Genomic DNA, 273,766 nt, shown 5'->3' on the forward strand with positions numbered 1-273,766 from the left:
TAAAAGTACAGTAATGTACGTAACACATTCTACTGCATGTGGACGTGGCGTGGAATGACTGAATAACGGTGTTTTATAGAGAATAAATCCTAATATCATGATAATAGTTGCATTATATGTGTTTAATCTTGTCATATTAGCAGTAGATATTGTTATTTTAAGGTAAGATGCCAGATGTGTGGTGTTTAGTTAAATATTTTGGTGGATTCAGTAAATGACAGCTCGCTGGTGTGCGAGGGTTTGTTTACATGTTGAAGCAGGAGCACGTTGTTTCTGCTGCCCTCTTACTGATTGGCTGGACTGATTCTTAGCTCCTCCTCTTGCCGGTCTTACACTAGGAAGTGTCAGTACACACTAAAAATAGTGTAAATTCAGGTTAAATGTGTTATTTCTGAAGTGGAAATACACGGAACATATGTATCGGGTCTTTGGGCGCCGTTTTGGTTTGACCGGGAAATACAGAAAGCGCTCATTTTTAAATATTTGCGATTAACATTAGCCCAGCGTAGAAAGTAGCGCAACGGTCATGAAGAGACGTTTTAAGAGGAATATATAGGCAGAACGTGTTAGAAATATTTAGTTTTTGGGGTTTGACACAGTATTAATGTGTTCTGATGAGGATTAGGTTAAATACAGCGGGACATAGGGTTAGTATTTGCATTTATTTTGGCTCGAAAGTAAGGGGGCTGGTAAACTGGCGCATGCGCAGTCGGGTGCTTTATAAGGGTTGGCGCCGGCGCCAGCTGATGTCCATTCATTTCTTGTAGCAGCTGGTGAGTAGTCGCTTCTCTTTTGTTGATACTTTTGCTTTTAATGTTTAAATTTAGTAATTGTTGATCTATAACACTTAAACAAAGCTTATAATTGAATGTATAGCTCGTTCGTTGTGTATTATTTGTACTGTGGTACTACTAAGTTGGTCTAGCCGACTTGTTGAACTGCAGCTAGTCTATCTGACCAACTTGTGTACTTCTGTTCCTGCATGCACAATAGTAACTTTTATTATTCTTATAGGCTTGTTATCACGAAACACACGATTTATTCGTGTATATTAGTGATTTGGGGTGTTAAATAGGTTAGTTCGGGACCAGTCCCGCCAGTTTGGTGGCAATAGGGTCGATAGCTAGCTGGTGGCTAAGATAATCCTTTTATGGCAGAATTGGATCAATAATTGTGGCGACAATTCATTTTTTTCATTAGGAATTTTTCTACAGGGTGCGAATATGATTTGTTTACTACTGTTACGTGGTATAAATTTATTTTCAGGTGTTTTGCTATGTTATGTTTATTTGTGTTTAGTGGCGGTTTGCCCTCCCGCTTTCTAAATTGGCGGGGAGTCGACTAACCCCAACCAACCCGCTCAAAAACTATTATTTTTAATGACCTCTTTACCTTTTTGTTTACTGTATATGAGCGATTAGGGACTATATTACTGGATAACATTCCTAATTAAACCATACATCTGAATTCCTTCTATTTTAAAGCTTTTAGTTTAGACTGGGTGGGTTGATAGACTGGCTGTTTTCTCCTAGCTGGTAGCAGTTTAGCCAGTTTTTAAGCCTGTTTTGTATTTTATTGAGGCGTTTTTACCTGATAAAACGGTTTTAAACTAAATAAAAACACCCTGGAAAGTCAAACTGACACATCTTATGTTTTATTTTTTTAGGATGTACAGATTCATTAGTAGAAAAATGTCAAGACGCTGGTAAGCTATTGTGAAACCTAAAAGTTGAATAATTTGAATAAAAGAAATAATATACTCGAGACTTGATGTACTAATATTGCTTTCATACTGTTGTATTTAATCCAGCTCTCGTAACACATTGCAAGAAAGGAATAAAAATGCACCAGATCAGCAAACTACATGTTCAAGGAAAAGAAAAGCAGAGGTAGATTACTTGATCCTTTTTAAATACATACTTTATAGTAATATATAATTTTACTGTAAAAGTTGACACACTGTTCTCTCTTTTTGTCCTTTTTAGCCATGCAAAAGAAAAACACCAGTTGCAGCTAAGAAACAAAGTTATGAAATTCAGGTGAGTGGATTAAATATATCAGGAATATAAACAGATCTAATACTACCTATGGAAAGGATGTTTATACAAAGTGTTACATTGTTGATTTTTAGTTATTTCTACATCTGTAAATATGATTTATTCTGTTATAAATAAGTGATCTGGATAGTTATTGCGTTGTTTATGGGTGAATAATGATGTAGCAGCTGACCCGATTAGGCTCCTCCTCCTATAGCCCGCCTCCTCCCGCCAAATCCAGCTTTGTTCAGCTGCCCCCAGGTCCATCGTCACTGTATCAACGTTTCACATTTGCATGGAGTTCATGTGCAAAATACCTGTTTTGTAACGAGTGATTCAGTCTTGATGAATGAATTACTAAAAGAAACTCGAGCCCTTTTTTTCTGGAAAAATATGCTAAAAAATAAACTTTGAATTGGGCATAAATGTTTAAAATGCATACCTATAACACATTGTTTTTAGTGTATTATAAGTTATAGTGTATTATATAAGTTAGGACGACTGGTTTATAGAAAAAAAAAAAACCTAGCTGACTTATTTATATGTTGCAAAAAGGTCCTACTGAGCTATTATGCAGGGATTTTAGTCTGCTCATGTGTAATTTGATGATTGTGACACTTGGAGGTGTTTACCCTATTAGTGCTTTAGATTGTAGTATCTCCTAAGATATATGTATTGTATAATTCAAATCTAAAAGTAAAACTGTTACACTTAGGCTAAGACCGTGTGTCTGGCAGTCTTCTTTATGCTTACAGGTTAGGTAAAAGTGTGCCGAGTTAACATGAAATGCTTTTTTTTGTAGAACCGATGGGTGGAAGGTGAGGTTAGCCCCTGCGTCCTTGTTGAAACCCCTCAAAAAGAGTTGGAGACAAGCAACGTGTCTGGTTTTAAACGCTTCCGATTTCAAAATCTCTTCATCAACCCTTCGCCGCTGCCATGTCTCAGGTAAGCACTGTGAAAAGTTTTCATTTGTTATTGTGGGTGGGTGACACTTGTGAATAACTAAGGCTCAACTGTGACATGCTTTTTTTTCAACAGTTGGGCCAGCTCTGATGATGTATGGATCAAAATGTTGAATAAGGAGCTGAAGTATGTTCATGACAAGACCTTCATGGAGCAGCATCCAAGCCTGCAGCCCAAAATGAGGGCTATTCTCCTCGACTGGCTTCTAGAGGTGTGTAAATTGATTTTGAATGCAGCTCAAAACTGCATGTTGTGCTGCTTGTAGTAAAAAAGAGGTTCACAATCTAACCCAGTTTAAACATTATATGCATCGAGCTTTTAATGAGTCAAATTTTAGATGTACATATTTTTCTGAATCATTATTAAACCCAATTAATTTTGCAATTAAAGTCAAGGTTCACAACACAGGATGGGAGTGTGTAAAATGGGGGCTGACACACTTTTCATGCAGAAAGGGAGACATACCTTTCCAATTTGACTCATTAAAAGCTCGATGCGTATAATGTTTAATGTTTAAACTGGGTACTGAGCATGGGCTCAGGTACCCAAGTATTTGGATAATTCTGCTGATTTTGAAAATGGGTTTTTTTAAACTTTTTTTGATGCAATATTAGATCTTGAATTTGTGATGCACATATTTACATGGCTGTTCAATTTTAATTAGGTAAGTGAGGTGTATACACTTCACCGTGAGACGTTTTACCTGGCTCAGGACTTATCTGATCGCTTCATGATGACTCAAGTGGGGATCGGCAAGAACCAGTTGCAACTCATCGGCATTACCTCATTGTTTATAGCAGCTAAAATGGAGGTAAGAAAGTAACTGGCTACGTGTGTAATTGACTAAATAATTGTGGGGACAAAAAATAATCTGTCTCTTTTTTACATTTTAGGAAATTTACCCACCAAAGCTTCACGAATTTGCCTACGTCACAGATGGTGCCTGTGACGAAGATGAAATACTTGAAATGGAACTTATTATGCTAAAGGCATTAAACTGGGAGCTCTGTCCGGAGACTGTTGTCTCTTGGTTAAAACTTTATTCGCAAGTGGATTCTCTGAAGGATGGCTCAAATTTTCTTGTGCCTCAGTTTGCTCAGGAAACGTATATAAAAATCATCCAGGTAAGAGTGGTTAACATGACACATCTTCTGATTTTTACATGTAGTGATTGCAGTATCCTGATTTGAATCTTTCTGGAATTGTCTGTTTACAGCTGCTGGATCTTTGTATTCTGGATATAAACTCATTAGATTACCAGTATGGTGTGTTGGCTGCTGCTGCATTTTGTCACTTTACTTCATTTGAAACTGTCCAAAGAGTATCTGGTAAGTTTTCTAATTCGCATATATTACATTTTACTATGGTCAGAAATGTACCACATGACTTAATGTGATAAGACTCGACATTATGGAGATGGGACGATCGATCGGCTACGAATCGGTATCGGTCGATTTGTAATCAAAATATGCTATCGGCGATCGGACGATATTTCCTAAAAGTAGCCGATCCGATCGTGTGATATATAAAGACCATGTTAAGTTAACAGCTCAGTGGATTGATCCAGACTTTGAGCTACAAAGCATCAACCATCGTACAGAAACCATCGTGAAAGCTCTTCATGACCTAAAATAACATCATTAACGTTGTGCATCATACATACGATGTAATTTTGCTGATTGTAATATTAACTTTAAAAAGATAATTCAACCCAGTCACATCAGTCGATTCTATCAGCACGTTATATAAACTCCTGGTTCACTTTGGTAAATCGTAAGCGGTTCTTACTTGTGATGTAGATGAGAACAGAAGACGTTACAGAGCCAATCAGAGGCAAAAGTTTATTCATTAGCAAATTCGTTAGTTCAGGATCATCTGCTGAACTTTTAGCTCCTTAGATGGAACGAGTCTGACGGTCGGTTACAGATCTGTGGTAACAGCAGTTTAATTAAGCTTTTTAATGTAAGAGAGTCACACAGAATGTTCTGTAGTAGCTGGTGTTTATTTAAAACCACGACATTTAATTAATAACAGTAAACACGGAGAGATAACTGAGAAGAGAAACTTACGCTTCACATAAAGCGAATCGACTCATGAATCAATTAATCACTTATAGCGATACTGTGAACAAAGCGTCTCTTCTAAAGGCACAAACACACACACACACACGTGCACCGCTCCGGTTTATCTTCACCGATCGGAATCGGCTATCGGCCGATGTCCCTGAAAGGAGATCGGAATCGATGCCAAAAACCCCGATCGGTACATCTCTATTATGCACATTCAGATGAATTATTATTATTTTTTTATTATTATTTTTTTTAACAATAGGAACATGCCATTGACTGAGGCCTTCACCAATATGTAATATAAAATTTGAATATTTGCTACATTAAAAAGTCTATCCTGCATTTTGGGGTGGTATGTTAAAATGTGCTCAATTTTAAACAAACATAAGTAACATCATTAGTACATGGTTCAATACTGGACTTGGGAGTTGATATAATTTGCTAATGTCTGTTAGGGTTTTTCATTACACTTTCAAAATGTGCAAAAGGTAGATTGGCTGATCCGTGTGTCCTCTTGCTTCAAGCATGAATGAGTGTGTAATTGTCTGCAACAGATTGTTGCTCTATTGTGTGTGTTATCCCACCCTGCCTAGTTTTACTTAATTTAAAATTCAAAGGCTAGAAATTAGTCAGTGCTTCCTCTACACGTGTTTTTTTCTGTGTCTCTGACGTGCAATTGAGCAAACCCACCACTAAGTAATGTAGGGTCATTGTGGCTTTATACACACAGCATAGTTTCCTTGAGTTGGTTATTGTGCTACACTGTTTTGGATCACTGTTTGCTCACCCATAGCAAATCACTCATAGTGCTGTATTCGTGTCTGTACACATTATAATGCAAATATGACATTTGCTGCCCTGTTGGTATACCTGGTGCTTTCAATTGAGCTTTATGTTTGATTTGGCAGACTGACTGCTGCTCAAAGAATGTCCACATTTGAATCCAAGAGCATGCAAATTTCTTTCACCACAACAGCTCTGAAATATGTAAATAGATTTTGCATTTAAGAAATAAAATCACAAAGACATGGTTGCAATCAGCCAAGATTGGAAGTTTTTATATGCAGCTATCACTTGTTGTAGTTGCATATGGTTGTCTACAGTGTAGCTTAAATGACAGTATTTGACAGAGGCATAACCTGGGAGTATGGTTGGTCACAAGATGGCAAGCATTTGGGTTTACCTTCTTATCAATTGATTATACTAGTACTCCTCGTGTCCATTCCCAGCCTGACGATAGGTAGTAAGCCTCACACTCAAATGCAAGTGTGACAATTCCTAAATAGGATAATGTACGATCATTTTGTCTAGGCTCTAAAATGCTAAACCTGTTTGGAAACTAGAATTATCAGTGTTGAGGAACAGTTGTTTATGTGTGTCTGGTTTTCCTGTCAGGTCTGACCTGGGACAGTATCTCAAGCTGTGTGCAATGGATGGCTCCATTTGTAAGGACTGTAAATGAATATGACCAACCAAAGCTAAAGGAATTCAAAAAGGTTGCAGCTGATGACTGGCACAACATCCAGACTCATGTAGACTACCTGGCCATGTTGGTAAGTAGCTTGTTTATTATTTTATTTCTTGTTTGATCTATTGCCTTGTGGTTTAAAAATACTAAGCAGTGTTTGTATTTTTTTTTTCTCCTTAGAATGCCGCTCAGCAGCGACAACAGGAGAACTTGGACTTAAATTTGGGGTCTCCGATGGCTGTCAGCGGTTTGCTGACTCCACCCAAAAGCACAGAAAAACCCACTCACTCTTAGCGATGAGTTTGCTGTCGTCATTTCTTTATTTTTTTAATTGAAATGCAAGCGTTACTGTGTGAAGAGTTCTGGATGTATTAGTGTTGAGCGACTACACGCCCTTCAACTTAGGCACGTTGCCATGGTTTTGGAAATGGTGCAAGTGTTTAAAGCAGCGAGCCTTTCAAAGACCAAAAGACTGTTTACAAGCCCTACACGAAGATTGTAAGGTCCCATTTCTTAAGAGCAATCGACAGTGTTGTGTTTATGATTGCTCATTGTGTGATTTGTTTATTTTTTAAGGTATGAATGGTAAGCAAACTATTACATTGCCATAGGATGTCTAGTATGTGCTGCTTTTATTTCTGGTCATTGTGAAGCTGAACTGCTGCGTGGACTGAAACTGGTGTAGACATAGTACTGTATTTCCACATATGCTGCAGTGTTTCAGTTTCTAGGAACACATTCCTTAAAGACTGGTTATTTTTTCCACTCTGAGATGAGTGTAATGAAATGTACAATTGCTGAAGTATTTCATATTTATGTTACTACGTTTCTATTTTAAATGTATTGAATTAGCATTGCTGGTAGAAATCAGCCTATTGCCAAAGGCAACTATTTAATTCATTTGGTGCTTCTTATTTATGAATTACTGTAAGCTACAGTATTGTACTGGACCTTACTTTTGTAGCAAGACTTGACAACTTTACTCCCGTGGATAGTTTTGGGAGCCAAATACAGTGCCTGTAAAGTAGATTTTGAAAAGATGAGAAAATGAACCTTGTATAACTGTATATAAGAGGCTATGTGTACATATTGTGATTTCCTGCATCAATGTGAAATATTAAAGGTGTGGCAGAAGTCTGTGCAGTTGTATTGTTTCCTAATTTTACTTCTGACACCTTCTATCTGTGGTTAGATAAACCAGTTTAGTGGTCTTGCTGGCCATAAAATGTTATTCTCATGCGTAACTCATTAGCCAATCTACTTTATTAAACTGGGGGAAAATATGTCCAGTGTAAGTAAGTAAACCTTTATTTATATAGCACTTTTTTAAGGCAATGCTACAAAGTGCTTCACAATCAATAAGATCAATGAGATATGATTTGAATAAAATACATATAAAACCAGTAGAGCAACCCAGATACCTCTATGGGTGAAATAAAAACACATAAATTATCCAAACAGTGCAGCTTCATCTAATAAACCATAAAACAGGAAACGTCATCTAGAGTCCATTCTCAAAGTATAAAAATATGTCTTAAGCCTTTTTTTTTTTAAATCTCCTTTGACCCAGTAAGTCTAATATCCAAGGGCAGGGTGTTCCACAACTTAGGAGCATACGCAGAAAACGCACAGTCTCCCTTCCGTTTCCGCTTTGTCCTAGGGACAACTAAAAGCCCCTGACTGGAGGACCTCAGAGCCCTGGCACCGGAATATGGAATTAAGAGGTCAGAAATATAATCAGGTCCATCACCAGTGTCTAGTTACCTGAATGATTGTATTTTCAGTGCTTTACAGTACCATTTAAGCAAACCCAATTAAAAGGAATAGTGTAATGCTAACAATTTACTTTGTTTCTTAAAGCATCATTAATATGCATAACTAGTTACATAATGTTTACATTTGCAGTATTATGCAGATGCAACTTACAATTAAGGCTAATACAATTAAGTGTTAGGGGCCTTTCTCAGGGGCCCAAAAGTGGCAGTAGTGGGGCTTAAACCAGCAGCCTTCTTTTTACTGGTCCAGTACATTAACCTTGGTTTTATAGTGATTGTAATAGACCGTTACCTGCTTCTGTAGTTTTAGTATCAACTATAGCCAAGACACTTATAAATTTTAGTGTATTACCCACAAAACATTGGAGGTTACACATGGGAGGTTATATAAGTGCAATTATTTAAACTTGCACTACACACGCTCAGAGGGACAGTGGTAGCCTAGTAGTTAGAGCATTGGGATTTCAACTGAAATGAGAAGGGCCTTTAACCCTCTCTGCTCCAGGGGCACCGTACAATGGCTGACCCCAGCTTCAAAACAAGCTGGGATATGCAAAGAAATAATTTCATTGTACTGTACACCTGTATATATATATATACAGTATATATATAGCAAATAAAGGCATTCTATTAGCAAACAAGCATTGCTTTTAAGTAGTTACACAAGAAGGTTTCTTACAAATTAAATCTTTTTAACCAGGTGCAACATGCCTTAGAGTTTTTGAGCATTATAATCTAAAAATGTATTTATTTCTAACTGACCTTTACATGAGTATTAATAGAGTGAATACTTTTTAAACAGTTGTTTACGCTTATTAATTTATGCAGTTTGTTCATGTTCCCAAGTCAATGTATGTACTGGACATAAATGAAAAACAAATATGTTTGAATACATTGATTCTTAATAAAAAATTAATAAGGACATTTGTCAACGACGAATCTTTGGTTTGATTGATCACACAACACAAAAGTTTAGTTTAGTCATTTACTGAATTTTTTCAAACAGAAACGGCAATCCCAGTCTCTGTTTGACCGTGACACTTGACACGTGGCCACGGGTAGTTTTCCCTGTCTCAGCGAGTGAAAAAGGAGAACTGACCACGAGGAGAATGCATGTGTGTCTTTCATCAGTTAGCCCTTCTTTGGTTCAGGGGAGAGCGGAATTTATTATGATATACGGAGATGTTTTTCACAATCTGCAATTGCCTCTAGTGGCCTTGATAGTTAAGCAATCACCACATACCAAAAACAATGGTTGTGGAACATTGTGTACGTTCAGCACGTACAGCTACTATCTTTTGTCACTCTCTGTCACGGTCAATTAGAGCCTAAAAGTAGAGGGTATTATTTTAATTTCCCAACAACTATAATTTTAATTTCTTAACAATTCACTATTATTTTAATTTCCTAACACATTCTAATTAAAAAAAAGAAAAAGGTGTAAAATAGTGACTATAAAGTGACATTATTTAAAAAAAGACCAAGGGAGTTTATTTTGTTTCAGTTTGTGTGGTTTCTTTTAAACAAAGTTTCTTTCACAGTTATTGACTCTCATGTGTCTGCATAACACTAAAGCTGTGAAAAAGACGAGGGATAACGAGCTGCTTTTCTAATGCAGTGTTACTGCTGCTTCTGTCAGGAAACAGTTAAATAGTCCAGTAGTACTAACAATAGATTACAATTCTAACCAGTATAGAAGGACCAGACATCCAGACATACTGTTGATCCAGTCATTAACCGCTCAGTGTTGTGCTTGTATGAAATTGTTTATGAGGCCTTACACTGTAGGTGTTTCGGTAGACAGCTGAGGCCACAGGACTATTTTCTCACAAAGACACTGTTGTGTGAAACATTGTGGTGCCCTGGGAATGGAGACGCCACCAGACTTCAGCTCCCCCATGCCATATTCAGCTCTCCTAATATCCCCTTCCCCCAAACACACATCAGCAATCAGTCAAGCAATGTGCTAACGTCTATTCTCAAGAATGCCACATGCAAATGCTGAGACTTTCAGACTTGATTTTGAGACGGCTAAAGAAAAGGCATTTAAAAGCAGCATGGGTATTTTTTTTTATGTACTTCCCCTCTTCTGTCCTTCTGCTTGCCTTTATCATTGCATAATGGTTACATTAAATTATTTAAAATAATTTTAAAATATTATATTGCACAGAAACCTTTAGTGCAAAAAGTTCATTCATTTATTCATTAATTCATCATTTTATTTAAATATTTTATCACCCTGTATCAGGTAAAGCACTGTAAAGTGCTACTGTATGATGCTATTTAAATATAATAATAATAATAATAATTACTTGCACAAATTCAATCCTATACAATCAAAAAATAATATGCTTTCATCTTTGTTTTCAAATAATTGTGCCCTTTTGCACATTAGCCAGATAGATGGTTTATTCATCCTATAGGAAATTATTTAAATGTGCGGTATAAAGACATGGTTTGATCATGATCGTGGTGTCCACATTTTTTTTTGGTCAGGTTAAAGCAACAGGCTGTTCAGAGTTTTTTCAAGACAGAAAGTGTTAAAGTATTGCTAGTGGTTGTTATGTATATGTGAACAGTATCAAGGATAAATAAACATGCAGGACGCATTAAAGACATTTGAATGGTTTAAAGAAAACAGTTTATTTATTAAAATTACTGTACAAAAAGCATTACTTCACACTAGATTATAAAAAACATGAATCTGTACATTATATACATGGCAAGGTTAAAGAGCCTATACATTAACACCCAGTACCGACGGCTGACAGAGTACTGTTGGTTTAAGAACCACACAGGGGGTCTTGTTAGTATTTGTGCACTAATGTTGTTGGCCTGTGGCTGCCAGTCAAAAGTTTAAACACACCCGATTGTAAATAATCAAATAATCTGATTAAGTGAAGGAAAAAAAGCCAACTAACAACACTATCTGAACATTTAAATACATGGGACTATTGAGGGAAATTGAGACACTGTAACAGAGAATTTGTGTAAGAAAAAGTGCAGTCCAGTATGATTGGTAGTGAACTGGATGTCCTCTGGGAGGCTGCTTTATCAGTAGGCACACTAATAAAATAAACCAATTATTCAAACATACACTGATTAGCCATAACACTAAAACCACCACCTTGTTTCTACACTCACTGTCCATTTTATCAGCTCCACTTACCATATAGAAGCACTTTGTAGTTCTACAATTACTGACTGACTACAATTACTGAATAAGACACAGCAGCGCTGATGGAGTTTTTAAACACTGTCACTCACTGCTGGACTGAGAATAGTCCACCAACCAAATATATCCAGCCAACAGCGCCCCGTGGGCAGTGTCCTGTGACCACTGATGAAGGTCTAGAAGATGACCAACTCAAACAGCAGCAATAGATGAGCGATCGTCTCTGACTTTACATCTACAAGGTGGACCAACTGGTTAGGAGTGTCTAATAGAGTGGACAGTGAGTGGACACGGTATTTAAAAACTCCAGCAGCGCTGCTGTGTCTGATCCACTCATATCAGCACAACACACACTAACACACCACCACCATGTCATTGTCACTGCAGTGCTGAGAATGATTCCCCACCTAAATAATACCTGCTCTGTGGTGGTCCTGTGGGGGTCCTGACCATTGAAGAACAGCATGAAAGGGGGCTAACAAAGCATGCAGAGAAACAGATGGACTACAGTCAGTAATTGTAGATCTACAAAGTGCTTCTATATGGTAGAAGTCAAATTTCATTTGGAAACATGTTGTAAATGCTGGTTCTGTCTATGTGAATTTGGAAATAGAATACACTTAGTTAAACCATTGCAATGATCCATGAATACATAATGTACATAAAGAGTATAATATTATTTTAATGGTACCACTGTTTTTAGGACATACACATCATAGAAAATATAAAGTTAAGGTATTTAAGAGATAATTGCTTTTAGCAGAAAAATAGAACTATACTGATTTCAAAACTTTTAAGCTATTAGATATTCTGATTGTATTTTTCGCGTTCTATCCTAAAAAATGTTTTGGCTGATTTACAGCACAATTAATCGTGCAAATTGATGCAGAGTGTTATGTTGCTAAAGTGTCTGAAATTAGACAATTCACCCCCATCAAAAAAAACCAAGCTAAAACAAAATCAACATTTTAAAAAGATTCTCACAATGAAGACTGCACTTATACCAGATGCTTATTGGCGTTCTGTTTGTTGATTTGTTCAATTTTTTTTTTCTTAATGCATTTTCTCCCCATTTTCCTCCCGATTTAGTGCACTCAATTTGTCTTCCACTGCTGAGAGAAACCAGATTGCATCCAAGGAGAGCATGTCGCTGTACACGCCTCTTCCGACAAGTGCACAGCCCTCCTCTTTTCGCCCCTGCTTTCTGCACAGGCGTGTCTTCTGCCAATCAGGGTCCTCACACAGCGTATGAAGACCCACCCACCCACACATAGTCTGGCCCACACCCTGCAGTTACGGTGGCCAATTAGTATCTGCTGCAGGCACTGCCAATTATGCCCGCCAGATGGTGCACAGCCGACCGGTGGCAACACCGAGTTTCGAACCGTGGATTTGAGAAACTCTGTGCTGGTGTGCTAGCGGAACATCCCGATGCGCCATGTTCAATTATCTTCAATAACTCTCTCACATACATACATACACACACACACACCTTGGGATATTCTGAAGTAGCCAATTCATGTCCATTGGAAATGTCACTGTCATTATCTGCCTCCCAGATGATGCACACCATATGGTTAATGGAGCAGGGGGCAGGGAAAAGTGGTGCTGGGGTTTTGGTTGTGGGTGTGTAGCCCTGGCCTATTTCGTAAGGTTATAGGGGGCAAAAGTAGCTGTAGGAAACCCTCCATGTCACAAGAAGAGCAACTCCAAATTGGGTCCTTGCTGCTTTGCAGTAGATAAATACGTCTTTAAGTGCCACTCTGTCACAAAAATGTGAAAATAGTTACTTTCTGACTCCATTGGTGTAAAACTAAAATAAATACAGCTATTCTATGAGTTCAAATTGTGAAAAATAAATACATACATCTTATTGCTAATTCAGTCCATTGGCACCCCTTTTCAAAAGCATTTATGGCAGTAGAAAAACCCTCTAAAATATACAAGCAGATAACAAAATAAAGGAAAAACATGAATAAAAAACAGTAAGTGTGTAACATAAGTGCAGATGTTTTTAAAGACAGGCCTACTGCATGGTTTTGGTTATTTGTCTACTCTGGAAAGTCTTCACTGACCATCAATACAACGTTACTCTGACTGATCAACTGGTTAATAAGATAAAATATTTCAATCCTGATGCACGCTGTATCTTTCAGGATGACAATGCCCACATCCACAGGCAGCGATGAGTCACTGAATGGCTTGATGAGTATAAAAATGATGATATGGTATCCTTCACAGCCACCACATCTCAACCCAGCTGAAGAGAATTTGGACTGATGTGTTAGACAGCACTCCTTACAGCAAGCTTCACTACCATCATAAAAACACCAGTTAGGGGAATATCGTTTCAAAAAATATTTCATTCTTCTGCGATAGTTCCAGAAATGTGAAGAATGTATACTGAAGCGTATTAAAGCTGTTTTGGCAGCTTAAGGTGGCCCATAACCTTACTAAGACACTTAATGTTGATTTTTCATTTTATTTAGTTTTTCCATTTAAATTGTCACCTGTCTGTAAATGCTGTAACTTAGTAAACAACTTATACACCAAGCTGGCAGGTTGGCATTTCACTGATGTTCATCTGAAGCTAGCTCTGGCTATTGCTCTGTACAACGTCCGTGTAAGTAAAGCCAAGCTCAGGCCTCCGATACAACTCCCTAAGACCTTTAAATTTAGGTCCCCAATGCTGCAGAGAATCATAGCTGAAGTCCTCTTCTGGGATGGCTGAGCTCAGAGAGCTAAGGCTGCCCACATTCGAACCTGCACCTTCGATGCAGTACACGTGGTATGTGTCCATTGGAAATGCCAGGTTGTCGTTGTCTGCCTCCCAGATGATGCGCGCCACATAGTTCTTGAAGTCCACAGAGCAGGGAGAAGTGGTGCTGGGGCTGTGTTGGTGGGTGTGGGGGACTCCACCGGGGTGCACCTCTTCTTCAGAGCCCTGGGAGGATTTAATGAGGGGCGCTGTGGTACAGGAGGACGACTGTGACAAGCTGGAGCAGAACGGCCTCTTCAGCTCCGTAATGTCATACCCATTCTGTACAGAATTAAAAAGAAAGGATGAGGAACACGAAAATGTGCATTAGCAAAGAACCTAGGCGCATCAAATGCATCTACCTATACACAGACATTTACATAAGTGTCTGAAATTAGTTTTATAAACAATACAAAGAGGATTAACTGGGTCCAGAGGACATGACCTAGTATCCTTGTGTCCATGCAGGTTTCCTTCAGATAATGTGGTTTTCCTCCACCTTCTAAAGTGTGCAGAAATCGGAAACTGGCATCTCCAAATGGTGTCATGGTGTATGCAAAGTAGTAAATGGGTGTGTGGTGCCCTGTGATGGATTGGCATCCTGTCTAAAGTGTGAACCGCTCATAAGCCCAATGTTTCTGGGTGGTACCAGACCCAGTGTAACCATGACCAGAATAAGGCGGCTACAATAGAATACACTTGCATTAAAAACTAAAAACAAAAATCCTTTGGCTATAGTAAGAATTATTATTTCAATGTAAAGATGCAACACTTAAAACCACAATAGCCAATAATTCCTCCAAAAATGTGGAAAAAGTAGTCAGACAGCAGGCAGTTATACACTATATGGCCAAAAGTATTTGGACACATGACTATTAGCTTTTTAAACATCTCATTTCAAAAACAAATAGTATTAAAATAGAGTGACCCATATGTTATCTTTTCAGCTATAATAACACCCACTCTTCTGGGGAGGCTGTGCCCATTCAGTCAATGAATGTTTCAGTTTATTTTAAAGCTGTTTATGCCTAGTTCAAAGTACACGATTCTTGCCCTGATTTTTGCTCGGCGACTGGTCGGCACTAGATTTGCCGGCTCGGGAGCAACTCGGCGTTTGCTCGGCGATCGATCGCTATGTGTGAACTACCCAACAACTCGATCGAGATTTCTAGCATGTCAGATATCTGAATCTGAGTTGCCCGACTGGCAAGGAGTGCTGTGTCGAACAGCCAATGAGAATGCAAGATACAGGGTGAGGAGAAACACAGGGGAGGCGTTGTAAAAAGGTGGGACAGGGGCATAATATAGTTTATATCAGAAAACATCGGCACACACACGTTTTACAAGAGATCCAGTCGTGTAGTGTGAACAGTACAGCAACCTGACGACTTGGAAAGTCGTATAGTGTGAACTTGGCATTAGTAGCAGCTGAGGTCAGGGCTCTGTGAAGGCCACTGGAGATCCTTTAAACCAAGCTTTTCCACATGTCTTAATGGACCTTGCTTTGTGCACAGGGACTCTGGAATAGGAAAGGACCTTCCCTAAACTGTTGCTGCAGATTTGATAACATATAATTTCCTTTATATAATGATTTATTACACCTGTTGGCAATTATTATGAAATCAATATTAAAGGGGTGTTTCATTACTTTCTCCTGCTAGTGAACTAATATTGCCATCTAGTGGAGAGAGTAAACAAGCGTCAGTCAAAAAAGGTCAGTACGATCATGGTCCAAAAACATGCAGGACAAATGCAGTCCACACACAGATTTGACTTATTTATAATCGGTCCACAATAACTACCACTATATTAAGACGTGCTTATTTTATTTACTTTCACAATTCCCATTAATTATTAACTTAAATAAGCGCTGTAGGTTGAGACTAAGTCACTTCTGTACCATTCTACAATCACTTCAACATCTCTCAACACTTTGGGGCATAGTGGTCACTGTAAGAAACCACTTTGTTTTCCTCATTTCTCAATTGCCCTTGGTGTTTTAAAGAGGAAATATATACATTTTTTAAAAAATGTTTAATTTTGTTATGGGGGGTGTTTAAAAAGTAGCACACAGGAGGTGATGTAAGAACTGTAGCTTCTCTTTAAAGCTGGGTCTGCATGGTTGTTGGAGGAGCCTGTCCAAAACTACTTACCTAGTGATCCAGGTTGGTTTTCTATGGATGGCTGCAGGTTTTTTTTTTTAAATTGTAGATATAACATGATAATTTACAATCATAATAATAAAACTAAATAATATATGCTTTTTAAGGCTAAAAATGTGATGGTTTTGCTTGGTTTTGCATTGTGAATATATGTTAAAGTAGGGGGTGCAAAATATGCATTTAGGGCGAACACAGAATTCATTGTTTGTTTTACTACTTCTGTATCCTATTTAAGGTTGTGGTGGGTACAATTCACTAGGTAAAAGGCAGTCCATCACAGGGCAAACGCAAACACACACACACACACACACACACACATCTAGCTAGGGGGACTTTAATATCTCCAATTAACCTGGCCGCATGTCTTTGGACTGTAGAAAGAAACCAGAGCAACTAATGGAAACCCACACAGACACAGGGAGAACATGCAAACTCCACACAGATTGCTCCACCTGGGAATCAAACCTGTCTTGCTACCCACTGAGCCACCGTGCTGTCATGAACACATAATAACATGGTGATAGACATTGTGCCAAAAGGATAACATTGTGTGTGTTTGTTTATGCAAGATTAAAGATATTTCATACAGCTAAGTTAATTCACTGTATTTCGATGTGCTGACAAAGAACTGCTTTTATGATTATCACTAAAAATTAACAATCCAATTAAATAATAGGACAGGCTGAGTATTAATTAAAAAAGTAAATTATATAGTCAGTGGCACCTAATGCACAGTGGTTACTCGGAGAAACCACCTTAGTAATGAACCTTGACTCTAAATCACAAACATTTAACCCCAAATCTGTTTTAGTTTAAATGGTTTAGATTAATTTTGTGCCTTAAATGGTAAACCAGATCGTTTTTACAGATAATTGCAGTGCAGGTATTAGCTTTACTTCTTACATTAGGTTTTTAGTGGCTTCTTGTCTGTTAATTACCTAGTTGACAGTTAACCAAGTTAACTAAAACAAAACAAGCATTAAATTGGTAAGATCGTAAAGACTTTACTCTTAAAGTGGTTAATGTAATACTTCAGACCAGTTTATACCTACCTAAAGTCCCATATTTGTAAGAAAATGCAGTATTTTATTACCAATGGTTGTTTTTACCAGAATTCTGTAAATCCACTATGTTAAATTAAATGATAGCTGATATAATATGAATGACTACAAATATGTTTCTTCACAAATATATTAATAAATAATGTTAAGGTGAACAAAGACCTGACTTATTTAGATACAGTAAAGCCCAGGAATCTTGACACCCCTGATCCAGTCTATCTTCATCAACACAATGCATGGTGCATAGCAGTGTTATGATAGCAGTGTACCTGGTCCTGCTCTCCTCCACCCTCCTCATTGTAGTTAAGGATGTTCTCTCGGATGTCCTCCCAGCTCTCATGCTCAGCTGGGATGTGGTACACTCCACGCTTCTTAAACCTATCACTGCCCTTCTGGTTCCATACAGTCACTGCCACCAGCACAGCTAAAATAACAGAACGGACAAAAAGAGTGTGTAAAAAAATAAAATGTCATGCTGCTGTGATAAGTATAGCTAATGAGCTCAGGAGTATTTTGGAAAACCTTTGTCACTTAACACAGTTCAACACGGCAACAAGTAATGCTACCTGAAACTTCATTATGCAAAGAGAAAGATGTACATCAACTCTGTGCAGAAATGCCATTAGTTCTATGTAGAAATGTTCCTTGTACTTCTGACATTTTAATGAAGGTCCTAAAATCACAGATTCTTCTTTCTATTGCTTTTAGAAGTTTTCTCTGGAATACTGGCTTGTAAGTTATATAATAATTTGGCTACTTATTTCAAACTATTTTTACAAAGCCCATCTGACACAGTTTTGCATTAATTATGTGTTTATAGAAACAGGTAAGTGATGGATATATTACATATTAGCGTGATAGTTACCAAAGAAGACCAGCAGGCACATGCTGATAGCAAGGATGGAGCTTGGGCTCAGGGCAGCAAAACGCTGTGTTTTAACTTGGCTGATCTCACACCACTGGCCTCTGAAACCCTCTGGGCACTGACACTGGTAGCTCTTGGTGGAGTGTGCCAGACACGTGCCACCATTATGACATGTTGAGGTGGCACAAGGAGATATGGCACAGCTCACAAGCCCTGTGACTTCATCCACCACAGCCAACTGACCCGGCGGGCACCTGCATTGAAAATGTCATGTTTAACATGATGTACGTTCTCTTACATTTATTCAGCTTCGTTGTTTAATGAAATATTAACATTTGCTTGTCATCCATTTGTCATCATAGTGCCTTTGCTCACTAATCTTAGTCAATTTGTCTTCCGTTGCTGAGGGACACCCAACTGCATCTGAGGAGAGCATGTCGCTGCACACGCCTCTTCCTCGTCTCGCCTCTGCACAGGTGTCTCTTCCGCCAATCAGGGTCCTTACACAGCATGAGAAGATCCCACCCACACATAGTCTGGTCTTCCCCCCTGCAGATATGGCGGCCAATAAGTTTCTACTGCAGGCACTGCCAATTATGCCCACCAGATGGCGCCCAGACGGCTGGTGGCAACACCAAAGTTTGAAACGAGGAGTTCAGAAACGAGGAGTTCAGAAACGAGGAGTTCAGAATCTTGGCAATGGTGTGCTAGCAGAATATCCCGCTGCGCCACCTGGACGCCTTATTCTGCCATTTTTTTTTTTTTTTTTAGTAGCTTAACTTGTTTCTCATAGTCTCATATTTCCTGTTTATCTAGTTTAAGTTCTGCATCAACTATATGTAACAAAACCCTCTTCTAGGCTCACTAAGATCCCCTAGGGGCCTTGGCCCCCTGGTTGAGAACCACTGCTGTATAGGATGCACTGTGAGTCATTGTCAGAGACATTTTGGCTAGCTGATTTCACACATCAACACTTGTTAAAATCTAGAGTTTGAATTTTAGATCAACCTTCTGTATGAAAGCATGTAGCTATTATTAAATATCTAAGATAACATTAAAGGTTTTTACTGGATATAAACACAGTACATTTCAGACAATTTAACAAAATACAGTAAATTAGCTGTAGTCTCGTATCGAATCCAGGCAAACCTATAGGTATACAATAAAAAGTTCATATGAACTTGTTGGTCAACTGAAAATGCTGAAAAGAACTCTACACATGGAGATCTTAAAAATAAAAAGAATTTTGATGCAGTTCTGCATTCTTTTTGAGAGGTCATAACCACTTCATTTCAATCTTTATTTTAGTCGAAAATTTAAGTTGTAAAAACCCTTAAAAACCCTTAAAACCCCTCTGTGTAGAAGTGGACGTTTTGACAGCAGATATGTGTAGGTGTGACTAAAGGTGTAACCCCTTGGTGGGTGTGGGTCCCGGTTTGAATGGAAGCTACAAATGTTTAAAATGACCTTGGAAGGTGTGAAATTTAAGGTGATTCAGATGTAAAGTTGTTGTTGTTCTTTTGTGTTAAAAACAAAATACTAATTTAAATGAATGGCAGTCTTGTAGTGCTTTTATTCAGGAGACAATAACCTGTAAATCTCTCTGAGTATGCAGCGCTAAGTAGAGAAAAGACAAAAGAGCTGATAAAACTCAAGTGTCTGAAAAGCTTTTGTAAGCGCCAACATCCACGGTCCACGGTTTTACTTATCAGGATGTTTGTAGCCTGAGCAACCTAGGAAACGACTATTTAAAAAAAGGCTTCAACTGTCATAAGCGCATAATCACCTGAACAGTTTCTTATTTATTGTAACTTTTCAGATCAAATTACCCTGAAGCTTCCCTGCAGTGTAAGCACTCAGATGGTGTAGCCAAATCTCAGCTGTGCTATCAACCGTCTACACAGACAAGATTGGATTTGTTTGAGAAAGATGATGGCCATAGCCCTTTAATGGAGTAGCCCCCTGACCAGAGTATTCCTGCCTTGACTTGCCTCCAGGGTTTTCGGGGGAACTGGAACCTGCTCTTATCATTTACATTTTACATTTTCATCATTTATCAGACGCTTTTATCCAAAGCTTGACAGTATACAGTCTAAGCAATTTAGGGTTAAGAGCCTTGCTCAAGGGCCCAACAGTGACAACCTGGCAGTGGTGGGCCTTGAACCAGCGACCTTTCAATTACTAGTCCAGTACTTTAACCCCTAGGCTGCCCTACATGACCAGAATACAGCAACTGATGGAAAAAAGTACATTGTGGTAACCAGACATAACTAACAATTATCATGATTTTGATTAAGCTTGCTTTTATGGTTGCTTTTAACATGTTTATAATAATGAGTGTATAGGTGATACAGGATAGTACACAAAGTAGTGTGGATAGCGCATAGTGTCAGGACCTGGGAATCTGGGTTTGTACCTCACCTTTAATTTTACATTTTTATTTACATTTTCAGCATTTAGCAGACACTCTTATCCAGAGCGACTTACAGAAGTGCTTCCAAAGTGAACATTTCATTTCTCAAGTTTAGGTAGACAACAGTCGAAGAACACAAATCTGCTAAAACCTGTTAGAACCAAAGTGTTTTTTTTTGTTTGAATCCACTCTGGTTTCTTCCCACCTCTTATAAACATACAGGGAGAAAACTGGCTACTTTAACTGAGTAAATTATTGGATGAGTGCCTAGTACCCTGCGATGAACCACAACCCTGATCGGGATGAAGAAGCTGTTGACTTGAATAAATGAATGAATGCATATATTAGCTAGTAAACATAGAAAATCTGGTATTTGATTGATATAGTTAAGATTTTTTACATTTTAGAAGTTTTGTTTAAGTATGATGTTCAGTGAGTATTTAGCAGCTATTACTGCATCTCCATAAATCTCCATTAAAAACTAAACATGCAGATGTGTAGCCATCTGTGTACAATGTGTACAATATTCCCTACCGACCTGAGATAAACAAAATAAATGCATTTGCATCAATGTATTTTCAGTGATTGTTATAAAAAGTAATTAACTTTGTGATTTTCCTTGTTTTGGAAGCTGGCAAAGGTCAACTGGTGGTTAATTACAGTGCAGACTGACCTGCACTCGTGTTTCCTCCACAGGTCCATGCAGTGCAGTGGCTTCTGGCATGGCTTGGCCTGACAGGCATCAGAGTGGCATCCCGCCTGCACCTTATGCCGTTCCAGCACAGTGGCAAACTCACTGCTCTGACCGTCCAGCGGCAGAGAGTGACCATTCAGCCTCACGTCACGCATACAGCCTGTACGAAACGTAAACGTAGGTACATATTAGAAGATATTAAGAATAAACAGGGTGGTAAAACCCCCTAAAACAGTGTTAATGGCCATAAAGAGGAGTCTATAACTCACCTTGAAAGTCTCCCTGTGCAATGTGTGAAGCACCATTTCCCAACAGTATGCTGGAGGAATGGACCACTATCACAAGTTCATTACCCAGCAGCCCGGTGACCTCTCGTGACCCCCCACCCTGCTCCAGCTGCAGGGTGAACATGTTGTCATGCCGCTGGAGGCTTATCAGGACCCACTGGCCGTGGTCCACACGTTGACTTGCCAGTTTAAGTGTGTGAGTACCATCACCCAAGTGGGCACTGACACTCAAATAGCCTTCGATAATCTGAGTGAACACAGATGGGGGCACATTACTGATTGACAGTGTTACTGGCAGTGTGCAAAGCTAACACAAGGCAAAACAGTGGCCGCTGATTGGAAACATTTGGCATGATGCAGTACTTTACCTTGCACAATATACAAACCCCATTTCTGAAAAAGTTGGGACACTGCGTAAACAGCAGTAAAAATAAGAATCTGTGATCGGTTAATTCTCTTTAATATTTATGTAACTGACAAAAGTAGAAAGAAAAGATTTTAAATGAAGACCCCACAACTTAGTCCGTTCATTTCCCCACCCAGCAGTCATGGTGGCCAATTTGTCTCTGCTGCAGGCACTGCCAATTGTGCCCGCTAGATGGCACCCAGCCAACTGGTAGCAGAGCCGAGATTCGAACCGGCGTTTATACTGTATATCTAACCACACATATCTCAGTGACCCTGTATTAAACTAAGGTGTTTTAGCCACACCCATTGCTAAGAGGTGTATAAAATCAATTATATAACACGATGTGGTAAAACCTTCCTTTGTGGCTACAGTTTGGGAAAAGCCATTTCCCTTTTCAGAATAACTGTGCTGCTGTGCACAAAATTAAGTCCATAAAGACATGCTTTATATTTGGTTCTCCTCACCTCCAGTATGATAAACTCATTAGCATCTCGAGAGCTCATGCTGAGCAGACTGCCTGAGGAAGTGCGGGTTCTGATGAGGAGCTGTACGTATGTCTTGCGTGGATTCAATCCTCTTCTCAGCTGGTACCTGAGCATGCTGTCCTTCTGAAATGACCATTCAGAAAGAGCTGCAAACACACAACGGCATGTCAGAAAACAGTTTTGGCTTCCACTGTTATTTAAACTTAGTTGTATTTGATATGTTACAGTTAATTAAATCTGAGTCTCTCACCATCTTCAGAGGATGATTGAAGACCCACTTGTTTATTTTATTTTTTTCATTTTTTCATTTTATTTAATAATTTTTCTCGATGTATTCGAAACCCCAACTCTGGTGTGCTAGCGTACTTTACCGCTGCGCCACCTGAGCGGCCCCACTTGTTTATTAAGCACTTAAGCTGAGAACTAACATGATCTTACTAATCTTCTACAGCATCTTAAAAAAGTGTTCTACCTGCAGGGGTTCAGCAGATTTGTATTCTTGGACTGTTGTTTACTTAAATTAGAGCGTGGAAATGCACTACTAAATGCCAAAAATGTAAATGTACATGTAACTATCAGTCTAATGTTAAATACAGGATTCAGTCATTGGACTATGGTGCATTTGATCACTATCTCAGCACCCTGTGTCTGTATGTATGATTTAATACTTTTAATGTATAAATTATCCTCCAGGTCGCCCAAGGAGGATGGGTCCTTACTAGGTCTTGTTCCTTTTAAGGTTTCTTTCTGTAATTTTAAGGGAGTTTTTTTTGTATGGCCACCCTTGGCTTGCTCAACATAGGTTTTGGTTTGTAAACCAAAAGTTGTAAAGTGGCTTTGAGACAAAAAATACTGTAAAATGCGTTATACAGATACATTTGTCTTTTTTTTATCTATCTCTTCTATCTTCTACTCGCTTCAGACTGGGGATTTTGGTTTTGTTCTCTTTTGTTTTTGGTTATTTTGTCCACTTTTTCTTTTTAGTGATATTTCTTTTTAGTTAAATGGTCATCTGACCTCACTACAAAAAGTGAAACAAAATACTATGTGTTGATTGCATAATGCATTTTAAACTACCACTCAATCAGGCAACATACACTGATCAGCCATAACATTAAAACCACCTCCTTGTTTCTACACTCACTGTCCATTTTATCAGCTCCACTTACCATATAGAAGCACTTTGTAGTTCTACAATTACTGACTGTAGTCCATCTGTTTCTCTGCATGCTTTTCTAGCCTGCTTTCACACTGTTCTTCAATTGTCAGGACCCCCACAGAGCAGGTATTATTTAGGTGGTGGATCATTCTCAGCACTGCAGTGACACTGACATGGTGGTGGTGTGTTAGGGTGTGTCATGCTGGTATGAGTGGATCAGACACAGCAGCGCTGCTGGAGTTTTTAAATACCGTGTCCACTCACTGTCCACTCTATTAGATACTCCTACCTAGTTGGTCCACCTTGTAGATGTAAAGTCAGAGACGATCGATCGCTCATCTGTTGCTACTGTTTAAGTTGGTCATCTTCTAGACCTTCATCGGTGGTCACAGCACGCTGCCCATGGGGCGCTGTTGGCTGAATATTTTTGGTTGGTGGACTATTCTCAGTCCAGCAGGGACAGTGAGGTGTTTAAAAACTCCAAGGGCCCTGCTGTGTCTGATCCACTACTACCAGAACAACACACCCTAACACACCACCACCATGTCAGTGTCACTGCAGTGCTGAGAATGATCCACCACCTAAATAATACCTACTCTGTAGTGGTCCTGTGGGGGTCCTGACCATTGAAGAACAGCATGAAAGGGGGCTAACAAAGCATGCAGAGAAACAGATGGACTACAGTCAGTAATTGTAGAACTACAAAGTGCTTCTACATGGCAAGTGGAGCTGATAAAATGGACAGTGAGTGTAGAAACAAGGAGGTGGTTTTAATGTCATGGCTGATCAGTGTATACTTACAGGAAAATAAAATCTGTGATACTTGACCTGTAAATATAATATTTCTATTCTTAAAGTAACAATACTACTGTCAGATTTATTAAGTAGTGCAGTTTTAAATGCGTTTACATTTAATGCTATAAACGTAGGTGTAATTTAAAAACACATGCAGGCTCACCCTTGTCACACTTGTGTCCGGTGTATCCTGGATGGCAGTCACAGCTGAAGGAACCCCACTCTCCCCTGCATTTCCCATGCACGCCACAAGAGGGCCCTCCTGTCGTTATACACACTCCATCCGTGAGACTGCACCCTGGGGCACTGTTCTCACTCTCAGCTGGACTGGCCAGGTCATACACCTGACCAAGGACACAAACACACACATAAACATAACCACAGTTAATAGAGTCAGCACTTTTAGAAAATGCATTGACATTTCCTAATGCATAAAGACTAAGGTCACATCTAAGCGTACCAGCTTTTAATAATTCACTGCTCTCTCACGTACTCTCAGGTTTAGGACATTAACAAGATTTCTCTCATACGTGACCTTAAAAATTATTTTACTTAAATGCCCTCACAAAATACGAATGTCTGAGCTGGCACAGGAGCTTAAACTACACAATGTGCCTTTTTTGTAGCATAAGAGTTTCAAATTTCTCTTCATGCCAGACAACACTATCATCACAGAATTTGCAGGATATTTTGCAACCTTCTACACACCAGACAGAAATGTCTGGCATGTCAGAAAATAGTCAGTCTGACTTACAGACATCATGAGGTGGGGAATGCACCCACACACTATAACACCAACAGCCCTGGTTCCACTGGAGTTGTACAAAAGTCAGATAAAAAAAATAGATGTAGGCTGATTATAAACTTAGTATAACACTTATTATTCCAATTATACCAGTCAGCATGCCTACAGAATAAAACTCCATGTTGTATTTAGGGAATTGCTGCTTAACAGTTCAAATTTTAAAAATGTATTGTTGTGGAACTAGAGATATTGAGCTAAATAGTGAGTGCAAGTTATTTTTTAATCGCCGACACCCTACAAACACTCTCACTAACTCACTTTCTTAGGGGGGGGGGGGTTGCTGGAGCCTATACCAGCTTTTCAATGGGCGCAAAGCACACAGTAACACCCTGGACAGGGCGCCAGTACATCGCAGGGCAGACACACACACACACACACACACACACACACACACATTCACCTATAGGGCACCTGTTTTTGGACTGTGGGAGGAAACCGGAGCTCCCGGAAAACCCACGCAGACACGGGGAGAACATGCCAAATCCGCATAGAAAGGACCTGGACTGCCCCACCTGGGGATCGAACCCAGGACCAAACAATGTGAACAAATTGTATACAAAATAAAGAAGTAGAATTATCAGGAGTTGATCACCAGGGTACCAAATATACTTAACTGCACCACACTGGTCACACTGAAGTGCAAGTTGTGTAGTGGATCTCACACTACATACTAATTAGTACATTCAAAATACTAACCAGATTACTTACAGTGCACTGATGTTACTTATTAAATACACACACAAAGAAATTATTTTTCTGTATTTTCACACACCGTCTGGTACGAGTCGTGTCAGGAGTCATTAGGGATGAATTGCAAGTCAAGTCTGAAGTTTATTTTTATTTGACCTAACTCGTTGTGCTTGGTAACAGTTACAGTGTAGTCATAACGATGCTATGTGGCTTGAAGAGGTAAATATGTCCACACCTGACTGTCGACCACCAGGTTTCTGATACAGCCCACAAAGCCTTTGTAGTGATAATGCGCGTGCCACGATGTATGTGATCCTTTTACTCCACCTAACTGTAGAGGCTGATCCACATTCAGAAATCTACAGAGAGAAGAAAACAACATGAGTACCAGTCTACAAAAACACACTCTAATAATCACATGTAAACAACCTCCTACTACAACTGAACAAAAATAAAGAGAACTTCTTCTAAAAACACTCACTCACTCACTTTCTTAACCGCTTATCCAATTAGGGTCGTGGGGGGTGGGGGGGGGGGGGGGGGGGATGGGAGCTGCAGCCTATCCCAGCTTTTCAATGGGCGCAAAGCACACAGTAACACCCTGAACGGGGCACCAGTCCATCGCAGGGCAGACACACATACACACACTCATTCACCTATAGGGCAATTCAGCGTCTCCAATTAACCTGACTGCATGTTTTTGGACTGTGGGAGGAAACCGGAGCTCCCGGAGGAAACCTCTTCTAAAAACATTCAACATTAAAAGACTTTAATGACACAATATTGTCAAAGTTATGGTCAAAACAAGACAGCTTATAATTAAATTCAGGTGTTTTAGCCATGAGGTGGCGTGGTGGCACAGCAACCAGCACGGTTTGATTCCCAGGTGGAGTGGTCCATGTCCGTTTTGTGTGGAGTTTGCATGTTCTCCCCTTGTATGTGTGGGTTTCCCCCCGGAGCGCCAGTTTCTTCCCACAGTCCAAAGACATGCAGTCAGGTTAATTGGAGATAGTCCCCTTGGGTATAAGTGTATGTATGTGTGTGTGTTTGCCCTGTGATGGATTGGCAACCTGTCCGGGGTGTTTCCGGGCTTTCACCCAGTGAACTGGACCCAGCGGGACTCTTAATAGGATGAAGCGATGTAAAAACAATGAATGAATAAATGCTCCAAAAAGTTTATCATAAAATTATCATAACATCATCTTGACCGGCCTTAAAATACATATAAAAAACACATCATCATGCTACTATGGTTTTACCTCTCAGAACCCGGAGTGGCTGCAGACACCTTACACACTGACTGGTCTGTTACAGTGGCATCAGCTCCCAAACCCTTCACATCGTTTACTATGGCTCCAGAGCAGTGATCGAGAATTAGCTGGACTTCCTGTAGTCACGCACACACAGCAAAAACAATAAATATATATTACACGTCATAGCACAATTACAGAAGCTTTAGTGGGCAAACGTTTTGGCTCAAGTGCCACACTTGGTTTTAAAAATTCGACAGACAGGCCAGGCCAGTAGCAGGTGGCGGTGACACTTAGGTGGGGGTGACACTTAGGTTATTACCTAAGAAGTAAAGATTACCTACCTACCCTTATTCAATTTCAGTGGGAACTGTGCTATTGAGTACCCTTTTTTGTCAGCGTTTTAGAGTTTGGTGTCAGTTTAGTTGTGGCAATTCTCAGGAGACCTCAGGTGTTGGTGGTATATAGATATTATATTACTGTATTATTGTATTATTTGAAAACCGCAATAAATTCTTGGCAAATAGAACATATGGCCTTTGATTGGACTTTGGTGAAAAAATATTTAGCTGTCCACTCCTAAAAACTAGGCACTGCTGAATTTTCTTTTTTGATCCATTCATTGTTAAAGTAGGGCTCAATGACAACATAAAGAATGAATTTCTGTGTGTAGAGATGACAGACTCGGTTTTAGTAAAGGTCGGTAGTGATTGGAGTGTGCCATTTAGTGGAATCAACTAAACTTTAAGGTATTGCAGGAAGCAAAAAGCGAAATGAATTCGGTCTTTATGACAATTTTGTAAATAATCAATGGGCCGTATTAAACAGCCTAACGGGCCATGGTAGTTTGCCCACCACTGCTTTAGTGACTGTTTTTGGTAACCTCTCAATTTAACTGAATTGGGTCCATTTTCCCCAGCACATTAATGTTTCTCTCTAAACTTTTAGAGGAAATTCTGCCTGCATGATCCTACCTTTCCATCGCTGATAATATCGAGGCGGTGCCAGCGACGATCGGACACTGAGGCTTGTGGTGGAAGCTGCAGTACACAAATGCCTGATCCATGATTAATACTCAGCACCGGAACACCATTCTTCAGCTCTAGAGAGAGAAATGAGATGTAATATCAGTGTAATGCAATAATACGAGGGAGGAGTAGTAATTGGTCGTGTCTGAGAGACTAAGAGAGAGCTTATAGTCTGGATTTAGCGCCATCTGATTTCCACCTTTTTGCACGCTCAAAGAAGCTTTAAAGGGAAGAAGATTTCCATGTGATGCATCAGTGGCAATGCGCTCAACCAAAAACATTTTAGCTGATGGCATTAAAAAGTTGGTACAATGCGGGCGCTTAGGTGGTGCAGCGGTAAAACACTCGTCGGTTCGAATCTCAGCTCTGCCATCCGGCAGGCTGGGTGCCTACATGAAGAATGATTGGCTGTTGTTCAAGGTGCCAGAGGGGACCTTATAATTGATGCAATTACGACCTCTGCTGGCTGATTGATGGCGCCTGCACAGAGACGAGGAATAATGAAGATCAGGGTGTGTCTCGTGCAGGTGAAAAGGTGCAGTCGGCTACTGCACACGTGTCGGAGGGGACATGTGTTAGTCCGGCTCTCCTCAACCATACAGCAATAGAGTAATTGGAAACTACTTTGGGGGAAATGCACAAAAAAAAAAAACGACGTTGGAATCGGAAGGTGGCTATGTTGAAGAGTGATGTAATTTTTTTTTTATTCTTAATAAACAGAGTTTAAAAAAAGTGTGGAAACGTTTTGAAGAACCCTCATATGTTCACCCTATTTGGCCAAATTTACAGTGACACCTGACCATAAACTTGTTGGACATGCCATTCCGAAACCTTTGACACCAATATATAGTTCCCCCTTTACTCTTTACTCCTTCCTGTTCCCAACAATTTATTGTATATGCATTAGTGTTTATTATTCATTCATCCTTCCTTAGATACATTATCTTGTTTAGGTTTTGATTGTTCTGACCCCCAAAGTGTACTTAGAAACAACCAGAGTAAGACAGGAATTTATCTTGCACAAAAGCCAGTACGTTGCATCCCACAATCCTTCATTCCCATACACGCATACACGGACATGCTCAACTGTTGGCGTGCAGCATCCACAATACCTGCTGTGCCAGCATGCCACCCTTGACTTAGTGTTCACCATCTTTAATGTGGTTTCTCATTGTTTTCTTAGACTAATACATCACACACTGACAGAGCATCCAGTTCGATAGCTTTTAAGTTCGTACATGTCCACCGAGCGCTGTGATGCCTGCGGCAAAAAATGCTTCACTACAATTTGTGGTCGAGTTTGATTTTCTGCCTCTAATCTCGGTAACATAGGGCTAGCTTTACTAATTACGTGACTACAGGCAACACACAGCATACTGACAAGCTCAGCATTTTTAAGGCCAGTGCAGATTGTTTTCTGGAAACATCATACGGAAAGGACAAAACAAAATGTTAAAGTGTTAGTACTCATCCTGTTTGCCCCCAGTGCTCAGCATAGACATTTCTATTTACATTCATTTATAGCTGTGTTTATCCTTTACAATCTTCACCCTCATCTATTAAGATGTTCTTGTAGTTAATTAATATGAAATTAATAGAATTTATTTTATAGAATGAGCCATGTGTAAAAAAATGGTTCAAGCCCCACCACCACCAGGTACACTGTAAAAAATTTCAAGTCTGTTCAACTTAAAAATTCTTAGTGACCCGTTGCATCTAATTTTTTTTAGTTGGCCTACTTTAAGTTATCTGAAATGCATAATTTAAGTTCTGCTGACAACCATAGAATTTAGGACCAACTAAAAAAAATAAGTTGTGTCAATGAAATTCATCAAATACATCTTGTTGTTCCAACAATATATTTTAAGTTCTGCTGACAATTCTACAATTTCGGACAAACTAAAAAAATAGGTTGTGTCAATGAAATTCATCAAATACATCTTGTTGGTCCAACAATAAATTTTCAATTCTGTCAGCTACATTTGTTTAGTCCAGTTAATTATTAATTAGTATCAAAGTACATGTAAAATATACTGAATAAGTGAACACTGCATAGCAAATGTAAATTCTTAACAAATACATTTTATTTGCATGTATCATATAAACAATAATTTTTTTTTAAACATTCAGCATTCACAAGCATCATACAAATTACAAGTTATACATGTTATAGTGTGTAATTGAAACAATTTATATTAGAAAATGTAAGTAGAGCCTAAATGTAGTTTTTAAGGTGCAAGGGCAACTACAAATTACAAGTCAACTTAGCACCTAAATGTAATTGCTAATTTTTAAGGTGGAATAAAAACCAGTTTCGATGGTTTGGTGTCTTGAAGGCATTAGTGTAGTCGGGCAGGTTGTCCATTACTACTTCTTCTTCAATTACAACTGCAACATTGACTGCACTGGACAGTGATCTTGATAAAACAGCACTCTCCTTCACCACTTCAAGAATCCAGGTTTTTTTTCATGTTCTTTGTGGTCCTGTAATACTTCTGTATACTCTGGAACACATAATAATATCAGAGCCCCATTTATGTCTAAGAAAATGCATATTAACACAAGCAATGACATGCTAATAAAATGACTGCGGTTAAGCCAGCCTCCACTTCGAAATGCTCAGTCAAATCAGCCCCCCACGTTGTTTCGAAGGATGTGCATATACTAAACATTACGGTAATAGCGTCTGGTAAAACTGATAAAAAAAAAGTCACCTGAACATGACTACATCAGTTATAAATATAGAAATATTTCAGTTAAAATATATATAAATGTATCAGTTAAAATATATAAATATATCAGTTAAAATACAGAAATATATCAGTTAAAAACATGTTAATGTATCAGTTAAAAAAATATATACATATATTAGTTAAAAATGAAAAAAAATCAAAAAACCTATTTCTTCCTGCAAACTGTATTAGGGATACAATTTCAAGCTTTGAAAAAAAGAGTTGGTAATAACCTGAAAGCAAATATGATGTGTCATTTCTAAATAAAAGCCTTTTATATTGTCAAATTTCCATTATTTTAACTCTAGACTGTTATTAAAAAGGAATTTTCTTGTTTCCACACAATAATTCCACTTCATAATGATAGTACACCATCTGTAGATGTCACTCAGTTAATATCAAGCAATTCTGATGTATCATTTTGAAATAAAGACCTTTATATTGTCAAATGTCCATTATTTTAACTCTAGACTGTTATTAAAAAGGAATTTTCTTGTTTCCACACAATAATACCACTTCATAATGATAGTACACCATCTGTAGATGTCACTCAGTTAATATCAAGCAATTCTGATGTATCATTTTGAAATACAGGCCTTTATATTGTCATATGTCCATTATTTTAACTCTAGACTGTTATTAAAAAGGAATTGTCTAGTTTCCACACAATAATTCCACTTCATAATGATAGTTCACCATCTGTAGATGTCACTCAGTTAATATCAAGCAATTCTGATGTATCATTTTGAAATACAGGCCTTTATATTGTCAACTGTCCATTATTTTAACTCTAGACTGTTATTAAAAAGGAATTTTCTTGTTTCCACACAATAATTCCACTTCATAATGATAGTACACCATCTGTAGATGTCACTCAGTTAATATCAAGCAATTCTGATGTATCATTTTGAAATAAAGGCCTTTATATTGTCAAATGTCCATTATTTTAACTCTAGACTGTTATTAAAAAGGAATTGTCTAGTTTCCACACAATAATTCCACTTCATAATGATAGTACACCTTCTGTAGATGTCACTCAGTTAATATCAAGCAATTCTGATGTATCATTTTGAAATAAAGACCTTTATATTGTCAAATGTCCATTATTTTAACTCTAGACTGTAATTAAAAAGGAATTGTCTAGTTTCCACACAATAATACCACTTCATAATGATAGTTCACCATCTGTAGATGTCACTCAGTTAATATCAAGCAAATCTGATGTATCATTTTTAAATAAAGGCCTTTATATTGTCATATGTCCATTATTTTAACTCTAGACTGTTATTAAAAAGGAATTGTCTAGTTTCCACACAATAATTCCACTTCATAATGATAGTACACCACCTGTAGATGTCACTCAGTTAATATCAAGCAATTCTGATGTATCATTTTGAAATAAAGGCCTTTATATTGTCAAATGTCCATTATTTTAAATCTAGACTGTTATTAAAAAGGAATTGTCTAGTTTCCACACAATAATTCCACTTCATAATGATAGTACACCTTCTGTAGATGTCACTCAGTTAATATCAAGCAATTCTGATCTATCATTTTGAAATAAAGGCCTTTATATTGTCAAATGTTCATTATTTTAACTCTAGACTGTTATTAAAAAGGAATTGTCTAGTTTCCACACAATAATTCCACTTCATAATGATAGTACACCATCTGTAGATGTCACTCAGTTAATATCAAGCAATTCTGATCTATCATTTTGAAATAAAGGCCTGTATTTAAAAATGATACATCAGAATTGCTTGATATTAACTGAGTGACATCTACAAATGGTGTACTATCATTAAAAAGTAAAATTGTTGTGTGGAAAGTAGATTTCTTTTAATAACAATAAAAATTAAAGAGCTACGATTAAATTTTAGTTGACTTTAAATTTAAAGTAAAATCATAATGTCAGGTTATTAGCAACTCTTTTTTTTAAAGCTTGAAATTGTATCCCAAATACAATTAACTGATATATTTACATATTTTTTAACTGATACATTTATATATTTTTAACTGATATATTTATATATTTTTAATAGGGCTGTCAAACGATTAAAATTTTTAATCGCGATTAATATCAGAATTTCATATAGTTAATCGCGATTAATCGCATTAAATAAAATCTGTGTAAATGTTATAGAAAACAAGGTTTTTTAAGTGAAATGTGAAAAGTGGACGTTTCTACACGAAGTGAGTGTGTTTTGACCCTTTTGGGGCTTCCATAGTTCATGGACTAGCGTGCTTGACTCCGGTATTCAGTGCCGTAACAGATTAAGTTAATAAAGTGTTTTGCTCCCGACAACTTGTGAATATAGCGTGTATTTATTTCTTTATTATGCAAGTGCATCCCTACGACGCTCAGTTATATTATTTTAACAAACCGCAAATGAACAACGGTGGCAAGTCCGACATTAAAACGTTGGTTCTACCAGTCAAGTCTCAACATGAACTAGAATTTGCGTTAACGGCACTATTTTTTTTAATCGCATTAAATTGAGATTGCGTTAATGCGTTATTATCGCGTTAACTTCGACAGCCCTAATTTTTAACTTATATATTAATATAATTTTAACTAATATATTTATATATATTTTTTAACTGGTATATATGTATTTTCTTAGATGATATATTCATATTTTAACTGATATATAACTGATTATATTTATATATATATATATATATATATATATATATATTAACTATTATTATATGTGATATTTATATGTACAGTATATTTGTAACCGATATATTTTTATATTTTTAACTGATATATTTTTATATTTTTAACTGATATAATTATATATTTTTAACTAATATATTTATATATATTTTTTAACTGGTATATATGTATTTTCTTAGATGATATATTCATATTTTAACTGATATATAACTGATTATATTTATATATATATATATATATATTAACTATTATTATATGTGATATTTATATGTACAGTATATTTGTAACCGATATATTTTTATATTTTTAACTGATATATTTTTATATTTTTAACTGATATATTTATATATTTTTAACTGATATATTTATAACTGATGTAGTCACGTTCAGGTTGTCAGTGACTTTTTTTATCAGTTTTACCAGATGCTATTACCGTAATGTTTAGTATACGCACATCCTTAGAAACAACGTGGGGGCTGATTTGACTGAGCATTTCGAAGTGGAGGCTGGCTTAACTGCAGTATAAAATGGTACTTGTAGTACGTTAGTCAGCACGTAAAAATCTTTGCTTAGATTCCCCAGAGATTAACAACGCTTACTCAACTTAAATGAATTAATTAATGCTTTTTACTTACATAATGTGCTGCGTTTAGAATTTCTCCACTCGTTTTAACAGCTAAAAATATCTATACACCACGGTTTGTTAACAACGTTTATAAAAGCAAAGTCACCGTTTCACACACGTATGTGGATGCAGAAGCATCTGACAGCAGCATCCAGTTGCTTTAACGTTGTTTACAATGCAGTAACTCAACAGGCTTCCAAAATATTTGAGTAAAATGCAAAGTAATTTTAGTCGGTTCGCTAACAGTGTAAGAGTCGGGTTCCTTAATAGACACGGCTCTATCACCAGTTTGATACGGTGTTTTATCACAGCTTAACAGTATACTTATAGTTATTTAATATTCAGACCAAAGTAAAAGAGGTAGTGGTGGCATGTGGAGTTACGTTTAAAAACATTAAAATGATGGAAACGTCCTCCAGCTTTCAGTTCAGTTTCAGTTCGTGTATAAGATGTAATGATGTTAAGATACTTACTGTTTGTTTGAAATCTTCTCGTTAATATAAAACGGTTGTTTGAAAGTCCTCTTCTCTCCATAAAAACTGGCGCGAAGACATCCCTCTGGTGCGCATGCGCATTAGTTTCCTCATTCCCACTGTTGCTCACCCAAATCAGTTTTTTTCATTGGACTTGAAATGTTGAGTGAACACAGTTGTACTCGTTTACTGAACCTAACATTTTAAGTTGAAGAGTAAAACTACTACAGCTGACGGCACAACACATTTTTTTGTTTTTGGACCAACTATTTCAATAATTCATGTTGTGCCAACATTTATTTTTACATTCTCAGAACATAACCAAACACAGATTTTTTACAGTGTAGCTACTGTTGGGAAGAGCTGGGCGGTTCCTGAATCACCCGGGTTAATTATTCGAATCTTTGTAATGAATCAGTAATCAATTAACCCAAATCCTATGAGTCCTCTGACTGTGTGAGGTGACAAGAGAAATGAGATAGAAGGATTTATTTACAGAAGATGAGTGCACGGAAGACAAGTGATATTTGGATGCATTTTCATGCAGTAAATCAATTGCAATCAAGATGTCAGTGCAAGTGACTCAAGTGAACCGGATCACATTACTGAGTGACTCAGATTAACCCGAGTCCATAAAATGAACCGAATGTATCACCACTACTGTTGGGCCCCTGAGCAATGCCCTTAACTCTCAATTGCTTGCAATGTATGAGGTCACAATTGTAAGTCGCTCTGGTCTGCTAAATGCCAAAAAAGTAAATGTAAAATGTAGTAAAACCATGTTGTCTGAGTGACAGTGGTAGCTCAGTGGTTAAGATACTGGACTGGTCAAGCCCCACATCTGCCAGCGTGCCACTGTTAGACCCTTGAGCAACGCCCTAAACCCTCAGTTGCTTGAACTGTGTATGGTCACAATCGTAAGTCACTTTGGATTAAGGCATCTGCTAAATGTTGAAAATCAAGATGCTATCTTATTTAGGCATCATGGCTGGCATTTCGAGAGGAAGACAAGGTTAGAGGATAAGTAAAACTTAACTGGGGGACAGGCCTGAAAGTGGATGGTTATGATTTATAATCCCAAAGATGCCATAGTCATCTACAAACAGAAGAGTACAAGAGAGCAACCCCAGTTAGGCTAATCCAGAGGTGGCAGTAAGACCTGCCACACCAGAAAGGACCTTAGACTTGTTCAGTGGTCCTTAGAATGCCTAAACTTATCCCTCAATTGCTTGCAATGTTTGTGGTCACAACTGTAAGTCGCTTTTGTTAGAAGCATCTGCTACATGCCAAAAATGTAAAATGTAATGAAACCAAGTCCTTTGTTGGTCTTTAGAATGCTTAAACTTGTGTTTCATCTTTCCCCTTTTATGACGCTACCAAGCTGTACTATGACTGCATGATCATCAGCTTAAAAAAGACTACAAGTGGCTTCAAATGTCTTGGAGGAATAATGTGTTAGCCCTCACTTCCACACGAGCGGTTGTTGATTTTAAGTTGGTATCTTATCTGTGACTGGCAAAATGGGAAGAAAATCAGGTAAATCAGGTAAATGCAACTTTTGCCCTCATCCTTTTCCTTAATCCTCAATAATTCATTTACAGTTCCATTACTGGTATAGATAATGTACCTAGTGCTATGAAGTCTTGCTTGTCTCCAGGCTGGGGGGTGCTGAGAGGGCCGTTGTACAGCAGCAGGCCATCACTTGCCTCTGTAATGAACTCCACAGAGATGTGGCTTGTGAAGCAGGGCTTAATGGGTGAAAACCAGGCATAGCCATCTCCCAGAAATGTGTGCTTAGTCTGCTGGCACTCTGGACCATCAAACATGGGTGGACATTTACACCTAGGGAAGGTAAATTTTTTTACATTAAGGGTAAGGTCCACAAGTCATTACCTACATTTAAACATGTACTGGTCCTGTAATTGTAAAACTCATCCAAACACCATAGAGCCAATACACATTGGCATATTTTTATACAGACCTGTAGCCCATGTCTGTATCCAGGCAGGTGCCTCCATTGAAACAGGGGTTGCGGGGGTAGGAGGAGCAGGACAGGTGCTGTTTCTCTCTTACTAAGCAGCCACACTGAGCTGTAACTGTGGCTGAGACAGACACTAGTGAAACATTACCACCGTTCAGAACTGAAGGGGTGTCACCAAACACCACCCTGCTGGAACAGCCACCTGCAGAACTGCAGTCCGTGTAGGCACACTCGTCCACACCCACTTGCAGTATGCTCACACCCAATGTGGACTCCAGCTGCAACAGAGAAATACCTAGAGACTTCAGTCTTCAAAATTTGAAATGTACGTATGCTGAGATAAAGACCCAGCTTCCTAATACTGGGAGAATCTGGGGGAATGTTTCAAGCATGGTGAGTAAAACGTTCATAACTCTTTTACTTAAGAACATTCTTTAATTTAACTTAAAGTCTTTCCCGAAACCATTCATAACTAAAGTAGCACTTTAACTCACTAGTAAATGTAAGAGTATTGAGGCAAATAACGTACAAGGTATTTCTTAAAGTTCAGATGCAGTTCTACCTAAAAACGATAGAGGCTGCTAATTTAAAAAACTTACTGACTTACTGGTTCTGCGCACGGCAACGGCACCGGCACCTTGAGTACGCTACATCCACTGACTACACAAACTCAAATCTATTAGCTAGATTTATGAAGTTGGTATGTTCCTGGTATTAAATTAACTTTGATTGTGTGTCTCATGGTATAGTGGGTAACGTTACAGTCTCCCATTGTAAAGGCCTTTGCTTTTACAGTGTTCAATTTTAATCCAGGGTTTAAATCATTTGATTGATGTAAAACAAATTAAATAACTGGATTACACTACAGGAGATTATTTACTGATGTAAGCATTTAAATAAAACAAAACAAATTAAATTAGTAGTACTAGTGGGAGTAAATTCATACATGTGTTCCAGTTAAAAAAGAAATGGCTACAAATCAAACCAAGTAAGGTTGCTATAACTTAACCAATGACTGTCTCTTTATTTACAGATTTAGTTGACCCTCCCTGAGCTCTGGAAACGAGTAATTTTTTTAATTCTTCTAGCATTTGGCTTAGTTGTGGAAAAATTCTGTTTGTGCTGGGTTGCCATGCTTCTGGACTGACTCATAAAATATATGTATTATTTTACACCCATATTTTAAATACTTATTAGTTATTAGTTTGTATAAAACATATTTGCATAGTGAATTTTTGGTGATATAATAATGAAAATGTTTGTAAACCGGTTTGAGGTTTAGTTTTTGACTGGCGGTGCCTTGCCACCGCAGATGCAGAGGTGGAGTCAACAAAGAACTACTTAATACTTGTTCATAATTTTGGAGGCTAAAAAGGCTTTTGGAAAACACCAAAACAATGAAATTCTTAAAATTGTTGGTAAATTGCTAAGATTAATCATTATTATTACCTGGAAATGCACTCCATGTCATTGGGTCATACTAAACTACCTGTTAGAAAGCCCCAGGATAAAGCATAACCTCTATTTATTTAACAGAGGTGGCTTAGTGGTTCATTATCCATAAGAATTAAAGCACCTGTATTTATTACCTGTATTTAATAATATTAATACATAATACTTTTTCTTTAATACTCATAAAAAATGCAAGAAGGTTTTTGCAGCTCTCTCTATAAAATGTCTATTGATAGTACCACATCACAGGATTATTGCTGGGTTGGTATGAGAAATAAGACCATCATCCGAGTTCACACAGGGTAATCTGTTTGAGTGTGTGTGATTGGCTAAAATCCACGGTCAAGGGCAGTTTGTCACATTCATTACAAGCATTTGTAAAGCTTTCAGATCACCTGCCAGCCCTACGCATAAACAACACGAGGAGACGGTCAGCTTCACACAGCTGTGATGAGCTCCCACTCCCACCTGATTTACTGATTCATTTATCCTCTCCTGCTGTCCCTCCCTTACTCCCCCTTTTCTCAGCTCACTCGTCATGGCCGCAGCCTGCTGTGTCATACCTTACAAGGCTATGAAATATTCATGAAGTCTGGCACAGATTGTCACTCTGTGTATAAGTGTAATGCGTTAGTAGCTGTCGGTACTCACTGAGAGATGTAAATACAAATTGTGTGTGTGCGCTCTCTTACCTTGGACTTGTGCATAGCCACAGCACCATGGAGTTTTTCAGGTTTGTAGTAGGGAGAGCCATGAGCAGCAAACCACAGGTTAAGGTGTTTCTGGGTGGGATGGCTGCTGTTAGCAAGGCTGAAGATGTGTACATTCTCCAGATCTGTCTGCAGGTACATAGAAAGCAGATGCTGCAGACGCTGGTAGAGACTCTCTTCACCATTAGAAGACCGGAATAACTCATCCGCTGTTAGATCTAGACATAAATACACACCAGCAGTTTCAATTACTATAAGGCCACTTTGATTTGAACACCCAATGTAGTCTCACACAGATTTTGATAAGAGTAGTTTGTTGCAAAGCTTTGGGTGGGTGTTTAGCTTGTTGCAGCATTGTGGTTTAATTGTTCACCAATTTCTCTTAACAAACTATCCTCAAGGTTTTCAAGGTTTCCTTAATTTACAAGTGACCCTCTAACCATTTGATGCACAACCTGGGTCAAAAGTGACCCAACTGAGTTTTTATTTTCTATATCTTTGCAATAAATTAATTTTGTCATTCAAGCTTCCATGAATTTTTCAATTAACTTGTTTTCTAATGCACAACATGGGTCAAAAATAGTATTTACTATGGAATTTGACAGAAACTACTGACATTTGTAAGTGTTTGTAGTCAAAAACATATTTACTGATCTTTTGAAAGACAACCAAAGATTAGGCTCTTGAATCTTGAATATGTCCAATACTATTTGCTTGCTAGCTGTTTACATATTCTAGCATAGATCGCTTTTATTAGCTAAGACAGCGTAAGACATGAATAACTGACAAATGTGCATATGAAAATATTCTAGAATGGATGAATATGGGTCATTTTTGACCCATGTTGTGCATTAGAAGGGGTTTTAGCTTGTGCATCAAAGGGCTAATGGACTTGCTTCAATTCAAGACATTGGTTCAGCCATGTCAATCACTTCACTTTATTTTAAACAAAAACATTCAGGTTATTTTGGCTGTATGATTTCTTTTAATTATATTTTATGCATTTTCTTCCATTTTCTCCCAATTTAGTGTAGTCAATTTGTCTTCTGTTGCTGAGGATCCCTGATGTTTTGCAGTTGAGGAGGGTAAATTGCTCCTCACACCTCCTCCGACCCATGCGCAGCCCTTAACAGAACCCTTTTCCATCCATGCACTCTGCACAGGCGCATCTATCCGCCAATCAGGGATAGCATTTGAAGACCCCGCCCAAATAGTCCGGTCATCCCTCCCTGCACACACTGCCAATTATGCCTGCTAGATGACACCCAGCCAACCGGTGGCAATAACTAGTTTCGAACCGAGGAGTTCAGAATATCCCGCTGCGCCACCTGGGTGCCTGGCTGTATGATTAAATCATATTGAAACATTAAAACGTCCATCTATTTTCTTTTTCTTATTTCTTTAACCTACTTTTCCATCATCCAGCAACTGTATTTAAGTAACTGCTGGCTTTTAGCTTATTTTTGTCTAAAAGCATGTAAACTCATATGTGTAATGGAGTTTAATTTGTTAGTGATGGCTTGGTAACTTTACCACGATTGGTATTTTCAACCAATAGCAAAGATAGCAAACAATCTGCAATAGAATAAAACAGCATTATCAAGGAAGCTAGTTATCATCCATCCATAACCAAAAGTATGTGAACAACACTCCTATTTATTGGGTTCAAGTGTTTAAACAACATCCATTGCTAACTGGTGTATAATATTAATTCTACAAATTAAATATGCTTTTAACTTTGTGGTTTGGTGAAAAGACTTTTCTGGTGTAGCATGACTATGCCCCTGTGCACAAAAGTCCACAAAGAATGCAACCCTTAGTGAGAAATGATTTGGGGTTTTCTAGAAAGATTTATAATAAAATAAGTAAGGGTTGCACAAAAGAAATAAAGAAAGACTACACACTGGATATTCGGAGTGAACCAGCATTGAGCAGCGCCTCTTCCTTCAGTTCCCTGACCGTGATCTGCACTGAGGAGGTGACATCAGGCCAAGTCTTATCTGCCACTCGCACCTGCAGCCTGTACACGCCTGCCGGTGTACCGCTCTTTATGCTCAGTTGACCAGAGCTCTGGTTCAGGGTGAAATGCCTTTGAAACAGAGAAAGAGACAATGTGAGTGTTTATATAGGAGTACAGAGATAATAAAAAAGCTACAGCTAATTACATAAAGTAGACATTTTGAATTGCCTTTGGCCAGACATAATAATAACTGAGCAATTCATGAAAAGGCTTCGTGTTTCCATTACACTCGACAAATCTTTAGTCATTATGTAGCCGTTCAGCCTTCTGGCATTATAAAGTGTCGGCTTTTATACTGTAAGTCCATGTCCTCATTTTACTTTCCGTAAGAGACAGAAGACCTTCAAGAACTGGCTGTATTTAGTCTTACTTCTCACTAATTGGAAATTTTTCACATTTTCCACTTTTGATCCAGACACGAGGTTTTTTAATGCAATTATTGCTACTTTAGGGTGAGTCAAAAAGCAGTTTTCTTTCAGGCGAGCTCAGGATTAATGTCGAGCAAAAGTAAAAAAAGTACACATTTAATAAATACTGCTTTATTTACTGCAATATGCAGTATTTTAATGTATGAAAAGAGATGCAGGGTGTTTTTCCATCTAGCCTAGCTGTGCAGTCCAGCCTAAATGAGGGATTCTAGTTCTTTATTTATGTTTGCTAACCACTTACCATGTTCACAGCTGTGGTTGGTCTGGTATCATATAGAAACACTGGTGACATAAATGAAGTAAAGCTTTGGGCTATTAATCGAAAGTAGAGCTTTGGGCTACTAACTGAAAGGTTGAGGGTTCGAATTCCAGCTCTGCCATGCAGCCACTGTTGGGCCTCTGAGCAAGGCCCTTAACCCTCTTGGCTCCAGGGGCACAGTACAATGGCTGGCCCTGCGATCTGACCCCAGCTTCCAGAGAAGCTGGGATATGCGAAAAATAAAAATATCATTGTACTGTATATGTGTATATGTATACACCGATCAGGCATAACATTACGACCACTGACAGGTGAAGTGAATAACACTGATTATCTCTTCATCACGGCACTTGTTAGTGGGTGGGATATATTAGGGAGCAAGTGAACATTTTATCCTCAAAGTGTAAGAAGCAGGAAAAATGGGCAAGCGTAAGGATTTGAGTGAGTTTGACAAGGGTCTAGTCGTGATGGCTAGACGACTGGGTCAGAGCATCTCCAAAACTGCAGCTCTTGTGGGGTGTTACCAGTCTGCTATGGTCAGTATCTATCAAAAGTGGTCCAAGATAGGAACAGTGGTTAACTGGCAACAAAGTCATGGGTGACCAAGGCTCATTGATGCACGTGGGGAACAAAGGCTGGCCTGTGTGGTCTGATCCAACAGACGAGCTACTGTAGCTCAAACTGCTGAAGAAGTTAATGCTGGTTCTGATAGAAAGGTGTCAGAATACACAGTGCATCACATTTTGTTGCGTATAGGGCTGCATAGCCGCAGACCAGTCAGGGTGCCCATGCTGACCCCTGTCCACCGCCAAAAGCAAAAGTGCTTCAGGGATGGTTTGAGGAGCACAACAAGTTTGAGGTGTTGACTTGGCCTCCAAATTCCCCAGATCTCAATCCAATCAAGCATCTGTGGGATGTGCTGGACAAACAAGTCCGATTCATGGTGGCCACACCTCACAACTTACAGGAATTAAAGGAATTGCTGCTGACATCTTGGTGCCAGATACCACAGCACACCTTCAGGGGTCTAGTAGAGTCCATGCCTCAGGTCAGGGCTGTTTTGGCAGCAAAAGGGGGACCAACACAATATTAGGAAGGTGGTCATAATGTTATGCCTAATCGGTGTATATGACAAATAAAGGCATTCTATAATCTTTTCAAAATACTAATTCTGGCTGCATTCCAAACAAACGGAAACAGACCTAATGCATGGTAAATGACTTCACTGGTTAATTAAACAAGCTGTTTCCACAGATTTTTCCTATGGACTTTATGAATAAGGGGGGCCATTCTAGCAAAGATAAAACTACAGTGGGGCCAAATAGTATTTAGTCAGCCACTGATTGTGCTAAAGCCACTGAAAGCATAAGCTTTGTTGGCAATGACAGAGGTCAAACGTTTCCTGTAAGTCTTCACCAGGTTTGCACACACTGTAGCTGGTATTTTGGCCCATTCCTCCATGCAGATCTCCTCTAGAGCAGTGATGTTTTGGGGCGACACGGACTTTCAACTCCCTCCACAAATTTTCTATGGGGTTAAGGTCTGGAGACTGGCTAGGCCACTCCAGGACCTTGAAATGCTTTTTACGGAGCCACTCCTTCGTTGCCCGAGCAGTGTGTTTGGGATCATTGTCATGCTGGAAGACCCAGCCACGTTCCATCTTCAATGCTCTCACTGATGGAAGGAGGTTTTGGCTTAAAATCTCACGATACATGGTCCCGTTCATTCTTCCCTTAACACGGATCAGTCGTTCTGTCCCCTTTGCAGAAAAACAGCCCCAAAGCATGATGTTTCCACCCCCATGCTTCACAGTAGGTATGGTGTTCTTGGGATGCAACTCAGCATTCTTCTTCCTCCAAACACGACGAGTTGAGTTTTTACCAAAAAGTTCCATTTTGGTTTCATCTGACCACATGATATTCTCCCAATCCTCTTCTGGATCATCCATATGCTCTCTGGCAAACTTCAGATGGGCCTGGACATGTACTGGCTTAAGCAGGGGGACACGCCCGGCACTGCAGGATTTGAGTCCCTCTCGACGTAGTGTGTTACTGATGGTAGCCTTTGTTACTTTGGTCCCAGCTCTCTGCAGGTCATTCATCAGGTCCCTCCGTGTAGTTCTGGGATTTTTGCTCACCGTTCTCATGATCATTTTGACCCCACGGGATGAGATCTTGCGTGGGGCCCCAGATCGAGGGAGATTATCAATGGTCTTGTATGTCTTCCATTTTCTTACAATTGCTCCCACAGTTGATTTATTCACACCAACCTGCTTGCCTATTGTAGATTCACTCTTCCCAGCCTGGTGCAGGTCTACAATTTTCTTCCTGGTGTCCTTCGACAGCTCTTTGGTCTTGGCCATGGTTGAGTTTGGAGTCTGACTGTTTGAGGCTGTGGACAGGTGTCTTTTATACAGATAACGAGGTCAAACAGGTGCCATTAATACAGGTAACGAGTGGAGGACAGAAGAGCTTCTTAAAGAAGAAGTTACAGGTCTGTGAGAGCCAGAAATCTTGCTTGTTTGTTATTGACCAAATACTTATTTTCCACCATAATTTACAAATAAATTCTTTAAAAATCCTACAATGTGATCTCCTGGATTTTTTTTTTCTCATTTTGTCTCTCATAGTTGAAGTGTACCTATGATGAAAATTACAGACCTCTCTCATCTTTCTAAGTAGGAGAACTTGCACAATCAGTGGCTGACTAAATACTTTTTGGCCCCACTGTATATTTATTAAGTATAATTATATACAAGGATTTAATTTTGGTGTTAGACCCACATAGAGTAGACCCTTGAGTTACAAACGGTTTACCATACAAACATTTTGGGTTACGAGCGATTTTTTTCAACTTAACGTACAAACAAATTTCGGGTTACAAACCGAAATTCGCGAAACACATGACGTCACGAACAAGTTGACTCTGACCGTCTCTCTCTCTATATATACAGTGAGCAAACATTCGGACAGCGGATGGTGTTTTTCCGGTGTTGTCCTATATATTTTGTAAAATTCAATATTAAAATGTCCCCAGAGAATATGAAGAGAAAGCGTAGTGGTGAGAAAATGAAAAATCTATTACATTTGTTGTTGTTGTATAATTACTCCTGCCAGTAGCTGTAAAGTATTCTTTCTTTCGTGCAATTACACCTACAAAATATAACACTATTGAAATAAAGAAGGAGATAATAGAGAAATATGAGAGTTATTGTTGCTTCTGGTAGATATATTTTATAAAAAAAAGAAGGAAATTTATTATGGTGTATGGTACAGCACACGTACTGTACTGAAAAGTGATGTGTGTGTTTTTATGTAGAGTACTACTGTGTATTGTTGTTTATTATTGTTTACAGGAATGTCTATTCTATCATTTAAGATTTAAGGGAAAATATACTTTACTTGTATTTATAACAAAAAAGACCATTTAAGACATTAGAAAGGTTAGGTATGGGGGTGGTTGGGAGGTCTGGCACGGATTAATTATATTTACATGATTTCTTATGGGAAAAATAGGTTTAACTAACGAACATTTTGACTCAAGAACAGCCCTTTGGAACCAATTAAATTCGTAAGTCAAGGGTCTACTGTATTATGTAAAATGCTGAAATTTTAAGGGGAGTTGTACAAATGATGAGTTAAGATTTAAGTTAAAGATTAACATTAAGCTTACAGAAGAACTACAGTATGTACAATGGCAGTAATTTACGTCTGTACAGAACAAAATGACCTGAAAGTAGAAGCTATTGAAGCAGGAAGTATTGAAGTACTGGAGCTAGAAGTATTGAAACAATATATAACGAGGGCTAATAACTGTAACACAGGGAAAACAGTATCCACTACTGTCACTATCGATGAATCAGCAGCTAATGTGATTTAAATGCAGCACAAACTTTACTCTGGAGATGAATGCAATACGATATGTTTCGTACAGTGCTAAACTGTGTTTCTCAGCCTTGAAATCATGCACCAAGGTCAGCAAACTCACACTGGCTAACATTCAAATTAGATTTAAAAAGCTGCAATCATGTTCACATAACAGCAATTGAGTTCCACATTGTTGGTGACATTGAGCTACTGTGCCAAATGAGGTAATTAACTGTCAAGTAAGCAAATGAAACACGGCCAAGGTTGAAGAGATGCTATGTCTGCCAAAAGTCATTCCACACAGCCCTGTGATAAACTGCTAATGTATGAATGTGGTCATTATTTTAATTACCAAGGGCAAACTTATTTCACAACAGCTCAAGGATGCTTATTTTAAACAAGATAAGCAGAATTTAAAGAGACAGGCTTGAATATAACACAAAATGTTTATTTTTGTATGTGTGTGAATAGCGGTGCACGTTTTTTTTTTTTTACCCCTTTTTCTCCCCTTTTAGCGCATCCAATTGTTCAATTAGCATCGTGCTTCCTCTCTGTCTATGCCGAACCCTGCCCTGACGGAGGTGATTGAAGCTAACCCGTATCCCCTCCGAAACACGAGCAGCAGCCAGATGCATCTTTGCCACCCACACATTGACGAGTTTGGCGCCACCTAGCGTTGCATGCGGAGAGACACACCCTAAGGGCACCCTCTCCCATCTCTGTGTAAGCGCCTCCAATCAGCCGGCAGAGAACGCAATCGCATTCTGACAGAGAGAGACCCACATCCGGTTCTTTGTCCCACCCCCCACATGAGCAACCGGCCAATCGTTGCTCATATAGCCACTCAGCTTCGAACCGGTAAAGCAAGGCTGGATTCGATACCACGCTTCTCAGAATCCAGCCCTGGTTGCAGCGCGTTTCTTTTTACCGCTGCGCCACCTGAGCGGCGCGGTGCACGTTTTATAATATTTTATGCCATGTCTGTCCACCCAGTGTCGGCCCTAAAATGGGTACTCACCCCGACCACACTACTTGTGCTTCCTCTGAGCACCAAGTGGATTTATGGGTGTCTCACCCCAGAAAATGGGGACATCATGGCACAAAACACAGAAACACCAGGGCAAGGTTTCCATGTAAGCTCTCTGTTTATGAAGCCTACATTACATTACACTCCTGTTAATATTTACTGCAATTAACACCTTACAACAGTTTAGTGTATTACATATTTAATCTGTTAATTTTACTGCAATTACACTTTTTAAAGGTAATTATATTACATACTACATTTCTTATTCTATTTACTTAATTACACAGTGTTGTACAATAATACTGGTGTACTTTAATACTTGTGTACTTTAATTCTTGTGTACTTTAATACTTTATGCTTTAATGTATCTTGAGCTGCTATAATAACTGACTTTCCCTATGGGATTAATAAAGGGATCTGTCTGTCTGTCTGTCTGTCTGTCGGTCGGTCGGTCCGTCCGTCCGTCCATCCATCCATCCACTTCATCTATCCATCCGTCCATCCATCCATCCATCCACTTCATCTATCCATCTATCCATCCATCCATCTATCCACTTCATCCATCCATCCATCCATCCACTTCATCTATCCATCCATCCATGTATCCACTTCATCCATCCATCCATCCACTTCATCTATCCATCCATCCATCTATCCATCCACTTCATCCATCCATCCATCCATCCATCCACTTCATCTATCCATCCATCCATCCACCCACTTCATCTATCCATCCATCCATCTAGCCACTTCATCCATCCATCCATCCATCCACTTCATCTATCCATCCATCCATGTATCCACTTCATCCATCCATCCATCCACTTCATCTATCCATTCATCCATCTATCCATCCACTTCATCCATCCACTTCATCTATCTATCTATCCATCCATCCATCCATCCATCCACTTCATCTATCCATCCATCCACTTCATCCATCCATCCATCCATCCATCCATCCATGCATCCATCCCTCTATCCATCCATCCATCCACTTCATCCATCCATCCATCCACTTCATCTATCCATCCATCCATCCACTTCATCCATCCATCCTATCCCTCCATCCATGCATCCATCAATCCACTTCATCCATCCATCCACTTCATCTATTCATCCATCCATTCATCCATCCACTTCATCCATCCACTTCATCCATCCATCCATCCACTTCATCTATCCATCCATTCATCCATCCATCCATTCATCCATCCACTTCATCTATCCATCCATCCATTCATCCATCCACTTCATGCATCCATCCATCCATCCATCCATTCATCCATCCACTTCATCTATCCATCCATTCATCCATCCACTTCATCCATCCATCCACTTCATCTATCCATCCATCCATCCATCCACTTCATGCATCCATCCATACTTCCATCCATTCATCCATCCACTTCATGCATCCATCCATCCATCCATCCACTTCATCTATCCATCCACTTCATCTATCCATCCATCCATTCATCCATCCACATCATCCATCCATCCACTTCATGCATCCATCCATCCATCCACTTCATCCATCCATGCATCCATCAATCCACTTCATTCATCCATCCACTTCATCTATCCATCCATCCATCTATCCATCCATCCATCCATCCATCCATCCACTTCATGCATCCATCCATCCACTTTATCCATCCATCCATCCACTTCATCCATCCATGCATCCATCCATCCATCCACCCTATCCATCCATCCATCCATCCACTTCATCCATCAATCCACTTCATTTATCCATCCACTTCATCTATCCATCCATCCATCCATCAATCCACTTCTTTCATCCATCCATCCACTTCATCCATCCATCCATCCATCCACTTTATTCATCCACTTCATCCATCCATCCATCCACTTCATCCATCCATCCATCCATCCATCCATCCATCCACTTTATTCATCCATCCATCCATTCCATCCATCTAAAACAACAGGGCGCTGACCATTCAAAGTCAGTGGAAAACTGGAGCGGACAAAGCGATTCGGCATCACAGTTTCAAGACACGACAGGTGTCAGCCAGGGCACTGACAAACAGGACAGGAAGAAGCTGCAATATTAATAGAAAACCTGCCATCTGGCACTCATCAGCACTCATGAATTACAGGTGACTGTCAGCATGAGAATGACAAGTCACACTGTGACTCCATGCACCCCCTTTGCTGGTCAAATTAAGCCGCACAGTAGAGCACGACTTTTAACATAAGTAAAACGTTGAATCTCCACTCAGCAGCCATCCTGTTACATTTCCATTCCATCTTTAAAAGGAATTCACAATCTTACTTTTAACCTTTAAAAGCAGTGAGATGACAAGTTGTTGGAGTCCAAGGGAACGCCAGTAATATAAGAAAGCAAATACATTTAAAGATTAAGAAGCAAAGACAAATTCTGAACACCTCACTGTCACAGCTGGACTGAGAATAGTCCACCAACCAAAAGCATCCAGCCAACAGCGCCCCGTGGGCAGCGTCCTATGACCACTGATGAAGGTCTAGAAGATGACCAACTCAAACAGCAGCAATAGATGAGTGATCGTCTCTGACTTTACATCTACAAGGTGGACCAACTAGGTAAGAGTGTCTAATAGAGTGGACAGTGAGTGGACATGGTATTTAAAAACTTAACTTGGTGTATTTAACTTAGCATTTCTCGTACCATTTAATATATAATATAATAAAATATAATACAGGTCTTGAGCTGGTTAATTACTCATAACGTTTAACTCTGGCTCTTTAACTCTGGAGTGCTTTGACGCATAATGCAAGCCAATTGCTAGTTAATACAGTTAGACAAATAAAAATAAAATAAGAGCATAAGATACTCAGCTGTCCTCTGTCAGCACAAGTTAAACTAAAGTTCTATAAGAGTTTAAAATACCTGGGGCTGGTGTCTTCAAATCTGTAAACCTTTTCACTCCAGTCATCAAGGTCAGGGGACTGGACCTGTCCAAGTACAGTGGAAGGGAGTGTACCTGTGGAAAAATACAAATGATAAAGAAATCACCTCTCACAGACTGTATTACCCGAGGCTGTGTGTTGTGTCAGTGTGTGTTATGCATCTGCGTGTTGTAGAAAAAAAGAGTGGGAAGAGGCATTCACATCTCTGTTAAAGATAATAAAAAAATCACCTCATGTGTTGGCACATATGGGCCTGCTTAAGCTGCCTAGTAGGTGGGCCAATACTATTAGCATGCAACATTGGCATTTCACCAGAGGCAAAACACAAATTGTAATCCTTTTAGGCATGAAATCAACAGCTTTTAAAATGGCTTCAGTATATGTGCCTATTAAACATAGAACTTGCATAAATTGTTTGCTTCATGCCATGTTTGAGCTACATGATGGGTGCTAAAAATACTAGACTCAAACACCATTTTCTGCTACATTTACTAGCAGGATGACAGATGGTGTAAAATCCTAAATTAATTTTGTAGGAAATGTTTTTAGCTACTCTCACAGGCTTATGCAAATCCCACAAAGTTACTTAACAATTTTGATTCCATATTTTAAAACTCATGTCTGATCAGATTATGTGCCAATGTGTGTGTTTAACGACGTGGAAAATGCTTGAAGCGTGGATAAATGACAAAACCTATTTAACAGTAACATCAATAAATTATTATTCTTTCTTTTTATTTCATTCTCAGGTTTTACCACCGCACAGTGCTCGTCAGGGTTACGAAGGGTCTGGCTTCCTTGGAATCTCTGGGCACAATGCAGTAACACACAACAGACAGGACTCCAATCCATTGTGGAACCTCAACCATATTCCCTCTCAGACATAATCAACTTTCTGATAGCATCGCTGGGGATTGGAACTCTGGATACCAGCGGTAGTGGGCTAGAGTAATTTAATGCTGCACCACTTTACCTACACTTTTACTTCTGCTACCGGTCAGCTGGGCGCCATCTAGCGGGCACAATTGGCAGTGTCTGTAGCAGACAAAATTGGCCACCGAGTCTGCTGGGTGGGAGAAGGCTGGACTAAGTGGGTGGGATCTTTAAACACTGTGCAATGATCCTGGATAGCAGACTGAGGCACCTGTGCAGAAGTGGATGAGCCTCATGTGCAAATCCACCAAGAAGGGGTTGAGGGACTGTGCACGCATAGGAAGGGGCATGGAGCAAGCAAATATACCCTTCTCAGTTGCAATCGGGATTCACAGCAGCGGAAGACTAATGGGCTACGATACATCAGGAAAAAAGGGAGAAAATGCATTAAAAAATGTAATACTACTACTACTAAAAATAATAATATTGGTAAAGATGAGACCTGTGTAATATATCTGTTTCAAACCACCCAACTATGTTCAGTTGGGTAGAGATCTGGTGGCCATAGCATACGATTTAAATCATTTTCATAATAAGTAAACCATTCAGTGACCAACTGTGCCCTATACTGCAATTTCCTTCGGGATCAATAAAGTGTTATCTTATCTTGTCTTGTCTTGTCTTGTCTTGTCTTATCTTATACATGAAGGCATTGCCATCATAGAGGAGACCACTGCTATCAGGACAAAAACATTCCAAGTCTGTCTATTGATTTGCACTGACCCCTCCTATAAGTGGGCATATGGACCCAAACAATACCAGAAAAATGGGCTCCATGACATAAGTCACCAGACCCCACTGGAGGGGTCAAGCATTTAAGCTTGTAAAGTCTGCTGGGTGTACACCAAGGTGAAGAATTACTGACTTTGCTTCTTCTGTCTGTGCTATCTGAACCCTCTTTTAGTGTGACCTAGATCCATTCTTTTGCCAGCTTGATCCAAATTTAAGTGGTCAGCTGATTTATCAACTGATTTATTCAGTGATTGTTTCCTGTAGTGTATCAAAGGTTAACATATAGAACTATTAATTAGAGGCTAAAAGTTCTAGCTGCTGCCACTGTTGTGCCAGTAAGCAAGGTCCTACTAGAGTTATATACATTTACATTTTCGGCATTTAGCAAACGCCTTTATCCAAAACGACTTACAGTGCAGTACACAATCTGAGCAATTGAGGTTTAAGGGCATTGCTCAAGGGCCCAACAGCAGCAACCTGGCAGTGGTGTGGCTTGAACCAGCAACCTTCTGATTACTAGTCCAGTGCCTTAACCACTAGGCTACAGCTTGCCTAGTGTCTTAATATAGTATTGTATTTAATCAAGCAATGCATAACACAAACACAAACATACATACCTTCATAGCTATAAACTATATACTCTGAGTGTCCAGGTGCATGAGGGTGGTCATTTCTATCCCCAATTATAACTGTCAGTGTATTCGTAGAGCTCATTGGAGGAGAACCGCTGTCAATCATAAGAATCGGCAGGAGGTACTGCTTCTGCTGCTCCCGATCAAAGGACCGTAGGGCTGCTATCATGGCGCTGCCATTTCGCAAGTCAGTCAGGTTGAAGTTTGTGGCATCTGAGGTAAGCATCAGCAGCCGGATGGAAAAAGGCCCTCCATTAGTGGAGGTATCTCTGTCTACAGCATGAAGCAGAATGGAAGTGTCATTCATACGGACAACCTGTGGTGCAGCGGCGTTTTCCCAAACAATCGGTTGATATGGGGCCTCAAACTCAGGTCCATTATCGTTAATATCCTGCACAGACAGGAGGACAATAGCAGAACCGGTGAGAGCAGGGGTACCCATGTCTGTGGCCAGGATAATCAGGCTGTGCTGAGAGACCTTTTCACGATCCAAAGACTCTGCTACTATCACCCAGCCATTTCTATCTACTAAAAACTGATGAAAGGGGTCTGACTCTTGGGAAATACTGTATAAAAACTTTCCATTCTGGCCAGAGTCAAGGTCCATGGCAGTCACCTGGGTCACAATGGTACCTGCTGGCACATCCTCAAACATGGACCCTGCATCATAGAACTGGGGATAGAAGACAGGCGTGTGGTCGTTGGAATCCTCCACCTGGATGACACAGTAAGACAGACTAAAAAATTCTGCATCCTCAACTTTAACAGTCAGATTAAAGGTGCGCTCATGCGGCTTCTCAAAATCAATCTTCTTCTTCAGACGCACTATACCCTGCCTGTTCTTTTTGTCTGTCTCGATAAAGAACTTGCGATCTTCATCTCCACCTACGATGCTGAAGGTCATCACGGAGTTCTCTCCCTCGTCCCCATCTATAGCAGTCACTGCCAGGACTTCACTGTTTATATCCAAGTCTTCTGCCATGGAGGCCAAGTAGAGTTTTTGCGTGAATACTGGCGGGTGATCATTCACATCGGAAACCACAATGGTGGCTGTTCCAGTCCCGGACAGGCCTCCTCCATCCTTTGCCTCTACGACAACCAAGTAACGGTCCTCCACCTCCCTGTCCAGGGAACGCAGCACTGTATAGATGGTGCCCGTTGCAGGATTGATTGAAAAAAGGTCCAGATTGATTTCATTACGGACATTCTGGACAATCCTGTATGTAAGGACAGCGTTCCTGCCAGCTTTAGGATCATCCAGGTCAGTGGCCTGCATCTCCATGATGGAGGTTTCAGCTGGAGAGTTCTCAGGAACATAGCCAACAAAGCATCCCTCGAAGGCGCAAATAAATTGGGGTGCGTTGTCATTTATGTCCCGAACCTCCACCAGTACATCAGCAAAGCCAGTCAGACCATCGCCGTTTTCATCAGTGGCCAACACCAGAAATCTCCAGGCTGAACGTTCTTCACGATTAAGGCACTTTTGAACATATATTCTTCCACTGAGCTCCTCGATGGTAAACTCGCTTCCAGCACCCTGTCCATGCAACGAGTATCTTAATGCACTCTGGTCTGCCTCCTGATCTGGATCCGTGGCTGACACCTAAACAATAAAAACAATAATGTGTGATGTTAGTTGGGGCTTCATTAATTCAGTTTTGGACTAACAAACATATTTACCAACATAAGAGGCTCCTAAATCATGCTTAAAAGGAGGTCTTGGTTCCCAAGTGGCACTAGAGAAAAATCTTTCAATCGTCTAGAGGCTGCAAGTTGCAACCAGACATACTTTGCTGGGATCTGGAAGATAACTAGTACTGATTTCTGGGTAAAATGGATGTCATTTTTGAGTAATCGCTGATTTATATGTATATATGGGGTCAGTTTGTATCCTCCTCCAAGGTGTGTGTTGATCATGACATTGCATGAGCCTCAACTCATAAAGATTCAGTGTTTGATTTAACATGTCTCAGACAAAGCATGTGCCAACCCTAACCCCTCAAACCAATTGCTGTCAGTGGGAGCTCAAGAGACTGTAACTGGTGATGTCTGAAGTATGTAAAAAAATGTGTGTGGACAGGTATCCAAAGTAAATTACCTTCTTGATTAGTTTTTCACTTTTAATGGTATACAATTTTAAAGTGATCTTAACTAGTCACTTCAGTTATGAAATATAATTTCCTCTTTTACATAACCAATATATCGTAATTAACTGGATGGAATGTACGTGGGACTCCAAACAGAACTGACAGCCATTTTTATATGCTATTTTTACTCACCTCTAGCACGAGAACAGGCAGTTCAGTCAGTTCCTCCAAGACACTGGTATGGTACTCCGTCTGGCTAAAGATGGGTGCTTCATCATTTTGGTTGATAATGTTAACGATCACCACTGTCTGGTTCTCCCACTTTCCATCTGATGCCACCAGCCGTAACTCATAGCGCTGCACCTTCTCATAGTCCAACCGCTGGGCAATGAAGATAGTACCAACCTCTGGCTCAACATCAAAGGTGCCCATAGTGTTCCCTGAAGTAATCTGGTAGCGCAGCTTAGCATTGGCACCTGTTAAGAATAAGGGATGTGTAAGCACAACAGCCTTTGACTAAGACGCTGTCCTGGAAGAAATAAGCCCCTGCTTATTTCTAGTCAAAAGTTTTATGGTCAGAAAAAAGCAACGGCTACAAAGCAAAGTTCCAGAAAACATGGGTTGACAACATTTAAGAAGTTTGTTAGTCTAACCGCTGGGCAATGAAGATAGTGCCAACTTCTGGCTCAATATCAAAGGTGCCCATAGTGTTCCCTAAAGTAATCTGGTAACGCAGCTTGGCATTGGCACCTGTTAAGAATTAGGGACGTGTAAGCACTTTGGTTTGGGGGCAGATTAATCTGTGTTTAATTAGATGTTCTTAATGGGATTTGGGTTTCTGTTACATTACGTTAACAAGCAGTTCAATAACCAGTTCAATCATTTACACATAATAGTTTAATTATTTTTAATTGAGAAAGAGCTGATGCTGCTTGGTATAGCCCTACAATTTTATGTACAAGCAATTATCTGTAATAACATGAAACATCTGTAATAACATAATAACACTATCAGCCAGCAGGGCATCTACACAAACATGTTTGGATATATCTGATGAAGGGCGGGCTGAAAGGATTCCCATTATTGCTGCATTTATTGCCTCTGCTGGCTAGTCAAAGACGCCTGCACAGAGATAATGAATAATGGACATCAGTGCGTGACTCTCCGTATGCGAAATTGTGTGTACCATGTAAACCCGCCTCAGGCAGGTGAAAAGAAGCGGTTTGTTACTGCACATGTTTTGGAGAGAACATGTGTTAGGTTTGACCCTCCTTTTCCAGGGCAGGGATCTGCAGAAGTGGAAGAGATATAACTAGGTAACTGAAATTGACTAGATTGATAAAAAGTGGGAAAATGCATAAGTGGAATAACAATTATAACAATTTACACCACCAGTTAAGTGGATTTTGTATATTTTGTTAGATTATAGAAACTTAAAACTGTGAATATATTTTGGACAAAATGTACTGTATGTTCTTATCACTTAATCACAATGCAAAAAGAATTAAAATCACAAAAATATAGAATATCTATTTAGCCAATTAATGTAAAGTTATATATTGTCTTGGATGCCCAGAAGGTGCAGTGAGATATTCCACTAGTTATTTTAGTTGTTCCATTGGGCATAGCTAAGCATTTAAAACTGACAGACATCAGAAATCCACAAGCCTTTCATCCTCCACTTTCTATTTCTTTAACTGATCATTAAATCCCACACGGTTTGTTAGAATCAATCTTGATCATGTTCTGCCATTCTTTAATTGTAAGAGCTGCAGCAGATCTGCTGAGTAATATACTCAGATTAAGTTTAGCTCTAATTTAGAATGAAAGGGTGCGAATGAAAAGAATAATCTATATACAGAAACAAAAGTACAATCCCTCTATTCTTTCATACAGCCCCACCCTGCAAGCCACATCTACCCCAAACACAAAGAAAGAAAAAACTACTTTAATTCTGACTCTGTTTACCAGCCTGGATCAGATTTTATGAGACAAACACCATCTGTGTGTGATGTGTTAGAATTAGAAAAGATGTGCTGAGCTCATCTTTGCACTTTGCAGATCTTGATGCGCTCTGACACTTGCTGAAGGCATCTTCTTTGCTTTGTCCCAAAGCAGGTTCTTTAATGACCTGCTGTCTCATATGGTTCTTTTTCCAAAAGCATTATGAGTTTCTGAAAGCACTAGGAGTTTGGTAAACACAATTTACTTTCTCATTTTATTCTTTGTTATACAAAAACTGCATGACCTGACCACTTCATGAGTGTGCTGGACATCCCATTATAAACCATGGTAATGAATATGGTGCCTCCTCACTTTACAGCTTTAACAGCCTTTGCTTTTCTGATAAAGCTTTTGACAAGATTTCTGAGTGTGTTTATGGGAATGTGTGCCCATTTAGTGTGAACTGACTATTTGTCAAGTCAAGCACTGAATTCGGTAAAAGGCCTGGCTTATAACTGATTGTACCAATTCATTACAATTTATCAGAAATCTGATCAGGTCACTAAATTTCTTCCACATTAAACCATGTCTTCATATATCATGATTTTTACACAGGGGCACATTCATTTTGAAACACAAATTGGCCTCCTAGAAATTGTCGCCAGAAAGAATTGATTTTATATATCTAATCGCAATGGGTGTGGCTAGAACACCTAAATTTGGACAACTGTCAACATGCTATAGTTATATGGCATAATAAACTCTGATGAGCCAGTACAGTGTCAACATATAATTAAAATATATATATATATATATATATATATTTTACAGCTGCAGCATCATGTTGGCACAGCAGGAGGTGTTCGATCTCCACCCCAGTTACTCTCTCAGTGGATTTACTCTCTCTGTGTTCTCCCCATGCAGTACTTCAGTTTCCTTTCATTTCCAATAGCATGCAAATAGATGGGATAGCTTTTCTAAATTACCCTTAAGAGTGATAAATAAATAAATGAATAAATTATTAAGTGATGAAGGTAGTAAGTATAGTATATACAGTGTATCACAAAAGTGAGTACACCACTCACATTTCTGCAGATATTTAAGTATATCTTTTCATGGGACAACACTGACAAAATGACACTTTGACACAATGAAAAGTAGTCTGTGTGCAGCTTATATAACAGTGTAAATTTATTCTTCCCTCAAAATAACTCAATATACAGCCATTAATGTCTAAACCACCGGCAACAAAAGTGAGTACACCCCTAAGAGACTACACCCCTAAATGTCCAAATTGAGCACTGCTTGTCATTTTCCCTCCAAAATGTCATGTGATTTGTTAGTGTTACTAGGTCTCAGGTGTGCATAGGGAGCAGGTGTGTTCAATTTAGTAGTACAGCTCTCACACTCTCTTATACTGGTCACTGAAAGTTCCAACATGGCACCTCATGGCAAAGAACTCTCTGAGGATCTTAAAAGACGAATTGTTGCGCTACATGAAGATGGCCAAGGCTACAAGAAGATTGCCAACACCCTGAAACTGAGCTGCAGCACAGTGGCCAAGATCATCCAGCGTTTTAAAAGAGCAGGGTCCACTCAGAACAGACCTCGCATTGGTCGTCCAAAGAAGCTGAGTGCACGTGCTCAGCGTCACATCCAACTGCTGTCTTTGAAAGATAGGCGCAGGAGTGCTGTCAGCATTGCTGCAGAGATTGAAAAGGTGGGGGGTCAGCCTGTCAGTGCTCAGACCATATGCCGCACACTACATCAAATTGGTCTGCATGGCTGTCACCCCAGAAGGAAGCCTCTTCTGAAGTCTCTACACAAGAAAGCCCGCAAACAGTTTGCTGAAGACATGTCAACAAAGGACATGGATTACTGGAACCATGTCCTATGGTCTGATGAGACCAAGATTAATTTGTTTGGTTCAGATGGTCTCAAGCATGTGTGGCGGCAATCAGGTGAGGAGTACAAAGATAAGTGTGTCATGCCTACAGTCAAGCATGGTGGTGGGAATGCCATGGTCTGGGGCTGCAAGAGTGCAGCAGGTGTTGGGGAGTTACATTTCATTGAGGGACACATGAACTCCAATATGTACTGTGAAATACTGAGCAGAGCATGATCCCCTCCCTCCGGAAACTGGGTCGCAGGGCAGTGTTCCAGCATGATAATGACTCCAAACACACATCTAAGACGACAACTGCTTTATTGAAGAGGCTGAGGGTAAAGGTGATGGACTGGCCAAGCATGTCTCCAGACCTAAACCCAATAGAACATCTTCGCGCTCCTCCACCTTCCGCTTGAGGATGCCCCAAAGTCTCGAATATCCGCCAGCTCCGTGATGTCGTCATGGAGGAGTGGAAAAGCATTCCAGTGGCAACCTGTCAAGCTCTGGTAAACTCCATGCCCAGGAGAGTTAAGGCAGTTCTGGGAAATAATGGTGGCCACACAAAATATTGACACTTCAGGAACTTTCACTAAGGGGTGTACTCACTTTTGTTGCCGGTGGTTTAGACATTAATGGCTGTATATTGAGTTATTTTGAGGGAAGAATAAATTTACACTGTTATATAAGCTGCACACAGACTACTTTTCATTGTGTCAAAGTGTCATTTTGTCAGTGTTGTCCCATGAAAAGATATACTTAAATATCTGCAGAAATGTGAGGGGTGTACTCACTTTTGTGATACACTGTATAAGTATAGAAATGATGCAGCTAGTACATCAGCAGAGTTCGAATCTTAGCTCTGCTACCAGTCGGCTGGGCGCCCCCAGCAGGCACAATTATCAGTGCCTGTACCAGACAAAAATTGGCCACTAGTGTGGTGCATGAAAAAAAGACCAAACAAAACAGGGGGTGGTGTCTTCAACGCCGTGTTAGGACCCTGGTTAGTAGCCCGAGGCGCCAGTACAGAAGTAAAGGAAAGCAGAGATCAGAGTGTGACTCTCCATGTGCAAGACTGGCCTCACGCACAAATCCACAAAATATGGGCGAATAAGAAGAGGTTGATGGACTGCGCACATTTTCAAGAGAGCGTGCCAGGCAAATATACCTTCCTTGGATGCAACTGGGGTCCCCAGTAGCGGAAGACTAATTGGCTACGCTAAACTGGGAGAAAGTGTGAGTGAGTAAGTGAATAAGTGTGTGATCCCCTGCAATAAGCAGGCAGCCTGACCAGTGTGTATTTCTGCATTGCATCTAGTGTTTTTTATGGGTGGTTTTTTAATAGTTAAAAATCCTGCATTACAAGTTGTTGTAATTTTCTGCTTTTACATGCAGTGTTGAATACAATTTTAGTAAAAGTCAACAGCATGACATCAGGCTCTATTTTGCATTCCTGCCCAAGATAGGTTTGACAGATTAGCTGTCTGGTAAAACTGCGCTGTCCATCCAGCCATGGCAGGCTATCTTGACACCTTCACCTTTTTGCCAGTTCTCCTGTCTAATCCATAATGAGCTTTTAGCCACCTGCGCCACTCACTTGTGCTTCCCCTGGGATCCCAGCTTGCTGATGGTGGCTAGACGCCACACCGTATTTGTCAAACACGCGTAGCGTATTTAACAGGTAAAGCTATGTCACCGTGTCGCTGAGCCCTCACAGTCTTGCATGTTTGTTTATGATGACAGATGAGCATGGTGCACCTTCTGTGCAAACCAGGATTGGAAAGAGATCAGGTGCAGTAATCCTGTTGGTGAAACATCCAGGAGTGACAAGCCAGAGGAGTCCAGCCAGGATATAGGGGGGCGGAAAGACAGACAGACTGACATGCTACACTGGACAAAAATGTAAAGTATACAAATCTGTCTTGCTCACAGAGACAAAGAAAACACTGTGTGTGTCAGTGGTACGTCTCAAAGGCTTGATGGTCAGGGTAGACTTATTAAGGTGGACAGATAAAACTCTAAATTACATTATTAAATGCTGATAATTAAACGTAGTTTCTGATTAACTGGTCTGTATAGAGCTAAACAATCTGACTTACTTAAGTCAGATGTAGGTATTTCAAAGACTTAAAGCCTTCATAGAAACCAACAAGTTAGTGAGATGAATCATGACCATGACCTCATGAACTATGAACCATAAACTATTTAAAAGCACAAACTGTTTAAAATGGGAAAAGGCAAGAGAACAAGATAAATCATTGGCAATACTATGTGAACACCTATTCTAATTGTTAGGTTAAGGTGTTTCAGCCACATATATTTCTAATGTGTCAATTATACTGATATTAATTATATTGAATAAATTACATGCTTCAGAGATTTACAGTTTGGAGAAGGTCTGCCCCATTCCAGCATGACTGTGCTCCTGTGCACATAGAACAGACTTCAGAATTCATGTTTACGTTTTCAGCATTTAGCAGACGTCTTTACCCAAAGTGACTTACAGTACTGTGACGGTATACAGTCTGAGCGATTGAGAGTTAAGGGCCTTGCTTAAGGGCCCAACAGGAGAAACCTGGCAGTGGTGGGGCTTGAACCAATGACCTTCTGATTACTAGTCCAGTACCTTAACTACCAGGCTACAACGTCCCTAAAGTCCCTGTTCTGAAGCCACAATCGTAAGTTGCTTTGTATAAAAGTGCTGACTAAATGACATAAACAATGTAATGTAGAAGCTTCTTTGTTTTTGCCTAATGAGAGTGTATGTCTTCATAAAAAAAACATGTTTTGATGTATAACTACACTGATCCATAAACTACATTAATTTTACCATTGACTACCTTCTGCTAGTGTGTATTACCACCAGTGCACATGTACAGTATATGTATATGATAACTGTTATATTCTGAATTTTCCACATGCACACATAAAGTAGTCATTTTTGCAGACCCATTAGACATGTTTAGTTTCAACCCTGCTCTAAATTATCTATACTCTAACAGTAATTAGACTAAACTAAGTTATAGGTCAGAGAAAGATGTTTTACTTCACTATCTATACCTATCAACAGGGTTTCAGGAGGACCAATTACTTTTTGATTCCAAGGCACTGATTATTGGGATGGTAAAATCCAGTACTAAAATGGCAATTTTGGGATTTTTGGGGGACAGACAAAGAAACAAACAAAAAAGATTTTATAAAACACCAATCTGTGTTTTGGTTTACAGGTGAATTAAAAAAAACCCCAGAATATCATTTAAAAATTCCAAACATCCTTCCTACAAAGGCTTTACATGTCACTAAAATGTCACTTATTTATTTATTTAAAAAACAGCTAGAGAAAAAAAACAAAAAAACCCACCAACATCAAATAGTTACCTCGGGGGTCTGAATACGTTACACCCACAACCACCAGAGATTTGCTAACAAGCTCAGTGGGGGAAAAAATTATTTTCAACCTAGATTTACTTCTCACTATGATTATTTTTCCAGCCTCCAGCTGTCAAATATATCATTACAGGTTCGTGCAGTCTGAGAAATCCACATTAAAGATCAGGTGAGACAGGTGACAGTATCTGTAAATAGGATGCTTTCAGTGGGGAAGGCAGGAAGCTGTCTCATATCTGTGTTAGAATATATTGCCTGAGTAAAAGTTATGGAACAGTGATGATTTTAGTGCTATTTTTGTAGCAGAAATCAATGTTCTTACCTTCATCTTCATCATTAGCAGTGACGGTAATGACTACGTAACCCACTTCCTTGTCCTCCTCCACACTGATCTCATATACCGGCTGAGAGAAGGCTGGAGCATTGTCATTTACATCTGTGACAAAAATTCTCACATAGGCGGTGTCTGTGCGGGGAAGAAGAAGAATTCACTGATGTTAATGCATCATTTTAGTAAAAACAATGAATACATTCGAAATTATTAATTCTAAATAACATCCACTCTCATCTGAGTTAAAAATATGTGTAGATGATTTAGATCTTAATAATTCTTATTATGGTGGCATGGTGGCTCAGTGGGTAGCACTGTCATCTCACAGCAAGAAGGTCCTGGGTTCGAATCCCAGGTGGAGCGGTCCAGGTCCTTTCTGTGTGGAGTTTGCATGTTCTCCCCATGTCTGTGTGGGTTTCTTTTGGGAGCTCCAGTTGTTGTCCCACAGTCCAAAGACATGCAAGTGAGGTTAATTGGAGATACAAAATTGTCTGTGACTATGTTTGACATTAAACTTGAACTGCTGAATCTTGTGTAACCAGTAACGACCTGTCCTGTCATGAATGTAACCCAAGTGTAAAACATGAAGTTAAAATCCTAATAAATGAATAATAAATCTTACTGATGTTTCAGTGCGCAGAGTGCATCCTGCAGATCAGCCTTCTGTGTTGTTAATCATAAAGAACAATTTATAGTATCATGTTGGTTTATAGAGAAGGAGTAAAAGAGCTTACCTGTGTTTGGCTGACCCTGCTGCCCAGGCCGAGCTGACTCCGAGCTGTCCTGTGACTGAACCTCAATCAGGTAGGAGCTTTTCTGCTCGCGGTCAAATGTAGCCTGTGTTTGGATAACACCGGTGTATGGGTGTATGCTAAAGAACTGAGAGTCTCCACTCTGGTCCTTAAGAATGATGTAATTAATCTAGATAAAATAAATAAATAAATTTAATTATTTATTACTTATTTAATGTAAAAAAATAACTTGGGCACACAAAGCAGAAGTATTTCAATTACTAAAACCCAATATGGCCTAAAGTATGATCATGATCTTGTTGGACATCCCATTCCATACCATGGGAATAAATATAGAGTAGAAATTTGTGCCTGTTCAGTCAACACGGCACTTGTGAGGATGTTGGATCAGTCTGGCTTGCATCCAACTTTTCAACTTATCACAAAAGTGTTCAGTGGTGTTAAAATTGGTGCTTTGGCAGGACCACTGAAATCTTGTCTTTCACCATTTTTCTAGGTCTCTCACAATCTTCAAAAGACAATTAAAGACCCACTTCTTTATTAAGCACCTAAACTGAATTGAACTAACAAGCACTTACTAATCTTCTTCACTATTTATATATAAAAAACAGCTACCTATACTTTTGTTCTAACACAGTTTCAACAGATTTATATCCTTGGACTGTTGTCTAAGTGAACTACATTAGGGAAATGTTTACTGAGGAAGCACTTCTGTAAGTCGCTCTGAATAAGAGTTACACCCACTCTGAATAAGAGTGTTTGCTAAATGCTGAAAATGTAAAGGTAAAATGTCTTTGTGGACCTTTGTACTAAGATGTTGTAACAGTAAAGATCCTATACCAAACTGCTGCCACAAAGTTGGAAATTTATTTTATGTAATTAATTTTATACAATAAATGTTATATTATAATTACACTTGATTACAGAGGAATAGTATCTTTATTGTCATTATACTCAGGTACAATTAAAGCAGCAACAATAGTATGAGGGATCTTCAAAAGGTTTCTGCACTTTAATATTTTGGTTTGAAACGGTGATGGTGGGAGGAGTAGTAATTGGTCGTGTCTGAGAGACTAAGAGAGCTTATAGTCTGGATTTAGCACCATCTGATTTACACCTTTTTGGATGCTCAAAGAAGCTTTGTAATGTGATGATGTGAAAGCAGCAGTGCATCAGTGGCTACATGCTCAACCAAAAACACATTTTGCTGATGGCATTAAAAAGTTGTTACCATGCTGGGAAAAATGCATTAGAAGGTGACTATCTGCGGAAACTTTTTGAAGAACCCTCGTAATAATAGCAACATACACTTCAGGTCAAACTGTGCAACATTGCAAAATCAAATTTATATAAGAATGTGTAAAACAACATTTATATTCATATTTTTACAGAAGGTTGTATGTTAAAGAATATTAACAAATAAGTACATGCTCTATTTCTGAGTAGCACCTGGTAAATGTCAGTAAAAGGCAGATGGATGAATACATGTACATGTCATATTCCTCTATGATCTGTATCATTGTGTGTGTACTCGATCACAGTATTTGATTAGCAATGCAGGTTTCAGTTTAGGTCAAGGTAATAAAACCCAACATCTTAATCAAAACAAAAACTGCTGCCACTTGCATTCAAACCCAGTCCTCTTTAGATTCTTGATCTCATGGTTTTCATGATCAGACCATGAAATCCAGAGCCCAGTTAGGCTCCAAATCATTAAAGAATTCATCATTAACGGAATGCAAATTGAGCTGAATCTGATTAGTGGGAGCTTACCATGCCATGGAGACCAGAGTCCAGGTCAGAAGCTGCTACCTGGGCCACTGAAGTGCCAATCTCAGCCCCCTCAGGTACTGTGGCTTCATATGTGCTCGACATGAAGAATGGAACATTGTCATTTACATCTAAATAAGAGTAAATGGAGAGAAAAATACATAACATGCTGTTAGAGGTGAACCTCTACATATGTTTGAAATATGGTGAAGCAAGTCTGCTGGGTTCACAGCTGGCAGGATGGTGTGTGGGTGAATGAACTTGGCTCTTCCCTGCAGTGCGCTGATTACAGCGTCTCTCAAACAAGCTTTCCAAGGGCTTTTTTCTTCCTTTCATTCCGTTTCAACACCATTTTCCTCTAATTAATGCTGATGTGGTCTCAAGTGTTGTGTTTCCCTGCTATAGCTGCTTACTGAATCTTAGCCGCCCTGTCCTCAAGCATGCACGCACACTAGTACACACATTTACACTTTTACACACTAATACTACAGTGCTGGCCTTTTCTTTTCCTTTATAAAGCTGGCTCTTTCATTTGTGGATATTTTTGTAACTGAAATGTGGTTTCAGCACTCAATTATGATCATTACTAATGGTTGTAACTAGGGGGCTGCTTCTAGGCTACATTTATACTGAAAATTTAAGTTCATTTACAGAATAAATTTATTTATGTTATTTTGCTTATATTTGTGTATTAAGGTTGTTCACTGTATCTTTTAAAATATAAATATACCCTGTATGTAGTGCCAGTCTAAAAAAGTCATGGTTCAGCACAAAACATTAAAAAGTTATATGGCAAGATTGTATATTAATACATGGTTTATGGGTTTGGTGTGGAGGACATCCCCTTGTCTGAATAGGCATACATGCCTACACTTATACTCCAAAATATGTACAACGCCTTCCAAGAAAAGTGGAAGCTGTTATAGCAACAAATAGGGCAGCAGATACATGCCAGTGGTTTTATAATAGGACAGCAATGAAGTTTATGGTCAGGTACCCACATACTCTTGGCTATATAGTGTATTATGAGTAAAGTTGAAGTAAATTTATGTAAAAGTTGCGTAAATTTATGTCATTTATGTCATTCTAATCTGACTGTTTAGACTCATTGCATTAGATTATACTTAAAATTTCAAAGCCCATGTAATTTTCGCTCCTCACTATGTCATAGGAGAAAAACATGGAATTAAAGCTCTTTTACCTGGAGTGTAAATGTAGGCTAAGTATGTAGAGTCAGTTCTTACCAGTGAGGTTGACGTAGACAGTAGTAAAAGAAGCAAGCGGAACTGCTGCTACATTCTGCACACGGACTCTCAGGGTGAAGAAGCGAGTGGTCTCGTAGTCCAAAGGCTCTGCTACCAGGATGGAGGCTGATCCGTCTCTTCGGTTGGGTTTGATGTAGAAACGCACAGGCATATTCGTCTCAGGAACCTGACCCTCCTCTAGGTTATAGGTCACACGGGGGTCACCGAGAGGGGATGTCGCTTTTATTGTCTGGGAGCAAATAAAAAACAGGCATGTTACACATGTTTATGAGCACAGCATTATACTATGAAACTGGGATGAAATAAAATGGATTAAACCCTATTGGTTTCTTTTGGCACAAACACAAAGATTTGACAAGGCTGCCAGATTTCATTAGAACATGATGGAAGGTGTCTTGGATGCTTACCTATTTATCCTAATTACCTATTCATTCCATCTTTTGCCATAACTTTGCCTGACTTGTTGAGAAACTCTGGTTCTGTAGTGGTGTATCCAGACCGGTACAATACAGCCAAACTGATAACAAAGCTTGTATCCACATTGAGAATAAAATGTCAAAGAATCAAATACAGATTAGCCCTAATGGACAACATGTAAAAGCACTTAAGGAATGACTGAATGAAAATTGGATAATTGGATTTAGATGATAACTATACCATGGTGAATTACGGTTTCTATATTTTTTTCATTTTCATTATTTTTACATGTTTTATTTATTTATTTATCTATCTGAGTATTAACGCTACACAATATTACTTATCTACCTATCTGCAGGTGTGGACGGCTATAAATTACAGAATAAAAGAATGAATAGAGCTGTGAGTTGAGTGAAACCAGTTAAGACATGCTGTAATTATTTACGAGAAGTTTTTCCCACTTTGTAAAAAGGTGTTGAAAATTTAAATGACTAAAAGTCTACACCGCTGACTGAAAGTGCCCTTCTTGCTAAAGCTTATGAAGCATCATTTGCATTATTTGTAAAAGGACATGATAAATCAGCAAAAGTGTCAGTCATGGCACTGCTGACACCAGCACATGAATTCATTATCCACCATTCACCTGTAATCCATCTCATTCCCTATTGAACTCATATTGACATTTATAGAGTAACATTCTGCTGAAATAGTCTCGGGACTCGAGTCCTGATCGAGCTTAGGTTTCAGTTCTTCCAGCCCTACCCAATCTGTCAACCTTCCAATGCTCTAAACACAGAATAACTGGATAATTTCTAAAGATAACGGGACAAATATTAATTTTACACACACAATAACAGCAATTATTTTTAGATAAACTGTTATACATCAAATTACTTTCATCTGGCTTAAGTGTAAGTGAACAGTGCAGAACACATTAGTGAAAGAAAAATCAATGTTAGACTGTTTAAGCAGAACACAGCGATTCATTATTTCTAAAATTCTGACATACATGCAGCAACATATTAATACTTTCTACACTGGCAGAGGGTAGTTGTAGCAGGTCAGGTCAACCCCAATGCTGCCAAGTTGCTACTGTTAGGCACCTGAGCAAAGCCCTTAACCCTCAATTGCTCAAATTGTATTCAGTCATTATTGTAAGTCTGCTAAATGTCATAAATGTAATGTAAAGGTAAAATGTAATTAAAGTGTTCTTAAACTGCTATTAACTGAATCTGCTGGAACATGAATAACACTGTAGGTATTCAGGTGCTGTGCCAACTAGAGGAAAGACAGCAGCTTTTAATCCCTGGGCTATGTCAAGCTTGCTTGCCAGTGGACTCAAAGTCAGTGACAAAATCATATTTTTATACTACAGTAAATTTGTGAATCATTACAGATAATGTTATTATTATTATTATTATTTATTTTCATGTTATACCACTGCCTTATCCTGGTCAGGGTCACAGTGGTTTGGTCAGAATTACTGGGTCCAATGCAGTAACAAACCCCAACACATGGACATACCCAACCTCCACCTTCCCAGACATCCAGCCAATCATGTCTGTATGTAGATGCCCGACCTATTATATAATTATAATAATAATAATCATTACATAATCATAATACAATAATAATTACAATCATAATACAATAATATTAATTACAATAATAATCATCAACCATAATAATCATCACTATTAATGATAATATCATTTTTTAAATATCTTTTTTTATTTAAAAAATATATTATACATAATAATAATAATAATAATAATCACAATAATAGTAATAATAATCATCATTAACCATAATCATCAGTATTATTAATGATAATATAGGTTTTTTTAATTAATAAAAATATATTATATAATAATAATAATAATTACAATCATAATACAATAATAATAATAATAATAATAATTACAATAATAGTAATCCTTATTATTAATTAATAAAAATATTTTATATTTTAATAATAATAATAATAATAATAATAATTACAATAATAGTAATAATAATAATCATTAACCATAATCATCATTATTATTAATGATAATATAGGTTTTTTTAATTAATAAAAATATATTGCATAATAATAATAATTACAATCATAATACAATAATTATAATCATTAACCACAATAATCATTATTATTAATGATAATATAAATTTGTATATATTTTTATTAATAAAAATTATATTAATAATAATAATTATGATTGCAATCATAATACAATAATAATAATTACAATAATAATAATGCAATGGACTATTAAGAAAAAATTGGCAGAGGATAGAGACAGCAAAACAGCTTACTGGTTCATTCCAATAATAAGTAAAGTTAAAGAAACAGTAATACGTTTATAAGAGTTTGCTTTGAGAAAACATTATTAAAAGCTGCAGCTGCAAACTGTCTGTAAGAGAACTCGACATTTAGCGTAGAAATAAAAAAGAAATTCAATCCACACCACTACCAAAGTGACACTTACATATAAACACATTCCAGTATAATACAGAAGCTGAGCCAGCACAGGGTCAAATAAATGGAAATACAACTTCCAATCCATTTATGGTAATCCTGTATAATCATGAATGTGTGACATGAAAAAGACTGTGAGTAGGGAGAGAGACAAAGAAACAGAAGCTAAGCTCATGGGTTCAGTCATGCCACGCTGCCCTCCATGGCTAAGCTTTTGAGAGACTATGGCAAGGACACATCATCCACGGAGACACCAAAAACATCAACCTTAAAAGCACTAAGGCTTGTGTTTTCTGCTTTCATGGGTTTTGCTTTGACATCCAGGATGTTCCCACTCTAAGCTGACCGACTCGCTCACTTTTCCTGTCAGCTTCAGTTTGACAATAGCCTGTTCCTGTGAGACAGAGCTACTGCTGCAGGAGAACGGACAGGGAAAAACTATTGACTCAAAAATTTAAGCTAGGGAAAATTGTCAAAGCAAAACAGCACTTAGTAACATATCTTATTTTATTTGAAAGCTACAGGCAGTATTAGATTTTATTAGTGTTTCACTTGGTAAACCATGAAGTACATAAAAGTATTTGCCAAATGTTAATGGGATATTTGTATTTTATTAGAATAGTCCTTTACTGTAATTTCCATGAAGCAGCATACAAGACATAAAATGTAATATTCACCAAAAAAGGATTCAAACAATGAACCAAATGAACATGATGCTTAACCAGTGTGGCTAAAGAGCCAAAAATCAAAAAGAAAATGACAAATACATGATGGTTAAAATAACAGAAACTAATGAAAGTACCATAATAAAGAGAATGCACAAAAAAAATCAGCAAAAACAGTGAAAAGAAAAGGTTGTCACAATAGGACCAGCTGCTCAATCCACCAGCATGCAACAACCAAGTTTTCAATAAAAAGAATAAAGACAGAAACCCAGTACAAACCAGGAAATGCAAGGAAAATAATTGGGCAGCCACTCCACCTACTGTCATAGCCTGCCTGCTTGCCCATCCAGAGTGGTTTGGTAGTGAGGGCTAAAAAGTGTCACAACAAGAACTGAGTGACAAATTGAGGGGGTCATAATGGCATGGCAGGTGGGTATGATTCTGTAACCTGCACCCCCTGCCGGTCTCTGTGGCTGGTGGGTGCATTACACTAAGAATGTGTTTCATTATATTTTTTTATATATATATTTTTTATGCATTTTCTCCCAATTTAGTGTAGTCCACCTATGCACTCTGCACAGGTGCCTCTATCCGCCAATCAGGGTCCTTACACAGCGTTTGAAGACCCCGCCCACAAATTCTGGACATCCCTCCATGCAGGCACTGCCAATTATGCCTGCTAGATGGCGCCCAGCCGACCGGTGGCAACGGCGAGTTTCGAACCGAGGAGTTTAGAATCTCGGCACTGGTGTGCTAGCGGAATATCCCACTGTGTCACCTGGGCACCCATTTTTTTTCATTGTATTAAAAATTAATTCATATAGTGGCATTGCTTCTTGCACAAACTGTAACATGATGGCATATTTACTGTTGCTTGATAATTGAGATACTAAAGCAGTACTACCAAACTAATAGGTCATGTAAGATTTACACTGTCTTGGCTAAAGTAGGGCTTCTCAACCATTTTTGGGCAGTGTTAGGTACTTAATTTCTCAATTTGAAGGTTTTCAAAATGTTGGTGACATTACCACAACCCCACTGTTCATTACATGGGCTATTTTTCCAATGCAGGGCCATGTAAGTCCATATTCCACTGAATTTTAGTAAAGTGACTATAGAAGAGTTAACTTGGTATTGAAATACTTCTTATTAAAATACTTCTTAAATTAGCCTACTAATAATTTTGTAAAAATTTCATCTGTGTGCTAGATCACCCCCCATGTGGCCCTAAACCAAAGATTGAAACTTCCTTTAGACATGCTGGTAGATTACAAAAAAGGCATAAAAAACTACGGAATAAAAATACAGCACAAGACAGTTTGATGTAGTGTATGCAGTGCATGCAATAAAACAATAACATATCAATAAAATGTCTAAATATACTACAAAATCTGTCTAATTTAAGAAATGTTTTAAATCCAAGTTAACAAGCCATAATTTCACTTTCCCATGGTCACTTCACTAAAATTCTGTGGATTATAAACTTACATCATACTGCACTGGAAAAATAGCCCATGTAATAAGCAGTGGGGTTGTGGTAACATCATTAACATTTGAAAATTAATGACGTTGAAATTTCAAATTAAGAAACTGAGTACCTAACACTGTCCAAAAAGGGTTGAGAAGCCCTGCTTTAGCCAAGACAGTGTAAATCTTACATGACTTACTAGTTTGGTAATACTCTTTTCCAACTCTTTCAAGTCCAGCATTGAAAAAATAGCACATATGATGAGCAGTGGGATTGTGGTAAGTCACCAACATTTGTGGGGTGGATAGTCACCAGAATATTTTACTGCTTTACCGTTCATCTAACTCTGGAGTAATAACACTGGCTATAACTAACAGCTTGACCAGCTTAAGCTTTTTTTAATTTGCATCCCTATAAACAAGCAAACCATAATAAAACATTAATACAAACATACCTTTGCCTAGAATGAATACATTTTAATCATGTGGTTAGGATTTTTTTTAGCAAGTGCCACCTTTGCTTGATGAGATTGATATGCCTCTGTGTTACAGGAACTAGGCCCCTTAATTATTTCCTACAGGTTGCAATTATCGCATTTGGAAATCTGCTAATTGACGTTCCTTTAGTTGATTCCGCAATAAGTTGACTAATATTAAAAATTTTAATTAGGGAAACACAGAGACAGTTTGATAAATGAAGCAAGGAGAAAAAGAAGACAAGGGAGATAAATAAGTGCACTCAGTGCACAACAAGGCAGCTCGGTGTACCTAATGAATGCATTATACTGCTTCACAAGCCTAATTTGTATTTAGAGTTCTGAGAATAAATTACAGTGAAGGCTCCCAATGCACAGAGCAGATCTAAACGGTTAGCTGCTGTAGTTTCTCCACACACACGGTGAAAGAGGCAAAATAAAAAGAGAAGAAAATTTTTATAGCTGTTGTATTTAGCTTTGTTGTTTATGTCATATTATCAATAAAGTTTTCGTAATGTTTTAAATAGATTTTAGAGTAATGGTTTTAGATTTCAAAGCTTTGAAATAAACTTCCTTTTTTTTTAGTAAGAACAGTCTGGAATCTGTCCAAGTGATAGATTTTTTGCAAGGCCTCACCCTCAATGGGATGCTAGTCCGTTAAAAGCCTATCCCATATTGGGATATATTGGAGCCTATCCCAGCTTTTCAATGGGCGCAAGGCACACAGTAACACCCTGGACCGGGCGCCAGGCCATCGCAGGGCAGACACACATACCCATACACACATACAATTTACTATAGGGCAATTCAGTGTCTCCAATTAACCTGAGTGCATGTTTTTGGACTGTGGGAGGAAACAGGAGTTCCCGGAGGAAACCCACGCAGACACGGGGTGAACATGCAAACTCCGCACAGAAATGACCCAGACTTCCCCGCCTGGGGATCAAACCCAGTGCCCGATTTTACTTACTTATTATTCCAATTAAAATAGATTTGACTGTAAATATATTGTCAATTTATGGCCAATTAAAAGGTTTAAAAGATTGACAGACTTCAATTTAATGCTAATTATGTAACAAACCCTATCTCACAGAAGACCTCTCTAAACAGTCTGTAAGGTTAACCTTTGATATATGCATGACTTGTCTGTGTATACACATACACCAGTATTAGCATCAAATCATTATGGACAGAAGTTAATAAGTTAATAAGAACACAGAAGGTTATACTATATAACAAGCCATAGGACTTTGTTTATACAACATTTGTAAGCTCAGTTTTGGTGTGATGCCCTGTGATGGATTAATGCCCTCTTCAAGGTTTCTGGGTAGAATGTAGTTTCAGCCTCAGCAATACTACCACTATAATGTCATTGTCCTTATTGAAAGAACAATTAATTTTATTTTGGATAATGTCTATATAAAATCAGATCAAATCCTGATACCCAAGACGCCTGAATTAAATTATTGTAAAGTAGTTCTTTTTTGAAACAGTGGTGGCACATTAGCTAGGGTCACAGCAATATCAAGCTGTTATTGTTGAGCTCATTTTTAAAATCTATATTTAACCGTACTTTTAAGTCATTCCTTCTTTAGTAAGTGCTCTGTCCTAAACAGGGTTGCACTGGGTTTACATTATTTGCTGTTCCACAGTGCTGTTCCAGTGGTCTTCCAAATAAAAAAAAGTATGTAATGTTAATGTGGGGTGGCATAATATCTCTTTTATTACACAGCAGAGTTGGCACATCTGCTTTGTGGATGAGAGACTAATGAACTGAGCAGAGATGTCACACTTAATCTTACATTGAGTATATATTTGAGTGAAAAGCATTTATTATTGTCTACATGACTTAACATAGCATATACCGTGAAGTTTTTAATAGTGTGATTATTTCCTATAGTGTCTAATCCTGGTCAGAAATGACATCCCAAAATCTGATTGATCATCTACCTGAGTACTGAGTGAGAAGCCAGACACAAACAGAGAAGAACAGTATTAAACTGATAATTCTGAAATGCCTGAATTACACCAAAATTTATTTGGTGATGTGGTGGAAACTTGCTAGAATACCAAAAACTGCCAGGAAATAAATAAAGTAATTAAATAATCTTTTTTGCTGTGTCCCTGAACACAGCAGACCTGTGCACAGCTTAATTTGCTAGTTCTTCTTTTATCAAAGACTTTTAAATACATTTTTCAAGAGAGTTTTAATGTGTCCAACAATTAAATAAAATTCACAGTAGATTAAGCCTGAAGTACGGTTGAGAAGTATTTCGTTTTCAAGGTTTTTAGATCTGGTCTACATGACATTCAATATCTGGTGCATAGTTAAAGCCAACCAAAAAGTCAGGCTTTAGAATGGTGAGATAAATATTTAAGTAGAGCATCAAAGACACCTCATAAATATATATATATACCACAATGGTGAGAAAAAAAATATGCCCCCTGCAACATAGGATAAAAAAGATAAATAATAGCAGTTAAAATATTTTTTGTATAAATATGTAGCTTTTATTGGGAAATTAAGTTAATTTATATGTTTTGAGTTTTATGAAGTCATTTTATTATTTTATATACACTCACTGTCTTAACCACTTATCCAATTAGGGTCCCAGCTTTTCAGTGGGCGCAAGGCACACAGTAACACCCTGGATGGGGCGCCAGTCCATCGCAGGGCAGACACACACACACACACCCATTCCCCTATAGGGCAATTCAGTGTCTCCAATTAACTTGACTGCATGTTTTTCAACTGTGGGAGGAAACTCACGCAGACACATGGAGAACATGCAAACTCCGCAGAGAAAGGACCCGGACCTCCCTGCCTGGGGATCGAACCAGGACCTTCTTGCTGTGAGGCGACAATGCTACCCACTGAGCCACAGTGCCGCTTATTTTATATACAGCAACTTAAATTATTAAATTGGTGCTGTACTGTAAAATGTACTATAATCATATTTAGATTTGTGGAATGGCTTCCTAATACCGCTACAAGTATACATAATTGTTTTACCTTAACTAGTTGTTTCTAAAAGATCCAATCACAGCTGCTTTTATATTTGCACAGCATTATATCTGGCAGTAACTAAGAAAAAGCTGCTGATGCTATAGGAATACAGTTCCTTTCTTGTCCTGTGTACCAATGTGGGAGTCTTCAAACAAACTTTTTCATCCCATTTGAGAACATTTGAGGAGATGTTTTGACGAGCTCTTTGTCTGAGCTGGGTGGACAGATAAGGTCTTCTGAAAAAAGGTTCTCTGACTGTGAAAACTTGCAGACAGTTGTAAAAGCTGACAACAAATAAAACAAGCTGAAATAGCAAACCAAATGCAGGACAAATAATATGTGACAGGGCACGACAACAGAAGACCAGAAATCGTCAGTGAGTCATTTCATTCTACTGAATCAGTCAAATCCTTTCTATGCAACAGTAAGAACAGGACAATGGATTTTTTGTGTGTATATAAACAATACTGTAATAATCTTATACCACCAGTACATAAAAAATTTATACTGATATACGTAGCTTCTGCAGTGGCAATGAGGAACCATGTTAACCTAGTTTATTGTTTAAGCAATTGAGGGTTAAGGACCTTTTTAAGGGCCCAACAGTGGCAACCTAGCAGTGGTGGGGCTTGAACCAGTGACCTTTCAATTACTAGTCCTGTACCTTAACCACTAGGCTAAATAATATAATAAATATAGCTTTTGCATTGTGACTGTAGTTGTGTGGTACTCACTACTATCTTGGTGTCCCGGATGGTGTTTTCAGGAATAGTGACCCAGTACTCAGCCTGTTCCCACTGTGGTGGCTGGTTGTGCATGTTGGTGATGATGACGGTAAGGTCCACTGAGCTGCTATGGTTTCCGCCATCTGAAGCAATGATTTTCTGACTGATCCGTGAGGTCTGAACAAACCAAAACAAATAGAGGTTAAAAACCCAACACGTGATTAGATTTGATCTTAGCCATGATTTAACCTGTTCAACAATGAATACAAAAGCTAGGGAATTGATTTTTCGATATGAAAAACAAAGGTGAGCAGACTAATACTGTAATAATTAATAGAGTAATATTTAAGAGCTTTGTAATCTTTACAAAAAAACTAATCTTACATATTAAAAATTAAAAAATCATCATTATTCAAAGGACAATACAAATTCCAAAGTACTCGGTGTAATGCAGACACAGACCCGTTCCTTAAACTGCTTTACATTTTGCTATACAATTTGACATTCAAGACTAAGGCCTTGCAGAACAGTGAGTGGAGTACACTTGTACTACATATTCCACACCACTTCATTTATTTACTGCTGCTCGTTTAACAATGAAGAAGCAAGCTGAGTCAGCTGTAAGCTTTAGTCAGCAGTAAAACAGTTTAACATGCTCCATAAGCAAGAATAAGGAAAAAACATTGAGAGGGAAATAAAGAGACAATTACTAATAAAAAACAGGTTGTAAAAGATAGAGCAATAGATGTTGTTTAATTAAATACAGGTGAACCGAGTGTAGGTGTCATGTCTTTCTAACATTCTGATCCTTTCAGAGCAGTGAGGTGGTCAACTTGGCTGAACTAGACATACATATCCATAATGACCAGCATTCTAATAGGGCAATGCATGCTTAATGGGGATTTAGGTCTCTCAGCCAGTTACATGCAGGTTTTGGGTAGAACAAAATAGTCTCTGTATTTAATGATTAATAAATATAGTCTGAACATACATTATACTTCACTAAATTCACAGGAAAATTAGATTTTTAAACAAAAATGCCACATTTCACATCACTCATTAAATAACACTTATAAATTGAATTATAAAATCAATGAAAGCTACAATACACAGCACAGCCTACCTTAACAGACACATAAATACTTGTCTGTGTTTTGACACACACCGCTCTGCGTCCACAGAATCGGCTGTGAGTTTTTCCACCTCAGTTTTGTCTACCCGATTGCTAATGTAACCGAGCATCTTTAGAATTTGATGAGTTTATAAAGAAAGAAATAAACTGTACATAGACAAACAATTGGGAGCTTAATACTTTACTGGCTTCTTCTTTTAAGCACAGACTACAGAGAGATGATCACGTGTGTAGAGATGCACACTTTTCCCATTAATTATGGAATCCCCAAAGAGACAAAATGCACTCAATATGTAAACACACACATCAAACATTGTAAGCACACTACACCACAGAAAAGATTTCGTATGATGCTCGGACCGCCTGATATTGGGCCTCATATTTCATATGCTACGCAAATAAAAAATGTTAAATCGCTAAACTCAAACCTTAAATTATAAATTTTACAGCAACTTGCATATTTCACGGGAAACTAGGTAAGGCCTTAATTATACTTAATTATATGAAATAATTATAATAATTTCACTTTAGAAGCTTATGCACTGGGCAGCACGGTGGCTTGGTGGGTAGCACTGTCGCCTTACAGCAAGAAGGTCGGCGGTCCGGGTCCTTTCTGTGCAGAGTTTGCATGTTCTCTCCATGTCTGCATGGGTTTTTTCCGGGAGCTCCGGTTTCCACCCACAATCTAAAACATGCAGTCAGGTTAATTGGAGACACTAAACTGCCATATAGGTGAATGGGTGTGTGTATGTGTGTCTGCCCTGCAATGGACTGGCATCCCGTCCAGGGTGTTACTGTGTGCCTTGTGCCCATTGAAAAGCTGGGATAGACTCCGGCCCACCCCCGCGACCCTAATTGGTTAAGAAAGTGAGTGAGCTTATGCACTGAAAGCTCAACACAGGAAACATCTGGCAATCTGAATGTAAAATGTTAAGGTGATTTTTTTTTATATAAATTCACTTGATCTACAGAATTGTAACTGGCTCTGCTCTTTAAACAAGAACATATGTGTATAATTATAGATTTGACGATTACAATGACTCATGTAGATGTTTTTTGTTGTTGTTGCTAATCCTTGCTAATTATTTAGTGTAATTTTTGAGCCTTGACTAAAGCATGATTTCTATTTTTGTGTCTCACAGTGTTTACTATATTTACTACAGTATGTTACATGTTTGTTTGTGTGTGCCTTGTTGATTTGACTTAAGGTTTTCAACACTGCACTGCAATTTGCCCTCTTTATTTCATCAGATTTTAAATTAAATATTTCAACAGATTATTAATTAATTAATTTATTTAGGTGTTATGCTTAAAAAATTGGTTATATATAGGTTTATTTTTTATATCAGTCTATAGCCCTTGTCAAGTGTTGTGTTAGTATGTTGTTCCAATTAGGGTCGCGGGGGGGGTGGGGGGGCGGATGCGGATTGCTGGAGCCTATCCCAGCTTTTCAATGGGCACAAGGCACACAGTAACACCCTGGATTGGGCGCCAGTCCATCACATACACACATACACACACCTTCACCTACAGGGCAATTCAGTGTCTCCAATTAACCTGACTGAATGTTTTTGGACTGTGGGAGGAACCCGGAGCTCCTGGAGGAAACCCACGCAGACACGGGGAAATCATGCAAACTCCACACAGAAAGGACCCGGACCGCCCCTCCTGGGGATTGAACCCAGGACCTTCTTGCTGTGAGGCGACAGTGCTAACCACTGAGTCACCGTGCCGCCCTTTTTATGCATTCTTTTAGACCAATTTTTTTCAATTAATTGAGGACTGTATGGTATTGTACTACTTTGGATTGGTTAAGAATTTTCTTTGCAACACATTAATGTTTACAACCATTTCTGGATTAGTTATGTTATCAACTCTCGATAATGCAAATAACTGTTGTAAAAAGTGTGAGATCACATAGAAAAAAAGCAAAGCATATACCGTTAACCTTTTGGCGCTCGTCAGGCCTTGTTCACATTCGGACAAGTTAAAAGCAAAAAGGTGTTGGACATAAACTCAGCATTAATAATTTAAAGTGTGTAAAGCTTCACTTAAGCTGTCCCCCTCCCACCCTGCTATTTGTTATCCTCCTGGTAGTGATTAGGGTGCCTAAGGGTGTGTGTGTGAGAGAGAATTTAGGTCTTTCTAATAGCACTGCCAAATAGGGAAAAATCTCTGTTCCTCAAACCAGCTCTGACACTGCACTATGCAACTCATTCATCACGGCTGCTGCTGCAGGTTTGCTGGGCAAATCGTGCTGTCACCATGATCTGAGTACAGCCTGTCCTCCAGTCCAGACACATGTATGTCCACAGATCCTTTTTAATGTCAGACAGCCAGACCTGAGGTTTTATATAACCTGCACAGAAAATGACAGAGCCAGACACTGCAAGCCAGAAAAGGTGAGAGGTGGCTGGATCATAAATGATAGGGCTGAGCTTACAAACCATACCACTGAAAATCTGTTACTGTTGGGCATGGCCCTTGTTTGCTTGGACTGTTTTCTGATTAAAACCATTGCCAAATATGTGAAAATGTAAATGAAAAAATAGCACCACACTGATGGATAGTGTCACCACAACCTTTTCTGACAGGTGGAATTCAATTACTGAAAGCATACGAGGTTGAACTTAGAGCTTTGTAATATTAAACATGGCATGTCAAATGATGCCACTTTTAATACATTACATTTGTAGTCTTGTCACATAAAAATACGTCAAATAGGGGTCTGGGGGAGCGTAGTAAGCTTCCCCATTGTGAAACCTCCAGCTTTTCCAATGACTTGAAATGTTCACAAAGTTGTGTTTTTAAGCAAGATAATCAAAAATAGTTCTAGCTTTTCTTTATTGAGGTCCTTTCTGTGTGGAGTTTGCATGTTCTCCCTGTGTCTGTGTGGGTTTACTCCGGGTGCTCCGGTTTCCTCCCACAGTCCAAAGACATGCAAGTGAGGTGAATTGGAGACACTAAATTGTCCATGACTGAGATATAACCTTGTGAACTGATGAAGCTTGTGTAATGAGTAACTACCGTTCCTGTCATGAATGTAACCAAAGTGTAAAACATGACATTAAAATACTAATAAACAAACAACAAATTCTTTACTGATCCATCACTTCAGAAAAATAAGAAAAAGGAATAGCAGCTGAGAGAAAGGCAAAAAAGAGAGACTTGCAATATTTTACAGGCAAAAAAGAGAACCAGCAGCAGTATACAACAAAGAGGAAAATAAAATCAGAAATAACTGAATAAATGAAGACGAGGACAAACATGCACAAAAATAAATAGCATATTGTAGCATGCAAGGAGGAAATTGGAGAAATGTCAGAAACAGCTCAGCAGAAATGTATTTGTTGATGGGAGAATGCAGTTCCTTCTACTGATGATTCCTGCTCCCATTCAACTTGCAATTTCAGCTTCCCAATCTCTAGTCAAATACTTACTACAGAGTACAATATACTACTTTTATAGTATATTACACCAGTTAGGCATAACATTATGACCACCTTCCTAATATTGTGTTGGTTCCCCTTTTGCTGCCAAAACAGCCCTGACTTGTCGAGGCATGGACTCCACCAGTCCCCTGAAGGTGTGCTGTGGTATCTGGCACCAAGATGTTAGCAGCAGATCCTTTAACTCCTGTAAGTTGTGAGGTGTGGCCTCCATGGATCAGACTTGTTTGTCCAGCACATCCCACAGATGCTCGATTGGTTTGAGATCTGGGGAATTTGGAGGCCAAGTCAACACCTCAAACTCATTGTTGTGCTCCTCAAACCATTCCTGAACCATTTTTGCTTTGTGGCAGGGCGCATTATCCTGCTGAAAGATGCCACAGTCATCAGGGAATACTGTTTCCATTAAGGGTTACATGGTCTGCAACGATGCTTAGGTAGGTGGTACATGTCAAAGTAACATCCTCATGGATGGCAGGACCCAAGGTTTCCCAGCAGAACATTGTATTCTGACATCTTTCTATCAGAACCAGCATTAACTTCCTCAGCAATCTGAGCTACAGTAGCTCGTCTGTTGGATTGGACCACACGGGCCAGTCTTCGCTCTCCACGTGCATCAATGAGCCTTGGCCGCCCATGACCCTGTCCCCGGTTTACCACTGTTGCTTCCTAGGATCACTTTTGATAGATACTGACCACTGCAGACCGGGAACACCCCACAGGAGCTGCAGTTTTGGAGATGCTCTGACCCAGTCGTCTAGCCATCACAATTTGGCCCTAGTCAAACTCGCTCAAATCCTTACGCTTGCCCATTTTTCCTGCTTCTAACATCAACTTTGAGGATAAAATGTTCACTTTCTGCCTAATGTATCCCACCCACTAACAGGTGCCGTGATGAAGAGATAATCAGTGTTATTCACTTCACCTGTCAGTAGTCATAATGTTATGCCTTGTTGGTGTATATACAGTATATATATATACAGTATATATACTGTATATTATATATATAAATGTTTGTTTTAAATAAAGAAATAACTTTTTTGTTAGTGCTCTGTTAAAGTAGATCACACACACACTATTACACACCTCAGTAAAATAAAAAATAAAAAATTTTGTTCAATATCACATCAGTTGGAATTCTGACACACCTGAGATATAGGCTGATTAACGTAGACCCATCCCGTGCTGGGGTTGATGTGAAAGTATGCTGGGTTTTGACTCGACAGAGAGTACATGATGGCAGCATTGGTGCCCTGGTCATCATCGTGTGCTGCTGCTCGTAGAAAGCTGGTGCCCACTGGGGTGTCCTCTCTCAGGAAGTCTGGTACAGAAATGCTTCATGTCAGCATAGGTGTCAGTAAATAACAAAAACATCTGTCTAAACATCCCTGAAATCCTGCTGCTGTCACAACCTCACTGCATTACAAATGAATACATGGCCCAGAAATATTCTAGTCTTCATTTTTAATAATTCATGAGCCAGTCGAGCACTGTTTTAATTTGATGAAGAAGGGATTCTGACTTCAAACTGATGTCAGACATACTGTAGAAGTATGTAGATCCCCCTCCTGATTATTGTTTTAGCCAAACCTTTTACCAAAAGATTTATACAATCAATTTTGTTGGAAAAATGACGTGATTCCAGCTTTGTGGCAGACTCTTTGAGTTCCAACATGACTGTATCCCTTTACAAAAATTGATGAGATCAGTGTTAAAGAAATCCAGGAGCCTGCACACAGCCCAAACCTCAATCCCACTGAACACACAGGGATGATTTGAAATGCTTTCTTCTAACGTCAGTGACTGACCTACAGATGCTGTTTTGAGTAAATGGGCACAAATTCTGACAGACACAGAACATAATCTTGTGGAAAGCATTTCCAGAAGAGTGAAGGCTGTTAAACTGGCTTTAAAGTGTGGTGAAGCAGGGGAGTAGGCATTATATTGCCCATAATTTTTTATTTTTGTTGGATAACCAACAAGCCACTGGTCAGGTGTAAACATACATTTGACCATGCAGCACAGATAAAGTTGCTAAACTATGATTATTAATGCTCACCATTTTCATACCTCATTTTATATTGAATATATTCAGGTCTAATGCACTCTAGTCTAGACTGGAGGGTCATTATGGAAAGAAAAGGTTAGCACCAGAGTGGAAAGTAAGCCGCATATGAGCTGCTGCATGAATAATAAAAGGGAATACAGTGTTAAGGATAAACAAGTATTGCTTATATATAAACAAACTATAAACAAAAAGCTGCACATATCATTCTAGCTTTACTGAAGACTTAAGGGCATTTTTGTCTAAGAAATCAATCTTTACTTACTACACACTACAAAATAAATTGTGTGGACATCTAAACATTAAATCCATTTGGCATTGTTGAGCAACTCATTGCAAAACACTTAAATTAATCTGATCACCCATTTGTATCTAATACAATTCTACTCTTTTAAGAAGATTTGCATACAATTAGAAATATGCAAATTCATCAATTACTTATTTAATTTATACACAGTTGAGTCACATTATTATGACCACTTCCTACTTTTGATGGCGGGAGCACATAGGTCATGAAGGAAGTCATGTTTAGTAAGCTGGCTTGGTGGGTATATAAGGTGTGCGATAGGCTGTCTGCACATATATCCCTCATTGCTGTCATGGGTAAAAGAACCATGGGTAAAATAGCCATGGACAAAATTGCCTTCCCTGGGGCAGAAGAGATCTTCCAGCAAGACAATGCGACATGTCACACAGCTAAAAATGTCATTCTGAATTCCCGGGTTTGAGGCTCGGTGTTGCCACCGGTCGGCTGGGCGCCATCTGGCGGGCATAATTGGCAGTGCCTGCAGCAGATACTAATTGGCCACTGTATCTGCAGGGTGGGGACCAGACTATATGTGGGTGGGTGGGGCTTCATACACTGTGTAAGGACCCTGATTGGCAGAAGAGACGCCCATGCAGAAAGCAGGGACGAGAAGAGGAGGGCTGTACACATGTAAAGAAGGCATGGGCAGCGGCATGCTCTCCTTGTATGCAAAATCTGGTGTCTGTCAGCAGCGGAAGACAAATTGGATGCACTAAATCGGGAGGAAAAATGGGGAGAAAACATTGGTTGGAAGAGCATGACCAAGACTTCCAAGTACTACCATGGCCCCCTAATTACCCAGACATGAACTCTTCAATTGAGCATCTGTGGGACCTCCTAGATTGTCGTGTTTGCTCTATGGATTCTCCCCCACGCAGCCTCCAGCAGCTGTGGGATGCACTGCAGTCAGCATGGCTCCACATACCTGTGAAAACCTACCAGGAGCTTATTGAGTCACTCACACCCTGTTCGTGCTGCACACGGCAGTTACTGTGGATTTTAGCTGGTGGTCATAATAATGTGACTCAGCTGTGTATAATGACACACAACATTACATACACTGGTCTTTCACACTTACTATTCATTTTCTATTTGAATATTTTCTATATTGCACATATGGGTAACTGCACCTTTTAACCCCCAATGTAAATTACACATGGTAATGTTTACATTTCGTGCACTGCAAGCTTCCATGTAACCAAAGTAAAAATGTGTGGTATGATAAATAAAGCCTAATTCCGGTTCTGATATGGGCATTACTCAAACCAGGCATGAATGTTGTGTAAAACAGTCTGGTTTGCAGTTGCAGATCCAAGACATGTACACTGAGGAAAGTACATTCATCATACTCATACTCTTCATACTACATCATACTCACCATCATTGTCTCAAAACTAAAAGCATATACATTTTAAAAATATTATTATATGATGTAGGATTAAGATTTCCATTTATTGGAACTAAGTGGCCAATCCCAAACTATCAGGCAGATCCAGGCCACTAGATCTGGCATTATGCATTTAGGGGAGAAGAGTTGTCTTGGTGTCTGTCAAACTGCCAGATTATGAAGTGTGTGAACGCCCAGAGTATATTCCCAAGTTCCTTTTCACTTTGTATTCAGAGACAGTTTATAACTCAGTAGTTTGTGCTGTAACCAAGAACAGCTGTGTGAGTTTTATGGGTTAACTGTTGTAGACATCACAACTTTACAGTAACAGCATGTACAGTTAACTAGTGCAGCTTTTGCTCATGGCATATATTAAAAAAACCTGTTACCAATGGGTGTGGCCACCAGTGGGTACAAAGTCTTAGAATCTTAGAATGGACCTTAGAATGGCATACAAAGATTAACAGCCCCTGAGGTTTTAGATAATGCAGGCTCCACATTCAAAGCAAATCAACAGGAACCACATCATAGGAATCTTCACATTTATGCACAAACTGTAAAGAGGCAATCCTATTTAGAAAAATGTGACAACAACAAGGTGTTGGTAATTAGGGCATATTGAGGGTAATTGTGCCTCTTACACTGGTAGCGGCTGTTCTCGAACTTGGGGTCATTATCATTTTGGTCTGCGATGAGGATGGTGATCCTACAGATGCCAATGAGAGGCTCAGCAGCCTGGTCTGTGGCGGTGATGGACAATGTGTACTCTCTTTGCTTTTCCCGGTCGAAAGTCACCACTGTGCTAATCACCCCTGTATAACACAACACATGAAAACACAAAACAAAAAATCAATGTTTACCATGGTATTACATCACCTTTCTTATTAATTACACTTATAATTGGGTTGGGTACTAAGGATGTAAATTGTTTCAAGTGGAATTTTTGTCTATTCTTGCTTAATATAAGACTTCGCCCATTGAGAGCTGGGATAGGCTCCGGCACCCCACTGCGATTAGGATAAGTGGCTTAGATAGTGTGCAAGATACATATTGTCCCAACTTTTTTTTCAAATTAAAGTTTGTACTTAATAGATCACAATGTGGGTGTGATAATAAACCTTTACATGTATATCTGGCATTTGGTGGGAAAAGACAAACTATAAAACATTATTTTTAAACATGGCTGTATACCTGTGTCTGGGTTGATGGTGAAGCCTGGTGAGGCTCCGTCTCGCTGCATGATCCCATACTTGACCTCTCCATTGACCCCCGTGTCAGCATCGTGAGCTTGGACGCGCAAAACCTCTGTACCTGGCGGTTGGTTCTCGAACACCAGAGCGTTCAGGCTGTAATCGTGACACTGAAAGGAATCATGGAACCGTTTATGCTAATTAATGAGAACAAACCCCTTCTCAGCGCCTTCTTACATCACACTCTCCTGACCTCTCAGCCAGACAGCACCCACCATGTCAAAGTGAGGTGATTATTTGACTGACTGGATCAATAACATGGCCAAAGGACTAAACTAAACTACTGATTTTCATTATGGGCATATGACTGTTTTTCAGCTCACACATGTAAACAGTTTGGATACAGAACACCAGGCTTAGGGTGGATTTTGTAGTTTACCTAGGGAAACATTTGAACAGTTCATTTCTGTAATCTATCGTGCAATTGGAAGCGGAGACAACTATTGACTGCATAGCAACAGAGGTTCAATATGTACAGACGAGACAGAAGCATTGGGGGCATTTCATCACAAAGTGAGACAATTATCCATGCTGTGGCCTGCTTCGATTTCTCCACCTGAATAGCCAGTAAAGCCTGGTTCGACAGGCAAAGACGTCGTATGCTTATTGTAGCAAGACGTTGCCTCTTGGGCACACTTAGTCTTCCTCTTTCATATGCATCCACACTGCCTGTGGCTAATTCCCTCCCTGAAATATTCATGCAAAGTAGCAACCAGCGGCCTTCTCCTGATCTCAGTCTCTACAGGGACCCTGTCTGCCCAACTGAGAGGGCTTACAACCCTCAGATCTCCTGCTAGCAGCTGTTTCTCTCTCCTCTTTTATACAGTGCCTAAATAAATAAAAAAACATCAGTCTGGCTCTTACTTTTACTTCTGCATCTCTTACTTATGGTTTCACTGGATTTTGGGATTAAATGTATATATTTTTTTCTTAAACATGCCTCTGGTCAAGTGTATGTGGGTCAAAGTAAAATTTGTCTTCTGTGTAAAAAAAACTTCACATAAACTTAATTTAATACCAACAACAATTATAAACCAATTAGCATGTATCCCTTTATATGGTGTTTATATCATAACACCTTATACAAATGTATGGCACTTAATTTTAAAACTAACAGCTTGGTGCTCGGGTGGCACAGTGGTCTTTTACGTGAGCTTACTATCACTAAGAGTCATGTTCCAATCGTAGCAGTGCAATTAGTCAGCCTGGCATCTACACAGACAGGATTGGCTATGTCTGAGAAGGGGATAGCCAAAGCCCTGCTTTGTGCCCAGTGTTTACCAGTGTTAAAGAGTGGCTGTGCAAAATGGATAATATAAAATAAATTTTTCTCAAATTATTATGGAATATTTTTGCATACTTGAACATGATAGGTTCAATTGTTTTATGATTTAATAACACTTATGCTTAACACATTAACACCTTTAACATGGCTAATTAACTAGATTTTAAATTGTTTTTCTTATTAAATGTGCAAACAGGCTGACAATTATACAGTAGCTAGACTATTTAAATAGATAGAGAGAGAGAGAGAGAGAGAGAGATAGATAGCTAGATAGATAGATAGATAGATAGATAGATAGATAGATAGATTCTAGATACATTCTTTTCCATTTCCAAAAAAAAAAAAAAAAAAAAGGCACTTTGGTTCTAACAGGTTTTAGCAGATTTGTGTTATTTTATTGCTGTTTACCTAAACTTGAGAAATGAAATGTTCACTATAGAAGCACTTCTGTAAGTCGCTCTGGATAAGAGCGTCTGCTAAATGCTGAAAATGTCAAATGAAAATGTAAATGTTTGTACATATAATGGCCTGTAACTTTGTCCTTAACCTAACATCATAAGCACTTAGTAAAATTTGTGTGAAAGGTTGAAATGTAAATGAATGTTAGTTCTGTCTCACCTCATCAAATACAGGCTTGTTGTTGTTGATGTCATTGATGCCAACAATAACCTGAGCAGAGCTACTGAGGGGAAGCGGCCCGCCGGCTGCATTGTCATCTGTTGCTGTAATGTTGAGGACATACTGAGGGCCGTGAAGTTTAGGAGGAGGACTGCGACGCAGTTTGATGATGCCTAACATAGAAAGCAAAGAATTTGTTATTACTTGAACATGTGCAGGCAGCAGCAATTTAAAGGCTGCCAACAAATGACTGTAGACAACTATGACAAATTTCACCACCCAAATACACATGAATACTAGTGTTTACCAAGTTTCATGACAGAAAGTCAGCAGGGGTTTTGACTGCAACGGCACTGTGGCACAGTGGGTAGTGCTGTCGCCACACACACCTTATTTTAAGTTCCAGTTGAACTGTTTTCGGTTGTGTGTCTGTGTGTGTGTGTATGTGTGCAGATGAGTGAGTGAAGTTGTTAATTCACTGAAGCTGTTATTCCATTCAAGCTGTTATTTTATTCAAGTAATGGTCTTTTACTGTGGTTCTAAGAAGAAATTATGATAGAATTGTAAAATATGTGCTTGTCTGACTTGTGTGTAATGTGGCTAATCTGTTGAATAATATAGCAATGAGCCATTTTAAGAGTAATCTTTAACCTTCTGGCTGACTGAAGGGCATAGCGGCACTGATGATAAATGTGTCAGATTTTTTTTGATTGACAATTACCTTGTAAGCATTAATTCACTCCAGTTGGAAGTTTTTTTTATATATCACAGTCTTCATCTTTCAGACTTGCCAGCTCCTTTGTTTGTTGCATTTCTCTGAAGCCATGACACTAGGCCAGTTGGTCTGGTCTGGTCATATTATACCACCATATTTTAAGTTTCTGGGAACTCAGGCTGCCCAGGGTTGCAGTGTTTTGGACCTCATGATGAAACCACCCTGAGATGTTCCCTATGTTTTCTTTCTTCTGAGAGCTGGGTTTTCACAGATGGCCAGAGCATATTGTGAAATCTAGGTCTCAAATCTGCGCTGTCCCTGTTCTATTCACTTTCTCCGCTGTAGGCTGCAGATGTTTTTGTGTCTTTCATTTGTTACTTTGAATTTGTCTATTCAATAACTTAATGCCCATATTTCTCTAAAACAAGCTGAATTGAGGACTCATCTGACCACAGCACATTTTCACTAAGTTTCACTAAGTCCATCTGAAATGAGGTTGGGCCCAGAGAAATATAAGGAGATAGAATAGACAGGAGATAATAGAATCGATGTATGTCTTTCTCTTGCATACTGGAGTTTATTTGTTGCATTTCAAGGTTTTCTGAAGTACTTCCTTGCATGTGATGCTATATTTAATACAATAGCCTGAATGTTTCTCATGATGTGTTTTCTAAAGATGAAAAGATCACACACAATCAGCACCTATTCAAAATTTCCCAATTCATTTCTTAGTTGTATGTATAGTAGATAGTGAAAGACTTGAATTATTTGCAATATTGTGATAAAATTGGTTAACAATAATCACACAAAGTGATGAGCCACAAACCATTTTTGCTTACAAAGACTGAGCCTTTACTTGTATCCTTCTTTAATACCCAATTATGATAACCTCATCTGTTACCAATTCATCAGCTTATAGTAAATTGTTTCAAAATGATGTACCATGAATATTCTATACATTCTCAGTTAGTGATACTGTACAGTGTTAAGCAACTGTTCACTGTTCATGGACTACAATGCAAGGAAGAATCACCTGCCTCCAAACCATTGATCATGTAAACCTGACTTAACTGTGGACATTGTTATTCATACTCTAGCAATTAATTTATGGCGAACTAGTTTTTTACTTGTTTTTCTTGAAGACAAGAGCATTAAGGTAAACAGTGACATCTATTAAAGCATCCCATTTTAATAAAATGAAATTAGTGCTTTATAATCCATTTATCATTTATACTGTCTGGATTTCACTTTTGGTAAAGCAGAACAAAAACTGATCTGTTTATGTCCTCTAAATTTGAATCTGAGGTGTCTGCATTGTGTGTGTGGGTGGGTGTGCAGTTGCTGTCAGTAGCGAATGAACTGTGTGGTCTGGTGCTGTATATATCTGCTTAAAATCAATTTTCTGCAGCATCTATATTCTGTATTTTAAATTAATAATCAAAAATAAAAATATCACAATAGATAGATAGATAGATAGATAGATAGATAGATAGATAGATAGATAGATAGATAGATAGATAGATAGATAGACACAGACAGACAGACAGATTCGACTTTATCATTGCTCATTACAGGTACAAGGCAACAAAATGCAGTTAGCATCTACCAGAAGTGCAAATAGTAACATTGTGCAAACAGCAGAGAGTATCAATAAACCTATATATCTATAGTTTATATAATTATTATAACTATTTACATATATGGTATGGTCTATATAAACAGTAATATATACAAAATAATAATATAAGCATATGAATAGGAACAGCTAGGTATGTATAATAATAATAGTAATAATTATTGTTATTATAATAATATGGATATGTAAAATAAACTATACGTACAGTGTATCACAAAAGTGAGTACACCCCTCACATTTCTGCAAATATTTCATTATATCTTTTCATGGGACAACACTATAGACATGAAACTTGGATATAACTTAGAGTAGTCAGTGTACAACTTGTATAGCAGTGTAGATTTACTGTCTTCTGAAAATAACTCAACACACAGCCATTAATGTCTAAATAGCTGGCAACATAAGTGAGTACACCCCACAGTGAACATGTCCAAATTGTGCCCAAATGTGTCATTGTCCCTCCCTGGTGTCATGTGTCAAGGTCCCAGGTGTAAATGGGGAGCAGGGCTGTTAAATCTGGTGTTTTGGGTACAATTCTCTCATACTGGCCACTGGATATTCAACATGGCACCTCATGGCAAAGAACTCTCTGAGGATGTGAGAAATAGAATTGTTGCTCTCCACAAAGATGGCCTGGGCTATAAGAAGATTGCTAACACCCTGAAACTGAGCTACAGCATGGTGGCCAAGGTCATACAGCGGTTTTCCAGGACAGGTTCCACTCGGAACAGGCTTCGCCAGGGTCGACCAAAGAAGTTGAGTCCACGTGTTCGGCGTCATATCCAGAGGTTGGCTTTAAAAAATAGACACATGAGTGCTGCCAGCATTGCTGCAGAGGTTGAAGACGTGGGAGGTCAGCCTGTCAGTGCTCAGACCATACGCCGCACACTGCATCAACTCGGTCTGCATGGTCGTCATCCCAGAAGGAAGCTGACGCACAAGAAAGCCCGCAAACAGTTTGCTGAAGACAAGCAGTCCAAGAACATGGATTACTGGAATGCCCTGTGGTCTGACGAGACCAAGATAAACTTGTTTGGCTCAGATGGTGTACAGCATGTGTGGCGGCGCCCTGGTGAGAAGTACCAAGACAACTGTATCTTGCCTACAGTCAAGCATGGTGGTGGTAGCATCATGGTCTTGGGCTGCATGAGTGTTGCTGGCACTGGGGAGCTGCAGTTCATTGAGGGAAACATGAATTCCAACATGTACTGTGACATTCTGAAACAGAGCATGATCCCCTCCCTTCGAAAACTGGGCCTCATGGCAGTTTTCCAACAGGATAACGACCCCAAACACAACCTCCAAGATGACAACTGCCTTGCTGAGGAAGCTGAAGGTAAAGGTGATGGACTAAACCCAATTGAGCACCTGTGGCGCATCCTCAAGTGGAAGGTGGAGGAGTTCAAGGTGTCTAACATCCACCAGCTCCGTGATGTCATCATGGAGGAGTGGAAGAGGATTCCAGTAGGAACCTGTGCAGCTCTGGTGAATTCCATGCCCAGGAGGGTTAAGGCAGTGCTGGATAATAATGGTGGTCACACAAAATATTGACACTTTGGGCACAATTTGGACATGTTCACTGTGGGGTGTACTCACTTATGTTGCCAGCCATTTAGACATTAATGGCTGTGTGTTGAGTTATTTTCAGAAGACAGTAAATCTACACTGCTATACAAGTTGTACACTGACTACTCTAAGTTATATCCAAGTTTCATGTCTATAGTGTTGTCCCATGAAAAGATATAATGAAATATTTGCAGAAATGTGAGGGGTGTACTCACTTTTGTGATACACTGTATATAGGATACATAGGTCTTAGATCTTGATGTCTATAGAATTGTGCAGATATTGATAAGTGATATTAATAATTATATTATAGTTATACAATATAATTGAGTATATTATCTGTAGCCGTATCCATTTAGCCATTCGCATTACGCTTCCTTTCTACTGATGTTGACTTCCTCTCTGACTGAGGAGAGCCGTGAGTAAAACACGCCCCCTGATCCCCATATGTGGATCAGCTTTGCGCATGGAGAGTCACACGTTGATCCTCATTATCTCCCATCCCTGTGTAGGCACCATCAATCAGCCAGCAGAGGTCGTAATTGCATCAGTTATGAGAAATCCTCTCCGGCACCTTCCCTGAACAATAAGCCAATCATTGTTTGTGTAGGTGCACAACTTTTTATGTTACTTCCAGAAAAAATGGCAGTGATAGAGAGAGAGAGAGAGTGGGTAAGGTTCTGAACTAGTAATCAGAAGGTTGCCGGTTTAAGCCCCACCACTGCCAAGTTGCCACTGTTGGGCCCCTGAGCAAGGTTCTTAACTCTCAATTGCTTAAAAATTGTGTTCAGTCATAAATGTAAGTCACTTTGATTAAAAGCGTCTGCTAAATGCAAAAAATGTAAATCTACAATTGTGCAGTATATTACTTACTAGCATACGTACATTTTGGGAGTATGTGCCACTAAATGCCTCACATAACAAAAATGCTCATTTTTGTTATATATACTGTATATATAAAAAAAACAATTAAAAAAAAAATTAGAATGATAACCTTGCAGGAAGATTGATGTAGTTATTACTGCTTAATTTTAGTACAATGTCATTTTAAGCTATCCCCTGCTTTAATTATACATTGTACAAACGCTATATACTGTATAAGATATACACAACATATATAAATGTTGCATATACAATATTATTTTTCATCAGAACCAAAAAATGCTAATCAAGGTAAATTTAGTCCTCATATTTTACACATTTGTACATATTGATTTAGATATCAGCATGTGCATCAGCAGATATGTAAATGAGAAATATTGGACATTGGTAACTGTCCAGAATTCCCACTGATGCAGCCCTAGTACCAACACACCTCTTCAAATATATGTGTTTTTATCATTTGTTAAATAAAAGCTGTTCTACACCCACCCTTCTGGTTGTCAAGCTCAAAGTTGCTGTTCTCATTTCCCCCAGTGATGGCATAAGTCACACCATCCCCATCTGGGTCCTTGGCATGCACAGTGGCCACCAGAGTCTCAGGGCCAGCATCCTCTGACAGAAAGGTCTTATAACTGCACAAAGAAAAAGACAAACAGATAAATATAAAAAGACATAAAAATAAAGACAGAGAGACAACGAGAGACAAAGAGAGAAAGAGATCATGTCCTGAACTCTACAGAAACTCCATCTGTTTCCTCTCAGGCTTGTGCCAGGGTGAGAAGAAATGAACATGCAATCTCTACCCTCTAAACACTTCATCCTAGTGAGAGTGGCAGTGAGTGTGAGGCATCTGGAAACACTAGGTGCTGCCATTGGCATCAATCCACTGCTGGGCAACACACAATCACACATTTACTCACACACAAATAGGGGTAATTAAGTGAATCTACGTGCAATGTCATGTTCACATAAATTATTCATTAGTTAGGTGGATCAACACAGTTAAATATGGATGTTTATATTCTGGAAATATTCTGGAAATATACAAGATGGCCTCCAAGGTAAGCTGCGGTTATGATTTTATGCTGTTGTGTGGTTGATCTGGGTTGCGATGCTGCTGTTTACCGTGTAATTTTATTTTGCAATGATAGCAAAGCATTATTAAATATTTAACATTTTCGGGATTTTTTGGGATGCTCATTTATTTAAAGCAAAACGGACAGTATAAATGTGATTGTGAGATTCTTTGGGTTTGTTTAATATAAATGTTGTCAATATTAATACAAATACAGCCTGTAATAATACAAAATATAAACACTGTAATTAGTCAGAATTTATCAGAACTACAATGTTTTGTGTTTTTAAGATATTCGGGCAGTGGTCTGCCATTGTACTTTAAGTTTACATTATATCATATCGTATATCGCCACTTCTCAAAAGCATATAGAGATATGAGTGTTTTAGCCATATCGCCCAGCCCTAGGACATACTATGATGTATGTGTAAATAATCATGCAAGTAAACACAGAATAGATTGCATACACAGTCTGGGTGAAGACAGGAACCTCATCGTTGACGTTGGCCATACGGATGCGGATGGAGGCGGTACCTGTTCGGGGTGGTGTGCCCTTGTCCACAGCCACCACCACACACTCGTACATATGATTGGGTCTCTCATAGTCAAGCTGCCTGCTTGGGCTTACCACACCTTGAGATGAGATGGAAAAATCTAGACTCTGGATAAAGTAGGAGATTTCTGAGTTCACACCAGTATCACAGTCCCTCGCCAAGACTATGAGAGAAAAAATAAAGGGAAAAAAAGAAAGGGGTAGATAGGATATTTGTTAATCATCAGATTATGATGAAAAGAAGTACAGCTAGTATGCACAGGTAAATTTAGAAAATGCAGTATTAACCTTGGTATAATATTCTTTAAAATAAGTTAGTGAGAAATTAGCCTGAGTTAGACTTTGTTACACATGAACATTGTCCATCCAGGTTTTTGTGTAACAAAAGCACCTCAACACTAAATACAACCAGCCCAAAAAATAGCTCATTACAAAAATTCACATCTCTTTGTGTCCATATCTACCCCATTCATTTGTGGTAACTATCATAAGACCACCAGTGAACGTATTATTTGGGCAGTCAACCACTCTCATTACACCAGTGGAACAAGCCACTGTTGCTTCTATTCAACAGTTTAAAGCATCCAGAAAATAACCAGTAAGTAATAAAAAGTGTGCCTACTGCATGTAGTTTTGTCTCAGAGAACGCTGAATCGCATTCGGAGAGACACACTAAGCTCTCCAGATTATCCACTGCTGGTGCAATATATTTTTGACCAATCCCCTTCCATGCAGGCACTGCCAATCGTCCCTGTGTGTTGGAGCCCGGCCGGTCAAGAGAATAGCTGAAATTCAAACTCGGATCTCAGCGGTGGCTGGCAGAAGTATTTGTTTTTAATGAAAATTTATATGTTTGACTGTCTATATGTGTGTTTCTTAAACTATGGTACGAGTACCTCCAGGTGCAATGGATAACTTCTTTAAATATGGCTTAATTAAAATACTTATAATTGCAGATGCCTACATTTTATTACAATTATTATTTGTGCTGTTTTCCAAATGTTTTCAAAGACTTAACTATTTAAGATTTAACAATTCAGATAGAAAAATTATACTTAAAAATAAAACTGAGCACTGATGGATCAGACACTTCTCTTCAGAATGGAGATTTCAACATGTGATTTTAATTAGCAAGTATTTAAAAAACATAAATTCATCCATTCATCACCCTATCCCTCCATCCATCCATCCATCCACCCACCCACCAACTCATCCATCCATCCATCCATCCATCCATCTAGCCATCCATCACCCTATCCCTCCATCCATCCATCCACCCACTCATCCATCCATCTATCCATCCATCACCCTATCCCTCCATCCATCCACCCACCCACTCATCCATCCAACCATCCATCCATTCATCACCCTATCCCTCCATCCATCCACCCAACCACTCATCCATCCATCCATCCACCCACCTTATCCCTTCATCCACCCATCCATCCATTCATCCACCCATCCATCCATCCATCCATCCAACCATCCATCTACCCACCCTATCCCTTCATCCACCCATCCACCCACCCATCCATCTACCCACCCTATCCCTTCATCCACACACCCATCCATTCATCCATCTACCCACCCTATCCCTTCATCCACCCTTCCATCCACCCATCCATCCAACCATCCATTCATCCATCTACCCACCCTATGCCTTCATCCATCCATCCATCCACCCTTCCATCCATTCATCCACCCATCCATCCATCCAACCATCCATTCATCCATCTACCCACCCTATCCCTTACATTTACATTTACATTTACATCCATCCACCCTTCCATCCATCCATTCATCCATCTATCTAAGACTGTATACTTAATACTGAAGCAAAACAAAGACCACATTGCTAATCAAGCTTACTGTTGGACATGAAATATCAAGTGCTTACTGCATATGCAGGCCTAGTATGTAAATGTATATAGAAGTGAAGTGTGTTCCTGTAGTATAACCCAGTAGTACTAGGACATTATGACTTGATTGTGGTGGTACATGAGTTTAAAAACCATTTATCTATTTGATCAGAATTACTCACCTAATATTGACCATTCAATAACATGTTTTTGATATTAGTGGCACTTTAAAATTCAGTGGCCTAGGTAGTAAAATTCCACAGGCTGTGATTTCCATTTTTAACCCATGTGTGTAAGTAGCAGTATTTGCAGCTCTGAATTATTTAAAGAAAGCGGTGGCAGTTCAAAGCTTGTTAGAAAAGTTTTCATGTGATAATTGGAGAGTCTTGCACTTCCTTTGCTGCTAGCTGCTACTTAAAAGCATGCACTTAATTTACAGCCTAATCTCAATTTGAGGTAAACAATAATAATCTTCTCTTCCTTCTGTTTAGCTCTTCTGCATGAGCAATAATTGCTCTATGCTTATGTTTTTTTCACACAACAGAACACACTTCCATAAGCGAATACAGCTCCATCTGCTATTTGCGTCAACCTGCTGCTTTCCTCAGTCCTCAGAGTGAGTAAAAAAAAAACCACAGCATATAAAGTTGTTTTCCAAACTGCAACAAAAGCAGAGGATGTCAGACAAATCAAAGGCAGTATGCATATTATTTGTATATGAATAGACAAGAGCAGGAGCAACAGCTAAAAAACCCTGTATGTTTTTTCACTGCTTGTAAGCATGGAGTTACTATTCCAAAAGTGTGCATTGGCTGCTCAAAAACACGTATGCAACATCAAATAATTAACAAGCCAGATATAAGATTCTAGCCAAGACAACATGAACGCTTATAATTATCAGGATTCTTGATTATAAAGCTGCAACACTGTGAAATAGCGAGTCTCCCAATTTTCTTCAAACAGCCTCAAATCAGTTAATCACTCAGATAAATATTACAGCTGCATAGATGAGAGCATGAACACAGTGACTACTGGTGCATTGCAACTATCCTAAACACATGAATACTGTGCATAAATACTTACACAGTGCATTAAATCATACAGATACAGGTTTAAGAGCTAAATGTCATTGTCACTGCAGTGCTGAGAATGATCCACCACCTAAATAATACACGACCATTGAAGAACATGGTGAAAGCAGGCTAAAAAGATATGTAGAGAAACAGATGGACTACAGTCAGTAACTGTAGAACTACAAAGTGCTTCTATATGGTAAGTGGAGCTGATAAAATGGACAGTGAGTATAGAAACAAGGAGGTGGTTTTAGTGTTATGGCTGATCAGTGTATAGTCCAATAATGTAGTATCATTAATACTGACAAATAATATGATCCAGAAAATATAAATATAATTATAACCCATGAACCAAAAGCTAGCTACAAATCTAATAACAAACTACCAGTGAAAATACACATTATGTACCTGACTTGTGAGTAGTTTCTGCAATGGGAATAGTCTTACAGCTAAGAAAAGAGCTGAAACTCTAGTATTACTCTTTAATGACATTAGCCAGTATTCACCCACACATAACCCTCTTTTCATCACTCACCCTGCAGTAAAGAGGTTCCAGGTGGAGTGGTCTCGGGGATATTGTCTCTGCTGTAGATGGAGTGCATGAACTCAGGAGTGCAGTCATTCTCATCTGTAATATGTACTGCTATCTACAGAGAGGAAAACACAGAGATAAAAAACCTAGCTAATCAATGTGAAACATAAAAAGAAAAAAAAGTCAAATGTTATAATTAATTGGACACATAAATGCGCACAATATATCTGTTCATCAGTAATTACAGACGATTTTAGGGGTAAATGACTTTTTATATTAATATTAAATACTAAATATTTAAGTTCTTTCTAGGGATCTTGTCACTGTAGGACTGATCTCACTGTAATATCACCTATCACAAATTAATGAGTGAACACGTTGGGGTGTGTATTTTATTCTGCTTTGCAAACAGACATGGTTCAGGTGTGTGTGTGTATGTGTGTGTATGTAACATTACCTCTACTACACTGCTAAGTCCAGTGTCTGATTCAGAGGCTCTGACTTGCAGATGATGGAGGTGAGGTCCACTCTCGTAGTCCACCGTGTGGGTCAGACTCAGAGCCCCGCTCTCCTGATTTATACTGAACAGGTTACCTGAGTTCACCAACAGAATGTAGGACAGAGTCTTCCTCTGGAATGAGATAGCTTGAACTACAGATACCCTGCACACACACACATATGTACATCCACACAGTTAGTATGTTTACACATAACATTAATATTATCCCCTTATGTACTAACACATACTTGCAGCACATTTTAAAGCACTAATTAGTTCAATATCGTTTCACAAATCAAGATGGCTTACAAACCCAATTTCCAGAAAAGTTGGGACAGTTTGTAAAATACAACACAAACAATAATCTGTGTTTTATTTTTAATCAAATTTGATTCTATTGTCTGAAATCTTTATTTAACTTAAAAGTACAAAGAAAACTATTTTAAGGTTTTTTTTATTTGTCAAATATAAACAATTTTAGGATTTGTTACTTGCAAAACATTCAAAACAAGTTGGGACAGAGGCGCGTTTACTGCTGTGTTACATCACCGTTCCTATTGAGCACACTTTTTAATGGTTGGGAACTGAACACTATAAAAAGTGATTAATTTGAGGTCTGATGACACACAAAGGACTTGTTTCAACACACTGTCATGTGTAATTCAAACTTTAAATATTTAATGAAGAATAAAAAACTTCACAGCAGTGAATTACACTAGTCTGCTGGAATCCAGGGTGGAACTCTGTGATTGGCTATGTCTGAGAGGGAAATGGAAATAAAATTTAAAAAACCTTTTATTAAAGGTACGTTTGTTCCCCAGAAAGTGTTAAACACATGCTACATACAGTATAGTTTACACACCATAATTATTTAACAGTTATAAAGCCCCCGGAAACATTTCAGTTTCCTAAAACAAAGTTTCATTCTTTCCTCATTAGTAGCTGCTTCATTTTCATTTTCATTGTCAGGGCTGCAGTAGGTTTCAAGCATATCTTGAAAAAGCTGGACATAAGACTGGAATACAACCTCAACTTGGCATCTATTCATTGCAGGGCATCACTTATTCATGCATTCACGCAACTTACTCACTTACACATGCAACCAATCCACCTACTGTCAAGGTTTTTAAAAGAAAGTAACTGCAGGGCTTGAAGAAATAAAGATTGAGCTCGGGACCCTGTGCAGCATACACCGCGTGCTACAACACCATGTCCACCAGTTAATATTATATCTGTCCTTAAAAAAATAATAACTGAGGCCGCTCAGGTGGCGCAGCAGTAAAAACACACGCTGAAACCAGAGCTGGGATCTCGAATACATTGTATTGAATCTCAGCTCTGCCTGGGGAGGGGGTTTAGCTTTGTTCTCCTCAATCAGAGCAGGGAGCGGCATTGGTGGAGTGGATGACGCATGACGCAATCAGGCAATTGGACACACTAGAAGGGAGAAAAAGGGGGAAAAAATAATTACTGCAGTTTAATTAGGATCTTGAGAGGTCCAAGAAAAATGACTACCCTAGAGAATCACAGTCAATGCAATGGTGAGGTGTGATAAGGATTAAACCCATGTCTTAAGGACTCTGAAGCTATGTGGCACCCACACTTCTTGCTGTGCCATACTGCACAGCTAACTTAATCAAATCAAAAGTAGAACACTGCTACACACAGGGGGCAGAACAAAACATCAAAGAGCAGTTCAGCATGTGGCACATGCAGTATGTATTAAGCAGAATATAGAAACTGTGCTGAGAGGCTAAAAGCACAAACAAGCACAGAGTGAAAAGAAAAAAAAGTGGCCGCTCGTTATTAGCTGCCATTCCAATTCATCTCATCCACACTGTGTTTCTGATTTTCTGTCCTCTCCTCCTCCTCAAAGATTAATGCGCTCCGCTTTGTGCCAGTGCCCAGAGGGGGCGAACGCACCGCTCTTCATGTTTATCCAAAACTTTCTTTTAATAAATATTTGAATTTGCACATTTTTAAATGCCTGGGGACAAAGTGGTGCATCTGCGTCCCCTGATAACCCTGCATCCACCTCTCTCTCCTTCATCTCGTTATTTTTATTTCCTCTACTGCCTTAATGCCTTTATCCTTTCATTCCGTTATCCTGTCTTACTCTGGCTCTTCCTCTCACCTCAGGCTTCATGGCTCTTCGGGCACAATGACACATAATGCAGCAAAATCAGGCATGTTCACACAATCCTTTATTCCCCCTCTAATGAGCGGCAGACACTGCATAACTTCTACACGCTTTAATAGACACACACACATAAGGACAGAAGCTACTCACACTTGACCCACTCCTGTGCTCTCGGGGACGTAGATGGAGTAGGTGGAGTTGGTGAACTGAGGGGGACGAAAACCAGCCAGTATGGACACCGAGGCAAAGGGACCTTTCCTGCCTTGAGTGTCCACAGCCTGGACAGTCAGTCTGTATTCTTTACCAGGACTCAAAGAACGTCCCGAGGTCCTTATCTCACCTGAGCTTTTGTCCACCTCAAAACGGTCCTCTCCACCTGCAAAAAACACAAATATGTGGTTATTAAAATAATATTGAGTAGCAAATATGATTTATCCTTATGCTGTGTTTTGACTTTGGGATAAGCCCTGAACTCTTCATGTATTCTACATTTCCCTCACCCCCTTTAAAGACCCATGAGTGAATAAACTCTTAAACCATAAGTACAGAAGTTTACATTTTTATCCAAAGCGACTTACAGTACTGAGTACACCGATCAGCCATAACATTAAAACAACCCTCTTGTTTCTACACTCACTGTCCATTTTATCAGCTCCACTTACCATATAGAATCACTTCATAGTTCTACAATTACTGACTGTAGTCCATCTGTTTCTCTACATACATTTTTAGCCTGCCTTCACCCTGTTCTTCAATGGTCAGGACACCCACAGGACCCCACAGAGCAGGTATTATTTAGGTGGGGAATCATTCTCATGACATGGTGGTGGTGTGTTAGTGTGTGTTGTGCTGATATGAGTGGATCAGGCACAGCAGCACTGCTGGTGGTTTTAAATACCATGTCCACTCACTGTTTTATTCCATTAGACACTCCTACCTAGTTGGTCCACCTTGTAGATGTAAAGTCAGAGACGATCGCTCATCTACTGCTGCTGTTTGAGTTGGTCATCTTCTAGACCTTCATCAGTGGTACAGGACGCTGCCTATGGGGCGCTGTTGGCTGGATATTTTTGGTTGGTGGACATTTCTCAGTCCAGCAGTAACAGTGAGGTGTTTAAAAACTCCAGCAGCATTGCTGTGTCTGATCCACTCATACCAGCACAACACACACTAACACACCACCACCATGTCAGTGTCACTGCAGTGCTGAGAATGATCCACCACCCAAATAATACATGCTCTGTAGTGGTCCTGGGAGAGTCCTGACCATTGAAGAACAGCATGAAAGGGGGCTAACAAAGCATGCAGAGAAATAGATGGACTACAGTCAGTAACTGTAGAACTACAAAGTGCTTCTAGTGTGTGTAGAAACAAGGAGGTGGTTTTAATGTTATGGCTGATCTGTGTATATTGTCTAAGCAATTGAGGGTTGAGGGCCTTGCTCAAGGGCCCAACAGTAGCAACCTGGGAGTGGTGGGGCTTGAAGCAGCAACTTTTCAATTACTAGTCCAGTACTTTACCTGTTAGGCTTAGTTTAGTAAGGTAAGTAAAGGCACATGCCCTCACTTACTCATTTTAAAGCTGGCAATCCATCTACGAAGGATCTGCAAAAAGTTTCCACACTTTTATATTTTCATTGGAAACAGTGAGGATGGAAAAGTAGTAATTTGTCGTGTCTGAGATACTAAGAGAATGCTTATAGTCTGGATTTAGCACCATCTGATTTCCACCTTTTTGTACCGCTCAAATAAGCTTTAAGGGGAAGAAGATTTTCATGTGATGATGATGTAAAAAGCAGCGGTGCATCAGTGGCTACACACTCAACCAAAAACATTTTTGCTGATGGCATTAAAACGTTGGTATGACGCTGGGAAAATGCATTGGAAAGCGACTATGTAGAAAAGTGATGTCATTTGTTTTAAAATTCTTAATAAATTAAAGTTTGAAAAAGTGCTGAAACTTTTTGAAGAACCTTCGTATAAGGCATGTTTTTGGGAGGTGGGAGAGGAAACCAACAAGGCACAGGGTATATTTCAAACAGACATTAACCAAGCATAGGATCAAACCTCACACCCTGGAGCTGTGGGGATGAATGCATCCAAGTAAATCAGTAAACCAAAAAGACGCTTGTAATTTTGAAAGACAGTGTCATTCATGGCAGTCATGGGTACAGAGGGTCTGCTAGGGACCCTTGTGTCAGCTGTACATGTGCGGGTGAGTTTGAATCTCCTTTTCAGCAAAACTGAAGGACAAAAGTCTGTTTTAACTGTTATGGCCTGAAGCGTAACAGTAGTGTGAGAGAATGAAGAAAAAATAGGATAAAACACATCAGCTATGGTGGTGTCACAGATGCCACAGCTGCAGTGATGGTACCTAGCTGTTATTTTCTCTCCACCAAAATGCCAGTTTTCATCGGCCAGCTTTGATATGCTTCATATCAGGAAAATAAAACAACATACAACATACAGAATACACCTGGTCAGGGATGTCACCAGCAAGGCTACTGGAATCTTTACTAAAATCTTACCTACAAATCTTACCTCCAAATATTATGTTTAATTTTACTTTGTTTAATTTCTAATATATGTTTGTCCACTAATTCTTAACATGATAAAATGCTTTGCTTGACACCAAGTACATTTTTTAAATTTCCTCATAGTAAGTCTCTTTTACAAAATGCAAATGAGGATAATTCATGCTTTCACTGTAGAGCTGCCAGCACTTAACAAAAAGGATATGAGCTTAAACAGAAGTTGGTGTGTATGTATGTAGTATGAGCTGAATTGGGTATAAATTAGAAGTCTGCTTAGTATGAGTATAGAAGTCAATGAAGTTAAAAAATTTATCTTTGGTCATTTAATGACAAAGGTGAGGAAACTCCAGGAATGTGGTCCTATATTCCGTTGGGATACACCAGGCACTACATCTTTCTGACCTGCAGCTCAGGCAAAAAAAAAAAAGAAGAACTTTTATCTAAATCTGTGAGGGACAAAATTAAGCAGAGGCTGCTCAAATATGGGTGACACTGTCCACAGTCAAGCAAGCTTTGCCAAGAGGCTGCCTTGCAAAACAAAAACTTTGTCCATGTGATCAGCAACAAACTTATATAATTTCATTTTCAGCATTTAGCAGATGCTTTTATCTAAAGCGACTTACAGTACTGTGACAATATGTTGTCTAAGCAATTGAAGGTTAAGGGCCTTGCTTAAGGGCCCAACAGTGGCATCCTGGCAGTGGTGCCCTTTCAATTACTAGTCCAGCACCTGAACCACTAGGTTACACAGACATGCATGGCTATGCCTGGGGGAGAGCGGGGGTCAGAATGGCATCCGACATAAAAACTGTGCCAAGTCAGCTTTGTTGACCAAAATGATCTGTGGTGGAAACCCTTAAACACAGGAGCAGCTTAGTCTAAAAACAGCAGACTGTTTATACTGCTATAGTCAGATATCCAGATCAAATGCAGCTCAACAACAATAAGCAATATTCCACTGCATGAGTGGCCGCTACTTGTTGGTTTCTGCCTGTGTCTGGTTTCTGACCCCTAGGACCAAAACTGCCCAGTTCGACTATAGACAAAGATGCAAAGCTTAGAAGTTCTAGGTCATAGAAACTTGTGGCAGTGGTGGCCTTAAACTGGTGACCTTTCAATTACTAGTCCAGCTCCCTAACTACTAGGCTGCAACTGCCCTGCATGTCAAGCTTAAGCTTTAAATAAATGTAGTCAAATTTACCTTGTTTACCCGCACACAGAAAAGTCACCGTGGTCCATGGTAAGAAGATCCAGACAGAAAAACAATTAAATGAGTAAACCTGAATTGTTACAGTCATTTAAAAATAGATGCTGAATTTGGTATGATTTATTATGAAAATATAACTACTGAGGATTATTAAGTAAATCAAGAACAAAAACAGCTCTCTGTATTGTGTCGGAATACTGGACTGTAGAGTAAGAGCTACATGTGGAAGAGCTCAAAACCATTATGACAGATCTTTATATCTTTTTATTATGCTCCAGTGGGTTAACTTAGTGAAACACAACAAACAAAATCTTTTTGAAACAGCTATAGTCATTAGATTTGTATTTATTTCTTTTTCATTAGCAGTAGATCAGGAAGAAAAAAAATCTTACTGTGTTGCTTAATGACACAGCTAATCTTTGCATCTTCCCACATGTTTAAGGCATGGCGTTTAAATGAATGTAAAGGTGTCTAAACTTTAAAACACATTGCACAAGTGCTAACAAGTTCATCAGGTGATTAAAAAATAACTACATAAATGTGGAAACAGTATTCTCATTTACTTATCTATCAACACTCCATAATGGATTAAGCTATGCTAATGCATTCCCTTGCCTTGGCTGTGATTATACTTTTCCCAATTTTTTATATATACACTGATCAGCCATAACATTAAAACCACCTCTTTGTTTCTACACACATTGTCCATGTTATCAGCTCCACTTATAGAAGCACTTTGTAGTTCTACAATTACTGACTGTAGTCCATCTGTTTCTCTGCATGCTTTGTTAGCCCCCTTTCATGCTGTTCTTCAATGGTCAGGACTCTCCCAGGACCACTACAGAGTAGGTATTATTTGGGTGGGGAATCATTCTCAGCACTGCAGTGACACTGACATGGTGGTGGTGTGTTAGTGTGTGTTGTGCTGATATGAGTGGATCAGACACAGCAGCGCTGCTGGAGTTTTTAAATACTGTGTCCATTCACTGTCCACTCTATTAGACACTCCTACCCAGTTGGTCCACCTTGTAGATGTAAAGTCAGAGACGATCGCTCATCTATTGCTGCTGTTTGAGTTGAGTATGAGGTCCCTATCTGGCTTCACACCCTGTATGAACAACAAGCCAATCATTGTTCATATAGCCGCCCAGCTCAGCCGGATGGCAGAGCTGAGTTTCAAACTGACAAGTTCAAAATGTCAGCTCTGGTGTGCTAGCGTGTCTTACCGCTGTGCCACCTGAGCGCCCCATGTCCTATTTTTTGACTTGACTAAGCTTCTCAATGCTAAAAGATTGTTGTGTAATTGAGAACCTACATACCATCAAGCAAGAGGAACTGTGCCGCTCCAAAAAAGTTATCCCTTCGTCGTGCGACCAGTTTATAAGCCACAGAGCCTGGTGCAGCGTCAGGTGCCACTGTGGCCAGATATGGCTTGGGAAACATTGCCCACTGCAGGTCTGACATGCCAGGAAGAGTGACAGCCAGCTTGCACAGGTACCACTCATTACCTGCAAACAGAAAACAGAGATTAGAGGAATAAATACATGAGTAGTGCAATAATAATACAGTACAAATATCAAATAAATACACCTGTAATTTTAAGTAAACATCCATCACAGCTGGATTATGTACTGTAGGTGATTTAGACAGATTACTCACTCGGCTATAGCAGTCTTGAGTTTTTAAAGGTTTTTTCTATTTATTTTGTCCTTAGATTTTTCTAATGTTTTCTAAATGTTTAAAGCACTTAAGGTATCCAAGTGGCTTGTATAGTAGTTAGCAAATATAGTGTCACAGCTTTTTTTCCCAGAATACATAAAATAAAAAGCAATCGGTCTCATAAGTTCAAATTTCAGCCTATACTAACTTTATTTTCAAGCGACCCACATTTTATCCATAATTTTTAACGTGACCCAGGCAACACAATACATCAAAACTAAACTAAAAAACGAAATATACTTAATTAATAAAAAATGTGGGCAATCTGGTCCCACTGTGGTTTACAAGATGTAATGTAAAGCCTCCACAAGGGGTGTTCATGTACAAGTTCATTTTGTGTTTACGTGCATGTTAAAATTTGTTAATTTAATTATTATTATTTTTCTCTGTGACTCATTTTTTTTGGCTCGTGACCCAAACACCCTGGCATACCCTGACAATAACAGGCTCATCCGGCAGGTTGGATGCCGGACAGGATTCAATTACTGATGCAATTATGACCTCTGCTGTCTGATCGATGGTGCCTGCACAGAGATGAGGGATAATGGATATCAGTGTGTGACTCTCCATGTGCGAGACTGAACCCATATGACGTGCAGGTGAGAAGATGCAGTCGGCTTCTGCATACATGTCAGAGGGAGCGCGTGTTTGTCACGGCTCTCCTCGACCAGGAGTGGAGGTCAGCAGTGGTGCAGTGGGGTAATTGGACATGACTAAATTGGGAGGAAAATTGGATAAATTAGTTAAGATTCAGTTTTATTACCACAGTTATAGCAAGATCTATGATCGTTTGTACTATCCAGTTTGGATCGAAGTTTGATCAAACATGGTGGCAGCAGGGACTTGTAGTGGGCCTGGTTTCTGCAAAAACACTGGACACAATGCAATAACACACCTAGATAGGACACCAACCCATTGTGAAGCCTAGGCCAACCCCATCAGAAATAGCAGTAGAAGGATCATTTAATTTACTGCTGCACGACCTGAGACCCTTATATAGTAAATAATGAAAAATAAAGTGAGTGTGACTTAAGAAAACAGGTTTTGTGCTCCAAAACCCCAAATAACAACAGAACTCCACACATCTCTGCTACTAACTTATTGGTTTTCAGTACAGTCATGCTGACTGCAGTATATTTTCCAGAATCTCCTAAAACTAATCCCTCCAAACGGGGCACTGAGGTGCTACAACAGCAAAGCAGCCATCTCTGAAGACTAATCACAGTCAAAGTCAGACCTGCTTCAGAGATAAAGAGAGAGAAGAAATAGCCATTAGATCTGTACCCCTCCATCCGGCCATTTCTTCCCAGCTGCTGTCATTTAGTCCAAGGACACTCTGCTACTGAGAGAAATGAGATTTTCGCTGAAGCCATCAATACGTTCTTCCCTTCAGGAAGTCAGCTGCTGTCAGAAAGATGCACAGAGTTTGCTCAAACACAATCATCATATCAGTCACCGAGCAGAGAGTGCGAACAGAGAAGACACTCAGCAGGGTTTTTCTGGTTCCTTTTCTATTTTTTGTCTCTTGTTTATCACACTTGTAGGATTTTGTGTTGTTTTTGTGTCTAACGCAACAGCAAGACAGTAGCAAAAATAAAAGAAAACTTCACATCCGAGCACCAAAGCAAGGTATACGAACGCACCGCTTCCTGTACTTCCTGCCTTATGACAGAAAATGCTTTGAAACTTGTCAGCAGAGACTGATCGAGGGAAACAAGATGACTCGGAGAGAAATCAGAGAGGAAATGTGGGAGAGCAGGAGATGATGGGGAAAAGAGGGAAACTCTTGACAACAACTTGTTTATCTGGTTTAATGTCTTTGATTTACACTGCCTTACAGCTGACAGGATTTGAAGTTAGCATAACGGGAACACGTTAGCACACAGAGAAACATATATTTAGCACTACGTCTTCCAAAGTAAAAATTATTTATTTATTTGAATGTCATGTTTTACACTTGGGTTACATTCATAACGGTAGTTACTTGTTACAAGATTAATTAGTTCACAAGTTTAATGTCAAACACAGTCATGGACAATTTTCTATCTCCAATTCACCTCACCTGCACATCTTTGGACTGCGGGAGGAAACCGGAGCTCCCAGATGAAACCCACACAGACACGGGGAGAACATGCAAACTCCACACAGAAGGGACCTGGACCGCTCCACCTGGAAATCGAACCGAGGACCTTCTTGCTGTGAGGCGACAGTGCTACCCACCGAGCCACCATGCCACCCTCCTAAGTAAAACAAGCCATAGAACAGGCAAGTGTCCTTGATTGGGCTGAGAAAGGACTATAGATGGAGACTGTGAATCTACTGTATATGTATGCTAATCTGTCAAATCCCATCCCTGATTAAAAGATTATTTATGGGTTATAAAGCTAACCACAGACACCAGTGTGACATTAAACACCAATAAAATAAAGACAACCTAACTAAACAGATACAAGCTGAAATGTATTTTGGTGTGGTGCTCACTTTTATTCATTTATTCAATTATTAATTCATATTTATAAGATGATAAATAGTGTAGAGTCAGAATGATGACGCCATGCTGAACTGTACTCTAATGTGTTGTATATAGTTCACATGCACATTTCTGTTGCAAAGGTTCATGGGTAGTGTACATTTTGTTAATCCACTGTTTTTGAATGTTTGTTTGCTTGCTTTGCACCAAAGCTAATCTTCCATTTTCTGGAAAAGAGCTGTTCCTGTCGACTCTGACCAGTCTGTCTAACCTCCATGTTATAATACTGATTAAGTTAGAGGTGGGTCTAGAGCCTTTGTGGAAATAAATTGGGTGCAAAGTATTTCCCTTGGGATAAATAAAGTATCTATCTATCTATCTATCTATCTATCTATCTATCTATCTATCTATCTATCTATCTATCTATCTATCTATCTATCTATCTATCTATCTAATACACACTCATACTCTCATTCAAACTGAGACATATAACACAATTCACCTACTTGCAAGTTTTATTTCAGGAGTTAAGAGAAAACCGAAATACCCGAAAGAACCCACAGACTTGGAAACATGCCAAAGTCTTAACAGTCAGTGACCAAAGGTGATGAACAAAATATAGATCCCTACACCACCTTTAGCACCACTGTGCTACACCTTGTTCAAGCAACAATCTGTTTTTGAAATAAACTTCAACATAATCATTGTCACAGTGGCAGCATTTGGACACACTGGGCATATGGCAATAAAACACTCAGAACAAAGAGCTAATATATCACAAAGCATCACATACACCCGTTAATTCACCCCACTTAAACTATTTCAAGTATTTCACATTTTACATGTATAGGAAACCCACACAGAAGTGGGGAATACATACCGAACTCCACACAGACTAACAAAATGGTTTTAACCAAGGTCTTTAGGACTCTGGTACTGTGCAGCCCCAACCCTGGCTGTGGTTTTGCCGGCCACCCCTTATTCAAGAAGGTACTTAATTTGGCAAAATGGGCTAAAGTATTTGTTGGTTTGGAAGCTAGTAAGCACGGTGGTGCAGCTGGTGCTGTTGGTACCCCACAGCAACATGGGCTCTAAAAACATAGGTTCAGTCCTTTCATCAAGTAATTATCTGTAAGGAGTTTTGCTGTTCTCTTTTTGTCTAAGTAGGTATTCTTTAGGTACTTTGGTCTCCTTCCTCTTTCAAAAAATGCAGACATTGGATTGGTTACTCTACACTGGAACTAGGTCTAAGTAAGTAAATAAATGGGAGTGTGTTTCTCAACAATGGATTGCTGCTGTGAGCTAAATAAATTCCTGCCTTCCAACTAGTGTTTCAGGGTGGTGCAAGATCTACCCTGACCAAGATGAAACAGTAAGTAAAAATAGGGAAAAAAAACACAGAATTGGTGCCACTATGTATGTCAAAATGTTTTAATGTAATGTACTCATTTTTTCTAGTATTACTATGCTTAAGTCCCATCACTATCTAATGCAGCTGGTAGGATCAGTACCTCACAGCAACACAGATCATATCCTTGCCTCTGGTCAATTTCTTTAGTTTATTATGTGTCCATATTGGTTTCCTCTAGGTACTCTAGTTTTTCCCCAACCTCCAAAAAATGCAAAACCCATCTTGACCAAGAGGAGATAATAAGTGAAAATAAATTAAAAAATGGTCTGGAAAAAGTTCATCTCTGGCAGCTGTAGCGAGTGGGTGGCAGTGGCCTGTGGAGTGAGTGTGCTAATAGACACCTTGATCCACTTTATTCTGAATGTGTAAGTTTCTCACCGCAAGGGTCCTGGATTTTTTTCCTAATTAGATCGCAGCACAGACACTTGGACCTCACACACTACACCGACCCTGTGGGAGGTGCACACACTTGGACAGCTAATGGGCTACAAGCTCGGTCAACACACCTCTGACTGGAAGGCTCAGTTCAGCATATCTCCACTCTCCCTTAAGCAGCTGTCACCATACCAGAGGATCTTAATGGAACTTAAACAGCCCTCCGAGAGCCAAAGAAGCAAAGAGAGAGCAAAACAGCGTCTTAAAATAGAAGTGCTAAATAAACACACATATACAAACACAGTATGGAGGGGAGAGATGCTGGCCTCTCAGCCGTGATGAAAATAACAAGGTCTATTGGGATATTCTGGGACAGAACTTTTATTTAGATAATCTCAACTGGACTATATTCTAATTAGAAAACAAGACAACAATCACATGATCTTTTTCGCCACTGTTAGTCAAAGTAAAGAAGGTACAAGGACTACATGTATGCCTCAATAATTCATGCTCAAGCCTGTGCAACAGTGAAGCAATGTGCTGGGTATAATATGTTTCATGTATCAATAGTTAATGAACACGGTCCAAAAAGTCCAATGCTTGTCCAAAGTCTGCACTAATTTAAATATCACTACATAAAATGCCATTGAATATCTTTTGCTGGCGTTCTTTCGTTCTGGTTTTTGGGACCCAGACAGTTTGTTTGTTTGTTTATTAGGATTTTAACATCATGTTTTACACTTTGGTTACATTCATGACAGGAACGGTAGTCACTCATTACACAAGATTCATCAATTCACCTCACTTGCATGTCTTTGGACTGTGGGAGGAAACCGGAGCTCCCGGAGGAAACCCACACAGACACAGGGAGAACATGCAAACTCCACACAGAAAGGACCCAGACCGCCCCACCTGGGGATTGAACCCAGGACCTTCTTGCTTTGAGGCAACAGTGCTACCCACTTAGCCACCGTGCCACCCAGGGACTCAGGCAGTAAACAGTATTCCTGTGTTCTAGCGGCTTTGGATGGATTTGTCCATGAATGGCGTGGCACCTTTTTGATGTTTTAGTGCCACTACTGGTTTGCTGGGTTACCTTGTCTAATTCTCTGGTGAGTGTTTGGATTGTAGCTCACTGGTGGATTGAGAAGCTGACCGAGGATGTACCTGATTTTTCCATATTTTCTGATTTTTTTGTGTTGAGGGCAGTGTTTTTGCTTCAGTTATTTCATCCATGACTCCTGCTTCAAGCTGCTGTATATGCTTTGGTTCAGTTATTATTTCTCAAGTTTTATTACTTATTAATTAATTTGATTGTTATTTTCCAGTTTTTTGTTCTTATGACATTTCAGCCACAGTTTTGTTCTGCCTCGGTTGCCTCCTGATATTTGGTTCATCCCTCTAAGGGTGGCACAGTGGCTCAGTGGGTACCACTGTCACCTCACAGCAAGAAGGTCCTGGGTTCGATCCCCAGGTGGGGCGGTCTGGGCCCTTTCTGTGTGGAGTGTGCATGGGTTTCCTCCGGGAGCTCTGGTTTCCTCCCACAGTCCAAAGACATGCAAGTGAGGTAAATTGGAGATACGAAATTGTTCATGACTGTGTTTGACATTAAACTTGTGAACTGATTAATCCTGTGTAATGAGTTACTACCGTTTCTGTCATGAATGTAACCAAAGTGTGTAAAACATGACAGTAAAATCCTAATAAATAAATAAATCACCTTTCTAATACTGCACAACAAATGTTATGATTGGCTCCTCTGTCACACCCTGGCAGTAACCTAACTGCTGTAGTAAATTAGATTTCTATTTAGAAGAAAATATTGTATTTGGGTATCAGCAGCTAGTTTGGGATATTAACATGACTTAAACAAGCTTAAAATAATCATAATCCAAAACCTGACTGACTGATTGGCTCCTAGATAAAGCTGGCTGAGTGACACATACTACAAAACATCAAGACTCACCACGTCTAGTAGCACACCAAAAGATAGCTTAGATTCTACCCATAAATGTGTCTTCAAGGACAAAATCAGGAAGACAACTGTGTACTATGCACTAGATTTAATTAGATATTGCTTCACGCTCTGAATTCTGACCCCATGCTAATGATGTTTTTTCACCTGACCCCCTTTTCTCATTCACATTAAGAAGCAGGATCACAGGTGTCTGTGCGAGTGACAGCATAGGCTAGGTTGTCATGGTGACTGGCATGGAGCAGGCGTCCCCTGTGTTCAGGCAGGTCTTGGCAGCGTTACATCTTTGTGGCATCTGAAGAGCGCTCGGATGAGCTGGCATAATCATCCCACACTTGCTAGCTTTGCATAGGGTGTTTTCGAGTCGCGATCTAAAAAGAGTGCCCTTTTCACACTCAATTAACTACTCAACGATGTACATCGCATTGTTGCTCTGATGACATGCATTACCAAGGGTATAATTAAGTTTTCAAATTAGGGCCTTTGTCTGTTTTCGTCTCCTGCCATGAGCTGCATATTGAAATATCTCTGCAGGGAAGACTTCATGAAGTGACACACATGCACACACACTGTACGGGTAGGCAAAAAAAAGAGTGGAAGTGACTAATATCAGATGCCTGTAATTGGTGACGGATTTTAGTGCACATACTCATACAGGCAATGCAGCCATTAGTGTAAAGTTAGCTGGTATGCATGCTAATTTGTAAGCATGGACAGAGGGCAGTGTGTGACAGACAGAACCTTATTGTTTTAGCAGCCTAAAGCAGGCTCTGTGTGGTTGTGGCCTATGGGGCAAAGAGAGGCTAAATACTTTAGATCCATGAGCCACTGATGCCCATCTGCTTACCCAATTCTAGTGTGAGTCCTAATTAATTCCTGTATACACACAAGTTTTCCTCAGAACCAAACACACATTTGCAGCATTGGTGGGACAGGAGCTCTGTGGGTAGCACTGTCGCCTTACAGAAATAAGGTCCAAGGTTCAATTCCCATGTGGAGCGGTCTGGGTCCTTTCTGTGTGGAGTTTGTTCTCCCTGTGTCTGTGTGTGTGTGGTTGTGGCCTATGGGGCAAAGAGAGGCTAAATACTTTAGATTCATGAAGCAGGAGCCACTGATGCCCATCTGCTCACCCAATGCTAGTGTGAGTCCTAATTCTTTCCTCTATACACACAAAAAGGATTGGTGGGTAGCACTTTCGCCTTACAACAAGAAGAACCTAGGTTCAGTTCCCACGTGGAGCGGTCTGGGTCCTTCCTGTGTGGAGTTTGCATTTTCTTTATTTGTCTGTGTTGGTTTCCTTCAGAAGCTCTGGTGTCCTCCCACAGTCCAAAGACACACAGTCAAGTAAATGAAGATGCTAAATTACCCTACGTGTGTGTCTGCCCTGTGATGGACTGGCGTTTCCTACATTTCGCACAGTGACTTGGACTCGAACGTTTTAGTGTTTATTTTAAGCTCCATTTTCTGTAAAACTGCACTTTGGAAATTGGTTAAATGTCCCTACAAGGTCACAACTGTTATGTATTCCCACCAATCTTGGGGCTTTTGTCCTTTCAAAAGGGTAAAGACACACTAAGGCATTTTTACTGTCCTTTACTGCACTGAATAGCCCATTTTTAATATGACCATACTGCATTAGTGTAATAAAAGTGTGGTGCCCATTTGAGAGAAGAATAAGCTACACAATCACACAGGTACACCGTAAAGGAGCTCTGTGCTCCTAATTAAACCATGTCTCAAAGCACTGATGGAGAGGTGAAGTCAGAAATTGAGAGAGAGAGAGAGAGAAATGTAGTTAAAGTCAGAAGGTTACATATACATGTAAGGTACAGATTTTTCATGGCAGATTTGGGATTTTAAAATCGCGGCACATTTTTCTGTGAATACATAACGGGAACAAAAAAGTATTTTCATGTTTACTGTTTTTTGAAATGATACTGATTCAAGATATCTATACACAACATGTTCAAAAGTATGTGACCTCAACAATAATTGTTTTCTTTGTTCCTAGAATTTACACTAAGCTGATGTGTGATTGTTTGGAAAGAAAAGTATATATCCTGACCTTGTCTCTCATATATATATATCAATTTTTTTATCAACGTTTACACATGATTATTATTTCATTCGCTTATTTTAACTAACCCAGGGATGTACAAACTACGGCCCGCAGGCCATTTGCAGCCCATTGCCATATTTGAAATGGCTCATGAGATATTTTAGAAATTAAATTAAAGTTGGCAGGTTTTTTAAAACTGCTTGAACTTTTTGAACTCTGGGTGTCGCTATCGCATAAAAACAAAATCTAAAATGCTCCCCATCTTCTTTCCCCCAACTCAAAACATTAACGTTACACCTACATCAAGTTTTTGGATAAACATGGTGGCTCCAAAGAAACAAAAACTAGACAGCAAACGCAGAAGATTTTAGGCGTGCTGAAAAAAGGAATGTTTTTAAGTAGAGTGAAGTAAGTATGTTTAATTTGAAGAAGTATAATAACACAACACTGTCAACGAGAATTAGTCACTCAAATAAAAGGGAAATGTAATTGTTAGTAATCAGGTTTGTCTATTATATGTTTATTTATTTTATTACAAATGAGTCTGTGTTTGAATATTTTTACTCAATCTAGTCCCCAACAGGAAAAGTTTGGACACTCCTGTACTAACCCCTTTAACCAGCCCCTGCACAACCCAAAAAAAATGTGGCCATAAGGCAGAAATACACACTAAGCAGGGCTTTTAGCATAAAACACAACTGGGAGTTTTCAGTCAACTTTGCATGTTGACCAGACACTGTAGATCCATGTTAGGTCCCTGTTACAGCATCACATTTCTTTACCAGCTGCACTACTGTGCCACAGTCAAACATAATTTAAATGTTATACTTAACAGTACAGTATATTCTTCTTTAATATGAGGGAGATTCTATGAAAAAATACCATAGAAGATAAAACAATCTAGTGACCTGCACTGCACAGGACTAAAAAATTAAATGAATGCAGCTGCACAGTTGTAGAATAGCTTTTTCATTATGTTTTTTTTTTCTTGCTCTATTTATTTTCATTTCATTTTACTGGCTGGGATTTGATTAAAAGGCCTAAGGTTGTTTGTGGATATATGGCCCAACTTAATAAAGGAACCAGAGCCAACATGGATCTACAACAAAAAATCATTGTACAGTCTATCTCTGAAACACACTTCTCTGTTGTCTGTGCTTTTGAAGCTTTATATTACACTATTACACCCCCCCCCCCCCACGCACACACACACAATTCTTCATTCATTAATTCATTATCTGTTTTACCACCGCTTATCCTACTCTGGATCATAGTGAGTCTGATTCACTAAGTAAAACGCAGGAAATACCCCAGACAGTTTGTCAGTCTATCACAAACACTGGACACTGAACATGGACATAAACCTTTTATGATTTGTTGAAAATAATTATTATAGGAAACACGTTCAGAACATACAGTATATCATAATATACGAGTCATATAGGAATCATATCAGTATGCATAAGTCCTTCAATTCCACCCTGGTGGCAGACAAGAGATGCTGGTTGAGCCAAAGCACTGGCTTACATCTGATTTCTCCTCCACTGAAACTAAATCAGTCACACCAGAGGTGGCAAGAAAGCAAATGGCAGGAAAATCACTGTATCTAGATCCTTTGATGCTAAAGCTGCAACTGTGTTATCTCTGTTTTCCACAAAAACTACATTACAAAGATGGAGTTTGACAGGCTTTATTGGAGAGGGGACTACGGGATACATTTCCAGTGCTCTCAACAGAACAATAATGGTCGCCATGTTGGTCAGTAAATCAGAGTTTGTTTTCTCTCAAACACAAAGTTCTAGATTGAGAATTGCTAATATAAACATATTACAATAACACTACCATTTATATACTAACAGATTTGTATGACTAATGAACAATTGTTTTCTTATGAGAGGATTGTTTTGCAATTAGGTTTTAAGTAGTACAAAGCTGGATGATTATGATGGACAGAATTGCAGCACTGTGGTAATAAAAAAAAGCAACCCGAACAGAATGAGAAAGTACGGCTTGTGGTAAGACCACGTATCGTCCTTAGTTGGCAATGCCACAGATTCCTGCTATTCAGTCTGGTCATACAAACAGTTATACTCTGTGCCCAAACCTGCACTGAATCAGTTCCCAAAAACATTTGGGTTAATTTTACATTTCTGGAATTGATTACTTGACTGTTATTTGATGAACATGCAAAACAAAGCTAGTTCGATTTTTGCGTCATGTTGGTCAGTGATTGGTCAGTGAAACAGATTTCTCTCAAGTTCTAGATGAAAAATTGCTAATATGAACATATTACAGTAATACTACCATATATTTACTCAGTTATATACTCCGTTATTCATAACAGATTTGTATGAGTAATGAACAATTATCAGTACAGTTTTATAGAGGATTTACAAAGGAAAACAGCAATGTTTTAGAAATAAGGTTTTCAGTAGGACAAAGCTGGCTGTTTATGATGGACAGAAGTACTGTGTCATTAATATTTTATACAGTATTGAAACAGGTAATAAAAAAGCAATTATGCCTCTTGGTCCAGACTATTACTTGATAAACACGCAAAAACAAAAGTAGTTTGATGTTTGAGTCATTCACAGCAATGCCTGGCTGAAAAGCTCACTGTAGCAGATCCATTGCTGGTTTTACCAGTGGGTGGAGTCAAAAACATGGCTTTCCATAAGGTAAGGGGTCAGTGCCACTGGTCTGTATCTTTTTAAATCAATAGGGTATTCAGTCTTTGGTACAGGAACTACACACAATGGCTTCCAGAGCACTGGCACTCCAGTTTTTGTCTTTACTTTTTGGGAAGGGGGATCACTGCATTTCGGCTTTCATAAAAACAATGTATAAAGGCCTTCCTTTAACACTGGCTATATTTACATCTTTACTTGATTTTAAAAGTAGACATGTTACCACCTCACTATTGAAAAATGTAATGCTACTAGCTGACATACCCTTTGGCACCTGTAATTGTACCAATGCAATCTGTATTAAATATGAATATATGTGATTTTGTGAAAGACATTCAGAGTACCAGAAGGAAAACTAAGTTGCATCACCATACTATCCTGAAAAACAAACAGCTGTTCTCTTTCCAAGAACTCGGTTTGTCAGTGCCGGCCAGAACAGCCCATCATACCCAGTTCTTAAACTGCACTTCTTTACTGTCCACTCTTCTCCATACTGGGTTGCGGACACAATATTTTGATCCATTACTCCTTTTTTACTTTATATTTAATTATTAGGCGTTTTATTATTTGCAATTCTCCCTATTTAGTTCATGACATTTAGCTACAGTATTGTTTTATCTTGGATTAAATATTTGTGTATAGATTCTATTTTTTCCTCTTTAGGTGTGTGGGGAAGAGCACCCTTGTCTCTGTCTCAGTCATGTCCCTTGTGTATACCTAGATACACCCCATTTAGTTTCTTAAAGAAAAAAAAACAATTCCTGAGAGTTATAAAGGTCACCAGATGAAAAGACTGGCCAGAAAATGTATGTAAGAGTGAGTACAAGTTCATTTAATCATGGCAAGTTTGTCGTAACAATGAAAGTGATCAATGTGAGCAGTAAATAAAAGAGGAGAGCTTGTAGAACAACTTGTCCTTGAGTGTCATTCTGATGTTTTTGGTCTTGGCCAAAACTGAAGGAATAATAAAAGTAACTGGATTCAATTAATTTCACTGAACAACTAGCTTTTCATGTTGGGTACTGGCATCTTTACAAGTCTCAATGCTATTATAATATTATAGCAATGTTACTATTTTAAGTTATAATTAAAAAAGAACTCCTCTGCTCATAAACTAATTAAACTAATTACATATTGTTGCTTGCAATTAGATTTTACGTTGTAAAATGCAAAGATTGACAAAAATTTCTTATTGACTTATTGACTTAATGACTTATGAATTATATAAATTTCTTTCATATAAACTGATTAACTGTATTGGGCCAAACTGCCACATAGACTGGCAGGGGTGCAGATTGCAGTATCATGCCCACCTGCCATGCCAATTATGGCCCAGTAGGGAGCATTAAAGCACAGATGATTAACAATGCCGTTTCCTTTAATAGGCAATCTCTGTGCCTCATTAAGCATTAACATCTTTAAATTTCAGCTTTGTTAGCCAGCTCTCCGCTGGCTCATTGTTTTGCACCTGCACTTATTCACAAGTTCTTCTGCCCAGTTCTTTTTACTTTTGACCTTTGTCCCAAGAACTCAGCCAGTGGCATATTACTTTATAACTCCTGTTATGGGGTTACTATGCAAAGTTCATTCTGGACCCAGATAATGACACATGAGTTTTATTCGTGATTTATTCGTTTTTTGAGAGCTTGGGTTGTCACTTGCTGGTGGAGTAGTAAGCACTGGTGGCAACTCGGTTCTCATTCCGTCTCTTTTATCTGTCCCTTTCAGCTGTTTTGTGTGGTCTTGAGATTTGTTTGGGGCTGTATCGATTGTCGATTATGCCCCTATGGGGTGAACACATGACCACCTACGTTTTTTGATGTTCACTGGGGACAGATAATGCTTATGTCCCCATGGGTCTCTATTTTTCTCTTTCTGGATGTGGGGTGCAGTGTTCTATTCTCAACAAATGCACTCGCCTACCTGTTCTATCTCATCTGCACTTTGAGCTGTGAATTTGTTTTGGTTCTCATTTGTTTTTAGTCATTTTGATTGGACAATTTTTGTTTTAATTATTATTTCTATCTTTTTTTTCTTGTTGTGGCTCTTTATCAACATTGTTTTACCAAAGTTAGGAATCCTGCAACTGGGTTCATTAATATTATATCGTGGGTGCGGGGCTTCATCTGCCACTCTGTGGGAAGGTGCATGCTGCTTCATTACATTAACATTTTTTTAAAGTTTGCTTCAAGAGATTGTTTGGAAGTCTGTGAGGTTCACTGGCAGTCTAAAATTGGTCTGGTGAAAGTACAAGAGGCTCAGAATTCTTCATTGAGGGGTGGTGCTCTCTGTGGGACTCTCTCAGGCACAAAAGCCCTGTCTACCAATGCTATTCAGCTAAAATGAATCTAGCATCCCCAGATTTTCCACTCAAGTAGATGTGTAAAGAAATGGTGCATGGAGCTGTAAGGGACCGGGACTGGCCTGCTGCGCTACCCCACACAAACATACACACTCAGGGCAAGATATAGAGGATGGACATGAAAGCTAAGGTTCTGTTTAAACCAGAGACAAAGAATTGAGCACCTACAGCTCTGGTGCAAATTAGGACCTGTGTTGACCTTACCTTTGTCTAGATGGATACAAGACCTGCACTAATACAAGTACTGTACAATGACATGTAACCTACCTCAAACAAAACACACACACCACTTCTTTTCTCTTTTTTCACACATCAACACATCTAAAAAGTGCCTGACATGCCTAATTATCAAAGGAACTTTTGTACCTTTGTTTGCATGAATAGCCAGTACATTTAAATAAATAATGAGTGTTAAGATGACGATTGGTTGGTGGGGGTGAGAATTTTGTAAAGTCCAAGACATGTCTGTGAACAGCCAATACTCAAGTAAAGACCAACACCTAGACCTAGATCTTAAACATAATTTAACTGGTTTCTGTCCAAATGTTTGATGTTAGTATATATGCATGTATTATTATATTTTTTGTCACTATACTTTCAAGTCAATGAATAAAGAAAGGAACTGTTTAGAGAATGCTAGGCGACCATGCCTACAGTGCATTAGCCACAATGTCCACCAACACAACTCGTGGTCATAGTTCTTATGCTTCTCTCTTGACTCTGCCTAACAAAAGAGAAGAAAAAGGACGAGCAATTTGTTGACGAACCAATTCTTTGACAGAGGCTTTAAATGAAGCAGAAGGCGTATAATCAGTCAAAAAATATGTTAAGTTTCTACACAAGTGTAGCCACTGATGCACTGCTGCTTTCCAGCATCATCACATAAAAATCTTCTTTCCCTTAAAGCTTCTTTGAATGGTCCAAAAAGGTTAAAAAACAGACTGTGATAAATCTGGACTATAAACTCTCTCTCAGACTAGCAATTACTACTCCTTCCATCCTCACTGTTCCCAACCAAAATATAAAAGTGCGGAAACTTTTTGAAGATCCCTCATATTATTGGTAAGTGGCATATGTAACAAAAGGTGCATTGCTTGCAATTTCCAGACTTCCAGATCCTGTTCTAGCTGTCTTCCATCAGTCCTATTTCCTACCTAAGAAACATCTGTTAACTATGAAATGTCTGAGTTTCCATGCAAGGCTTTGTCATTGTGATCCTTCTCTGCAGACAAGAATAAAACTTTTTTCTACTTACAATCCTGTCTTCAAGGTAATCATTTAAGAGTCTTTCCACCACAGACCACAGTGGATTTACAATTTCTGCAGTGAGAGGAAGCAGACTAAGGTAATCAACCTGTTACAGTATGCTTTTGCTCTTGTTGTTGTTAATATTAATCTCACATCTACAAATGGGAACATCAATAATAGTATTCCCACAGCTTTTAGAAGTGCTGGGCTTTAATAAATAGTTAATGTTATGCAAATAACCAGTGTCAGTCTGTTGTTGGATAAAGCAAATAGATACAACTTTTGTTTTCTAGCACAAGTAGTTGATGAGTAGTGTGAAAATTAAAGTAAATTAAATTGCTACTTGTTTTAAATATGAGAAAACAGTGTTTTGGGAGACCGGTGACAGAGACCAAATTAAGTCAAGATATAAATAAATGAGCCCAAAGCAAGTCTAAGCGAACAGAAGTCAAAACAAGAGTCAAGTCACAAAACCCCAAACAAATCCACAAATTATGTTCAATCTTAGCCAGCAGCCACAACTAGAAACATGGGAAAAACTTTATCTCAATTTATACTTAATAAAGTTATTGTCTTTCTGTTTCTCTTTTCTCTTTCTCTCATCTATGAATGAAAGCCCAGTAACTACAAGTCAGAATTCTGTAGAGATTAAAGTGTGTCAGGGGTGCACACTGGGAGTTATGGTGTGATTAAGACAGCAACCACTGATGGTCTGTAATCTTTTGTACTCCCCGCTCTTCTCTCAACTTTACCCTCAGTCGTCTTACTCTATTCTTCATCTTTTCTTTAAAAATCCTTCACCCAGACTCTCACTCAGTGATACTTGAGGAGCACAGGGGAGCCCCATGAGACTGGCACCATAGTGAAGCACTAATCGAAAACCCAAGTTCCTTCGACTTACTTAAGGGATGTCTCAGCACCAGCTGAGAAGTGGTTTTGATGAGAACAAAAGGCTAGTCCCAAATGCTCTGTACTACGATAAGGCTTCTATCTTCCCCTCACACAGCTTATCCTGAAAATCAAATACTAAACCATCTCACTCGTACACACAATGCAGAAGCTAGATTTAAAGAGCGCCAACAAGGTTCTATATAAAAGAATGTCTATGCAGGGTAATTTATGGCCTTATGAAAACCAATTTCATCTCCAAATTCCGTTGCTTTCTCAATCTTAAGATTAGATTTTGTCTCTTTTTGTTGCATTTTACTCTGTAAAAGTGTAAAAGTGTTGCATTGAACTGGGCCTGCACTCCTTTTCACTGTTTTCAATTTATGCCAAAACGTGACCCAGGAAGAAATGCAGATGGCAGGTGTCATCAAATAACTGTAAACGATCCAAAATAAAGACTTTAGAAGTCAGAAGCGTGGTCAAATGAATGGTGTTTAGTTGGCATTGGTTGCTTTGGTGGCAGCCATAATTGGTAAGTATGCAAATCAAACTATCGTCATGTTATGATTATATTTATTCCCATGTAAAGCATAGTAAAAACATGTTAAATACGAGGGGTGTTCAAAAAGTTTCTGCACTTTAAAATTTTTTATGGAAACAGTGAGGGCGGGAGGAGTAGTAATTGGTCGTGACTGAGAGAGAGCTTATAGTCCGGATTTAGCGACTATACTTTATCTAGTTGAAGGATGCGGTGGGGCCGGTTACTATTCCAGATACACTGGGTGCAAAACTCTACGAGGGCACCAGTCATCATGCTTTCTTCATTCACACATACTCACAGTCACACTTTGTCTGTCTGGCCAAATATAGCCACCAAATGAGCCTGGGTCGCTAGATCTGAACAGCAAAAACACCTGCTGTGCCAAAGAGCTGCTATCTTTTTTAAAGCTTCTGTCAAAAAATAAAACTAAAGCTTGGAACACGTAATTTCCAAAAGCTGCCTTCTATGTTGGCACAGTTTCAATCTGTGGAACAAAAGAACAAGCCTGCATGTTCTCCGTCATCAGTGAGATGTGGACAGGTGGAGGACTGTTGGCTATAATATTCAGCATTTGCAATTCAATCAAAGGGAGTAGGGTGAAGGCATTTCGAATTACACTTCTTGAGCTAAACCAAGGTAGAGACAGAGCAATGGGGGAGGTGGTTGATGGGAGTTAGAGATACTGAGCATTATGCAAATTATCCTTCTTCCACAAACCGGGCACTTGCTGGATTAATGACATCTTCACTAACGTGCGGAATTAATAAGCCTCGATTCCCCTATCTCACCGCCTAACACCCGCATTACTTTACTGATGGTCAGAGACAGATAAGAAAAGTCCAATAACGGATGGAACATTTGAACACAGTTTAATGAATAATGCAGAAGCGTATTTTTGTGAGGAGAGCACCGATGTGCATCAACTAAGTCTTCACAATGTAAATGTGTGTTTGTATGTGTGTATTAGACAGAGAGAGAAAGAGAGAGAGATGAGTGCCCACCTGCCAGAGCTGGTGTGTGTGGCGTTGTTTAATCCCTCACTATCTGCTTTCCTCACCCATCAATCAGCATTAAAGCTCTGCTTCCTTTTTCTCACCCGATTCATGCCGTGTGCTGGAGTTTTCCACCAGACTTTACGTGTGATGGGTCATAGAGCCTTTCAAAAGGTCCGTGCTATTGTAGTTCCACAGCATGATAGGCTGTTCTGAACAATCTACACAGTGACACCCGCTGCTGTGAAATACCCACTTCAGTGCTGTACACTTTAATTATTTCAAGAGCTGTTTGTTTGTGAATGAGGGGGCTGTGGTGGTGGTGGTGGTGGGGGTTGAAAAGCTGTATGTGGTATGTGAGCAGATGTGTGATTAGTTATTATAAAAAACAACAAAGGATTAATGAATATTCACTAAACATATTTTAAATTGGACTGAGGATTATACTGGCACTTCTTTTTCCCAACACACAACCACTTAGGTAAATAAACTCACAAGAAGAAGACCGTATAAACAACCTAATTATTTAATGCACACACTGCCTACTTATGTATAAATTCAAATTCAACTATCTGAAATAAATATATTTTACATAGTTGACTGTTGCTCTTTAGTAGATCTCCAGGTCCCTCTTACCATACCATTAAATCCCTTCTAAGTTTCATAATTCACCTCATTAATATTTAACACTCTCATGCTGGTCAGAATTGTCCTATAGCCCTAATGATTAAATGGCGGCCCAATTCCTTCTATACCATCTCCCTTCTATCAATTATACTTCCATCATTCCACCATAAAACAGAAGCTAAAAAAAAGGACCTGATATTAAAAATGCAGGGGAATTTACTATATATGGATGGTGCCACGTACAGCTCCCTTGTACTGGGGATCTACTATAGATGCCACACAGTTCCAGGGTCTTGAGGATCTGAGTTCAAATAATCAGTATCAGAGTTCACTGATTTTGAGGGGCATTACAGACTGTGAGGGGTTTAACATGCATACATTGTGTTTGTGTGATCATTTTGATACTGTTTCTTGTCTTTTGTCATAATTTGTTAAAACTGAGTTTTTACACTGTCCATTCTACAATTCTACAATTACTGACTGCAGTCCATCTGTTTCTCTGCATGCTTTGTTAGCCCCCTTTCATGCTGTACTTCAATGGTCAGGACTCTCCCAGGACCACCTCAGAGCATGTATTATTTAGGTGGTGGATCATTCTCAACACTGCAGTGACACTGACATGGTGGTGGTGTGTTAGTGTGTGTTGTGCTGGTATGAGTGGATAAAACACAGCAGTGCTGCTGGAGTTTTTAAACACCTCACTGTCACTGCTGGACTGAAAATAGTCCACCAACCAAAAATATATATCCAGCCAACAGCGCCCTGTGGGCAGTGTCCTGTGACCACTGATGAAGGTCTAGAAGATGACCAACTCAAACAGCAGCAATAGATGAGCGATCGTCTCTGACTTTACATCTACACGGTGGACCAACTAGGTAGGAGTAAGGAGGAGAGTGGACAGTGAGTAGACACAGTATTTAAAAACTCCAGCAGTGCTGCTGTGTCTGATCCACTCATAACAGCACAACACACACTAACACACCACCACCATGTCAGTGTCACTGCAGTGCTGAGAATCATCCACCACCTAAATAATACTTGCTCTGTGGTGGTCCTCTGGGGGTCCTGACTATTGAAGAACAGGGTGAAAGCAGGCTAAAAAAATATGTAGAGAAATAGATGGACTACAGTCAGTAATTGTAGAACTTCAGTGTGCTTCTATGTGGTAAGTGGAGCTTATAAAATGGTCAGTGAGTGTAGAAACAAGGAGGTGGTTTTAATGTTATGGCTGATCAGTGTATATATCCTTTAGTGGGGTGCATTTCTACATTGAACAGTGTTCTGTGATGGGCTCTGGTCTATCACACTGAACAGCTTTGGAATTAACTGGAACATCAATTGAAGATTTCTTGACCAACATCAGTACCCAGCTATACAAATGTTCTTTTGACCAAATGGGCACAAATGCTTATTACATTTACGGCATCCTTTTTTCCAAAGCAACTTACAGTACTGTGCCTTGCTCAAGGGCCCAACAGTGGCAACCTGGCAGTGGTGAGTCTTGAACCAGCGACCTTTTGGTTACTTGTCCAGTACCTTAACCACTAGACTACAGCTGCCCTATTAGTGAATATTACTTTAAAAATGTAATAGTCCATTTGCTTTTGCAGAAACCTTACAGACACCACACTTCAATTTGCATCTATTAGAGTAAGCAGGGGGGCAAAGTGTGCTATTTATCTTCATTCCACAAAGAGGAGGATTAGTAGTGATTGATGCATGTGTGCCGTCTGAAACACTGGCAGTACAATATGCCTGGAGTAACAGGAGTGGCTGAGTTACCTTTGGAGAGGGACCGGGTGTAGAGAGCAGGGTGAGATCTAGGTGTTTGGGTTAGTGCAGGTCTGGTCAGAGAAAGATTACAGACAGATCCATCAGCCTTGCATCATAAATTTACTTTCTCACCCTCTTCAAACATCTTTTTTTCTAGCACTGGTCTGCCCAGTTTTCTTCCTCCCTCTCTCTTTCTCTGCTTTTAAACACACTGTGTAGTGATTGGCAAGTGTGCCCGGCTCCCTGCACGCCTTTGTTTTCTTTCATTAAACACTCTCGGTCTACTTTTGGAGGAGCTGGAGGGCTCAATAATAAATACAGCTTGTATTTCGTAGGCTTGATTGCTGTGGTGATCAATCGAGCCTTGGCTTGTAAAAGAAGCTGAGATTACAAGCTTCTAAAATACCACACACCCACAGCAACATCTTCAGTTGCAACATCAAGCATCACACAGGAAGAAAGCTTTGCCCCCACAAAACCAAATCTGGGGCAATTCTCCTACATTATATGGGCAAAAATATCAGGACAACCCTTCTCATTTTTACATTTATGTGTTGCAGCCACAACAATTGCTAACAGGCAAAATAAATTAATTATACGCATTGAACTTTGCAGGAACAGTTTATGGAAAGCCTCTTCCTGTTCCAGCATGACTGTACCCCTGTGCACACAGCAAGGTCTATAAAGACATAAAGAAAAGCTTGTTTTATAGAAACTCCAGTGGCCTAAACAGATCATTGACCTCAGTACCACTGAACAGCTTTGGAATGAACTGGAACATCAGTTGAGACCTTCTTGACCAAGCCATACAAATCCTGTTTTGTCTAAATGGGCACAATTTTTTACAGACATACTTCAAAATCCTGTGAGAAGAGAGTGGCTGTTGTTATAACTGAAATGATTACATAGAGGTCACTCTGTCTGCTCCATGCATTGACCAGGTATTGAGTTAAAACAGGGACAGTGGTAGCCTAGTGTGTAAAGCTTTGAGCTATTGATCTCTGCTTTGCAGCCACTGTTGGGCCCTTGAACATGGAACCTAACCCTGTCTGCTCCAAAAGCGCTGTACAACTGCTGACCCTACGCTTCTAAATGAGCTGGGATAAGCAGAAAAGGCATTTTATTGTACTGTTCATGTGTATATGTATATACGACTAATAAAGGCATTCTTCTTTATACCACTAATAAGAGCCAGATGGTCCTTTTTGTCTTTAGAATGGAGAACTTGTTGTTCATTTTTGCCCAAATCAAGCTGAAACATGGACTCATTCAACCATAGCACACATTTCCACTTTCAGTCCATCTGAGATGAGATTGGGCTGAGATAACTTGGTAGCATTTCCACATAGAAATGGACGTATGGCTTTTCCTTAGTTTCAAGTTGCAGTTGTTGATGCAGCAGGGGTCTGTGTTAAGTGACAGTGGTTTTCTGAGGTACTCCTAAGCCCATGAGTCTACATTTATTACAGTGGCATGACGGTTTCTCATGTACTGCTGTCTTAAAGCTTGAAGCTCATGCACATTCAGCAGTGGTTTCTGGATTTGTTGGTGGTTGTGATTTTTCTAATATTGTGTATGGTACAAAGACCTTCATCATTTGAAATCTTGTGTTGAGATTTTTAACTGATTCTACCACAAAGTTTGGCACAAACTGGTGAGCCACAACCCATCTTTGCACGAGAGAGCCTTTGGTGGAACTTCCTTTTACACCTAATTATGATACTCTCAGCTTTTACCAATTTACTTGTATATTGTGGAACATATGAACATGTTAACTTTTTTGAGTGTGTTGCAGGCATCACATTCTAAATGAGTTTCTAATTACTAAATACAAACAAACCTAATATTTCTTTGTTTTGTCAGTTAAATAAAGCCTTATGAGAATTAAAAAAATATATAATTTCAGATTCCTTATTGCATTTTACAAAATGTCCCTTCAGAAATACATGGTTTATTAATAGAAATGAATGAATGCATGACGTTGCCAGACCTTCTGGTTCAGCATCAATGCCCTTCCATATAATGCTATTTTGACTGAATGGGCACAATTTCCAACAGACACACTTCAAAACCTTGTGAAAAGTCTTCCCAAAAGAGTGAAGGCTGCTATACCTGCAAAGGATTGGGCACACCATATTTTGCCCATGGGTTTGGAATGGGATGTATGGCATATAAGCTCTGATCAGTCTTTTTGCCATTTCTAAAAAGACAATTTAACAATTTCTGGCATCTAATTAACTGGGATTTTTCTGGTCCGTGACCCAGATCAGATCAGGATAAAGTGGTAACTGAGGCCAAATGAATAAACGCATGAGACCCATTTTTAACATTTCTGTTTAACATTTTATAGTCATAGCTGTGTTTGTTGCTAATAATGCTGAAATGTGTCCACTAATTACCACCGACGCTTTTTGAACTGGCCATTACTCTGAAACAATTAGTCAGCAGCCAAAAACTATTCAAGTGAGGATTGATCTGCCGGGCACAGCTACAAAGTGGAAACAAGGCTTTTAATTCCTTTAATTAAACTAGGGGCAAAACCCTTTGTGTTCTGGGTAGCGTTATTGCAGAGAGCACTGGGAGCTAAGTGGCGTTGACTCTGAGTGCATCAGCATATTCATTCTCTCAAACACAGACGTTATGCTGAGAAATTACCCTTGAGTAGGTGAATTGGCAAACACACCCAGAATAAAATACAAAATGAGTGGGGGGTTGAAAAGGTAAAAAATAGGTGTTTCATCTGCCCCAGATTCTGCTACAAAGTATGCAGTCTAAGTGTTTTTACTGAGGTGTCAAAACCTTGGTTAGGCTACTAACCACCAGCACCTCCCCAGCAATCATGGCCATTAGGTAAAATAACAAGAATAGCATTGGATCTTTAATTTCAGAGAAGCACAATGGCTAGTTAAACGTGACTTTGTTTTTCAAACATGCTATAAACCATGCTAATATAAATTTTATTTTTTAGGCCTATTTGGGACAGTGGTAGCCACTTTGGACTATCAACTAAAAGGTTAAAAGTTTGATTCCCAACTCTGCCATGCAGCCACTGTTGGGTCCTAGCGTTTTTTACTCCGCACTGATCAATATTGCAAACGTGCAATTTCTTTTTTATTAACTTTCTAAGCAACACAAATTTGCTATTAAACAGCAACAGATTAACAATGCTGACACTAAATGCATATTAACTAATGTATCAAGCATTTTTACTTATAGAAAATAGAAAATGTCTGTTTGCAGCTTATGTGTGGCCCGCTTAAATTTTTGTAGCACTTTCATGTAGCTTAATCATGTAAATTCCATATTGATATGATTGAGTGATAAAGTTAAAGTTTAATGACTTTGACACTGGTGTAAAAGATAATATTTAGATTTATTTCTAGTAACAATCACATCCTTCACTATTCACTGGGGCAATTTAGATTATCTATCTACTGATGAAGGGGTAAGAGGAAACCATAGTAAAAAATTGCATTCATAAACAGGGATGGGAGGTGAGGTTTACAAGGTAAGTGTCCTAAGCAGCCCCTATATTTTACGCTATGCCACTGTCACCCAGACCAAAAAACAGTCAAAACTTTGAGTTTCTGACAAAGCAGCAGTTTTAGTACAATTGGTCAAAATATTGATCCAGATATCCAGATTACATGAACAGTCTGTGGATCCTAATGAACACTGATGCCCACCCTCATGGCTTTGTTTGACCTCTGCATTTGAACTCTTTATGATTTTGTTTGACCTCTGCCCATCCCTTAGCATTAAAAGAGAATGAAGGAGATACGCCTGTCTATCCCACTTGCATCCAACAGTCATGCCTATTAACCTCAGTTTCATGCCTGTCTCTTGCCCCAAAGACTGAGTGACAGCTTGGGGTCATAGGCCACCAACAGCCTAGCTGATCAATTGAGTACTGTATGAGCAAGGCAGGGTGAGGGAGGAAGGTAACAGACTGTTTTAATTGAGCAGTTTGGCAGTTTGACTACAAGTAGACCCACCTACACATAAACGATGTGCTAAAACAGAGAATGAATGAGGCATTTTTGGCATCTCATATTCAGATAAACCCGGATGTTGTTTTTTATTCTTTACAGAAGCAGTATTGATTCCGACTAGCCTGTTCCATCTGCTAGGACCAGAAGCAGGACACAGCACAAATTACAGACTTTATTTTTGGGATTTCCCAGAGGTGATGGCCTTACCCAGGCAAAAAGGATTAAACATATTTGATTGGATTTGTTCTAGTCCAGCTTGTCTTGTTGGAACATTATTAATGCTGCACTTTCAAAAGCCTGGCTTAAATTTCTCTCTTCATAAATTAGAGCGTTCTCGTTGGTGTCTGATTTATTATAACACTGAACCATTTATCTCAGTATATGTTGTTTCTTGTGTTGTCAATTTTTTAATAAATTCATAGGTTTTTCACTTGCTCTGTACTGATCAATAAAGCAAACGTGTAGATCAACTTTTTTGCAATATAAGTCACTTCACAATAACATATCTGAAAGGGCTTTCTTGCAATCTCATGCTTGGTAAAATTGAATTAGTAATAACTGAATGCAATTTGATCCTAAGCAGACTTTTCTTGGACTAAGGATATTAAAAACAAAATAATAATAATAAACAAAAGAAGGAGCTATGAGATAAAAGACCATGTAGGTATTAACACCCAGTATGCCTCTGTTTCTGTGTTTTTATACCACTCAAATATGTATCAACATGTCTACATCTACCCTTACATCCAAGCACAGACTGCAGCTGATAAAATATGTTTATACAGCTGGACTTGGTTTATTTATCTAAAATGATCTAAGTAAAATAAATCCCAGTACACAAAGGTTAATAAAGCTTTACCCAAAAACAAAGAACTTTTTTTTATTCATGTCTTTGGTAAAAATGGGTCATTATTATTTCCAACAATTATTAATATTACATTGGTACTTTGAAACTCGATGTCAATTGGTTCTGGGAGTGGTGTTTAATGCGTTCCATGGTCATGTGAAACTGCATATGTTTTAGGCTAATGTAAAATAATGGGGTTGTTTTTGTCACCTATACACTGAAAATACCACAAATATAATATAAAAACACTGAACTACTATTGAAAAAACTTTACTTCTTTATTGTTTCCTTATGCTTCTTAATCATGGATATGCGTGATCTTGGAATACCATATTCCTTAGCGAGTTCAGTACGGGCGCATTTACATGAGAAGCGTCAAAATCGCTCTTGCGCTGACTGTGCCATTATTTCCTATATAGTGTGATGCTTAACGTGACATTGTACTAAAACAACTAGGAATTTCATTAGTAGAGAGAACTTATGAGCAGTAATTATTAAGAGAGGTTTACCATTCCTATGTCGTTCTTTCAATACATTAAGTCATATTAAGCTTTTTTTAATGATAAGCGTTTTAGACTAGGAAAAGGTGATTCTCACAATTTCTCAGAAGTTTAAAAGTGAAACAGGAGGAAAATACAGCTAAACACAGATACATGTGGACGCTTTTACAGTGAATTTGAGGGTTATTCCACATAAATGCAGATTCATCTCATGTGCACACTTTGATGACATTTTACCACACCGCTCAAGCCGAGAGCTGAACAAATCAACAGTCGCACACATGTTGAGTTTATTGGAAACATTAAGTTTAAGGGTACAAATTTCTCAATGAAGGGCGCTGAGTTTCAAAAATTTCGAGTTTAGGGGACGTAGAGTTACATGGTACTACTGTATTTACTGTATTTAAATTAAGAACTAAATTAAGAACTAAGCTGCAGATACCACTATCAAGATTTTGTCCAAAGTTCAATACCCACAGCACAACAGAGTATGTGTAACACCTTGTGTAACGCCAAATTTTGCATCCCTGCCATCTGATGCATTTGCTCCTAGCAGAGCACACTTAGCAGTAACAGAATGAGTAAGCAGATCAAGAAGAGTATTTTGCATTTAAATCATAAATAAGTTTAGATTTTTACATTTACAAGGGTCTGCAGCAGTAAAAGAGATACAACTGAGTAATTAGATACAACTAGATTGGGAGAAAAAGGGAAAAATGAATAAATAGTATTTTTAAAAATAGTCTGACGCTGCATCCATGAGTGCAGCTTGAAACTCTGTTACGCAAAGAGAAAGCTATACATCAATACTATGCAGAAATGCAGGTGAGTTTTCTGGGCCCAAGCTCATTTCAAGTGGACTGAAAGACAGTGGGGACATGTGGTATTGTTAAATAAGAGTCCACTCTTCTTGTTGTTTTAGTAAAAATTGACAAAATGGATGAAAGGTGCAAAAGCCAACATCAGTCAGGGGTACAGGGGTGCATCAGTGGCCAAATGCATTGGTAAAGACATATAGGCAAAGGTACCACAAATGTTTACATTCACATTTATAGCATTTAGCAGACGCTTTTATCCAAAGCGACTTACAGTACTGTGACAGTATTTTGTCCAAGCAGCTGAAGGTTAAGGGCCTTGCTCAAGAGCCCAACAGTGACAACCTGGCAGTGATGGGGCTTACACCTTTTGATAACTAGTCCAGTACCCTAACCACTAGGTTACAACTGCCCTAGACAGTTGATGGGTATGTTAGGATTTTAGAGAGACATATGCTACCATCAAGGCAACATCTTTTCTCAGCAATTCCATTGTTATGTAAGCAAGACAATACCAGGGCTAAATTCGAAATGTGATGCAAGATATTGTTAAACATTGTAAATACCAATAAAAGGAAGCAATGCTTAAAGAGCTTTACATATTGAAAATCTGGCAACCGCAGAAGTGTGAATTTAACCCTGGTACTTTTCATAATCTGAATGAGCGCTGCAGTAAATCAGTTCTGTGTCTAAATAACTTTCCTAATAAACTTGTTGACCCAAGACACAAACTCAGTGTACTTTAATTGGTACTTTATTACATTGTTAGCATTGAAAAGAATTTTTAGCACCAAAGTATGTGGACACCTGACCAGGAGCTGGCTGGAATCCTACTGCAAATTCTGAAATGTGTCAGTGGGAATTTCTGTCCATTCTGTCAAAGGTGCATTTAACCCTAATGTCTTTAATGGGGCTGAAGTTAAACCATGTCTTTATTAACCTTGCATTGTGTTTAGGGGACAGTCATGCTAAGTTGGAAGCATATGATTTATTTTAGATAACTGATTTTGTAGCACTCAGGTAGCACAGTGGTCTATTACGCTTGCTATTAGTGTAGCTATCACCTGGCCGGGCATCTACACAGACATAATTGTCTATGTCTTGGGGTGGGTGACCGAAGCCCTATGATGGACAGGCACCCTGGAACCAGACCCACTGCAACACTGATAGTGGTTGTATATATTTATTAGTGTTTTAACGTCATGTTTTAAACACTTTGGTTACATTCATGACAGAAATGGTAGTTACTCGTTACACAAGGTTCATTAGTTCACAAGTTTAATTTCAAACTCACTTGCATGTTTTTGGACTGCGGGAAGAAACCGGAGCTCCTGGAGGAAACCCACATAGACACGGGGAGAACATGCAAACTCCACACAGAAAAGACCCGGACCGCCCACCTGGGAATTGAACGCAGGACCTTCTTGCTATGAGGTGACAGTGCTACCCACTGAGCCACTATGCCACCCCTGAAAGCGGTTGATACAAATAAAAAATTTGCACCCACTTAATATTAATCATTCTTTGTTTTTATGGTAAAACTAACATCACTTTTATTATTATTTTAGAGACTAAATAAGTCAAAGTCTTAGGTAATGTGGTGACTATGTGAGAAAGATCTACTTTAAGAGAGTAAAACAAGGACAAATATTTTGGAGAAAGTGAGAGTCTTGTATACCCCATAAGGCGGCACAGCATTTAACCTGATTACTGTTATCAGTAATAGAACTGATTATTTCCTCCACCCCTGAACATGCTGAGTTAATCCTGTTAACATGCCTGGTATTTTGGACCAGAGCTTAATTAGCACAGGAATAACAGGAAGCTAAAAATGGGGAGGGGGTTGTGATGGTGCAAATGAATGCAGCAGCTGTAATTATTTGGGACAGTATTTGATTCCCCCCCAACAAACAGCAGACGTGCATAAGCTGCTTTTCTCTGAAATCTTCAGTATGAAATCAATTAAATGTGCAATAATAAATCCTCATCTTTCAGAGACACATGCTGCAGTGTGCTCAGCCGAACGGCAGCAGATGACTCCACTAGAGCCTGTCTGTTACACAGTACAAGAAATCAGGACAGATTTGTATACAAGTGTATTTAAAATTAATTATTATTATTTACCATTGTAAAAAACACAGCCTGCACAGTGATATAATACAGACACAATGTTAGGGCCCTAAAAATTAGACGGACATTGAGAAATGAGCATCTATTGACCAATAATAACCTTTTATCATCTGACATTTTCTTTTAAAATGTATACACAACATAGATTGTAGCTCATTATAAAAAAACAATGGTTATTAAACAGTGAAATGGTACATTGATGGTAAAGATGTCCAAATGGTGGACTAACTAAGAGACATGACATTTTGTCACTTGCAAAAGGATAAAGGTGCTTGATAACAATGTCAAATGCAAGGATTTGTCCATGCTGTTGCAGCCATCAAATTCAGAATGAACAGAATATACAGTGGTACCTGGAAACTCAACGTCAATTGGTTCTGGGAGTGGAGCTAAGTTGAAAAAAGCATTGAGTTTCAAGGTATTTTTTTTCCCAAAAGGATGTATATGGGAAACCTGTTAATGTGTTCCATGCTCCCGTGGAACTGCATATATTTTAGGCTAATGTCAAGTAATTAAGTTGTTTTTGACACTTATACACAAATATAATATAAAAACACTAAAATACAATTGAAAACAGTTAATAATCAATAAAAATGCAATAATCTTGCACTTTACCCTTACTTCTTTATTGTTTCCTTATGCTTCTTAATCGTGGAAATGACTGATCTTGGTGTACCGTATTCTGTTCAGTAAAGGCACATTCAGATGAGAAGTGGCTGGTGCACAAAGCTTAATATGACTTATTGTACTAAAACAACAAGCGAGGGATTTCATTAGTGAAGAGAACTTATAAGCAGTAATAATTAAGAGAGGTTTAGTTTTTCTATGTCGTTCTTTTAATACATTAAGTCATATTAAGCTTTTTTTTTAACATTAAAAAGAGTTTCAATGATTTTGAGTTTAGCAGACGTCGAGTTACAAGGAGTTACAAGTTTTCTACCATCCCAACATTTTCGTAAATTGGTTTGTCATTTTGGCCATTTAGTGTATACACCGACCAGGCATAACATTATGACCACTGACAAGTGAAGTGAATAACACTGATTATCTCTTCATCACGGCACCTGTTAGTTGGTGGGATATATTAGGCAGCGAGTGAACATTTTGTCCTCAAAGATTTGAGTGAGTTTGACAAGGGCCAAATTGTGATGGCTAGACGACTGGGTCAGAGCATCTCCAAAACTGCAGCTCTTGTGGGGTGTTTCCGGTCTGCAGTGGTCAGTATCTATCAAAAGTGGTCCAAGAAAGGAACAATGGTAAACCGGTGACAGGGTCATGGGCAGCCAAGGCTCATTAATGCACATGGGGAGCAAAGGCTGGTCCGTGTGGTCCGATCCAACAGACGAGCTACTGTAGCTCAAATTACTGAAGTTAATGCTGGTTCTGATAGAAAGGTGTGAGAATACACAGTGCATCACAGTTTGTTGCGTATAGGGCTGCATAGCCGCAGACCAGTCTGTTAGGAAGGTCCAAGTCTCCACTAGCGTGCAATGCCAGCACACTTTAATCTATGTCTGGGAACTCAGTCGGTGTCACAACATTTTACAGGCCTCACTGGGGAACCACTCTGGGAGAGCAAATTCAAGTTAAGTCAAGTCAAAGTTATTTGTATAGCACCTTTTACAGTAGACATTGTCTCAAAGCAACTTTACAGCATTCTAAACCAACAGGACCAAAACAGACCAAAAACCTGAGTGAACTTCACCTGTAAATCAATGGTGCTTGGTTGGGTTGGAGTGTAACTCGTTTATTGCTGCCCCCAGCTTCTGTTTAAGGTTCCTTATCCTTCCTTGTCTGAGAACTGTGTTGTTGCAAATGCCTGGAGCAGCCTGTCATTTTGTGACAGCCAGTTCTTAGTTCTGTGCTATCCCTGTTCCATTCTCTTTTTCTGTTGTAGATTGTGAATTTTATACCTTGGTCAGGCATTTTGCACTTGGGTTCTTTTTTCATCCTTGCAGGTGTGTGGCTTCAGATGCGCTTCAGTAGCGAAGCACAACCCTCTTGTTACACAGGAATATACAGAGCACACTGCGAGGACAGTGGCACAAGAATATTCTCAGGGGGGAAAAAAAGAAAAGTTTTGTATTAATGAAGGTTTTGTGCCAAATTACTTTTTAATGTCAAAGTACTATGGGTATGCAAATTTAGACTATAAAAAGTACAGATAATTGATAAATAACTATAAGGCAGAAATGAACCCTGGACAGTAAGAAAAATTTGTATATATTTATTAGCCGGGCTCAGCTGATAGCAGCAGTAACATTAGAAGTAACAGCAGTTTGCTGTATATAATAAAGCTGCAACAACTTTACAACTTTATACTTTAGCACAACTTTATTTCCACACAATCAAAGTACACACACACACACACACACACACACATCTCTCCAGCCTTAAGCACACACACTAGGGTGCTTACCCCCTACCACTCTTCTCATCTACTCGATCCTTTCTTTATTTTTTCTCACTTTCTCCTCTGATCTGGCACTAATAACAAACATATTAAACCTCATGTTTCAAATCTCATCATCTGTCTTTGACAAATAAACCAGTGCTGCCTTATAAAGTTCACAATGCCGTATAAAGTTTTCCACCTTGCAGGGAGCCGGACAGCAGATGTCCGCCCACAGCGGCGTGGTAAATCAGATCCACACTTCCTTCAATATGAGTGCTCGGTCCAGATTTCAGATCTAAGATCAGAAAGACAGCTGCACAGCAGAAGCACAGAGGCAGAAACAGCGGAGAGGGCCAGCCAGGTCCGGGCTGAGCAGAAAGAATTCGTAAGAAGGAGGTCTGAGTGAATTTATAACAACAGGCTGAGCTCAAAAGCTCCGGTCAGGTTTTAAAGGGGCCTGTCAGTATTGTAAGAAAAAGAACAATAGTGAAGTTCTTTGTTATGGCTTTGATTCATATTGCATCAGAAAATACTGTATATCTGCATATAAGTGTTGATATTTCTATAAATCATCCACAGTTAACATCAAAAGTTTATATAAAGGAATACACATACTGTGGCAGTATTGGCATTGTAATGATTTCTACCATATATAAGTTTATATACACCGATCAGCCATAACATTAAAACCACCTCCTTGTTTTTACACTCACTGTCCATGTTATCAGCTCCACTTACCATATAGAAGCACTTTGTAGTTCTACAATTACTGACTGTAGTCCATCTGTTTCTCTGCATGCTTTGTTAGCCCCCTTTCATGCTGTTCTTCAATGGTCAGGACCCCCACAGGACCACCACAGAACAGGTATTATTTGGGTGGTGGGTCATTCTCAGCACTGCAGTGACACTGACATGGTGGTGGTGTGTTAGTGTGTGTTGTGCTGGTATCAGTGGATAAGACACAGCAATGCCGCTGAAGTTTTTAAACACCTCACTGTCACTGCTGGACTGAGAATAGTCCACCAACCAAAAATATCCAGCCAAACGGCACCCCGTGGGCAGCGTCCTGTGACCACTGATGAAGGTCTAGAAGATGACCAACTCAAACAGCAGCAATAGATAAGCGATCGTCTCTGACTTTACATCTACAAGGTAGACCAACCAGGTAGGAGTGTCTAATAGAGTGGACAGTGAGTGGACACGGTATTTAAAAACTCCAGCAACGCTGCTGTGTCTGATCCACTCATACCAGCACAACACACACTAACACACCACCACCATGTCAGTGTCGCTGCAGTGCTGAGAATGATCCACCACCTAAATAATACCTGCTCTGTGGTGGTCCTGTGGGGGTCCTGACCATTGAAGAACAGGGTGAAAGCAGGTTAAAAAGATATGTAGAGAAATAGATGGACTACAGTCAGTAATTGTAAAACTTCAAAGTGCTTCTAAATGGTAAGTGGAGCTGATAAAATGGACAGTAAGTGTAGAAACAAGGAGGTGGTTTTAATGTTATGGCTGATCGGTGTAAGTTGGCATATAAACTTATTTGTCAAATAATTCATTCACAAGCTTTTATTGGGTTTCCAAAAACATGCTGCGATAAAATATATACAGCAATGTAGATTAATCTGGTGGAGTAAAAAGCTCTGTAGTGTCATTTGAATATGTGGTATAGTCCTGTGTTTCCTTATTAGGGATTACGATTATGACTTCTTTGTACTCCTATAAACAGTGTAGTTTTATTGCACCTAATAAAAAATATGTGATCTCTTGCCAAGGACAGAAAGAAATCAAACTGTCACCTTATGCTGAGAGGAAACTTGTACAGATATATTCCAAGAACCACCAAACACAGGCGTCCTAAATTAGAAGCCTATGGAACATTAATAACATGAACCTAGATGCTTCAGAGCAAGAAAAAGTCACTTTTTATGTGTGTTTGTTTGCTTTATGTGAGCAGCATAATGTGTGATGTGAAGTTTTTTGCCTATTTAAAGCTTGCTTGACAGCAGCTTTCAATTTATTGCAGATATGTTTTATTATTAGTCCTCTGATTCATTTGACCATTAAATGCTTTTAATTTGGTTGGCAGTTTGGGTTTTCTTTTCAAACGTGGCAAGAAACCACTGTTCTATGTACTTTGTAATAGATACAGTAAAACTACAGAGGTACCTTAAAACTCAGTTGGTTCTGAAAGTGGCATTCAGTTTCAAGTTATTTTTTCCATAAGGATATATGGGAAACCTGTTAATGCGTTCCATGCTTTCATGCAAGTGCATATATTTTAGACTAATGTAAAATAATGGGGTTGTTTTTGACACCTATACACTGAAAATTACACAAATATAATATAATAACACTGAAATACAATTGAAAACAGTTAAAATATACAATCAAAACTGCACTTTACTTTTACTTCTTTATTATTTTCTTATGCTTCTTAATCGTGGCGATGCTTGATCTTGGAATACTGTATTTCTTAGTAAGTTCAGTAAGGGCGCATTCACATGAGAAGCGGCAAAACCCCATTTGCGCCAGCTGTGCCATTATTTTCTATAGAGTGTCGCGGTGCACACAGCTTAATGTGACTTATTGTACTAAAACAACAAGCGAGGAATTTTATTAGTGGAGAAAAGTCACATTAAGCTTTTAACGATTAGCATTTTAGAATCTCTCGGAAAAGCCGATTCTTACAATTTCTCAGCACCTCAAGCTGTAACACAAGTTTAAAAGTGAAACAGTGAAAAATCCAGCAGAGCACAGATACAAGTGGATTTGACTGTTATTCCACACAAATGCAGTATCGTCTCATATTCGACCCTTTAATTACATTTTACCGCACCGATCAAGCCAAGTGCTGAACAAAGCAACAGTCGCACACGCGACAAGTTTAAGGCAAACATCAAGTTTAAGGGTACAAATTTCTCCACAAAGGGCATTGAGCTTCAAAGATTTAGAGCTTAGGGGACGTCGAGTTACAAGGTTTGACTGTTTTCCTATTTAAATGGGAACATAAACAACAGTTGATCATAATTACTGTTGCTGTATGTATATTTTGAATCACAGGTTTATATAATATCTGCAATTATAATATATGAAAGAGTGCAAATATGTGTTTTTAACAATACTGGTTCATTATATTAGTGATAACTGGGCACTTGTGAGCATGCTTAGCCAATATAGCACAGAACTGATTGGATCAGACAGGAGCCTCATTATAGATCCCAGGAGAGCTTTAAATGTTTTTCCTGCCCTTGTGCTATAAGCTAAAGTAAACGCCTTATGTCCAACATGCACTATGGGAACTGTCAGAAACAGTATAGCAAAGATAGACATACAGGTTGTAATTGAGTGAGATTGTTTTCTTAAGGGTGTATTTGCATGCACAGCAATTTATATATCCAGCCATACACCGATCAGCCATAACATTAAAACCACCTCCTTGTTTCTACACACACTGTCCATTTTATCAGCTCCACTTCCCATATAAAAGCACTTTATAGTTCTACTATTACTGACTGTAGTCCATCTATTTCTCTACATGCTTTTTTTTTACTCTCTACATACCTCCTTTTACTCTGTTCTTCAATGGTCATGACCCCCACAGGACCACTACAGAACAGGTATTATTTGGGTGGTGGATCATTCTCAGCGCTGCAGTGACACTGACAAGGTGGTGGTGTGTTAGTGTGTGTCGTGCTGGTATAAGTGGATCAGACACAGCAACGCTGATGGGGTTTTAAAAACCTCACTGTCACTGCTGGACTGAGAATAGTCCACCAACCAAAAACATCCAGCCAACAGCGCCCCATGGGCAGCGTCCTGTGACCATTGATGAAGGTCTAGTAGATGACAATAGATAAGCGATCGTCTCTGACTTTACATCTACAAGGTGGACCAACTAGGTAGGAGTGTCTAATAGAGTGGACAGTGAGTGGACACGGTATTTAAAAACTCCAGCAGTGCTGCTCATACCAGCACAACACACACTAACACATCACCACCATGTCATTGTCACTGCAGCGCTGAGAATGATCCAACACCCAAATAATACCTACTCTGTAGTGGTCCTGACCATTAAAGAACAGAGTAAAATGAGGTTTAAAAAGTATGTAAGAAACAGATGGACTACAGTCAGTAACTGTAGAACTACAAAGTGCTTCTATATGGTAAGTGGAGCTGATCAAATGGACAGTGAGTGTAGAAACCAGGAGGTGGTTTTAATGTTATGGCTGATCAGTATAAGGCGTCATGTTAAAGTGGTGTGGAATATCCAGAACATTTCTCACCAGTACCACTAACACCAAGGTTATTCCTTTAGATTATTTTATTTCTAAGTATCGCCAGACTTACCAGAACCTAAAGAAACCCACACAGACAGTAAAAACATAAGAAACTCCTAACAGACAGTGACTGGTGTTGAGGAATAAACCCAGGTCCTACTCACTCTACCAGCCTGCCACCATGCCGCCCACAAGAACTTGATAAGCGCTTAAAACACTCTTACACACACAGAAACTAGCACTTATTGAAAAGTAGGGCAGGAGTTAAAGAAAAGGCAAAGAGACTCCTGCACAAAGGAACCACTGAAGGATGGATGTGATTGAGTTAAAGTCTGTCATTCCACACTAAGTCTTCAGCTTGATCAAAGCCTCTTTCAGCATTTACTGGCAAACGGAAAGCTCTATCAGTTCCCCTGAAGGTATCACACATCCTGAGGAGCTTTCAACAGCTCGGCGAGGCTGCTCGCCCTCCGGCATTCACAGCCAGACCTCCAGCAGCACTTCAGCCAAGTCTGAATGTTGTGATGACAAGTCTGAGGGAAAACAGGGCAGAACTAAACTTGCTGAGAAAAACTCCACCTCAAAACTCCAGTCGTTTTGGACAGGACGAGTATCAAGTGTTAGAATTATGTGCTCTCGGTTAAAAGAAAGGCTGCCTAACCTGATGAACTACTTTGACTTGTCAGCACCCTGTCTTTTACCTGTCGGACACACAATCTTAACTGTCTTCTTATCTCAAAGCCTTTGTTAAATATCCTGCACCTATTTAGCACATTATTACATTTCCCTAAAGTGTCTAGCATGAATATTGACCTGTATTGACCCTGTATATAACTGTATAGTGTATAGGAGTGTGATGGCACCTCAGCATAACATGGTTCAGGTTTTCCCTCTATCCTTTAGTTAACCCTGTTGGTTCAGTACCTCGCTGGACTGAATTCCATTAGCTCCATGTTTCGCTAGCCTGGAGAAGGTGGCTTTGGTTTCCAAGGCTCTGTTCTGATGACAGACCTGCACTGTGCTTGTATATTTCTTTAAACAAAGGCTTTGTGTGCTCCATCATGCATCAACACACCTGCATTTTCTTGACTCTTTCTGTTTGCATACAGACCCCACAGAAGACGTCACATGACTTTATCTGATCCCTGTTTCTCAAGACCTGACTTTTATTTTCAGTGCTATAGGGTAACTCTTCTTATATAGTAACGTACACTGATCAGCCATAACATTAAAACCACCTCTTTGTTTCTACACTCACTGTCCATTTTATCAGCTCCACTTACCATATAGAAGCACTTTGTAGTTCTACAATTACTGACTGTAGTCCATCTGTTTCTCTACATACCTTTTTTAGCCTTCTTTCACCCTGTTCTTCAATGGTCAGGACTCTCCCAGGACCACCACAGAGCAGGTATTATTTAGGTGGTGGATCATTCTCAGCACTGCAGTGACAATGACATGGTGGTGGTGTGTTAGTGTGTGTTGTGCTGGTATGAGTGGATCAGACACAGCAGCGCTGCTGGAGTTTTTAAATACCGTGTCCACTCACTGTCCACTCTGTTAGACACTTCTACCCAGTTGGTTCACCTTGTAGACGCAAAGTCAGAGACAATCGCTCATCTATTGCTGCTGTTTGAGTTGGTCATCTTCTAGATCTTCATCAGTGGTCACAGGACGCTGCCCACGAGGTGCCGTTGGCTGGATGTTTTTGGTTGGTGGACTATTCTCAGTCCAGCAGTGACAGTGAGGTGTTTAAAAACTCCTGCAGCGCTGCTGTGTCTGATCCACTCGTACCAGCACAACACACACTAACACACCACCACCATGTCATTGTCACTGCAGTGTTAAGAATGACCCACCACCCAAATAATACCTGCTCTGTAGTGGTCCTGGGAGAGTCCTGACCATTGAGGAACAGCATGAAAGGGGGCTAACAAAGCATTCAGAGTAAGTGGAGCTGATGGAATGGACAGTGAGTGTAGAAACAAGGAAGTGGTTTTAATGTTATGGCTGATCGGTGTACAAGCTTAACAAATATCTAAACCTTCTCTCTGCACTTTTATACGAATAAGGTACACAATATTGCCAAAGGTATGTGGACACATCTTATGAGTTCATGTGTTTCAGCCACACCCATTGCTAACAAATGATTACTTATTTGAGGGTTCTTCAAACAAGTTTTCACACTTTTTAACTCTATTTATTAAGAATTTCAAAAACAAATTGCATCACTATAGTCACCTTTCAAAGCATTTTTCCCAGCATCATATCAACTTTTTCATCAGAAAAAAGGTAAAAATATAAAAGTGTGGAAATTTTTTGAAGATCCCTCGTACAAAATACATTACAAGCTTTCGACTGCACAATTTTGGGATGTGGCTACAAAGTATGACTGAGCCCCTGTGCACAATAAAGACATGGCTTAATGAATAAATAAAAATGACTCTTTGACAAGGTGCATTGTATTTAACGTTAGATCTCAACTGTCAATGCAAAGCCTATTATAAAACTTGCTAGTGACATGTTTACTTATTTGTTTTATATAAGTTTTGTGGTAATTTTGTCCCTTTTTGCAATGCCCCAATTGAGATGTACTTAAATATCCTGGCTGAGCCTTTTCTGCCATTTGTAAAGCTACCAGCAGCATTTTTACACTGGATTCTTACAGAGAATTTTTACTTTATACAGAGGACCACATTACTCCCTGTATTCCTAAAGCTTGACCACACTACTCTGTGTATTCCTAAAGCTTGACCAGATAGTAGTCCAGTAGACCAGAGTTGTCGTATTGCCTCAGCAAGGGGGTAATTTTTTATCTGGCCTTCCTATAATTGACACAGCCAACTGTGTCTTTTAAATGCCCAAGCCGTGTGTCACATCAAGACTCCAACTCGAGACTTAGTTCTCAAATGGTTTGCAAATGTTGGGGTAGTGTATTAGACTGATGTACCACCCAGGGGCCCAGTGGAGTTTTTTCAGTTGTTTTTGATGCACTGGCATTTCTTAAAGATGGGTACATTAAACATGGGTACAAACAGCTGGAAATGGGTGAAGCTAATAGAAGGTACTAAATTCTTTTTCTTGTTAAAAACATCACACTCAAAGCATCTGAACACAATTTGAGAGAAAAGCTTGAAACACCAGCTACATTATGCTACATTTGAACTTAGAGTAAAATTGTGTACATTTTGAACCATTTCTTTAAGAACAGCAGCTTTTTGGTTACAGACGCATTATGGAATAGAATTAAAATGTTTTATTCATGCACACTAAGCAATCTGAGGAAGAGCAAGAGGGCTAGCAGGACTGAAAATCACAGAAAGTTGAAGAACATGAATCTTTTCCTTTGTTCACTGTCATTCTTCTACTCTTTTGAATAATGCATTTCTGATTTTAATGGTGAAGTGTGCAAGCTTCAATTATTAAGCAATCTGGTGCTTCTGATGCATGTTCACCGTTTCCATGTTCTTGCACCTATCCAACAGTTCCTGTTAAGACTGAGTGGCCTGTTCTTGTGTTCTTCCTCTTTCTAAGTGCTAGTTTAATCTTTGTTACCCTCTGTGATATGCTCATTGATGATATCTAGGGCAGCATGGCTGTCTACACGACTCAGCTGAGTTCAGGCGAAGAAGTTAGTGTTGGTGATAGGTCTGTGGCCCCCTGAGGGCTGCTGGTAGAAGGTAGAAAGAGGGCAAGTAGGAGAACTGTTATGGTCGCCTGACAGCGGGTGCCAGAGTCAGGCTCATGGGGAGCATGACAACACACCTCAGTCTAGCTCACCCTGTTTTTGCCCCGTGGGTCTCCTATGCCTACCTGTCACTAGGGATTTGGGCCAGTCAGCCAATGGCCTGAACCTGGTTTCATATTTGATTACAGATGTACCATGCATAATATAATGGCCTGTCCGTGGTCCAATGAACCTCACATGCAAGACATTCACAGATTTCCTGCTCTGCTCCTGCCTGTTTTCATGGGAACCATTAAGACCCTGGTACTATAAAGCTTGTTCAACTGTGGGCAGGGTATCCCGTCATATGTGTCATTTACTATCTTTTTACAGTGTGTGGTTGCAGGAGGATATACAGGGTCTATACAAAGAATACAGAAAGCAGTGACCTGCCAAGTGCTCTAAATTTACAGGTGTAAGACTTTTGAGGGTGCCCAGGTGGCCCAGAGGGATATTCTAAACTCTTGTTTAGAGTTCGAATTTGAATCTCAGCTCTGCTAACGGTCAGGTGGGCGCCCCCTAGCAGACACAATTGGACAAAATTATTGCCCACTAGTCTGTTGTGTAGGAAAAGACCGGACTAAAAAAGAAGTAGGGGTCTTCAATGCTGTGCAAGAACCCTGGTTAGTAGCCTGAGGCGCCTGTACAGAAGCAGAGGAACGTGGAGATCAGTGTGTGACTCTCCATGTGCTAGACTGGCCTCATGTGCAAATCCACCAAAGTATGTGTGAATAAGAAGGAGTTGGTGGACTACGCAGACATCAGAGTGAGCATGTGTTTGGCAAATACTCCCTTCTTAGGCACGATAGGGGTCCCCAGGAGCAGAAGATTAATTGGCTATGCTAAATTGGGAGAAAAAGGAAGATAAATAAATAAAATGCATAAATAAAATAGTAAACAAGAAGACTGTTGATACTTTAGCATCTGTGTGTCAGCACAGAGTATTTATTATGGCCATTGTAATAGCATGTATAAACAAGCTTGTAGAAAGCAGAATAAAGAAAATGTGCTTCAGACGTGGGTAATAGCTGAGTAAGGAAAACAGCACAATGAGAACTGTAAAAGGCAAAAGAGATGCAACCCTATGTCAGTGTGAAATATGACATGAATTAACATAGTGCAGAGCGTAATGGGACTAAAAATGCCAAGCAGCAAAAACAAGAGTGGGGTGAAAAAAAAACCCTAATTATTGTTAATACTCTGGTGTTGAATCTGCTGAATGTGTGAAAAGGCTAAAGTCAAATCCTTAAAGAATCAGAAGGATGACTCTTGGCATGGTCTGTTACAAGCGGAACTAAAGGATATTTTATTAGGACACTAAAATCCTAATAAACCTGGTTAGATGAGCTTACTACAAACCTGTACCGTCTAATCCTTATGGTATTTTGCAAACCTCAGGCTGGCTGCTCTTTTCTTCTCATAGATAAAGCATGATTTTCTAGCTTTGTATGACTTCAGACCTCTCCAAGGAGCCTGTTTGGACCATCCTTGCTGTGCACTTTACCCCAGCTGCCGTTAGCCACTCTTTTTGTAGGTCACTTATGTCATCCTACAGTTGTTGAGTGACATTTAAATGAGTTGGCGGTCATCCCAGTCAGTGGAGGGTCATTTTTACCCTCTGTTGGTTTGTTTGTTGGGATCTTTGTTGTCCACAGTGTCTATTCTTTCTATCCTTTTAAGGATGAAAGCAACAGAGGGATATTCACTCCATCGCTCTGCCAGTAAAGCTAGAATTGAACCCGTCTTTTCCACTCATTTCATATTGTTAATAGTGATGAGGACAGCAGTGCTTTATACTTTTTTTATTATAAAATAAGGCTTGTTTCAATCAGTACCTTAAATAGGTAGAATTTGGTGTGCCTGTATTGAAATTTTACAGATACTGGAAAGGAGTGGCTGCTACACATGTAAAGAACTTGATTTAAGAAAAAATTGGAGTGGTCTTTAATTTATTTCTTACTATATTTATTGCTACAATAGTTTTCAATTTCTGCAGATAAATTGAATCCTTTTTAACTACTGTAATTGGTTTCTTAGAAAGCATAAAAGAATATCTCACAACCTGTTTTCTGTATTTTTTAATCAAGCTTTCCCAAAGAGAAAAGTAAAAAAGGGTTTGATTCAAACAAAATTAATATTGCAAATGTTAAAAAAAATCCAAATCATAACATGTTATGAGAATGTAGATGCTCGGATGGCGCTGCTGTCAAATACGCTAGCTCACTACTGCTGAGATCTGTAATTTGAATCTCTGTGATGCTATCAGCCAGTTAGACGTCTACACAGATATGATTGTCTATGTCTAAGATGAGAGTTGGGGCCAAGCAGCCTAGCCATTGGGAGGAGAACTTGCAAGTGCGTTCTCAGCGCCAATCCCAAGCCCAGATAAATTAAGAAGGGCCAGTGAGGAAGGGCAGCCGACGTAAAAACTGGGCCAAATCAGGTACACAGACAAGAATGATCCTCAGATGCAGAACCTAAAAAATCAGGATCTGTCGAAAGAAAAAATGTATATATAATATAAAAATATAATTTGACAATTTGACAATTTTCTGATTTACAACATAATTCTAACACAATATTGTACATAGTTTAATTTAAGAATAGGATCAGAAACGGCGCTCAGGTGGCACAGTGGGATACGCCGCTAGCACACCAGGGCTGAGATTCTGAACTCCCTGAGTATGAATCTCAGCTTTTCTACCGGTCGGCTGGGCGCCCCCTAGCGAGCACAATTGGCAGTGCCTGCAGCAGACAAAATTGGCAATTAAATCTGCTGGGTGGGAAATGGCTGGACTGAAAAGGATGCGGGTCTTCGACACTGTGTAAGGACCCTGGTTAGTAGCCTGAGGCACCTGTACACAAGTGGAGAAACACAGAGATCATTGCGTGACTGTGAACAAGACTGGCCCAATCCACTGAAGTATGGGCGAATAAGAAGGGGTGGGTGGACTGCACACACATTGGAGGGAGTGTGTTTCAAGCTAAATATACCCTCCTTGGACACAGTCGGGGTCTCCAGCAGCAGAAGACAAATTGGCTATGCTAAACAGTGAGAAAAAGGGGAGAAAATGCATAAATAAAATGATGAAAAAAGAACAGGATTATAAGACACACATTGGGGGAATGAGGCAATCTTACGAGAGAAGATTACCATTTATGGTCACTAATGCATGCTAAAAGTAAGTGTGGTTATTGTATTTTATTGGCAAAAAAGACATTGATGTCCAACCTTTCACACTTTCCACAGAGCTACGTGTTTCAACACACAGGTCCTGTTCTGAGGTGATGCCTTTTCTAATCTGCATTTGTAAGTGTGTTGAAAACTTTCAAATCATTTATCAGCAGAGAGACAGGAGCTCATTCACATCTTTACAAGGATGCAGGTGACCCTGTCAACTCTGTCAACAACTGCTGGCGTGGAAATGAGCTGCTCTCTGACAAATAAGTGCTCATCCCATCCCACCTCTTTTATTATTCTCATGTTTCAAGCCCAGTCAAGTGTGTCATACAGCACTAAAAACAACAACAGAAAAGAAAAGCCGCAAGAGCGAGCGAGGAGAGCGTAATTTAATGAAGCAGAAAGAAAATGCTTACTCCATTCAGCTGCGGTGTTCTTTCATTGCAGTTTATAATTAAAGATGAAATCTACCAGCTGAAATAAAGAGCTACTTTCACTTAAGGGTTATTTTGCTATTTATTAAAAATGGTTCTGCTTTATAGTATATTAAAACAAACTAATGAAAAAAAGACAGTGAAAGGCATGGAGTGAAAATTAAAACATTTGAAAGAACATTATACCTTTATTATGTACATTAGTATGTAAATTAGTATGTAAATATGTATTATGTATATATAAAAATATTATTTGATGCCTGCAACACAAAAAAAAGTCAACACAAGGGCAAAATAAGAGGGAAACTTAATATTAAATATTATTATTAAACAAAATATTAAGTTACACCATTTAAAAACATACAGTGTATCACAAAAGTGAGTACACCCCTCACATTTCTGCAGATATTGAAGTATATCTTTTCATGGGACAACACTGACAAAATGACACTTTGACACAATGAAAAGTAGTCTGTGTGCAGCTTATATAACAGTGTAAATTTATTCTTCCCTCAAAATAACTCAATATACAGCCATTAATGTCTAAACCACCGGCAACAAAAGTGAGTACACCCCTAAGAGACTACACCCCTAAATGTCCAAATTGAGCACTGCTTGTCATTTTCCCTCCAAAATGTCATGTGATTTGTTAGTGTTACTAGGTCTCAGGTGTGCATAGGGAGCAGGTGTGTTCAATTTAGTAGTACAGCTCTCACACTCTCTCATACTGGTCACTGAAAGTTCCAACATGGCACCTCATGGCAAAGAACTCTCTGAGGATCTTAAAAGACGAATTGTTGCGCTACATGAAGATAACCAAGGCTACAAGAAGATTGCCAACACCCTGAAACTGAGCTGCAGCACAGTGGCCAAGATCATCCAGCGTTTTAAAAGAGCATGGTCCACTCAGAACAGACCTCGCGTTGGTCGTCCAAAGAAGCTGAGTGCACGTGCTCAGCATCACATCCAACTGCTGTCTTTGAAAGATAGGCGCAGGAGTGCTGTCAGCATTGCTGCAGAGATTGAAAAGGTGGGGGGTCAGCCTGTCAGTGCTCAGACCATACGCCGCACACTACATCAAATTGGTCTGCATGGCTGTCACCCCAGAAGGAAGCCTCTTCTGAAGTCTCTACACAAGAAAGCCCGCAAACAGTTTGCTGAAGACATGTCAACAAAGGACATGGATTACTGGAACCATGTCCTATGGTCTGATGAGACCAAGATTAATTTGTTTGGTTCAGATGGTCTCAAGCATGTGTGGCGGCAATCAGGTGAGGAGTACAAAGATAAGTGTGTCATGCCTACAGTCAAGCATGGTGGTGGGAATGCCATGGTCTGGGGCTGCATGAGTGCAGCAGGTGTTGGGGAGTTACATTTCATTGAGGGACACATGAACTCCAATATGTACTGTGAAATACTGAAGCAGAGCATGATCCCCTCCCTCCGGAAACTGGGTCGCAGGGCAGTGTTCCAGCATGATAATGACCCCAAACACACCTCTAAGACGACCACTGCGTTATTGAAGAGGCTGAGGGTAAAGGTGATGGACTGGCCAAGCATGTCTCCAGACCTAAACCCAATAGAACATCTTTGGGGCATCCTCAAGCGGAAGGTGGAGGAGCGCAAAGTCTCGAATATCCGCCAGCTCCGTGATGTCGTCATGGAGGAGTGGAAAAGCATTCCAGTGGCAACCTGTGAAGCTCTGGTAAACTCCATGCCCAGGAGAGTTAAGGCAGTTCTGGGAAATAATGGTGGCCACACAAAATATTGACACTTCAGGAACTTTCACTAAGGGGTGTACTCACTTTTGTTGCTGGTGGTTTAGACATTAATGGCTGTATATTGAGTTATTTTGAGGGAAGAATAAATTTACACTGTTATATAAGCTGCACACAGACTACTTTTCATTGTGTCAAAGTGTCATTTTGTCAGTGTTGTCCCATGAAAAGATATACTTCAATATCTGCAGAAATGTGAGGGGTGTACTCACTTTTGTGATACACTGTATATATAACAAGGTTGTAAATATATGCAGTTGTAGCCTAGCGGTTAAGGTACTGGACTAGTAAGCAGAAGGTCGTTACCACTGTTCGGCCCTTGAGCAAGACCCTTAACCCTCAATTGCTTAGACTGTATACTATAAGTTGCTTTGGATAAAAGCGTCTGCTAATTGCCGAAAAATAAATATATTAGGTATTTTACCACTAACTGTACATAACATTGTGAAAAGATTTAGATAATTTGAAGACATCTCAGTCAATATAATGCAAGACCACTGTTGAATATTTGTAATCTTAGAGCCCTCTGATGGCATTGCATTAGAAATCATCATGCTACTGTGATAAATAGCCACATGGGCTCAGTAATATTTCATAAAACCATTGTCAACACAGTCTGCTGCTGCATTAAGAAATGCAACTTGAAACTGTATGTAAAGAGAAAGCCATACATCAATATCAATTCTATGCAGAAATCCCAGAATTCTCTGGGCCCAAGCACATCTCAGATGGACCAAAAGACAGCGGGAACAAAAAAACAGATGTTGACTTATCCATGCCAAAAACAAAAAGTACCATCCAGACTGTTATCAGCGAAAGTTGCAGAAGCCAACATCTGTCATGATAAGTGGGTGCATCAGTGTCACAAGTATGTGTGTAAGAGTACCATTAACGTATATTGGGATTTTAAAGAGACATATGCTGCCTTTAAATGTGGAGTCCTTTCCTGACAAGACAAGGTCAGGCCTCATTTCGCACATGCTACAACAATGTGGCTTCCTAAACACGGAGTGCATGTGCTTAACTGGCTGGCCTGCAGTTCAGATCTGTATTCTCTTAAAATGTATGGCATATCATGAAGAAGGGAATGAGACAACAGCAACCATAGAATGATGAGCAGCTAAAGTTAGAGAATTAACAAATCACAAATACATTATTTTGCATGGTACCAAATGTCCTATTTTTTCTGAAAATAGATTTTGTTATTTAAAAATAATAATAATATAAATAGATCAGTATTTAATCATTGTTAGGTTATTTTTGCCAGTTTTACTTTATTTCTAATCCCTAGTCTGTTTGACTGTCCACTCTTACCCACAACCTGCTAAATAAGAATTTGCGTTTTGTCTCTAGGGTCCTCTGGTAGTAGAGTGGTAAATAAATTGTCCTGAAAGCCTGTTAGGAAATTGACTTTCATTTTTTTTATCTTCTAAAAAATGCAAAGGACATTTAGGTCAGCCTGACAAAAGCGATATTAGAAATGTAGTCATACTGCTGTGTTGCATCAGTGACACTGTGTGTCTTTTTTTTTTTTGACATGGTCAACTTGTTTGCACACAAAAGCCCTTGAAAATAAATCAGTAAATGATGCAGGGATGAATCGACAACATCACAACGTGGATTGCATTATGAGGGGCTAATCTGATACTGATGACATGAGACAGAGGCCATTGGAGAAAGCTGACCGATCTGTGTAGCCAACCATCACAAAGCGATGACCGCGTAGTGACATGGAATGACATGTGAATGGCAAACCTAAAGGAGACATGAGCGTGTTTAGTCAAAATAAGGTCTGGCAAATGTCCTTGCTGCCCCCGTTATCTCTGGGAGCAGAAAGCATGGCTAAACCCCTCCTGCCTACAAACACACCCACACTAATTCCCCGTAAGCACAGTTTAAGTAAGTACCAACAGTGAACTTACACCGATCAGCCATAACATTAAAACCACCTCCTTGTTTTTACACTCACTGTCCATTTTATCAGCTCCACTTACCATATAGAAGCACTTTGTAATTCTACAATTACTGACTGTAGTCCATCTATTTCTCCACATACTTTTTTAGCCTGCTTTCACACTGTTCTTCAATGGTCAGGACCCCCACATGGCCACCACAGAGTAGGTATTATTTAGGTGGTGGATCATTCTCAGCACTGCAGTGACACTAACATGGTGGTGGTGTGTTAGTGTGTGTTGTGCTGGTATGAGTGGATCAGATGCAGCAGCGCTGCTGAAGTTTTTAAATACCTTGTCCACTCACTGTCCACTCTATTAGACACTCGTATCTAGTTGGTCCACCTTGTAGATGTAAAGTCAGAGACAATCAGTCATCTATTGCTGCTGTTGGAGTTGGTCATCTTCTAGACCTTTATCAGCGGTCACAAGACGCTGCCCATGGGGCGCTGTTGGCTGGATATTTTTGGTCGGTGGACTATTCTCAGTCCAGCGGTGACAGTGAGGTGTTTAAAAACTCCATCAGCATTGCTGTGTCTGATCCACTGATACCAGCACAACACACACTAACACACCACCACCATGTCAGTGTCAATGCAGTGCTGAGAATGATCCACCACCCAAATAATACCTACTCTGTGGTGGTCCTGTGGGGGTCCTGACCATTGAAGAACAGGGTGAAAGCAGACTAAAATGGTATATAGAGAAACAGATGGACTACAGTTAGTAATTGTAGAACTACAAAGTGCTTTTATATGGTAAGTGGAGCTGATGAAATGGACAGTGAGTGTAGAAACCAGGAGGTGGTTTTAATGTTATGGCTGATCGGTGTATATAGCACATCTGACAGCAGAATGGCTTTAGAACTCATAAATCATAAAAAGGATGTTGAGTGGTAGCCTTGTGGGTAGAGCTCTTTGCTGTTGTGCCCTTAAGCAAGCCCCTTAAACTACTTGGCCATACAAAGAGGAATAATTTCATTGTACTTTATGAATGTGAATAAGAATATCATTGTACTGTACACATTTATACGTATGTACTGTATATTTGACCAATAAAGGCACTCTATTCTATGCAAGTCATAGTTTGTTTCAGATCTCCTTTATATTTGCCATGGGCTGGCATTTTTCACACTAACGCTGTCAGTGCAGCACAGGACAGAGTCGCCAGTCTCAGCTGCCATGCTGTTTGTGCACGGTACGTTTGGAAGCAGGTCGCTCCAGGGCTTGTACTCAACCAGCCAGCATTGGAACTGTCAGAGAGTTTCTAGAAATATGAAATGGGCTTTTGATTTGGCAGCTCTTTGGACACTACACAAGTGCAGACTGGCATGAAAGCCTTTGAAATGGAGATGCTTCTACTCATGGCCAGCTCTCCGTTGTTGCTCGGTTATAAAAGTGTATTCTGTCAGAACAAGAAAAGGCTGAGCACAATGCCTGAGAAAACAGGACGGTGGGCAGCGGCATGTGCATATGTTTTAAAATATGAATGATGTACTATACACTATGTAGGCTGAATAATAAGCATCAAAAAGGATTTGAAAAAAGATATTACTTTGAAAAAGTGGTTTTATGATCTGGGTAATAACAGGCTTAAACAATTTATCAAAGCTGGTCTTACTGAACACACAAATCTAATAATGTATAGTAATATTATGCCTAAATTTCTTAAATGTAGCCTTATGGAAAGTTATGAAACACTTGTGGTTATTACAGTGGCCCATGGGTTTTGCAGGTTGTAAATCCCTGCTATAGACAGCACACTTAAAGTTTAACCCTTTGATGCACAACCTGGGTCAAAAGTGACCCAACTGAGTTTTTATTTTCTATATCTTTGCAATAAATTAATTTCGTCATTCAAGCTTCCATGAATTTTTCAATTAACTTGTTTTTGATCATCGCAAATCCTTATTTCAGTTTTATATTTTTTGCTTTTTTAATAAAAATAATTTTTGTATCACTACCCTTCTAATGCACAACATGGGTCAAAAATGACCCTTATGTATTTACTATGGAATTTGACAGAAACTACTGACATTTGTAAGTGTTTGTAGTCAAAAACATATTTACTGATCTTTTGAAAGACAACCAAAGATTAGGCTCTTGAATCTTGAATATGTCCAATACTATTTGCTTGCTAGCTGTTTACATATTCTAGTATAGATAGCTTTTATTAGCTAAGACAGCAAATACATGAATAACTGACAAATGTGCATATGAAAATATTCTTGAATGGATGAATATGGGTCATTTTTGACCCATGTTGTGCATTAGAAGGGGTTTGCTTAGCTTGTAGATCAAAGGGTTAATATGTGACGCTTGTATGCATTTGTGTACTGATGTCTTATATACTCTCACTGAGAACTTTGGATACATCTATCCTGTATGTATGCATATTGATTATTTTGATAGACCAAACATACAAATACATTTTGTGGGTATACAATTACTGACTGATCTGTTACTTTCTACACTTTGTCACCCCAATGTACTTCCTTTTTTTTTTTTTTATAAATTCAGCACCCCCATAGGACCTCCGCTGACCAGTTGTTTGGGTTGTTAACCATTCTCAGCAATGCCATGACACTAACATGGTAGTGTGTGTTGTACTAGTATAAGCATATTAGGTGCAGCAGTGTTGTTGGGATGGTTTCTGAGGCACTCACTGTAGGTGTACAGTTAGAGACTAGAGCATTTTTTAGCACAATCTGAGTTAAGTCTAATCTTCTAATCTGCCTCTTCTTCTAATTGCACATCTGTTAATGCTTACTACACTGTGCAGTAATACAATAATATGTAATAATCTATCTATTACAGTCTAATCTAGTGGACAATTTCTGATCAGAGTACAGTTGAGCTTATAGTATTCGAGCTTTATTCTTCTTGCAGCATTGATACTGAGGTAATTAAAAATCCCAACAATACTGCTGCACCTGCTACATAAATATAGGTACAACACACTGTCATGCTATTGACATGTTAGTGTTATTGTAGTACTAATTATAGTCCATCACCTGTTTAATTAATACATTGGGTATAAAGGGTGACAGAATTTACAAAGCAACAAATAGGCTACAGTCAGTAATTGTATACTCAGTCTATATCTGTATGATAGTTGTAGTGTATAAAATAATAAAAGAACTTGTGTATACCCTCAGATACCTAATAAAATGCGTTTATATCATCAGATACAAATGGAATTGGGTTAGTGTACTGGGGACAGGGCATGAAATGGCCAGGTCACTATGGGATATTTTTTTGAACATTTGGCAGCAAACAGTCAGGCTCTGGTCTCGGACAGCAGGGCTGGCAAGTGTATCTGAAAACCAGACTGGCCTCTAAAGGTCTGGAGCTCAGAGCTCACATTAGCCTTCAAAGCTAGAGAGAACACATGGAGTCCAGAGAGAGAAATCCTCTACTCATCTGTCTTTTACACAATGGAAAAATGTCCCTCATAAACCAGGTCTCAGGAGAAAACCCACAATCCCAAACCCCAGACAGTTTAAATTTCAAAAGGCTACTGAGGACATATCCTGCTTATAGGCTAATACAGTTTGCAGTTTTTACTCATGAAATTAACCATTTAGCGTTCTCATAAAATCTAATCAGAATTCAAAAATAAGACATATGTCAGAAGACCACAAAATCATTTTCAAATTTTTATACGCTGATAAAAAATACAGTTTACAAACATGTGAACTGAAACTATACACCAACGAGTCATAACATTATGACCACTGACAGATGAAGTGAATAACACTGAATATCTCTTCATCACTGCACCTGTTAGTGGGTGGGATATATTAGGCAGCAAGTGAACATTTAATCCTCAAAGTTGATGTTAGAAGCAGGAAAAATGGGCAAGCGTAAGAATTGGAGTGAGTTTAACAAGGGCCAAATTGTAATGGCTAGACGACTGGGTCAGAGCATCTCCAAAACTGGTCTGCAGTGGTCAGTATCTATCAAAAGTGGTCCAAGGAAGGAACAGTGATAAACTGGCGACAGGGTCATGGGCGGCCAAGGCTCATTGATGCACATGGGGAGCAAAGGCTGGCCCATGTTATCCAATCCAACAGATGAGCTACTGTAGCTCAAATTGCTGAAGAAATTAATGCTGGTTCTGATAGAAAGGTGTCAGAATACACAGTGCATCACAGTTTCTTGCGTATGGGGCTGCATAGCCGCAGACCAGTCAGGGTGATGCTTTGGGCAATGTTCTGCTGGGAAACCCTGGGTCCTGCCATCCATGTGGATGTTACTTTGACACGTACCACCTACAGTGTATCACAAAAGTGAGTACACCCCTCACATTTCTGCAAATATTTTATTATATCTTTTCATGGGACAACACTATAGACATGAAACTTGGATATAACTTAGAGTAGTCAGTGTACTACTTGTATAGCAGTGTAGATTTACTGTCTTCTGAAAATAACTCAACATACAGCCATTAATGTCTAAATAGCTGCAACATAAGTGAGTACACCCCACAGTGAACATGTCCAAATTGTGCCCAAAGTGTCAATATTTTGTGTGACCACCATTATTATCCAGCACTGCCTTAACCCTCCTGGGCATGGAATTCACCAGAGCTGCACAGGTTGCTACTGGAATCCTCTTCCACTCCTCCATGATGACATCACGGAGCTGGTGGATGTTAGACACCTTAAACTCCTCCACCTTCCACTTGAGGATGCGCCACAGGTGCTCAATTGGGTTTAGTCCATCACCTTTACCTTCAGCTTCCTCAGCAAGGCAGTTGTCATCTTGGAGGTTGTGTTTGGGGTCGCTATCCTGTTGGAAAACTGCCATGAGGCCCAGTTTTCGAAGGGAGGGGATCATGCTCTGTTTCAGAATGTCACAGTACATGTTGGAATTCATGTTTCCCTCAATGAACTGCAGCTCCCCAGTGCCAGCAACACTCATGCAGCCCAAGACCATGATGCTACCACCACCATGCTTGACTGTAGGCAAGATACAGTTGTCTTGGTACTTCTCACCAGGGCGCCGCCACACATGCTGGACACCATCTGAGCCAAACAAGTTTATCTTGGTCTCGTCAGACCACAGGGCATTCCAGTAATCCATGTTCTTGGACTGCTTGTCTTCAGCAAACTGTTTGCGGGCTTTCTTGTGCGTCAGCTTCCTTCTGGGATGACGACCATGCAGACCGAGTTGATGCAGTGTGCGGCGTATGGTCTGAGCACTGACAGGCTGACCTCCCACGTCTTCAACCTCTGCAGCAATGCTGGCAGCACTCATGTGTCTATTTTTTAAAGCCAACCTCTGGATATGACGCCGAACACGTGGACTCAACTTCTTTGGTCGACTCTGGCGAAGCCTGTTCCGAGTGGAACCTGTCCTGGAAAACCGCTGTATGACCTTGGCCACCATGCTGTAGCTCAGTTTCAGGGTGTTAGCAATCTTCTTATAGCCCAGGCCATCTTTGTGGAGAGCAACAATTCTATTTCTCACATCCTCAGAGAGTTCTTTGCCATGAGGTGCCATGTTGAATATCCAGTGGCCAGTATGAGAGAATTGTACCCAAAACACCAAATTTAACAGCCCTGCTCCCCATTTACACCTGGGACCTTGACACATGACACCAGGGAGGGACAACGACACATTTGGGCACAATTTGGACATGTTCACTGTGGGGTGTACTCACTTATGTTGCCAGCTATTTAGACATTAATGGCTGTGTGTTGAGTTATTTTCAGAAGACAGTAAATCTACACTGCTATACAAGTTGTACACTGACCACTCTAAGTTATATCCAAGTTTCATGTCTATAGTGTTGTCCCATGAAAAGATATAATGAAATATTTGCAGAAATGTGAGGGGTGTACTCACTTTTGTGATACACTGTACCTAAGCATCATTGCAGACCATGTAACCCTTTCACAACAATGAGTTTGAGGTGTTTACTTGGCCTCCAAATTCTCCAGATCTCAAACCAATCGCACATCTGTGGGATGTGCTGGACAAACGAGTCTGATCCATGGAGGCCCCACCTCACAACTTACAGGCGTTAAAGGATCTGCTGCTAACATCTTGGTGCCAGATACCACAGCACACCTTCAGGGGTCCAGTGGAGAGAAACACACACTCACACAATCAATCAATGACTTACAGACTGAGGGGAAATACAGGCCAGCCAAGCCATGTTCTGCATTTACCAGTTATTAAAAGTAGTGGCCAGATGTAAGGATCTTAGTCCTTGAAATTTATGGTGAATACATTTTATTTAATATTTGATTCCTACAAGTTCAATTCACTGAGGTGCTTAAAAGATCATCATTTGTTTATTTCATCGTTGCTGGAAATCTCGAGAAGGATTGACAAATAATTTCTTCATTGATCCATGCGCATAAGTGAGTCAATTCAGAAATCGCATGCAAACTCTAACCCTGGGAGGTTTCATTCCATGCTTGAGTGTCAGAAAGGCCCAAGAAACTCAACCCCAGACTGCTGGGTGAGTGAGGGTGGTGTGTGTTTATATAAATCGAGAGTGGTGATGGCACACCTGAGCAAAAACATGCATTTTCTTCAGTTTCTCAGTACTGGGATGTCCTCCGTATCCCTGTGTGCCTTGTTCTCAGTCAGGCGTGTGTTATTTTGCCACCAGAGCAGCATGTCATTTCTGTAGATTTAAAGTGAATTCAGCAGAAGCGTAGCAGCAGATGACAGAGCAGTCCCACTCTCTTTTATCTGTGTGCTTTTATACCTGAAGGAATCTAATGTTTTCTCTATCCCGCCTTTTCCCTCGCTCTCTCCACATCAGGTCTTTCTTAGTAGAAACAGACTAGGCAGAGAACATCAAAGAGGTCCCTGGTGCTAGGAGCCAAAGTTCAAAAAGCTGGATGTGGATGTTCAAATTTGTGTGTTCAGCTAATGCTCACCAAAGATCCAAATACACCACAGCAATTTCACACTCCAGTTAGATGATACTGCAATGTTAGAATTGACTTGCATGGCATAAATAAAAGTAATAGGTTGGGAAGATCAGACTCCAGTATTAAGGGCTTGGGTAGATAAAAGGCCTTAGTATTAGGAGTTTAGGTACTTACTTGTCAGTGAGCCAAAAATCCTGCTGCCGCCCATGGTCTCATTAATTAAGTGAACTTTTAAATCCCATGGGCAAAAATACACCATGGAGAGGATGCAAATGGAGGCACATGTCCACACACAATGACAAGGAACAAAGCCCAGGGACTTAGACCAAAATTAAATACATAAATGATATCATTGTCATTATACAACCAGTTAAAATGCATATAATGAATGAGGATGAGATTTGATCAGCATGGGCTTATACTTGTTAATTTTTTAAGACAGCTTGTACCTTTTCTATTGATTTATTTTTGTGGATTCAGGAAAAATCTTGTCTATCATTTGAACACGTTTTGCACACACACATACATTTGTACATGTGATTGGAAGGATTTAATAAAAGTATTATGTACTTGAAACTTGACACTTTATTGTCTTGTCAGGGGAAACTTTACTTGGGCTAAAAGAGACATAGGGAAAAAAACATTCATGAATGAGAGCTTTCAATCTACTAATAAGCTTTCAATCTACTCCAAATTCCTAAAGTCTCTGTAAAGATATAGTCTCTGCTGCAGTCTGGCACAAAGATATTCCACATGGGTCGACCATCCCAGTGCACTGTCAATAAACACTGAGATACTTATAAAACGACACCTGAGATATATTGTTGTTTTAAATAACCACCAGACTGTGATCTGTAATTGTTGTGGGGTCAAAACCCCTCTCTTGTGTCTTCTTGATTATTGTCACACCAATCCACAAATCTCTGTATTTCAGCTAAATAATTTGTAAGGTTCTTGCCCATTAGGATCAATATGGCAGTATCTTTTAAAAATTGTAATAAAACATTGTCAGGGTACATAGTCTTACAATCATTAGTGTAAAGTGTAAACAGTAATGAAGAAATAATGCTACTCTGTACCCCAGTGCTTAAAGTATGCATGAAAAAGGCATTCATTGTCTGACCTGTTATGTCTTATTTAATAAAAAAGAATGACACCACTCTACAATTATTGGATTGATTTTGTAAGGCAAACGTTTTCTAACAGCAGATTTTAAAGTAACCAGCCGTACAAGAGAAGGGCAACAACAAAAATGTGCAAACCACAACACAATTTACACATTCCCAACAACACACACAGCAGCTACACTGCTAACCCCAGCATGGTGCACTCCTCAGGGTCTGTACAAGTGCTAACCGCATATGGGTCCACAGATGTGCACCGTGTCACATAAAAATGGCACATTTCACTCCATCATGAGCTGTGTGTTGTGTGTGATGGGGTAAGAGGAGTGCGGTAGAACCTTGTTGGAAGTAGCCACCTTAGTGCTAAAACACAAAACTTTAATAAAGCTAAGTGCATCTGTGTACACAAAGCCCTCTAACCCCAGTGTTTAAAGACTCAATTCTTCTTTGGTACCAGTGACACTTGGGTGTCTTCTCTTTAGGCTGTGTTTGTCTTTTTATTGTCTACTCGCTGTAATGCTACACCTTAGGGGACACAATAGACGAAGTGGTCCTCTTTACACTTAGCTTTAAAATTTGTCTTCAGTGATCCAATCAAAAGCAGTCAGTTCTAATTACACATGAACATGGTTTAAACGTGTCTCAGGGCAGCACGATGGCTCACATTTTAAAAAGTACTGGTCTTACAACTGTATATGGGATAACAGTGTAAGACAAGCATAGTATTTTCAGTATATAAACCCATGCACTGTTATTTGGTTTGTTACAGCTGTGTAAGAGGCTGCATCCATTGTGAAATTTGATCATGAGTGGTCACTGAAAAAAACATTTGATAAACATAAAAATGCCATGTGTAACTTGCTATCAGTCTCTGCTCTCCATTTGTGATCAGACTGGACCACCCAAAATGTGTACAGCCTAAACAGGACCTAGTCACACACACACATGCAAAAGCCCCTTTTGTAATAAGACACCAATTAAAGACTACAACACAGCTCATGTTGGTAAATCACTGGCATTATTGTGGATGTTTTTAATGTGCATATTTTATACCATAGAACCTAGACCAATATAGTTTGTTTTGTTTGTAGGGTAATAAATATGTCGCTTTTACTGTATCTTTTTTCCCCAATTATACCTAGAATTTAGTAGTATAATCCAAACATACCCCAACAAAACCATTTGAGACTTCATTATTCTAACAGCCAGGAGATCACAGCCATGGAAATGAGCCTCCATAGAGATCTGTACAATTGGACGATCATCAAAGCAAACTGGTTAAAAAACTCAGACTTTTATGTGTGGTTGGACTCGGTAGAATTCAGCACACTGTTGTGCTCATTTACTCCACAATTAAAAATACATTAGTGCTAATTTGCATTAAAGATTGGCTTGATCATTTTTCTAAAATAACTGAGTTAATAATTTCAACCAATTAATGCTTGTTGTAGAAAAGGACCTAATTCTAATTGTAAAGTCTCTGTTTCATTTTGTGGCTGTTTTTCCAACACAGGAAGGTGCACAAAGAACTACACTTTTAACCCTTGTGGGTTTGGTATTTTAATAAGGGTGTTTGATTCATATATAGATTTTTATTTATATTTAAAGCTTATGACAAGGACATCTTTTGCATTACTCTTTAACAGGGGTGCCAAATATTCTGAAGTTGGTATATTTTAAATATTCTGGATTATGTATATTTAATCTATCTTTGGTCACATTGTACACGTATAAACCTACACAGGTATAAACTAAAACCAGCCTGACTAGGAGCTAGGTTAGCAGAACCAGCAAGTTCTGGACCTCAAGCTCTTTCATGTTGCTATTAAAAAAGTTAATAAAAGTATAACAACAATAATGATTATTATTATTACAGTATTTCATTGATCCTTACTCTGGCGGGATAGTGGGGTAGCACTGGTGCCTCACAGCAAGAAGGGCATGAGTATGATTCTCAAGCTGGGTGGGCAGATCCTTTTTTTTCAAAACACATGGACCACGAAAGGCAAAAACATTGGGTTCTTTTTGTACTGCAGCCCCCGTCCAGGGGCGATTTAATGCACGGGCTTACCTGGGCTTCAGCCCAGGGGCCCCGAATAATTGAGGGCCCCGGATTGGCTGTTTTATTTTTTATTTATTTTGTTAGTTATTTTGGTTAATAAGAATGGGGAAGCTTACAAACCCGTTTGTTATTCATATTTCTGACTGTTGATTGGCCAGATAAACTCTAACGAGCTGCTGTAATTCTGATTGGTGGTTTCAGTTAAGCAACGTGAACGTTAGAGTTAGTATGTGAGTGACATTCAGCTCAGCCAATCAGAATGCAGCACCAGGTTTATACATGTGCGTTCGGACGTTCTGCAGTTAGTTTTGTATATGAGACTCGCCTTATGGCCCCAGCATTGTAGTTCGGGTGCTGGAGCTCGGCAGTCTAAAGTGCTGTAACGCTCATTGAAGTCCTGACTAAACAGTTAAAGTGACTCTACCCTGTCGTGTGCCTTTATTCCCACACCTTCACCACCGCACAGCAAAAGACCCGCAGCATCCCCACCGGACAGCGGCTAGGTGAGCTGACCCTCTACAGTAGCAAGTGGCTAATGCTAGCGGTAAAGTGCCACGATAGCGAAAGTAAAAACACGACAATATTTTCGTTAAGTAAAATATAAAAATAACTAAAAGACAATGAAATATCAGAATACATGTAATCAAAATACACAGTGAGTGCACTGTTATATATATATAAAGAGAGAGAGAGAGAGAGGAGGGCCCAAAATTATTTTTTTGCACTGGGGCCTATGAGCTCCTAGTTACACCACTGAACTCTGTTGTCTTGCGTTGTGTACTGATTTTATGAAAACTATACGGGGGGCCCATAACCAGCCGTAGCCCCTGGGCCCACAGGCAGGTTAAATCGCCTCTGCCCCCGTCTATACATGTTCATGTCCATAAATGTTCTTTGCAGCTTTTAATTGATGACAGACCTGTTTGGGTTATTTCCTATTGTTTGTTTTTGTTGTTGATCTTGAATTAAATTTTTACTCAACAAAAGGTTGTCATTTTGGGATCTTTCCAACCTTGGCAAGAGACCATTGTTTCATGTACTGACCACTATTTTTATATACACAGAGATGTCATGGTCATTGTTAATCATAATGCTTAACCAGAATTGTGGCTTTTATAGAAAACCCACAATCAACAGATCAGAAAATCTAATTTTTTAAATATATTTTCTTTATGCATTTTCTCCCCCTTTTCTCCATTTTTTTAGCGTGTCCAATTGCCCCATTGCATCATGCTTCCTCTCCACCAATGCCGATCTCTGCTCTGATTGAGGAGAACGAAGCTAACCCACGCCCCCTCCGACACATGGGCAGCATGCCGTATGCATCTCATCACCAACACTTTGACGAGTGCAAGGCAGCTTAGCTGCGTGTACGGAGGGACACACCCTAAGAGCACTCTTTTCTCATCTCTGTGCAGGCACCATCAATCAGCCAGTAGAGGTCGTAATCGCACCAGTCATGAGAGAGACCCCATCCGGCTTAGTCCCGCCCATATAAACAACAGGCCAATCGTTGTTCATGTGTCCGCTCAGCCGGCAAGGCAGAGCTGAGATTCGATACAATGTATTCGAGATCCCAGCTCTGGTTCCAGTGTGTGTTTTTACTGCTGCGCCACCTGAGCGGCTCAGAAAATCTCATTTTAAGTAAAAAATCAAAGACTGCTAAGATATAGATGTCTTCTACTGCCGACCTTATGTGTATATGAAGTTTATGTAATGTAATAAGTGTAATTATTGTAGCAATGTGCAAAAGAGAGAGAAATAGAGAGAGAAAGACAGGAAGCAGTTGTGCATGATTGAGTGTTGTTCTGTTGGCTCTTTTGCTCAACCTTGTCTTCAAACCTCAGACACCACAGTGACAGGAAGGTTCAGTGGGAGGCGGTGAGTAAAGAAGGGACCGCTGAATGAGCCCATGTGTTTCTGATTTGCCCTGCAGCAGTTCTGGGGTGGGCCCACTCAACCTCTGACCCTGTTTAAGCCACAAGTTAGCCACAGGTGGCGCACTGCCAGGAGGCATCCAGCTCTTACTGTGGTCACTCATTAACACACAGAGCCAAAAAGCATTGGAACCAAAACTCCCACTCGCTGCCAGCGAAGAAGTGCTACTAACCAGTTCCACTGTGAGATACACTTTTAATATTGTAGCAGTCAGCAGGATTACAGAAAAATGTTCCATAACTCCTGAATTTAATGCGCTTCACAGTGGAGTATAAATTAAGAAAATTATAATGTGAAAACAGAGGAAAAAATATGCCCGGCTTCAGTAAAAATGAGACGGAGGTTGGAAAAACATTATGAAAACTATATAGCAGAAAATTCTGTGATCCCTGTAATGAATGCTGGATTAGTTGAGCAATGCATTATTGATGCCTGGAAGAGTCTAATGCAAAAGTGCTCTCAAATGGTGACAACTGTGCCGTTCAATTATTACAGAGCGCACTGGAAGATAAAAGGCTTTTGATAGAAGACATAAATTCCCCAGGCTTGCCCTCTGCAGCGCAGTAAAGCAGAGGTAGCCGCCTCCGTTGCTCATTTGCCCATACTGGGAATGTGTAATCAGCATGTATGAACCATTGAGAGCTCCCACCACTCAGCCATCACACTTATCCTGACAAATGACAATGCTTAGGCCAAAGGATCTTTCTGATGCCATTTAAAAGCACACTAACTGAGAGCTAACAAAGCTCTAACATACCAAAATGTGCCCTTTTCAAGGTAGTCAAATTGCATCTCCTTATTTGTCATAGGAACATTATAAGCGACATTAACGGCATTACTGTTGAAGTTAAAATTGTACCCACCTTTGCAAGGCCAATATTATATACATTAATATACATTCATTCATTCATTGTTTGTTTGTTTTACCACCGCTTTATCTTATTCAGGGTCACATTGGGACCACTTTACTGGGTGAAAGGTAGGAAACACCCGGGACAGTTCGCCAGTCCAGCACACACACACACACACACACACACACACACACTCATACCTAGGGGGACTTTAGTATCTCCAATTAACCTGACTGCATGTTTTTGCAGTGGGAGGAAACCAAAGCTCCCGGAGGAAACCCACACAGACACGGGGAGAACATGCACAATTCACACAGAAAGGATCCAGACCTCTCCACCTCGGTTCGGTTCCCAACAGTGCAGTACCAAGCCACCATGCAGCACAGGACAATATTTAGATATGTGCAAATGTCCTTCCCAATATATTGAAGTAAAATGATAAATTAACATATTACACTCAATAGCTTTGCGAATTGTTATAATCCATCAGTGTTCCCATTAGTTATTGATATATAACCCAAACCAGGTTTTGGTCCCCTATAATTTTCAAAATAACCAAAATTCTGCCGCTTAGGTGGTGCAGCGGTAAAACACGCTAGCACACCAGAGCTGAGATTTCGAACACATCGTTTTAAATCTCGCCTCTGCTATCCGGCTGGGCTGGGCAGCTACATGAACAACGATTGGCTGTTGTTCACACAGGGTGGGAAAAGCCAGACCAGGGTTCCTCATAACTGATGCAGCTACGACCTCTGCTGGCTGATTGATGGCGCCTGCACAGAGTCGAGGAATAATGTGGACAGGGTGTGGCTCTCCATACACAAAGCTGATCCACATATGAACTCGCCTCGTGCAGGTGAAAAGATGTAGTCAGCTACTGCACATGTCAGAGGGGGCATGTGTCAGTTGCGGCGCTCCTCAGTCAGCAGTGGAGGGTACAGAGTAAGTGTAATGCAATCAGAGTAATTAGATATGACTAGATTAGGGAGAAAATTGGGGGGGAAATTGCAAAAAATAATAATATCAAAATTCTGCAGATAAATGTTTTACTTTATTTATTTATTTATTTCATTTTTTACCATATTGGTCTTTGAAACCTACACAGTGCTTGTAGGTACTGTTCTCTAGTAACAGAAACATCATCCTTTATGTAATTCACATACTGACTCTCACACACACACATATGTACCAACTTTATCAAGGGTTCTTTGATGTTAAACTTAATATCCTGTGAGTTCATAAATCAACTCTGACCTTTATACCCCTGTGGTAAACTGACTTCAGAAGACCCCATAAAGTTCCCAGATAACAGACATCTATAGTCATTAATGGTAACGCCTATAATCACATGTGTGTATTAAAAGAAGCTCACTGACTGCACTAAACTGAAACAGTTTCTAAACTAAGCAGAGTCTTTTATTTATAACTATAAAACCTGTTGATAATATAGAAAAGGAGAAAAATATATCATTAATTTCTTTGTAGTTTCACAGAGAGCAATAAACTGTGATTTACTGTAAATTTGAATTAAAGTTTATTTTTTTTGCTCCCTAGTCCCAACTCTTGATCCTACACATGTTTTGAGTTTCAGCAGAGGTCTTAACCACATCAAACACTGTGCTCAGATTTCTCATAAAATAAATCTCCTTCTGGTTACACGTGCCTGTGATCAGAAGATAATAAGTTTAAATCCTACAATTTTAATAAGACTAAGCATGCAACTGGAGAAGGACAATGTCCTGCCCTTAACTGCCCTGTTGTATTATGGCTGGGTTTTACATTAATAACAACAGTGCTTTGTAATATCACTGCTTTAGACATTTTGTTCAAACCAAATCCTCAGTTTTGACTTGAACATAAGGTGTATCCTACAGTAGGTATAAAAAGTCTACACATTTCTGGTACAATGCCAGTTTTTGTGATATAAAAATGGGACCAAGATGAACCATTAATGAAACTATAATCTGTAGAATTAAATTGAAAAAAATTGAAAATTGACTTGGCAATCTTTGCCCAATTTTCCTTGCAAAAGTACCCCAAACCTGTCAGATTGAACAGACATCTTTACTCAGCCCACTTTAGGTCAGCCCACATATATTTAATCAAACTGCCACCAAGTACAATGCTGCCACCACCATGTTTCACTGTAGGTTGTGTTCTGTTGGAAACATAACTTGGTCTCATTAGACTATAACAATTTCCACATGCTTTGGGCAGACTTGATGTAGGTTTTTGAAAAATGTAGCCAGGCTTGGATGTTTTTCTAGCCACCCTTTTATATTCACTGTACATTACTTTTTATGTCACTAGGTTATCTTTGCCACTGTCACCCTTAGTCAAGAGGAGTTTCATCTGTTATGATTAGATGCAATCTAGAACTGCAGTCAAGCAGGTTTTACAATCCAATGGACTTAACAGCTGCTTCAAAAAAATGAAACCTCTTCTTCAAAATTGGCACCATATAGCTTGAATGAGGTATGTTGCTGATCAAACAGACAAAATAAAAGCAGGGGCAGGGACTTCTTTTTTAGATGCAACCTTTACACCAATGGCACAGTAAAAGTCAATCGACTGTGGACAGCATCATCTATTTTTATACACAGCAGACCTGTTTTTCTTTCTAAGATTATCAGAGACAACTATTCCTATTTACATGGGCACAGACTATACAGATGTCGTCAATAACATTTACTGATGAGGAATTAAAGGTTAAATGTTAAATTAAAGAACAAAATAAGCTTTTGCAGGATCAGTTTCAGCGCTCAGAGCTCTGGCATTCAATCCCAACTTGACAAGGACTGTGACTGTCAGGGCTGCTGTCCTGTTTTAAATCACATCTCTGCTAATCAATCCAGAAAGGATCGGCTGCATGGGGCACGCCAGCGCTCTGACCAGACTGGAAAATTGGCTTCCTGTCTGCTCTAAGCATGTTTACGACCTGATGGACAGTGGGCACCATTAGCACTTCATTTCAGAGAGAGGATTAGAAAAACATGTAAGTCGTCAGCGAGACAAAGTAATGATCTGAAGCTTTATAAAGTGTTTATTAGTAGACACAGGAACCTATTTAGAAAGTAGACAGTGGTCTGTGTTTAAATTGGTGTCTTTTTCTGTACTTTCAGACAGCGGCATGCAGGTTGACTAAAATGTAGAGAATATGGACTTACTGCTTAAAATTAATGACAAAAAGGTCTCCTTTGCAAATATGTTTTTTTCTTTACAAGTAAAGGACTTAGGTCTTGTTTAGAAAAAAGGCAATATCATGTGACAAAGAGCTGGACGCAGTGATCAAATCCAATATGATGTATCCTGATTTCCACAGTTCTGATCTAGATCCTGTTACAGCTACAGGCAAGCTCTCATAAAGCTCTAGCTATATAATCAAGCCATCAAGGAGACCACATCTTATTTTCTTTTCTTGTGAACAGGGGGTGCATGTAGGTTAACTGCCTCCCATTACTTCTTCATCTGGTAGAAATGTCAGGTAAATTACTCTGACCTGTCTATACTGATGCACTTAAACCCCATTTTAGAATTTAAGTGAGCAAGGCCTGGACAAGAGGAATTGAAGATAATCAAAATCAGTTAGTTCTGAACGGTATATACTTTTTGGGGAGGAGATGCAAGAAGACTTAAATTGTTGATAAACTGTATGGCCAACAATTTGTGGACAGCAGTTTCACCCCCACAGTTGTATACAACCAGTTAGAATAAAACATTAATGACATGCTGTTAAGTTTGTGGCCTTAATTGCTCCTGGTGCACTCTACCCCTGTGTACAAAGCAAGGTGCATAAAGTGCTTTCAAAAAACTGCACAGGACCCTGACCCTATATTCATAATATACTTTTAAGATGAACTGGAATGTCAGTGATTGACCCTACACATGCTCTTTTCACTGAATTGTCTTTTTTGTGGAAAGCCAGCCCAAAAGAAAGGAGGTCGTATAGCTGCAAATGAGGGTGGGCATGCAAACACTATATTAGTTTTGGAATGCCTTGTTTTGTGTTCAGTCACTAATACAATTGTATCATCATGGAGAATTTCATGAAAGACTTTCACTGGAGATACAGCTCAAACCCAGGTTTCTAAGATAGTGGAGCTGTGCGGCACTCATATACATATTAGCATGCATTAAATAACTCCCACACATATTGTTAACAGGTGTATAAAATCAGTTAGAATAAAACATTAATGCCATGCTGTTAAGTTTGTGGCCTTTCTTGCTCCTGGTGAACTCTACCCCTGTGCACAAAGCAAGGTCCATACAGACAGGGTTTAATAAGTGCTTTCATAAAACTGCACAGGACCCTGACCCTACCTTCACAATACACATTTTAGATCAACTGGAACGTCATGGCGTTGTCAGTGATTGACCATACACATGCTCTTCTGACTGAATGGTCACAAATTCTTAAAAACACAATCACAAAATGTTGTGGAAAGCCTTCGCAAAAGAAAGGTGGTTGTTATAGCTGCAAAGGAGGGACAGCATGCAAACTCCATATTAGTTTTGTGTTCAGTCAATAATATAATTGTAACATCATGGAAAATTTTGATTGCTTTAAATTTGATTTTAAAAATGAGTGTCCAGGTTTATTACATCTGCTTTTGATGCACAATCCAGATGTTCATTAAATAGAAACGTATGTTTTCTTATTTGTCCAAAAAAAAATAACTAGGATGCAATCATTAGTTTAGAAAGAATTTTACTCATAATGACATCATTTACTAGTTTATTTCAACTTAGGGAAGAACTTCATCATGACCAGTGACACACTTTTGAGAGAACATGCTAAACTCTGCTAGACTGGAAATAAAGCCAGGTTTCTAGGATAGTGGAGTTGTGTGACACTCATAAACATACATGGACTAGGCATAACATTATGACCAGTGAAGTGAATAACACTGATTATGTCTTCATCACGGCACCTATTTGTGGGTGGGATATATTAGGCAGCAAGTAAACATTTTATCCACAAAGTTTATGTGTAAGAAGCAGGAAAAATGGGCAAGCTTTAGGATTTGAGTGAGTTTGACAAGGGCCAAATTGTGATGGCTAGACGACTGGGTCAGAGCATCTCCAAAACTGCAGCTCTTGTGGGGTGTTACCAATCTGCTGTGGTCAGTATTTTTCAAAAGTGATCTAAGGAAGGAACAGTGGTAAACCGGCGACAGGGTCATGGGCAGCCAAGGCTCATTGATGCACATGGGGTCTTGGTCTGATCCAACAGACGAGCTACTGTAGCTCAAATTGCTGAAGAAGTTAATGCTGGTTCTGATAGAAAGGTGTCAGAATACACAGTGCATCACAGTTTGTTGCATATGGGGCTGCAAAAGGGGGACCAACACAATATTAGGAAGGTGGTCATAATGTTATGTCTGATTGTCTGAACACATATATATGTACTTTATTATACAGCCATGTAAGCATTTTTAAGTTCTTTAATAAGCAGATATCTTTTCTCTAAGCATCTGTTTTATTTAGTCATAACATTATGCTTGATTTTTGTATGGTATTCATTTTTCAGACCTTGATTAGGCAGTAAGTAAACATTAATTAAATAAATGATTGCAGCATTTCTATTGTAAATTAAAAGCATATCACAAATTGCAAGTAAAAGTAAAAAAAAAAACTTTTTGTTTTCTTAAAAAATCAGTTCAACAATGTGGTATCGACAATCTAGATGTATATTTCACCCACAGATAAAAGCACCCTAAAGCAAGGCCGCATTTGAGCAAGGCCCATATATAATAAAGGCATCCTGTTACTTCAAAATTTATGTGCAGAAATATAAGTTTATTCAGTGTGATGGATTGGCACTTTGTCCAGAGTGTTACTGCTTTGTATCCAGTGTTTCCTCTCTGCAACCCTGACCAGGTTTATGAAAATAAAATAAAATTAGGTACACTTTATCTGTCAGTAGCATCAATGTTTTTACACCAGTATTTTTGTAATTACTAGCTTGTAGTTTTTTAAAGCATTATTATGCTGCCTATGTGTCAGTCATTTCAATATAACCATCAATTAAAAAAATGTCACTGGTGTCACAAAGTATTTCCATAACAGTAGTGACACAGAACAGGTGGTCACATTTTTACATGTAATTTAACAATAATGCAGTTGTGATGATTTTAATAGCCTGGTTTGGTATTCCTGACATTACAGGTCAGTAAGATCTGTAAATCTATGATACTGATAAACATGAAATATAATGATACATAATGATACATATTGATATATTTCTCTTTATTTACATGTTTATGCATGTCAGAGTATGTTTGTTTCTCCCATACATTATAATGCAGGTTTAGGATTTGAGTGAGTTTGACAAGGGCCAAATTGTGATGGCTAGACGACTGGGTCAGAGCATCTCCAAAACTGCAGCTCTTGTGGGGTGTTACCAATCTGCTGTGGTCAGTATTTTTCAAAAGTGATCTAAGGAAGGAACAGTGGTAAACCGGCGACAGGGTCATGGGCAGCCAAGGCTCATTGATGCACATGGGGTCTTGGTCTGATCCAACAGACGAGCTACTGTAGCTCAAATTGCTGAAGAAGTTAATGCTGGTTCTGATAGAAAGGTGTCAGAATACACAGTGCATCACAGTTTGTTGCATATGGGGCTGCAAAAGGGGGACCAACACAATATTAGGAAGGTGGTCATAATGTTATGTCTGATTGTCTGAACACATATATATGTACTTTATTATACAGCCATGTAAGCATTTTTAAGTTCTTTAATAAGCAGATATCTTTTCTCTAAGCATCTGTTTTATTTAGTCATAACATTATGCTTGATTTTTGTATGGTATTCATTTTTCAGACCTTGATTAGGCAGTAAGTAAACATTAATTAAATAAATGATTGCAGCATTTCTATTGTAAATTAAAAGCATATCACAAATTGCAAGTAAAAGTAAAAAAAAAAACTTTTTGTTTTCTTAAAAAATCAGTTCAACAATGTGGTATCGACAATCTAGATGTATATTTCACCCACAGATAAAAGCACCCTAAAGCAAGGCCGCATTTGAGCAAGGCCCATATATAATAAAGGCATCCTGTTACTTCAAAATTTATGTGCAGAAATATAAGTTTATTCAGTGTGATGGATTGGCACTTTGTCCAGAGTGTTACTGCTTTGTATCCAGTGTTTCCTCTCTGCAACCCTGACCAGGTTTATGAAAATAAAATAAAATTAGGTACACTTTATCTGTCAGTAGCATCAATGTTTTTACACCAGTATTTTTGTAATTACTAGCTTGTAGTTTTTTAAAGCATTATTATGCTGCCTATGTGTCAGTCATTTCAATATAACCATCAATTAAAAAAATGTCACTGGTGTCACAAAGTATTTCCATAACAGTAGTGACACAGAACAGGTGGTCACATTTTTACATGTAATTTAACAATAATGCAGTTGTGATGATTTTAATAGCCTGGTTTGGTATTCCTGACATTACAGGTCAGTAAGATCTGTAAATCTATGATACTGATAAACATGAAATATAATGATACATAATGATACATATTGATATATTTCTCTTTATTTACATGTTTATGCATGTCAGAGTATGTTTGTTTCTCCCATACATTATAATGCAGGTGTGCCCCCTTCTGCAGACTCAGGATTTGGAAACAGGTGCTCATTCATAACATGCTGTGTATGTGGGTCACGGTATAAATCTGGGTACAGTGGGTGTAATAACTGTTCTCTCATTTGTTTGCTTCTCACCAGGACACTTGAGAAGAAGAAAGCAAGAGAAAGAGTGAGACAGGCAGAAGGGATTCAGACTTTGCCACCGGGCCTCCAGCCTAAATAGATGCTGAGCGCCAGCCTGAACATATTTAATGACCTAATTAAGTCTGTATCTACTAAACAATGTATGCACTGGGTCACTATTATTAGGGCTTTTATGCTCCTGTGTTGGCACTGCCCAAATCTCACACTTGCAAACTCTGGGCAGAAAGAGCGAAAAAGAAAAAAGAAGCACCACAGATGCTAGTAAACAAAGCTCACCTAATTATTAATAGTGTCTGCTTCGCATGCGCTCATTCTGCAGCCACAAAGGAGGGGTAAGCAGGGTGAAAACCTGCTGATCACACAATTTCTGTTACAACAGTAGGTGAACAAATACGCCAGCCTATAAAATTATGTTAATTGGCGTAACAATGGCTTAAAAACAGCTTCTGTAAAAAATTTAATATCAGACTTTGAATGAGAAAAGTAAACAAACAAGAAAATCCAGTTAGTGGAGCGGGCGATTGGTACAAAATAATACTGTGATACATTAATAAATTTTGCATTAGAATAAATAGTATTACTTAGGTTTTGCTTACAAACTTTATTAATGTATTCATTTCACCTCCTAATCTTTGTTACCACTCTGGTGAGACTAGCACCACTTGGAAGCACTGGGCACAGGAAAGGAATACACCCTGGAGAGATCAATCCATCACAATAAACAATCACACAGTTACTTGTTCACTGCTCTACACGGTATTAAGATACAGTGGTAGCCTAGTGGGTAGAGCTTTGGGCTATCAACTGAAAGGTTGAGAGTTCGAATTCTAGCTCTGCCATGCAGCCACTGTTGGGCTCTTGAGCTAGGCCCTTGACCCTCTCAGCTCCAGGGGCGCCGTACAATGGCTGACGCTGCGCTCTGACCCCAACTTCCTAACAATCTGGGATATACGAAGAAAGAATTTCATTCTACTGTACACATGTATATGTGTAAATGACAAATAAAGGCATTCTCTATTTATTCTAAGACTTGAGAAGGACCTAAAGTATGAACAGTGACCAGAAGCAAGAATCAAACCCAGGACCTCTGGAACCATATTGCTATGAATCACTCACTCTACCAGCAGTGTATTTCTGCGACGTAGCATTGTAAAACAATTCTCCATTCACCTATGCATCAGCATGCTCAGTATCCAGTATTAAAATTATGTTCCTATTAAAGTGGACAGTGGGTATATAGTTAAATTGTCATATTGCCCAACCACAACAGACACAACTGAACCAGAGACAATGACATTGAGTCTGTTCGAAAACCTAGTGAGCTGCCTTGCTGTGTACTGCCCACATATGCAGCTGCCCAAGTCATCGACTTATAAGTCAGGTTATTCGGACGTGCTACTTAGACAGTGACTACACCAGTTTTCGCTTACTAAGCTGCAAACCAATGGGATGAGGTGGCACAATGCGCTAGCATGTCAACTAACATCTCCCTCCGTGTACCGAAAACTGTTAAATTGTCACTGACAAGCCCAATTTTACAAATAAATGACACCTTTATATAAATTAAAGACCAATGAAAATGTATTTACATGTGAAAAGAACTCGTTGCTCGACATTCGTCCACCATATTTGTTTTTTTTTTGTGAGAAAAGTTGTGCTGCACTGAATGCTGGAATTGGATGCTGGGATTGGATGCTCCCTCGTTATTCAGTCAGAATACCGTTCAAATTTAAGGTACCTTACTAGGCAGCATTTTAAGGCATCTAAGAATTCAAACAGTCCTCTTCTCGGGAGAACGCGTAGGATGGCTATGTAGAGAGCTCACTAGGTTTTCTAACAGACCCACTAAGGTCTATTTCTCTCAATACAAAAAGCAACATTCTTGTTTTCATTCTTCACAAGGAGCTCAAAGAGTTTCAGCTGTTGACTTACAACAGCAAGCCAGATCATTCCAGAGACTATTACACAGGGATGACTGTTGGAAAAACATTTTCCAGCGCTCACAGTTTCCATATCTGGGAGAACAATGATTTATTGATCTGCTAATGAAACTTTGATGGGACAGAAATCCAAAGCTCTGGATGTTCATTCCATTCCATCTCATTGATAACACATCAATCAGCTAACATTGCCAGTTGCCGACTTAGATAAATTAATTTGCTGGTAAAATCCCAGATTAGTGCAAAATTTTCTTCACTCTGGAAGTTATAGGTTTACAAAATAGTAAAGTATAAAAAGACACATGACATTGCTTAATAAATATCAGCCAGCGTGACCAATGTAATAATTTAGATTAAAACCACTGAATGCCCTGTGCGATATGGACTCAGTGCAGTTTAACAAGAGTGAGTGGTGGAGGGAGGAGGCACTGATGACCTTGTCCTAGCTCATCATTAAAAATGCTCTGGGCCACTCTGTGCATCCTGTCGATAACCTATTATAACAGTGTGGAGGAGAGGGCTGATGCACTGGCATGAAGTTCAATTAACAGCAATGAGGGGACATGGAGAATGGGATCACAGGAGAACTATGGCTGAGCAGTTAAACAAGGGCACCGCAGAACAGGGGTGGTGGAGTAGAAAGAGAGAGTACATGATGGACTACCGTCATTAAGCAACTTTGCTTTCGGTGGGAAATTTGGTGTCAGGGAACAGAGGTTCTCACTCAGCACTCCGGGTGTCGCATCTTGCTTGCAGCTCATTTCATCACTGCTTTAAAAGGAATGTACTAGTATGACATCATCAGTACTGAAGCGATACTGACCGGTACAAGAAAGTAATATACACTATGCAGCCAAAAATATACGGACACCATTGGTACACACACACACATATAGCTAACAGGTGTATATAATTAATTATATAAAATACATTAAAGGCTTTCAAGGGGCAACAGTCCAGCATGACTTTGCCTCGGTCCACAAAGCAGGGGCCATAAAAGCATGGCTTGACAAGTCTGGCATTGAGAAACTCCAGTGATGAGGTCACGGCCCAGGCTTTTTGCTAGACAATCAAGTTTTTCCAGATCTCATTGTCTGCATAGGCTTCCACCAGGCACTTGGATTTCTTCCCCAAAAAGCAAACATACAATGACTCGGCTACTGTTTGTCACCCTATAATGGATTGGCTCCAGGGTGTATTTCTTCCTTGCTCTCAACGTTTGCAGGTTGCACTAGCCCCACTGTGACCTTGACCAGGATTAAACGGATAGTGAAAATGAATGGGGAGTGTGTTGCCCTGCGTTGGATTGGCACCTTGTTCCAAAAAACACTGCAAGTACACTTTAAAGATTCAGAACTTGCTGTGTCTCATTCTAAACCACAAATTCATATGATGTCCTGTTCTTCAATGGTCAGGACCATCACAGGACCACCACAGAGTAGGTATTATTTAGGTGGTGGATCATTCTCAGCACTACAGTTACAATGACATGGTGGTGGTGTGTTAATGTGTGATGTGCTAGTATGAGTGGATCAGACACAGCAGCGCTGCTGGAGCTTTTAAATACAGTGTCCACTCACTGTCCACTCTATTAGACACTCCTACCCAGTTGGTCCACCTTTGATGTAAAGTCAGAGACGATCGTTCATCGCTCATCTATTGCTGCTGTTTGAGTTGGTCATCTTCTAGACTTTCATCAGTGGTCACAGGATGCTACCCATGGGGCGCTGTTGGCTGGATATTTTTGGTTGGTGGACTATTCTTAGTCCAGCAGTGACAGTGAGGTGTTTAAAAATTCCATCAGCACTGCTGTGTCTGATCCACTCATACCAGCACAACACACACTAACACACCACCACGTCAGTGTCACTGCAGTGCTGAGAATGATCCACCACCCAAATAATACCTGCTCTGCAGTGGTCCTGGGAGAGTCCTGACCATTGAAGAAACAGATGGACTACAGTCAGTAATTGTAGAACTACAAAGTGCTTCTATATGGGAAATAGAGCTGTTAAAATAGACAGTTTAAAGGAGGTAAACAGGGAATAAGAAGATGTTGGTATCAGATATTATTTGATTTGATACTCTGATATTGACGTTGTACTGAAAACGTTATGCTTTGGCTTGGTGCATCCCCACTGCTTTATTATTCAAGAGCATTTTAATGATGTTTTTATGATGTAAAACAGAGCAATACGTTTTACTTCTGCATAAACAACAAGTCTCATATGTTAACCTAGCTAGTTCTCTTCTCACTGCTGCCTATCACAATACACACCTCCAATAAATGTATAAACACATGCACACACACAAAGAAGCAACATCTTGTTTCTGCCTGCAGCCTGAACCACCAGTGCACAACCCTGCCTTAAACCATGTCTGGCCTACTCTTCCATCCAAACGCTGATTTAATGAGACCCAAACACACTCCAGGGCTTCATTTATACCCAAAAAAGACCATTCAGAAAAGATTTTGCTTCTTTGCAAAGATGTATCCTGCAGCCTTTTCTCACAACCAAATGCGTCAGCACACACACACACACACACACACACAATGCATGATTACTCTGTGGGGTGAAATTTTCCATAGACGTTTATCTAAAAGGCCATCTATACAGCATGTGAGTACAGAATCACAGGCCAGTCCTCAGGCTAACATAGCAGATGGGGAAAAAGATTTAATTGTACAAACTAAAAACATCTAATGAGACACTGGTGGTACGCAAACCCTCGGGCTACTGAGGTTCCTTCTGCCATCTAAATGTGACACTGAAGGACACAAGAGGTAACAAAGGTGCCTTTTCTAACATAAGAGTAAATAAATCGATGACCTGTTGGTCTATTTACATTTTTATTACATCTTCCAAGAAAATGTTTGAACTGCATGAATGGCTTCTGGTAGATTTGATAAATTACACTGGCAACTAATCCTTGGGTACCAACTGTATGGTTGAACGATTTTTGTTATACTCAGCAAATGACACGTCAAATCAACCGTCTCCAGTCATCTGACACCTACAGCAGGGGCAAAAACATCTGCTTTTTATTATAGGTGTGAGTGAATGGCAAAAATTGCATGGCATTGTAGAAAAGTATGTCATATGATTACTGGCTTGCAAAATACATCATATATGCATCATACTGCACTTTTCTGATTTTGGTTGTGTGTGCACACTAAACAAACCAGGACTCATATGTAACAATGGGTGTGTTCGAAAACCTAGGGAGCTGCCTTGCTATCTTACTGCCTACATAGGCAGCTGCCTCAGTAGAGAGGATTCTAATAAGTCATTGACTTATAAAGCAGGTTATTCGAACGCACTACTTAGACAGCGATTCCATCGGGTTTCGCTTACTAAGCTAACAGTTAGCATCTTGCCATTCAAACCAATGGGATGGGCTGGCACAGCGCGCTAGCATGTCACCTAACATCTCCCTTCATGTACCGAAAACGGTAAAATTTGCTGACATGTAAATAAATGACACTTGTGCAAGTTTCTACAAGTAAAAAATCTATAATAATTTATTTACATTTGAAAATAAGTCTGTTCATTTTTCCGCACCTTCCGCAATGTTATTTTTATTTTTCTGTGAGAGAAGAGCTGCCGCATTGAATGCTGGGATTGCCTTGATTGCTAAGGACTCTTCCGATGCTCACTCGTTCTTGAGTCAAAATAACATTGAAATTTTAAGATGCCTAACTAGTGAGCATATTAAGGCATCTAGGATTTTAAACAGCCTCATTCTCGGAAGCGCGCGTAGGATGACGTAAAATGCTGTCTACAGTGCCATCAGAAAGTATTCACACCCCTTCACTTTTTTCACATTTTGTTACGTTACAGACATATTCGAAATCCGATTTGAATATACAGTAGTTTTCTTTTTAAAAATCTACACGAAACAGCCCACAATGACAAAGTGAAAACATGTTTTCAGACATTTTTGTAAATCTTTTACAAATGTAAACATTTAAACATAATAACATAACAACCGGATTTTGTCAAGGCATGTGTTCAGACTCCCAGCACTGGTGTGCTAGCAAAATATCCCACTGTGCCACCTGGGCACCTAGATATGAATGATTTTTAAATGAAAAAACATGGAAAGGCCATCAGCTTCAGAATTCACATCTCTGTAGCTTCAGGGACAAAAAAAATTGTGCACAAACACTTTGCTCCATCCGCTCCTATTCTGCTTTTTTGGTACACAATTTACTGAAGCATCAGGGAACTTAATGGAAGCTGACAGGCCTCTCACAGAGCTGGACACACATCACCAAATCAAGCTGGCCAAATTGAGAAAGCACTCTTCTGAGCGACTGAGCCTATGTGGGAGGCAAAAGGGCATGCAGCCTTAATTATACCTACAGTATACTTACTGCACCTGTGAAACACCAGGGACAAGAAAGGAGGATTGAAAGATAATTGGGGGCTTGAGTAACAGAAAGGCCACTAGACACTGACAAGAAGCTTGAAGTGAGCTGTGGGCTTTGTGGCAAAGATATGAGCTCTGCTATTAAACTACTTCTTGCTCCATTGCTCGATTCAACCCCGCTGACATGAATGAGGTGACAAAGGATGAAAATGTATCACAACTCACAGAATAAATGTAAAATGTATAAGCAAATTGGCAGGGTTCACTAGCTATGTGCAGTCATTATTTACGATCTAGATCTTATCAAAATTCACAACGTATGGATTATTTCCAGTCAGTTGTGAATATAATATAGTGCATATCTGTTCATGCAGTGCTCATTTGAGAAGAAAATTCTTTTTTTCATGATTTCTCTCCTAGCAATAATTTTCCCTACTGCATATTTTTGTCAGCCTCCATCCCGCCTTTAAGATCACCCCAGGCGAGCTGTTCATGCAGAGTATTTTCTGCCTTCCCTGAAAGATGTTGCAAAGTTGTTGCTTGCAAGGATTTTTCAACTTTCATGGGCACTGTGCTACCTGGAGGGGGTGAACTGGAGTGCTTGTAGGAGCGCAGCATGCAGAAGGCATCGCGCACACAGCATACAAGCCATTATCAGTGTTTACTAAGGCGATGAAGGCACCACAGGGATGATCTTCACAGGGATTAAAAGGCTGCCCCAGAGTACTAAAGAGGCACACTGCATGCTAATGCAACTGCGGGTAATGGAGCTGGACAAGCTGTTACCCCCCCCCCCCCATTCTGAGAGCAGTTTGTTAATTAAATGGTATCTAATGCTGAAGTAAGTCAACCACATCAATGATTGCCATCCAGAACAACAGGCATACATGCCCAGAATTTGCCTAAGGTACAGATATTAACATGTAAAGAACTATATATTATTAAATATACAGCCGTCCTAAATACTTGTAATTATGGTTGACTACAGCTGATGGGTTCTTACATAAAGAGTTATTTTAATGCACCAATTACAAAGTACATGGAATCCTGGTCTCACGTCAAGACTGGGACAAAAACCCAAAGTGTCACTTTATGTAAAGCCAGATATAGTCTAACCAGGCTTTAAATGGGCGTAGGCCAGAGTTTCTTTACCTTCTTTGGAGAGTAAGCCTATTTTAGAGGCCCTATGTTTTAGTTTTATTATTATTATTTATTAGCATTTTAACGTCATGTTTTACACACTTTGGTTCACATTCACAATCATGACAGGACAGGTAATTACTTGTTACATTAATCAGTTTGAGTCTTTAATGTCAAACACAGTCATGGATAATTTTGTATCTCCAGTTCACCTCACTTGCATGTTTTTGGATTGTGGGAGGAAACCCACACAGACATGGGGAGAACATGCAAACTCCACACAGAAAAGACCCTGTGAGGTGACAGTGCTACCACTGAGCCACAGTGCCACCTCCCCTACATTTTAGCAACCACAATTCATTAATATATTCAGCCAGAACTTGTTGATTATCGAATTACATTTAATTGTGATATCAACTAAAAAAAATTAACTGCGTTTTATGTAACTGACATTTTTAATCATTAAAAGAGCATGAAATTGAATTATTAACCAATCTCCTAATGCATGCTCAATAATCCAGGTACACAAATCCACAAAGTTGAATCAGTTCATCTGGACACAAGTTTGTTGTATAGAAATGTTATCCAAGTGACTTCTTCAGTTTGAGCTGGTGGTGAATACCCCAACCTTATATGCAGTTGATTTGCATAACGACCGACGGGCAGTGTGAATTATTAACCAAGCTAAATGATACCATACCAAAATGAATTGTGGTAATAACAAATATTAATGTTTTAGGTCACTTGCTTATTACAACCTGCCACATATCACATCACATCAGGTCAGATAAATTAATGAATTACTGCCATTAACAACTCACTCATTAACAATTCACACAGTAATCAACTCACTTTTACTCCTTAATTTCTTGTTCAAATATACTTCAATATATTTTCTCTTTACAATAACAGAATCAAATACATATTAAGTATATACTGGCATCTTTCAAAAGCAGGAAATAACAGTGATTTTTTAAACATAATAAATTAATTTAATAATTATTTTAAAATTGCTTAAGAAAACTCTTTTCGGCACCCAGGTGGCGCAGTGGGATATTCCGCTAGCACACCAGCGTTGAGATTCTGAACTCCTCGGTTAGAAACTCGCCGTTGCCACCGGTCGGCTGGGCACCATTTAGCGGGCATAATTAGCAGTGCCTGCAGCAGACACGTTTCTGCTTTGTGGGTGGGGTCTTCAAACGCTGTGTAAGGACCCTGATTAGCAGATAGAGAGGTGCCTGTGCAGAATGCATGGGTGAAAAGGGTTCCGCTAAGGGCTGCGCGCAGGTCGGAGGAGGCGTGAGCAGCAATATACCCACCTCGACTGCAATCAGGGATCCTCCAGCAGCGGTAGACAAATTGACTACACTAAATTTGGGAGAAAATGGGAAAATCCATAAATAAAATACTTTTTCTTTTGCCTCTGAAAAATATGCCTACCAGCAGAGGCAAAGGATAAGAGGGCTTCAGGCCCACCAAATCTTCAAACCCCACAGGAGATTCTCCACACTGTGTCTCACAGTTTAATTAAACCAATCCACTGGTATATAGACTATCATACAGCACTCATAAATGATTGATTAATCCCTCCATAGACTTAAGTACTTAATAAGGAAAATAAAGGTAAAGTTCACCAACAGCAATGAATCTTTTAAAGTACAGACAATCATTCAATGGTATTAATTTTCTAAAAAGTTTACTATGACATTAATATGCTGCATTGTTGTAGTTTTATATTTTTACCCAGCTCATCTACACAGCAAACCTGCAGCCTGATGCCGACTGCATTGCCTTGCTTTCTCACCATTTTGTTAACAGTACTTTAGTGTTGCAGACAGTTTACAGTGATTGGTCTGTTTAAAAGACCAGCAGGGTCAAAGCTGCGCAAGATTTGCACAGAGAGTTTGACACAAAAGTGTAAAGTGAAGAGCACAGAATAAAAACTGCACAACATAAAGACATTCAACAGGCCACATTTACCCAGAAACACATGTGCTAAGGTTTTCTACAGAATATTTAATAACAGTCTGAAGAGGAACCAGCTAAAGCATGGTTTTAGATTAATTTAAGATTAATTATCAACCAAACCAAAGAGAAAATGTAAATGATTACAGTGACAACACACTGTAAGCCCGGATAAGTTCAATCTACTTAAAAAATTTGAGGAAACCGGTTGCCTTAAAAAAGTTAAGTAATGTATAATGAAAACTTGAGTTAGCATAACTTAAAACATTAAGTTATTACACCTAAAAGGCAAGTTGATTAAACTTTCTTTTTTTTGTTATACCAACTGCTTTTCCCAATAATTCTACTTATTATCTTGAGCTCAATGGAAAAAAACTATTGATTTCTTCTTAGTTTTCATGTTAATTACATTTTAAATATGAATTACAAATGTTTATAGAGAAACAGACACAATTATAAAATTATTTTTCTTTATTTCACTTCAGAAGTATTTACTTAAAATACAACATGTCAAGAAAACATCTTTAAAACTGTACAAACTGTATATAAAGTTCTGATGAAACACAAACAGCTCCTCACAGTAACCATGAACCTGTAAAACAACAAAAAGAAACAAGAAACAGAAGTATTAAAACATTAATAGCATTAATTTAAGGATTAACATAAAGCAAGCCAGCACACTATTTGCTTCATATGAAGGCTAGCATGCTAGCATGTAGCCTAAATACGGCAAATAAAGCAGCGCTGTTTGATTATTTATTTAGTGTCAACATTAAGATCATTTATTTTAAACAAAATTGTTAAGTAAAGTACAACACTTACCAAAATTAGACGGAAGATGAAAAAGCCCCATCAGACTGGTGTACATGCTACTCAAAAATAGCATAATGAGGAAGAAAATGTTTGTCCACTTAGTTTAACAAAGGTTCCACTTCACAAAAGACATTTGAGGAAGACAAGTTTACTTTTGCAAAAAGCCTTAAATGAAAAGTAAAAAGTAATTTGCAACAACAGGTTACAAAAGTTAAAACAAATGGCTGCCTGATTCACCAACAGCGAGCTGAAAAAAGGCGGACTTACATGTAAATGGTGGCGTTTTTCTGTTTAATTACTTTAACTTAACTTTTTTAAGTTAATCTGATAGAAAAGTAATTTTTTTTGTTTAGTAAGCTTAAATCTTTTAGCACATTTAAATGTGTACTCAAATTAGTACAATGTACTCTGCATTTTATAGTAGAGCAAAAAAACTTATAATAATTTATGTATGTTGTACTAAAAATGTTTGATTAAATATAAAGTGCAGTAAAACATTCGAAAATTTAAATATGGCAGTTGTTTAATTGTACTGAGCAATAGTTAAAGTTAAAATACAAAACCAATACGTGCACGCAACAAAATGTAAGTGGCATCAACCCCTATAATGCAACAGAACTTAAGATACTTGACTACTTAAAAGGTTGAGAGTTTGAGTCCCACAACCTCTAAACTCTAACTGCTGGGCCCTTATCCTTCATATGTTCAGATTGTAACTTGTTTTGACTGGAAAGGGTTTTGGATGAAAGCATTAGCCAAATGTATACAACTAAACATGGAAGTTCTTACTTCTGGAAACTGGAAATGTGGTATTGGACTAGTGGCCAACAGAAAAAAAACTAATCTGTATTAGTGTTACTGCTGATCAAAAACCAAAAAAATGGCACAACTTATGCAAGGAAAGTACAAAACATTGCCAAGAAATGGGCTCAGAACACAAAAGAATTATGTTTATTTTTTTATCTCCAGACAAATGCCAGAGTAGGTAGATTATGTGTATATAAGCTGCCAAAATGCTTTCTAAATGTGAGGACTGATGAGCTTGCAAGTACCTATTATACATGATTAAAAGCCCACAGTTCCCCCAGAACTCTTCCAAGTAAACCAGTCATAAGCAATACCAGAGCAATGTCTGACTTCATAAAACAATCCCTGGGTGACCTAAATCAGAAACCACAGCAATTGCAGTTTTATAATGAAGGACAGGGCCTTGACAAACCAAAATAAACCCGCATGCTCCATACATAAACAACATATCCTGTCCTGGAGGAGGTATTGCATACAACCAAAGCTTATGTCTCTGGTGAATTTTACGTGGGTAAACACCGCTAATTACTCTAAACAAACAGTGGACGTAGGTTCACAATGTGGATCCTGATTAACAGAGCTGGAGCGGGATAACACAAATCTCATACAAACCTGCAGACTAAATTAATCACCTTTATCATAATATTTACACTGAATAGGTCCTGCTAGGCTGGTAACCCTATTTCAGTTTATCCAGCCTGTCACATTTTATTCATATTCACTAAGCAGGCGGAGTCATAACCACCATTCTTCTGTTCAGTTTATCAATGTTGTGACCATATGTTCACAAACTAATGAATCTCTAAGCAAAAGAGGTTTAGTGAAAGAATATGTCCCAAATAAACACCGTAATCTGACCAGGGCAGATTAACACAGTTTTCACATGTAGTAAAACAAAAGACTACACACTTGTGAAGAATATAAATGAAATTAATTCAGAGATTCTGGTGTTATAAAACAAGTAAATGCAAGTAATACATTGAAATGTGTTAAAATAAGATTTTAGATTTAGCTCATTTTCTATGAACATCTTTAACCCAGCACATAACAGTGTTACACACCAGCCAGTGGAAAAGTGCCAAACCTGGCAATATAAAGTTATATGTTAATATAACATAATATTATAGCTCAGCATTTTTTACATTTTAAAAATAGTTTTAACGTTTCAATATATTTATACATTCACATATGCATATAACCAGCCCTTATGGCATTAGGGACCAACAACTAGCTTCCTATCAGTCACTTTATTAGGACCTCCAGTGCAACTTCTCCTTGATTTAATTATCTAATTAGTCATGTGGCGGCAATGCAGTGCATAAAACCATACAAACAAGTGTCACCAGGTTTGATAATAACATGGAGAGTGAGTATATAGCCAAAACATTGCCTGGTCGGATATATTTTACTTTTGTTATGACATGCAGATATAAGTACTGTAAATCCATGGACCCAAACTGCCTTGTTTCAACAGTTCATGCTGACGATGTAGTGTTATGGTATGATGAATATTTGTTTAGTACCAATTAAGCATTGTTTGAATGCCACAGTCTGAATTTTGTTGCTGATTATGTGCATGTTCCATGTAAAATGGGTATAAAGCATATGAAGCGTATAAAGCATATGAATGGTATCAAATGCATATACCGGATTAGCTGGTTATTTGTCATTTATATAAGGTGCGTATTCATTTCATGTGTCTATTTAGCTTCATGTTATATGCTACCGCAGCTTTTAATTATGAAGTTGTAGTTTTAGAAGGGCAGTTTTAGTAGCTCCACTTAACCTGACTGCAGGTCTTTGGACTATGGGAAAAAAACAGAGCCTCTGAGGAAACCCACACAGACACGGGGAGAACATGCAAACTCCACACAGAAAGAACCCGGAGCGTTCCACCTGGGAATCCAACCCAGGAACTTCTTACTGTGAGGCAACAGTGACACCCACCAAGTCACTGTGCTGCCTTGAAGCTGTTTTATGATGTGCTCATTAATTTGTTTAAAATTAATTAAATCTGTTTTAATCTTGATTTTATTTGCAGCTATCTACATTAAAATATTGTTTGTAAAATAATTCTTCTTTAATATTTACATATGAAGCACCATTTGGATTTACTCATGGTTAGCAGGGTGGAGCTACAGTCACAGCAGCAGTTTTGTGTGTGTGTGTGTGTGTGTGTGTGTGTGTGTGTGTATTGGGACCAGTCACATAGTGATGTAGTTAATTAGGTAGATGGACCAAAATCTTGAAAATGACTTTCTATACATTTAAACCTTCAAACATTAGAGGTGCATGCTTACCTCTTGCATTCTGGACCTTCACCACCACCTCTGTGGAGGACGTGAGCTCGTGCGTTAAGTAAACTCGTCCTGTTTCCCGATCCAGACGCACTGGAGAACCCACTTCCACTGACACGACCTCAAAGCGCTTCTCCTCAAACTTCTGATCAGGAACGTTGAAAATCACATTCCCGACTCTGGTATGTTCGGACAGGGTGACTGTATAGTAATGCTCCTCAGAAACAGCTCTTGATCTCCTGATTTTCGCTGTCAGTGGTGCGCTTCTGACTGAGATGCGGAGTTGGATCTGATCGCTCTGCAGTGCTGGATCTCCGTTATCTCTCGCGTGTACAGAAACATCCAGGATAGTAGGTGCTGGAAGAGATCGGACCAGCAGAATTTGTCCGGTTTTAGGAACTATGTGTATGTTCGGGTTTGGAGATGTATAGAACCTGATTGCGCCGTTTTCCCCAGAATCTGCGTCTTGTGCCCTTAAGCGGAGCAGCTCAGTTTTTATTGGCGTCAATGCATTAATTTCTATTATTTGTTTAGTTGTAATAAACTGTGGTGGGTTGTCATTGCGATCCAAGACTTTAATCTCTATGTCCACTTCGTTTAGGGCGCACGACGGCAAATACGCCTTCACCAAATACCTCGATTTCAGCTCCCTGTCCAAACTTTTTGCGGTTTTCAGAAAAAGTCCTGTTTCTGATGAATAGACAAGAGAGAAATCAGACGCGTTTTGTCCATGCAAAGTGCTTTTAAGTTTATCAGAGCTCGAATCATTGCACCCCTTTCCAAAAGGCAAAACTAATCCAGCTACTACAGTCCCGACCGGTGCGTTTTCTTCAACTTGTCCATAATAAACAGGAGAATTTGCGGTCGCAGCGGAGAACAAAATAAAAGTGATGAAAACGACTCCATTCATCAATCCGAAAAGTTTTATATCTCGTCGCCGGACCTTCATAATTCCACAAGTTGTCAATTTGTAGTACTTCTTCTGTTTACAAAATTTTAAACTTTAGTTTAGTAGGCTAATACGTAAAGAAGACAGCTAAATGGTACAGATCTTATTAAAAATAAATCTAGCCAAGCCTGTGCCGTTTTTAAGGTTTGTGCTCCGACCAGCATCATTCAGCTCCATCAGCTTCAGCATCCACTGGTCCACTCAGTCTCAGGCTCCATGTGGATCCTAATCCCGCCCACAAAATCACAGCCAATCAGAACCAATAGCAGCACAAACCAGCTGTTTAGACCCGCCCACACGCTGTTTAAATATGCACAAAGTGACCGTTAAATTTTCCTCATTAAGTATTCACACCCCGTTCTCAAATTACTCGGGATCTGCTATTTAAACTGGTCTGAGTTCAGAATAATCTGCTCTTCGGTTAGAATATCCATTATATACAAACAGACTAAATAGAGCCAATAGGGAACTGAACACCTCCAAACCACACACTGACAACTGTCTCTTATAAAACACTACACAAGTGAACTGAACAATCGCAACACAGGTAACCTGCCTCCTTTAAAAACACAGCACAATGTTCCACTCCACTCTGTCCATATTTATATTTATTATGACTGCACTATTGTTCACTTGTAATCTCACGGTTGGACTACTGCAACTCCCTGCTGGCAGGTGATCCCATGTCCACTACTAAACCCTTGCAGCTCATTCAAAATGCAGCTGCTCGCCTGGTTTTTAACCAACCTAAACACTGCCACATCACCTCACTGCTGCGTTCTCTTCACTGGCTTCCTGTAGCTGCACGCATTCAGTTTAAAACACTGATGCTCGCCTACAAAGCCAAAAATGGACCAGCCCCAAGCTACCTTCGTGGTCTAATCAAACCCCGCTCTGTACCACGCAACCTCCGAGCCACTAGTCTCGCTCGACTTGATCCTCCACCCAGGACTAGAGGTGGAATGAACTTCCTCTGTCTGTCCGAACATCTGAGTCTCTTGCTGTCTTTAAAAAAACGATTAAAAACCCACCTTTTTACTAAACACTTAAGCTGACCTGTACTTATTTACTTAATAACTATGGAAGCACTTCTGTAAGTCGCTCTGGATAAGAGCATCTGCTAAATGCTGAAAATGTAAATGTTCTAAAGTGCATAATATATTTAGTACACTATCTTCTTAAGCTACTCAGGGCATGTGCAACACCCCACTGCTACCTCACTGTGGTATTTTATTATTATAGTGTTAGTCTTTATTTTTTACATTTAAGATTTTCTTTATGGCATACACACAGTTTTTATTCTTTATATTTAAGATGCTGCTCAATTTCGTTGTACACTGTGCAATGCCAATCATCTTATCTTATATCAGAGAACATGTTTGTAAAAGAAGGTTAGCCTTAACCCTTAAGTAATAAATTATGAAAAATAATGAAGACACATATCTGTGCCAAAACAGGTTTTAGTAATTATTATCTAAATCTTGAGGAAACAAAACACACACATAGACACTCACATGTATATATTTCTGAACTAATTTTATAGTCGCATATTAAGCTAACAGGATTCTTCTAGCCTACAAGTAACAAATTTGAGTAAAATTTACTCAGTTTTATTTGACACATCTTTTTATGAAATTAGATGCCAAACATTTAGGCTAAACATTTCAACTGAGATGTTTAACGATTGGGTTGGACTATGGCAAAACTGTTTGTATGGCCCAGAAGGTGGTATGATCTCTGTGTCCATTTATTGTCAGTGAGAAGTTTCACATGTTCTCTTTAAATATACTAATTTCCTCTAGGACCTTTCTATCACATCACAAAACATGCTGAAAGTGGCTTGGCTGCTCTAAATTATCCCTAGGTTTCAGACCATAAGTAAATGGGTAAGCATATATAGCCCTGCTTTTTTATCTATATTTAGGCATAACATTGTCTCTTTGAAACATTTATTGTGGTCCGACATAACACACAAATCACTATTGACTGTGACTGGAATTAATGCCCCCCATCCCCAATCAATTAGTGGAAAAATACCCAACCCATACAAGCTCACTTGAAAATCACACCATGAAAAATAAATCAACTAAACCTCAGCATGTTGGAAGGTCAGAGGACACATAAAATGGTATAAAACGCTTGACCAGAATGAAAAGAAGGAAAGTATAGATGAAAGTAAAGAATAAAAGCAGAGTTGCCACCAGTACCTGCTGCTTAATCCAGCAGTAGAGCAACTAAGACTTTCGAGGAAAAAAACACAGACAGGGAACTCCATCATACCAGTGGTGGCTAAACAAAGAATAAAGGCGGACTGCCGCTTCCATACCTGATGCTACCTGTGCCCAAAAAGCCACCGTTTGAGTTCACAGATTTGTTTTTTTCTGAATGCTGACATAAGAACCATTAAGAAAAGAAAGCTAGAGCCTAGTGCAACCCAGAATACTGCCCTCACAGACTGTGCAGGAGAGTACACAAAACAATGCACCAGCAGTTAGCTGTTCTGCAAGGCTGGTATTTAAAGCTACTTTCAAGGCTAAAGCACATCAACGCTTAATGAGGCAGTCGATTCAAGGAATCAACACTATAGGAGTCTTTTGCACCTTCAGGTCCTAATTGATCAAAGCTGAACATAATGCTGCCAGTAGCATGGCTAAATGTGTCTTTTTTTTACAGGACGTACTTTAGCCTTCTCTACACCCAAAGCTTTGGTTTTATTATGAAAATAGGAAAAATGAAGTCAGGACATCAATTTAGGAAAGGATTATTAAACAATTAAGAACTTTTGGCTTTGGTGCAGACTGAGAAAACAGATTAGTCAACAGCAAAATAAGTAATTTATTTCAAATATATTACTGCTAATACAATTATTTTAATTAAAAAAAGTTAATTATATTATTTCATTGCTAGAAGTTAAAACTTACACTATATGGCCAAAAGTATTTGGACTCCTGACTATGAGCTTTTTTAAAACGTGGTATTATTTATTTATTTATTAAGATTTTAACGTCATGTTTTACACACATCATTACATTCATGACAGAAACGGTAGTTACTCGTTACACAAGATTCATCAATTCACAAGTTTAATATCAAACACACTAATGGACAATTTTGTATCTCCAATTCACCTCACTTGCATGTCTTTGGACTGTGAAAAGAAACCAGAGCTCCAGGAGGAAACCCACTCAGACAGTGGGAGAACATGCAAACTCCACACAGAAAGGACCCAGGCCGCTCCACCTGGGGATCGAACCCAGGACCTTCTTGCTCTGAGGCGACAGTGCTACCCACTGAGACACCGTGCCACCCCCAGTGTTATTAAAAAGAGTGACCCCTGTGTGATCTTTTTGTTTGTCTTTTTTATAGGACTGGACACTTCGACCCACATATTCAATCCCATCTTATCAATACAAACCTTGGACTATAAATTATTCAACAATGTTTATTTAATACAACACATAAAAGTAAAAGTGCTTGTGTAGTTAGTGTCTTGATTATAAACTGAATCAGTAAGAATAAAAAAGACCTTTTACTAAAATCCAAATGCCGGTTTAAACTTGTTTATATTACTGCAAAGTGAAATCAACTTGTGTAAATATAAATGCACTTCTGCAGCGGGGAGCTTTTTCCTTTTTTAAATTATAGCAATTTAGAGCGAAAAGAGGGAGCGTGTCTGTGACAGCACATGGGTTTAAGTTTATGGTGTCAAATGTCATGTCACAGATACTCATGACAGTCTTTTATCAAGTCTTGGCATGCCTTAGTGCAGAAAAAAAACTGACAAGGGTGAAACAATCTTGCAATTTTGATTTTCTTTCTGATGGTACAAGTAGTAGCTAGTCTTTTTTCTCTCTTTTACTTTCTTTCTTTGTGTCTTGCTTTGCTTTTCATTTTCATTTTGTAATTCATCACTGTTCTTTTTTGTCTTCATATCTCTCCAGCTTTCTTTCTTCTTCGGAATAAAGTCTGACAAGTAAATGAATGCCAGGTGGATTTGCATGTCTCTGCTTATGATACAGCTCCATCCTCTACACTGATCACGTTCCTCTGCTTTATGCATTAGATCTCTGAACGATTACCCACATGCTTATTGACGGGCTGATAGGAAATTGGGACAGTCCCAGTCCCTGTCCTAAATGCCACAAAGACACTGGCACTATTAGCTGAATACTGAATACAGTATTTTGGTTTCTTTGGTATGTGAAGTGCGGTATGACTAGCTTACTAAATAAATAAAAAGAGCAACACACACCTTTAAAATGACTCTATATTGACAGGAATGTGACCAAGAAGAACTATGGATGTACTAAATAAGTAATTAGTATTAGCAGCACATACTGGTACTCTTGATCAGTATTATATCTGATTTGGCAAAATCATCTGACATTTTATGCTCTGAATAAATGTAATATTAACTTATGCAACATTGAATAGCCAACAACATTCTCGAAAATGGGGTTTGTATACTAAAAAAATTATTTTCCCCCCAATTTTTTCCCTAGTCTAGTCTTATCCAATTACCCTGACTGCATTACACTTCCCCTCTACCGATGCTAACCTCCACTGCTGACTGAGGAGCGCCGCAACTGACACACGCCCCCTCAGACACGTGTGCAGTACCGACTGCACCTTCTCACTGCATCTTCTCACCGAGGTGAGTTCATATGCGAATCAGCTTTGAGTACGGAGAGGCACACACTGATCAGCATTATTCCTCCACTCTGCACAGGGGCCATCAATCGGCCAGCAGAGATCATAATTGCATCAGCCAATCTTTGTTCATGTAGGCACCCAGCCGGATGGCAGAGTTGAGATTCGAAACAATGTGTTCGAAATCTCAGCTCTATTGTGCTAGCGTGTTTTACCGCTGTGCCACCTGAGCGCCCAAAACAGACAGTTTTGAAAATAAGTCTTGACATTGGTTAAAAATTAAACAATTATGTACTTTGGTATTGGTGCAAATAGAAAACAAATTAGTCAACAGCAAAATTTGAAGTTATTTCAAATAAATGACATCTAATACAAATCATCAACCAAAACAAAATCACCTAGTAGTCTAAAAATCAAATTTTAATGCTAGAAATTAATGAAATTAACATACACTATATGTGTAAAGGTATTTATTTATTAGGATTTTAATGCCATGTTTTACACTTTGGTTACATTCATGACAGAAATGGTAGTTACTCGATACACAAGATTCATCATTTCACAAGTTTTTAATGTCAAACACATGCAGTCTCTAGTTCACCTAACTGCATGTCTTTGGACTGTGAGGAAACTGGAGCTCCCGGAGAAAACCCACACAGACACAGGGAGAACATGCAAACTCCACACAGAAAGGACCCAAACCGCCCCACCTGGGGATCAAACCCAGGACCTTGTTGCTGTGAGGCGACAGTGCTACCCACTAAATAACCGTGCCGTCCCATTTCAAACAAACAATAGTTATAACAAGTCACTCTACTGAGAAGACAAACTTTAAAGTACTGTATGTCTGTGGGAATTTGTGACCATTCAGTCAAAGGAGCATTTGTATAGATGTGGTTGAACAGCCTAGCCACTAAGGGATGCACTTGTCAGTAATATAGGAGCAGCCAATAAAAATATGTGCAAGTGGCACGGCAGGGATAAAAAAAGCACGCTAGCACACCAGAGCTGGGATTTCGAATACATCGTATCGAATCTCAGCTCTGCCATCCGGCTGGGCTGGGCGGCGGCATGAAAAATGATTGATTGTTGTTCATAGGGTAGAATAAAGCCGGATAAAGACTCCTCATAACTGAGCGAATTACGACCTCTGCTGGCTGATTGATGGCGTCTGCACAGAGTCGAGGAATAATGCTGATCAGGGTGTGGCTCTCCATGCACAAAGCTGATCGGCATATGGACTCACCTCGTGCGGGTGCAAAGATACAGTCGGCTACTGCACACGTGTCGGAGGGGGCATGTGACAGTCTCACTCTCCTCAATCGGGGCGGGGGTCAGCTCCAGTAGAGAGGAAGCATAACGCAATTGGGTAAAAATTGGACGTGCTAAAAATCGGGAGTAAAAATACTCTAAAAAATAGAGGCCAATAATACACCCATTCAGTATATGTAGTTTCTAAGACAAGATAGAAACTTAATTTTGTACTGACCATGTTCTTGATGCCAGCGTTTCTCTGAACCTAATTATCTAAACCACCATTGTCTCATTGCCCCATTGTCCCAACTATCTTTATGGTCTACCAGGATTACCAGACTTCAGCAGTCTTTGAACTGTCTGACAAAGATGTACAGTATGTCTGTGTGACTGTGATTGTTTTTTCTTTAGAAAAAACACAAGAGATAGTGAGAACAACAGAAGAAAGGAGCTTGATGGTGTACCTATGTGACCCTGTGCCACTGCAGAAGCAGGAGAGTCTCATCAATCTCCTGAAATGGAGTTTCACTCTGCTTGGGCTCTCCCTGACTAAGATTGCCTGTGTGACACAACTGCATGTGTCTTTACCCTTCAGCTATTGTTTCCAGATTTACACAGTTGCCCTTTGTCAATGACAGCCACTCTGTTTCACTCTGTAGCTCCACTGGCTGGAACCCAAGACATACTGCAAGTCACACTTTTTTATTCATGGTAATATCTGATTGGATGCAATAACATGTAATATAATTCCATGGAGTATAAACCACATTAACACAACAGTTTTTAGACACTTTTTTTTAAATTAGCGGATTAGGCTAATCTGGTTACAATGATTGCTAACAGCTGCAGAAAAGGGGGGGGGCGCGACATTACGAGATTTTTTTACTTCTAAAACTAAAGCAATTCATTTTTCACCCACGGGAGACAGATTGAATTATTCTCACTGACCACGCTCACACGCACGTTTAATGTTATTTAGTTCCGTTTGAAAAAAAAAAACCCTTCAAAATAGAGCTAACAGCGAAGATAACCGGTTACATAAGCAGCGACCGCTGTTATAGGACGTGTTTGTGTCTTTAATACTCTGTTCACAGTGTCGATACAAGTGATTCAGGAGTCGACTCATTTTAAGCTTCTTTTCTCAGTCATCTCTCCGTGTTTACTGTTATAATGAATGTTGCGGTTGTAAATAAACACCAACTACTACAGAACATTTTGTGTGACTCGCTTACATTATAAAGCTCAGGCTTAATTATACTGGTTATTACCACAGAGCGGGAGCCGACTCAGAGTCGTTTACGATTTACCGAGGTGAACCACGAATGTATGTGCTGATAGAATCGGCTCAGATGGGATCGGACTGTATTATCCTTTTAAAGTAAATATTTCAATCAGCAGAATCGCATCGCATGTATGATGTGCACAACGTTAATTACGTGCGTTTATTAATGAACGTTAACGTTAGCTTGTCAGAAGCTTTCTCAATGATGTCTGTGCGGTGTTTTTTTTGTTTTTTTTACAATTAGTGATGGCAACCCAAGCAACTGTTCCACTGCACTATTTTATACTAAAAACTACACTATTCCCTAATGCTCCAGATTGCATCATTCTAAATAGGTATCGGTATCGGCGAGTACTAAAATACATGTACTTGTACTCGTACTCGGTTGGGAAAAAATGGTATCGATGCATCCCTAATATATATATATATATATATATATATATATATATATATATATATATATATATATATTACATACATACATTGCATAGATACATACATACCATTCTCTTGGTGTACACCATACATGCACTTAGAGTAAAACATAATCCATCTGACCATATCACTTTTTCACAGTGCCTGTAGTGTTTGCACCACTGAACTCTTTTTCAGCTCAAACCAAACCCAAGAACAACTGGGCCTGCTCTATAATTTTATAATATGCAACAGTGTGTGGTAGAATTATAACTGCTTGATTGAATCATGCAGTAAAAGTTTCTTTTACTTTATTATTTTTTCTCACCCACATAGCTCAAAGTTCACTTTAACATGGTAAAGATAAACTCCTCATAGGCCCAGCAGAGGTCGCTCAACCAGTCTCTGTGTTTGAATGGGAAGCCTCAGGTGGACATGCCTCATTTCTCTGGCCACCAGCCACGTAAATCACTCAATCAGCCCACAGGCAGCTCTGCCATCAGCACCCTGCCTCAAATCTTATGAGTAATCAGTGTTGTTTTTCCTCCTCCTAGCAGAATACCTACCTCAGTCCCTAGATGGATCACCCCTGACCTTTTTTCCTGTCTCCCCCCTTCTACCTATAAACTATTTCTCTGCTGAGCCTCCTCCACTTAGAGTGATGGCAATCTCCCACAGCCCCTCTGATTGCAATCAATGAAAGAACCCAATTCTCTATGATCCATTTCGAAGCCCCATTAAAAGCTAAGTATTTGTGACAGAAGGTACAATTTGAAGAATGAAAGCAGTTCTCTTGTATGTGCTAAATGACATTGAGTTACTTAAATGGGTTTACATTATTTTAGTAGAGAAAATAAATGATTGATCTCTGAGGCAATTCATTCATTAATGTATTTATTTTTACATATTATTTTATCATCAGGGTGGGTCCTGTGATACCTAAAAGTGCAATGTGGGGATACATTCTGTACAGTGCATGTTTAAGGTTTTGCTGTGGCTCTAGAGTATTTTCAGTTAATACTTTAGTTTACCAATGAACCAGTTCACCATATATCACTAAAACTCCAAGATTAATTCCTCACATCACTACTTATCTAGAGTATTTTAAGCCAGTGGTCCCCAACCACTGGGCCACAGACCATTTCTTGGGTCATTTGTTAACGGGCTGCACAGAAAGAATAAATAATAATTTTTTTTCTGTTTCTTTCAATAACACCTGTCTGTTCCTCTTGAAGTGTTTGACACATACCTATTTCAATCACATGATACCAAAAATTAAGCCCACAAGCTAGCTAAAATAAGCAAAAAAATGTCTTTGGAGCGGCTCATTGCAGCGAAAAAAGCTCAGGGTTTGCACTGATTTTCCATCATTAGTGAGTGTATGCACTTTGTGTTTTTTTATTATGCTCATCGTATAATTTTTATTTTAAATCCTCCCTCCCACGCCGATCTGTGAAATTATATCTTATATGAAACCGGTCTGTGGTGCAAAAAAGGTTGGAGACTGCTGTTTTAAGGTATATAAAGTATGACAAAGATCCCAACAAATAGCACATTATGCCACAATTTAGGTAAAAAAGAAATAAGATGAAGACAAGAAGGTATTGTGTGTATTAATCATAAATGGGTTATAATTTTACGTTTTAAAACTATTTATACAGACCTGAGACTTCACCAAACCACAGTAGGAGAGTGTTGAAGTGTTTCAAGTGCGTAGAAGCAGTGGGTAAAAACTCTAGTCACAGAAGAACCCAGACCAATGTACTTGGCTTACTTACTCAAATAGGGTCAGTATTTTGTCCATTAAACACTGGGCAAAACAGTTTTTATGGAAAAGCCGCAGGGTAAAAAAACACCTAAAAGTTAACCTAAAAGGACACCTCTGGATGGTTTAGAAAAGTATTGTTAGGAACTAGTTATAATGCTGTGGGAGGAACCTAAACAAGAAGCTTATACTCAAAAGCCCCAAAAATGGGGCTAGATCAAAGAAATTTTGCTACCAGTTTTCCACTGTGATGTAACTGTGACTGTGGTAGCTAAGGCAGTGGTACTGCGGCAGTGGTAGCTAGGCAGTGGTACTGCGGCAGTGGTAGCTAGGCAGTTAAGGTACTGGTCTAGTAATCAGAAGGTTACTTGTACAAGCCTGTCCTCTGCCAATCTGCCACTCTTGGGCCCGTGAGCAAGGGGGAGCCCTTCACTCTCAATTGCTTGAAATGTATTCACTCATAATTGTAAGTTGCTTTGAATAAAAGCATCTGCTATATACCACAAATGTAAGTGATCTCCAATTATTAAAAGCTTTTGTTATTACTTGTAGCTGCCTAAAGTGGCACAGGCTTAGTCCAGTTTTCTGCTGGCAGGGGATGCCAACATACTTTTATCTTTCTGGGCACTCGCATGGTGTTGTGGCGCCTAATGGGCCTCACTAGGGAACCACCCTGGGAGAAGGCCCCTATAAGCTTTGAACATCGGGATTTGGCCAGGTTATCCCATTCTTCATAGCAGATCCTTTCAAGGTACTTCAAATTGGATAGCGAAGCATATGTGAGCTGCCATCTTCAGTCTCCCCACAGATGTTTAATGGGTTTAAGTCTGGGCTGTGTCCTTGACCCAAAGCCCCTTCAGTATATATTTTTTTACTGTTAAAAGGTGAACTGTTGCCTGAGTTTAATTTAGGGCCTAATTTAGAGTGCTGCAGAAAACACAATAGTGTCAAAAACATCAATGGGTCTGCATTCTTTTTAAATCAACTGTACCTGTATGTAGTATTGATGACTGCAACTCAGACCCTTTATAATTTTATAATATTCTTTCTCACTGCTGCAGAGAAATTCTCCTTAATAAATTTTTGCAGGAGTGCTTAAATTTGAACTCACTGTTTTTGTGTGACAAAAGATAAATTAAATACAAGTAATAGAGACAAAAGCAAATCTGATTCCGAACACATAAAAAATTGGTATTAACACTTACTTTGTTGTTTGCTATAGCCTAGAGTTACAAATCCAATATATTTATTTTTAGCCTATGGACACAAAATAAATTACAGTGAATTATACAAATCCATTCATACTATATTTCTCTTGCACATTTTGCCACAGCAAAGAAACTTTAACAGTGCCATAGTACCTGACATCTGGTGGTAAGTGGCAAAATAAAGATAAGAGTAGGAAAAACACATAATGATTGGATTATATTGGAATGAGGGGACCAGAGGCAACAATAAGGACAAAGACATCAGAGCACAATACAGACACTTTATTCATTATTTTTCAAGAGTTGCTATTATTTTGACATTAAGCAAAGCCAGTTTTCCAGAGGAAGAAGGCTAATCAGGCAGTGATGGTGTCTGTCAGTGGCAGAGCGTAACTCACAGCAGGCACCTGGACCTAAGCTCAAGAAGAACATGTGGGCTTCACTAAGCCTGAGTATTTTCAGATTGGTCTGTGACAGTTTGGACAGAGCAATGAAATAGTGTCTGTTTGAGCATGATGAAGTTTTAAGCATGGCTTCTAATGTGAAACATCTGTAAATGCCCATTGCTGCGCTACTTATTCCAGGTGGGGGTGTCTATGCCAAACCTTTAGTCAGTTAGCTCATTGGTATGACAATATGGCTTTTTAGTGTTTTGTTACAACTGGGTAAGGATAAAATGAAGCAGATGACAATTATAAACACAAAGAGAGATGCAGGACCACAGTGGCACAACAAGAAGTGTGGGTGCCACACTGCAACATGGGTGCTGGGCACTAGGGTTCAAAACTCCACTGTCTGTCGGGTTTTATTCTTCCTTCTAAAAACGAGCAGGTTAAATGGCTACCCTAGGTACGAGTGAGTGAATGAGTGAGTAACTAACCTGTACCTACCTTAACAAATCTAACAAAGTCAAGCATGAAGGCACTTGGTGATGACGTTAACAATAAATAAAGACCAACCAGGTCAATATGTACTTAAATGACCTTAACATTTGGATTGTTGCCTACTTATTCTAAAGTAAAAATATCTACTGAAGAGAATTCAATATGGGCGGCTTGGTGGGTAGCACTGTTGCCTCACAGCAAGAGGGTCCTGGGTTTGGTCTGGGTTCTTTCTGTGTGGAGTTTGCATGTTTTCCCAATGTCCACGTGGGTTTCGACTGGGTGCTCTGGTTTCCTCCCACAGTCCAAAGACATGCAGTCAGGTAAACTGGATATACTAAATTTCCCTTAAATGTGTGTGTGTGTCTGCCCTGTGATAGACTGGCGCCCTGTCCAGGGTGTTTCTGTGTGCCCTGCGCCCACTAAGAGCTGGGCTCCAGCACCCCTGACCCTGATTAGGATAAGTGGTTTAGAAAGTTAGTGAGTGTTATCCAGTTAGGGTCGCGGGGGAGCTGGGTGGGGTTGCTGGAGCCTATCCCAGCTTTTTAATGGGCGCAAGGCACACAGTAACACCCTGGACAGGTCCCCAGTCCATCGCAGGGCAGACACACACACACACACACACACACACACACACACATTCACCTATAGGGCAATTCAGTGTCTCTAATTAACCTGACTGCATGTTTTTCATGTTTTTGGACTGTGTGAGGAAACCGGAGCTCCCGGAGGAAACCCACATGTACAAGGGAAGAACATGCAAACTCCGCACAGAAGGGACCCGGACCGTCCCGCCTGGATATCAAACCCAGGACCTTGTTGCTGTGAGGCGACAGTGCTACCCACCGAGCCACCATGCCACCCATAATACGAAGTAAATGTAAACCAAGCCAGTGAAAAGGATCCAAATGTTCTGGCAAGAACACTTATTCATTCCAGTTAAATTTAAAACTACAAACATTTAGTCTAGGTTTTTGGTTTTGTGTCAAAGAGAGAGCAATCTCATCATCATCCATTAAGTCTTAAGTCAGTTGTAAAACAACTTCCAAGCAACCAAACAAAATTACATAAGTTGATAGAATAATATGTGTACATATTTTTAAAGTATATTTATAAAAATGAGTGTTAGTCAGAACAAGAGGGGGGGATCAGGTGGTACGTTAGCCCACTAATTCCTAATATTCACAGATCTGGGTTTTGAATCTCAGCGGTGCTATCGGCCGGTCGGGTGTCTGCACAGATTCGATTGGCTAGTGGCCAAAACAGCATAGCAATTGGGAGATACAAGTAAAAACAATGTGCAAGTAACTTGATATAAACATTAAGAACACTGCCACCTTGCTCCAAGGAAATGTAAAAGCCTAACACCGATGATACATGTATTTTGTGTCTAAGGTTTTAACTGCCAGACTAATAAAGTTGTTAGGAGCATTTTGAATTAAGGCTCAAAGTAGACTAAGTATAACCATTTCCCCTTAATGTTTGTGTGTTTTAATTTTTGGATTGGTATTGTATTGTATTGTATGTAACATTTATTGTATTTGGTAGCCTTCCTAACATTGGTCATAGGTACAAATCTGTGAAATTCAGTGTTTTATTTACATGAATACTTGTTTAGCAATGTATTTAATAAAAGCAACCTACTAAGGGTAATCATGATTGCAATGATATGTAGGTAAAACAGTAGGATTTGCTAGTTAGCAGAATTTGAACTGTATGTTCACAATCATCCTTTCAAGGGGACACTTTAAATAGAATCGTTTACCTCTTGACCTCGGCTTCCATGATTATACCCTTCATTTGAGCCTGAATGTTTTGATCAGACGAAGAATGTTGTCTGCAGAAGTCAGGAGTCAGAATGAAATTGTCTCATAAGTGAAAGGTTCGTGTGAGGAAGCCGGTAATACAACTGAAAGCATAATCCTTTTATGAAGAGAAAATTGAAGTTCATGCTTGAATACAGCTGGCAAAATGGTCTGAATTTGAAACATTAAATCCACAACAAGCAATTTTGCAAGACTTGAGGCATAATTCCGCAATGGCCATTCATCAGCCGAGACACCTACAGCGCTGTTATCTTCTAAGAGCTCATTATAAAGGTTGACATGCTGCCATGCAATAAAAAAAAAGAATGAAGAGCTGCACTGGTATTTTTGAAGAAGCAACTCAGATCTTTTTGTGCTTGATCACTCATTCCTTTAATACAGATGTTTCAAATTGTCTTTAATTTGATAGATTATCATATTATAACAAAGAAAGACAATCCACCACAGCACTGGAGCTCAATATGCCATGGGGCTTTAGAATGATCACACTAGCAAATTTAACACATCTGGTGGGAGCGTGACTGAGTTCCTCTATCCGGCTTCCTCACAGTTTTAATCATTGTCATATACTGGCATGCAGAGAGCCTCTTTCAAAGACGAATTACTGTGCAATGAGAAGTATATACACTGGATATGGTTGATATAAAGCAAAGCAAAGCAAATGATCTGAGACTGCTTAGTGAGCAAGGTCTTCATAGATTCTTCATGTTTTATTTGACCAGGCTTATGGCCAAGCCAAATCAGAGAGTAGATGTAAGTGCTTCATGTCTGAACTGTCAAGCTTTTTATGTCACTGTGATGGCCTGCTCAATACACAAAGAAGCGGCTGCTCTCAACTGACTCAAATGCGCCTTCGTGTTTAAATTAGACAGCTCTGGATAAGAAACAGGGGCGCACACACACACACATACACACACACACACACACACACACACACACACACACACACACACACACACCTATAGAAGAAAAACAGTTGCTAATATTACAATCTTGGGCATTAGGCATATGTGCTTGTGACAGTGGTAGCCTAGTGGGTAGGGCTGTGGGCTATCAACTGAAAGGTTGAGAGTTCGAACCCCAGCTCCGCCATACAGCCACTGTTGAGCCCCTGAGCAAGGCCCTTAACCATCTCTGCTCCAGGGGTGCCATACAATGCTGGAATATGCAAAGAAAGAATCTTGTTGGGACTAGAACTATCACCATAGCAGTACTACACCACAGAAAAAGGCACCAGTCCATCTCAATACACCACACACTTACTTATTAACTCACTTTTTTATTTACATTTGCTAGTTTTTGTTGTTATTTAACTTTAGTATTACACTGAAAGTGTTGTTAGGTTGTGAAAGGATTTTGTTATGTTGCAATAATAGGGCAATTAAAAAAGGTATACTGAATAAAATCACCCAGGCAAAAAGCAAATTGGTATGAAAGTAATGCAAAACACTTTCTCATCAGTGAGAAATCTAAGATCATTTAGAAGTCACAATCTTTATCAGTCTAAGTCTTTAAAAATTCAGTTTGCTGCTAATCTGCATCTGTGACATGTGGAGGACAGCCAAAGCATAGTGAGTGACCTGAGAGAAAGGTACAAATGATCCAGGTCAGCATTTAAATTCAGGGTTGATCAAGGAGTTTACCTAGACTTTTGCAATCATTATTTATAAAATAATGATTGCAAACGCCCCTCTCTTCAGGAGCACATGTTTATATTCAGTGGCAAACCAACGTCCCCTTACAATGATTGGTCTTCTGCTGATTATCCACAGCTGCACCTCATTCCAGTTACATTGCACATGGCATATATGGGTGCAGCTGTGGCTCAGTCAGGGGCTCCTGCTCCTGTTCATTTGCTAATGTTCATGTTTATAAGTCTTGTTTAAAGTTGGTATTGTTCATGTTTTATGTTAGTCATTGTTCTTTGTTAGCTTAGCTTAGGGTTTAGGTTCTTGTCTCGTGTGTTTAGCTTAGCAGTTAGCATAACATTTACTTTAGCTTTAGCCTTGTTCATTTTTAGGTTAGCGGTTAGCTTAGCATTTAGCTTAGTTCATGTGTTTGTAGTTCACATCTTTGCATGTGTGTCTGCCCCTACTTGTCTAGTCTAGCCCAATATGTTACAACTTGCAGAAAATCCTAGAACTTAGAACTTGCTAAAGTCTTTTGTGTCCACAAGTGTTTTTGTGTCCACTGTAAGTAAAACCTAAATATATTGTCCTTGGAAAAAACGCTGCTTAATAAATATGCTTCATGGCAAAAATGTGCAGAAAAGCTTTAACAACTTTTTTATATTCTATTCTGCACAGATAAGGCATCACACAGCAACACAACATTTGAGACTGCTTTGTTGCTCAGAACCTGCACTGCTTCACACTTTTTTTTCAAGATTTTAAGATTTGAAGTCAGTGATGAGGGCATTTGTAGCCTAGCAGTTAAGGTAATGGACTAGTAATTGAAAGGCCGCTGGTTTAAGCCCCACCACTGTCAGGTTGCCACTGTTGGGCCCTTGAGCAAGTCTCTTAACCCTCAATTGGTTATACAATATACTACTGTTACAGTACTGTACGTCACTTTGAATAAAAGCATCTGCTAAATGCTGAAAATGTAAACTGGCCAGACTTTAACCAAATTGAGATGCTGTGGCATGACCTAAAATACAGTTCATGTATAGAATTTCAAAATCCTTATAATCCGGCAAGTCTAATCAATTGAAGATATGGCTGCTGAAGAAATATCTACCAGTTATTTAAAGCAGGGGATTACATACTTTCATGTACTTTCATATCTTTTTAAAATGCATTTAATATGTTCACTGCAATAAAATCAAACCAACCCTAAAGCTAAAGTTTTAATAAAATCTGATTTAATAATAATAGTAACCCCTCTGAATCACTACAATGAGTAACCTTGGCCAGCATTTCAACTACACAGTGTTTACTCAGAACTGTTTCTAAGCAACTCGGAACAAAACACACGTCCCTAATGACTGGAGATGCGCCACCGTTATCGGGAGGTTATTATCAGTGCCTTTTATCTCATATTGAACCAATATCTATTTTTTAGATATTTCAGTAAAGCCATTCAGAATGAGGACAAATAGGAACATTTAACAGACCATTAAGTAAAGATTATAAACTACAAACGAGTTTCTTTATTTCATCTTTAATACAGTGGTTTGGCTGTCTGTCTTCACTGTAGTGATGAGACACAAGGGCAAAAACAAAATATCTCTCCCTGGAGTCAGAAAGTTTAACATGATGCTTTTGAGATGCTGCCATTTTTTTATCTGCTGATAAATTATTCATCACATAAAGAAATGTCGGCAAAGGCTTGGACAAACTTGCTGTCAGCTTTCATTGGAGCCTTAGAGCCTATGGACAGTGTGATGATACATCCATGGTCAAACTCACACGTGCACACACACATACTGGCTGATCCCATGATGATCTGAGCCAGTCTCCACCATCACTAGATGACCAGAGAACTTTTGAGACTTTAGTGTGAGCATAATCTGACTTCCATCAGCCTTGATCAGATCTTCCACTGATCACCCTAAACCATCACAAAAAAACTTTGCATTGTGATAATCACTGACAACCACTGAACAACATGAGTTCACTACACTTTTCCTGAGAATTCCAGGAAACAGACTAGACAGAAGCCCAGGCCGTCATTAATTGTGGCTCAAGTTTACTGCGATCCGATCAATTGAATCGGTGTACAAGAGTCATAAGATTTAATCCACAATTACTGAACAAGCAAACTCAGGAGGTGGACAATCAGACAATCTCCAATCAAACAAAAACAATGGAGGACACATAACAGATCATCATTAATTCACACATAAGATCAACCGAGCATAAATATTGAAGCTTTTTTAACTACTGCCCCCCACTTCCAGATAATATTCAAGTGGTGGATTATTTTCAGCACTGGAATGACACTAACATGGTAATGATATGATAGTGTGTGTGGTGTAAGTGTATCAGCTGCAGTAGTATTGTTGGGATTCTTAAATACTGTAATCAAATCAAATTACCTACAACAAATATTGTACTGGATAGACTCAAAATACAAAAATGTATATGGGCACAGAGTAGCTCTAACTGGTCCAATTATGGACACAAGGAGACCATTTGAAATCCACAAAGAAAGGCCCTTCTTGCTGCGAGGTGATAGCGCTAACTGTGCCACCATGCCGCCTTATATATTGGGCACAGAGTAGTCACCCATATAATTCAATCTTTATTAACAATTGCGAATTAGAAGGCCATGTCACATGGCCTTCTTGTTGGGATTCTTAAATACTGTAATCATATCAAATCAAAGTAGCTCCAACTGGTCCAGTTGTGGACACAAGGAAGACCATGAGAAATCCACACAGAAAGGTCCTTTTTGCTGTGAGCTTATAGCGCTACCATGCTGCCTTATATATCAATCTAAAATTTATTTGGGCACAGAGTAGTCCCAATAGAGAATTAAGAAGGCCATGTCACAAAGTCTAATGTAAATATAGAACTTTCTACACCACCACATAAATAAATCGATACTGTGTTTATCAAAACTCCAAGACTGCAACAATGTACATGTCCCTTATAAGTCTATGTAAATGTCTTTTTTAATTTATATAACTTTTATTTTTTACATTAATTTGTCAGTAGGTAGGCAGTGTTTTGCAATAATCACACATGCATCACAAATGTGGTCGATAAAGGATAATCAGTTAAAGCGTTTCATTATTATGTCTGGGAGGTCTGTCTGAGCTAAACATGTAACTGAAAGCTGTGATCTGTTTAAAGGGGGCGCTTGGTACACTCACAAAGTCAATGTGAGCCTTTAATGAGAGGAGTGGGGACATAACCAGAGCCATCTCAATTGTTTAATGGCTCCCACTGCTGAGGAGAATGAGAGAAAAACGAGTGAGGAAAGAGCAAGAGGGGGAAAGAGAGGTCAATGTGTTGTTTGGCAATGCTATAATTTTTATATAAAGATAAAATAGATGCACCCAGAGGAACCTGTGATGCATAATGAGAAGAAAGAGACACAGAATATGACTGCTGTGCCAAGTTGAAAGCATGACCTTGCCTGCAGGATGACAAAGAAAGCTGACAGCACGCACACACACAACTTTTGCTTCTTTCATTATTCATACACACTCCTTGATTTAAGGCGTTTGTCCCTCATTTTAAATGCCACCGTATCTCTTTTGGATGCTGGCAGCTGGAGAGGTTAGTGCTCTCTGTGCTGCATAGTTAATATTATTTGCGGTCATGTTCAGTTATTTGTCCTTCAATTTGTCCTGAATTTACTCTTGTCTGGTGTGAATGAATAAAGACTGATATAACCTGTGACTTTGGCACACACTTCATCTTGCACTGCAGCTTATTTACTTCTCGCTCACCCTGAAAAACGTCAACCGACCAATCAGCCACTGATCTCGGCACAACAGAAACCCAAGATTTAAAGGATGCAATTTACAAGTGAGCCATGCTGCTGATGAAACTTTGCTATAATGATCCCAACATAATCTGTGAGGAATGTTCAGAGATGCACAGAGATGATCAAAGGCGATCTGTTATGAAATGGGGTGAAGAAGAGAAGAAAGAGGGAACACAAAGAAAAATGATAAATGAAGGCAGAGAGTAGTGAGGGAATAACAAAAAACCCAAAATTTTGAATAATGCATCTAAATCTCCCATCCCAAAATACCCAATTAGTATAAAATATTCAGGTATGCACACTCCCCAAATGGTGTGTAGAGTGTGTAAATATGGGGTATTTCAAGGTGTCAGTGTCCATCAGGAGCAATTAAAGCCTGCTAAGAGCAGAAAAAGGCCACAGAGATTGTGACAAATGCATCAAGAGACGCAACAAAACACTGTAACGTCAAATTCTGTCCTGATAAACATGTTTAAACCTGAAGCAGCAGGTTTTACTCTCTCATGGCATACACAGAAACTTATTTTTCATGACAGTTTTCAGTTGCTTGGCCCAGATTCCCTATTAAGACTGAAATAGCAGATAAACGTAATTGCTGTTATTGTAACAGAAAACTGCAGCTGTAGATTTTATCAGTAAAACCAAAAAAGCTGAGAAATGCTTATATAACCGAAGATGAGTACAGTAGACAAAAAGTCTATAAAATACAATTACACAAAAAACTAATTCAAGTAAAAGTAGACAGGGAGTAAGACACCTTGGGATGGGAGGACTTCATAATGCATACTGTTTTGGTATACATTTACATTTTCAGCATTTAGCAGACACTTTTATCCAAAGCGACTTACAGTACTGTGACAGTATGCAGTCTAAGCAATTGAAGGTTAAGGTTGGGCTCAAGGGCCCAACAGTTACAACCTGGCAGAGGTGAGGCTTGAACCGGCAACCTTCTGATTACTAGTCCAGTATCTTAACCACTAGGCTACAGCTGCCCCTATTAATAGAATAGAATGGAATAAATTGTCCACATAATGTATTTTAGCAATATGCTAAGTTGTAATACCTTGTTGAAAACCTGGAATATACACTGATCAGCCATAACATTAAAACCACCTCCTTGTTTCTACACTCACTGTCCATTTTATCAGCTCCACTTACCATATAGAAACACTTTGTAGTTCTACATTAACTAACTGTAGTCCATCCGTTTCTTTGCATGCTTTGTTAGTCCCCTTTAACCCTGTTCTTCAATGGTCAGGACTCTCCCAGGACCACTACAGTGCAGGTATTATTTGGGTGGTGGGTCATTCTCAGCACTGCAGTGACACTGACATGGTGGTGGTGTGTTAGTGTGTGTTGTGCTGGTATGAGTGGGTCAGACACAGCAATGCTGATGAAGTTTTTAAACACCTCACTGTCACTGCTGGACTGAGAATAGTCCGCCAACCAAAAATATATCCAGTCAACAGTGCCTTGTGGGCAGCATCCTGTGATTACTGATGAAAGTCTAGAAGATGACCAACTCAAACAGCAGCAATAGATAAGCGATCGTCCACCACCTAAATAATACCTGCTATGTAGTGGTCCTGACCATTAAAGAACAGGGTGAAAGCAGGCTAAAAAGGTATGTAGAGAAACAGATGGACTACAGTCAGTAATTGTAGAACTACAAAGTGCTTCTATATGGTAAGTGGAGCAGATAAAATGGACAGTGAGTGTAGAAACAAGGAGGTGGTTTTAATGTTATGGCAGATCAGTGTATATTACTGCTAGTATGCACTCCAATGCACCTGTATTTTTATACAGATACAGACCTGATAGCCAGAAAGCATTAAATCATAAGGTGTACCTCCAATAGGTAGTGTGTTTGATTTAATTTTATGATTAAAATTCTTACAACAGTCACTCCCCAAACTATTTATTAGCCTTTAACCATCATCTGCTATCATCACTGCATCTGTTATTCTCAGCTCCATTCTCCTTCTAGATGCATTTGTGATTTTTAACCATGCCTGCCAGGTCTACTTACACAACTTCACAACAACCTTGAAAGCCAGCGCGATAAGGAAAGTAAGTGAGGGGGTAAGAGGGTGAGAGGAAACAAGAAATACACAGGGCGAATGAAAGATAGATGTATATAGAAAGAGACTGGGTGTAGCAGGCTAGAGAGAGAGTGATAAGTAAGGGAGTATAAAAATCAGCATTCTGCTCAGCCCACCTGACTCACCGTGCCAACCACATCAACTGGCAGTGACCATTTTTTTCCAGCTCAAGCAGGGTCAGTTTGTTTTATTCAGGTTGTTCTCCTTATTGTTGTGCTACCTACCTTATTGGTTTTTTTTTTACTTGTACAGAAGAGAGCTGTGCAGAATACACACATTTCCACGGTGCTAGATCCAAACTAATACAGGTATGGTTTACCTGAAGCCTCATATAGGCATTTATCTTCCTATAGACTAATATAGAACAAAAAAGGTCAATTCAATATACTAACTCAACACTGTCATAATAAAAATAAGTTAATTTATATTGCTTCCATGTTGTGATAAGGCAATTATAAATCAAAATTTTGAAAGGCTGTAATAAAATAACAGATGTTCACAACAGATGTTGACAGATTGTAACTGGTTTACAGAACTCAATATGCCTGACTTGTGAAAATTATGCTCAACATTAATAACAATTAACTATAAGCAGCACAGGATTATAAATCATTACAATAAATTTTTCTTCATTTCATATAGACGTCTGCTGTATTCTACCATGTAATGTCAAAAACAAAGAGAAATATGAGTTAATGACATCTATAATGACATCTACGTATTATTGCTGTGTGGTGGAAAAACCCTTAATGGAATACCTCAGAGACTGGAGTCTGCAGAGAAGGATCACACAGACAGAGTCTCACACAAAGACTGTGAATGCGATAACACAGAAAATAATAAACACCCTTATATACTCTCTTCAGTGTCCTTGTAGGAAAGTGGAAGATTCCACCGTTAACAAAGATTTCTTAGCTAGAACATAGGAACTGATCTAACTCAGCTAGAACTGGGTTTTGGATTTGACACACTTCTTTTCACATACACCACATACATATCCTGTAACATTCTTTTGTAGCAGTATTGTTGGAAGTTTGGAATACGCAACTGGCAATCATGCCCTAAGCATATTTACACATTCTAAGTAGTAATTTATTATGTATTTTCTTTTATATATATATATATTTTATTTATGCATTTTCTCCCCTTTATTCTCCCTTTTTAACGCAAATGCCCGATTGCGTCATGCGTCCTCTCCACCAATGCCGATCCCTGCTCTGATTGAGGAGAACAAAGCTAACCCACGTCCCCTCCGACACGTGGGCAGCATGCCGTATGCATCTTATCACCTACACTTTGACGAGTGCAGTGCAGCTCAGCACTGTGTACGGAGAGACACACCCTGAGAGCACTCTTTTCTCATCTCTGTGCAGGCGTCATCAATCAGCCAGCAGAGGTCGAATTTGCATCAGTTATGAAAGAGAGACCCCATCCGGCTTAATTCCACCCATATCTGAACAACAGGCCAATCGTTGTTCATGTGGCTGCTCAGCCTAGCCGGCAGGCAGAGCTGAGATTCGATACGATGTATGCGAGATCCCAGCTCTGGTTCCAGCGTGTGTTTTCACTGCTGCGCCACCTGAGCGGCCATAATTAATGATGTATTAATACTTCTAGAGTAAATTCACATTTTTCTCTCACAGTTGATAATGTGGGCAAAGGCATAGTGAAACTGTTGGTTTTATGCCACAATCAGTTAAGTCCACTTATGAAATGTGGTAGTATTAGCCTTATACACCCCACTCACTAACTGTCTGCTATACAGACACAAAGCAGATTCCTGATACCTACCAAATAAAATAGTGTAGTCAAAGAAATGTTGGTCAGATTCATTGGGCAAAAGATAGGAAACACCTGGGGCAGGTTACCAGTGCAACACAGGATAGACATACACATCTTTACACACACACTCAGTGCAATTTTTCTAATTGCTCCAATTGAACTGATTGCATGTTTTTGGACTTGTGGGAAGAGACTAGAGCACAAGTCTCTTTCCGCAAATCCATAGAGTCGCACAGAAAGGACCCAGGTGCTTTTTCTGTGAGGCAACAGACTACCCACTGCACCACTGTGCCGCCCCTGAGCACGAACTGCCACTCCAAAGCATTAATTTTGTTTATATTGAAGGCTTAGTGCTTGGTGAACTTACTCTTGTTTTTTGGACTATTGCTTATTGCATAATCCAATTTCATTTGAGCCTAATATTAAAAACAGATGAACAGATCTTTTACTTCAAGATTTTCTGGTAGAGAATTCATGGTTCTGTCAATTATGGCAAAAGACATTGTATCTCCAATTCCCCTCACTCGCATGGACTGTGGGAGGAAACCAGAGCTCCCAGAGGAAACCCACACAGACAACATGCAAACTTCATACAGAAAGGACCCAGACCGCCCCACCTGGGGATCAAACCCAGAGCCTTATTGCTGTAAGGCGACAGTGCTACCCACCAAGCCACCGTGTCACTCTTTTAGTTGAATAGTGTAATGTAATGACCCCAAAAATGTAATCAAGTACCTAAATGCTTAGTAAAATAGAAGAAATGCATCAAGGTACAATTTTGTTATGGCTAAAGTTAGGCATCCACAATGATACAGCACTTATAACATTGGTAACTAGATCTTGTGCTACACTGGATTTTGTGCAAATGTAAAAGAGTAGTTTAAGAGTACAGTTTCTGGATTCCACCTTAAGATGAGTCCCCCACCTTTATCTTCAGTCTGGCAGGTGTTGCTTCTGTATATTATATAATCCCCAGAGCACAAAAGGTATTTGTGTTTGTGAGTGAAAGCAATAACTGGATTCATGTTTATATGTCTATGGCTAAGTCACTGTTTGTATAGCACAGTGTATGTACATGTACACGTACACAAAAGAGGATTAATCAAAAGCTTTAGCAGTAAAGCAGCAGTGCTAATATATGATGAGGACTCCAATAACAGCAGGACAAAGCATGCAAATCTTCACTCAAAGTCAGATCCTGCCTCAGAATAGCCTACCAGTCTACCATGGAAAATCACCCTGGATTCTCCAAAATCTGTTTAAAACTTGATCAACCCTGGTCACCAGTGGGATGTGAGGGGTACATAGCCAGTCTGTGGGTAAGCAGGTGGGGAGAGGGGTGTGTCTCCTTGCTCTGTGTTTAAGCCTTAGATGGTAGATAGTGTGGACAACATCAATTTGTGATTACCAGTACTTAGATAGCGCTGGGTATTGAGATTTGAAGAAAAAGAAGAGGATCTAGTTGAAAGAGTGAAGCTCTATTCAGATAAGACTGTGCTTCTGTCGCCCCCTTTTGGTTGGACCAGGTAGAGCAAAAGGTGTTTACCAGCCTCCAATATCAATGCGATAAAGGGGGAAACCAGAGGCAGAAATTAGCTTTTTAACCTTTAAATCAGAAAGCAAAACTGTATTAATATAAGAAATGAGTTTATCAGTGGTGTCAGCTAGCAAATATATGATATTTTTGCCTGTAAAAAGGACATTTCCCTCTGTGTTTTACCAAGTGCTACTGTGTTTGGACTCAATTGCTTAAAGCACCATATATATTCACACAGTTTTACAGCTAGATGTCAAATCTGCCTAGCAACATATTTACTCTGATGATTAACCAATGTGAAACGTTAACTGGATTATTATTGGTTCAGTATGCAGGTAAGCCCCAATGTGCCTCAATTTTAAACCTCAGCTGTTTTGTGTTACACATATCAAAATAATAAATGTTTTTTGGGGTTGAAATGTAGTATTTATTCCCACACAGTTTAGTGGTGGTCAGGCTTAATCTACAATCTTTCCATCCAGAGTCCAGTATTTCAATCCTTGAACTGCCTCTGCCCATACTGAGTTAACATAAACTCTCAGGAGTATTAAGTGCATCCCAAACAATATGTATATTGTATACACAATATAAACAAAAAGATGCAGGTTTTTTACTCATTTCCATTGGCACAGGTGTATAAAATCAAGCACCTAACCATGCAGTCTGCCTTTACAAACATTTGAAATTGAATGTGCAAACTCACTGTGGATGCATGATGTTAACTTTTCATTATAATTTGTTAATATTTCTTGTTTGGTTTGCCTGTTTTTTTCTTAGTGAATGTGAACCATCCACATTGTAAGACATACTGATTGTGATAGGTGGCACTCAACTGTGCATATACTGTATATTCAAGCGCTGTGGGCCTTTTTGAGTTTTGAACCATTTAAAGTTGTTGACTACAATCCTCAGTAAAGTAGGAAACATTATTGCAAGTATTCTGTGCTATGTGTTTTTAATTAAACACCCCATAGTGTTTACTCTGCCTATACCCAAAATCCTTCTGAGCTGTTACAAAATAGACTTTTGTTTTGAAATGTAGAACTAAGATATTAAGTAAAATATAGTATAGACAGAATATCACTTCCTTTTGAAGACATATTTTAAACTTAAATGCACAAAAAGTGATGATCCAAGATGATGCTTTATTAAGACCAAAATACAATGCCTGCAGAGGCTCCTTATTTAAATCATGATAAAATGTTGATTTAAAAAAAATCCAATATAGGCACGTGCATAGTCTGATTAATCACTAAGAAAAGAGAAACAGTGAGCACAGTTTTAATGTACAAGCCCACATGTCCTAGTCCTCATCCAAGGACAAGTCACTTAGTCAACATAGTCTTTATTATGGTCCTGGACAACAAGCCATCAAAGAACAATTTGCCAACTGACACTGTCACAGCAGAGCCGAGCTGTTCGTCACTGTAAAACAACTGGACCTTCCTCCTCAGAAGCTGGTCAGGATTTATCACATAATCCTGCAGTATTTTTATATTCTCTCCTCATGTAGGACTCTAGAATCCACTGCCGGGTGCCTGGCTCTGTCACATGCAAACAGGCAAACTGCAAAAGAACATCATGAGGATCTTACAGCTTCATTATAAACATCCAGAATCAATTTGAACAGGCAATCAGATTTTTTTCTAATTTAATTAATGCAAGTTTATCTCTTGTTGTAATATTTTCTGTAATCATATGGCAGCACTTGTAATATTGGAAGATAAGGCATGTTATTGATGGAGAGTAGGTGAATGCTGCCACATCTTTAATTAGTATGAATCCAACAATATTGTTGAGTGCATTGTTAGATGACAGTGATAAACATACAGCTGAACTGTACGGGCATGTAAACATTTATTGCTTTATTCTGACACTAACAACAAAGTGTACTATTTCTGCAGCTTCATAATTTACACAGTATCATTAAAATGTAGACTACAATTGCAAATTGATGTGGACACCCTTCCAAATTATTTTTATTGACAAAATCATTCATTAAAGCGATGCTAGGTTAAGGTAATTTGTAGGTTTATGTAAGTAATTGGTTTTCATTGTATTATAGTTTCATTGTTTGTAAATGATTATTTTTAATTGTTTTATTGATTGTTGTACACTGATGAATGTGACAGAAAATGAAATGCTTATTATTTTAAATGAAAATTAGGATTATATAAATAGTTCTGTGATAACTTTGTTGACCCATCTAGCAAGAAACAACAAACCTATCAGAATTACCAGGAGTTTTTCTTCTGTGTAAAAATAACATTTGACGTAAATGAGTGTCTAAAAGATACCACTGGCTGACAGGTTTTCTTCTTATTGGTCCCTCTGTGGTCTGGTTGAGGTGAATGCATGAATTTTGTAGGTTTTACAGAGGACAAAATCTGATTTATGCACTACTGGCAGGTGAAAAGAAGAGGCCACCAACATCAGAAGTGTCAGAGAGGGCAGGTGCTTGTCTGCAGCTCTTCTCAGCCAGCACTAGGTGGTGCAAAAATCACAGGAATTGCAACCAAGGATTGGAAAAGACTAAACTGGGAAAAATAGGGACCTGTACCCAATATAAAATTTTGAAATGAAAAAATGCATCAGTGACAACCCTGTATTGTTGTACACCTTAAGACATGTTTGCAGGAAAAATTGGGGGGGGAAAAATGACACCTTAAACACTTCATCGCTTGGTATCCTCAGTGCCAAAACGTCTTTCAAGTGTTGTGAAAAAGAATGGCAACATTACAAATTGGTAAATGCTTTACCATCCCCACTTTTTGGAATGTGTTGCAGGCCTGAAATGCAGGAATGGGTGTTTATTAATAAATGAAGTAAAGTTGAGCAGACAAAACATGAAATCTTTCATCCTGTCTGCAATAAAATAAAAGTCAAACTAAATGTAAGAAATACTGCATTTTTCTTCTTTTTTTTAGATTCAGGGTTGTACATTTGGTTGGGATCAGAGCTTGTGTAGAATAAGCTGGTTCTAACTGTCAGCTAGGCTTATTATCACAATTGTGCATGATAAATTGCTGTCACCAAACAGACAAAGCTGAGTCAGTCATAATATATCAATCTAGAATAAATGTAAGATCTTTACTAATTTAATAAAACACCCTCATCCTGATTTATGACAATACAATTTACATTTTTCAACACAGCCTTTTGCTGATGCTAGCAATAATATAACCCATTAATCATCCCTTTTATAGGCATTTTTTATATAAGAAGACAAAAGCATAAGAATGAATGAATCTCTAGTCTTAAAGCAAATGCTTGGATTTCTAATTAGCAAAGTATATCGGCTACACTGATTCAATTTAGACAAACAGCTGTTCATCTTATTTTGCAGATAAACATTGATAATCATATGCATTAAAGTAAAGGTGAAACATTTTCTATTCCTTTATCTTTCTTATTAATCTCTAAATCCAAAAGGCAGATACCCGAAGTGTTTTTCTTTGTTTAACCAGTGTACTTGTCCTTGATTTACTGTTAACATAAGATAACATTTAGTGACATAGGTAATGATAATCTTAAAGTTCTGAATGTGTCTGCTGCTATCTGCCACTTGATAATTAAAACATCCTGTACTTCTTGAAAAACACATTTTTATTTTCTTTAGTTACTGTATTAAATTACTGTTGTTTTTTTTCTGAACAGATCACCAAGCACTTTATTAGGTACACCTATTTGGTATGTACATTCATTAATTATTGTTACTGATTTAATTATACAATTATTTATTTATTAGGATTTTAACGTCATGTTTTACACACTTTTGTTTACAGGTAGTTACTCGTTACACAAGATTCATCAGTTCAAGTTTCAATGTCAAACACAGTCATGGAGAATTTTGTATCTCTAATTCACCTCACTTGCATGTCTTTGGACTGTGGGAGGAAACCGGAGCTCCCGGAGGAAACCCACGCGGACACAGACTGCTCCACCTGGGAATCGAATCCAGGACCTTCTTGCTGTGGCGCGACAGTGCTACCCACCATGCCGCCCTAATTATACAATAAATAAATAAATACATTCATCCAAATAAGCTTTACTTCTATGTATTGTTGTACTGTCTTGAATTTTGGCAAGGTGTTCCTGTCATAAACTTACATTAGGTTAACAGTATGATTAAATAACAGAGAATGGGATGTTGAACAAGCTCATGGTCGGATGTCCACATACTTTTGCCAATATAGTGCACTTTTGGTAGTGTTAATTAATTCTTATCAGTCCACTCTTAATTAAAGCTGATATGTGATATTTTATCAGTATCCAACTTTACACTTTATGCTCAGCCACAAGCAGTAAACTTATAGATATAGTAGGAAAGCCAGGTTCTCACATACAGCGACTGTTAGTTCAAACTCAGGTCCCCAGGACACAATGTGCCACTGTGTTTCTCTTACATTTGACTTGTGTACAACAGGCCAGGAAAATCCTAGATAATACACAAAACAGAAAACAGATAATAAACAAATGCCTGTAGAATACTGTGTGCTAGCCATCTGTGTAGATGTTGCATAGCTTCTCAACCTCTTAGTGTCGATTTCCCAAAGCCAAGTCTTGCATGCAAATCTTCCATTAAACGTTTCTCCAAATCTTTACACATCAGTACAGAATTTCTAGCTACATCTACTGCTACATTAATACTGAATTATAATAATTCAAAGATACACAAGAAATACCATGATACCAAAAGAAACTCTTGTTAATGGAGTTGTGAACGCCATTGTTTACCAGATAAATATTACCCTCTACTGGCCATACAGAAGCCCTTTTGTAAGTAACTGACAAATGTGTAAAGCCTCAAAATGTCAAAAAGCTGTTAAGGATGTATAAAATGATTAAATGTACAGATTTTTATTATAAGAAAAAAATGCACAGTACATTTTCTAAATAAATTCACTGTAGCTAAATAAATTAGCTAGTAGAGCTTGATAAAAAAGCTGTACTTACAAGGTTTAAGATTAGTGAGTTTATTTAACGTATTCAGCTATGTTCAATTAGCCAAACTAGCTTTAATTAATTGCTTGCTTATTAGGATTTTAACGTCATGTTTTACACTTTGGTTATATTCATGACAGGAACGGTAGTTACTCATTACACAAGGTTCATCAGTTCACACAAGGTTATATCCAACAGTCATGGACAATTTAGTGTCTTCAATTCACCTCACTTGCATGTCTTTGGACTGTGGGAGGAAACCGGAGCACTCGGAGGAAACCCACGCAGATATGGGGAGAACATGCAAACTTCACACAGAAAGAACCTGAACCGCCCCACCTGGGAATCAAACCCAGGACCTTCTTGCTGTGAGGCGACAGTGCTACCCACTTAGCCACCATGCCACTCAGCTTTAAATAATTAGTTGTTCACTTTTTTATTTATACACTTCCAGTATATAAATCATGAATTCGCTTAATTAATTATAAATATAAATACAATTATTTTGTACTTGCATTAACAATTGATTTGTTCAGAGAATTATGGGGGGGAAGTATTCAGACACCACAAATATTTACATAATTTAATTGCATAACTTTTATTAGTGATTATTACTCCAAAACATTTACAGTAATAGGCACATTTTTCAAATCTAAAAGGTTCATAATTGAAATTGGGAGACTGTCTAGAGAATGCAAGCATCTTAAACTTTAAACACCTCTAAAAGGTCCCATTACATTGATCCATTTGTCTCTTTAATGACGTCAGGTTTCAGTACTGTGTAAAAGCAAGCCCAATGTCATGATGCTCCCACCTACACTTGATTGTAGGTATAGTTTTTTGGCATTATATGGCAAACCCATCCTTCTCCAAAAATGGCAAGGTCAATCATTCATTTCATTTTCATGTTTTACCACTGCTTTATCATGGTCAGGGTTCCAGTGTCTCTAGCTTCCCCAAAATCACTGGCCTGGATGCTTTAACATACCCCGGACAGGCCTTGGCCATCCACTCTCCAACATAACCAACCATGTCTGTATGTAGACAACTGACTGGCCTATAGCACCGCTGGGCATTCGAACCCTGGTTCCCAGCAGTGGTAAGCTAACGTATTTCACCTGCGCCACCCACGTACAAAGGGTATTTAATATGTGTTTTATTTTTTCAATATTTTATGTTTACCATTTTTCTTATTTGTCTAAATGTTTATGTACAAATTAGAGATAGTGAATAATTTTTCACTTATTTAATTATTTTTGTAACATATTCATTCATATTCATAAATACACTTCACAGCCAAAACCAGACACCCCTTCTAATTATGTAGTTCAGGAGTTGCAAGTTGCAAACAGATTTATCAAATCAATTATATAAATTAGATTATATATTTATAAGGTCATTTGGCCAATGATTTGGCAGGTGTGGAGTCAAATTTTTGTCAAACCCTTTTAACTACCCTTTGTCAACTGGGCAGTAGTAGCATAGCAGACTACTGGACTAGTAATCAAAAGGTCACTGCCAGGCTGTCACTGTTGGGCCCTTGAGCAAGGCCCTTAGCCCTTAATTGCTTAGACAATATACTGTCACAGTACTGTAAGTCACTTTGGACAAAATGTAAATGTTAACTAAATGGGCAAAGATAAAAAGCAATGGCAGTGGAACACAACATTGTAAAACAAGAAACATAACTTTTAATTTTCACTTCACTAACATCTTACTCTTCACATTAACAAACACTTTAGTCAGACTTATTATGAAGGTTGGGTAGATATGGATGGTGCAACCTCATATTTCGCAAGCTAGGCATTGCTGCCAGATGGCTGTAGGGATTTCCTGCATGTGTATGACACAACCTTTAAAACAGACACTGGGCTGCAAAATTAGGGAGTGGCTCAGGAATGTTTTCTCGTCCTTAAAAGTAACAGGAAACAAGGTATATAGACAGTGGGGGCAGGGCTAACATGTTAAGACATGAGTTTTGTGGGAACTAAGTGAAGGGTGGCACGGTGTTTAGAAAATCCTAAAGATTGAGTTTAATTTTTAATATCATAATAATCAATTTACCACTCTACTTTATCAAATTACCTATCTACTTTAGATTGTCATTAGATTGTCAAGTATGAAATCTGATCATACAAGGGTAAAATACAAGGGTAAAATATTTAGAATGTAAACAAACAGCAGTGTGAATGTTCAGTTGGGTCATTATTATTACTAACCACACCCAAAGTGTACTTTTAAGAAGTACTGAGCGGAATGAATGTTCAGTTGGGTCATTATTATTACTAACCACACCCAAAGTGTACTTTTAAGAAGTACTGAGCGGAATTTACTACGTGTAGCAGTCTCGTACACACAAACATGTACACACACACGTTATGGCCGTTAAAATTTAGAATGACCTCAACCACATGCTTGAGTATGTGAAGGTCATGTTACTGATATGAATCATATCCTTAGTTTTTGTATGAGTGCCAGGCATACAGTACATATTTTTCTGGTGTTAGTAATGTAAACAAAGAGCTTAACACTCCTCTAACACCATATAAGGAGGTTCCTGTTCTCCATAACAACATTAGCTAGTATTATTTATGTCTAATACCAGCTATGAAAATACTGATTGCAGCTTTCTCAAGACATAGAGTACATAGCTTGTACTCTATGTCAATGCATGAAAACAATAAATGTTTAATACCCTATATTTACAGTTGAAGTCAAAGGCTGACATACACTTGTATGAGAGATGTATGCAATCAGAATCTTGTTATTTCAATGATTTATGCAACTATTATTTCCTGTGATGTAACTTTTTGATCACATACTTCTTACAAACTGCTAAGTAAGCTTGAATGGAAAGTATTTGTCAATTGCATTGGTTATTTATTTATTAGGATTTTCACATCCTATTTGACACACTTTCACAAACTTAGACAGTGTTATTATTAATCTCACAGCATTAGCCCCTCAGCCCTAACTCAAAAAACCCTTTGCATCCATTTCCAACTTATGATACGTCTTTGGCAAATTCTGATTATGTAGGATGAATTAAGACTTCTAGTAAGAGGAATGTAATAAGTACTGTCTGTCATAAAATAGTGCAGTACCTAAAAATCTACTTTTCTGGGAGGGGGATTGTAAAGACTCAATGGCATGTCTGAAGGATGAAAGGTTGGATATCACATTTATTGCTACTTCAAAAGCAAAGGACAGTGGTAGCCTAGTGGATAGAGCTTTGGGCTAGCAACTGAAAAGTTCTGCCCTTAAACAAGGCCCTTAACCCTGTCTGCTTCAGGGGTGCCGTACAATGCCTGACCCTTGCAAACAAGCTGGGATATGCGAAGAAATAATTTTGTTGTACTGTACATGTGTATATGACAAATAAAGACATTCTATTCATCAATTCTTCTAAGCAACTTCAACTGTTTGTTTGAGTCAGTGAATGAATACAATAGTGTGTTATGGCTTTATATTGAGTTTGCAGATGCCCTGTAAAAAGAAGAGCCCAGTGGTTGATGGAGGATTGGACATGTCTTAATTTAATGAACCCAAAAAAGCACATTTACACATGAGTACACATTTATGTAAGCTTTTTTTTTTTTTTTGCTTCAATTGTATATACAGTACTATATTGTAACCTGAAATGGCAGGAATATAACTTACAAAACCCCAGAATATAATTATGAGCAGAATATTATAATTTTAACAATAAATATGTACAGTTTAGGATATATGCAATTGTTTGTTCAGCTCAAATTAGTCATAAGAGTAAATAAAAAACAAGTAAAAAAAACAAATAAAAAAAGCACAAAGTGTTTTCAAGTACTAAGCAGTAAATTACAGCAGCAGTGAGCAAATCTACAATTCCAACTTTGTTTTCTGAAACAGCCAAAATATTCACATCTAAATTTCTTTACATTTTTTTAATCAGCGATAAAAAACCAGTTTGATAAATTGTCATTTAGGGGGGCAGTGCCTGGTGTTGATGCAGTTTACAAAATGAAGAAAGCACTAACTGCTATAGGCTGAGTTGTGTGTGCTATGATGTTTCCATTAAATACCTTTAACAAACAAAGTCTTAAACATCTAATAAAATACAATATATAGAGCCAGTTCTTGTTGAATAAACTCTGAGAATTAGGATCCTGTAATAGTGAAGACTCACCAGGAGGACAAGCATCCATTTGGGGTTTATTAAAACAGTAAACTGTCAAAATTAAATTAAATTAAAGGTAAAAAATAAGAGGCCAAACAAATGCTAACAAGAATACAGGGGAATATAATTTAGAAGGATTACACAGGAACTGGCAAAACTTCACAAGGAGAACATGCAAACCAAGTCCTTTTATAGAAAGTAAACAGGAAGTGCTGGGTTAAAGCTTCTTGAGCTCAAGTAAAATTCAAGTGATGTTGACCCCTATTGGCCTGGAGAAGTATTGTCACCAGAGTTCACATTGTCCATACAGCTGGTTATAGATCTATTATGAAGTGCAATGTGCTACAAATAGAAATGGGGTATTGTTGTTAAGATAAATATATCTTAGTAGAAAATCTTAGAAGTGCAATTCAAATTAAATATGAGATGGTGGTATGTAAATTGATTAAAAAAAATTATGTCAGTAGGTGTGTGTAAATTTTTTGAACCTGCAAATAAACACATAGAGTATAGTGACTAAGTCAAGCCAGAGTAAGCTTAGGGTAAGGAAAAGGGAAAGAATAGTATTTTATATTCAAAATAAAATCCAAAACACAATAAAGTGTGCAAATATTCTAAGGAGCTAGATTAAACTAAACAAAGCTATGTTTGTTTGTGTTTTAAGTTGCTTCATGAAGTTTATGTAGTGAGCCATTGTCATTCATTTGTTTCCCACATTCTTCGCATGTTGCCATTCTTCTGTTATATCCCAGGATTTTTACTCACTGTAGCCTCAGGCTACCACTACAATGCTTCCATGGAAGTCATGCTTGAGTGCTTTATTTACTCTTAACAACATATCACGCTCATGCTAGCCGGATCTTGTGATGCATCACAACAAAGGGGGCAGTGTCTCAGATCAAAGAGATGTGAAGTATATTCACACACAAAGAAAATATTTTATTTTATAAACTTTTATACATTCTGTCTGAATGATAATGGAAAGATGCTTATTGTTCACACGTCCAAGGGAAGTCTAAAGTCTATTTGTATGCTTAATTGTGTTTTTTATAGACTGATAATCTTAAATTATCTGATCTGTTAATAGACTATAAACAGTTCACTGTCTGATTATCATACAAACTGAGTTTATTGGGGTTCATTACTATCATTACTACTGTACATTCATCCATCCTTTTCACTTGTCTCTCAAATCCTTCCACCTGAGTGGTATGTACCACCTAGGTCAATAATCAATTACAAAATCCGGGTACCAGCCTGTATACGTAAAGTGGATTCAGTAGATTTGTAGACTTGAAGATTTGCACACTTTATTGTGTTTTGGATTTTATTTTGAATATATATATAAGTCATTTTATCCAAAAATGTACACATAATTACCCCCAATGATAAAATAAAATCGGGTTTTATAGTTTTTGAAATAACAAGAATTGTGTGTAGAAATGTGTTAAATGTGTCTAGAACTCAGTTGGATTCCACCAGGGCCGGAGTGGGCCCCTTTTTCAGCCCGGGAGTTTCATGACCAAACCCGGCCCACTTTTTCCATGCAGGAGGAATTTAAATAAATGAAACAGCAGCTAGCTCTTACAATGCCTTTTTATTGGGTATAAGTTCAGGTATATGTTGGTAAGTTAACAGAAAACACTTCACTTGAACATGTTTAATTCAAATTTAAATCAGATAAAGATTTAAAAGGTAAAAAAATTTGATAAAAATGAAAACGTATTTACATTTGTACAGGAGCAATAAGTTGAAATAAAAATAATTTGAAATTAAAACTGCATTTGTCTTCCCAACAGAGAGGTGCTCTATTGTTAGGTTTACACTAAGCTTTACTACACGCATATTTAGTAGGCTACATACAGCATCAAAAGCCTCCTAAGCAGTGCACTGGTTTCTATAACTTTATTAATAACGGTGTCATTGTCTATAGACATGAGACATGGCTTATCTGCTCTGAGGCTAAAAAAAACATTTCATTAAGGGTTAGCCTATTTTGCTGAATAACATAACATGCTTGAAGTTTTTTTTTTTTTTTTTTAACAATTTAGCCTATATTATGATGGTGTAAAATTGATAGTGATTTAGGTTATTTGTCTCCATTTGTTAAAATGCTATCGTGCTGACATCTTTCTGAATGTCTGAACAATTTAACATATATCATGTACAGGGGTTGGACAAAATAACTGAAACACCTGGTTTTAGACCACAATAATTTATTAGTATGGTGTAGGGCCTCCTTTTGCGGCCAATACAGCGTCAATTCGTCTTGGAAATGACATATACAAGTCCTGCACAGTGGTCAGAGGGATTTTAAGCCATTCTTCTTGCAGGATAGTGGCCAGGTCACTACGTGATGCTGGTGGAGGAAAACGTTTCCTGACTCGCTTCTCCAAAACACCCCAAAGTGGCTCAATAATATTTAGATCTGGTGACTGTGCAGGCCATGGGAGATGTTCAACTTCACTTTCATGTTCATCAAACCAATCTTTCACCAGTCTTGCTGTGTGTATTGGTGCATTGTCATCCTGATACACGGCACCGCCATTGGATGCACATGGTCCTCCAGAATGGTTCGGTAGTCCTTGGCAGTGACGCGCCCATCTAGCACAAGTATTGTGCCAAGGGAATGCCATGATCTTTGGGGCTTCTCCACACCGTACCTCTCCCGGATGTGGGGAAAACAGTAAAGGTGGACTCATCAGAGAACAATACATGTTTCACATTGTCCACAGCCCAAGATTTGCGCAGCCGTGGTTTTATGTTTTTTGGATACAATCCGGGTTAGCACCCGAACATCCCTTTCAGACAGCTTCCTCTTGCGTCCACAGTTAATGCTGTTGGATGTGGTTTGTCCTTCTTGGTGGTATGCTGACATTACCCTGGATACCGTGGCTCTTGATACATCACAAAGACTTGCTGTCTTGGTCACAGATGCGCCAGCAAGACGTGCACCAACAATTTGTCCTCTTTTGAACTCTGGTATGTCACCCATAATGTTGTGTGCATTGCAATATTTTGAGCAAAACTGTGCTCTTACCCTGCTAATTGAACCTTCACACTCTGCTCTTACTGGTGCAATGTGCAATTAATGAAGATTGGCCACCAGACTGGTCCAATTTAGCCATGAAACCTCCCACACTAAAATGACAGGTGTTTCAGTTATTTTGTCCAACCCCTGTATATTCTCTGTTATATTTTACATTACAAATAACTATCTTAGTTTAAACAAAAACCTTCCATTAATGAGTTAGGCTATTTAATATATTACACTTATGTTTATTATTTTCAGCTTGAAACTGGATATTTGTGATTAATGGTGTGTATTGGGTTCTACAAAATAAACTATGATAAGTTGACATTGCAAATGTTGCGCAATACCGGCTGCATGGGGTCTGTTCTCTGGAAAACAGCTCTGTTCATTTGGCACATTTGGCACATTTGGCAGCATCTTCTTCCAACGCCTTTCTTTTTTTTAAACCTGGCCTTTTCGGCTTTACCTGGCCTCTACCTGCCCTCCATCACCACCGACTGATTGGTTTGCGCTATTCTGTTGCTATATTTACTTTTACCGGCGCTCCAGAAAAGACGCCTCGTGGGCCAAACCAACTTAAACATTTGGGAGGGGAGAATTCCCTCAGATGGTAGAACCCATTTAATCTACTGCAATGTAAGGGCTGCGCTGTCAGATGAATGGAGAATGAATGCAAGAAGAAGATTAGATAAATGACAGATAAGTGTCAAAATTATTTTTCCCATCCAACCGGCCCAAACTCGAGATTGACATGAGCCGGCCCATCGGGAATCCTCCCGAATCTCCCGATTAGCCACTCCGGGCTTGGATTCCACCCAGTGGCAATTTGAATTAATTGGACATCTTGATTAATGGGTCAGTTTGAAAAGGCACACAAGTGTGGTCTATAAGTTCCCACAATTTACACTGCATTGTCAGGACCAAAAAAACAAGCCATTGAGTTCAAGGAATTGTCTGTTTGACAACCTTTTCCGCTGCACTCTATAAGTAAGGCCTTTATAGCTTTATGAAGTAAAGGGCATATGACGGCATTAAAGAACTCTTATTTTGCACTAAGCCTGCAAAAAACAAGCTGAGCGCATCACCTGGCAAATATAATTCCTACAGTGAAACATGGTGGGGCCAGCATCATGCTAATAAGGTGGGGGATGGGTGTTTCTCAGCAGCAGAGACAGGGAGGATGGTGGGGATAAAGGGACAGATGAATGCAGCCAAATTAAGGGACATTTATTAAGTAAGCCTTCTCCAGAGCACACACAAACTCAGACTGGGGTGAGAGTTTTAACATAATGATGAACAGCCAAAACAACCCTGGAATGGCTTTGGGCTAAGTCTCTGAATGTCCTTGAGTGGTCCAGCTAAAGCACCAACTTAAACTTTAGGAAACTTTAAACTGAGGACAGTCAACAAAATCTCGCCATCCAGTCAGAGAGCAATTGAGAAGATCTGCCATGTAGAAAGGGATAAAGTGCTTAGATGTGTAAAGCTTGTAGAGGTGTACCCAAGAAGACTTATAGCTGTACTTGCTACCCAAGGGGCTTCTAAAAAAATAAATAAACAGTTTGAATACTTTTTTAAAATTATTTTAGCTTTTTTAATAAACCATTAATAATACTTTGCATTAAGCAGACACTTTTTTATCCAAAGCGACTTACAGTACTGTGACAGTACACTGTCTAAGCAATTGAGGGTTAAGAGCCTTGCTCAAGGGCCCAACAGTGGCAACTTGGCAGTGGTAATGCTTAAACCAGTGATCTTTCAATTACTAGTCCAGTACCTTATCAACTAGGCTACAACTGCCCTATGCATGATGTGTGCCTACAGTTAGTGCAACAGGACCCTGTTTACACCTTTGTAAAATATTTAATGTACAATTTAATATACAATATAAATATACATATAAAAATGTATACAATTACATAATGCTAATATATTTACTATGTAATATAAATACAAGTATACTGTATAATGATAAATGAATATGGTATATAGTATAAATAAAATATATATAATAATAAATAAAAATGGTATATGAGTCGCAGTGCATGCTTATCGCAAAATGTAAGTATTCTGTATGATTTCTTTTAGCATTAAAAGCACATTGTTGTCACTTAACGGTCTGTACATATATATACTGTATATGTTTGGCCAGGCTGAACGATGCCGGCTGTTTGCCAGGCCTGGTCCTTGAAAACAACATGTGCTTCTAAAACAGTCTTGACACTCAGATTCAATCCTGTATTCTGGGTAAGGCCCACTGTTATTGAGCGTTTCTTGTATTGTGTGTATGAGACGCTTTGCATTGGCATGAGTTCAGAGCAGGAATAGTAGGAGACATTGAGATCGTGGTACAGGCAGGGTGAGTTGGGTTTGCTGATTGCAGTGTTCCCTAAATAGCAGCGCTTGGAACAGTCAGTGTTTAGAGTGGACCAATGCCTGCGAGAGAGAGGGGAGACTCTGTGGTAAACAGAGCCTCCTGCTAAGGGCACTCGGTGCACTGGTGAACACGTGCTCCTGCTGTCTACAACACAAACACAGCGTGGAGAAGGAGGAGCCCGGTTTCTAAGAAATCGTAACTGACTGGAACAAATGTCAACTCCACCCCTTAAGCCTTCCACCATTTCTCCACCATCCCTCTCTGAGTGAACAAACATTGTTCAACCTTCTTAAGTTCTGCTCAGGACAAATGATCTGACCTAAATATTTTCTGAATCATGTTTATTTGAACATAATATCACTATATGTGATTTTAATATTTGAGGGAGCTAAATATAATACTACATAAATAATTCACTGTAGAAAGAATATAAAGTAAATTTGATTAATATTGCTATAAGTTTTAGATATCATGTGCAGTCATAGCTCAGTGGTTAAATTACTGAACTATTAGTTAGAAGGTTGGTGGTTTAGTATAGGTAGATACAGATCCTGAGAGAGAAACCCTTAGCGCAATATTAGAATATACCCTAGAGCAGCGGTCCCCAACCTTTTTTGCACCACAGACCGGTTTCATATAAGATATAATTTCACTTACCGGCGGGGGGATTTAACAGTATTACTCACAAATGAGCTTTTTCGCTGCAATAACGCTGCTCCCATCTAGGGGTGATAAAAGACAATAACACCCAAAATTTGTTGGAAATGGAAGCAGTGAAAACTGCTTTTGTAGCGATCTCTAATCATTTATTCTTTCTGTGCGGCCCGGTAGTAAATGACCCACGAACCGGTACCAGTCCGTGGCCTGGTGGTTGTGGACCACTGCCCTAGAGAGGTCTTATTTACACTCATTTAGACACTAATGGGAGTCACGAGTCTATCTACTGGTATGTTTTATGTATGGGTGGAAAGTGAGTACCCAGCAGAGACCCACACAGACACAAGAAAAACATTTATAGGTAGGCAACTTGGTTCACAGAATCTGTATAACACCAAAACTACCTGCTGTGCCACAACACATTCAAGTTATTTTGTGAGGAAGACTATGTGTCTGTTCGAAAACCTAGTGAGCTGCCTTGCTGTCTACTGCCTACACAGGCAGCTGCCTCAGTTAGAGGATTCTAATAAGACATCGACTTATAAGTCCCATTATTTGGACGCACTACTCAGACAGTGCTTAATATGCTAACACATTTAGCCTCATGCCATTCAAACCAATGGGATGAGGTGGCACAAGACGCTAGCATGTCAACTAACATCTCCCTCCATGTACAAACAGTTGAATTGTCACTGATAAGCCCGAATTTACAAATAAATGACACTTGTACATGTTTATACAAATTAAAATCAACGATACTTTGTTTATGTTTGAAAAGAACTTAGTTTGTTGCTCCACATTTGTCCGCCTTTTTTTGTGAGAAAATTTGTGCCGCACTGAATGCTGGGATTGCCTTCAGCACTAAGAAAGCATTGGATGCTCCATCATTATTCAGACAAAATACAGTTCAAATTTAAGGTACCTTACTAGGCAGCATTTTAAGGCTAAGAATTCAAACAGCTTTCTTCTCGGTAGAGCGCGTAGGATGACGTAAAATGCGTCTATGTCGAGAGCTCACTAGGTTTTCTAACAGAGCCTATGTAATGTTGTGTGTCCATTCTACTAACCATTTGGGGTTTTACGCATCTTAACCGCAATATTTTTATCCTATTAGCTCTCATCACCTTATCACAGACACCTGAGGCTCTCACACACACACGTGAGGATCATCCCTTACTCCACTTCACATAGCTTCCTTTTCCATAGACTCGTGGCACAGCTTTGCACTATTCCCATGTGCACTTGCTTGCCACTTCCTAATTACGTGTTATTTAGGAGTTATTTCCTAGTTATTATTTACTATTTATATTTATATATATATATATATATATATATATATATATATATATATACACATTACAAGCGACATATACTTGGAGAATTACAGACATCATACATCATTGAAAGAAAAAGAGAATTTGCTCTTCAAAAATGCAATCTCCTAAAATTAGTAATTATGCTTATATTATTCTAGTATACTATATACTTAATATTATATATGATATACTAATATTATACAAATTCTTAGGTAACTTACCACAAGTAATTACATTTTTATCTGAAATATTGACCCTGTTAACTACAGGGAAAGGAATGCTGTTAAAAAAAGAATTATAAGTTAAGTGTGCTTTAAAAAAAGTTTTTAGATTGAGCGGAATGCTGTTTTCAGAACAGCCCCAGATCATCAAACTACCATCACCATTAGTCTACAAAATATTATCCCAAAAGTCTCGGATGTCATCTAGATGTGCTTTGGCAAATAAAAAACAAGCCCTATTGTTCTTTTTGTTCAGCAGTTGTATGCGCCTCTCCCATGTATGACATTTTGCCCTTATTGTGTTACTCTGTACACTGACTTTAACAGAAGCAAGTGAGGTCTGCAGTTCTTTAGATTTTGTTTGGGTTCTTTTGTGACCTTCTGGATTAACCTACCACTTCTGGGTATGTTCACCACTATTCCAAGTTTTCTCCATTTGTAGAGAAATGGCTTTCACTGTGGTTTGCTGGAGTTCCAAAGCCTTAGTAATGGGTTTGAAGCTCTTTACAGACTGGTAGACTTTGTTTAACATCTGTATTTAAATCTCTTTAGAATGTGGCATCATGTCCTGCTTTTTGAGACCTTGTACCATGTTCATATTGCCAGGCAGGATCTAATTAAGTGATGGTTAGATTTAACAGTTCTGGCAGTAGTCATGCTTGAGTGTGGCTAGTGTAATTAAATCTAACTAAGTTTGCTTAACTGGATGATTTTCATGTTTTACCACCATTCATTCTGGTTAGTGTCATGGCAGGTCCAATTTTCCTGGAATCACTGGGCACAATGCAGAAACACAACACAAATAGGCTGCAATACATCACAGGAACTCAGCCATCCCCCCCCTAGACATAGCCATTTATATCCGTATGTAGACACCCGACCAGTCAATAGCACCACTAGGGATTGGAACATTGGATCCTAGCGGTAGTGGGCTATCATAAATTACCAGTGTGCCACCCGAGCACCACTGTAGCTGTTTATACTGCCTAATTCTAGCATGACAAAAGGGCCTAAAAGTTTCTTTAACTGGTTCCATGAACATAATGAGATCAATGTACTTTAATGACCCTCCCAATTACCATATCTAATTCCAACACCTTGAATACCCTTGTAATGTGGTACAATGAGAGATTTCCTCAAATATATTGTGGCGCCGGCGAGCAGGAAGGATAGCGTCAGGGCCGCAAGTGAGCTGCCTTTGGCAGTTCACTCAGTGGTTTAAGGACAGACACCCATTCATACACACATACATTCATACAACAGACAAACATATAAGCTACTTACCCAACCCTCACCGCAGCCACCCCACTCCCAACAACGGGATACACGGCTACGGTGAGCTTAGACACCACTGCCGCAAGGCTTTCTGGGTAAAGTCTGTGCCGACGCTACACTATTCATTTAAAAATAAGGGTAATAAAATGCTGATTTTTACTGAAGTAAAAAATAATGTAAAAGTAACATAAAAGTAATTACAAAAGGCTAGAATACACTTAATGCATGAATATCTACTTGATTAGCAGTAAAGCAGGATTAAACACTGAAGCAGACATTTAACTGCTCATTCATCAGAAAAAAGTGTTTTAATGTTATGTTCTCTCTCTAATCTCTTACCATCTTGAAGCAGGTTTGGGCCTTTAAGCAGTTGGTAAGGGACACTGTAGAAAGCTGTGGCAATAAAGTGGTGATGGTGTTAGGGATGTTGTGAATAATTAGACATGGGGCATAATTTTGTCACTATTTTATTCTACACAGATCTGTCCCACACTCTACTTGGGGACTTGGATTCAAGAATAAAAGCATCACAGTGGGGGAAGTAGTGGAACTAATTATTCAGGCCCCCCAGTAGGAGGGACTAGACTAAAAAGTTTGCATTGCATTGAAAAGGGAAGGGGGGCCATGGAGATTCAATTTGCACATGGCCCAAAATTCTTGGCACTCATGAAACATCCCTGAGGGGGGTGCAGCAACTGTAAGGAGTGCTTTGGCAAAGTCAGTGCATGAACATGAACTCTATAAACCCTCTAAGAACCCTAACTGATCCTGTATCATTTTAAATCAGGCCACCTTATGGTTTCCTGCCCACATGAAACATTTACAACCAATTTGTTTGTTATATTTATTAGGATTTTTAATGTCATGTTTACACACTTTGGTTACATTCATGACAGGACAGGTAGTTTATTCATTACACAAGGTTCATCAGTTCACAAGGTTATATTAAACACAGTCATGAACAATTTAGTATCTCTAATTCTTCACCTCGCTTGCATGTCTTTGGACTGTGGGAGGAAACCGGAGCACCCGGAAGAAACTCACGCGGACACGGGGAGAACATGCAAACTCCACACAGAAAGGACCTGGACCGCCCCGCCTGGGGATTGAACCCAGGACCTTCTTGCTGTGAGGCAACAGTGCTACCCACTTAGTCACCGTGCCGCCCAAATGGTATAGTAATGGCATTAAAAAATAAAATCGGCCATACTGATCATAAGCAAATGATACAATAATAATTAAATCTTATGTTTTAATAATGATAAAATCAAAAATATATTATGACCACCCCAACGTTTTGTGCATTTTCTGCATTAATATTTAATCTTATTTAAATTTAAATTTTCTGCATTCAGTGGACGCTTTTATCTACAGTCTAAGCAATTGAAGGTTAAGGGCCTTGCTCAAGGGCAGATTCCCCAAAGTATGGTGCATGCCCTAAATTTATTTTAGAAATGTGTTTAAATACCTTTTCTGTTGAACTTACAGGCTTAATAATGAATGGTATAACCACTGATGAAGGAATATGGTGACACTGGCACATGCTTTCATCAATGCTGGTCTTTTATACATGTGTATTGATTAATTGGTACTAGTGTACATTGTTTAACAGTTCAGTTTTACTAGATTTTCTTAAAAGTTATTCCACTTGCATACATATATGAGGGATCTTCAAAAAGGACCGTTGTAGCCTAGTGGTTAAGGTACCACTAGGTGTAGGTGTAAGGTGGTTAAGGTACTGAACCAGTAATCCAAAGGTTGCCGGTTCAAGCCCCACCACTGCCAGGTTGCCACGGTTGGGCCCTTGAGCAAGGCCCTTAACCCTCAATTGCTTAGACAATTTACTGTCACAGTACTGTACGTCGCTTTGAATAAAATGTCGAAAATGTAAATGTAAAAATTTTCCACACTTTTATATTTTTGTTGGAAACGGTGAGGGCGGGAGGAGCAGTAATTGGTCGAGAGACTGAGAAAGAGCTTACAGTCTGGATTTCCACCTTTTTGGACCAGTCAAAGAAGCACTGTTGCCTCACAGCAAAAAGGTCCTGGGTTCGATCCCCAGGTGGGGTGGTCTGGGTCCTTTCTGTGCGGAGTTTGCATGTTCTCCCCGTGTCTGTTTTCTTCGGGTGCTCTGGTTTCCTCCCACGTTCCAAAAACATGCAGTCAGGTTAGTTGGAGACACTGAATTGCCCTATAGGTGAATGGGTGTGTGTGTCTGCCCTGCGATGGACTGGCGCCCTGTCCCCCACGATCTTAATTGGATAAGCGGTTAAGACAGTGAGTAAGTAAGTAAGTGAGATTTTCATGTGATGATGATGTGAAAGCAGCGGAGCATCAGCTCAACCAAAAACATTTTTGCTGATGGCATTAAAATGCATTGGCAGGTGACTTTGTAGAAAAGTGATGTAATTCTTAATAAATACAGTTTTAAAAAGTGCAGAAACTTTTTGAAGAACCCTTTTATTTTCAAGCTGAAGCACTTTTGTGGGAGGTTTGAAGAAGGGATTTTTCAGAATCCTTTTCACCACTGTTGCCTAGGCACATATGTAATGCATTACTTATGATGGGTTGTTGTGTTCAGAAATAGACTACACCTGGCACTGTGACAGGGAATAGTAACAACCAGTTTTCTTTCTTATTACAGTAAGGCACATTTTAGGGATAAGCAAGCAAATCAGCATTCCAGATGTGGCTTTCCTATTGTTTACACTATTCATACTTGCTCATGGAGTATTTCCTTCATTTCTTGGCATGGATTTACTGTGTACTGCTTTAAAATCACAGACACATTCCGGTCACCATGGGCTGCTTAAATGCTCTCAAATACCAGTACTTGCTGTCTAAATGTACAGCTGTCTGGTAAATACTCCCTGCTTTTTAGTCGTTCTAGCTATTTATCTACACATCTACCACACCCTGTATCATGCTCTGAGGGCTGTCAAATCACCCACATGACATAAATCAAGTAAAAATGCAAAAAATGTTATTACCTTTTCACACTACTGAATAATGGATATTTACCTTCCTGTGTGTATACATTATGACACCATAACAACCTGGTACATCTAGATGAACACATAGTTCCACAGCAGATCTGTTGTATGATTTATGATAGCATTACACAATGAGTACAAATGATTAGAAAGATCTAAACAGACTTTATCACAGTGTGATAAGTGAATGTTTGATAGATGTTCTGCTTGTTCAAAGTATTATGTATTTGTACACTTCTAGGAACTGGGCTGTATCTAAATGCTAAATCAAACAGCAGGCGTGACACTGTTCTATCATATACAATGAAAATACAGCCTTTTCTATAGTAAAAGCAAATATGACACTTTTTTGTTATTGAAGTAGCAGCATTATTAAGTCATAAAAGAAACATAATATAAAATATAAAGGCTTTACTGTGAGTCACCCTGATAAAAATTGTAATTTTCAACCTCATATAAAGTTCAGCTGTTCTAAAAAGATTTTCCTGACATTTTCAGAGAAGCATTTTGTAAATCTGCAGTAAAAAAAAAAAGAATGTGTGATTTAAACCTTTTTCAAAACTGAATGGTTTTTTTTTTTTCAAAAAAATGTTTTTACTGATCAACTTCATTGTATATAGCAAAAATGAAACCATTTAGAATTTGATGCCTGCAACACACTTCAAAAGGTTGGGACAGGGGCATGTTTAACTTTGCAAGTAACATTTTTGACCATTTTTGCTTGATACGGACTTGTTTAATATGCAAGACTTCAGCAACACATTGAGTACAGTGGTACCTTGAAACTCAAAGTCAGTTGGTTCTGGGAGTGGCGTCGAGTTTACAAGGCATTGAGTTGTAAGGTATTTTTCCCATAAGGATGTGTGGGAAACCTGTTAAGGCATTCCATGGTCCAGTTGAATTGCATATACACCGATCAGCCATAACATTAAAACTACCTCCTTGTTTCTACACTGTCCATTTAACAGCTCCACTTACCATATAGACTACTTCGTAGTTCTACAATTACTGACTGTAGTCCATCTATTTCTCTAGTACATACGTTTTTACCTGCTTTCACCCTGTTCTTCAATGGTCAGGACCCCACAGGACCACCACAGAGCAGGTATTATTTAGGTGGTGGATCATTCTCAGCACTGCAGTGACAATGACATGGTGGTGGTGTGTTAGTGTGTGGTGTGCTGGTATGAGTGGATCAGACACAGCAGCCCTGCTGGAGTTTTTAAATACCATGTCCACTTACTGTAGATGTAAAGTCAGAGACGATCGCTCATCTATTGCTGCTGTTTGAGTTGGTCATCTTCTAGACCTTCATCAGTGGTCACATGACGCTGCCCATGGGGTGCTGTTGGCTGGATATTTTAGGTTGGTGGACTATTCTCAGTCCAGCAGTGACAGTGAGGTGTTTAAAAAACTCTATCAGCGCTGCTGTGTCTTATCCACTCATACCAGCACAGCACACACTAACACACCACCACCATGTCAGTGTCACTGCAGTGCTGAGAATGATCCACCACCTAAATAATACATGCTCTGTAGTGGTCCTGGGAGAGTCCTGACCATTGAAAAACAGCATGAAAGGGGGCTAACAAAGCATGCAGAGAAACAGATGGACTACAGTCAGTAATTGTAGAACTACAAAGTGCTTCTATATGGTAGGCGGAGCTGATAAAATGGACAGTGAGTGTAGAAACAAGGAGGTGGTTTAATGTTATGGCTGATCGGTGTATTTTAGGCTTATGTAAAATAATGGGGTTGTTTTTGAAAAACTTGAAATTAGGGTACAAATTTCTCAATAAAGGCTGTCGAGTTTCAAAGATTTCGAGTTTAGGGGACATCGAGTCACAAGGTACCACTGTATTCAGATTTATTACCAGTAAGGAGTTAAAAACAAGTATGGCCTCAGACAGATAAACATTAGTGTGTAGCTTTTTTAAAGAAAGGGTAGTAGGGGTAACAGAACTACCATATGCATGTTAATGACTAAAACACCAGCAACAGCACGCTAGTTGCTATGCTACTGCTGAGCTTAAAGTGTTTCCTGTGAATTTCATGTTCTAACCAAGCCAATAATAATGAAGCCATTATTTTGTTAACATTGCTATCTCATGTATCTTAGGTCTGACTGTAAAGACTGGTTCCTGTGTTATTGTAGGTGAAAATTGCATCACATAGAGCAACTGGTAGTTTTTACTTCCTCTACCATGCTTCCTTTTACACCCAATGACTGTGCAATATTTTATGATGAACTGAGTCTGAGTCCAACAATATCTCCAAGCCTAATATAAAAATTAGTAAGATGATATGTGGGTATTTTCTTTCAGTGTCCACAAACTGTCACCACATTTAGCCACACTGTAAATCATGATTATATGCCCTATATAAACAGACTTTTAAAAGACTAAATCATAAACAAGATTAAATGTTAAAATGTAGTCTATATAGTTATGAAGAATGCAGATTTAGGGATTTAATCTAAAAATGGGACATTAAACATGGTACAATCTACAAGTAGTGACCGACATATTGATAATTATTTTTATTTGATCCATGCTGTCTCAAACACGGGCGGCACGGGTGGTTAATACTGTTGCCTCACAGCAAGAAGGTTATGGGTATGATTTCCAGGTGGAGATGTCTGGGTCCTTTCTGTGTGGAGTTTGCATGTTCTCCCCATGTCCATGTGGGTTTCCTCCCGGAACTCTGGTTTTCTTCCACAGTCTAAAGACGTGCAGTCAGGTTAAATGGAGCTACTAAAATCGCCCTAGACGTGAATGTGTGTGTATGTGTTTGCCCTGTAATAATGGGTTGTTTCCTTCCCCTGTGCCCACTGTGACCCTGAATAGGATAAAGCAATGGTAAAACAGACAATGAATAAATGTTTTTACACTTGTATAGAAGTAGAGTAGTGTAGAATATATGTACATAGAGACCCATCCTAAATAAAAGGGCTCAGGACAACAAGCTTACAGGATCGTACCCCCGTTGCATGTAGCACAATGAATTATTTTTTGCAGCACCTACTTCTATATCAGACATGCTTCAGATTTGTAGTGGATAAAAATTTTGCCACATGGGGTAGACACTTTAATTTTAATAAGCCCATTTAATGTAGACATTTAAAAAAACTAACAATCTCATACAGCTGAATTTGTGCCGGATGTGAGAGAGCATAGAGTAGCATAGTAACACTGAGAAAAATATAATAATGTGTGAGTTCTGATAATGTTTCTGAGAAGTGAGTCTTGTTTGTGTAACCGGAAGAGGAAGTGGTAAAAGTGGTGGCATTGGTAGTGTATGTTTCAGTGTGAGCTTTACCACTGTTTACTAAAATATTAAAAAAGTTCATTCTTGGGAAAAGCTACATGTTAGTAAATATAATCACCTATATATTGTTCTGTGGAACAAGCTCAATTAATGTGAGTTGCTTCTTCTTCTTTGACTTGGCTTCATTACGCTAGGTTAAAAATGTGATGCTGATATGTCATTACAATGTTTAATATTGCAAGATCTATTCATTATTAATTTTACATTTTATTACTGTATGTAGTACAGTTGTCATTATACTATGCAAAGCAGTGTGCAAGGCAATGTTTGTAGGACCAGTATTATTTAAACACAGATATAATGTATTGAAAAACTATTGTTTTTAGTAAAATAAAATAAAAAATAAAAATAGATGTTTTATTTATTGTGTGAATTACTTTGAAATAAGATTTAATTCTTGGGCACTGTCTGTCAGAAGTTTCTCCATGTGAAATTGTGTATTAATTACTGTATCAAGCAGACACTTTTATCCAAACCTACAGTTGTGACTAAACACAAAGCAAGTGGCCCAACTGGCAACTTGGTGGATGTGGCTTGAACCAGCAACCTTTCAATGTAAAGTCCAGTCCCACAACCACAGAACTAACACTCACAGTATTTACAATTGCAATATTCAACCCTTCTATAAAAAAGTGAATGAAGTAAGATGTACTTCAACGTATTTTACAGAAGCAATTTTTTTGTTAATACTGCCATGTCACAACTTGTTTCAGCTGTGATGTGTTATATAGACATCACCCATAAATGTAAGTGATAATATCTTTGCACCAAAAGGCCAATGAGTATCATGAGATGTTTTTCCCCCCCAAAAGCTGTCAATCTTGACTGTGTGACTGGCATAATGGATTCACAGAAAAACCATGCCATTTGAGGGGGAATATTAAGCCTTTTGTGGTGAAATTAAATCTTGGTTACTAACTAACGTTGTGTTTTTTTTATGAATATTTAACCCACATGCACATGAACATTTGTCAAAAGAACTGTATGTGTTTTTTATTCATTTAAACTCAAATTTATGTCAACTTTTGTTAACAAAATTGCATGTATGTAGGCCTATCAATTTTTTTACTTCCCCTGTTTACTAAGACTTGTTGCTTGTTGTAACTTGTAAGGTAAGGGAGGTTGAATATTTTTTTAATTTAACTGTAATTAAATTATTATTATTTGATTCATTTTAGCTGGAGCTGGTATACAAATTACATTACGAAGACGCTGTTTAACTAACAGTCTGGCTAACATTTAACACTATATACTGTAGACAAAAGACATACATTAAGGCTAATTACAGTAATTTGATGCAATTTACTGTTTTACTACTTTATGGAAAACTGTAATATATAAAATGCACCGGTAAATAAGTATTTTGCACATCAGGACATATTACAGGTAGGAAATAGAACATATACGTTGTAATAGATATAACCTGAGATTAATATTCATGTTTTTTTCGGTGTTGGAAAATAAAATAAATGCTAATCGAGGGCATTTATTTAGGGTTTGCTGTTCATGTAGCCTACAGTTCTTTCTATGTAACGCTATTTGGTTTTAAAATGTAGGGATGTTTCATTGCGTTAATTTGGGAGGGCCGTATTTTAGCATTTGACAATAACGTACTAAAATTAGTATGTATTAAGTTCAGACAAAGTATATTGATATTATATTTCAGTATATATATGACAATGTTTAAGTATTATCATTTATTTATAAGTGATTTAAAGTGTTTTAAAAACACTAACCATGCTCCCTCCCCTCTCGCAGATGGTACAGTCTAAGGGTTGCGTCATTTATTGTTTACAAACCAACACTAGCGGCGTCTTTCCGTTGGGCAGCGTGGTGACGGTAGACGCCGGTGCTACAGCGCTCTGCTTCATCGACTAAATCATTAGTGAGCGTGTAAGATCTGCTCAAACATGCCTTGTCGAAAAGAAAATTACATCTTTTTGGAGCAGTCTGTGACCGTCGATTCGAAAGAGGTGGACGCTCTGGTGACTAAAATCGGCGAGGTGCTTCAGCTGCACAACAATAGCGCGACACAGCAAAGCATGTCGCGTCTCCACAGCAGCAGCAGCAGCAACAGTAACATCACACAGACCAGCGCGACCGCTCAGAAGAGAAATGGCTGCTGTATGCGGCTCCGCGGGGGCAGAAACGCTCGCAGCCGAGCCAGTCCGTACAACATCCCCGGCTCCAGCGATCAGGAATGGGACAGTTTTGCAACGTGGAAGCGGAAAGGACTGGATGTTACAGGTGGTGAAGATGATCCGCATCAGCTCTTACAGGAACTGATACTGTCTGGAAATCTGATTAAAGAAGCGGTTAGAAGGATTCAGTTCTCATCGGAAGCGCAGCGTGATTTCTCCAAACAGATCGACTGAACCTGAGAGAGAGAGAGAGAGCGCGGACAGACGGACGGACGGACACCACGTTTTCTTTACATGAAGATGATTTACATCGGGTCACGTCCTTAGCTAACTAGCCAGCGAGTTCACCAGCTAACACTATTACAAGGACGCCGTTTTGTAAAGAAACCGACTTTATTTCGAATAAAGTGTTTTCTATGATGTTGAGAGAAATGAAATTTAAATCTACGTCGACTGTTGGCTAATAGTGTTTATGTTTAAACACGAGACTACGCAGTCTAATCTACTAGCCGATAATGACCTGGTCTGTTTTCTTAATGAAACAAATCTTTAAATGTCGGTCTTTAACTCCACACATATTGTGTTGTTTTGCAGCAGTATTCCTGTTTGCAGGCTATCTGACCAAACGGACAATATACACACACGCACCGTGTTCTGGGGTAGCAAGTGAGGTTTGCTAGCATGTGCTCTTGAAGTAGCGATCAGCGTGTTCATGTTGCCTTTGTTTACAATCTTGCTAGGTGGTGACTGGGATGGGCCACTAGTACTGGTTCTCAGAACACACAGGCTCTCCCAGTCTGTTTAATTCTCCACTGTTCAGACTGGATCCGGACTTTCAAGTTACGTATCTTTCAATCTGGGTGTTTTCTGGAGAAATGTACACTCCCCATGTGATGGGGAGATAATGTGTGTGTCAGGTGCGGAGACTTTACCAACAGACAGACACTGGTGCTTTTTTTTTTTTTTTTTTTTTTTTTTTTTTTTTTTTTTTTTTTTTTTTTTTTTTTTTTTTTTTTTTTTTTTTTTTTTGCTTTTTTTTTGCTTTTTTTTTTGGATTCCTGTTTGGAGTTCGTTTGTTTCTCTGCTTTCACACGATTGTGTATGTATGCTTCGTAACGAAGTCATTTTTAACAGACCTGACTTTCAGGCACATTGGTCTGTAATAAACACGGTGGTTTTTTTAATCAGTTGCTTTGTCTTGTATTCCCACAACAGTTAAAAAAGTTTCATAACAAAAAATTACAGATGTTTTTAACAACATAACGTATAGTGGGTAAAAAGTTTAACACACCCCTGTTAAAATGCCAGGTTTTTGTGAGGTTAAAATATGACCAAGATTACATTTACGTTTTTCTTATTTAGCAGACGCTTTTATCCAAAGTATACAGTCTCAGCAATCGAGGATTAAGGGCCTTGTTCAAAGTCCCAACAGTGACAACCTGGCAGTGGTTGAGTTTGAACCAGCAACCTTCGGCTTACTAGTCCAGTACCTTAACTTCTAGGCTACAACTTCATTTAAATGATAGATCATTTATGTATTAGGATTTTAACGTCATGTTTTACACGCTTTGGCATCCATGACAGAAATTGTAGTTACTCATAACACAAGATTCATCAGTTCACAAGTTTAATGTCAAACACATTCATAAACAAATTTGTATCTCCAATTCACCTCACTTGCATGTTTTTGGACTGTGGGAGAAAACCCACACAGACACTGGGAGAACCCAGACCACCCCACTTGGGGATCGAACCCAGGATCTTCTTGCTGTCCTGGATTCAATCCCCAGGTGCTACCCACTGAGCCACCGTGCCTCCCAAAATGAAGCATTAGAACTTTCTGATTATACTGTAACCTGTACATTTTAATTAAAAAACAAGCTGAAATCCATTGGGGCGAAATAAAAATAAACCAAAAAATCCAACAATAGTGTAGTTGCATAAATACGCACCTTTAAACTAATACCTAGTTAAAGTGTTTTTTAATTTTTATGACAGCATTCAGTTTTTGAGTAGGAGTCTATCAGCATAGCACATCTTGACTTGGCAGTCTTTGCCCACTCACTGCAAAAGTGCTCCAAGTCTGTCAAATTGGAATAGCATCAGTTGGATGGGGCCATTCAGACTGGGCCATTCCAAAACTTTAACTTTCACTTTCTTGTGAAGGCATTTTTTTTTGTTAATTTTAAGTTATGTTTTTGGTCATTGTCATGCTGAAAGGTGAAATCCCTTTTCAACTTAAGCTTTACTGCAGCGGCCTGAAAGTGTGTCAAAGTTGACTGATTTAGAAGTGTTCGTAATTTCCCCCACCTTGACTAAAGCCCCATTTCCAGCTGAAGAAAACCCCAAAGCATAATCCTACCACCACCATGCTTCACTGTAGGTATGGCATTGTTTTCGTGATGTACAGTGTTGTTTTTGTGCCAAACATACCATTTGGAATTATGGCCAGAAAGCATAGCCTTGGTCTCCTGAAACTATATTATATTTTTCCAAATGCTTTGGCAATTTTTGCTAAATGTAGCAGGGCTTTGATGTTTTTCTTAACGCCCTACTCCACAGCCCAGGCATATGAAGACTATGGGAGATTGTCACAAATAGTACACAACCAGTACTTGTAAGCAATTCTTGCAGCTTCTTTAATTTTATCTGTTATTATGCACTGGGGTGCAAATATCCACTCTAAATTAAAAAAAAATGGAATAAAAAATACACCAAAAAAGCTTTGAGTATTTAGATAATGCTGTAAATAAAAAATTGCACTTGGCTTCATTTTAATTAGGAAAAACAGGAAAGAAATTGTTTTTTATTGTGAAGGTCTCACACAACAAGCTGTAATAATAGTAAAATTAAAGAGTAAAGAGAAAAAATTATAGTAAAAGTAAAGACTTAAGTAAAGTAAATCATTACACTACAGAGACATAGCAAACACTCATGCCAGTAAGACTGATTGCTCATTCTTCAGTAAAATGTTTAGAAATTCACAAAACTTAAATATAAATTAATATAATATAATATTAATTATTTTGGAATTTATTGTGTAAAATCTTTCCAACTGGCAACATTTTATCATGAATGAGGTGTTATAATATTTAGAATAAATGTATTTTTCTGTAACAATAAACTGTCAATTTACATTTTTTAATATTTCTATGCTTAGACAAACATACATAATATTTCTATTTGTAGGTACAATGTCAAGATGTGTTGTGTAAATGTGAGAATTTGAAGTGGAAAATATAAAATAACAAAAGATAAACGTGGTTGTATACTTGTCCCCAACTGTGCGTTTCTTTAGTTTTAGTTGTTAAATGAATTCACTCTCTTACACTCTCACAAAAAGGTTAGTTATAAGTTATGAATAAATAAGGAAAGGAATTAGTCATATCCAGACACACACTTTGTCTATTGTGGTTGGGTGAGTGTTAATAGAAGCAAGTGTGCAGTCCCTTCTTTAAATTTGTGCAGCTGATAACCAAGAGAAACTACCATGTACTTTAGTAAATTATTCACTATCACCAAATAGAATAAAATGATTTTATTTGTCACATATACATATACAGACGTACGATAAAACAAAATTCTTTCTTCACATATTTATTTCCAGCTTGTTTTGGAAGCTAGGGTCAGAGCACAGGGTCAGCCATTGTACAGCACCCCTGGAGCAAAGAGGGTTAAGGGCCTTGCTCAAGGGCCCAACAGTGGCTGCATGACAGAGGTGGGATTTGAACTTTTAGTTGATAGCCCAAAGCACTACCTACAAGGCTACCACCATCCACGTGCCCTAAAAATGCTAAAAATCTATCTCTCTTCATCACCAATAAAAAAAGAATAATAAAAGTGTATTAAAATGAAAAAACAAAGGTATTTAGGCTCTTTTCTTAATACTTTATATAAGCACCTTTGGCAGCAGATACAGCTGCAAATCTTTTTAAAATACATTCCTACATGTTTTGCACACATGGATTTGGACATTTTATCCCATCCTTCAGCTCCATAAAATTTTATGGTGAGCATTTTTCAACTGCCATCTTCGGGTCTTTCACAAACAATACAATACAATACAATATTAACAAATGAAATGAAGTTGACCAGACAAAACACAAAATATGTTGGGTTCATACTGAAATAAAAGTCAATTTATATGTAAGAAACAGTGTTTTTTTATTTGCATTTTCCATACTGTTCCAGCTTTCGGGTTGTACGTCAAAAATGTGTTTTGGTCTGATAAGACAAAGACTGAACTGGCCATTCCAAAAGGTATGTTTGGCACAAAAACAACATTGTGCATCATGTTTTCCTTCGGCTGGAACTAGGGCTTTAGTAAAGGTGAAGAGAATTATTAACAGTTCCAAACATTAGTCAATTTTGGCACAACCTATTGCACCACCCTAAAATAATCTGTTCTTCAATTTAATTGTAAAGGTCACATTAAAGGTGGAAAAAGTTCTGAAATGAATCATCTTGGACTCATTTTTTACATTACAAAAACTGCCATTATTACATTTGTGATGGAATAAAAAACACATGGTTAGAAGTTTGTCCGTCCAACAGGTTCTTCCATCTCTGCACAGGACTTTCTGAGCTATTTTATAGTGATCGTTGAGATCTTTCTTAGGCCTTTCTTACCTAAAAACCTAATTTGTTGTTCCAACCTAAGGTTGTTCCAAGCTGCTTCTGTTTCAAAATTATTGAAGCCAGTCTTGTCCTAGGAACCGTCAAATTCTGGATATTGTCTTTTAGACTTAACGCAATTTGATCGCAGAGAGCCATAGACAGCTATAAACAACTTATGCCACAAAAACAATGACGTTTTGTCCTGACAGTGCAGTGTAAATTGTGAGTCAGCTTGTGTCTTTTTAAAATCTGTCCAACCAATTCAAATTGTGACAGGTGGAATCCCATCGAGTATAATTAAAGGAGGATAATTAAAAGCAAAGCCTCCACTTATTTTATTAAAAAACTATTTTACTTCATCATTATGGGCGATTAAATGTATACTAAGTTCTAAATACATTATAATCCACTTTAAGTTGTTGTCTTTGGTTATTTGTTTTCTTTTTACACCAAGTCGTGTGTCTTTGTATATTGGCCTTTGATAGAGAATTTTTTTGAATGGCAGTGAATTTCAGCATCATGAAGCTTACAACTTACATTAAATACACTGGATTATTAAGATGCTTTTTAGTTCTGTTTTAGGGCGGCACAGTGGCTCAGTGAGTAGCACTGTGGCCTCACAGCAAGAAGGTCCTGGGTTCGATTCTTAGGTGGGACGGTCCGGTTCCTTTCTGTGTGGAGTTTGCATGTTCTCCCCAAGTCTGTGTGGGTTTCCTCCGGGAGCTCCAGTTTCTTCCCACAGTCCAAACATGTGCAAGTGAGGTGAATTGGAGACACTAAATTGTCCATGACTGTGTTTGAAAGTGAACTGATGAATCTTGTGTGATGAGTAATTACCATTTCTCTCATGAATGTAACCAAAGTGTGTAAAACATGATGTTAAAATCCTATTAAATAATAAATTCTGTTTTATTTTATTGTGGCAGTACTTTTGAGACATTTAAGAACTGTCCTGTAGAGTTTGAAAAAAATGCTTGACTGAGTAAAACTGAAGGTACAGTTTGGTTGTCTTAGCTCTTTCGGACCAGTTTAGCTGGTCTCCCAGCTGTCTCCCAACCTGGAAAAGTTGGTGATAGGCATGGATGTTTGACATATGATGTAGCTTTAAAAACTGTCCCACTTTTATGACTAATGCACATGCAGTTTAGACACCCATATTTTACAAATATATATATATTTTTTTACATATTTCCAAAAAAAGTTAGGACGTTTTGTAAAAATACAATAAAAAGAAGAATCTGTGATTTGTTGATTATCTTAAATCTTTGAGAATTCACTTGAAACTACAAAAAAAGGTATCCAGTGGTTTCTAATGTAAAGTGATGAGCCTCGGCCCATCATTGCTTGTAAAGACTGATTTTTTGGTGGATCCTTCCTTTATACCCAATCATGATTGCCTCATCTGCTTATTGTGAAACACTGTAACTTAAATGTTTGATACACTTTTCACTCTTAGTTTGCCTCTGTCCCAACTTTTTTGAAGGGTTTTGAAGGCATCAAATTCTAAATGTGTTTACGTTTAGAACATACAATTAAGTAGATTAGTGAAAGTATTGCAAACCCTTTCTTTCTACATTTTATCAAGAGAACCCTGGCCTCTCAGTACAGTAGAGACAGAGCTGCACTTTCTCACCCAGTGTACCAAATACCAACACATCTGGTCCAAATTCTTCCCCAAATTTAACATCATCATCCCCAACTTCAACTCCCTCCAAGACCCCAACAAACTGCCCCACCTACTGGGGGAGCACAGAGAGAGCTGCACACTAGCAGCACTCTACACACACACCTGCCACCAGGTGAGGGACAGTGGGTGACCATGTCTCACACACACACACACACAACAAACGTTTATTACTACCTCATTAGTGTAAATGTCACCTTTTTTATTGTTACTATTTGCACTGTTTTTATTATTATTTTATTCTATTTTATTTTTTGCACCTGTAACTGTTTTGTATATATTTGTTCTTTCTTATTGTTATTTTTATTTTTCTCTGTAACTGAGCTTTGGCAATACGAATGTCCTTATTTGTCATGCCAATAAAGCTTCTTTTGAGTTTGAGTTTGAGAGAATGATCACATCACAAATTCGCTTTTTCACTGCATATTATTAAACGTCCCAACTTTTCTGGGAATGGGCTTTGTATATTTTGCAGCTGATACATGCTAATAAGAAGCTTTTTTTTCTAAACAAGCGTGTTTAAAAATGTGTTTCCATTAAGTTGGTCACCGCATGCAATGACAAAGCTGTGACTTTATTGTAATCACTGTGCTTTTTTCATTGGGCGTAGGAATGTCAACTATCCAGCAGAGGGCAGTGTAACATAACACAGCAGTCTCTAATGTAAAACTATTGTGTCATATATCGGTAAAGACGTCCGCCATATATTATTTTTAAGACTCTTGTGTCATAAAGATTAAAGCAGAATACAGTAATCTTCCCTAAAAAGAAATGGTTAATTTGACTTTCACCATAGCATTGTTAATCATATCCACAAGCCTAATCAATGCAGTTACACTCCCCTTCATAATTATTGACACCCCTAATAAAGATGAGTAAAAAGGGTTATATGAAATTTATCTTCTGGTGAAAAAGCTTTCTTAGCCTAATCTTTCTCTGAAGAAAAAAAAATCCACCTTTTAAATAAAGTAACTTGTTCAGATAATAAAATTCCTGTCAACAAATAATTATTTTAACAGAACCACAAGAGCAACAACTATTGGTACTCTTGCATTTATTACATACATTGCCTTTCTGCTAATAAACCAGCACTTAGTCTTCTCCTATAACATCTTATAAAATTGGAGAATACAGAGCAGAGACTTTAAGACCATTCCTCTTCCAACAATCTTTCCTGATTGTCCATGGTCCTAGGTCCTGTCTTTTTAAACTCTTCTCTTATCACCCTAAGGGTTTTCTATATGATCAGGGCCTGAGATATCAGGGACAGAAGCTCTATTTTGTGTTTAGAAAACTATTCCTGTGTTGATCTGGACAGATGTTGTGGATCGTTGTCCTACTGACACAATGACGATTCATTTTTAGTTTCTTAAAATGTCCTGGGTTTTCAAGAATCCGTGATGCCATGTACCCTTACCAATGTAGGCATTCTTCTTTTTATGTCAAACCCCCCTTTAGTGTTTGTTGCCAAAAACTTGGTTCCAGTCCAGTCCAGTGATTGATTAGCAAGTCTCCTGTAAATCAAGCTGAGACTTGCTATACTGTTCACAATGCCGTCACAGCAGAACAACTGGCATTAGCATTTATATCAGATAGCAACACTCCAGAAAAGATACAAATCACAAGAGCTACCATTGATGTTATTCACCAATGTGTCCCCAGTTGTTCTCATAGCTGTGTCATACTCATTTTTTAAAATATATTTTCTTTATGCATTTTCTCCACTTTTTCTCCCTTTTTAGCGTGTCCAATTGCCCAATTGCGTCATGCTTCCTCTCCACCAATGCCGAGCCCTGCTCTGATTGAGGAGAACCAAGCTAACCCACGCCCCCTCCGACACATGGGCAGCATGCCGTATGCATCTTATCACCTACACTTTGACGAGTTCAGTGCAGCTCAGGGTTGTGTACGGAGAGACACACCTTAAGAGCACTCTTTTCTCATCAGCCAGCAGAGGTCGTAATTGCACCAGTCATGGGAGAGAGACCACATCCGGCTTAGTCCCACCCATATCTGAACAACAGGCCAATTGTTGTTCATGTGGGCGCTCAGCCTTAGCCGGCAGGCAGAGCTGAGATTCGATACGATGTATTCGAGATCCCAGCTCTGGTTCCAGCGTGTGTTCTTACCGCTGCACCACCTGAGCGGTGCAGATCATACTCATTTGATCGCAATTGTTAACCCAGTAAATTTTGGACCTGCTGAAGCACCTGCTACAGTAACAACATGGCTTGGCTGGCTGCTGTAAGAACCTGTCATAGTCCTTCCATTGGATCAAAGCTTAGCTCAGTTTTTGTTTTCCATTGTCAGTTCTCCTGCTGAAGAATTGTTCATAAATGTAGAAAGACTGTAGCAATTAGATGCTTTACCTCCATGTTATGAAAAAGAATGTTATGAAAGCACAACAGAATAAAGAAGCTTTGGAGCTACTTACCAGCAAAACAGCAACAGTAATCATTAATCGTGTGAGCCGTTACACAACTCCAACTCTGAGAATACAAGGTGTTCTTACATTAACAGCTACATCAGAGGCTGTTATTCCACATCTACAGAGAACCAAAGCACTGCTGAAGAAAGACCCACTAAAAACTGTTTCATACCAGCAAAAAGTCAAAAAGACTTGAACAAGCCATGGCCATGTTCAGAAACTCTAATCAGAGGAGAACGACAGACCATCAGAAACCTGGTACATTCCCCATTTCATGGTTACACATAATGGAAAACACATAATGATTGTTTGTATCATTATAAATGTGTCCTCCTTCATTTAGAGTGTAGCCATTAGCAGTCATATACAAAATTCATCAAATTTGACTTTTGCCTGAGGATAGATCCTTGCTGGGTTTCATTTGGTGTGATATGCAACATAATGTTTCTGCATCAGTACATGAATGGCAAGTGCTTCCTTTTGGCACTGTATTTAGCCTTTGCTGTGCCATCTATGCTTTATGTTATGAAGAGAGGCTTTAGGACCCAAAGATGCAGAGAAAAATTATATTTATTTACAATAAATAATAATTCTTTACAACACAAATGATAATAATTAAACAAAAACGGAAACTGGCAAAACAGAAAACGATTCGGGAAAGCCCGAACGGAGCCGCTGGCTTGCTGGCAACTGAAAAAGAGAAAAAGAACAGAACAAAACACAAATGAAACAGTCTGCCTATGCGAGGCGCGAACCCAGGTCGCTCGCTCGCAAAGCGAATGCGTATCTCACCACACTACACCGTGGCTGAGACAGACGCTGCCCCTATGCCTTATAAGGAGCGTTTAAGAAAAGCGAAACCCCGGACACTGTCCGAGGAAATCGCGCAGAAAAAGGTAAACGCCTTTTAAAGCGTGAATAATCGGCTGTGTCACCAGCAAGGCGCTGGGAAGGAGCCGATCTACATGAAGGAAAGAAAAGGGGGGAGGCGCGGATTCGAACCGGGGTTGTGCCGTTGGTAATGCGGCGTTCAAACCGCTGAGCCAAACTGGCGCAGACGAACCCAGAATCCGCTTAGTGCCTTAAAGGGCTGCGGTAGTTGGAGCGAAGCGTCTAGCGTTAGCCCGATGCTACTCACGTTAGCCGGGCGCCTAGCAACGCTGAAAACAAACCGCAGCTCGCGGGCTGCACCAATCGCACCGTCTTTCCCTATAAAGAGAAATAAAACCCTCAATACCTCGACCTTGCGATCTACACACCCTTGCGCCCTTTTAGCGCCTGGGGTAACCGAACTGGCCCTGAAAAGGGTACGGGCTGGTGCAGTGCAGCATAGCCCAAAGAACAAAGAACAAAAGGTGCGACGCCTGCAATCTGGCGACGCCCCCTTAAATAGGGAGCTCGCAGCTGCAGGTCGTTCGCCCTAATCAGCTGGCCTCCTATTTGAGGCCATGCTGTTCCTTGTTCTGTAACACCTGCAACGCTGGGAACTGGTGTTACGTTCACCAGGCGTCGCAGGCACCCTAACAGGACCCCCCCCTCTAGGGACAGCTCCCGAGGTCCCAAGACTCGCAGACCGGTTCCTTCGGTACTCACGGATCAGTTCAGGGTCCAGGATGCGTCGAGCCGGTACCCATGAACGTTCCTCGGGGCCGTAACCCTCCCAATCCACCAGGTATTGGGTACTGCCCTGCACTCTCCTGCTATCCAGGAGGCGGCGAACCGTAAATGCAGGGGCACCCTGGATGATACGAGGGGCGGGAGGTTGTGGGGGGGGTAAAGCTCCCCCGCTCGCGAACGGGCGAAGTTGGGAGACATGGAAGGTTGGATGCGCCTTCATCCTGGGAGGCAGCTCCAACCTATATGTCACCGGGTTTATCCGTCTAACTACCTTGAACGGACCAATGTACCTCGGTGCCAGCTTGTGAGTGGTACCTTTGACGGGGAGATCCCTCGTCGATAAGAGGACACGTTGGCCCGGCCGGAACGTTAGAGCTGGCTGCCGCCTACGGTCAGCATTGCGCTTCATGGAGCGCTGAGAGGCCAAAAGGGCCTGTCTTGCCTTCCGCCAGGCAGTGCGGCAGCGACGGATATGTTGCTGCACAGTCGGCACCGCAACCTCTTGTTCCTGATCAGGAAACAGCGGAGGGGGATAGCCGAACTGTGCCTCAAATGGTGACATACCCAATGCGGCGTGGTGCAGGGTATTGTGGGCAAATTCAGCCCACAACAACTTATCCGCCCAAGTGGCTGGATTACCTGCAGTCAGGCACCGAAGCATCTTGCCTAGATCTTGAATGACTCGCTCAGATTGCCCATTGGACTCGGGATGGTATCCCGAGGATAAGCTGGCCGTCGCGCCAAGAAGTTGGCAAAAGGCTCGCCAGCACTGGCTAATAAACTGCGGACCCCGATCCGACACAATGTCGGACGGGACCCCATGTGCTCTCACCACATGTTGCAGAACAGCCTGTGCGGTAGCCATGGCGGACGGAAGCTTGGGCATCGGAACGAAAAGGCAAGATTTAGTGAACCGGTCAACAATCACCAGTACCACCGTGAATCCCCTGGATTTTGGCAAACCCGTGACAAAATCCAGTGCCAGGTGGGACCACGGTCTTGAGGGTACTGGCAATGGATGGAGAAGTCCACGAGGACGCTCTCTTGTGCTTTTGTTAGTCGCACAGACAGCGCAGGTACGGACAAAGTCCTTGACCTGACTCTCCATCCCCGGCCACCAAAACCTTCGGCGCAACAGCACCAGGGTCTTAGAGACTCCTGGGTGAGCCGCAAATGAGGACGCATGAGCCCATTCAAACACCTGACGTCGGACTGTTGATGGTACAAACAGCCGGTCAGGTGGACCTCCACCTGGGTCGGGCTCAACCGCTTGAGCGTCCCGAACTGTCTTAAATATGCCCCACGTTACTGGGGCAGCAATTTGGCTCTGGGGGATGATAGGGTCAGGCTCGGTCTCAGGTCTGGTTGGTTCCCACTGCCTGGATAAGGCATCAGGCTTAGCGTTTTTCGACCCTGGTCTATAAGACAGGGTGAAACGAAACCGACCAAAAAAAAGTGACCACCGAGCCTGACGGGAATTCATCCGCTTAGCTTGCTGGATAAACGACAGATTCTTGTGGTCTGTCCAAACAAGGAAGGGATGTTTTGCCCCCTCGAGCCAATGTCGCCACTCATCAAGTGCCAGCTTGATGGCCAAAAGCTCCTTATCTCCTACCGGGTAGTTACGCTCAGCAGGGGTTAGTCGGTGCGAAAAGAAAGCGCATGGGTGGAGCTTCTTTTCAGGGCCCACTCTCTGGGACAATATCGCCCCAACCCCGACATCAGAGGCATCCACTTCCACAATGAAAGATTCCTCTGGATCGGGCAACTGCAACACTGGAGCAGTTGTTAAGAGAGCCTTCAGCCTATTAAAGGCTTGTTGGGCCTGCACCGTCCATTTAAACGGACCCTTACCCGTAAGGGCCGTTAAAGGAGCGGCGACCGTACTGAAGTTCCGGATGAATCGCCTGAAAAAGTTTGCAAAGCCCAGAAATCTTTGCACTTGGCGTACGGAACAGGGAGTTGGCCAGTCCTCCACGGATTTGCATTTAGCCGGATCCATTCGGAGGGCACCTTGGGAAACTATAAACCCCAAAAATGAGACAGATGGGGTATGGAACACGGACTTCTCCAGCTTGACGAACAAACGGTGGTCGAGCAGAAGCTGGAGAACCCGACGAACGTGCCTCACATGTTCTTCGATGGACCGGCTAAATATTAGGATATCGTCTAGGTAAACATAGACGTATCTGTCAAGGGCTTCCCGTAAAGCCTCATTGATAAAGCGTTGGAAGACCGCGGGGGCATTCATTAACCCAAAGGGCATCACTAGATACTCATAGTGTCCCGTGGGCGTAATGAACGCAGTCTTCCATTCATCCCCTCGCCGGATACGGATCAAGTTATACGCACTGCGTAAGTCAAGCTTCGTAAAAATTGAAGCCCGCTGAAGGGCTTCGAAAGCCGTGGCCATCAGCGGCAGCGGATAACAATCCTTAACCGTTATTGCGTTCAGACCTCGATAATCGATACAGGGGCGCAAGGTTCCATCCTTCTTTCCCACAAAGAAGAATCCTGCCCCAGCTGGGGAGGACGATGGTCGGATGAACCCCTGATCGAGTGCTTCCTTGACATACTCCTCCATGGCGATCCTCTCCGGTCCCGACAGGGAGAAGAGGCGCCCCCTAGGAGGAGAAGTGCCAGGAAGCAAGTTGATCGCACAATCGAAAGGTCTGTGTGGGGGCAAGTCCCGCGCCCGGGACTTGCTAAACACCTCCTGCAGGTCATGGTACACGGGGGGTACCCGGGCCAAATCAGGGGTCATCGCCTTAGGCGATGATGGCGCCGATGACATGCTCACTGGCAGCAGACATGCATCCTGGCACCGTGTTCCCCAAGCAAAGATTGACCCGGTTTGCCAATCAATTTGGGGATTGTGCTTTCTCAACCACGAGTGTCCCAGCACCACTTGGAGCTGAGGAACCTGGGTCACTAAAAATGTGATCCGCTCCTCATGCCCCCCCAAACGCATCGTGAGAGGAGGCGTTTGGTGCGTGATTGGACTCCCGGCCACCGCCCGGTCGTCCACAGCATGAACCACAATGGGAACTCGTAAGGGTTGAAGCTCAATCCCCAACCCGCGTACCAGGTGGCGATCTATAAAATTCTCCACCGCGCCTGAATCGACACAGACTTTGAGATCAGTATTCCCAGAATCCCAACGCAACGACGCGCAGAGGAAAAGACCCTGCTCAGGGATGATGGAACGGCTCGCCCCCGACTCCCTGCCACGAGAGCGGCCTACTCGTTTAACCGAGGTCGGGCCCTCGAGGCGGAGTCGGATGGTAATGGGGTGGCCCCCCGGGTCGATCCTAGTTGCATCGGTTCGGGGTCCTGATCTCGCGACACGGGCCGGGGCTGGCCTTGAGGCCGACAAAAGGGTGGGTGAGACCCTCGCTCCCGGGATCGTTGTCGGAGTCTGGTATCGATTGAGGTAGCTAGGAGATAGAAGGCCTTAAGAGAAGTGGGAAGTTCTCGAGTGGCCAACTCATCTTTAATTCTCTCTCCTAGCCCGCGATGGAAAATAGCAACTAATGCCCCCTCGTCCCAACCGCACTCAGCCGCCAGAGTGCGAAACTCGATTACATAATCAGCGACTGAGCGCCCTCCTTGGGACAATTCGAGCAGGCGCGGTCCCGCCTCCCTTCCCCCTGTGGGATGGAAGAAAGTGTCCTTCAGAGCCTCTTTAAAAGAGCGCTCCGAAGAACACTCGGGGGCATTCTGCTCCCAGAGGGCGGTAGCCCATTCCAAGGCTTTACCAGATAGCAGAGATATAATAAACGCTACCTTGGAGCGCTCGGAAGGGAAGCGAGAGGGTTGCAGCTCGAAAGTGAGGGAGCATTGTAGGAGGAAGCCTCGACATTTCTTCGCCTCCCCTGAAAAACGCTCGGGGGGCGGAATGGAGGTTTCAACTCCTACAGGAGGCGCTGGGGGAGCGGAAGAATGACTGGGGCTACCCGAACCGGCTGCCAGAGTCTGCAACAGCTGGGCAATTTCAGTCACCCGCTGTGTCAACACTGACAGCGCCAGCTCGTGTCTCCCCAGTGCGACCCCCTGGTGACGAAGGACGTCAGCCATGGGAGGAGTCTCTGCTGGGTCCATCTATGGTCGCACCTTTCTGTTATGAAGAGAGGCTTTAGGACCCAAAGATGCAGAGAAAAATTATATTTATTTACAATAAATAATAATTCTTTACAACACAAATGATAATAATTAAACAAAAACGGAAACTGGCAAAACAGAAAACGATTCGGGAAAGCCCGAACGGAGCCGCTGGCTTGCTGGCAACTGAAAAAGAGAAAAAGAACAGAACAAAACACAAATGAAACAGTCTGCCTATGCGAGGCGCGAACCCAGGTCGCTCGCTCGCAAAGCGAATGCGTATCTCACCACACTACACCGTGGCTGAGACAGACGCTGCCCCTATGCCTTATAAGGAGCGTTTAAGAAAAGCGAAACCCCGGACACTGTCCGAGGAAATCGCGCAGAAAAAGGTAAACGCCTTTTAAAGCGTGAATAATCGGCTGTGTCACCAGCAAGGCGCTGGGAAGGAGCCGATCTACATGAAGGAAAGAAAAGGGGGGAGGCGCGGATTCGAACCGGGGTTGTGCCGTTGGTAATGCGGCGTTCAAACCGCTGAGCCAAACTGGCGCAGACGAACCCAGAATCCGCTTAGTGCCTTAAAGGGCTGCGGTAGTTGGAGCGAAGCGTCTAGCGTTAGCCCGATGCTACTCACGTTAGCCGGGCGCCTAGCAACGCTGAAAACAAACCGCAGCTCGCGGGCTGCACCAATCGCACCGTCTTTCCCTATAAAGAGAAATAAAACCCTCAATACCTCGACCTTGCGATCTACACACCCTTGCGCCCTTTTAGCGCCTGGGGTAACCGAACTGGCCCTGAAAAGGGTACGGGCTGGTGCAGTGCAGCATAGCCCAAAGAACAAAGAACAAAAGGTGCGACGCCTGCAGTCTGGCGACGCCCCCTTAAATAGGGAGCTCGCAGCTGCAGGTCGTTCGCCCTAATCAGCTGGCCTCCTATTTGAGGCCATGCTGTTCCTTGTTCTGTAACGCCTGCAACGCTGGGAACTGGTGTTACGTTCACCAGGCGTCGCAGGCACCCTAACACTTTACAGGAGAATGCAAACACTAAAGAGTATATATTTATAGTAAGTGCTTCTACCTAGACAAGTGTTCACAGAGTTTCTGATCAGTATCCAAAACCAAGCAAGTCTTTGACCAACTCTTTACTAGGTACAGGTTTCAACATTTGTAAGTGGACTATTAATGAGCCGTCTGTGATTTTACCAACATCTCGCATCTGAAGGAAAATCAACCCACAGTAAATTATGGCTGACTAATGATTGATCTAACTCTCACTGGAGCTTACTTTGAAAATGCCTTGGACAGAAACACTGGTTTATAAACTACAGTTTATAAACCTATCCAGTCCAATGAGGTAACCATGATCCTATTGTAGAAAAGACCTGAATTCTGTAGATGTTTACAATAATATCTATGTGTCCTGTGATGCTTCTGAGAAAGCATATAATTCAACAACATATTTATACTGAGAACTGTTCAGATGAAGTACAAATACCTTTTTCTTTTGGCAAAATCCTGTGTAGCTGTGGTATGTTGACTCTGTGAGCAATCTAGCTAATTATATTAGATGGGGGAAACATCTGCAGGATTTCATTAGGCCCAGAAGGTATACAATGGCCCTGCTTTTCTATTTCAATGCCAAAATGCTTGGCAAGTTGGTGATGCTATCCTTTATACAAATTGGACAATGGACAATGAATACTAATTTACAGGATACTGTTGTAATGATAGTGGACAGCCAACTACTTGAAGCCTTATGGCACTTTGGGTATATAAAGCTATCTGAAGTAAAGATGTTGTTATCCATAGTGTGAAAATAAGTGTTTAAACAAGGTTTATTTTCAGCCAGTTATTTTACATCTGATACCTTGTTAAATTCAAATTTATTTAGTATATACCTAAATTTGGGGGGTGATTGTCTGCACTGCCCATTGATTAGAAGGGGAGGGAAATAGATTTGAACCCATTTGTGCATCCCTGTGAAAGAACAATGCATGTGTCAGATTAAGCGACTTTACCAAAAGTGAATTTCATATAACCCTTTCTCTTTATCAGGAATGTCAATATTTGTGGAGTGGACTGTAAGTCATTGGGGGTGTGATATTCATAAAACAATTCAGAAAGATTTGGCTGCACACAGAATTGTATCTCTTGAGATGTAATAATTAATTAATTGGATTGTGGATTGTAGATAATATCATCCTTTATGGCATTGGTAACCAATGTGAGTGTGTGACTGTGCATCAAAACACTGTTTAAACATGAATTAAAGACGTCCACATTTTTTCAAATAAAAAAATACTTTAATGATTCTTAGATGTGGATCATGATTCATCATGCAGTGCTGGACAAAGGACAGATCTAGTTGTACTCCTATGTCTTCTCACTCTTCGTGCAAACACTGAGATTTTGATGCTTCGTATTTCTGTTTTGTTATTGCTCTGTTATCTTTTAAACATATTTTTTAGTCTTTCAGATCTTAATCATATTGTAACAGAACCCTTTGACTTACATTTGTGATTAACATTTAGAATCATTTTTATTCAGCAACACAAAAGTATTAGTGCATTAAAATGTGCTTTATATGTTATGTCGCTTTTTGCAAAGATTGTATTGCTTAAACATTGTACGAGAAATATCTTGATATTAGAAAATGAACTTTCCTCGTCTAAGGTTCTTTTCAAAATGAAAATAAACAAAATGTGGTCTACCCAAAGCTGCCTCAACCATACAACCTTGAAAGGTCCTACTGCAGCTAAAATAGTAACTGAACCTCTAGTCGAAGCATACCCATTTTTCACATGCCCAGCAGATTTCTGGATGCCAAGGGCTGTTCCTTTAAATGTCACAAAGAAGTAAGTCAGAATAATTTCATGCATGAGCCTTATGTAAGTGCAGTGTTTTTATAAGATGTCCTATATTTTGACCTAAATCACAAAATCGTGATAAAAATAGCAGCTCAACATGCATGCGAAAGAAATCTAACTGATTTCACACTTTAGCTGTAGTTTCTCTGTCTGATAGCTTTTTTTCCAGGATGGATTGCTTGTCAGGTGGTTCCGAAGGGCTGTTCTTAAGTAAAAATGTTCGTTCGTTAAACCTATTTTTCCCATAGGAAATAATGTAAATAGAATTAATCCGTGAAAGACCTCCCAAACCACCCACTGACCTAACCTTTCTAATGTCTTAAATGGTCTTTTTTTTTATAAATACAACTACTGTAAATTTTCCCTTAATTTTAAATTATAGAATAGACATTCCTGTAATAAATCAGAAGAATCAGAATCAGAATCAGCTTTATTCGACAAGTATGTTCACACACACAAGGAATTTGTTTCCGGCTGTTGTACAATTTACAAACAACACAATATACAGACAAGACTATGTAGACTCTACAATTTACAAACAATACAATATACAGACAAGACTATGTAGACTCTACAATTTACAAACAATACAATATACAGACAAGACTATGTAGACTCTACAATTTACAAACAATACAATATACAGACAAGACTATGTAGACTCTCTACAATTTACAAACAATACAATATACAGACAAGACTATGTAGACTCTACAATTTACAAACAATACAATATACAGACAAGACTATGTAGACTCTCTACAATTTACAAACAATACAATATACAGACAAGACTATGTAGACTCTACAATTTACAAACAATACAATATACAGACAAGACTATGTAGACTCTCTACAATTTACAAACAATACAATATACAGACAAGACTATGTAGACTCTACAATTTACAAACAATACAATATACAGACAAGACTATGTAGACTCTCTACAATTTACAAACAATACAATATACAGACAAGACTATGTAGACAATGTACAAATTTACATGTTCAGCAGAATTTGCATGTACAGAAAATATAAAAATAGTGTAAAATAAATAGTTGAGTAAGGTAAGATGCAGTTACGGTATTATACAGCATGTATAAAGTGCAGTGTGGCATGTAAACAACAGTAAACAGCAGTTCAATTTTTGTTATTGATGAGTTTGATGGCATTTGGAAAGAAACTGTTACAGTGTCTGTTTGATTTTGTGTTCAGGGCTCTGTAGCGCCTGCCAGAGGGTAGGAGGTTAAAGAGTTCGTGTCCAGGGTGTGAGAAGTCTGTGATAATTTTTTCTGCCTGGTTTCTGGTCCTTGTTGTGTATAAGTCCTGGAGGGTGGGCAAAGCAGCACCGATGATTTTTGCCGCTCTATCCACCACTCTTTGCAATCTGCATCTGTCCTGTTTTGTGGCTGAACTGAACCACACTGTGATGGATGTGCACAGGACAGATTCAAAGACTGCGGTGTAGAACTGTTTCATCAGCTCCTGTGGCAAACCATGTTTCCTCATATAATGAACATATAATGAAATAATAATGAACAATACACAGTAGTACTGTACATAAAAAACACACATCACATTGTAACTGTCACGCTTTGAGCCTGTGTTTGCTCCTGAGGTGCCACGCCCCCCTCTCCATGAGCACACTCTGTCTCTTGCCACACCCCATTCCTGATTGGCTCTTCTGGGCTAATTAGCTCCAGCTGCTCCTAATAAAAGGAGGCAGCTTCTCTACAGACTCTGAGAACTATTGAACTGAACTGGGTTTATGGTGTGGAACTCTGTTTGAAGTTATGTTTCTAGCCGTGTGCTTAGCTTATGTTTCTAGCCGTGTGCTTAGCTTATGTTTCTAGCCGTGTGCTTAGCTTATGTTTCTAGCCGTGTGCTTAGCTTATGTTTCTAGCCGTGTGCTTAGCTTATGTTTCTAGCCGTGTGCTTAGCTTATGTTACTAGCCGTGTGCTTAGCTTGTGTTTCTAGCCGTGTGCTTAGCTTATGTTTCTAGCCTTGTGCTTAGCTTATGTTTCTAGCCGTGTGCTTAGCTTGTGTTTCTAGCCGTGTGCTTAGCTTGTGTTACTAGCCATGTGCTTAGCTTGTGTTACTATGTAAATAGCTAATGTTATTAATAAATCCAGGTTTTCATATACATCTCTGCGTGTGTGTCCGCCCCTTTTTTATGTGGTAGCCCCCGCGTGACAGTAACATACACCATAATAAATTTCCTTCTTTTTTTTATAAAATTTATCTACCAGAAACAAGAATAACTCTCATATTTCTGTATTATCTCCTTTTTAATTCAATAGTGTTGTATTTTGTAGGTGTAATTGCACAAAAGAATGACTTCCTTCTTCTCTCTCACTCACTGTCCCCTCTGTCTGATACACAGTGACAGCTACTGGCAGGAGTAATTATACAACACAACAAATAGCAATAGATTTGTTCATTTTCTCACCACTTAGTTTTCTCTGCACCTTCTTTGGGGACATTTTAATATAGAATTTTACAAAATATAAAGAAAACACCATCCGCTGTCCGAATGTTCGCTCACTGTATATATACAGTATATAGAGAGATAGACGCTCGGAGTCAACTTGTTCGTGACGTCATGTGTTTTGCGAATTTTGGTTCGTAATCCGAAATTTGTTCCTACGTTGAGTTTTAAAAGATCGTTCGTATGGTAAACCGTTTGTAACTCAAGGGTCTACTGTATTGTTTTAGATCATAATATCTCAGAGGATTCGAGTCACATGATGATCCACAAGGAGTCTAGCTGTCTGTCTTAAAAAAAGTCATAGTACAGTGGTACCTTGAAACTCAACGTCAATTGGTTCTGGGAGTGGTGTTGAGTTTCAAGGTATTTTTTCCCATAAGAATGTATGGGAAACCTGTTAATGTGTTCCATGGTCCCGTGGAACTGCATATATTTTAGGCTAATGTAAAATAATGGGGTTGTTTGTAACACTTATACACTGAAAATAACAAAAAAAAAATACAAATAAAAAGCTGATTCTTACAATTTCTCACAACCTTGAGCTGTAACACAAGTTTAAAAGTGAAACATTGAGGAAAATCCAGCTAAACGGATACATGTGGAGCTTTCAGAGTGAATCTGATAGTTATTCCACACAAATGCAGATTCGTCTCATATTCACACTTTAATGACGTATTACTGCACTACTCAAGCCGAGTGATGAACAAAGCAGCAGGTTATTGTTAATTTGAAAGTAAATAAATACATTTTAAAAAAACTAACCGAACACGTTAAGTTAAGGGAAACATTGAATTTAAGAGCACACGTTCTCGACAAAGGGCATTGAGTTTTAAATATTTTGAATTTAGGGGACTTTGAGTTACAAGGTACTTGCTTTTGTGTCGCAGTTAATGCCTACAATACATAATTTAGTTTCTGTGCAGTTCATTTATTCAATCAGTCATTCATGTATTTATTTATAAACCTGAAGTCTTGGTAAGACTACATGGCAAACAGACAGTAATAGAAGCTGACAGACAAAGCCCGAACATCTTAGGTCTGACCCCTAACTCTGTGTCCTTCAGCTGAGTGGAGAAAGCTTGTCCCTAATAAAGTGGTTTAGGCAGCTTGTTCACAAAAATATAAAAGAAGAAAAGAAAGCACGAAACCGACCAGCAAATCAATCACTGCAACTCCCAACAGGACAAGATTAAACAGATGAGATCATTTTTGATGAAATGGATTATTGTCATTTATAAATGGAATTCAGAATCAGCTTTGGTGAGACTGCACATGGTTAGTGAGCTGTAATTAGTTCCCATTGTGTTATGCCTCTCAGCTGGTCCAGCAGGCCACTCGTGTGCACACCTGTGAGCAACACAAATAAAAGAGCAATCCAGTGTGCTAATGTGGGTCTGAAAGAAAAGCTCATTAGTGTCATCAACAGACCCTGTCAGGAAACAATACAATCCACATAGAAAAAAAGCATAAAAGGATCCTCCATCTGTTAATATTTTATTTAGCATAACATGTTACAGGGTACTCTTCTATTCAGACTGCTTGTTATCTTTCCAGATTTACAGGGACCTGCTATTTGTGACAGAAAGAATCTGCAAGTCTTGCAAGCTGTTTAAAAGAGATTCTGATTAGCTAAAATGTACAGTTTTTAAGTATTCGACTGGAACAAGTCATTCATAAGAAAAACATACAGGAAATTATAAAGCTTTACAGAGCTCTCTGAATTTCTTTCCTTGCTTTCACGTTGCTTATACATTTGAGTTGCTGGCATCCAGTCTTCCATCGACATTTTGTAAAAAGCATGATTTGTTCATTTCCTTCAACTTTTTTTAACAGACAATGTACACATTATTTGTGAAGTTTTTACTTACCAAGTTAATTGCATTTTGTAAATGTAAACCAATTTTATATTTTATGCCTGCAAAACATTCAGCACAGGTGAGAAATGTATCGACTTTTGAAGTTATACAGATTTAAATCATTCCACAATAAGCAGATGAGTTAGAATGTAAGTGTATCATAGAAGGAGGAGAGTATCGGGAATGGGTATAAAAGAAAGGATCAATGCAACTTTGAAACTCTGGTACACAAAGAGAAAGCATGTCTGTTCACAGGAAGCCCATGGTTATTTTAGCAAAACACTAATTTTGCATGCACTACAACAATATGGCTCTGTAGACACAACGTACCTGTGCTTTACTGACCTATTTGCAGTCCAGATTTCCCTCCTATTGAAAATGTATGGCCCACCATGAAGAGGAGAATCAGACAACAGCGACCATGGACTGTTGAGCAGCTAAAGTCTCATATCAAGCAAGAATGGGCAAAGTTTTCACCTGCACAACTATAACAATTAATGTCCTCGGTTCCCAAACAATTAAACATCTTTTCTAATTAATAGGAACTGTGATGTGAGGAATAGTGATGTAAATAGTAAAGGAGCCTCTGTCCTAGCTTTTTTGAGTGTTGCAGGCATTAGATTTTACATTGTTCACTTTTACACAATTAAATTAAGCTGCTCAGTGAAAACACTGGAAATCTTTTCTTTGTACATTTGTTAGTTAAATAAAGATTTAAGAGAATAAAATCACAGATTCTTGTTTATATTGCCTTCTACAAAATGTGGAAATGGGGTTGTAGGCCTTAACAACTTAATTAAAATTAATAAGTAACAACCGTAACATTAACACCTCCCATTTAATATTGAATGAATGGATGAATTAATGCCTTTATTGTCATTGTATTAAAAAATACAACAAAATTTTCTGTGCAACTCCAAGAAACAAGAAAAATACACACATACACACACACTAAAATGGTGGGAAAATACACAACACTTAAGTCCTTAAATATTAAGGTCTAAAATGTTTAAGGAGGGGAAAAAAGGTGTCTTGTGGTCACCTGGCATTAAGACATTAGCAACATTTCTCAGATGAACTATTCCTGATCATTTGTCAGTGTGGCATGGCATTATCCTACTGAAATAGGCCACTGCCATTGGGAAATACTGTTGCAATAAAGGGGTGTACTTGGTCTGCAAAAATGTTTGGCACATAAATTCCAGGACCTACTTTGTCATGTCTCTTTTGTTTTTAAGTCTTTAGTCATAGTATTGTTTAGTATTGTTCTACCCTGGTTAAGTATCCTGGCCTCGCAGGTACAGGGCTACACCTACGACTTCCGTGACAAGGCGTGACCCACTCCACTACAAAGATCAGCATAGAACTTGCATTTCTTATATCCTTTGGGACATGTCTAAATGGGTAAAATTCAAAAGGCAGTATGTACCATGACTGTGTTTTTAATTTTTTACTCAGGACATTAAATCTCAATGGTCGATGAGTATTCTTCTTATATTGTAAATGTCCACTTAATGGCAAAAAAACTAACCATGCATATTAGTGGTGGAAAAACAGAAACATCCATCCATCCATCCATCCATCCAACTATTCATCCATTCATCCATCCATCCATCCTTCCTTCCATCCATCCATCCATCCATCCAACTATTCATCCATTCATCCATCCATTCATCCATCCATCCAACTATTCATCCATTCATCCATCCATCCATCCTTCCTTCCATCCATCCATCCATCCATCCAACTATTCATCCATTCATCCATCCATCCAACTATTCATCCATTCATCCATCCATCCATCCATCCAACTATTCATCCATTCATCCATCCATCCATCCATCCATCCAACTATTCATCCATTCATCCATCCATCCATTCTTCCATTCATCCATCCATCCAACTATTCATCCATTCATCCATCCATCCATCCTTCCATCCATCCATCCATCCATCCATCCAACTATTCATCCATTCATCCATTCATCCATCCATTCTATCTAGTCTTTAAAACCTTTGGTAATTTAAATCTTTTATTTGAATTTAAAAGAGCAGTATAAGTCTGATTTGCTGATTAGAAAGTAAAGCTGATATTTTCCTCTGGTATTAAGTGTAAAAAAAACACACTGTTTTCCACAAAATTAAAATGATAAGTGCAATGACACTGTTGAAATACTTTAAGTGATACTCCTCCATTGTTTCTTTAAATAGACATGGTACAAGAGCTTATTAAAAACCCAAAACGTGTTGATAACCACCTACACAATTTAAACTCAGTGGAATGTCAGTATTTCCTACCAATTTAGACCAGTGCTGATTTTTTACATGTAAAATATTACGTTCTTCCTGCTTTCCTCAGAGAGGTTCTAGGGTTTCAGTTCACGCCATGTAAAACATATGGAAATGTAGAACTAACTTGACCTAGACCACAGATTTAAAAGTACCACTCGAACAAGAACGTTTCCTGCAGGAGCGCTGCTTTACCAATGGATGATTAAAGCTGTAGATAAAAGACATTGTTCTAGGTTATGGAAAGAGATCCATAATCATTTAATTATGCCCAGTGAGTTTTAGGTAAACTGGGAAGACTGAAGTAAAATCTTAATCCAAACCTTTAAATATTTGCAATATATAAGCATATGTTCTCATGTCAGAATGAAGATATTCTTTTATTTAGACAGGTCATTTTATAATAATGAAAAAAAATCAGAAAATAAATGAAAACACACCGACATTAATATTAAAACCCATTTCCAAAAAGTACAGATTGTAGGAAAAATGTAAATAATTTTTTTTTTTTCGACCTCTATGTAATTAAAACAAATAAAAATAAAAAACAGTACAAATATAAGCTGCTTATTGTTTTTAGAAAAGTTTATTAGAGCGTAACTTTAACATTTAATTTTTGTTTGGAAACACAAAATCCACATATTCTAATTTGAAACCATGTTAAAAGCCATCGAATAGCACCCTGTTTAGGGTATTCCTACCTTGCAACCAGTGTTTCCAAGTAGAACTGGATTCACTGCAGCCATGACCAAGAAGTTGAAAATATATATAAAATGTTTCCAGACTTTTTAAAACTCAAGAATAAAAACAAATAACATCACTTTTCTACAGTCACCTTCCGATGCATTTTTCCGAGCGTCGTACCAACTTTTTAATGCCATCAGCATTGGTTGAGGGTGTAGCCACTTTCACATCACTATCACATGGAAATATTCTTCCCCTTAAAGCTTCTTTAAATGGTCCAAAAAGATGGAAATCAGATGGTGCTAAATCTGGACTTTATGCTCTCTCTTAGTCTCTCAGGCACAACCAATTACTACTCCTCCCACTCTCACTGTTTCCAACCAAAATGATTTGTGAAAATAGAAGATATTCTTATTTATTTGGCTTGTACAGTTGCTTCTATTCTATCATGCCATAGATCTTGAAAAACAAAAAAAAGCCCACAAAGACGACTCCAAACACACTTAACTGTGTGTCCCAGTTATTATTCCTACTCCCCATGGCACAAGTAGTCTCACTGCACAATATTTTTATGGCACTGCATGCCTTTCAGAGAGTGTGATAAAGCACTTATAGCAGCAAGCTTTTGTGCCTGGTGACATCTTACATGGTTTTGCCATTTGGATATTGCTTTTATAGCACAGGCTGTTTCAGAGCATATATCAGATAAAGAGTCAGAACAGAAATTGTCCATTTACAGAGAGCACACTGAAATGAATCATGTCCCCTAAAATTAACAGCTCTCCTGAAAATAGTAGATGACCCACAAGACTTTACAACCTATAACTTTTTACATAATGTCTCGAAGGGCCCCAATGACAGTCCAGTGAGTGTGGCTCCAATACCCATCAGTGTTACAATATAATAACTCAAGTGCATATTGAATTATATAAGAGATACTGATCCAAGTCTGAATAAAGGCTGAACAAAGCCAAGTAATCCTTCAATTGGCATTATCCATTAAATAAATTAAATTTTTGTTTACAAAGTGTCAAGTGCTCTTGGTGAGACAGATGTTGAAAAACTGATGAATGAGCATAAACTTTGACAGGATTAGTGTTACTTTTATAAGCAAGGTATTATTATTATTATGTCTATATCTCTTTAACTATATTTATGATGCCCTTGATCACAATATACTTTTTTTCACATAAATTAAGTGATTTCTTCAGAAAAGCTGCCACCAAATATTTTCCAAGGCATTGCTTAGGCTCATTGAGCTTTAATCATTTTCAAATATATTTGATTTTCTAGTCATAATAATACATAAAGGCTGTATTTGAACTGGAAGTGACGTTATTTGACAATATTTGACATTATTATTGATTTTTTTAGCGGCGTGTCTGGCACAGAAAGCCCGGTGGGGCACGATAACACAAACAGACAGACAGACACTTTATTTATCCCGAAAGAAATTATGCCTCCAGTAGCTGAACAAGAAGAAAATAAAATAAAGTAGCAGTGCCTATAAAATAATCTCTGTATGGGCAGTATCCAGCTCATCAGTGACACTACACACAAACCTACTTGCTTAATGAATACAAATGCAAACGCACCTCATCAATAAAGTCACAAATGCATACATTAAAGTAATTATGAAGAAGCAGAAGTGGAGATCGTAATATGAGTGAAATCATCAATAACAGCATCACATTACAAATCCAAAGTTTTCAAGCAGTAATTATCATTGTGGTCTGCAACTGTAATAACACACCCAAACAACATTTCGGAGCAGGTAAACACACCCTGTATTAATGAATAACACACGTATTAATGCAGTGCAGTTGAAGCCTAGTGGTTAAGGTACTGGACTAGTAAGTAGAAGGTTGCTGGGTCAAACCCCACTACTGCCAGGTTGCCACTGTTGGGCCCTTGAGCAAGGCCCTTAAACCTCAATTGCTTAGACTGTATACTGTAAGTCGCTTTGGATAAAAGCGTCTGCTGAATGTCGAAAATGTAAATAATGCAAAACAGACTCACAAGTGATGTTCAGTGCTTGAAAAGTGAAGACGCACAATGACCTTTCATCAGGGCAAATTTGTATATAACTTTACCGCCAAAGTCCACCAATTAATGAATGAATTTATTTTCATTATTTGAGTTTTTCAGACAGTTTATTTTGTGTTAAATCATTATATTGTCTTGCATTATATTGCCATTATTGCCTTGCTATTAAAAGTGGCTAATACAACTATAATGACTATAGCTAGCTATCTAGCACTGCTGACTATTGTCAGCCTGGGGTCAACACGATTGTGCCCTACAGCTAATCATTGAAAGCAGGTTGAACATGCGAGCAAGTGTTTTAAACCTCTCACTTGATTACATCAAAGTTGAAGGGTCGGCCCCATACTTAACCAAATAAGACTGCTAGGAGATATACTGGCCATTTTTTTGTAATGTCCTGCACTGCTCCACAGCAACCATAATGTAGAGACGCGTCTGATTATTTTTGCAATATTTTACTTTATTAATTAGTCCTATACCAATGGCAGCATGTTTGTTTGTTTGTTTATTGGGATTTTAACATCATGTTTACACACTTTGGTTACATTCATGATGGGAATGTAGTTACTCATTACACAGGGTTCATCAGTTCACAAGGTTATATCAAACACAGCCCGGGACAACTTTGTATCTCCAATTCACCTCACTTGCATGTCTTTGGACTGTGGGAGAAAACTGGAGCTCCCGGAGGAAACCCACACAGACACGGGGAGAAAATTCAAACCCCACACAGAAAGGACCCGGACCTCCCCACCTGGGGATCAAACCCAGGACCTTCTTGCTGTGAGGCAATAGTGCTACCCACAGAGCCACCATGCCACAATGGCAGCATTATCGTAAGTACCAAGTATTGTATTTCAAGCACTAATTATCTCTGTATTTTTTTATTTCTTTAACTTGATTATTGATATACTCATTTCTCTTTGCTGCCCAGACAGCACCCTTGCTGGCAGTAGAGGGCCACAAGCTAGCACACACCTACAAAAGGCCACTAGTCACATCATTTACACCAGCTAATGGCACCAGCTTTTTCGCTTAAACAGGTGCCCCAAGCAGACAGTAGGAGTCACTGTTGCATAGGCAAGAATGTGATTAACCATCTGGCTTTCTTTCTCTCAGACCTGGCCAGCTGTGTCTGTTGAGTGCCAAACCAGGTTGTTGGCATCGCAAATGGTGGTAAATATTAGACTGCTCCACCACACAAATACAACTTATCTCCATTATGTTTATGAGTTAAGGGCATTTGTGCTGCTTCTTGGTTGCTGGCAGTGTGCTTCACCCTGTGCCAGCCAGCGCATTACATTGTGCATGGACATTTTAGACCTTGCCAAATTATGCAAACCCATTCCATTAGGCCCTTGATTAACAGTTTTGGAATCTCCAGGCAGCAGTAAGTGTTGTAACAAATGAAACTTTTTACATTCTTCTGCACTAGGTGGTCTAGCTCAGTTAGCTGGTTTGCAACTGTGCTGTTGTTGCTCATAAAAGCTGTATTTGGGTTGTATTTTAGGCTAGTGACATGCTTCCAAAAAAAAATTCTTGCATAGATTTTCTCTCAGTAATTTGGAAGTTGGACCTGCTACACACTACTATACATGGTAGTCCTATTCTATTTATTTCTGTTTAATTGTCTGCCTCGTGGTTGAGCTGTTGTTGCTCCTAAACATGCTCACTTTACAATACCAGCACTTAACTGTTATTAACATGGGTACCTTTAGAAGGGCAGAAATGTGACAAACTGACTCATGAAATCATAGCATCCTATGATAATGCCATGTTGAAAATCAGTAAGCATATCCTTTTAATCCAGTGTTTATTCATGTGGCCTGTATTGCTGTATGCTTGATTACACTAACTAGCCACCTCAATAGGAACACCATACTAAGCCTGGAGTGGATCCTCTTTGATTTCAAAAGACCCTAAATTTGTTATGATTCTACACAGTGTTGGAAACATTCTTCAAGGATTATGGTCCGTGTTGACATGATAACATTATGTAATTGCTGCAGATGTGTCAACTGCATTCTGAGATGCTTTTCCAGTCACCGTGGTTAAAAAGAGAGCCCGGCCATTCTTCCATAGTCTCTCTTATGAACAAGGTGTTTTAATCTGCAGAACTATTGCTCTCTGAATGTTTTTGGTTTGTTTGTCTCACTATTCTGTGTAAACTAAGAATGTCATTTGTTCAAAGCCCAGGAGAAATCAGCCTGTCTGGCAGCAACAAGCATTATAACTGATTCTCTTGACTTTTGATTGTATGTACTGTTTTTTAAGCAACATTTCTGTCACAGGAAATGTATGTACATACATAAGCAAGTGTACAGTTGTTTCTAATAATTTATTATTTATTTATTTATTAGGATTTTAACATCATGTTTACACACTTTGTTTACATTCATGACAGTACAGGTAGTTACTTGTTACACAAGATTAATCAGTTCAATGTCAAAGTTTTAATGTCAAACACAGTCATGGACAATTTTGTATCTCCATTTTACCTCTCTTGCATGTCTTTGGACTGTGGTAGGAAACCGGAGCTCCCGGAGGAAACCCACGCAGACATAGGGAGAACATGCAAACTCCACACAGAAAGGACCCGCCCAATACACAGGATTCATCAGTTCACCAGTTTATTGTCAAGCACAGTCATGGACAATTTTGTATCTGCAATTCACCTCACCTGCATGTCTTTTGACTGTGGGAGGAAACCGGAGCTCCCGGAGGAAACCAACGCAGACATGGGGAGAACCGTGAACCTTCTTGGTGTGTGGTGACAGTGCTACCCACTGAGCCACCATGCTGCCCTGTTCCTATTAAAGTGACTAGTGATATACATATACACTTGTTTGCAGTGAATATGGCAGAACTTACTAAAATTGCAATTTATTAGTACTTGTGATTCAGTTTATCTCTAGTCAAGAATAGTCTTAAATTCATTGTTCTGGGCTCCAGTAAATTTCCGCCTTTGTAGCTACGTCCCTGGCTACCTTTATATACTCTTTCTGAGTTATCTACACTACGTGTCTATAAGGAACACACTGTTCTCACACTTTCTTTGAAGAACACACTGACTCCTGTCACCCTGACCTATTTGTCAGGATCCCTATAGTTGGTATTACACAAATTTTTCATTCTCACTCTCACAGGTCTCTGGAGAACGGAGAGCAGCAAGCAGCTTGAGCTATGTCCTTCATTTACCAGGGTAAGGATATCACCCCATTAGCTCCAAAGTAAGCTGTGGATAAAGGCTTAGTGAAGTTATAAACAATACAACAAGGCAAAAGTGTTTAGACATTCCTGTTAATTGCTAATTTTTAGCCACACCTTTTACTAACAGGTGCATAAAGTCAAGAACACAGCTATGCAACCTCCATAGTGTGGTGGAAAAACCCTTTTTGAAATACCTCAGAGACTATATTATGAGTGGAAAATAGTTTTATTCTTGTCTGCGGAGAAGGATCACGCTGACAAAGTCTTACATAGTAACTCAGAGAATGTGATAAGAAGGAAAGAAAATAATCACCCATTTTACTCACATCAGTAACCTTGTAGGACAGTGGAAGATTCTATTGTTTAGAAAGATTTCTTAGCTAGAACATAGGAACTGGTCTAAACCAGCTAGAACTGGATTTTGGAGGTCATACAATGTCATTGACACACCTTGTCTTGTACACCACTTTTCAGTAACATCTCATTGTAGCAGTATTCTTGGAATATTGCAATTTGGATTTACTGGCAATCATTCCCTTAGCATATCTACATGTTCTAAGTAGTATTTAATTATGGTTTAATACTTCTAGTGTAAATCAACATTTTTCTCCCACAATAGACAGAGTAGAACAGGTCATCCTAAAGAGCAAATTGACTTTAAGTGTGGTACTGTCACAGGATGTAACCTTTCCAATAAATCAGTTCATCACATGTCTGCCCTGCACAGCTGCTTATATCAAGTACAGTTGCTGTTATTGTAAAGTGATAATGGGGACAATTGATTGTCTAACTTTCGCATCCATACACTGTTGGGAACACTATGCAATTCATTAGTCGTGTCTTTATTTTTATCCTGATGTCCTTGCATCTCCAAACCTTGTAAAAATTTTTGAAAGCAGTCTTCCCTATTGTGATTCTTCTTCTGTTTTTCTCTTTCTTTGATTATGTCTTGTTAATTATTGATCCAAGCAGACAAAAGCTATCTACTATGTCCAACATTTCTTCATCAATTTGGAATTCATCAATATGGCAAAAACACATATTGACGAATTCCAGATTGATGAAGAAACGTTAGTGAAGAATACTAAAAATTCCATGGACTGCACGAAGAACCAACAAGTCCATCATAAGGGAAATCAAGCCCAAACTCACACTTTGAGCCAAAATACTTTGGGTATGTCGTTAGAATAGAACATTCATTGAAGAAGGAAATAATGCTCTGCAAGATCAATGGAAAACGAAGAAGAGGTCGACCTGCTACAAGATTGACAACATAAAATAAATAATAAATGTGAATCTATCAACACTAACTAGAATGACAGAACAACATACAGAGAAGCTATCCATCGTATCACCAAGGATCAACAATGATTTAATGGCCAAACATCAGTGGGGACAACATTCCGGTTCTGAAGCATTAAACTACTTAATTCAAATATGCAGCTATGCAATCTCTGTAGACAAACAATAGCAGTCAAATGGTTCATCTTGAACCTGGTACTGTCATGGGATGCCCTCTTACCAAGAAATCAGCTAATCATAATTCCGCTCAGCTAAAGCTGCTTAGGTCAAGTGTAAGTAATGTTATTGTGAATTAAAAAAATTCTAGGAGCAACAACAGCCTAGTTGCAAGCAAGTAAGGGACTAAAATAAGCAGAATACCACAGAATATGAAATCACATCTGTTTTTGGTTGTAACACTTACTACATAACTGTAAACTGTCTCTGAATGATTCAAGAACTGTTAATGTAGAAGATGAAATTACAATGCTAAATGTTGGCTTATGGTGTGTAAAGCACACTGGCATTGGATTATGGAGCAGTGAAAATGCATTCTCCAGAATAATATGAGCTTCACCTAACTTTCAACTTTTAAAGTTTGATGATGTGGTGCTGTGTTTCATGGTTTCTAGATAATTCTAGATAATTGTGTGCTTCCCACTTTGTAGGAAAAGATTGCCAAATGTTCTTTCCTGTTCAAGCATGGCAATGCCCTTATGCATATTAAAAAGTTGAACTCAAACTTGACGCCAAAGACCATTGGGATGAAATGGTAGACCTTTTCAAACTAGACCTTTTCACTCAACAATAATGTCCAACTTTGCTAATATTCTTGTGGCTACAGAAAGGTGTATACCACATTTAGAAAAAAAACAACAACAAACAACAACATGGTGTTATTTTAGTAAAATGGATAATTAATTTAACCTCATTGTCTTTAAAATAAGATGTTTAACAACAACTCTTTGGCCACAAAAAGGCTTAAGCTTCCTAAGCACACATGTTTAAACAATATGCTTATTTGTAATACTCTAGTACATTCAATAATTCCATAGCTTTAAGACCGTGTGGGTTTAACAGTTTACCAAGCTTGTTACTGTGCCGTACGTGCACAAGGACAATATTTACAATATAGCATAGCGCACCGCCAGCTTTTCTTCCTGACATCATTCACAATACAGTAACAACCTGCTGGCTTTAAGATGTGTGTCAGTGATTTAAAGATGCCTACTAAGAAGTCTGGTGAGCTGTTAGTCAAGCAAACCACATTCTGTGACCATTAATGCTCATGTGTCTGAGCAGGATGGGTCCCTGCTGAGTCTGGTTCTTCTCAAGGTTTCTTCCAGTAATTTTAAGGGAGTTTTTCCTTGCCGCTGTCACCCAACGCTCAACAGGGGTTTCTGGTCTGTTGGTCCTGGACTCTGTAAATTTGCTTTGAGGCAATGTCCATTGTAAAAGCACTATACAAATAAATTTGACTTGACTTGTTCGGCCTGCTACATGGGTTCCCAGCATTCAGTTTAAAACAGTTTACACTTCTTTTCTCATCACAGTATTGAAATAAACAGATGGTGCTTCTTATTTGTGGCCTCAGTTAAAAGTTGTTGTTGTCTAAAGAGACAGTTATAATTTAATGCTCTATTCTGTTAAATTTCTCTTAGAAAAAAAAAACCAAAGCATAGATTACAGACTGCCAGGTTAGGTTTGCTTCTTCTAAGGGAACCTGAAATGTAATTCAATCACACAAAAGCTGAAAACCAGTGGAGTGTGGTTCAAAATATTCATCCCTTAATACTTTTTCTACATAATTAATTATCACAATCTAAGATTTGTGGCAATGTGACTATTGGGAGTACCTGTTAAATAGACAACCATTTCTGCATCACTTCATTAATCAGTCCCTTATGGCTGAAAGGCAATACAGAAACCACTTTTCAGTTTTTTTTTTTTCCATTTTTATATAATAGTACACTTAACAGCATGTTAAGGACCTTGGCAACACGAGGAACAAGATTTTCTGTTTTAATGAAACAAAGTTGGTAAAAACAGGCACTGCACAACATCTGTGTAATGCCATCCCTTTGGTAAAACATGGTGGTGCCAGCATGGGGGGAACTTCTCAGTGACAGGGACAGTAAGAATGGTAAGAAATGATGCACAAATTACTGCAGTCAAATACAGGAAAATCCTTAAAGAAATTTTAAGATGACCTGAAGCATGCAGCCAAAACAACACTTATCTGAATGTTCTTAAACATCTGTACAGAGACTTGAAGATTGTGGTTCACAGGCACTCAGTATCCAGTCTGACAGAGCTTGAGATGATCTGTCATAAAGAATTGGATAGATTTCACAAATCATTGTGAGCAAAGCTTGTAGCATAATATACAGTATATATATATATATATAAATCTATATATATCTATATATTATATATATATAAATAACTACACATATATTACTACATATATATTATACATTTAATTATACAATATCTATTCCCATGTATACATGTATGTAAATGTACAAACCAATGCCATCTGATTGTATAAAGGATGTCTTCTTTCCTCTGCTGCATGGATGGCAGGTTGGGGAGAAGCTTTTCAGCTAGGGAATGGATAATGCCCTCATCCATGTACATCAAACATATTCAAATACATTCTATTCATAACTCAAACAGGGCAGCCTGCATTCCACCCTCATCTAATCAGTGCACTATTACACATCAAGCTCTGTATTGTATGAAACAACAAAACTACAAAGCAAAAAGAACTAAATACATAAATGATTAAAAATGAATCAAAGGGTGATGTGTATAAAGTATTTATGTTAGGTCTAGAGAGTAGAAACCTTATGCTACAATCTAACGATATACTTTTTTTAATATAGGGACTCCAAGAATCGAATGAACCACAGTAAGTTGTGTAATTTAAGTAAAGGAAATTTGAAACTGTATCTGTCAGTAGCCAACTTGCAAAATGTTCAACAAGAGCTTGGAAACAACCCAATTAGGAGTTTACAAACAATAACAAAAGCTGCAGTTGTCTTATCTCAGCTAAGATAAAAAAGCAAATAAAAGATTCACACAAACGAACCATTGCTACCACAAAGAACAGTGACATTTGCGAAAACCATTTGTGAAGATGTTCTATTAACACACAGATCAAAATTAAATATACAAGCTCTAGGCCGCTCAGGAAGCACAGCAGTAAAAACACACGCTAGCACACCAAAGCCGGGATCTCAAATACATCGTATCGAGTCTTAGCTCTGCCTGCCCACTGGGCTGAGCGGCCACATGAACAACAATTGGCCTGTTGTTCATATAGGGGTGGGGTATTAAGCCGGATAGGGACTCTCTCATGACTAATGCAACTACGACCTCTGCTGGCTGATAGATGGCACCTGCACTGAGACGGGGAGAGAGTGCGTTGATCAGGGTGTGTCTCTCCATACACAGAGCTGATCTGCAGCTGATCTTGTCTGGTGTAGGTGACAAAATGCATACAGCTGCTGCCCACGTGTCAGAGGGGGTGTGGGTTAGCTTCGTTTTCCTCAATCAGAACGGCATTAGTGGAGAGGAAGCATGACACAATCGGGCAATTAGACGTGCTAAAAGTTGGGAGAAAAAGGGGAGAAAATGCATAAACAAACAACAAAAAAAACAAGCTCTATTTAATTATGTCTGGCAAAAACAAATACAGCATTTTATAGTAAGAAGATTACACTAGTGGTCAAACATTGTGATAAAGGGTGATGGTGTGGGGATGTTTACCTGCATCCTAACCTAGAAAAAAAGGTAATCAGAAGGAGGGCAAATACTTTTTCACATCACTGTAAGCTTATATAGCAGTTTTTGTATTTGCTGTATATTGGTACTATTATAGATTAATATTATCACCCAGGTTTGTGTTAACCTGTGTGTTCTGTTAACATTCACTTTACTGCCTTGTTCTTTTGGGGTCCCAGAGGCCTCAGTGCTGTGTGGGTAAAATAAAATTACACTGAATTTTAAATTAATCACATTAATAAATCAAATTAACCAGGGCGGCACGGTGGCTTAGTGGGTAGCCTGTCGCCTCACAACAAGAAGGTCCTGGGTTCGATCCTCAGGTGGGGCGGTCCGGGTCCTTTCTGTGCGGAGTTTGCATGTTCTCCCCGTGTCCGCGTGGGTTTCCTCCGGGTACTCCGGTTTCCTCCCACAGTCCAAAAACATGCCACCATGTTAATTGGAAACACTGAATTGTCCTATAGATACCTAGCCGCTAGATGCACTAGTGCATTGTAGTGCCGGTCCCAAGCCCGGATAAATTAGGGAGGGTTGTGTCAGGAAGGGCATCCGGCGTAAAAATTGTGCCAAATCAATGAGCGATCATGAGGATGACTCGCTGTGGCGACCCCTGAAAAAAGGGAAAAAAGCTGAAAGAAGAAGAAGAAGAATAAATCAAATTAACCAGAGAGAGAAAGAGAAGAGTGGGAGATTTTATAAAGGGTTGTGTATATATACAGTGGGGTCAAAAAGTATTTAGTCAGCCACTGATTGTGCAAGTTCTCCTACTTAGAAAGATGAGAGAGGTCTGTAATTTTCATCATAGGTACACTTCAACTATGAGAGACAAAATGAGAAAAAAAAATCCAGGAAATCACATTGTAGTATTTTTAAAGAATGTATTTGTAAATTATGGTGGAAAATAAGTATTTGGTCAATAACAAACAAGCAATATTTCTGGCTCTCACAGACCTGTAACTTATTCTTTAAGAAGCTCTTCTGTCCTCCACTCGTTACCTGTATTAATGGCACCTGTTTGACCTCGTTATCTGTATAAAAGACACCTGTCCACAGCCTCAAACAGTCAGACTCCAAACTCAACCATGGCCAAGACCAAAGAGCTGTCGAAGGACACCAGGAAGAAAATTGTAGACCTGCACCAGGCTGGGAAGAGTAAATCTACAATAGGCAAGCAGGTTGGTGTGAATAAATCAACTGTGGGAGCAATTGTAAGAAAATGGAAGACATACAAGACCATTGATAATCTCCCTTGGGGTCAAGATCTCATCCCGTGGGGTCAAAATGATCATGAGAACGGTGAGCAAAAATCCCAGAACTACACGGAGGGACCTGATGAATGACCTGCAGAGAGCTGGGACCAAAGTACAAAGGCTACCATCAGTAACACACACGCCGAGAGGGACTCAAATCCTGCAGTGCCAGGCGTGTCCCCCTGCTTAAGCCAGTACATGTCCAGGCCCGTCTGAAGTTTGCCAGAGAGCATATGGATGATCCAGAAGAGGATTGGGAGAATATCATGTGGTCAGATGAAACCAAAATGGAACTTTTTGGTAAAAACTCAACTTGTCGTGTTTGGAGGAAGAAGAAAAACCCAAGAACACCATACCTACTGTGAAGCATGGGGGTGGAAACATCATGCTTTGGGGCTGTTTTTCTGCAAAGGGGACAGGACGACTGATCCGTGTTAAGGGAAGAATGAACGGGGCCATGTATCGTGAGATTTTAAGCCAAAACCTCCTTCCATCAGTGAGAGCATTGAAGATGGAACGTGGCTGGGTCTTCCAGCATGACAATGATCCCAAACACACCGTCTCCAGACCTCAACCCCATAGAAAATTTGTGGAGTCCGTGTTGCCCAGCGACAGCCCCAAAACATCACTGCTCTAGAGGAGATCTGCATGGAGGAATGGGCCAAAATACCAGCTACAGTGTGTGCAAACCTGGTGAAGACTTACAGGAAACGTTTGACCTCTGTCATTGCCAACAAAGGTTATGTTACAAAGTATTGAGTTGAACTTTTGTTATTGACCAAATACTTATTTTCCACCATAATTTACAAATAAATTCTTTAAAAATCCTACAATGTGTTTTCCTGGATTTTTTTTTTTCTCATTTTGTCTCTCATAGTTGAAGTGTACCTATGATGAAAATTACAGACCTCTCTCATCTTTCTAAGTAGGAGAACTTGCACAATCAGTGGCTGACTAATAAAAATACTTTTTGACCCCACTGTATATACAGTGTATCACAAAAGTGAGTACACCCCTCACATTTCTGCAAATATTTCATTATATCTTTTCATGGGACAACACTATAGACATGAAACTTGGATATAACTTAGAGTAGTCAGTGTACAGCTTGTATAGCAGTGTAGATTTACTGTCTTCTGAAAATAACTCAACACACAGCCATTAATGTCTAAATGGCTGGCAACATAAGTGAGTACACCCCACAGTGAACATGTCCAAATTGTGCCCAAAGTGTCAATATTTTGTGTGACCACCATTATTATCCAGCACTGCCTTAACCCTCCTGGGCATGGAATTCACCAGAGCTGCACAGGTTGCTACTGGAATCCTCTTCCACTCCTCCATGATGACATCACGGAGCTGGTGGATGTTAGACACCTTGAACTCCTCCACCTTCCACTTGAGGATGCGCCACAGGTGCTAAAATTGGGTTTAGTCCATCACCTTTACCTTCAGCTTCCTCAGCAAGGCAGTTGTCATCTTGGAGGTTGTGTTTGGGGTCGTTATCCTGTTGGAAAACTGCCATGAGGCCCAGTTTTCGAAGGGAGGGGATCATGCTGTTTCAGAATGTCACAGTACATGTTGGAATTCATGTTTCCCTCAATGAACCGCAGCTCCCCAGTGCCAGCAACACTCATGCAGCCCAAGACCATGATGCTACCACCACCATGCTTGACTGTAGGCAAGATACAGTTGTCTTGGTCTCGTCAGACCACAGGGCATTCCAGTAATCCATGTTCTTGGACTGCTTGTCTTCAGCAAACTGTTTGCGGGCTTTCTTGTGCGTCAGCTTTCTTCTGGGATGACGACCATGCAGACCGAGTTGATGCAGTGTGCGGCATATGGTCTGAGCACTGACAGGCTGACCTCCCACGTCTTCAACCTCTGCAGTAATGCTGGCAGCACTCATGTGTCTATTTTTTAAAGCCAACCTCTGGATATGACGCCGAACACGTGGACTCAACTTCTTTGGTCGACCCTGGCGAAGCCTGTTCCGAGTGGAACCTGTCCTGGAAAACCTTGGCCACCATGCTGTAGCTCAGTTTCAGGGTGTTAGCAATCTTCTTATAGCCCAGGCCATCTTTGTGGAGAGCAACAATTCTATTTCTCACATCCTCAGAGAGTTCTTTGCCATGAGGTGCCATGTTGAATATCCAGTGGCCAGTATGAGAGAATTGTACCCAAAACACCAAATTTAACAGCCCTGCTCCCCATTTACACCTGGGACCTTGACACATAACACCAGGGAGGGACAACGACACATTTGGGCACAATTTGGACATGTTCACTGTGGGGTGTACTCACTTATGTTGCCAGCTATTTAGACATTAATGGCTGTGTGTTCAGTTATTTTCAGAAGACAGTAAATCTACACTGCTATACAAGTTGTACACTGACTACTCTAAGTTATATACTCTAAGTTTCATGTCTATAGTGTTGTCCCATGAAAAGATATAATGAAATATTTGCAGAAATGTGAGGGGTGTACTCACTTTTGTGATACACTGTATATACAGTATATATGTGTGTGTGTGTGTGTGTGTGTGTGTGTGTGTCAAGCTGATTAAATAGGCTACAGATATTTTGTGAGTTGTTAAAAAGGCTTTGGGTTCTCAGAGACCCCAAACAGAACATGAGGGTTAAAGATCTGCTTTGAATAGATGCATTCACTACCTCTATCAC

General features: G+C 39.2%; 3 protein-coding genes and 1 long non-coding RNA gene across 4 annotated transcripts; 2 read left to right on the forward strand and 2 right to left on the reverse strand.

The window, feature by feature from the left end:
- Positions 1-765: 765 nt before the first annotated feature.
- ccne2 (cyclin E2) lies at positions 766-7,661 on the forward strand. The gene is made up of 11 exons (XM_062992101.1): positions 766-773; positions 1,667-1,705; positions 1,811-1,889; positions 1,986-2,039; positions 2,839-2,981; positions 3,075-3,210; positions 3,664-3,810; positions 3,893-4,123; positions 4,216-4,327; positions 6,464-6,621; positions 6,717-7,661. The coding sequence occupies exons 2-11, from the start codon at positions 1,668-1,670 to the stop codon at positions 6,828-6,830; spliced, it is 1,212 nt and encodes a 403-aa protein (XP_062848171.1). The 5' UTR covers positions 766-773; position 1,667; the 3' UTR covers positions 6,831-7,661.
- A 6,306-nt stretch (positions 7,662-13,967) lies between these two features.
- si:dkey-22o22.2 (neural-cadherin) lies at positions 13,968-184,256 on the reverse strand. The gene is made up of 33 exons (XM_062992304.1): positions 183,350-184,256; positions 103,556-103,744; positions 98,647-98,872; positions 96,315-96,519; positions 95,861-95,972; positions 92,308-92,557; positions 91,255-91,397; positions 85,967-86,139; positions 84,005-84,173; positions 83,455-83,625; positions 80,203-80,375; positions 74,483-74,650; positions 65,217-65,466; positions 63,976-64,103; positions 62,185-62,371; positions 61,442-61,585; positions 54,096-54,379; positions 51,802-53,419; positions 49,500-49,593; positions 40,908-41,092; positions 38,986-39,221; positions 36,842-37,119; positions 36,488-36,702; positions 28,294-28,421; positions 27,329-27,456; positions 26,305-26,428; positions 24,738-24,918; positions 22,600-22,766; positions 21,709-21,973; positions 21,419-21,599; positions 18,333-18,586; positions 17,737-17,891; positions 13,968-14,526 (listed from the first exon to the last, which is right to left on the reverse strand). The coding sequence occupies exons 1-33, from the start codon at positions 184,254-184,256 to the stop codon at positions 14,077-14,079; spliced, it is 8,538 nt and encodes a 2,845-aa protein (XP_062848374.1). The 3' UTR covers positions 13,968-14,076.
- A 25,304-nt stretch (positions 184,257-209,560) lies between these two features.
- Positions 209,561-229,524, reverse strand: LOC134310499 (uncharacterized). The gene is made up of 2 exons (XR_010011317.1): positions 229,434-229,524; positions 209,561-210,001 (listed from the first exon to the last, which is right to left on the reverse strand). It is a non-coding gene; the product is annotated as an uncharacterized LOC134310499 (long non-coding RNA).
- A 5,011-nt stretch (positions 229,525-234,535) lies between these two features.
- gbp (glycogen synthase kinase binding protein) lies at positions 234,536-235,293 on the forward strand. Its single transcript, XM_062992102.1, has one exon. The coding sequence runs from the start codon at positions 234,643-234,645 to the stop codon at positions 235,105-235,107; it is 465 nt and encodes a 154-aa protein (XP_062848172.1). The 5' UTR covers positions 234,536-234,642; the 3' UTR covers positions 235,108-235,293.
- Positions 235,294-273,766: the final 38,473 nt, after the last annotated feature.

The sequence above is a fragment of the Trichomycterus rosablanca genome, chromosome 3 (genome assembly GCF_030014385.1).
Source record: "Trichomycterus rosablanca isolate fTriRos1 chromosome 3, fTriRos1.hap1, whole genome shotgun sequence".
In the NCBI taxonomy this organism is placed as follows: Eukaryota; Metazoa; Chordata; class Actinopteri; order Siluriformes; family Trichomycteridae; genus Trichomycterus; species Trichomycterus rosablanca.

What these genes read in the sequence shown, in the direction of transcription:
- ccne2 (XM_062992101.1), top strand. Translation starts at nt 1,668, where the DNA reads ATGTACAGATTCATTAGTAGAAAAATGTCAAGACGCTG. An exon ending in AGAAAAATGTCAAGACGCTG is followed by an intron (nt 1,706 to 1,810) that starts GTAAGCTATTGT and finishes TATTTAATCCAG; the next exon opens with CTCTCGTAACACATTGCAAG. An exon ending in TAGACTACCTGGCCATGTTG is followed by an intron (nt 6,622 to 6,716) that starts GTAAGTAGCTTG and finishes TTTTCTCCTTAG; the next exon opens with AATGCCGCTCAGCAGCGACA.
- si:dkey-22o22.2 (XM_062992304.1), bottom strand. Translation starts at nt 184,256, where the DNA reads ATGAATGGAGTCGTTTTCATCACTTTTATTTTGTTCTCCGCTGCGACC. An exon ending in ACAAGCCTGTATTTGATGAG is followed by an intron (nt 84,174 to 85,966) that starts GTGAGACAGAAC and finishes GATTCCTTTCAG; the next exon opens with TGTCACGATTACAGCCTGAA. An exon ending in TTAATCAGCCTATATCTCAG is followed by an intron (nt 74,651 to 80,202) that starts GTGTGTCAGAAT and finishes TGGTTTGTTCAG; the next exon opens with ACCTCACGGATCAGTCAGAA.
- gbp (XM_062992102.1), top strand. Translation starts at nt 234,643, where the DNA reads ATGCCTTGTCGAAAAGAAAATTACATCTTTTTGGAGCAGTCTGTGACC.